The sequence below is a fragment of the Carassius auratus genome, chromosome 1 (assembly GCF_003368295.1).
Source record: "Carassius auratus strain Wakin chromosome 1, ASM336829v1, whole genome shotgun sequence".
Taxonomy (NCBI): domain Eukaryota; kingdom Metazoa; phylum Chordata; class Actinopteri; order Cypriniformes; family Cyprinidae; genus Carassius; species Carassius auratus.
In genome coordinates, this window is record NC_039243.1 from 12,711,716 (window position 1) to 13,000,073 (window position 288,358).

General features: G+C 37.5%; 13 protein-coding genes and 2 long non-coding RNA genes across 42 annotated transcripts in view; 8 read left to right on the top strand and 7 right to left on the bottom strand.

The window, feature by feature from the left end:
* Positions 1–18,041: 18,041 nt before the first annotated feature.
* On the bottom strand, positions 18,042–22,716 carry dleu7 (deleted in lymphocytic leukemia 7). 2 transcript variants are annotated; one of them, XM_026239325.1, is made up of 3 exons: positions 21,528–22,716; positions 20,580–20,684; positions 18,042–18,362 (listed from the first exon to the last, which is right to left on the bottom strand). In XM_026239325.1, the coding sequence occupies exons 1-3, from the start codon at positions 21,801–21,803 to the stop codon at positions 18,177–18,179; spliced, it is 567 nt and encodes a 188-aa protein (XP_026095110.1). In that variant the 5' UTR covers positions 21,804–22,716; the 3' UTR covers positions 18,042–18,176. The 2 variants fall into 2 exon arrangements, with proteins under 2 accessions (XP_026095110.1, XP_026095195.1); XM_026239410.1 differs by lacking the exon at positions 18,042–18,362 and having other exon boundaries at positions 19,948–20,684.
* Positions 22,717–23,019: 303 nt separating this feature from the next.
* Positions 23,020–45,806, bottom strand: agpat3 (1-acylglycerol-3-phosphate O-acyltransferase 3). 8 transcript variants are annotated; one of them, XM_026238647.1, is made up of 10 exons: positions 45,604–45,806; positions 35,307–35,365; positions 34,610–34,845; positions 33,609–33,778; positions 32,378–32,539; positions 31,295–31,448; positions 29,322–29,424; positions 28,975–29,050; positions 28,654–28,852; positions 23,020–24,910 (listed from the first exon to the last, which is right to left on the bottom strand). In XM_026238647.1, the coding sequence occupies exons 3-10, from the start codon at positions 34,785–34,787 to the stop codon at positions 24,819–24,821; spliced, it is 1,134 nt and encodes a 377-aa protein (XP_026094432.1). In that variant the 5' UTR covers positions 34,788–34,845; positions 35,307–35,365; positions 45,604–45,806; the 3' UTR covers positions 23,020–24,818. The 8 variants fall into 8 exon arrangements, with proteins under 8 accessions (XP_026094432.1, XP_026094756.1, XP_026094911.1 ...); XM_026238971.1 differs by having other exon boundaries at positions 34,610–34,842; positions 45,604–45,796; XM_026239126.1 differs by lacking the exon at positions 45,604–45,806 and adding an exon at positions 38,801–39,298 and having other exon boundaries at positions 34,610–34,842.
* Positions 45,807–50,022: 4,216 nt separating this feature from the next.
* LOC113067183 (pyridoxal kinase) lies at positions 50,023–61,457 on the bottom strand. The gene is made up of 11 exons (XM_026239523.1): positions 60,413–61,457; positions 59,031–59,085; positions 56,565–56,669; positions 54,228–54,311; positions 53,754–53,788; positions 53,553–53,638; positions 53,285–53,330; positions 52,366–52,477; positions 52,040–52,176; positions 51,885–51,951; positions 50,023–50,839 (listed from the first exon to the last, which is right to left on the bottom strand). The coding sequence occupies exons 1-11, from the start codon at positions 60,491–60,493 to the stop codon at positions 50,727–50,729; spliced, it is 921 nt and encodes a 306-aa protein (XP_026095308.1). The 5' UTR covers positions 60,494–61,457; the 3' UTR covers positions 50,023–50,726.
* Positions 59,247–60,906, top strand: LOC113067254 (uncharacterized). The gene is made up of 2 exons (XR_003279303.1): positions 59,247–60,130; positions 60,342–60,906. It is a non-coding gene; the product is annotated as an uncharacterized LOC113067254 (long non-coding RNA).
* Positions 61,458–63,252: 1,795 nt separating the features above from the next.
* On the top strand, positions 63,253–69,729 carry LOC113067577 (transmembrane protease serine 3). Of its 4 annotated transcripts, none has more exons than XM_026240205.1 (7): positions 63,253–63,332; positions 63,451–63,634; positions 67,290–67,459; positions 67,570–67,665; positions 67,848–67,975; positions 68,069–68,218; positions 68,919–69,729. In XM_026240205.1, exons 2-7 carry the CDS (start codon positions 63,546–63,548, stop codon positions 68,940–68,942), a joined length of 657 nt encoding a protein of 218 aa, XP_026095990.1. In that variant the 5' UTR covers positions 63,253–63,332; positions 63,451–63,545; the 3' UTR covers positions 68,943–69,729. The 4 variants fall into 4 exon arrangements, with proteins under 4 accessions (XP_026095990.1, XP_026095907.1, XP_026095827.1 ...); XM_026240122.1 differs by having other exon boundaries at positions 68,069–68,183; XM_026240042.1 differs by having other exon boundaries at positions 67,848–68,218.
* A 314-nt stretch (positions 69,730–70,043) lies between these two features.
* LOC113067468 (homeobox protein PKNOX1) lies at positions 70,044–89,256 on the bottom strand. Its single transcript, XM_026239903.1, has 16 exons — positions 89,073–89,256; positions 88,853–88,923; positions 88,316–88,418; positions 80,684–80,750; positions 80,453–80,577; positions 79,859–80,321; positions 78,073–78,185; positions 77,203–77,336; positions 76,925–77,096; positions 75,524–75,694; positions 75,329–75,443; positions 75,141–75,238; positions 74,887–75,015; positions 73,387–73,463; positions 73,159–73,322; positions 70,044–72,050 (listed from the first exon to the last, which is right to left on the bottom strand). Exons 7-16 carry the CDS (start codon positions 78,121–78,123, stop codon positions 71,845–71,847), a joined length of 1,317 nt encoding a protein of 438 aa, XP_026095688.1. The 5' UTR covers positions 78,124–78,185; positions 79,859–80,321; positions 80,453–80,577; positions 80,684–80,750; positions 88,316–88,418; positions 88,853–88,923; positions 89,073–89,256; the 3' UTR covers positions 70,044–71,844.
* Positions 89,257–90,309: 1,053 nt separating this feature from the next.
* Positions 90,310–134,026, bottom strand: LOC113067293 (intersectin-1-like). Of its 3 annotated transcripts, XM_026239710.1 has the most exons (40): positions 133,824–134,026; positions 125,114–125,177; positions 120,645–120,740; positions 117,884–117,947; positions 116,020–116,180; positions 115,735–115,923; positions 115,583–115,640; positions 114,777–114,886; positions 114,341–114,404; positions 113,785–113,922; positions 113,529–113,638; positions 112,409–112,671; positions 112,180–112,329; positions 111,190–111,330; positions 110,890–110,977; positions 108,399–108,538; positions 104,594–104,703; positions 104,287–104,498; positions 104,021–104,142; positions 103,165–103,179; positions 102,425–102,744; positions 102,129–102,300; positions 101,168–101,373; positions 100,785–100,867; positions 100,519–100,685; positions 100,319–100,364; positions 99,975–100,096; positions 99,618–99,741; positions 98,971–99,162; positions 95,502–95,623; positions 95,239–95,345; positions 94,788–94,971; positions 94,507–94,605; positions 93,789–93,956; positions 93,274–93,486; positions 93,077–93,198; positions 92,895–92,977; positions 92,722–92,805; positions 92,446–92,619; positions 90,310–91,780 (listed from the first exon to the last, which is right to left on the bottom strand). In XM_026239710.1, the coding sequence occupies exons 2-40, from the start codon at positions 125,139–125,141 to the stop codon at positions 91,608–91,610; spliced, it is 5,220 nt and encodes a 1,739-aa protein (XP_026095495.1). In that variant the 5' UTR covers positions 125,142–125,177; positions 133,824–134,026; the 3' UTR covers positions 90,310–91,607. The 3 variants fall into 3 exon arrangements, with proteins under 3 accessions (XP_026095495.1, XP_026095613.1, XP_026095539.1); XM_026239828.1 differs by lacking the exon at positions 103,165–103,179; XM_026239754.1 differs by lacking the exons at positions 90,310–91,780; positions 92,446–92,619; positions 92,722–92,805; ... (6 more) ...; positions 95,239–95,345; positions 95,502–95,623 and adding an exon at positions 95,872–98,453 and having other exon boundaries at positions 133,824–134,025.
* A 692-nt stretch (positions 134,027–134,718) lies between these two features.
* On the top strand, positions 134,719–139,519 carry LOC113068409 (quinone oxidoreductase-like protein 1). 4 transcript variants are annotated; one of them, XM_026241247.1, is made up of 14 exons: positions 134,719–134,782; positions 135,137–135,215; positions 135,338–135,415; positions 135,585–135,657; positions 135,751–135,795; positions 135,883–135,951; positions 136,059–136,192; positions 136,493–136,604; positions 137,167–137,187; positions 137,364–137,462; positions 138,108–138,220; positions 138,299–138,404; positions 138,945–138,990; positions 139,180–139,519. In XM_026241247.1, exons 2-14 carry the CDS (start codon positions 135,153–135,155, stop codon positions 139,277–139,279), a joined length of 1,059 nt encoding a protein of 352 aa, XP_026097032.1. In that variant the 5' UTR covers positions 134,719–134,782; positions 135,137–135,152; the 3' UTR covers positions 139,280–139,519. The 4 variants fall into 4 exon arrangements, with proteins under 4 accessions (XP_026097032.1, XP_026097117.1, XP_026097010.1 ...); XM_026241332.1 differs by having other exon boundaries at positions 134,734–134,915; XM_026241225.1 differs by having other exon boundaries at positions 134,745–134,910.
* Positions 139,520–139,665: 146 nt separating this feature from the next.
* Positions 139,666–143,063, bottom strand: LOC113068858 (uncharacterized). The gene is made up of 5 exons (XR_003279625.1): positions 142,935–143,063; positions 142,288–142,325; positions 142,117–142,169; positions 140,853–141,401; positions 139,666–140,754 (listed from the first exon to the last, which is right to left on the bottom strand). It is a non-coding gene; the product is annotated as an uncharacterized LOC113068858 (long non-coding RNA).
* LOC113068667 (carbonyl reductase [NADPH] 1-like) lies at positions 142,608–145,770 on the top strand. Of its 3 annotated transcripts, none has more exons than XM_026241516.1 (4): positions 142,608–142,711; positions 142,823–143,121; positions 144,128–144,235; positions 144,314–145,770. In XM_026241516.1, exons 2-4 carry the CDS (start codon positions 142,836–142,838, stop codon positions 144,748–144,750), a joined length of 831 nt encoding a protein of 276 aa, XP_026097301.1. In that variant the 5' UTR covers positions 142,608–142,711; positions 142,823–142,835; the 3' UTR covers positions 144,751–145,770. The 3 variants fall into 3 exon arrangements, with proteins under 3 accessions (XP_026097301.1, XP_026097448.1, XP_026097374.1); XM_026241589.1 differs by having other exon boundaries at positions 142,624–142,707; XM_026241663.1 differs by lacking the exon at positions 144,128–144,235.
* A 52-nt stretch (positions 145,771–145,822) lies between these two features.
* Positions 145,823–157,903, top strand: LOC113068076 (MORC family CW-type zinc finger protein 3-like). Of its 3 annotated transcripts, XM_026240785.1 has the most exons (18): positions 145,921–146,198; positions 146,786–146,858; positions 146,938–147,070; positions 147,556–147,780; positions 148,993–149,130; positions 149,839–149,953; positions 150,142–150,270; positions 150,359–150,478; positions 150,562–150,659; positions 150,753–150,860; positions 153,357–153,479; positions 153,775–153,849; positions 153,940–153,982; positions 154,114–154,189; positions 155,145–155,214; positions 155,307–155,832; positions 157,260–157,493; positions 157,818–157,903. In XM_026240785.1, the coding sequence occupies exons 1-18, from the start codon at positions 146,163–146,165 to the stop codon at positions 157,824–157,826; spliced, it is 2,331 nt and encodes a 776-aa protein (XP_026096570.1). In that variant the 5' UTR covers positions 145,921–146,162; the 3' UTR covers positions 157,827–157,903. The 3 variants fall into 3 exon arrangements, with proteins under 3 accessions (XP_026096640.1, XP_026096570.1, XP_026096483.1); XM_026240855.1 differs by lacking the exon at positions 145,921–146,198 and adding an exon at positions 145,823–145,893 and having other exon boundaries at positions 157,260–157,903; XM_026240698.1 differs by having other exon boundaries at positions 157,260–157,903.
* An 8,056-nt stretch (positions 157,904–165,959) lies between these two features.
* On the top strand, positions 165,960–264,983 carry LOC113067895 (B-cell CLL/lymphoma 9 protein-like). Of its 3 annotated transcripts, none has more exons than XM_026240493.1 (11): positions 165,960–166,340; positions 217,315–217,460; positions 235,740–235,817; positions 247,203–247,576; positions 253,331–253,665; positions 257,100–257,210; positions 257,503–257,662; positions 258,939–259,038; positions 259,165–261,460; positions 262,098–262,382; positions 262,481–264,983. In XM_026240493.1, exons 4-11 carry the CDS (start codon positions 247,260–247,262, stop codon positions 263,584–263,586), a joined length of 4,710 nt encoding a protein of 1,569 aa, XP_026096278.1. In that variant the 5' UTR covers positions 165,960–166,340; positions 217,315–217,460; positions 235,740–235,817; positions 247,203–247,259; the 3' UTR covers positions 263,587–264,983. The 3 variants fall into 3 exon arrangements, with proteins under 3 accessions (XP_026096278.1, XP_026096362.1, XP_026096196.1); XM_026240577.1 differs by lacking the exon at positions 165,960–166,340 and adding an exon at positions 214,220–215,282 and having other exon boundaries at positions 253,334–253,665; XM_026240411.1 differs by lacking the exon at positions 165,960–166,340 and adding an exon at positions 214,223–215,282.
* A 1,804-nt stretch (positions 264,984–266,787) lies between these two features.
* Positions 266,788–275,664, bottom strand: LOC113068252 (gap junction alpha-5 protein-like). Of its 3 annotated transcripts, none has more exons than XM_026241033.1 (2): positions 274,796–275,664; positions 266,788–267,972 (listed from the first exon to the last, which is right to left on the bottom strand). In XM_026241033.1, exon 2 carries the CDS (start codon positions 267,954–267,956, stop codon positions 266,841–266,843), a length of 1,116 nt encoding a protein of 371 aa, XP_026096818.1. In that variant the 5' UTR covers positions 267,957–267,972; positions 274,796–275,664; the 3' UTR covers positions 266,788–266,840. The 3 variants fall into 3 exon arrangements, with proteins under 3 accessions (XP_026096818.1, XP_026096737.1, XP_026096889.1); XM_026240952.1 differs by lacking the exon at positions 274,796–275,664 and adding an exon at positions 273,353–273,448; XM_026241104.1 differs by lacking the exon at positions 274,796–275,664 and adding an exon at positions 272,360–272,377.
* A 6,267-nt stretch (positions 275,665–281,931) lies between these two features.
* Positions 281,932–285,809, top strand: LOC113068894 (gap junction alpha-8 protein-like). Of its 2 annotated transcripts, none has more exons than XM_026241929.1 (2): positions 281,932–282,053; positions 282,452–285,809. In XM_026241929.1, exon 2 carries the CDS (start codon positions 282,467–282,469, stop codon positions 283,643–283,645), a length of 1,179 nt encoding a protein of 392 aa, XP_026097714.1. In that variant the 5' UTR covers positions 281,932–282,053; positions 282,452–282,466; the 3' UTR covers positions 283,646–285,809. The 2 variants fall into 2 exon arrangements, with proteins under 2 accessions (XP_026097714.1, XP_026097636.1); XM_026241851.1 differs by having other exon boundaries at positions 281,957–282,085.
* Positions 285,810–286,433: 624 nt separating this feature from the next.
* LOC113069022 (follistatin-related protein 1) overlaps positions 286,434–288,358 on the top strand; it is a 15,452-nt gene continuing 13,527 nt past the window's right edge. For 2 of the 3 annotated variants that reach the window (XM_026242028.1, XM_026242176.1), the window contains exons 1-6: positions 286,434–286,550; positions 286,666–286,723; positions 286,814–286,931; positions 287,057–287,090; positions 287,225–287,254; positions 287,350–288,358. The exon at positions 287,350–288,358 is cut by the window's right edge and continues 2,080 nt beyond it. The gene's annotated coding sequence lies outside the window, so the exon portion shown is untranslated. Of the gene's footprint in view, positions 286,551–286,665; positions 286,724–286,813; positions 286,932–287,056; positions 287,091–287,224; positions 287,255–287,331 lie in introns of all 3 variants that reach the window. The other variant, XM_026242096.1, reaches the window with a different exon arrangement.

A 288,358-nucleotide genomic window follows, 5' to 3' on the forward strand; every position in this document is an offset into this window, starting at 1 on the left:
GCTAGATGAGCTGGATTGATTCATTTGTCTGCTGAACAGAGCTTGATTTCAACAGCTTTTAGCCTCATTGATGCAGTTAATGGATATCGTGTAGGTTTGACGAAAGCTTGACACTGGCCGGCTTGATCATGAGCTTGACATGGGCCAGGGGAGTTGCTGAAAAGCACAGCAGGAATGACATTACTCTGAAGAGTGTGCATGTGTGAAAGGAAAAGACTTGATTCCTACTGGATCCCAGAGAGCTGTGAAAAACAGACTAAATATGATTCAGCTTCACTCACGGCCTTATACTAATTAACTTAAAGAGACAGTCCATACTAAAGAAGTCAACGGCTTGGAATGACATGAGGGTGAATGATGACAGAATTTGATTTTTGGGTGAACGGTCCCTTTAATATCTGCTAACACTTTTTTTGATGGTCCCCCAAAAGACATCCTACTGACTAAGTATCTTTGCAAGTACATGATAACTTATTCTACTAACCTAACTATTTACTATTACTATAATCAGAGTCAGTTTAACTTTGGAGTTGCAAATTTACTGTATATATACTGTAGTTGCAAACTTACCTAAAGCCAACAGAATTTCTAAAATAGACCATCAACATAAAGTGTATCCTGAAAAATATCATGGCTCACATATGAATCTTTGAGGAGTCTGATTCATTTAAGTGAATCTTTTCTGTTTCAATGAACTAAATGAACAAAGCAATTCACGGATTCATTTGATTCCCCACATTTTTGCAGAAATACAATATAAATCTACACAAGATGATTTTTAAATCACATACAAACACACCTGCTCGACAACTGGAGAAGCTTCCTTTGTATTCATATCTGTCCAAAGCTGACAGTTGAGCACATAAAGTGTCCAACATTTCCACACTCCATTTTTTCAGTTGTTTAAAAATGCATCATCCGAGTATTTAAAGTGCACTTTTCTTTTTCATTGTGAACACACTGCTCACACTATTTATACTACAAAAAAAGCACATAACAATGCATAACCTGGGACGCACATGTACAGACTTTACAGAGTGTATGACTAGCTTATTATCTTGACATGCTACGTACACAGTTTTAAACTAGCTTCCTGAACAATGTCCTGTTGCTTCCATCAAGTATATACACACTTCCTTTATCCTGACTTTATGGCGCTAATAAAAATGTACTAATAAAAAAAACGTATGACAAAGTGCTTTTTTGCGCCCTTATTTTTCTTGTTCCAGGCCAATGTTTCAGCTCTCTGGGACCGGAAATGCTAGATCATGCTGTGATCTTTGTTTGTTTTGATTTCAAGCACTGCTGCGAGAATCGAATCAGAATTGGATAACGAATCAAGAGCCGCTAAAAACAATCTGAACCCGCTGACTGACCATGAACCTTGCTGAATCAAATCAGCTGCAGCCAAACAGAGTGTTTCTCTTTTCTCCTGCATTTAGTCAGCTCTGGCAGAGCAGTGCTTCATCTCTCTCTCTCTGAGCAGGGGTTAATTAGAGAACAGTTGTGAGCTGCGTTCACACAGCCCAGCCCAACGGGCGTCTGGTAAATGACAGGGCTCCGTTTGCACACTCTTTCAAAACCCAGCGGCGTGGCTGCAACCCCCCCAAACTTACACCAATTACGACAACTTCAGCCACTCCCTCCATTGCCCTCCTCTGTTTATGCTTTCGGCTGGGGCAATTTTTTCACTGGTCTCATGCCAGGAGTTGTGCTTTCAGTGGTTGCAGTATGACACAATGCAAATGCAAAGATCTAACTAAGCAGTAAAAGACTTGTTTTGCGAGACATGCTTTGTTGTGGTTGACTACTGATCCAGTTCTAAGGCTGATCTTAAACGCGATCTCTAATTTAAAACCAGCCTTTGTTATAAAACCGTTCTTGTTTTAAAGATGAGTGCTGTATTATGAACATTCACTTCAAAAGAAAAAGATCTGCACTCTCTCCGAAAACACCTACCAGCTCCTCTGTCCTTTTCTCCCCTTCACGACATCCAGTACACCCATCTGGAGCCCCAAGGGTTTCTGGGATGGAGCGCGTCCAGGAGACGAGAGTGGGGGTGGAGAGCTGGGCCTCCAAATTAGTGGTGATTGCAATCGTCAGCGTTGCTTGTTTGTTTGTGTTTGAATCCACTATGGTTAACAGTGGAAGAAGTGAAGTGTGGGAAATGAGAGAGAGAGAAATAGAGAGGAGAAAAAAAAAGAGCATTCAGGATTGTTCTTACCTAGTGTCGCAGTCATAAAATTTGTTTGTAAGGACTGGAAGGGAAAGAATATGTTATTCATATGTCCGCAAACAAAAGCACATTTAGAGATATTTGCACCTGAAGTGAACACTGTGCACTAACACAGTCAAACTGCCAAAGTTTGCTCCAAAGTTATAATTTCTTTCTACATTTCTGAAAAACCAAAATCGGTAACAATTCATTAACAATGTACAATTATAACTTACTTTTACTAAATAAAATACCACACAGACAGTTATATTCATAATACAATCACAGTGCTATAAAAACAAAGTATTAATTTACATATAGGATCCCTACTAGACATTCTTGAGAACAAAGCAGAAACACGTTTCACCACAGCAAGCAGCAGTCAGCGTTAAAAACTTCTCCTGCTTTATGACTTAGCAGGGAGTTTGCACTGCACATCCCTTAATCCACAAATGCACAAGTCATGTTCGTTCCATCCCGTGAACTCCCCTTACAGTCGGAGAAACTCGATGAGTCATGGCGAGGGATTCCCTACCCCTCTCTCCCAAATATGGGCAGGAAGAATGGAGTGTTTTTAGGAAGGAATGCTGATTGGGGCCCTTGGCGAGGGGGTGTGCTAATGCATTTGTAACACTGCGGCCTCGTGTTTGTGGCGCGCTTCACACTGTGCAGCCAGGAAATCATCAGGACAATTTGACAAAGAATGTCTAGTATTTTAGACTAATCATCTGTGAGGTATTTCAGCCAATCTGAACCACATGGGTGACCTCTATTACAGCTGCTCTTAAAATAGTCACGTCGCATTTCCAGTAAGGCTTAGTCGCTTTTCAGGTGTCACAGCAATAAATTCATGGTCATTTGAAGCGGATACTTACAGTGTAAAGCCTTTGCTTAAATACAAAGTGTATATATAAGGACATAAACAGTGCAGTGGTCTAGTCAGTAGTCATTTTGCATACACTTTACACACAGTACACTTATTAAAGGAGCAACCTGGGGTTTACTGCCCCGCTCATAGGAACAATGATAACAGCCCCTTGCAGAGTTCAAACCTACAACAGACCAGATCTAAAACCACTACTCCACAATATCTTCACAACAGCACCAGCATTACCTAAAACATTTCAGCTCTGCCTTTTTAAAATCTTCCATCGAGGAAGTGGACTTACAACATGCCAAAGAGTTGTTGTGTGGTTGGGTGCACCATGGCTACCTGCAATCATCATACATATCTTGCTGTTATGGAAATATCATGAATTACGTATGATGCTAAGCGAAAGCTAAGCCAGGCTAATTGTATGGCTGGACAGAAAAGTGCACTCAAAAGACATAATATATACATTTAAAGAGGTTTACTTTCAAATACGAAGTAAAATCATTCACTGGCTAACCTGGTGACTTGATGAGGTATGAGTAAATGTCAGGGTAAGACTGGCCACTGCGTTACACCAGTTTGACACTGGGAGAATTAAGGGACGTATTTTCAAATTAACCAAATTAAGTTTGGGGATGTTTCTTTCATGTGGCAGGCAGGGTGGACATATAATAACTTGACATGTTTAGTCTGAAGGATTTTTAAAGTTATTCACGGCTCCCGGCTGTGTATGGACATTGCTTTTGCCGCTAATTTATATGGAAGTCTACAGGAAATCTAGTTTATTTTCCCCTAAAAAATAAGGAATTATCTTAAAGTAAAAACAGACTTGTGACAATTTAAAATGAATACATTTATATATATTATAAATGTAATTTATTCAGATGATGCAAAGTTGAATTTTCTGCATCATTAAATCATTCTAAAATTATGATTTCTTGCTCATGAAACACTTCTTATTGTTAGCAATGTTGAAAACACTTGTGCTGTTTTTTGTGGAAAGCATGATATATTTATAATATCTGATCAGTGGTAAAGTAAAAAAACGCATTTATTTATTTCAAACCTTACAGAGACTGACTTTGCATGTACACATGCCTGTATGTCTTCTATATAACATAAAGATGTAGTCAATGACTTTCTTTCTTAACTGGCTCTCTGCCATCTTAATTACTGTTTTTCTACATCTCTCTTGTCTATGTTACTGCCTTTTTTCTCTCTTTCTCTCTCTTTCACCACTGCAATTATGAGTGCTAGCAAACAGACCCAAATGCCCCGTGGGAGATGCAGAAAGGACCACGCATGGCAAAAATTAGAGAGCAGAGAGACACTGATGCTGTCATTAAACAGAGCTATCAATGCAAATCATTTCAAGAGAGTTGTTTGTTTCTTTGATCTAACTCTGAAAATGGTGTGTTAACAGTCTTTTACATCTTCAAGTCCAGCCGGATGTGCATGAATTATTGTTTTTGATCGTAACAATGAGTTTGTGTAAATAATGGAAGAATTAACCCGCATAAGCATATACAATTTCTTGGCCTTTTCTTGGCTTATATGACAAACATAAAGAGACAATGAGTACTGAACATTAATGATCATGCACGTTAACGATCAGGATGTGTGTATTAATGATCTGTTATACACTGTCATTGCATTTTTACATTTTCTGAATAAAAGTGTGAGTGGTGCTTTCCCATGCAATGATCCTGTGGGTGGTTGTTAGGGCATTGCAATGTGGTTGCTAAGGTGATCTGAGTGATTTTTTTTGCCCGTGGCTATGTGGTTACTCAAATTTTTAAAAAAATCCACCCCCAAGTTTCTATGATATTTTGGTCCCTAGACAAATTCATTCAGTGTCTTTGAGATTTTTATTTAATTTTATATATATTAAATAAAATAAAATCAAATAAAAATCATAAGCAGACTTATGTTAACTCTTAAAAAGATTAAGATTTAGAATTTAATTCTGTCATCAAACCTGTGTGATTTTCTTTGAAACACACACACGAGAGAGAGAGAGAGAGAGAGAGAGAGAGAGAGAGAAAGAGAGAGAGAGAGAGAGAGAGAGAGAGAGAGAGAGAGAGAGAGAGAGAGAGAGAGAGAGAAGGAAATGTTGTTGTGTTTTTTTGTCTATAAAATGTAAGTCAACAATCACCAAAACTGTTTGGTTACCAACATTTGTGAAAATATCTTTCCATATGAGCAATAGTAGGGATTCTTAAAAGATTTTGGACACACGACTGCCTTTATTATATTTTGAAAAACAGTAATATTGTTAAAATATTGTTACATAACTGTTTATATATAATTATTATTATTTATTTTTTTTACTATTGCATACCCGATCAGAATCATTTCCAGAAGATCATGTGACACTGAAGACTGGAGTAATAATTCAGAAAATTCAGGAAAAAAAATACATTTTTAAATATCTCAAAATATGAACTATTATTCACATTTTAACAACATTTCACAATATTAAAATGTCCACCGCATTTGTCAAACTTTTGACTGATAGTATTTTATTATAAAATGTTAGACATTGCAAATTACAGTCACTTAATACAGTTTACTGCTAAAGAGAAAGCGAACTCTGTCCCACAACAGAACCGAACACATCTGTGTTAACACAATCTGAGCTCTCCACCGTATGATAAGAAGAGCCACATCTGGCCCTTACGCTGACCTGCTGCCTGGCAGGATCCTGCTGTCTTAGAGTCCAGAAACCAGCAGTCAGGGATAATGGAATTGCAGTCGTGGTTTCCCAAAAGTGGGGAGTTCCCCTTGCTTTTCCAGGCCTGAGTAAGAGCTTTCTCCGTGGGCTGAGGAACAGGACTCTGCCCTTGTCTGCCAGAATGCTGGATGTCTAGCAGGGTCCTGTTACCTTACAGACTCCAGTCTCTGATTCATAGCTGCTCTGAATGGAAACGTGATGAAAGTAGTTTATCACTCAAATACGCAGACATGAAACGACTCAATATGCTACTGTTATGTCTCTCTCTGTGAGGTCTTAGTCTGCGTTTATGACTAATCGTCTAAATACTCCACACACACACCTTACAAACTTCAGAATCCCCCATAATTTGCTTAATAACATTCCACTGAGGTCATCTCAAACAATGCAACCGACCAGGCATCATCCTCTTGTGAAACAGTGCCAGCGAAACTATCCCAAGTATTTCCAGACTAACACTCGAGACATTTTTCCCGTTAGTCCTACACAGAGGTTCCCACCTCACCTTTGCAGGGGTGGAGTGATGTCATTACACACTCAGAGAACTTGTGCGAGGGATGTTTTACTGACATTATGGTTTCCAGACCAGTGTTAAATAAAGCAGGATGATTGAGACAATGACTAGACTCACCATTAAGGGTGTCACTATATGACTTTTCCTATTTCCTGCTCTCTCTCTCTCTCTCTCTCTCTCTCACACACACACACACACTATATATATATATATATATATATATATTATAATTTGTATGCAAAACAATAACAGTACACCTCTCTATAACAGACCGAATAACTGAGGGTATCATTTCCTTTTTGTTCCTTTCTTCCGCCTCATTCCCGTGAGCGGGCCATGATGTCACCCTGGAATGGGCCCCGTTGTGCTAAAATTGATTGTCTAAATGCCTTGCTCTTAATTCACCGAATGAGCCACTCAGGGGGATTGAAAAGACACATGTAAATCACTATGATTCATATGTTGGACTGACACATCTGTGGCCACCCCACAGCAGACAAGTGTAAGACAGGGAACCACTGCCCACCCCTGCCAAACGTGATCTTACAAAGGAGGACAGGACCCCGACTGGCTGGCTGGTACAACTAAAACTTCACGATTTCATCAGACTCACAACAGCATGAGTCTATTATAGGCCACTGTTTTAGACATGTAAAATAGTAATAATTTGTAACCAACGTTCATGCCCATAATTGACATGCCCTAATCTGTGGGCAGATGCGGGACAAAACAATAGCACAGGAGACTATCAAAATAACCCCCTCCCCACAGTGCCAGTCAGGGGAGGATGATGTCATCATCATTACACACCTCTGAATACAAAGACGTGCAGCACAGCCAGACGCACGTGCACAAAACACTACCCTGCACACTGTCAATGGACTGTAAAACAGAAACGTACTACTCCACTTTCTATTTGTGCATTTCACGTGTATGTGAGTGTTTGCATGCTTGTTGTCTCCTTGTCTTTTTGGTCATACTGCAGACTAAACATACAGCATGTCCAACTCCCACAGGAGTAGTTGTGGGGACTCGGAATCTGCTTAGAGCCCAGAGACTCTCAAGTGTTGCTGGGAACAACAAGAAAATGAGAGAGACAGAGAGAATTTGAAATATTAGCATATCCAAATGATATTATAGACAAACTACATTTCAAATGAAGCATATTTACAAGCCTTAGTTTGAAATATAATATATAAAAACGGAAATGTTGGGGAAAGCAGGATAATATTAATGCTTAATAAATGTTGCGTAATCATTTAAGGCACAAAGCTCTCATCGCAACCATATGCATGCATAATTCCTCCTTTCAGAATCACAGAAAGCTGCGGTAACATGGAATTTTTTTTTCAAATGTTGAAAACAAAAAAGAATGAGAGCGACAGGAAATACTTTACAACATTTCAATTGAAGCACATTTACCAGCTGTACTTACGGATGTAATATAATAGAGAACAATATATTAAATATATTTCCACTTTTACGCAATTTTGCAAAAAAAATGTAATGGGTCAAATTCAAGTAATTATTTTTGCACTGTGTGAAAAAGTGCAGCTTTTACATTCTGATAAACATCTACTTTTGTGTTCCACACAAGAAAGTAAAATACATTTAAAACAACATTAAGGGTGAGTAAATGATAACAGAATTGTTTTTTTTCTTGGATGAACTATCTGTTTAAAATGAAACAGTGTGTGTTTTGTCTAAGTAAAGAAACGGTAAACAGAGAAACCCTCTGAGAAATCATTTTCGACTTTGGTCATTACGTGATTGTCTGTTCTAAAATTCTCCACCACAAATGTGCTTTAAACACTTCGGTTAGTCTAAACCAGGAATTAACTTCAGTGTCTGGGAAACAAGCACAATGCATGCACCTATGAAACAAATGCCACTTGGTTTGGTAAGACAGCATACATTTGCATTAAATATGCAAGACTCTAGAAAGTAATACAACAGTCAGAATTGTAAAGCAGGATAATTGTTGAGAATGTTGAGTAATAATTTAAAGCACAGCAAGCTCATTGAAAACATATTGGTATATCCATGCATAAATCTTCTTTTTTTCAGTTAGTCGTCATTTGATTTTTACAATTTGTGGGGTCTGAGTGGGTAGCAATATAAAAAATATATAAATAAAGAAAACATTTGTGAAGGCCCTGTATAAATGTAAGTCTCCTCTAAGTGGAAATTAAACATAAATTTGCATTACAGGGCTATTTCTGTTATTTTTAAAATATGGTGTGGTGTAATGAAATCAGCATCTGCCTTTGTCTACCTCTAGTGTAATTATATCTGACATGTTAATATATTAACTAATACATTTATTTGTATTACTTTACATATATTTACAGGCAATGACAGCCAAAATGTTTGAGGAGAGGCCTAAATGTGTTACAATTATCATTACTGTCCCAGTCTACCTTACATAAAAGCAAGATGCAATATACAATGACATACAGCTTGAAAATACTAATATTGTAACAATGCTCCCTTTTCACTAAACTGCAGCACGTAAAACTATGATCTATAAGATACAGTATGTATTTAGGGTTATAGCTTTGTGTTGTGTGTATGTGGTTGTGTGTGTGAGTGTGTTCTTGGCTGCTTAAGTCAGCATACATTAGAGCAAAAGACTCAGAATAAGCACACTGACATCACTGTATGTGGCTTGAGCCCAAGAAACACCTCAATGGTTTTGTGTCTGGCTTTCATGTTTTTGCGTGTGCAAGTAACTTTGTGTGCGTGTGTGCAAAAAAAGAGCACGAGACAAAAAGAAAGATAACTAGCGACACAATAAATCAAATCAGTAAGCCAAAGCATGTTCTGATGGAAAGAAAATACATTTTTAATTTATTACCTTCACTGCTTCGTTTGATTAATGCCACTTAAACTGGGAGAGTTTGTTGTTGTCTTTTCACTACTGTTGATTTAAGCTTGATGGCTACAAGTCCAAATATCCTTATGATAACTATTATGATAAAAATATTAAAATAATAGCTCACCCGAAAATGAAAAGTATTTCATTATTTAATTATCATCATGTTTTTCCCAACCTTTATGACTTTCTTAAAAAAATGTACACAAAAAAAAGTCACATAAAAAAAATAAATTGCGTTTAATTCAATTTGTTACTTACCGTTTCTTGTAACTAATTGTGAAATTTACTAGCAACAGTCAATTCTGAACATATTCCTCACCTGAAGTTTCTCTCAAATGAGGCAGCTTCACTGGAGAAATCAATATTATGGATAGAGAACTGGATATTGGAGGGTTTTGTGGCAAAACAACAGATCTGTCATTCATTTCCAACGAAACTTACACTGGATTTACGACCTGCAAAATGAAAAAAATAATCTTCGTTTTAATAGCTACTAAACACACCCCAGTGCAAACAACGCCAAGCTCCATGGCCTGTAGTACATAAAACAGCTCCCATCAAGGATCCGTACCTCATCCACTGTAATGTAAGACATGAAGTTTGATTGAACACGGGCCCAAACCAATCTCTCGCACACTTCATCTATCACTGGGCCTCGCTGAGAACGCATGTCTCAGGGGAGAGAGCCAGTTCATCTCGTGGAGCCATCTCTATTGACCTCTGCTGTCGATGTAAAACAAACAGCCATCTGTAAAAAGCATCCTGACAAAATATTTACTGTGAATGATAAATGTGAGGGGGGGGGGGTGTATGTGGGTGGGGTTTGGCTGGCCAAAGGAAAGCCTGTGAACAGTTAACTACCATTAAGTGGCATTGACAAAACTGAAATAGAAACTTTCTGGATGTCTTTAGATTGAAACTGATGTATAACTGTGAGATAAGAGGTTTGGTGACAAAAAAATGTGCTCTGATGACCAAAGGTTCTCAACCTTGAGGTCACAACCCCATTATGTCACCATTCTTTTTCATGGCATTTTTTTATTTATTACTTTTAGCTTTATATATTGAGAACTCCATGAAATGTTGTCTTTTAGTACATGTTTTAGTTTTTAGGATATTACATTTGATAGTGTATAAGCTATACTCCTTTAGATGTAACAAAATTCACTTGTAGATATATGCATTTAAGATAGGGAAAGCTGACCGAAACTATTGATGATTCATCCTGCACCTTTGCCAATCAAATGCTCTAGAATGTGAAAGCCCCTCCCCTTCATTAAAAATAAACATTTTACATCGAAACAATTTCATATGATGTGATTTGTGCGGAAACATGATTTTTATAAAAAATAAAGTAAGCATTGAGGTTCCTGTCTAACCCCACCACACCAAATCAAAACCATCAGTGGGACGTAAGCATCTTGCAAGTAAATGTACAAATGAGATGGGACAAATTCTTATGAACTAGTCACCATTTCACCAAAAATGTAAAATACTTACAAACTGACCTGGAAGAGCTGAATAAGTGGCTCAAAAAAAAAAAAAGTACAAATATTTTTAAAGTAATTTTTTAAATACATGTCTTCGAAGCTGAACTCTCATAACACAAGATGATTGAAATATCATTATCATTTTAATAATAATGTTGATAAAAAACTGCTAACTGGTAAAATATAAAATGTGTTGTTATTCTGCCATGCTAAATGTTCTTAAAATTCTCTTAACATGGATGAGCTGAATTAGGTCACAATAATTTTGGAACCGATTAATATAATGCAAGCATATATAAATACAAAAGGTTGCATAAGACAAGCAAAGACTTGAACAGGCCTATATATTTATATATATTGTGTAAATGACTCACCCAACCTCAAAACCTGTTGAAAACTGCTTTATGTTTGAAGGTTGACAACAGGCCATTTTCTTTTTAATGTTTGTCAGAGTATAGTTTGACAAGCAGTCGGTAAAACTGACTGGCAAAAAAAAAAAGACAAAAAAAGGAAAAAGAAAAGCGATTGAACATTAAAACCATAGGCAGCGTGCAGCCTCGGCGCTGACTGGAGGAGGACTGACTGGGTGTGATGTGATCTGTATGAGGTAATGGCGGGAAAAGGTAGTGAGGTAGTTTTTACGACCCTGGCTCGTGCCTCCCCTGCCTCCAGCTGACACTATCGCAGTCTAATGAGAATAAATGTGATTCCAGCCCCGAGATGTCCGGCAGCCTGCGCCTTCTTGCGCGCGTCTACTTTCTCGAGGAGGAGTGTGTGTTTAGGGAGCGGAGCGCACGATGTTGATCAAATGACCGCCAGTAAATCAAATCATTATGATGTACCCCAAGAGAAAAACACAGGCTTCCATTCTCTTTTTTCCTCTTCATTTTCTTTTTTTAAACGAAGACGTCACCCTCTCTCGACTGTCCCCTTGAAGAGACAAATAATAAAAGGAAAGGAGGGAGGATGGAGGGATAAAAGTTGTCCGTACGTAGGCTATACAGTGACCCCGAGGTTCTGTTTTAAATGATTTGCAATGGGCAGCGACGGCAAATATTCTGCCTGACTTCACCCGTTCGGTTCGGTAACGTGCCAAAGTCACCCAGTGATGATGATATCATAACGGATGATGTAATCCAGGCATTCCAGACTAGCCCTCGTGCCTATTTTCAGAATCAGAAAACTTTTCCAAACGAGTCGGGTGGGGAAATCCTAATCCCTCAATTAGAACGGAAAAATTAATTTAGATAAAAAAGCGAGTGATTTGCCAAATGAGTGAAAGCAATGGAAATCTTAAACGGAAACCACAGAATAGGTTTGTGCTATTATACACGGGGCTACAACCTTGAATAATACAGCATTACGCACTGGGAATTATTTTTTATATATATTTTCTATTATGTCTTGGAATGCAAAGTGTATTTGAACTTTGGAAGCATGGTGTATATATTAGCCTATATAATATATATATATACAGTACAGACCAAAAGTTTGGACACACCTTCTCATTCAAAGAGTTTTCTTTATTTTCATGACTATGAAAATTGTAGATTCACACTGAAGACATCAAAACTATGAATGAACACATGTGGAATTATATATGGAATTATATACATAACAAAAATGTGTGAAACAACTGAAAATATGTCATATTGTAGGTTCTTCAAAGTAGCCACCTTTTAACACCTTTTAACACCTTTTAACACTCTTGGCATTCTCTTGATGAGCTTCAAGAGGTAGTCACCTGAAATGGTCTTCCAACAGTCCTGAAGGAGTTCCCTGAGAGATGCTTAGCACTTGTTGGCCCTTTTGCCTTCTGTCTGCGGTCCAGCTCACCCCTAAACCATCTGGATTGGGTTCAGGTCCGGTGACTGTGGAGGCCATCCCCATCACTCTCCTTCTTGGTCAAATAGCCCTTGATGCCTTCAGTGTGACTACAATTTTCATAGTCATGAAAATAAAGAAAACTCTTTGAATGAGAAGGTGTCCAAACTTTTGGTCTGTACTGTGTATATATATATATATATATATATATATATATATATATATATATATATATATATATATATATATATATATATATATATATATATATATATATATATATATATATATATATATATATATATATATATATTATTGTTATTATTATTTTTTTTGTAAAGTACAAGGGCAATGATGCTAAATTTTGATTCTGAAAGTTTTCAAATACCTATGCATCCATTTTTGTAATCTTTGCTAAATATATAGCCTATAAAATGTATTGCAGTGCAAACATTCGAAATATAAAATAGTACACAAATATGTTTTACACACCATTTTAAGGGATTGCTCAGGCCAAAATGGAAATTCGGTCATCATTTATTCACCCTCGTGTCATTCTAAACTTCAGTGGGGTCAGTTTTTGCATTGACCTTTGTGGAGACAAACATTCTTTAAAGTAACTTCCTTTGTGTTCTAAAGAGGAAAAACAAATCATAAAGGTTTGGAATGACATGAGAGTAAATAAAATGATGGCAGATTTTTCTACTTGAATGTGTTAGTTGCACAATTAAATTACTGTAAAATAAATACATAGGCTAACTCAACAAACAATTAACCATAACCTTCTTCTATTTAACAGTCCCCAAGACCTGAAACAAAGCTGACTGTTAAAGTGTAAATGAGGGTGTGTGTTTTGTGGGTGTAAACCTCTGTCCTGAGGCTAACCCTCCCACTCACCCACCTCAATAAGCATGACCCTAATTCGAACCATGTGCCTCCAAATTGAAAACATGGATTCAAAATTGAGTATTTGCTTTTTCACTGACTAATGTCTCCCAGGAGACACCTTCAGTCGGTCCAATTGTGTCAGAAAGAGGGGCAAGGGGCAATGTTAAGTGTTCATAAGCCTTCAGTTAAATGCTCTTGCATGAGCTTAAGTGAACACAGCACTGCACGTTCATGGAGTGTGTTAGAATCTGATCCGGGACGACTCCTGACATGAAGGCGAAATTTCAGAGCAGTCACCTGATCGCTGGTGTACGCAATATAAACTGTGAGATAAATTATCTTCCAACATTTGTTGAGCCTGTGTGTGTGTGTGTGTGTGTGTGTGTGTGTGTGTGTGTGTGAGAGAGAGACAGACAGGGAGTGATTTGAGTTATAAAGGCCAAACCCTAAGAAAATAATCCAAAAAGAGGATTGCTGTAACCTGATTTGCTTTCTTAACACTGCAGTGGTCGAGAGAGGTGAAAAAATAAGTCATGGTTGTAAAAGCAGAACTTTGAACGGGCATATGATGAACTTTACATTTATAAGATTGGTGTTCCAACACTCCTTGAATCACTTGTATCTGCCAGCAAAGATCACACTTCAAAATAAAGGTGCATTTCTCTCAAAAAAATTAAATAAAATAAAAAAGTACAAAGGTTGTCACTTTAGGTGGTAATATGTACTTTAAAGGTTCTAATGTGATCTCTTTAGTGGTAAATAAGGTACAAAGGAGCCGCCCAAATGACTTTTTTACCTTTTTTTTCTGAGTGTATTGGCATCTGTGATTGCTTGAAAACTTTTAACATTCATGGAACCTTGTCATTCCACAAAAGGTTCTTTATAACCTAGTGGAAAAAGGTTCTTTTAATTTTGAAAAATGTCTTCACACTACAGAAAGTGGTTCTTTAAAGCCTGATCACTGAAAGGTTTTTTTGAGGTTCTTCTCTGGCATCACTGCTAAAAACTCCCCTTTCAGAATCTTCAGAGTGATAGGTATGCAAAAGTTTCTCATCTTTTTTCTTTCTTTTTGAACCCTGGACACTTTTCAAATCCTTCACAGGTGCTGAGCTCAAATTTGTGTGTGGTTCAAAACAAGAGTTCACAGTCATAGCCTCTGGATTGTGGTCAGATTAGTCAGAGAGAGTGATAAATGTAACCAGAATGAGGTTTATTGATGATGAAACCAGTTTTAAAGGCTCAATGTAATGCAAGACACATGAACAATAAGAAACAGAGAGATTCTGTGAAGGTTAATTGATTTATGAGATACTGATTGAAAGCTTGGTTTGATACCTCAGATTCACATTCCCAAGGTGATGCCATGGCAACCACAGAATGACCTCAGCACTGCATTACATCATATTCTCAAGCAGAGAAAAGGGTTCTTCCCTACGCTTGACTCACGCTGGTAATGAATCTCAATTGTGCGACTATGACTGTGTCACTTGTTTTGCATTTTTAGTGCACTGCTTTTATAATGCAAATATGAAACCAATCACACACACACAGAGAGCGAGAGAGACAAGAAAACCTGTTGTTAATGTGTGACCCTGCACAGATGGAGTCAAGTCGGGCAAATAACTCTGAAAGCAGTTTACGGCTGCAGTTTAGACCTGATTGCATCCTGATCCCAATTGGAAAAAACAGAATTCAGAGTTCAGAGTTCAAAATATCCATTCAAAAAGCTATTAACCTCAAAATATAATTCAGTTTAAATGTCAAAAATATTCTCATATTTAAAACCAGGAGCTTCAAATCTTTACCTCCCACTCAAGACTCACAGCCAGTTCAGGGACACAGAGTATAAAAAAGGTACACTTTATCCGGAGCATTTTATAATAACATTCACTAAGAACATTAACTAACATTATAGAATCATTACTTAGAAAGTTATAGAATAGTTAGAATATATGTCATGAGAATTTAAGCTCTCTCTCTCTCTTATATATATATATATATATATATATATATATATATATATATATATATATATATATATATATATATATATATATATATATATATATATATATATATATATATATATATATAAAACTCAGGATTTAGACTTTAGTGATTTTTTAACTGTTCCTTAAAACAACAACAACAAAAGTACTGTAGCCACAAATCTCTCATTAAAACATTTAAAGAAGTGTTGTGATGACCCTTCGTGAGTCCAAGCACAATAGTGGCCATCAGTTTCCTGTTTTCTCAGAATGACTGACTTACTCACAAAAGAGTCAGAGGCCATTCTGATGGGAAGTGAGCCCACAGTAATGGGAACATTACTATCACACAGATTTCAGAGAGAAAAACAAATGTGCTTTGGATTGAAGGGAAGACTTAAACGCAATCGTTATATTCTTTCCTTGAAAAAAAAAAAAAAGTCTGACGTCAAAAGAGAACCTTTGTAACTTATACACAAAGATCTTTTTATTATTTAGTTCTAACCATCTATACGCTGGTGCTTTAAAGAATGGAGAAACAGAAATATATTTACGAGCCATACAGACAACTCAAACCAGAATAGTTTTCAAATTTGGTCTAAATTACTCAGTAAGGACATCATTTTGGTAGAATATATTTGTTAGTCAGTTAGTTTTTGCGTGCATAACAGAGTTAAATAGACACAATTTCAGTATTAACTGTGAAAAGGGACAAGATAAATTATTTGTCTCTCTGCCTTGATGTAGAAAGTGTCCAAATGACATTACTTCTTGTGAGTTAATGGAATGTTTTATTATTTGTTTTTTTATTTAACAGGGTTACACTCAAACATTCAAACTTTACAGAATACATATAAATTTGTTAATTTTAAATAATATAATGACATATGATCTATTAGAATTTACATAACATCTTATAGATTAGGAATTATGGATTGGATGTCCAATTGGAGTTCAATGCATATATTATACAAAAATGGTTATTGATAGCAAGAGGGTTCTTTGTAGCTGACACAACTGAAAAAAAGCACTCGAGAACCTTTAGGAACGTGTAACCCTCAAACCCGGCTCCTAATCTCTCCTTTCAAGCAGAGTCTGCTTTAGGTAAAAGACATTGTACAATTACTGACTGATAATGCAGTATTAATATAGTACAATAAATATCCCAGATTAAAATCAAAGATTCAAAGTTATGTAAGTATTAAATACAAGACATCACTTTCTTAAAGAAACAAAAAACCCTCACTCCAAAAAACTTCACAAATCTCAAAACCACGAAACATACAAGTCACGAAGATTCTCGTGACTTCACTCAAGCCCGTTTCATTTCAGCTGCAGGCCGTGATCGTGAGGTCCCACCACACCCTTCAGAGCCTATTTTAAGATTCTCAGAACTAAAAATAACTCTATTAATTCTGTTTCTTTAGTAGAGGGAGCATCAGGAAGGCTGAACGTGGGCTCCGGGTTCGATAAGATCACTCACGGATGCGTCAGCCTCCCTCTGATTGGATAATGAATCATACATTGAGAGTGAAGCGTGCGGGAAAGCCCCGCAGTGAAACACAGTGGAGGTTCTATTCAGTCAGATTGAGCCCCGGAGATAGACGTCTAGGGGCCGAGGACACCACACACACACACACACACACACACACACACAGAGTGCTGGAGAGGAAGGGGTCATCATCCACCACCCACTCACAGGGTGAGGTTTCTCACACACACACACACACACACACACTTCCAGGCAGTCCCCCCGCTCTCTCAACCACCCCAGAGTCCTCATCTGGCTCTGCATCAGAGGAAAAATAAAGAGGGGGGAGATGAACAGAAAGAAAAAAAAATTGAGGGAACAGCATGACCCCCCAGGAATATACACATCATGTCTGCTGTATGACAGGCCATGAGAAAACAGAGGGTGAATTAGTGTAAGTCGAAAGAAAAAAATTTAGATAAAGAATTTAAGTTGATGAAGACCAGGGCAAGTTTCACAGATTGAACTGTCACAGTGGCTGTATCTTACTAAATATAAGGCCGCTAAATCACGGATTTAAACCATAATGTCCAATGTTTGTGTAAGCTGGTTTCAAACACCTTTTTCCTAAAATTGGATTGTTTATAAATAATGAAAGATTTGTGAACTCAAATTCCAATACCAGATATTTGTTATACACTGAAAGAAAGAGTAAAAAATAATAATAAAAAAATGCCATGGCCAGTAAATAAATTTGACAATTTAGGTAATAATAGACACCTTAGGGACAAATAAGGTAGAGAAGTGTCAGCTTATTTTAGCTGTAGTGTAGCTGCTAGTGAATATAAACATACAACGTAGATTTTAAATAAATAAGATTAAATAGGTTATTTAAAAAAAATGAATTAAGTCTATTAATTTAAGTAATAACTGATTTATGATACAGATTTTTGCATGACACTTTTTCATTGTATATATATTTATATATATGTGTGTGTGTGTGTGTGTGTGTGTGTGTGTGTGTGTGTGTGATCAAAAATTCAGTAATACCGTTATATTCTGAAATATTAAAATGTAACTGTTTTCCATTTGAATATATTTCAAGCTGAATTTTCATTTTTTTCAATGTTGTAGGAAAATCAAAACAAGACAAATCAAGCACAAGTCAGTAGAAACTCATTTAAGACACAAGAATTAAATGTCAACAATGCCTCTCTTTCGCCCATTGTTTTTTGTTGTTTTTTTTAAGACAAAGATATGGACCCCCAACAATGCCTGGCCTTCTCCTCTGGTCTTCTTCTCATACAACACTCATCCTTTTACTCATCTGTCTGGGTCTGCTCTCGTCATGTCCCAGGAAGTGACATAAGACCCCGGCCATCCGTCCTGCTAGACACTGTCTGCAGCCGCAACACTGGCTTCTCATTGAACTGTCAGGAGCCCACAGTGGTTCAACCCAGATCTCCACAAGCCTGGGGTCAAGGTCCTGTGGAAGTAGATGCTAAATTACAGCAAACAACAACATCATAAGGGACCAGCCTTAGGACACAAAATATCAAATGCACTGCTCAGAAAGTTTGTTATGGGCCTCAAAAAAGAATGAAGGTGTACTTACAAGATATGCATCTTACAAACTATGTTTTGGAGGGAAAATCCTGTTAAAAGAAATCAAATACTATTGACAAGTAACTAACAGTAGTATCTTTATATAGTAAAAGCAGTTTATTTATTCTGATGGTTAACCACTTGGAACCCACATCCAGAGTTTTCTAACATTTAAGGATATTACAAGGTAAAATGAGAAGTTTTAACTTTTAACTGACTCTGAAAAACGTTTACTTGTGTTAATACTCACAAGTAAAGGAATCATAGCAGCTTTCACACATAATAAGCCAATTTAAAATGTGATTCAGATGACAGGTGATGCCATCTAAAGGATTCTCCAAACTGAATGATTTAGTGTCTGTCTGAGCGGTTTCGTGAAGTCACAGACTGAGCACATAAAATGTGTGTATGGCGTCCTCTACCGATCAGACTTGATATCGACAGTCTCGAAAATCTGTTTATTTCAAAATGACAAAATTATAAACGCAACACTTTTATTTTTGCCCCCATTTTTCATGAGCTGATTTCAAAATTCATCTAAGAATTTTTTTATGTACACAAAAGGCCTATTTCAGTCAAATATTGTTCACAAATCTGTCTAAATCTGTGTAAGTAAGCGCTTCTCCTTTGCTAAAATAATCCATCCAACTCAGGTGTGGCATATCAAGATGCTGATTAGACAGCATGATTATTGCATAGGTGTGCCTTAGGCTGGCCACAATAAAAGGTCACTTAAATTGATGATTTTAAAAATAAATTGTTTATGCCAATGCATGTTCATTTTTGTCTTTTAATTTTTTTTTAAAGAAACTGAAAAAAAATACAGAGGACATATCATAACTTATTAATGAAGTATCTTTTTAAATTATAAAAAAGGTGTTTACAATTATGTTTATGCTCTAAACAATGTAAAGACATGGAAAAAAATAACTTTTTCCTAAAAAATATTTCTCTGGCCTTGAGAGGTTAAAACATACATTAGCCTACATAGTATAACGGTTCTTCAGTTACAAATAATTCAAGATTGCTTGTCTTTTAAATTCTTCTGAACAGTTACTGTTCTAGACCACAGAGCATCCAAATAGGTTACTTTTAGTCTAAACTGTATATTCCACAATTTAAAACAACTTTCTTTGTTACGGACATTTAGAATTGTTCATGTTTCTTTAAAATAAAGAACACTTAAATTTATATTTTATTCTACTTTGCTTTTTTGTTTGATTTGAAATTATCTAATACTTTTTTGCCCAGAGCATCCCTGAAAAATACTTGAATGATCTTCAGGAAGTGGAGCACGAGATGTTTATATTTGGTAAAAAGCTGGTTTTGTGCACCATCTAGTGACAAGAGATGATTCTACACATTCTACTGCAGTTCACATCATTTGCACACACAGCAAAAACATATATTGATTTTCGTGAATGCTCAATCCTTGATTCATAATCAGATATTCAGGACTAAGTGTGTTTGTTGTAACACTGACATTGATTTTATTTGGTACATCGTTACACTGTGATGTCATAACACTGCAATGCACACATACAGATGCATATCTTCACACACCCTCCCCACCCAGTTCACTCCTTAACACTTTCTTTTAAGCAGGTGACAAAGGGCGGCCACACCAGCCCACCCCGAGGTGTGACAGCCATCCCACCCGCTGAGCTGAGAGTGGATTCACCACCATCATCATCTACTGGACTTGTTTTACTTGTAGTCAGCTGAGCACAGACACATGATACTGATATGTGCGAGAGAATGTTGTTCTTAGGCTTGAGTACTGACAATTCTACAGACAGCGTTCATGACAAAACACTCCTCGTGAAGATCAACACCTTCAACTAGAATGTGAAGCATGACACTTAGCAAATATGACAGATGATTACAGATAGTTCATGGCTTTTTATATTTCCTTAGAAAAAAAAGAAGTGTCTGTTTATTTAGATTTCCTCTGAGGATGTTCCTTAGAAATTCACAAAGTGAAATCTACTAATTTTCAGATATCAGGGAAGGAGTTTGAAAGCTCCCTCAGTTTGAGAGTTGTTTCAGTGGACGAGAGATTGTTTTCCTCTCGCACAAATGTGAGTAGGTTACCCACAATAAGTCGAAGACAGTCCCGAAGTTCCCTCAAGTCTCTGTCCGAGTGAGAACCCCCTTCTGCAACAGCCATTCTCAAGCATATGTTCTTCAGGTCAACACTGTCCTGAAAATGATAATACAGATATGGCAAATTATAAAAAAAAAGAGTTTCAAGTGCACACATCCAACAGGCTACAAGCTCAGTACGGGTGTTCAACCACAAAGAGTTGCATGATAGGTAACAATTGATAGACGCTTCGGATAAAAGCGTCTGCTAAATGCATACATTTAAATTTAAATTTAATTTAAAGGAAGAACAAAGTTGGCACACTACAGCAACAAAAGTATACACATATTTATTCATGTTTTCACAATAGGTGACTTTTCGAGCCTAAAAGCTCTTTATAAGACTGATGAGGCTCAAAACGTCAGCTGGGGTGAGAACATAAATATTTGTTTTATAATTTTGGAGTTGTTCTGTGCCAAATATGAACTTATTTTAATTAAAACAGAGCTAATAAATAAAATCACATGCAAACACGGGCAAATGAGTTTAGCTTCCATAAACAGAACCGGGCAAATATCTGGAGACATTTCACTAATTATTTATTTTAATAAATTATTATTTTGTATGTGTATATACAATGATATATGGCTATAGATATTAATGGTTGAAAACAAACTGGTTAGGAAAAAGCAGACAACACAAAATAGTTATGTTCTTATTGTTAACAAAGCATCTCATGGACGCACCTGCTGAGCTGGTGTGTGTGTGTGTGTGTGTGTGAATATGTACATTTTACATTTTATAATCCCATACGTACATTTGCGTTATTCGATAGTTTAAACTGCCATTGCTATTAGACTAGAATGCTAATACAATACAGGGCCATAAACGTGAAAATTTGACAACCGAGACGTTACCGCACAAAAGTTAAGAGTCTAGCCTCTATCAAAAACATCTTACCTTACGCTTAAGCAATCTCCTTCCGTAAGACGCGTCTTTAATGAAGTCTTCCTCTATAGAAATGAGGCGCGTGAGAATCTCGAGCAGTCGCGTGATGCAGCTCTCTCGCGCTCTCTCCGCGATCGTCTTCAGCCTGCGGGGCTCCTTCATCACGTCGCCCGGTACAGCACCTGAACACGGACCCTCGCCATCTCTATTTATGGCCGTCGCGTGAGCTTGCAGTTCATTGAGGATGTTTAAAGCGTCGATCTGATGTGTTAAAGAGCAGAGCCCCATCTCTGCAACCTGCTCAAGGAGAGATCAGCAATCCTTGAGAGGGAGAGAGAGAGAGAGAGAGAGAGAGAGAGAGAGAGAGAGAGGGAGGGGGTGGGGGGTAGGATGCTCTGATCGAAATAATGCGACAAACTACCGGTTTTAAGGTTTTTGCTTCGCTGGGACAAACTGTTTCTTTAACGACTTCTCCATTGTTTGTGTTTGGGGATGGATGAGCACTTGCTTGCACATGCAAATGAGACCTGCCTCCTCTATCGAGGTGCTCAGAAAAAGCTATTAAATGCTAAACACACACACACAGTTAGCATTTTAAAGACTTAATTTATTGTTTACCCTGTTGGGAAAAAAGCTTAAGCCTAAACTATTTTGCTGCCAGTCAGATCAAGCAGGTTTACGTGTTATTTCCCCAGCAGCAAATTTGGTGACTGTATTAATAATGTTCTGGCTCTTGATACCGTTGGTATTTTTTTAATTTATTTATTGCTACTCTGTAAAATAAAAATAACAAAGAAGAAAAAGTAAGCTCAAAAACATGACCTCATGCAACCCAAGCCATTCTCGAGAAGAGATCAAATTTGACACCGTGAACAGCCAGTTCTTGCATTTCGCAACACAAATACTCAAAATATGAGATTTCATCGGAAATTGAAGTATCCAATACTATGTCTTCGATGGAAAGTTTCGAAAATGTAAACACACTTACTCATACCTGCATCTACCTTATTTCATAAGTCATCAAAAAAAAAAAAAAGGAATTTACATGTATGCCCTCAGATCATAAGGTTTCATTAGACGTAAATTCAAAACGTTTTAGTTGGATTATATATACTTGTCTAGCAACCTATCCTAGTTATTAATAAGTGGACCACTTTTCTTCTACTTTCAGATCTAGTCATTACATGGTGTTATCAGTCAATGCATCTTTCATTATAGTCATATATAAACAGCCCATTCCTATAGTCTATCTGGTTAATCATTGAAGGAAATGAGACAACTCCTGTTGCAATCATACACGGAGTGCTTTAATTGATCTGAAAGAAAACACACAAAAAGTTGAGATTTTAAAAGACTAAATTTTTTGTTCTACTCCGTTTTCATTAACATACTGATTTTTTGTACTTGAAAGCAAGTCAGACACACTCTCAATGACATTTAGCATCTGTTCCAAAGCCCACCACTGGGTCTGTGCTCTAATAACTCAATCGTGTCAGTCCTACACTTCGGTATACAGCAGCAACATTTATTCAAAGTAGTGGGAATTCCGGCTCTAAATGAGGTGTGATGTTCATAACAGCATTTGAGTACAAGAACTGATCTTGGCTCAGAGATCAGCCAATACCAGATCAGACTCTGAAATGTCACCAATACATAACATGGATTTTTTTCTTTCAACAGTATTCTCTCCTAAAAATATCAATATTAATGTGGGAACCACTGCTTTTTTTGTGCAACTGATCAATTAATATTCCTTCAACCAGGTAATGGTAAAAAGTAAACCTTGTATGATGATATTTTAGTTTAATGAACTCTGGTCTTTGACCCAAGTAATAAATCTCACAGCTGCAACACTTGTGTCATGCAGATCTTCCAAACCCATGTTACTGCATCTGAAGCTCTGTTTCTGTGATCTACACATGATTTGAGGGTCAGCAAACCTGCACAAGGTTCAGAAATCAAAACCACACGGGACTGCAAGTGCACACCAAACGAAGCCGCACTGTTCTGCCAAGGCTTGCGTGTGTCGTTTCCTGTTTCACCAATGAAAGAGTACCAAGTTGCACATTAAAAACAGTGGGTGACATATACTGAGAGATAAATTTCAATGAAGTGCAAAGGTGTTGTGAATACAAATGGATTTGGGTCAAGAAAAATCTAGAGTTTATTTACAAACCATTAGTGTCTTTAGTTCACACTAAACAGGTTTCACAATCTTTCTTTATTTACAGAACTGATAGTTTAGTTCTTGGTCATTCAGCTACTATCAGAATCTCACACTTCAGCGCCTTTATTTCATTAGTTACACGTGGATAGAGAGGTTGGCCAACTGAATCATGGTCCATGGGCTTTCAATTTGTTTGACAAAACTGCAGACTGACTAAAGAGATGCTCTAGGTGAATTGGTAGAAAACACGTATTGCTTATTCAGCACAGCCAATGACAGAATGGCGACATAGTGGGTAATTGTGAAAAAGGTCTCAAAAATGGGAGTAAAGTTACAGAAGACATGCTTTTCCTTAGAAATCCTGCTCAATCCATTTCAATTACCATCAAATTGGCCACACTGAACCGTTTTCACCACGTCACTCCAGCTGCAACAGACCAAAGATCTACAACAGTTCATTTGTTGGGTGGGGACCGTGTTGTGACCCTCATCACTGATCGCATGGGCTGTTTGTCTTCCTCAACTGCAGCATGCTCTGCCGGCCCGTGACGTGAAATACTGATCGTAGAAAACCAGTTTAAGTGACTCTTGTGTGGCTCTGGGTGAAGATCCAAAGAGGAATGTTACTTATTTTGTAGATGCAGAGAATGGAGTGTTACAAAGCACTTCCAGAGTTGATAAATAACAATGAAGAACTATGACAACAAGTGGGTTTGTTGGGAAATGGGTGGGTCTTATGATGTTAAAGGGCGGGGCTAAACAGGAGGAACAATCCTCTGATAGGTTGATTGGTACCATTGGTTAGTCTCTCTAGTTCGTCTCATCTTTCTCCGCTGGAGAAGAGGAGCGTTTCGTCATCGATCCACAGCTGACGAGTGTTTCTTCTCCTCTATTTCCCATTTAGTTGGTTCATAAAAATTATCATAATATTTTATAGACTAGTGTATTAAGTTAAATCTATAGTTTTATCCCTATACACCTCCCAATGCTGAGATTTTTTTTTTTTATTTAATTTGTTTTTTAATTGCTTTTTTTTTTGTAAGAAGGCTAACTGCACACAGGGCAGCTCTGTGCCTGAGGCTGGACTGCAGGGAGAGCGATACAGTGGCCACACGGTGTTGACATGGTGAAAATGTTTAGTTCTCCTTCTTGGCCTCTATGTTGCCGTAGCTGGATCCTGTCTTCTTCACTTCGGTTACACCGATGAGCCGACGAACTGCTACAGAAGCTGCGGAGAGAGAAACGGTGACAGAAGAATAAGCTAGTGAAATCAACTCAGTATCCTTATCTCATATCTCTCTATTTATGTTTGAATCTTTTGTTCTTTTACAGTATATAATTTTACCTCATAGACTTGCAGATTACTTTCATGTTTTGGTGCACACTGAAGTTTATTACTTTTAGTAGTAAATAGCTTTTAGTTTGTGCCATAGTCAAACATGGCAAAACCACCCAACTAAGGAATGGCTTTGAGAAGAAGAAGAAGAAAAACAATAATAGGACAATTATCAAGACAGCTAAGTACACACAGATGAATCTTGATTATTGCTAAGGCAAACAATATTTATAATTTAAAGGAAAGGGACATTCTAGATAGCATTTTATTGGGATTTTTACACCACTTCAAACTAGTAAAGGCCCCGGTATCTGAAATCCAAGAACGAACAAATGTGACGTCATATAGAACAAAACAGGCCGAAAAGAAGTGCGTTTTGAGGTCATTTTGGTAGTTCCAAACAGCTCACCATTGCAAACTTTCTGGGGGACTTTGCTTTGGCTCCTAAACATCTTTGAGCTTTCATTGGTCCATGGCGATTATGCAATCGGTTTTCTGAAATGTCACATTCTCTGATGAGCATTTTTTTCTCGGTGTGTTCCTCATTCTGCAGAGGTCCAACAGTAGAGCAACATCTCCTGAATACACTGGAGTGTCAAATAGCTGAGCTGCACAAATATAGTACGATCGTTCGCGGATAGTCTTTAAAGATTCAGAGAAAGTATTTAATTCCTAGAGAAATTACAATGAACCTTGGTGTCGACGACCCGAGATTAGTTTTCCAAAGCCATGAAAAGAATGAAAGGAAAGAGTAAAGATATAAAGTAGCAAGTAGCTTACCGTATACATGTGTTTCAAATAAATGTTACACCATACTGCTGCTGCTGTTGTTCTTTCAATAAGCAAGTTTAAAGGGTATACAATAAATGAAATGCCAAACGAATATACAATAATAAACCTTTGTTTTTATCAAAAAGTAAATCTTGGCACCACATAAAATATAAAAAGGTGTAACAATTTATTTAGTTGAATAAAATAAATGACCACTAATAAAATAAAGTAACAAACTTACTCCAATATTTTTTTCCCACATCATGCTTAAGTTTTCAGACTATAAAGCCCCTTTCACACTGCACGTCGGACCCGGCATATTGCCGGAACATTGCTGGGTCGCCTTCTGTGTGAAAGCAACCACGTCCTGGGATTGATTCCCGCATTGAACCCGGGTCAGGGACCTAGTAACATTGCCGGGTTCAACCTGGGACGAGCGCTGTGTGAACAAAAGCCAGATCTAATGGTGTGTCGAAGTGATGACGCACGTTATCGCGCAACTCTTTTACCGGCTGTTTTGAACGAAGATCAGCGTTCGCGACGAAAAAATATGTGCAAACTGTAATGAAGCAGAGATCAGTTAGTTACTCACTTTCTGCGCTGACGCAGAGATTGTTCGCTTGCTTCAGTTAAAGTATAACGTGCCTAATGTTTTCGATGTCACGTGTCGTTACAGGATCTTTACAGGTTGTGTGTGAAAGCACGCACATATACCGGGTCATCACTGGCAGTGTGAAAGTGCAAAATCTAGTGACCCCGGGAACAATTGCCGGAACACTTTACCCCTGTATTTGCTGGAACGGCAGTGTGAAAAGGGGCTTAAGACAGTCACACTTCCCATGAAGGACTGGAATGGTTCTTGTGCATTGCAAACATGATACTTGACTCTGAACTGGTGCTAATCACTATTCTTTTGTCTATAATATTCTGACCATCGGTGCCCGTCTCACTCCTAGATTGCCTACACCTTTTCATTTAATTGTTCTTTTGTTTAACGGATAGTCTCGAGCATCGTGACACATTTACATTAATCTACACCCAGCCTCCAGCAGTAGTGATGGGAAGTTCGGATCATTTTACTGACTCTGTCTTTTGAGTCTCGTTCAGCAAAATGAACAAATCTTTTTTCGAGTCATTTAGTTAATTTTAGCAAAATGTAATTAAAATGTTACGTGTTACTTCCCTAACACATCTAGTACTTACACAAACACCGATCACACTACAAACAATACAAAACTATTAAGCTATAAGAAACAGAAAAGATCAATTCATTATTTACCTGGGTCTTTAGCCTATGATTATCTCGCCTCACCTTAGCGCTCTGCTCTGCGCTGCGCCGATACATTGCTTGCTTCCAAACCAAAGCATAAATACACGCCATCTGCGTACAGGTCAGATTTGCCAAAATGGCACTACGCTGATTTGAAGAAACATAGATTAGAGGAATTGTTGAATAAACTCGTCATTTTTGTTTTCTTCGTGTACAAAAAGTATTCTTGTAGCTTCATAACGTTACAGTTGAATCACTGATGGCAGATATATGATTCTCATACTTTCCTGGAACTTGACAGTGTTATTTATTTGGCAAACAAAGTCTCAAGCCTCCCGGTTTTTATCCAAAATATCTTAAATTATTTTCCCGAAGACGAACAAAGCTTTTTTGGTTTTGGAACGACATGGGGTTAAGTGAATAATGACAAAATGTCCATTTTGTGATGGAGTATCCGTTTAACATAACATAACATAACATTGTTTAAAGGGGGGGTGAAATGCTCGTTTTCACTCAATATCCTGTTAATCTTGAGTACCTATAGAGTAGTACTGCATCCTTCATAACTCCAAAAAGTCTTTAGTTTTATTATATTCATAAGAGAAAGATAGTCTGTACCGATTTTTCCTGGAATTTACACGACCGGCTGGAGGCGTGACGTGTGGGCGTAGCTAAAGAATCACGAGCGCCAGTAGGCTTTTGCGTTGAGAGCGTTTGGAAGCTGTGACATTACCGTGGGAAAAAAAAACATCCAAAACAAACCATGGCTAACAGTCAGATTCAGCCGTTTATTTATGATCCAGAATCAGATCCCGAGGCTGAAACTGAATGAGAGCAGCAGCAGCAACGACTCGCTCCGAGCGGGGCTCGAACCCTGGTCTCCGATGGGAGGCGGACGCACTAACAAGGAGGCAGAGATATTTGAAGCAGTTTTACTCACCGCCTGCGGTTCCAACACACGATCGTGACCCTTTTTCGTTGGGATTGCATCATCCTTAAGAAATAAACGATACGCAAATCCGGCGTCAAACTGGGCTTTGTTTGTAAAACAAGCATCTTCGAAATGCAGGGAACAAACAAAAACACTTGCACAACTCCGTTGATGCTCTGTAAAAATAAACTCCATCCACTGGTCCCTTAATGCTGTTTTTTTTTGGTAATCTGTGCAGGGTTGTCTTGCCCTGGCAACAAAAATACACTTCTTTTGTGACTTTTCGCAACGCTCTCGCTCTGATCAGTGAATGCCTCTGCTCTCAGTGCTCTGCTATACGGGAGGGCAGAAGTGCCCTAGGACCCATATAAGGAAATTCCGCTCCATCTAACGTCACACAGAGCCATACTCGAAAAAAACTTTCCGAAACTTGTGACAAACCGGAAGGAGTATTTTTGGAACAGAAATACTCCTTCAAACGTACAACTTAATTTTTGAAACTTTGTCCATGTTTAGCATGGGAATCCAACTCTTTAACAGTGTAAAAAACTCAGTATGCATGAAATAGCATTTCACCCCCCCTTTAAATCTAAAATTCATGGGGTTTTTATGAATAAGCTACAAACACTTCAAACCACTATGGCTAAGAAAACATCCACTAACCGACAATGAGGAAGATCATAAAGCCAATGATGAGGAGGGGAGAGCCACTGACAAAGACGTCCCAGGCGAAGTTAATAAGCGGAGAAAGCAGGAGAGTAGCCCAAAACAGGAAGTTCAGCAGTGTCCAAACTCGACGTTTGGTTTTGATGGTGGGGCCAGGGTAACAGCCCTCCTTTTCATAGTGTTCTTGTAACGCATCCTTGAAAGACAGAAATGTGGGATAAATTGCAGCACACATAAATCCAATTAATCAGATATAAAAGTTCAATTAAAGCCATTAAACTTAAAAAGGCCAGTTCATCTAAAGCCTGAGCTTTATACCTTTTCTTGGTAGAGTTTATGTAACCAGTTAGCGCACTCTTTTTCATCATCAGGAATCTCCTCCACAGGGAAGCGCCTGCAACAGAACAGTGAGGGGTCAGAGCAGCACAAGAAAATAGACTCCAATAGAGGGTGCTGTAACTTAGTGATGTACAGAGCTTCTTAGTTACAACCTTAATACAAATATTTAAGGAGATCTCAGGTCAGCAGTAAAACACAAAACCTGGACACTCAGTCATTTATCATAATACATCCACCTTCAATTTAAAGCTCATGTCAGATTTTGGAAGTAAAGCAGCTACTCTATTAAACGAATTGAAATCTAGTGAACTTCAGCTGTGACTCACCTGATGCTCATGTCGGCTTTGTATTTCTTGCCGTTAACGATGCCCAGCAGGGTTGGGTTCTGCTTGTCTTTGAAGTTCAGCGTGACATCGTACACAGCTTCCACTATTGAAACAGAACCAATACATTTTGAGGTCACGGAATGGAATGTTTGAATGTTCCGAAGATACAGTGTATATGATGAAAGAACTTCCATATTTGGGTCTCTCTTTTTTTAATATTCAGTCTTTCCCCCACACAAAGCCATAATCATATAAATTCTAAATATTGTAAATCAAGTGAATGAGTAGCACGGACCACTTTTTCATAGCTTTGGCACCCTTTTTTAGCTTGAGAACTTCAGTCATTGAATGGACAAGAGAGACCGATACATTCTTGAAAATATCTTCTTTTGTGTTCCAAGGAAAAAAGTCAGTCAGTCAAACCGGGTTCAAATGACATTATAGCAAGCAAATAATGACAATTTTTTAGGAGGACTCCTAAATTAAATGATGTTTCTAATGTAATTAGAGATTCAGAGCAGCAGATATCATTCTTGGCAGCATAAGAGAGGAAAAATCTCAATAGAGTATGAATTGAGCATAACTGGCATGAACATCAGGATGATGGAAAGCAGTGCAGCATGACTACACACATTCATGAAGGCATGATCTGCAGTCAAATCAAGTTCTCGAGTCCATTTCTGTCACCTCGTTAGGGGAAAGAACAATTGTGAAACAAGCAATCAGTAAGTGATGTCCTATAAAAGTAATTACTAGTGAATTATAAAGAATCAAAGTCAAACTTCTAGATATGCATCACACACTTAAATAATTCTAGTAAGCATCATATTTTGACATGTATTTAAATTAAATCATATCATTTCATACCTAAAAAAATGGTTACACACTCCAAAATAATGTCAAAATAATACTGGACCACAATGGCCTGTTTTATTTACACAATAATCAAATGTTTGGGTTAAGATATTTCATATTTTTACATACTTTTTCAGTATTTAACTGATCAAAAGTGATAGCAAAGATCTAGACTGGTACAAAGAATCTAAAATTCAGTTCATTTAAACGTGAAAATAAACCAAATCCCCAAAACATTGAGCAGTTTTAATATTAAGAATTTCTTCTTGAGCAGCAAATCAGTGTATTAGAATGATTTCTGAAGGATCATGTGACATTGAGGACTGGAGTAATGATGCTTTGGATGCACAGTAATGGGACTCTAAAATATATATTTAATATAAAAATTATTTACATTTGAATTGTAACAAGATTTCACAATGTCATTGTATTTGCTTTATTTTTGATCAAACAAACACTGCCTTGGTGAGCAAAAGAGACTTGTTTAAAAATATATATATTTTAAATTTTTACATTTACATTTATTCATTTAGCCGACACTTTTATCCAAAGCGACTTACAACTGCTATATATGTCAGAGGTCGCATGCCTCTGTCTGGACTAACTAAAGGTTTAGTGTCTTGCTCAGGGACACATTTATATATGGAAAGATATATACATTTTACCAACCCCAAATATTTGAACGGTAGTGCATGCCTAAAAATAGTGTAAACTCTCAGGCTATATTCAGATGCAGATAGCAGGTGACATACAGAAGAGCCTCTCAACCAAAGAGGTGTCAAGAGTATTCTGGGGTCATGCAAATTCTAGGAAGAACATTAGTTATCACCATAACAGCCAGCAGCATCATGTTACGGATAACTGCACTCTGTCTAGGGTCACTCACTCATACTTAGACATTATTATTAGACACCGGTCAGGAGGAAATCCAAAAAAAGCACCAAGGGGTCAGTTTATGGGTTTGGACATGTTCCGTTGAGACACTTTAAGACCATTTGTATTTTCCTGACTCTGGTCCATTCAGGACCACACACCCAGGAAGCAATGTTTGACTCTTAACAGGGTAACACACAGCAGCTCTGTGACAGTGATGGAGTGTGTGGAAACGTTCATCTGACCTGTTCCCTTGAGGCATTGCAGTGTAGTGGTGAATCCTTTGGTGCGGGGCAGCAGGTGGTACTTCAGTTTTGGAAGGCCCTTACTCTCAGCCACCTGCATGCTTATCTCATGTTTCTTTTCCGTAAATCTTGTTCCTTCACAGTACAGCAGGAACTGCCAAACACACACATACACACACCAGACGATGTTAACTCCCGGGTCGGTGATAAACCCATTAATCCTATCACTTCATAATCCCTGCCAACGGAAACTTCCCATCGGAGCACGTCATAAGTGATCTCACCACATCCAATTAATATGATGACAGAATAAATAAATAACCATACTAAACCACAACATCTCCACAAGAAGGACACCGAATGTTTGAGGTACAGCTCGACTGCTTGGCTTCAATAAGTTAAAATGGTTACCAAGAGAAGCTTCAGGGAAAAATATGAATTTAGACATGACTCCGCCTCTGTAATTGTGCTTTACTACAGGTTATAGTGCAAGGTCAGAAATTATTACAATATAGTGTTTTTGCTATCTTTAAAAAAAGGAGAAAACAGTTTTCTTGTAAACTGAGTATGGGGAAATGTTTGCTTTGCATTCACACTTTTTTGTGACTTCCATTCCATTATTATTTTTTATTTTTTGCAGTCTCTGTGCCTTGGTTTGCAGTTTGTGTGCATATAATGCCCAAGCACAGGACAAAAGTAACACCAAGCTCCAAATGCGAATTGACTTCAAGTAATTTTATTAGGAACTGCAACATCGTATGCTTTCAAACTGTAAAAACATAATTCACCAAAAACTACAATTGAAAACATTTAATACAAGCACACAAAAAGGAAAAAGACTGAAGTACTGGTTAGCCAAACACTGCCAATCACGAATTAAATTGCTCTGAAACCTTAAAGAACATTTGCATGGGTTTAGAGATTTTGTCAATTTGAGGTTGTGGTTGGCCCTACATTTGATAGCAACAATACATTGCATACTCCGTACACATCACCGTGGTAAAGAGAAAAGGCTTAAATCAATCGTAAAGCTCTGCTTAATTATCAGGTCATTAGAGCATCCTAATCGCTCCGTGTACTCACCCACATGTATTCTGGGTAATCTCGGAGACGGTTCAGCCCACTGAAGACAGTTTCTCTGTCCTCCTCCCACTTCCGCTTACAGAAAACGATTTCCAAGAAGTACCACGTCCAGCCGATCAGAGGAACTTTCAGCAGTTCGTGTTTAGCCAGAACCTTAGAACTCTGGATAAATAAATAAAGGGTGGATAGAAAATGCCAGAAGGGAATCAGAGATGAAGGGAGAGAGGATAGAGAAGAATTCAATCAGCCACTCAATCAAAACAAATCCAAAATTAGAACGCATCCAAGAGAGAAAGGTCTAATTGATCTCTTGGGACTGATCCTCATGATGACTACGATTTCTAAACACAGAACAAAAATGGATGATGACTGCAGTTTTTGCTAATGTTAACTTAAACTACTAAAAAGCTTTGTAGTTCAGTTAAATACAATACAATTATAAACAAAAACAAAGTTTAAATAAAAATGTTAAATGCTACCTTGGCAACTAACTGAAATAAATATTTATTTGAATACTAGCATTTTATTCGAAAGTAAATAAAAATAAATCTTGAATTCAAAAAAAGAGATTTAGAATATTTAGAATTTAGAATATAAATATTTACAATTATAAAGAATTTAGGACATTTATTATGTGCCAAGGTACTTTGATTAAAAATAAAATAGGGATTTAAAAATATTAATAAATACAGAATACACACACACACATAATAATAAAATGGCACTGCACAAAGTATAACCTGGCCATCACAGGCCCCTGCACAAGTGATGTCTCATATTGTAAATAGCAGAATTATGCTCTTTCATGAATATATTTTCAGCCAAATGACATTCTAAAAGATACTGTGATGAACTTCAATCTCAATAGTAGTTTCACTGCATGCAAGTACTGATGGGAAACAACTCCACATAATCAAACATATTTCCCCTAATGTCCATGTGTGACTTGATTTTTGTTTCTTCACAATAGTATCATAGCCACATTCTAATATCCAAATGAAATTGTGTGCAGAATGCAAAACGCTTTTTGCATCATTTGCACACTTTTCTGTTGAAGGAACCACATCAAAGAAGCTAGTCACACATTCATCGGCATCCACTTTAGTTTGAATGATTCAGCTCACATAGTTGAGACACAGGCCTACACGAAGACGGTCACCCCTCTAAGCTAACACCATCCTTCACAACTTCCCACTTCGCTACTTCGTCTTCACTGCTCGTCAGGACTCACCCCCAGTACGCCGTATCTCTCACACATGGTCCAGCCGCACAGAAAGTCGATCTCATAGTTGTGATTGAGGATGATGATGACGTGCTCTTTACCAAACTTATCCACCGTGGCCTGATCGGTGTAGAGTGTGCACTCGGTGCCAGACCACCACTCTAACAGCATCACCAACTCTGTTAAGAAAGCAGTAGAAAAGATGTGTCAGACAGGTGTTATGATGCCAGCTGCGATAGAATGATCTATATTGTGACAACCGCCATGCAAATCATTTCCAATTCTCATCTATAAATTGCTTGAGATAAAAGCTTCTGCTAAATGAACAAATGTAAAGGCAAATACATTTCTCCCAATCCCGAAATACATGCAAGGTATATACATACATGAATACATACCGGCCAGTGAAATGAACCTACCCCTTCATCTAACCCTACCCCATTTAGCTACCTTGTATTACCAGAACTTTCTTAGATAAATACACTGTAAGTACACTATAAGTACATGTTAGTACACGTACTGTAAAATAAAGTGCAACCACACGTGGACAAAATATATTTGAATGGATTTTTATTGCTGCCTCCATATATATCAGTGTGTATTTTGCAAAGTCTAAATGTGTTGTTTTACTAGTACTTATTTTTATTTAAATGTCTGAAAAACTGCATAGCTGTGATTACATGACAAATGCTGAGTTCGTCCATCTCGGGGCTCAATGGCAGCCAAAGCGTGAAAGCACAGCTTGAATCTGACCATGGGATCGAACTCCCAGGGGCACAGAAATACAAATCCCAAATGCGGGACCTTGCCCACTTTAAGGGTTAAAGACTTAATTAAAAAACATTAAGTGATATCATTCACAAATGCTTTATATATTACAGTAATAGGTACCTGGCTCTGGAATGAATGCACTTAAGAGCACCTAAAATGTTCTCATTAACAAGGTCAACACAACTATCCTTGCTTTACAGGTCTGTAAAAACACTGAGCTGAGACAAACAGTGACTCACGGCTCCATAGCGAGTAGGCGAGTCTGGTGTTGATCTTGCGGTACAGCTGTTTGTTGAAGGGCCACAGCACACAGGTACACAGCTGGGTGAAGTTGATAATGAGGCCGCTCACCACAAACACGAAGCCAATCAAGAGCTGCAGTATGAACAGGCTCTTCAGCCACGCCACCACACCCATGACTGAGAGCCCCCTCCACACACACACACACACACACACTCACCCCCCACACACACTGCTAGAAGACAAGAGAGACAGAGACGACACCAAACATGGTTTGTTGTACATTTTTGAAAAACATATATTGTTGTATTGTTTTTCCCCCACAAAATGAATATGGATTGATCAGACTATTCTTAAAAAGTAATATTTATAAATATGTATATATATTCATATAGTCATAACTAAACTACTTAGTTGACCATGCAAAATTAAACAACATAGCAACTCACTGTGTCAGTTTCTCAAAATGAATTAACATGTAAACGCAACATCAACTTTTCAATCATTCTCTTATGAATACAAACACACAAATATAAGTGCTGATCTATATATTATTGGTAGCATTTGATCGCGAATCATGGAATTTGTATCAGTCAATCCACTGTTGTCCTCTCAAACTCGTGTTTCATTTGTTATAAAGCATAATCATCTCTGTTATCCTGAGATCAATACGGACATGAATGGATGTTTACTCACCACAGCGGGTTAGTCTTTACAATCCTCTTTTACACGGCCCTTCACTTAGCACCACCGACCTGAGAGAAAATGAGACCGAGCACATTTAGAGAATCCATGGCAGACCAGCCGTGAATGCAAGTCCTGATTATTTTTACATCCACATCCTGTTCCAAGATATGAAAATCCACTGTAAAGTAGGCGAGAGTTCATGACCAAAAGCCCTTGGGCACCAAAAACTCCATATGCACCAGCAAGAACTGCACAAACACACACCCTCTCACCCACTTGGAGGAACTCCAAACACCTCCTCCGATTTCACTCTCTAGCATGCACTGACTGCCTCATTTATGCAACCCCTTTTGCCCAACTGTATCTCTCACTCCTTATTATATGACAGGCAGCATCTCAACATGACTCGTCATGTACAAAAATCCCACTCTGAAAAAAAAACAATATTACACAAACGCTCTCACTGGATCTGAAGGTCTCTGGTTTCAAAAAGATTTTGAAAGCTTATCAAGCTTTAATCTCCCAGCACCGCTTAATCCGATAACAACACAACAACTGCAAGCAAGACTGGATTAATACTCGAACAAAATGAGTGCTTCAGCAAATTTATTTGCCAAATAATCTTTTAAAGCACTGCTTAACCAAATGAAAAGAGAGGACTGCACCCCATGCTTCCTTGTAGGTTTATCTGATACTCAGGATGAAGTTGCCTAACACAACTACTTCACCTGGCCGTCTCCTAACCTGCAGGAGCCCCGTCTGTCTCTGACCCCATCAATACTATCATTTTCTCTGTTAGTATGTGTCAACAGAGTTCAGTTAAGTCAACCATCCTAAAACAATAACTCACATTATCTCAAAGTGTAAAACACCAATTCAGCCCAACGCCCCATACATTCAGGCCAGCATAATCAGACACCTGCTGTTATATGTAAAAATCCCTGCTGAGCGAGCAGCTAGCGAAATGTTGATGGAGGATTAGGAGAGTTTTGAGATCTAATCAGAACGATGCCTCACAATAATAAACAGTGATTCTGAACTCAATCTCCCAAATCTACATGCCTTTTCAAACAAACACAAAACAATCATGTCAAAAATTGTGGGCAGCAAGTAAAAATGTATACCTACAAAGCTTCGGTTCCTGCACCAACACATCAGCCCGAGACAAACAAACACAAACACCTCACATGAAGACCGACTGAGGGCAGAAAAAGACAGAAGGTGGAAACGGAAAGAGTTGAACTCTGTCCTGCTATTTATTACTGCACAAACTTATGTAAACTTTGTAACCCTACCAAAGTGTGTGTTTGTGTGAGTTTGAGATCAAGAGAATGGAAATTACAGCTAGTGTGTTGCACTAGGTGTGTGAGGGCTGAGGGTGGAGTGTGTATATGATTTCTGAAGGATCACCTGATCAACTTGTTAGAGCAGAGTACTTTCTCAGCCAACAAGACATTGTTTCTCAACAACTATATGAGCAACAGTAGACTAATACACTAAAGCCTCTTTCACACCACGTGTTGATCCAGGAAAATTGCCAGAGTGCCTTCTGTGTGAACACAAACTTGTCCCAGGATCGATCCCTGGATGGGGACCTGGTAACATTGCCGGGATCAGTCCTGAAACGAGCTCTGTGTGAACAAAAGGCAGGGCCAGTGGTGTGTTGTATGGATGATGCATGTTATTGTGCGATTCTGTTTTGAAGGCAGATATAATACAGATGCAATACAGACACCTAGAATTTCAGTAACATTTCGACAAGGTCAATATTTCGATATGTTCATTTGTAGCCTGTTCAATGGTCTGCACAACTGAAAAACTTTAAATCCTTGATTTCAAACTATGATGCACTATATCCAGTTGGCCGCTATGTCGTATTCCCGTCATATTCACTGTGTGCTCTATGTGAAATTAGCTTTAACTTAAAAAAAAAAGAAAGATCTTTTACATCTTTTTTTATTCATTCATATTTTTAACAGTCTAGAGAATTATGTATGAAATTATGCTAATGTTCCAGTTTCTCATTCAAAGGCATCAAAGGCTCTGAAAAGGTGTATTAAAGATACTTAAAGGGGACCTATTATGCATCTTATAATATAAGCCTCAGGTCCTTGAATGTGTCTGTGAAGTTTCATCTTAAAATAACCCACAAATTTCATGTTTTCATGCATGTATCTTTAAATGCAAATTAGCTGCTGTTTCCCGCCCACTTTTCCATAAGAGGTCTGTCCCTTTACAACTTGTCCCTTATATACTCTACCAAAACAAAATCACGTTGTGTCTGAAATCGCTCACTCGTTCACTCATTCATAATCCCTGTATAGTGTATGGCAGTTGAGTTCACTATCAGAAAGGAGTAAACAAATAAGTGAACGGATTCGGACGGTGACATATACACTGCGCATGAGACTTGGAGCTGTTGCAAAAACATTGTCATATGTACTTTTATATTTTTTACTTTTTTTATTACATGTACCTAATTTTAGAAAATAATATTAATAGCAATAATACTCCATTATATACACATAATGTTCCTGTACTTCAAGTGGTAGAGCATTGTGTTAGCAAGCGCAAGATTAAGGGTTCGAATCCCAGGGAACACATGTTAGGAGAAAATTTTTAAAATATCCACCAAATATCCTAATTTTAACAACTTTATGCCACCTCAGTTAATTAGTAAAATATTAAACTGAGTCATTGCCTACATAATATATTTTAATATAATAATGAATGAAAAAACGTTAAAACAGAAATAATAAACATGTAAAGGTCATCTCCCATTCAAACTCGCTCGCGCTCTCGCTTCAGGCTCGCTGGATCTCCGCATTGGATTGTGGGAAATAGTGCTTCAGCAAGTGTACATCGGTTGTACACTCGAAATCAGAATGAATTGTGGGTAAAAAAGTACTGGCAGAATGTAGGGAATGAAGTCGTTCACTCAGAATTCGGACAGCACTATAAAATGGCTAATACCCGATATAGTGCACTATATAGTGGATAGGGAGCAGTTTCGTACACAGCAACACGCTTACAAGACATTGCACAGAATCATTACCAGTAGTGGGCGGGGCCTATTCAAATTGATGTCACCTTGGTTACAATCCTGAACAGATTATTATGAGATGCCATTTCTGATTTATGGGGAAAATAAATGGCGTGGATTCAATTTTCCCACAAAAGGGTGGTTTTTACACAAAAGGCACATTTGCTATCAGCCTGTATGACACTCTGAAAAGCTTTGAAGAATATACAGATAAACAAATGTGACACCATGTGGCCTTTCAGTCGTTCTAGAGACAACAGATCAACAGGACGTGACCATAGTGCCCAAACGCCCTCAAACATGACAGCTGTGCAAATAACTACAAACTAACAAATTAAAGCCTTAGCCAAGGAGTCTCTCTTTTGACCTCTGCCTGTGTCCCAGGCAATAACCCATTAGGTAAGCTGCAGGTGGCCTAACCAATCCACTGTTGCTTTGGATAACCATTATCTGGACTCACCAGTAGGCGTAGTAGGCCACTGCCATGACCACTAACGCCCCACAGATCCCTGTGAAGATCATCACAGCCCCCTGGTTCAGCATCTCCGCTTCTGGTGATGGGCCTTCAAAGCAGAATAATGATGAAATTAGCCGCTTCTGGCTTCGTTCAAAAATGGGCAGGTGGTTCTGGTCTTGACAAGCTTGGAGACAGGTGAATACAAGTACAGAAAGTGCTCCTGAAAGTATGTCAAAGAAATCCTTTTAAAAAGCTGAGCGAGGCGCCAGGTCTCGCTTTGCCTACAACCACATGCTAAAGCAAATCCCACAGAAGGAGAGCACTTTTATGATGACGCAAGCAGGATCCAAACTAGAGCCCATAAAGGTGGCTGCACCACTCAAAACCACACACCAGCGGATGTAAAAAGTGAGTCTTCCGATGCTGTACTCCAACGTGAATTGCTGGCCCAAATTCAAAACAGTTCTGGTTAGCGAATCCTTAGCAAGACCCAACAATCCTACAGCATAACGTGGGTATAGCAGCCACCTTCTGTTAAGCCAGAGAGAGCCGTCCTCAGCATCTTGTGTTCCCTCCTCTTCTCTAATCTCCTCTGGATCAGATTACCAATGATTAGCACTATGGAGCAGCACCCTGGATGTGTCACATCGCATTTACATCAACTTCAGGATTGAGCTAAGTGGAACAGGACAGTGGTGACTTCCTTTTGCCACCAGGAGGAGCCTCTAGGGACAAGGCCCCTCTCTGGCATTTAAAAGATCTTGTACAAGGAGGCATGATATGTTTCGGTAGTGGTTCTGGCGACTGGTGGCTGCTGTAGCGAGCTGGACTTGTTCTTGGCATCCAAGGTCGAAAAGGCCCTAAATCCAGTTTAGATGAGGTGGTGACAGAGAAGATCAGGCAGGTTGTAGCCCAAAGTCATGAATGCACAACTGCATTACTGGCACAGACGGAGAGCAGAATGTGCTACAGGCTTACACATCACAAAACAGATTCCTTAGCGCGCTTCCTTTTTTATTTTATACATGTTCTGCTTCTGTTGCTCTCTTTCATCTCATTATTTCTTCTGTCTTCTTTCATCGGAGTTCGTCTGTCTTTGATTACACTATGCAGGTGATCCCTGCATTATAACTCAGATTCCCCAATTCTTCCAATTTCAGAGAGGTCAGCATAACTGCATCCAATTTATGTGCAATGATGGTGGTTTCTCAAATGAAAGACTAATGGAAAATACCTTGGTGCTCCTAAATCCATACTTGGAGATAAGACGACTGAGAATAATCACCTTTCTGATGTGATGACCACCTTGGAAATATGAGGACAGAAAGGAGCAAAAGAGCTGTACTTTGCAAGTTATATTAAATGTTGAGGCAATGAATCAAAATGTGAAACTATGGGTAATTATAGTTTGTGTGATGGGAGTTGATCTTTTGTTGCTGTGCTGTAATCAATAGGAAAACCCTTTCAGAGAGTCCACATATTCTTGAATGTGCAATGTCCTGTGCACAGCTGTCCTAAAGTGCCTTCTTCAATATCTTTTAAAGACTTCGCCTGAAAAGGTGTGTAGCACAAAATCCATACATTATGAGCCATATTAGACCAAATCAGCTTACTGAACTGAGGTCAAGATGTCTAAATCTATAATCTAATCAGTATCTTAAATATACATACAAATAAACAAACACTTCTAACAAATTATTTAAACAACTGGTGAAATCAACCAAAATCAAATCAAAAATTCAACTTAAAATTATATTTTAGTCATCATTTCCTCATCCTCATGTTATAACACAAACAAAGATATTGACTCAGAAGTACAGCTGCCACAGACATACAGGTTGGAAATAACAGGAGGGTGAGTAAATAAGGACTATTTTAACTGTTGTAGTTTTGGGTAAACTATTCCTTTAAGTTGTCCTCTAGTTAAAAAGAAATTCAATGGTGGAAAAAAAATAATACACCTCATTATATTACAGCATGTCTGCTATCGCTTTCCATTTTTAGAATACTGGGAACTTGATTCATTCTTGACAGAACAAAAAACAGTTCATAAAACGTTTTATGGGTTGAAAGAACAAAGACATTATCATTTCAAATTTCAACCACCAGAAACATTTGCTTTTCCTCAAACTTTATTATAAATATTTGGTAACACTTTAGAATAAGTAACACCTATTAGTTTCTTATTAGCATGCATATTACTAGATTATTAGTCATGTATCAGTGCTAATCCAGAACATATCAATGCCTTCTTCTACTTGACCTTATTCTACATCCCTAATCTTACCCAATACCTAAACCTAACAACTACCTTACTAACTATTAATAAGCAGCAAATTAAGAATTTATTGAGAGAAATGTTGTAGTTAATAGTAGAGATGTTCCGATACCCTTTTTCTCTTCCCGATACCGATTCCGATACCTGGGCTCAGGGTATCGGCCGATACCGAGTACTGATCCGATACCTGGGTGTGTATCTGTATATACAGCTGTATATACTACTAGCCCTGTGTAAATTGCTAGAATTCTTTTTATGGTGTGCTTCAGACAGATCCCTCAATAAAACATGAACAAATACATGGTGAACTACTGTATTTATTACAGTATTTTTATTATCTAACATGAATTTGACAGTATTATTTATTTTCATATGCAAAAAAGAACTTCAAATGCAGCCAAAAATCTAACACCGCAAACTAAAAAAGGTATTTAAGTTTTACAATATAACTGTATAAAAAAACTGCAACAAATAAGTCTAGGAATATAAAAAAAGATCTATTAATCAGATAATCTCTTTACAACAAAACAAGTAAAAAACAAGCAACCATCTAGGCATAATTATTATTATTATAGAGACGTATTATTATTACTGTAGGCTACAACAGTAGCTTTATATATTGTCAATTTACTCATGTAAACCAAACATTTATTTTAATGGGCTGCCATGAAGATCTTTGAGTGTCTGTGTTTATGATATGACAGTATTCTCAAATGAAACGGTAAATTCTCATGAAGTGACGGTTTATGCGTTCGTGTCCTCATGACACACAGCAGAGACTACAAAACAGCGAGCTCTCGCGCATCTGTGCCAGTCACCCACAGAGATGTAGATTTTGCGGGAGTAATATTTAAATAGTATTTTGCAGTTTAATATTCACAGACACTAGTATATATTCGGCTACTGTCTGGAGCCCTGCGCTTTGACTTACACGGAAGCGACTGAACGCAGCTGCCGGTACTGAATATACTTGAGAGTCTGTAACTACCGGTACTACAGAGACATACTGCTAACCACTGATCTATAATATAGAAGCGGCTTCACTGTCTTTTGGCAGTTTAGAATGTGATGAGTGATCCAGTCATATATAGATCAGGGCTGCTAACGCGTTTTCATTTCTTCTTCGCTGCTCTAAACAGGGGTTGCTTGTGGCAACACAGCACAACTTCCTGTGTTTTCAATGCATTTTGAGCAGCGAAGAAGAACCGTGCAGCGGTTAGGCAAAGCTTGCGGTCATAACTAGGTATTTTTTAAGAAAATGGTATCGGATCGGTATATGGGTTCATGTACTCGCCGATGCCGATGCCAGAATTTGTTGTGGTATCGGAGATATTTCCGATACTAGTATCGGAATCGGAACAACTCTAGTTAATAGTTAACAAGTGTTACCTATTCTAAAGTGTTACCAAATATTCTTCTGTACATACATTTATATCCTTTCAACTGCAATTTATACAAGAGCTCCTCTTAGATACTGACTGCATATTTAATAGAAAATGACAGTTAACTTTGCTGCTGTGTCTCAGCAAATTCTACAGACTCATCAAAAATGCATAGAAATGATTAACATTAACAACAGGCAGGAATTGTGCTTTAGGTCTCTAGCTTTGCCAGACTGAACATTACCATCACTATAAGGAACTCAGTGGTCAATAATTCTCAGTGGGCCAGTGCAGTGTGCTTTCAGTCCTCGTACAGCAGGAGTCTCGCACATAGGCCTAAACCTTGTACGAGCACAACATATGCCGATTAGCACCCACACACTGGCATTTACAAACAAACAAACCCGTTACCTGACCATGCATATGCTCACTCTGGCAACCAACTTGCCAGCTACTTAACACTGAACTGAAATGAATGCTGCAAAAAGGGCTTTCAAGGAATTCCACAACCATGCAAGAAAAGGTAACATTTCTAAATAGGTGTCCTTACCACAACTGGGCTACAGTGTCTGCACTGTTTGGAAAGTCAACCATCGATTGGCTTAAAAAAATAATATATATATATATATATATATATATATATATACACAAACCCATGCATTTAACATCTGAATAATGAACTACGTAAATGTAAAAAAGGCATTTAGCAGCACATGATTCTCACCACTGATCCACTTACAGTGTTTGATGACATCAATTGATATGGTTTCTATCGCCCGCACTAAAACATTACTTCCTTAATATCTCAAACCTCCCCGACCCGACTAGCCTGAAACAGACCAACGGCCATATAAGAAACAAAACAACCCCCTACACAGCACACACAAAAAACCTCCTGTGGTGGCTGAAATATACAAAACCAAAGCCATTATGGTGCATGTCAGTCAAGCCCTTTTTACAAAACAGAAGATAAATGCTCTGTTTGCTGTCCAAAGGAAGCAGGGAGCTGTTCAGAGGATAATGTTGTGCTGTGTCCCACATTCTAATCACAAAAAATTGATGACAAAAATAATATGTATACATGCCACCAATCAAAATGGTGGATTGGGCTGCTGTTATCTACCTCAGGCGCAAAGTAATAGCGTTAGGTTTAATCAACAACCTGTATCAGATTAAAGGTAGGGTTAAAAAGGATTGAAACAGAGCAGTGTCATGGTTATACTGTGACAAAAGAATAAAAAAAAAAATGTATATCGTATTTCAAAATACTCCCAATGATATGCAATTACACACTGTTCTGGCACAAACATGTAAAAAGAACTATACATTTATTCTAAACTTTATTTACATGTGCTTTCGGATCCAATAACATCTTTATTGTGAGCAAATTCATTTTGTTCAACTGTTCTATCCGATTTTTAGACAGACTTCTAGCCGTATTAGAAAGAACTGTTAATGACCACGACGAACACGAAATGCGAGCGCACCTTCACCTGTTTGGAATAAGATCACACTGCTTGTGCTGTTTGTTTCTGATTGACTTAAGAAATGATGCAGAAGAGTGCTTGGTTCTTGAATCGGGCAACTCTGGTTTTGCTGTACATTCAAGTAGTGTAGGAAACATTGGCTGAATAGCATACTACTATTTCGATTCCTGCAATATGGCAGAATTAATAAAGGTAGTATGCCACAACAGTGGCTGGATTTGGAAGATTAAGTAAGATGTTCAGTACAAAAACATGACTAATATTAATAACTGTTCATGAGTAAAAACCACTCATCAACTAAACTGAAGGCAACCGCCCAGCACTGCATCTGAACTCTAGTAGCCCCCTTGATCACACCACAATGACGCGCACGCAGGTCGGGAATGACACACGGCAAACGAGTCATAAACATCATTTATCTTCAACAATTCTAAAGCCATTCAAATGCATATGACTGCTGATTGAACAAAATAAACATCAGCTCATGCAAATGAAGGAAAATTTAAATTAATAGTATTTATTTTATATAGTTAATTAATCCTTAGGTGGATAAACATTGTTATGGTAAATGTATTGAGAATATACAAAAAATAAAATAACGAATAAAATAAAAATGTCAAAATCAATCTTTTTCACCTGAGTTGGTGCTTTGGTGACCGACCATAAGAGACTTTGAAGCTTAAGTCACAATTTTTCATCAAACACTCTGTATCTGACTTTATATCTGCTCTGCAAACACTTTCCATTGTATCATAGCCAGAAATCACCAGCGTGATGTGCTTGTGAACCTATATGGTGGATCTGGGGGGTGCATACATTTCAGCAGGTGTATTGTTGGATAATGGATTTACATTTGCTATGCTATGGCAGGGGTTCATATGCAGCACAAACTAGAATTATATATGTACAGAAATAAGCAGAATTGATTGCACATGGGATTATATTGCACTAACAGATATTACACATGGGAATAAATGTTCCATCGTATTTGGTTAGAAAAATCATCAAATCCTTCAACATTGGAATCCAGGTGGGAAAAAAGATGTCTTATGAAGCTTCCAATTAGTTTTCTTAAATGTTCTATGGTGCAACTTGGGTGTTAAATATATATATATATATATATATATATATATATATATATATATATATATATATATATTTTTTTTTTTTTTTTTTTTTTTTTCTCAGAGCAAACAGAGCATGATTTTATTATTTTATTCATTTATTTCAATTTTATTAGCCGTTAAATTTGATATCATAAATATTAAACAAATCACTGTTTTTAACAAATTCTACAAATAATGTTTGTCCACATAAGGATGTAGTAACTACATAATAAATAAAATGAAATTAATATTAAATTCAAATTATTTGGAAGCACCAACAAATGACGCCACGCGCGTGCACGCGGAGGGCAGTCGAATACTAGCAGGGAGTCGAAATTCGGCAGAACACCTGCCACTGCAGCACAGGGGAAACCTCGAGCCCGTGCACAACACCAAAACATACACTCAACACAGGTGCAAAACAATCAAATAAAAGGAGAAAACACATGATTGTGCAATGGACGCATATAACCGCCTGTCAGCGTTAACAACAGCAGTCAGAACACTTATTAATCGGGTTAAGAGTACAGTCATCATCTAGCGCGTGCATTACCTGCTTAAATGTCATCAGTGGATCTGCGTGGAGGATTCGTGCTCGTCGGCTTAATGCGATGTAATATGACAATGCTGTTGTAAACTGGTATCTAAAAGTCTCTAGACTGCTGCACAGACGTGTCGTTATCTATCCACGCACGATACACACACATTGCATCTAGTCGTGGGACTTCCTGTCCGATTACCTCTCCTCTTCGACTGGAAACAATGGCGTTTAGTAGTTCCACCGCTCCTCCCAGCCTCTGTAAGACGCTGACCTAATCGATAAAATTACAAAACACATTTGTAAGTGTCTTAGACATTCAATTTGTCTTCTTTAAAATGCACTTTGCCTCAAAGGCGGTGCAGCAGTTGCATTTATTCCATGCATTTACTGCACAGAGGCAGCATATGCATTTGCACAGTGGCTTAGAGCAGGCATAATTTAGTCTGGCTTTTGTGTGGCATCATGTCTTTACATTAATTTTAATAATGAGAATTTGTGATTATAGGCTATATACACATGAAAAAGAATGGCATACTGTATATACACAATTATGACAACAAAGATTGAAACACACATTCAAAATCTAATATAATACTTTGTTTTCCTTTATTGCATTATATAACATACATACAATATAAATGTGGATTTGTACACTACAATCTTTATTGTTATATATAATATAAAATATTCAGAATATGAAAACAAAGCACTAAAAACTTTACCAAACATTTATTGTTTATTGTTTTTTTCTGACCCCGTTCAGAATGGAAAATCAAAGAGAGAACATAAAAAACAGACAAGTATGATTTCTGATATTATACCAACCATTTCAACAGAGAGGGAATCAAAATGAATCATGAAGCACTGACACTATTAGAACTGTTAAGAGAGACACACATATTTACAGAGAAGTTGTTGCAAATGTTGCCCTGGCAGCACGTTAAAATGTCTATTATGATATCACTGAAATTCATATTTGGCGTTCTGTCACACATTTCAAGTGTGTTCTCATGTAATCTTGCTGTACAATCTTCTATTAAACAGTATGTTGTGGACAGAGAGCACAGTGGTTTTAAACACTCATTCTACAGATGAAATAAAGATCCACACTGACACAATGACTCATTTCTGTCAAATTCCATCATTTTCTAAAGAGGTTTCATCCTACATTATGAAAACATCCTCGGAAACTATTCTGTCTACGTGAAAATGAAATGAAACATTAAATAATAAAACCTGCACTCACTGAAACAGTCAGAGCAATGGAAGTCACATCTAACGTGAAGAATAGCTGGGTTTTTTCAGCACTAGTAGGCCTGAAATGCTTTTTTGTTCATGCTGTAAGGCATTGAAAGCCTTGTAATGGAAGGCAGCTGATTATACAAAATACAGATGAAGACATATACTTATAGGTCAAAGCGATTTAACCGTATCATGGAGTCAGGACATCAGTTCAAAAACAGAACGGCATTAGGGGACCTATATTTGTTTATGGCCTAAATAATGGAAGTGGACTAGTTTTTCTCAAAGGATAGAAGCTCCATCCAATAGAAGGAGCTCAGCATCATTTGGTCATCTTTGAGCCACAGTCTTACAACAGACAGCACACAATTTATATCATTTACAAACATTATGATTACAGAAAAAAAAAAAAAATGCAGTTTCTGACAACACTTCCCTCAGGGAATGCACTAGACATCACTGTGATAACGAATATTTGGCTGCCCACTAATAGAGTGGGTTTTTCTTTTTAGTCAGTATGATGTTCTGACTGGGTTTTTTTTTTTTATCAGGACACACTCATTTATCAATTAACAATAAACACAAGTGTGCTTTCATTGCAAGCATGTTGCTGGTATATCTAAAGCAACTGTATGTCGTTTTCTGTATTTGTTGGCGCTGTATAGCATTTTTCGCGGGAATCCGTACCCGCTCATCAAATGTACACAGAACCGATGTTTGGGAGGAAGCGTGGAAAAGAAACAACAGCCATTCGCCTTATTAAGAGTCCGCTTACCATCAGAAAGATTTTGAAACCAATATTTCAAGGTATAAACGTACATACTTTCGCTTTAAATAAAGTTAACATTAACATTTAACTGCAGACGATGAGGTCAACCAAAGTATCATGCACAAGTGGACATTTTGCGCTAAACCAAAACTGTTTAGTTGCCCTTGAACAAGAGGCATTAGTGAATGGTACCAGTATCATTTATTCAGTGGTGTCATGATCATCTGTGTACCACCTCACTGTCTTTACTGACAAAGACTAGACTTCGCTTTTCTTATTTTCCTTCCCTCCTCCGTTTATTCAGAGAACACAAATACTCACACACTCACGGCAGAGCCACTCTTTTGTCATTCACACGTACATATACACAATGTACAAATACACATAAGAAGTTCGATTACAGTTCAGTAACTAATGAAAAGCTGAAGCACATGCCCCTCAGACCACTGCTGCTGACCCCTGATTAGTCCTGCACATGGCCATCTTTTGTTTTTGTTTTTTTTGCTAGGGAAGGTGAATAGCTAGAAGCCGAGTAGATGAAGAGAGATGAATCTCAGTAAAGAACATATCTTGGGTCATATTTCACTCCAAAAAATAAATAAATAAAATAAACAAGAGACATGAATTTTCTAAAAAAATAAAATAAAATAAAAAAAACCCATGAATTTTATATTTAAAAAAAAAAAAACATGGATTTTCTGAGCACTTTATAGTCCTGAGATGCTGTCTAAATTTAGTTATTATTTTTTTTAATTCTAAAACTATTTCCATCACAATTAAATTTATAATTTCGGTAATGCAAAAAAAAAAAATAATAATAATAATAAAAATTTTTTTATTATACTTTTTTTTTTTTATGCTGATTTAAATGTAATAAATTATTGTATTACAATAAAATGTGCAAAACTGACACCAAAAACAATGTTACAAATCCCCCCCAAATATAATAGTCCTAAAATAGGCTTTGTTTCTTCAAATGAAAGATTATTTTTTTGTTCCCTCTTCTTTTGACTTTGGAGTTAAATGTGACATGGGTATGTTTTCGTGAGATTCCGTCAGAAGGAGTTTTGAGTGTTTCACATACGAATGCAACTCAGAAATGATCAGAGGATGAAAAGATGGATGAAAGAAATGTGACTAGTTTTGGAAGAGCATTAGTCAAAGTCAAAACTAAAATAATACTTGAGAAATCCACATATAACTGCTGAGTGTCATGGAGAATGGATCAAACAGATAGAAACAGACATAGGACACACACAGCTGACAGAATCAATCTCCTTATGAACTGAACAAAGGAGAACAAGTCTGATTAAATATATAACTCATCTGCCTTTTATTATCTTTCACAGCATTGTAACCGAGAGACACCATGTTCTCTGACACAGAGAGAGAGAAGCAGGCGCAGGTCACCAGACTAACACACACACACACACACACAGCTACTGTTAATCAAGGCATTTTAAGAAGTTCCCCCCAACTTCATACAAGTCTCTTCCTTTTAAGATATGAAAATACTATCAAATAAAAATTTAAAACTACTTTAAAGTCTCTTCTGCTTGTAAAAACAAGTAGATTATCAATGCAAATACAATCAGTACAAAGCAAATGACATGATAATGTTAGTTTCACTGACAAACAAACATGAAGTGAAATGCTCAGACTTCCGCATTTATAAATGCTCGATGTAAAATGAAGTCAATGGAACGAGAATTAAATCATACATTGAGCAAGGCCAAAAATCATTACAGTATCTCTCACCAAAAACATCAAAAAGTCACAAAATACAGCAGTGCATCTCTTCAATAAAATCTCCCTTTTCGGAAGAATATAGTCACAAAAAAATCAAACACATTTTAGACACAAATAGGACTTTCCACACAAATGAGTGCTTTGGGTCTGTAATACACATTTAACAATGTACTTGTTCATTTTCAAGGTTGGATACAACACATCTTTTCCAGATTTCTTTTCCTGATCTTATCAAGAACCACAGTGAGCAAAGCTTTCTGGGTAAATCTCACAAAGAAAAGTCAAAGCCACACTAAACACCCAATTCAAAAGAGAAAAGCACAGGGTTATATTTTTGCATAAAGATAATCTATGTTTAGTACCAACATTGTTTGTAATGTGAAAAATAATCACATTTCATCAATGAAAAAAAAAATCTTCATCCTGTCTGGCAAAAATTTTTTTTTTAGAAATATATATATATATATAATGTATGCATATGTATGTTTTTCTTTTCTTTTTTACATCTCTTCATATATATATATATATATATATATGAAGAGATGTAAAAAAGAAAAACATACATACATTATATATATATATATATATATATATATATATATATATATACACATACATAATATATATTCTTTTATTTATAAATAAGAATATAAATAGTATATAATTAAAATGATATTAAGGATATTTTTCACATTACAGTGAGCAACAGAGAAGTGGGAAAAATTATGGGGAAAATAATATAATAATAATAAAATTTTATATATATGCACAAGATCTTAATGGTTTTGATAATACCCTTAGTTTTCCTTTATGCAATAAATATCTTAATTTGATCTTTTGATTCTGGGCTCAAATATGACCCAGACAGTTTTTGTGAGACTCGGCCATCTAGGTTTTAATTTCTGTGTTTGTTACTGAACTGCTCTGACTTAAAAATGATAGTGTGTCCAAAGCGACACACCTATATTAATGTTAATTATTAATTTTGGTCCTCACTAGATCAATGGCAGTTTAGTTATATAACTGACCTGGTCTGGAAATGTCAGTGACTGGGCTTTATGTGCAGGACGTACCGGAGTTCTTGAGGAGCTTTGAGAGAAAGAGAGAGACAGAGATGGTGAAGATGCACAAAGAAAGTGTGAATGAGAGAGGGCTGATCATCTCTCCCACTCTTTTCTTCCCTTCATTACACGATGGCTCTCTCCCTCTCACTTGTTTGGCTGTACCCTGCCGGATCTCTTCAAATGGAACTGTTGTGCTCTAGCTGAGATTCTAAGGCAATGTCACATTACATATCAAAATGTACAACATCTATACATTGTGCAGTTGTGAGCGGAGGGTGAGATGTGTGGATGAGATGTGGCGTGTGGCGGCTCTATATAACAGTGGCCTCAATGACTATGGCTGGATCCTCGATGTCAGCTTTACTCTGGACCATCCGTAACTCCAGCTGGGAAGGGCTCGGTCTTCTACCAGGACCTGCCAACTCTGAAAATACAAGAGAGAGAGAGAGAGAGAAGGCGGCATTTCAATGAAACAAGCTTACTGTGACTCATTCATTTACATACACCACTGCTTAAAGTTAGGGGTCGGTAAAATCTTGTCATGTTTTTGAAAGAAGCCTTTCATGCTCACCAAGGCTACATTCATTTGGTTAAAATCCCACAGTAAAAACTAGACAATATTGTGAAAAAATGTCTTCATTCCTGTGATGTAAACTTGTATTTTCAGCATCATTGCTCCAGTCTTCATTGTCACATGATCCTTCAGAAATCATTTTAATATTGCTGGTCTGCTGCTCAACAAAAAAGTCTTATTGTCATCAATGTTGAAAACAGACGTGCAGCTTAATATTTTTTCTGGAAACTGTGATGTATTGTTTTCAAGATTCCTTGACTATAAAGTTCATTATTTGAAATATTTTGGAACATTATAAATGACCTTACCATCACTTTTGATCAATTTAATTATTTATCTTCCTAAAAATAAATATTTTCTTTACAAAAAGAATCCTACTGACCCCAAACGGTGGTTAGTGTATATAAATAAAAATGGTAGTGATGTATGAAATACATGCTAAGACTTTTCAATGGCCATAACTGTTAACCAAACAAATATTCTATGTTTTGATCAAGATTTTATCACTTTAATAGTAAAATAAAATATAGGAAATATTAAATTCTATATCGAAAAACATTGAATACAATTAAAAATATAACCCCCCCCCAATTATTTAATAGATTTCATTACTTCATATTGTTGCAAAATAACTGAAAAACATAGAGCACTGCTTATTTATTTGTATTTTTTTTGCTTTATTATTGACTTAATTACTTGAAAATTTAGTTAACTTAAATTAAAAGTACTTGAAGGCTTAAATTGTTAATGCTAAATTGCTAAACCCTTTAACATACAAGAGTGTGTAATATATTAGTTTTTGTTGTTGGTATCACCTGATGCTGAAAATGTTATATTGACAACCCTACCCCATGCATATACATATCAAATAAACAACTTTTAGCTGTTGTTTTACCATGGGCATAAGATATAGTCCTCTGAATGACATGGTGCATGACGGAGAACGTCTTCTCACATGCTGTCTGTGAAGAACAGAATAACAGTGAGAAAGAGACTATGCTGCATGATCACTGTGATGCATTTATTGCATATTGATTTAATATGCTGTACTTTCAGGTCTGTTGGGTAATGGTGAGTCCAGGCCAACAGCATAGCAGCAAACAGATCACCGGTCCCCACGAACACGGCGTCCACCTTCGGCACCTCTATTCGGATCCGCTGGGTCTTCCTTGAACCGTCCGGCATCACTGCAGAAACATGCTTATTTCTCCACAAGAACTTATCATTCATGAACCAGCCCTGATCTTTAACCACAAGGCTACACAATGATCACATGTAGGCGGTTCAAATAAATATACAAATATCTTAATTCATATGCATTCCAATAAATTGATGACAAAGCAATTTTGAGTTGCACAGGAAGCACACACACTTACAAATGCGCTGACTGCCGAAAGACACCAGGAATCTGTCTCCGAGACGAGGGGGCAGATCAGAGCTGGTGATGACCACTGTGTCTGGACCCATCTTATGCAGCAGGTCCATCACCTGAATATAATTAGTTATTATGATAACAGCCACTTTAAAATATTTGTATTATTGTTGTTATTTATATTATTATCAATAACAACAACAATTATAATCATTATTAATATTATTTACAGTACATAACATTAATAATAATAATAACAATAAGAAGAAGAATATATTAGATAAGGTAGTAATAAAACAATAATTTTAAAACATTATTATTGACAACAATAATAATAATCATTTTAATTAACAGTATTTTAAAATCATCAATTACTAAATATTCAGTGATTAAAATACAGTAATAAAAGATAAAATATTATATATATATATATATATATATATATATATATATATATATATATATATATATATATATATATATATATATATATATATATATATATATATATATATATATAAGATAATAGTAATAAAAACATTAATTGTATTACTTCTACTACTTATAATAATAATAAAAACAATAAAACAATAATTTTAAAACATTACTGACAATATTAATAATTTTTATTTTTAATTAACAATATTTTAAAATGACCTGTATTATTACTAAATATTCAATGATAATACAACATAATATAACATATAAATAAAATATAAATATAATATATAATAAGATGATAATAAAAACATTAACTGAATTACTACTACTATTAATAATAATAATAATAATAAATAAAATTAATTTAGGAAATTTGGGGTGTGTGTATCATTTGCTGCTAGTGCATACCATTTATAACTAGACATTTATTTCTGCCTCACATTTTTAAGGCTCTTTTGAGGGCATGATGTATTGAACCTCACCTCAACAGCATCTTTCTCTGTGCTGATATTCTTCCCCGTCAACAACCTGGAATAAAGAAGATGGAGTTAGAGGAGTTGATTGCATATCAGCGTGATGTGAACAGCTGTGAGGCACTGAAGCTTTATGGCTAAATCCACAGCTGACCACTAGAGGGAACAACAATATCACTCTTCTGTCATAGTGAAGCAGGTGAGGGGCTAGAGGTTTGACATCAGCCCATCACAAAATAACACACACAAAGCTGTTGAGAGGAGGGACTCTACTCACTCAGCCTCAAACTGGTTGGGTGTGATGATATCGGCCACAGGCACCACTTTATTCTTATACACAGGATGGAGATTCTGAGGAACATACTGCAAAAGACAAAGAGTAATATTAAAAATACATGTCACCATTTATCCAAATTCTATTTCATATATAATGAAGAGGATGGGTCAGAAGACAAAACAACTGAACGGGTTAACTTACCATTGAACCATGGTCACCTAAGACAGGATCACAAACTGAGAAAAACAGAGTAACACAAGTTGTACATTAATGTGCCAAAGCTGCATTTATTTGATCAAAAAACAAGGAATATTAAAATGTAATTTTTTCTTCTGATGCAAAGCTGAATTCTGAGCATCATTACTTCAGTCTTCAGAGTCACATGATCCATCAGAGAAACATTTATTATCATCATCAACAAAGAAAACAGCAGTGCTGCTAAATATTTTTGTGGAAATTGATACATTTTGATTCTTTGATCAACAATAAAGTCCAAAAGAACAGCATTTATTTGAAATGGATATCTTTTGTGACATTTTAAATGTCTTGCAACGCATTGTGGCTGAATAAAAGTATAAATTTCTTTTAAAAAATCTTACTGATCCCAACATTTTTGATGGTATTATATAAACTCACTCTCATCTGTAGCTTTTGTTAACCTAGGATGACACTCACCATATACAAGGTTAGGATTGGCCCTCTTCAGCTCCTGAACAATGTCCACCACCATCTCCAGAAATGATGTATCTCTATTGTAACCTGCAGTAATGGAGAGAGAAAAGCTTTGATCAGTACTCTGCTTTTCTTACCATTATCTTACTCTTGATCTCTGACTCCATTCATCCCAGATCAAAATGTTCCTTCAAAAAAAAAAAAAAAAAAAACTGACCACTCAGCACAAGCTCGAGGATCAGTCTTGGGTCCTTCTCATTCTTTGAGCCTGAGCATTTTAAAACCAGTGAGGTGGATACAATCTTTTAATGATACAGGCCACCTGTGGTTATTACTACAATACAGAGAATTTGTGAGTGAAATAGTGTCAGAATTATGCTGCTTTTGCCATTTTTGAAGAAATTACTTTATTTCATACCTCCAAAATCAATTCATTTTTTTATTATTAAACCATCAATATAAGAGAAGCACGTTTTCTTGAGCTTTAGAAATGGTCTGGTTTTGATGTTAAAAGTCACTGCAGTTTGGGGTCAGTACATGAAGTCTCTTATGTGCACAAAGGCTGATTTATTCAAATAAAAAAAAAAAAACAGTAATACTGTGAAATGTTAATACACTTATTGAAATGATTGTTTTCCATTTTAATAGATTTAAAAATGTAAATTTTTCCTGTGATGGCAAAGCTGAGTTTTCATCATCATTACTCCAGTCTTCAGTGTCACAAGATCCTTCAGAAATCATTCTGATATGTTGATTTGCAGCTTAAGAAACATTTATTATCATAAATGTTGAAAACAGGAGAGCTGCTTCATGTTTTTGTTGATGAATATAAAGTTCAATAGAACAGCATTTAAGAATTAAGAATAGAAATCTTCTGCAACAAAAACTATCAATTTAATGCATCCTTGCTAAAAAAAAAAAAAAAAAAGCATTAATTTCTTTCAATTAAAATTAAATCTGACCCAAATATTTTGAACGGAAGTGCACACAAAACCCCACAAAACAACTAAATCTATTTACATCTAATCCCAATACATATGCATATGATATATCTTATTTATGTTCAGATGGAGTTATATTTATTTTTACTGTTTAAAAATGTGCAATCTATTCCTATGTTTTCATTATCCCCTTTTCCCCTTTAGCCATTGTGTGCTTTCCTCTCTTCCTTCTCTTCTCAAGGTGATGGTAAAGGAGACGTCTCGCTCGCTAACACACTCAACAGAGCACAGGATTTCTCTCAGTCTCAGCTCTATGTTGTTAGAGGAGGAGAGAGAGATGTGTTCACTTCCTCTCTGACTCCAGACAACATGACACTAACCTACTGAATGCACAATACAAACAAATCAACTAGATTATTCGAATTTCTAAACAAAAAGGGGTTTGCCAATGAGATACTCAATGCCACAATGTTGAATTTGGCTCCTATGGGAGCTTCTTCAGTGCCTGGCATGTTTTACATACCAACTTGATTTTTAATAAATCTAATTTGAACATTTTAAAACTGTAAACTTTTTGACATGTCTTTATATATTTTATTATTTTACCCTTGTTCCAGACTTTAAAGTCTAAGCTAGGAAAATCTATCATAAAATATGTTAAGTTTCCACAAAAATATTAAGCAGCACAACTGTTTTAGCACTGATAATAATAAGAAATGTTTCTTGAGAAGCAAATCAGCACATTAGATGATTTCTGAAAGAACAGTATTTTTGATTAGATAAATGTAGTTTTGATGAGTAAAAAAAAAAAAAAAAAAAAAAAACGTTTGAATGAAGGTAGTGTATTTAATATATATATATATATATATATATTTTTAAAGTTTGTATAGCTGTGGTGTCATCCAAAACCAAACAATTTTGATATCAAAATATATATAGATATAGACAAAGATATCAAGATATATAAAAATGTTGTGTACATGGTTACAATGCTTGAGATTAAATATGAAACATGATAATGATAAATATTCTATATAAATATCAATTATTATATAAAAAATATCTTAAAATCAAGTTGTAATTTTGTCAAATTATGCAAAACGTGTGAAATACTGGACAAAAACTATACACTTTTTTTTTAATGAACACTTGTAAAAATATATTGTAAAAAATATTGTAAAAATAAATTTGAATGAAAATATTTTACAAAAATACTCTCAACTGTCCCAGGGCCTCTAGGGTCCCACTACGGCACGTGTGCAGTGCTTTATGCCATCACAGAATTACATCATTCCATATTTTTCATCCCTCCGCTCAATAAATTACTAAGCATGCAAATAATCCACAGTAGCGTGTCAAACAGAGATGCATTGGCCTGAATGGCAGTCAAAGAACTGACCTGTAAGTACATAGTCGTAGTGGTTGACGTTGTTGAGTTTGATCCCTTCATACAGGACTTGAAGCTCATCTGCAGCCAAGACATGTCCCTTCCAGTAAGAATACCCTGAATCAAGACAGATCACAGATCAAATACACAGAAATCAGATTCAAAATCCAGCAGTGATGCAGAGCGGCCGCTGATGTTTGAGATGCTACGAGCATGAAGATCTCGTTTGGTCACATGTCACTTCCTCGTCTGATCATCTGTCTGCTCTCACATATCTACGGGCTACGGACAGAAGCGCCACCGCTTCATCAGACACCATTGCTGTTGCCGCGGGAGCTGTGATGTCACAATTCAGGTGAGTCACCGAGCTGGTCACATGGTATGTTTCTAGTTGCTAAGAAACAGGACAGAGGAAAGCCTGAGGGGCTGGATGAAAAAGACGCATCATTGTGTGTGTGTGTGTGTTATGGGGAGAGGATGACTGCAAAGGGAAATCTTTGATAAGATGGGTGTCTGTCGTCATCATTTTCTGCTGTCGCAACTCTGCAAAGCCTCTCGGCTGGAACCACAAAACCTCTAATCCCAGTCACGTCACCCACACGTATCATGCAGATACTCGATTACACACCGAATCACGATCAGGGAAAGCATTGAGAAGATGCCGCATGAGGTGAACGCATGCTGTTTCTACCCATAAGGCTTTGCAGTGCCCATTGATGTTCTTGAACAGAGATCATCATAACCTGTAAAAAAATGTATCCAAGGTCAAACTATGAAGTGTTAGAGGGATGGTCCGGTTTGGAGATCTCCTTGCTGTCACATCAACAGACAGAAAATACTTAACTTTTCATTTTTTATTATTATAGTCTTCTCTTCAAAAACATTTAGCATAATAAGAAATGTTTCTTGAGCCCTAAATCAGCATATTAGAATGATTTAGTAGATTAATGAATGCTGAAAATAAAGTAAATTAATACATTTTTAAATACTTTAAATTTGAAAAACTTAAATAATTATAATAATAAAAATTATTTTAAATTGTAATATTTCACAATATTACATTTTTTTTTTATTGAATAAACACATCCTTGGCAAGCATAAGAGACATCTTTCAAAAACAAAGCAAACATCTTACAGATTGCAAACTTTTGAACTGTGTCTTTGTTATGGTTAATAACCAATAAATGGCTTATGTAGTGAATCTATAATATCTCCTTTTTTAATATAAATATATTTAAAAAATCTTCCACTGCTCACTGTGATTACACCACTAAAAAACTATTTTACTATTTAGTGGTGTAATCAAAGTGAGCAGTGGAAGATGGAGAAATATTCCTTTCAAATTGTGCTATAGAAAAAAAAAACATTTGAATTAAACAAAAAATGCTCATAATAGTAGAGTGGGGAAATATCTAACATTGGTCATCAAATGACCCACATGGTGGCAATATATTGCATTCCTACACTAAATTATCAATCAAATTTTATAAAAGAATAAATTAAACATTTTTGAATAATAAAAAAAATGAAATGCTGAAGTAGCTTTGTTTTCTTTAGCTTGATGTAACATCAGGGGACCCCCCCCCTCAAAAAAAAAGTTATCAAGGACATTTTTGAGATGTCCAACCCCTTCAAACTGCCCATCCACTTACTCTAAACCAGTTACCCATGACTTCAATGAGCCATGTGTGCTGAAACCACAGTACTGCTGAAGACTCGTTCTACATACTACAACTTCACTAATCCAGATAAGAAGCTCTCCTCAGACTCCTGGTACTCGGTTAGCTGCTGGTTAGGAAATACTTCATAAGCCAGCAGCGCATGAGTCTGTGTCCCTCTGTCTATAGGCTTAAATGCTTTTGAAAAACCCAACTCAAGTGTCTAAAGACAACGCTAGAGCCCTGAGGAGAAGAAAGCAGTCAAGCAGAGAGGGAGGCCGGTCACAGGGCAACAGTCTACAGCAGGTTGTGCCACGTGTTGTTTAGACCACTGATCTGAGGCCAGTAGGGGTTATTCTACCTATATGCTTTGAAATGGGATGCGCTTATAAGGAGCTGATCCAGAAATCATGTTGGGACGTTTAGCAGTGACAAATAAACCTGTGACACCTGTGCATACATACCAGTTCTATGTCACCAGAGGGAACTTTTCTAGTACTATATCAATTTTTCTCTCTCATACAGACTTCTTTAAAGGGACAGTTCAGAAAAAAAAGAAAAAAAGGAACAAAGAAATGAGTAGTATTCTGCCCTTAAGTAAAAAGGTCTCAATCAAAACATAACAGGAAATGATTTAAAGGATCGGTGACATCATTACAGTAACACATTCTATTCATCAGTGCATGTGTGACATCATAGTAACAAATATACTGAGACTCTTTAACCACACAATTCTTTGATCTAAAATGCTTTCTAATGACACTGTATCACTGTGACAAGCTGTTCTCCAAAAATCAGCAGAATGTTTGTGTCAGCTTACCTGTGTGATTGGAGAACTGAACAGAGTTGATCGAGTCCACCTCAAACCCCAAGACCTGACACACACACACACACACACACACATTCCAGACATGAAAAGAAGTTAATTCAGACAGTGACACAGATTGATAAAGTACTCAATGCAATAACACAAGAGCCTGTGATTGTCGGAATAAGAATATATACTTTTCTTACACAATATGACTTTATCAGATGGTTAAACATAAAAATCAACTGTCAGTCCTTTGTTGAGCACCTGGTAACTTTAACACAGTTACGATTCTGCTAGGCTCCATTCGTTGTGTACATAATCTAGCTATATATTGTTTAAGCGTCTGAGCTTGACCACCAGTCTAACATATGCTTTTAACTTCCTACATAACACATGCATATTAGTTGCTTTTATGAGTCATAGCATTACACAAATGAGTCATAGCATTACATTTGGGGTCATTCATATTCGACATTCATATGGTTATTATGGGCAACCTTAACAGCTTTTCTACCCTGCTAGGTTCAATCCATTGTAAAAAAAAAAAAAAAAAACTATGATTAATAAAGTTTAGGTGTCTAATATATGCTTTTAAAATCAATAGCTTCCTAAATGATCACACTAATAACACAGGCATAGTTGGTTTCAAGTTCAAGAGCTCAAAAGATGATGCATTATGCAAATGAGCCAGAAAAGTTCAAGCTTTAGTCTGATCTGTCTACTATAATATTGTCATGTCAGATAATCACAGGAACATATTTTGAGGGGAAATAAAAAGGTTAACTTCACTTAGAATTAGTATTAGTTCTATTAATAGCATTCACGTGTACAAATTTGGGGTGTTTGCATAGGAACTCAAATATAAAACACGAGGGTTATCTAATCTAAAACAGCACTCTCTGTCACTGAAACAATCAGAGGTTTAAAGATGAAACATTCAAATGCAGGAAGCACGAGCGTGGGGTTTAGACGCGGCTGGAAAAGCCTCTGAAGAAAAAGAAGAAAAAAAAAGTCACGATTTTGCTGGAATTGAGCCACCCGGCTGTGACGTCAGTCTCGGAGACGTAAGTCAGCACGAGCGTGCAGAAGAACGGCTCGAGCAAATGAAGGTATGACAGCTGGAGCCGTTCAAAACCTAATGAGCCTGCTTTAATAGTTTCTGTGGCAATCAACTAGACAAGTTACAATCAGAAACATATTTTAATCAGGGGGTCAAGTTCTGGGAATTAACCGTCTAGTCTCGGGATGAGGGAAATTCACTACATAAATATAGAATAGTATGCAAGGAAAAACTGACCATGTGACCTTCCCTTTCACCAGCAGCAAGCATGGCATGCACTATAATAATCACGAGTGTACTGTGCCGCGAGCCTCCGATGAACGCTGCTCACCTGTAACGGGAAGGACGCGGATTTATTTCCCACGTATCCTCTCACGACGTGACTCTGGATCGACAGAACTCGGCACTCCATGTCGCGCGCAGTTAAAGCGCTTTCAGACGCTCCAGAATGTCACGCGATTGTGGGGCAGCGGCGAACCGGAGAGGCGCTTCTCTTCCCCTTTTCACATCCAAATTGGGATCCGTGATGGCAAGTTCTCTAGGCAGCCAGAGAAATGAAGGACATTCACACCGGAGACGCTCATTGGCGGCGAGCGCATCTACTCAGGCATCCTGAGGGGGCACCTAAAGTCCGCTGAGTGACATCACGACGGCGCTCGAAACCGTGGCTATATTTATCATACGTTCAGGTAGAGAAGAATGGGCTGATCAAATCATCATGGATCAATCACGTAAACCCAGAAGAAAGCCTCAATAAATCCAGACTGCATCGGAAATTATGGGTATCAACAGATGTTGCAATTATATTAAAGATAAATGTATGTATTTGTTGCCTTTAACTTATTTTTGTAGATTGTGCGCACCTTAAGAAATGCATTAGCGCAATAATCCGAGGTCTGTCGTGTTGCGGAAGTGGGGTCCTTCTACACAAAGAAGCGCTCTAGAATCCTCCAATCATTAGCGTATATCAGCGATGACGTCAAGCCGCGAGTGAGTGATGTTTGACGTCACCGCTGTCGGCGACCTGTGATGTCTATCCTTTTTCTGAATTTGAATTGTCTATCCAAGGGGAATTAATTCCGTTGCTTTCTTTTATTTAATCAATAGTTTTAATTAAAATGTTGTCGTTTAGTTTCCATCGAGTCCCCTAAACCACCAAATAAATTATAATTGCGCTTTTTTTTTTTAGAAAGTAAAAGGCCTTTTAGTATGTCTACCTTCAGGTAATGGTGCATTTGTCATTTTGTTGTCAAATCTTTAATGATTAAGTTAATTTTGTAACTGTAAACATTATCTTTTTTTAGAGAGAAAAACACTATTTTCATATTACCTGAGGTGCTTCAAATATGATCTCTTTATATGCCACTTTTGAATTGCCTTTAAGGTAGTTTTTTTTCCAGATTTTGTGTCTATGGAAATGTGTGTGTAAAAGTGTAAGTAGGAAACACACTTACATATAGACTCCAATATTTATTTTTAAATAATATTTTAATAAGTGATCGGTTATTGAAAAAAAAAAAATTTCAAGGCTGTGTGTACTGTTTCTCATATAAAATAATGCATTTGTCAAAGTTACAGATATTATTTTTGAACATAAAGAATCCTAATATACTTGTCATGTTACTTTTTTCATGAGAGATGAATAATTTACATATTTTACCAGGACAACAACAAACCATGTTCAGACCACTGGTCAGTGTGTTCACGGCTGAATGTGAATGATCTGGATTTAGTTTAAACACCTCAGTGCTTCCACCGGAGGCAACAGTTAGTGAAGTTTTGAAACTATAAATGCCACTTTATATTTGGCCTGTGCAGTTCTTTCATCGGTCACGCTGTTGTTTCTCTCAGTCTATGGCTGCTGAGTCAAACGCATCTCATATTATCCAGTAGTCGTGACTGCGCGCGAGACCGGATTACAACTGCGTAAAAATCGGTTACTTTATCACACAATCATCACTGCAACAGAGCCCACTTCACCCTAACAATCGAGGAGGCGCTGACTCATGAACCGCTGCCTAAAGCCCGTACAATGAAGCGTGACGCACTCAAGCACTTTAATGGCACCTGATGGTGAGAAAGAGACAGTGCATGTTTACGAATCAGAAACACATGTACTGTATTAGACTGAATTAATCCAACGATTTCTTGTTTTTATGACCATGAAGTTTAAAGTACTAAAACACATTTCCCTACACCTTGAATACACTTGAGTGTACAATTTAATCATTAAGCTTTCAGACATGTATTTATTGAATTAAAATAGCTTCCTGCATTGCACTAAACGCTGGCTTTGATTTGGTGGAGATTTATTACTAATAGAGCCTCACACTGCTTATTTTTTTTATTATGTTAAGCAGTAGTAGATTATACTAAATGTCTTTCTTTCTAAATTCTAGTCTTTTAACAAAACATTTTTTTCATTTATCACAGTCTCCCAACATCTAGAATTTTTGTACTTTAAACCTGAATATCATGATGAATTTTCAGAAATTTAAATTGTTCAGTCAAATGTTTTTGAATTGCATTTTATTATCTATAATATTTGTATTATTTTTACTATTATGTATAAATATTTTTATGTATAAATATTTATGAATAAATATTTTTATATATATAACTTTATCCTTTATGAACAAAATAGTCTCAAAATAATTATCTGAAAACCTAGATATATTTTACTTTAAGCCCATACAAATATTTTTTTATTTTTATTATTTAAGATAAGTCAATAAAAGAAAAAAAATGAATATAACTGTGGATATTTTCACCATTTTAGAAAAAAAAGAATATGTTTTTCAGTCTTGGCTATACGTTAGAGTAATGGAAAATCTCCTATTATATACATATAGGTTCAGATATCATATATCTAGGAACTACATGGTCCTTGATGAATATAATCATGGCCCTGAAGGTTCAGTAAGGGAACCGTCTAAAGACTGATGACCTTTTCACGTTTGGCGCCCCTGCCTGACCTTTCAGTGTAACCGGAGCTCAGAAGCTGAGACTGTCCAGCATTACCTGATCCAAAGCTGTAGTGACGTGACAAAACACTGCTGCACACCTGCTCAGGTGTCACCGAGAGAGAGAGAGAGAGAGAGAGAGAGAGAGAGAGAGAGAGAGAGAGAGAGAGAGAGAGAGAGAGAGAGAGAGAGAGAGAGAGAGAGAGAGAGAGAGAGAGAGAGAGAGAGAGAGAGAGGAACAAGTATAAGACATGAAGTCACTCAGAAGGACAGATCTGTAGCGCTCTAGTAAGTCACCTTCAGATTAGCCCCTTCATTTTTCAATTTCACAAAAGCTAATTTCACAGGCGGTTGCTTGGATTTGGACTCGCTGGATGTAATTCATTCTTCATTCTTTCTGACAAAGATTAAACAGACCGTGGGCCTTGGATTCCCATTGACAACGTCACTTTTTCACTTCCTAAGTGGATCAGTGTCACTGTCATCCCAGATGGAGTGAAGATGAGAGGAGAGAGCAGAGTCATGCTTCGTCCCAGACAGCAGGAGAGACGGAGCGGCCCGTTTCAGAAGGAGGAAGCGGTCAGGAGAGGGTAAGGAACACGACCAGCAGTATGTCATGTCACAGTGTTTGTGGGTGTCCTTGTGTTTAAGGTTGACAAGGTGGCTCTATCGCAGCAGCTCTCACAATATCCTCCGGTCTCATGCTATCCATCATGTGCTCACTTTTTTTGTCATTAAGCAATGAATACACTTGCATGTACAACTTGGTCGTTATGCTTTCAAACATTTTTTTCCCCTGTATTTTTTTTTGTGCTAATATCTTTCTTTTTCATCTTTTAATGAAGCATGCCTTTTCATGTAAATATCAAAGTTTTAAGTAGTTATTGGTTTGTTTAACTAACTAACTAAAGGTGGGTTTCTAGTCACAGCAGAATGGGTTTAGTGGACATTTATTACTAATATTTCAAAACAAAATAGCCTCACTGCTTATTTTTTTTATATGCTAAACAATAATATATTATACCAGACAACTTACAGCAGCATTTCTTTTTTCTTTTTTCAAGAATTTAAGTCTTTTAACAAGACTTTTTTTTATTTTATTTTTTTTATTGCTGAACACCTCAACATTTTTCCTTTAACCATCACCAAAAACATCATCATCATTAATTATTGTTTTTCAAAATATACACTACTTGTCAAATATTTGGAATAACTATAATTTTTTTTCTTATGTTTTGAAAGGAGTCTCTTATGCTCACCAAGATTGCATTTACTTGATCAAAAATACAGCACAATAAACAAATAAATTATATTGTGAAATTACAATTTAAAATAATATATTTATTCTAACAACTCCTGTGATGGCAAAGATACATTTTTCACACGATCCCATGACTGACAACAGTTCAGAAAGGGTGCACTGAAGTGAAGAAATGTATAATGGTACAAAAGATTTTTATTTCAAATAAACACTGTTGTTTTGAAAGTTGTATTCATCAAACAATAAACAGAACAGTTTTCAGCATGAAAGATAATAAGAAATATTTCCTGAGCAGCAAAGCAGCATATCAGAATGATTTCTGAAGGATCATGTGACACAGAAGACTGGAGTAATGATGCTGAAAATTCAACTTTGCATTTCACAGGAATAAATTACATTTTCTATCAAAAAGAAAACCATTAATTTGAATTCTAGCATTCAGGGACGTGGGAACTATATGGTGATTAAATATTTTGTTGCAATGTTAAAAGTTTGGGTGTATAGGACAGACCTATCCGCGATCGCTCTCTATGGTTCTGACCAAAGAAGAGCACTTTGGAATCTCCATTACGAATGAAACCGAGATTCGAACCCACAACCCTAGGGTTAGGAGAGTTTGACTCTTAACCCTAGGGTTGTGGGTTCGAATCTCGGGCTGGTAAATACCACGACTGAGGTGCCCTTTCTCATAGTTCTGCTATTTACAGAATCAGCCGTCAGTGTCCTGCTCAGTGGGACAGCTGTGAAAGATCAGGACTGTAATCCAGTAACTTCAGATCCTGGGTCTGCAATTATTCTCTTCATGTCTGTTGACTAACAACGAAGCCAAAATGATCATCTGTCATGCCTTCTATACTAGGATAAATGTATTTCCCAGAGCAAAGCAGGGATTTCCCTTTTTTAAACAGAAATATGATGATACTTTTCTAGTGTGTGCTTGTGTGAGTGTGTTTTCTTGCACTTTGTGGGTGTCTATGAATAATAATGAGATTCTGTTCCTGGTGGCCTCATCATCTGCATAGTTAATCCAATCAAAATCAGTCTGCCATTAACTGAAAGAAAGAAATATCATCGCAGCAAATGCTTTTTCACCTCAACTAGGTCAAGTTCCATTCAATATCTGCAGTCTTCTGGCTGTCTTTTAATTTCAGAGGTCTGTCTGTTCTTAATGTTAGGCATCTTGGGACTTGAATTTAGTAGTTGTTTTGGTCAAAAACAATGACTGATTGCCCTCCAGCCACACCTCCTTAATAAAAGCGCCAATCAGCATGTCTACAGTCAAGAAGTAACAGCTTATGACTCAAAGTAAATAAGGATGAAATTTAGAGGGAAAGAGAAATTGCACTTGTGTCAGGTATATAGTTTTTTTTTAAATATATTTAATAACTTCAAAATGAATTGATATCCGTGTGAAAGAAACCAGTTTTTTGTTCTCCTCTTACTGATTGTAGTTATGTGAACTCTACTGAAGTTCCCATCTCCTCCATTGAAGCAGTCTTTCAGAATAATCTAGTGGCTCTTAATATCAACCAAACAGGACTTAAAGACAACTTCAAGATCCAAAACTCTTCATACCTCAGGTAAACCTCCTTTTATACTCCTTCGTGCAAAGCAACCGAATATACCCTGCCAAAAAAAAAAAAAAAAAAAAAAAAAAAGTTGACAATGTGGTTCTTTTTAATGTCAGTCAAAAAGATTCCCGACACCGTTTCGTATTCGCTGCAGTTTAAATATATAGTCCACATTACATCACTTGATCGCCAATGGTTGCTCTGCAGTGAATGGGTGCCGTCAGAATGAGAGTTCAAACAGTTGATTAAAAACATCACAATAATCCACAAGTAATCAACACGACTCCAGTCCTGTTTTATAAAGTGAAAAGCTGTGTGTTTGTGACACACAAATCTGTAATTAAGAAGTCAATTAAGATTTTTTATTATTCCAGAAAGACTCGATGCAGTTCAGGTATAGTGACTATAGTTTTTTTTATTATTATTAAAGATAAACGTCACAACAGTTACCAATTGCTTCAGTGACTCATACTTATGTAAGACTGTAATCTATATCGTGTATGACGTTTAGTCAGTAAATACTCAGAAACCACCCAGAACCAAACATCTATATGATATAAAACACTTGTGGCTTTTGTATTGTGTCAGTGAGGTTTCCACTCAGATCCAGTTTGTGTGTTGTGGTGTAGAGTGTGGCTCCAGGCCAGCCGTCCGCAGTCGTGTTGCGGGAGGGAACGTGTCGAGGTCTGAGCTGGTCCCGTGGCAGGTCAGCCTTCACTACCAGAAACAGCATCTGTGTGGAGGAACGATCATCAGTGAGCGCTGGATTCACACTGCTCTGACACACACACACACACACACACACACAAATGAACATATATCATGTTGACTTGGTACAAAAAAAAAAACTTGGTTTTGTGTTGGTCCAGAATGTTTTATGCCAGTTGGATGCTAGTTCATACTGGTTTTTACTGGTTCTGTGCTGGTGCAGACTGGCTTATGATGAACCGATGCTGGCCCAGACTGGTTTATACTGGTTCTGTGCTGGTCCAAATTGGTTTAAGATATTTCTTCGATGGTCCAGGCTGTTTTATGGTGGTTAGGTTCTGGTCCAGAATGGTTTATACTGGTTCTGTGCTAGTCCACACTGATTTATGCGAGACTGATGGTGATAAGGGCTGTTTTATGCTTTTTTGTGCCCGTTCAGTCTGGTTTATTCTGGTCTGGTACACGTCCAGAGTCCAGACTCAATAAAGCTGGTTCTGTGCTTATCCAGACTGGATTGTGATGGTATGATACTGGTCCAAGCTTTTTTTTTTTTATCCTGATCTGGTACCAGACTGCTTTAAATTGTTTCTGTGCTGGTTGAGACTAGTTTCTGTTAATCTGATACTGATCCAGCCTAGTTTACACTGGCACTGGACTCATTTGGCTTAGTCCAGTACTTAAATATGTGATTGCTTTTGTTCAAAGCTATGATCAGCCACTGTTATGGGCCGTGCATGCTGGGATAACAGACCAGCCATTGAGTGGATCTGGGGCTCTCTCTGTGGAGAAAATCATCTACCATGCCAACTACAGGCCAAGAGAAATGCACTACAACATAGCGCTTGTAAAGATTAAACTACCTCTGTCTTTCAATGGTAAGAATTAGCTTCTAGTCACTGGATGAAATATTTGTATAAACAGACTTTTAAATTGAAATCTAATGATGGTTTTAGTACGATATATCCCCTTTTTTCTCCCTTCCCAGATCAAGTAGCACCCATCTGTTTGCCCAGTTATGGCGAGAGCTTTGAGGATGGACAGATGTGTTTGATCTCAGGCTGGGGAGCCACAGTGGATGGTGGTGAGTGTGGATCCTATAGGTGTTAGTACAGTTCAAATGGCACTGAATTGAAAATCAGCTGGTATTTCTTGGGCAAATGTGTGTAGTAAACAAGTTTGACAGCTTTTGAAGACTGAACCATATTGCTTTCTGAGTGTGTATTCAGTTGGTGTCTTCAGAATACACACGTGTGTGTTGCGCAGGAGAGGCCAGTGTGTCCATTCATACCGCTCGGGTCCCGTTACTGTCCAGCAGAGTCTGCTGCGGACTGGGTCTGACTCCCTGGAACATCTGTGCAGGATTCTCAGAGGGTGGTGCTGGGACATGTCAGGTACAGCATCTGTGTATTATCATCACAAAGAGCTACAACAGTCATTATTCAAATAGCCAATCTTTAGTTGAACCCCTAGTTTTCTGTCTGCAGGGGGACAACGGAGGGCCGCTGGCCTGTCAGGGGTCCGGGTGGACATTGGTGGGGGCAGCCAGCTGGGCAGAGAGCTGTGGACAAAAAAACAAACCAGGGATTTACACCAGCACAAGTAAAGCTTTCGCATGGATTCAGCAACAAATGGAGGTGTATATATGTGTGTGTGTGTGTGTGTGTGTGTGTGTGTGTATATATATATATATATATATATATATATATATATATATATATATATAAATATAAATAATAATCACTTCCTTATTTAGTGTTATAACAGATAGAAGAGACGAGATTGTTCAGGAACAACATTTTTATTTATTTATATCTCCTGGCAAAACCAACCATATTTTGATAATGACAAGGCCAACTAGTGACAGTTAACTGGGGCTGAACTTTATTCTCATTGGCTAGTTAACACTCTGATTTATATTTCATTAACTGTGTTGGTGCTGATGAATACTTGACACACTTCCTGTTCCTCAGGGGCTCTTTGACCTTTGAAAAGGTTTTTGGGACACTAGAGTCATCCAGCGGTGATTGTGTTGTAAAACACTGAAGTTAATTGAACTGCAGACCAGACTCAGACTTTGACACAGTATCAGCTGTTAATTAGCCGTATAATTGGTTTTAATTTCATCAAAACATTCAATACTACATTTTCACCAGCTTACATTTACTAACAATAGGACTTTCACTATTTAAAATGTAACCAAATGGTAAATCTTTTTTTTTTTTTTTTATACTTGCTCGTGTGCTTCAGCTGCTAATAATGTTTGTGGCATTGTAAGTGCTGATATTTCCTTCTGGAAAAACAAATAATAGTTTAAAATGTGTGTGTGTTTATCAGAAAGAAGAGCAACAGCAACACTGAGCATCTCGTGGTGGATGAGCTTCTGCTGGACTGCATGCACATACTTCCAGACCTAAAAACGAAAATACCTTATCCAACATGACTTATGAAGGGGAAATCATGTTATCAATCCTTATATAATTTTGGGTGCAATTCATATCAGGAAAAACAAAGCTCTTTCTCAAAGAAATATTGGTTTCAGTTTAAATATTTTTCAACAGTGTAACTTGTCTGCTAGTTGCCAAGTTTGATCATTAAACACCAATTTGATAGTACAGATAAAAAGATGTTTTCATCTTTTATCATGTCACTGGAGATCAAATATAGAGAAAAAAAAAAACCCACTCAATTCAAAAAGTGGACATTGTACAAACTATAATTCAAGGGACATAAAGGCAAAATTAAGGTTTATGAAATGTGGTGAGATCAAATAGAAAATATGAGATTATACTATGCATTCTAAGAAAATAGATTAAAAAAAGAGAGAAAGATCATCAATGGACATGAAATGTAGACTAAATTATAGAATGACCCAAATGTATAAATAGAATTCCTGTTGATTCTATTGACCAAGACAAAAGAACAGATCTTTAAGAAATTTACATTTATTTGTAAAATAGATCTATTTACTGTACATTATTTACTTGTGCTCAATTATTTATCATTTATGTATTTATGTCCAAACTTTTAAGTGCATATATTTTTGTAAGTCCAAATGTATACACACTTAACTTGTGATGCATTCGTTATCATTCATTAAATTATTGTCATTAAGAGATTTACCATATTAAAGTCTATTTTGCTCCTCCGAATCTCTGTATTCTTGCCTTCACTTCCTTTGTTTTTGCTATTAACCATACACAAAGTGTTCGAGAAATTAATGAATGCTAAACCAAACAAATCCAAAGAAAACAGACTAAAAGTAATCCTTAACAAACCCCAATATTTTCCACTATCCATGAACTACATTACAATTTTAGTCAAATGGTGTATTTGTTTACTCACCAGACTTGAGTGAAGGTTAGACTAAAAATAGTCTCTGTGCCCTGACATGAATGCAGCTCGTGACCTCTGATGTCTTACTACAGGATTCACAGACAAATACAATCACACACAACAAGCTTCCTTCAGGTACAGTGTTCTTTATTACAAAATGAAGAGTCTGAAAGGCATATCTGTGTGTTTGTGTGAGAGACAGAAGCGATTATAGAAGCAAAGAGAAAAAGGCAGTGTTTAAACCTCCCCGTGCTAAGCTAACTGAGTTTCTCCTCTCGGGTTATTCATCACAAGACTACTGCCGCAAATGATGAGCCGCTCAGTACAGACAGCCTACAGCACATACTGAACACGCTAAAGAACTAGAAAACAGGACTGAGTGACGGCTGGAAATGGAGGAAATTGTAATATATATTATATTGGCTTTTTTGTTAAATATACCATCAAGAGGTTACTAACAGCTCGACTGTAGCAGTCTCACTGGGTTTACACGGATAGATATGTGTTTCTATTGTGAGCATATGTTATGTTTCAAAAATCATGTTGTATGTCTCTTTACAATAAATGAAAACGCATGCAATCAATTGTTAAATATTGAAAACATTAGTTTTATCCACAAAAAGAAAAAAACTCTATATGAACTGTCCATAACAACACAGAATAAAAAAAAGAAATCTGTCATAAATCAACGGTGAGTCCCTTTGCCAAAAAAAAAAAAAAAAACATAAATACAAAGTCTTGTTGACGTCCTTCTTGGTTTCACTTCAGTTGGAGTTTTGGCAATATAATCATTAAAAAGCACATTTTCTTCTCATACAACAATAACAGGCATTGCATGACATAAACATTATCACAACCTTGCAAACATATCATGTTTGGACACGGTATCCATGCCGACCGCACAGGAAGTGACATCATATGTGTAGAAGATTCTTTTTTTTTTTTATTCCACCATGGAATTAAGAAAGCAAACTGACTTTTTAGCCTTATAATTCTAACTTTAACTTACTTACTCTTTTCTTTTGAGTTGATATCTCACAATTAAGACTTCAATTCAGACCTCTTTTTCCTCGGGAAAAGATATAAACTCAGAACTGCAAGAAAATAAAACAGAATTGCGAGATATAAACTCCGATTTGTGACATATAACCTCACAATTCTACGTAAAATAGTCCGAAGTGTGAGATAAAAAGTCCAGATTACCTTTTAAATGTTGTTTTAATTCTGTGGTGGAAGTAAACTTCCATAAATATGAGCGTGTCTCACATTGTGGCGTTAGAAATGTAAAAAGGTAAGGCTTCATAGTCTATGCCTTCAGCGGATATTCATTCTTTGTACTAAGTAGTTACCACAATCCCCTCCAAAACAGGGTGAGCGCGTAAAAAGTGTTTTTTTGTCTTTTTCATACATAAATTCTCCTTACAAAACAGAGCAAAACAAACTAAAGGAGAAAACAGACAAATTGGCACCGATCACGTGTGACAGTGTGCTATAAAAATAGTTCCTTTTTTTTCTCGGTGCAAACACAGGCATGCAAAGAGCTGAAATCTCATTGTTGTAGTATAACTACAATCAAATCTAATCCAGCGTCAACATTTTATTTTTCTTCCTTCCTTTTAGCTCTTTCAGAATGTGCTTTGAACACTTTCTTTAAGTTTACAGTATCATACAAAAAGTGCACTCGGCTAACTGCGTCGGAAATGATGTGTGTGAGACTTGTGCTTGAGTGTGTATGGGTTGTGGCGGTGTGTGTGTGGCTTTAAGCCCTTTCTCTGTACTTCAGACCAGCTGTTTGACAGCTTGAGGACGTTCTGTGACCTTCAACACGTCAGCCGAGGTGTCTGTGTGAACGTCTCTTTCTTCTTAGTGCTCTGATGTGCCTTACTAAAGTCACTGTGTGTGTGTGTGTGTGAGTGCTTCAGTCCTACTACAGAGAGTCGCTGGTCTCCAGGCCCAGCCTGGTCATGTCGGAGTGGGAAGGATCATTGTCCTCGTCCTCTTCGTCATCTTCATCCTCCTCATCCTCCTCCTCACTGTGACCTCCCATCATGACCTGCTGCATGGCCAGCGTCGCTCCGTCTGAGGAGAGCGTCTGGAGGCCGTCCTCACCCACACCGACTGTTACTGTGGTACCTGAGTGTGACAAACACTACATTTCCAATCTTGATAAAACCAGTAAATATTGACAATTACATCATAGCGCTTAATCATTGTTTTTGTAGAAAGATTAGATTAATTGGGTCGAACAGACAAAAACAGCTTAAATTCAAGCCGTCTGAACATTATTTCTTAGCTTGAGTAGCTCTGTGGTCTGATAACGTGAGGTTTTTATTATATTTCAGTCATTACAGATCTGGATGTCGTCAATTAAATTAACCTGTTAGCAGAATTACTATTAATTGTTAAAAAAAATACAAAATAAAAATTAACAGAAAATAATTTCCAAACGCGTGAATTATTAATCCATACACACTGCATCATTAAATATTCATGTATGTTTATTATATTGAATTAAAATATTTTGAATTAAATCAGCATTGTCAATTAAATTATTTTTCAGTAAAATTAAGTAATCAAATTAAATAATTATTTAATTAGAATATTATAAATATAATGATATATTATTCCATAAATTATGGATTCAATTCAAGTGTTCTCAGTTAAATTAACCAGATAACAGAATTAGAATTGAAATTATTTTTAGTTAATATAAATGACATAAAATGAATATTAAATTCAAATGATTACAAAAATAATGAATTATTAATCTATAAATACCATTACATATTAGATTTTTTCAGCATGTTTCTACTTTCAACTTTTGGCACATTTTTTAAGTGAAGCAGTTTTGTTAAAAAAACTTATTTTAATGCAAATACCAACACTAATACTCATATTTTTATTGTTATTTTTGTTAATATTAATAATAACAAAATAAATTAATTCCAAAATTTTGTTTATTTTTTCTTCATTATGATATCAAAACAGTTGCATCAACCTGGCATGTTTTATTTCATACCCTCCAACAATATCAAAATTTATTTTAATGTATTTTTGAATAATAAAAGCATTAGATTACCAGAGCAATCATACAGTAATGTGCTAAACACCATAGAAACCACACAGCAACGCCCTGGCATCCATCCTATCCACTGTGGAAACACCCTTTTTCCATCTTAAAATGTACCACTGCACCTCAAAGTAAACTCATATTCAGTATTGCATGATCTATGGGCCGTACCATCTTCCATGGTGACCTGTTGCTGGGACACAGAGGCGGCGAGGGAGTTGGGCCAGAAGCGCTGTAGGGGCCGCGTTTGGGGCGTCTTCTTTTTGTTCTTGGGTGTGTCCGAGGAGCTGGCGTCCAGCATGGGCTGAAGGATCCGTCGCCGTGCATTAATAAACCTGAAGACATGGAGCCAGTCAGAGGCGATCCTGCAGACTGTATGATCAACGTCTGATAACTCACCAGTTGTTAACCTGCAGCAGGGTGAGGTTGGTCTGCAGGGCGATCTGTTTCTTCTCATCTTCTGTAGGATAGGGGTGCTGGGAGGGACAGACATAAGAAAGGGCTCACATCGGTCCACTCAGCTCTTTCTCCGCTTCATTAGAACAGTGTCTCTCTGTGGGCCGCCTGACAGAAAACTGCCCCGCCGGGCTCTTCTGTGGTCAGCACTCTCCTCAGAGTCACATGAGCAGCTGACGTTTGTGAGAGTGCTTCGTGAGCCAGTCATCAACACCTAGCAGCTCACTTAACTCATCAGTACATTTAAAAACAATCCAAGCTGTCATAACATTTGTCTCAGACTAGTTTGGTGGTCTGATAATTACTTTTATTATATTTCAGCAGATTTAAATAACACTACAGCTAAAATAGCTTTACAATTAAATTGGTCCTGCGACTTATAGTCAGGTGCGACTTATTTATCAAATTTAATTTGACACGGACCGAGAGAAATGAACCAAGAGAAAACATTACCGTCTCCAGCCGCCAGAGGGCGTTCTATGCTGGTCAGTTCTCCTGTAGTCTACACTGAACACATAGAGCGCCCTCTAGCGGCTGTAGACGGTAATGTTTTCTCTTGGTTCTAAATAAATGCAACTTATAGTCCAGTGTGACTTATATATGTTTTTTTCCTCATCATGACGTATTTTTGGACTGATGCGACTTATACTCAGGTGCGACTTATAGTCCGAAAAATATGGTACGTTAAAATAATTAAATTATTTACAAAGAACATCTGCATCATAGGAAACTTTTGTGTTACATATAGACTACTGGTTAAAAGCTTGGGGTCACTAATTAATACTTGATGAAAAGTGAAAATGAAGCCTTTTACATTGCTATTTTTTATTTTAAATAAATGATTTGATGTTAATCCCCTCCCTCCTTTATTCCTCAAAGAATCCTGAAAATCCACTAAAAGATTGCACAACTGTTTTCAGCATTGACGAAATGTTTCTTGAGCAGCAAATCAGCATAATAGGAGGATTTCTAATAATGATGTAAAAAGGAATGATGCTGAAAATTCAGATTTGCCATAACAGGACTAAATTACATTTTTAAAACATAACATTTTGTTATAAAATTTCACAACTGTACAGTTTTCACTGTATTTCCTATTAAATAAATTGGTAATGTACATCCATTGTATACCTACTTAAGACCATTTTTTATTATTTACCATCAGAATTATTAGCAATAAAATATAATAATTATTACAGTAGACCAATAATAATTTAACTTTACAACAAAATACTCCTATTACACATGACTTTTACTATCCCTTATTCATAACATTTGAGATATTGGTTATACTGTGTGAGTGACCATGAAACGCTGTTTGTAACCCGTTTTTTATGTGACGGGATATTCAAGGAGAAAAATGTCAGATGACAAAGCAAGCACCGTTTGTGATGCTTCACTCTTTCTGACACTATAAAACAGGGAAAGGACAGAAACACTTACACCGATGTGCTGGAAGAGCCAAGAACGCATGACACTGGTGGCGTGTTTGGGCAAGATGCCTCTCTTAGCTTTAGACGAGTTGTCCTCCTGACTGAAGAAGTTTAGATCCTGGTTCAACTGCAGCTGAAGCTGTGGGGCAAAGAGCAATCAGGAGTGTGTGCACGTGTGCATTCATACTGTGACGGATTATGGAGATGTGCTCTGAACACTGGAATAACTGCATGAAGGGAGCACGCTTGTCGACAGGGTCTCACCTGTGAGTTCTGGATGCGTATTGTTCCAGGTGACAGAGTCTGTGTGACCACCTGCCCCTGTGGAGTGACAACTGTAACAGGCTGATACACCGTCCCACCTGGGCCAAACAAACACACTCACACAGTCAATATACAGTGCGACAAATCTGCGAACCGAATCAATATGAAGTAGCAAAGCAATCACACACCTGTGACCACCTGTGTGGGGTTTACAGCGGTGACAGTAACATTGCCTTGTTGTAAAGCCGACGCTGGTACTACAATACCTTGAGGACTCATGGCTCCAGAGAACGAGCTCAGCGGCTGTGAGGAGAACATGTGCACACAACGGTTATCTCCTGAGCAGAGATGGAGGCAGAGCTCTGCAGTGTTTTCGGGCGTACCTGTGTGTGTGTTGGGGAGTAGGGGCTTCCTGGCTCTCCGCTGAGCAGCGTCTCGCTGTTCATCTTGGTCTTGAGGCAGGCGATGTAGCGGCTGCAGAAATCTTTACACAGGTCATTCACCTTCTCCAGCTCCAGCAGGTGAATCCGTAACACCTGGATGGCCTTCACCATCTGAGGCCGACGAGAGAGCACAGGACAGCCAACATCAGAAAGATCAACTGAACTGCTAGAGGAGCCCTGAATCCAACACACTGTACAAGACCCAGACACCAAACCTCAAACCGCTCACTTTTGATTTTCAGTTCCTCACCAGTCACGTACACTGAGATGGACACTCACATTTAATTTTTATTATTATAATGTTTTAAAGCCTCATGTTAGCTAGCAGATTAGAATTAGATTAGAGGCTGCTTCACCAGTCAATATCAATATGTAAAAGCCAATCAAATAAGCCAGTAATGAGCACTAAAAACTGTTTTTATTTTGGATGCTAAAAGGTGAATCAATATTATGTAGAGCACAAGTTCATTTTTAAGATGCATTTTTTAAGATTAATTTAAAGTGAGTGTTAGATGATTGCAAAGTTAGTCTAAATGTAAAAATTAGCTTGCACAATTAAATATCAATATCAACTGATGCCGATTGAATATTAAATATTGACCGATAAGTGATATTTCATGCATTCCTAAATGTATACGCTGCTGATCAAAAGCTTGTTGCTTATTTATTTTCATTTATTTTTAAGTTCTATTCAGCAAGGATGCATTCAATTAATCAAAGGTGACAGTAAAGACATTTATAATGTTATGGCTGTTACATTTATAAAAGATTTCAAATAAATGCTTTTTAATGAAATGTATTTAAATTATGAACTATTAGATTATTAAATCAAATTAATTTTTTTTTACATTAAACAAATATTACAAGGTAATTTCTTAGTGTTTAATAAACACCACTATACAAAAGGTTTGGGGTCAGTAAGTTTTTTTCCCAGAAATAAATGAATAATTTCAGAAATCGAGCAGACTTTTACATTGCTAAAAGTATTTCTGCTATCAAATAAATGCTGTTTTTCTATTCATCAAAGAATACTGAAAAAAATTATCAAGGTTTCCACAAAAATACTAAGCAGCAACAGTTTTAAACATTGATAATAATCAGAAATGTTTCTTGAGCAGCATATCAGAACGATTTCTGAATGATCATGTGACACTGAAGAGTGGAGTGTCTCTCTCTCTCTCTCTCTCTCTCTCTCTCTTATATATATATATATAAACAGAAAAAGACATTTAAATTGTGTTATTTTTTATTAAAAAATGCACCCTTGGTAAGCATAAAAAACTTTTTTAATTCTGAACATTAGTGTAAAGACCAAAAACCTCAGTTTAACGGAATTCTTACCAGATTGTCCAAATCGGGGTCCTCGCTGAAGAAAGCCTTGCCTTCTTTCTCCTGGTTTCGCACAAAGTTCTCGATATCCACATCGAAGCTGGCCGAGGTCACGCACTCCGAGCTCTGAGTCGATTGCTCACATTTCTCAAAGAGCAGCGCCAGCAAGGGGAACAAGGGGTGTCTGACAGTCAACAGACACATCATTTATACACCAAAACACAAATGCATATTCAACTACACTCTCTCAAAAACATGCCACGAGGAAAAAAGAAAAGAAAGCAAGTTACCTGTAAATAGCCGTCTTGTAGACCTCCATAGGAGTCTGTGGTTCAGACGGCGCTGAGCTGCCCTCCTCTTCCTCTCTCTCCTCCTCTTCCTCCAACCTCTCCTCCACTTGTCCCGCCGTCTGTTCTTCTTGCATCTGCAGAGAATGAAGATGTATGAGGTATGTGACGATGTCAGCTGGCATGAAACACAGCCTCGCTGAGACCCCAAGGGCTGACATGGGGTTTTAAAGCATGTAACAAGGGTTCTCTCTCAATCCTCAGACTATGTAGTTTTAGAAAGCTTTCACAGATTTAACAGAGTGGTTTTTCACATTTGTTTCAGACTATTTAACAGAAAAGTAAATACTGAAATACCGGTACACTGAGTGACTCAACATACAAGGTATGCAGATATCTTGGATAATTATAATGCAATCTATTTGTATATTAAACTAGAATATATACAGTAAGCTAAGTACCCACAGTTTGTTGGTTTCTTTTCTCTTTCATCGTTTTTTTTTTCTTTTCTTTGTACTTTATGGTTGGGACGGGCCCACATGATTGAGTGCATGTGATGGAGCACAACAATAGTGTTGATTGAAAAGGAGAAATGTTAAAAATATTTCACGACTGCTGGAAAACCTCGGGTTAGTCTCGAGTCTCTGTATCGCTCCATCCGATGCCGCAGAGATCAGACTTCCCAGAATTCACGAGACATCAATCTCAGATTGTGAGATGTCATACTTGCATGTTTACAAGATGCATTATTTTTTATTTTTTTTTAACAGCAGTATAACGATGCTTATTGCTTCATCTAAAAGGGCATTTAAACACACTTAAAACATAACAGTACTCCATTGGCTGTATGAAGAGCTCTTTGGCAACACAAACCTGCTCAGCCTCTTGGTAATCCTCCATGGACACCGATGGGGATGTCATCATAGTTACTGTTGCCGTGGACAGCTCTTGGGCATTCTATAAAGCTGCTCTTCAGCTCCACTGAACTGACACAGTCACAACAGAGACAAAGATCAATGAGGAAAAACAGCTGCTACTCTACAAAAAAACTAATAAATAGAAACAATCAATACTATTTAACAATGGTAATCAACACTTTAATGAACACTTATTAAATAATTCTTACAAAAATTTTGCACTGGCGCACTTTTGCACATTCTGCACAAATGCAGTTATCTCTCTTTTTATTGTCCTCATTTTTTTTTCTTATGTGTGTGTGTGTTTCTCTGCTTATTCCAAAACTTCATAAGTAACTAGTTTTTTTTATAAGTATGATTATTTATTGTATTTTTACAGTACATAGAGACAAATCCCTTGTATGTGTATACCCACAGTACTTGTCAATAAAGGAGATTTACTGATTAATTATATTCATTGTATAAAGGGTCATACAGTGCTTCACTGACACGCAAATACAGGTCAGGCAAATGAATGAATATATCAACTTGTCAATATTATTTTTTGTATTTGGACGTTATAACCAGAATATAACTGTACACACTTATGCAAATAACGGTAGTTCACCTAACTGAATAACTAACATTTTGTTTTCAGTATTTATTAAATTATTAATATATTAGCGTGTAAAATATGGGTTTAATTCCACTTTTCATATATTATATTATATATATATATATATATATATATATATATATATATATATAAAAATCTGCATTATACAGGTAATGAATAATCTTAAAGTATAAATAATAAATGCATAGTATAAAAATAAATGCATATCAGTTTTTATTGTATTTTCTGCACGCGCTGTGAATCAAAACTTCGTATTTTACACATAAGTGAGAAAACCATGTATAAAGTCCTGTTTGATTTGATGCATTACATTGATGTCCTTCCAAATGAACTTGCTGAATTGGAGAAACATCTGCAGTGTTCTGCAAGCAGGCGAATACAAACTGGCGATATAAATAGTAACATCTCTAAATATCGCCTTGCTGTATCTCTGCACTGCAACACGACTTCAGTGAGAGATTCGCTTTGAATGGGCTTAGAAAAACTGCCAATATCTACATCTAAAAACAAAATCGATTTTATACGAATCATTGTTTTCTTGTAATGTGGTTTTATATCTCCGTCATGGTCTCTTTCTTCAGCCGCAGATGACTGTATCTCATCCTCTCGATTACTGTAGGCGCCATGTTTGCACCGAGTCTCCGTTCAAACTCAATGTTTGTGTGTTCATCTCTATATTGGGCTTTTTTCCGAAGCGCCAGACACCCGTGAGAACCGCTGGTGTAATTAATATACAATTACAGTACGTAACCTGCGTCATCGTGTAAAAACACAAGCCGCCTTGACTTTTCGCTTACTTATTAAAAACACCGTCTCTGTCTCTTTAAATATAATAAAAAGCCTGCCCATAATCGCCTATCAATCAATCTAAGGGACATCGGGCTATCCCTCCCCACCAGTGCCGCCGCCATTCGCACTTCTACAAAAGATCATAAAAAAAAGAGCTGGGCCTTGACTGTGTGTCGAGCCAGAGAAAACCCCGAAACCGCCGTACAAACATCCGATTTCAACCTAAAACCGTCCAGACCGGAAGCTCGATCTTAACGTGCTGAGTGCATTTTAGCGCGCGGCCCAGATCGCTTGATTGATAGGGAGTCGGAAAAGAAGATTTTGAGTGACAGCTTACCTTAGTGCCAATCTTCGTCACAATGACAAGCGGCTGCAGCAATCGGGACCCGCAGTTCTTCCATGTCGTCATAGCGTAACGGCACGCAGGCAACTTTGCTCATGAATATTTATGAGATGGGAGGAGACATAACGGTATAGGGAAAAGTGCTCGCCCCTTGAGACTTCAGTGGAGCAGTGTAACGTGAATGTTATAAAATTGTAAATTAAAAAAAATATAAAATTATAAAAGGTCATTCGGAGCGTGAAAAAATTAATAAGGCACAGTGTGAATGTTAAAGTTCTAATTACTTTATTATTTTTTGTTTCCTTTCTTGTTTTTTTAACAGAGTGCAGGTCTGTAACTGCAAATAGTTTAGGTATTTATAATCAAATATTAGTGCCTCCTAAAACACATCATAAATGACATACTTCTATGGCAATGTGTGATTTTCATTTTGAGCTGCTTTCATCCAGTACAGGCTCTGAAAAGGAAGACAAAAAAAAGTATATATATATATATATATATATATATTCTGAGCTTATTTTATAATCATTTTAAATGCGCAGCAAAAATGCATTAAATTAAACGGTGTAAAGGTAATAATATACACACCAGAAAACTTAAATTCTGGGAACTTGGTTAAGTCTCCACTCCCATAGAGTCTCTGGAGTTTGCTTAGTTCTTCATTTAAAGCTTTCTCATAAACTGGTCCAGCATCTACAGGGCCACCAGAGGATCTATGGACAACATCAACAAGGTTAAACATGGAAAATGTGCTATAAAAATATATATGAGAAGTCTGGTATATATTGGAATGCTTTAATGTTATGTAGTAGTATATACTGGCTCTTTGTAGAGTATTCCCTTATCTTTTCGAGAAAGAGTCTCTTTATTGGATCCAGTTGTGCTGCTGATGTGAGAGAAATTCCTGTTAGTTGTTTCACATAAATATGCAATATTTCTAATATGTCAATATTAGCCTGAATGCTTTCATTATGTACTTTGATGATACAATTCAGATTATAATTCTACTGCGTTGCATGTTTAAATAAAATAAAAAAAACTATTTATACCTAGCAATTAATTATAACTTATCACAAAATTGTTTGCATTATTAAAAACAACAACAACAAAAAACATATTAAAGGATGTCAAGATAGGCATCAGTGTACCCTCTTGCGGTAAAGATCAAAATAGCTCAAAAGAACTTGACTTAACCAGAGAAACCCATGCTGGTTCAATACAGGAATCAGTGTGAGCAATTATGTGTTATGGAAAAATGTTTACAGAAGATATACACATAAACATACACTTCATTGTTAGAGCAGGTCAGTTCTTAAATGACATCAGACATCTGTCAGATTGGAGACTGAACTCTCCTGCTTATGTTTGTGTGGCATCATGGCAGGTCTTTTTGTTTATTTCAGGAGTGAAAAAAATCTTTAAATACTGGTAAAGCTAAAATACCAGATGTAAGAATTAGATAATAGTATAAAAACAGACTGCAAAATTTTTTTTTAAATAAAAATCAGCAAAAATGCATTTGAAAAAATATATTAACAAATGTATGATATGTAGCAAACCTGACAAAAAAATGAACAGAAATTCAAGATTTAAAGATAATGACCCTGTTGCACTATAACAACTTAAATGCAATAATGCAAGTAAATGTATTTCAACAATGAAGTGCATTTAAGCATATATGAAAACTGCATCTAAGTTATAGAGCTTGTGATAATATAACATTTGCAATATCTTAGAGTAATTTCCTACAAGTAACTGTCCACAAAAAATAGGGAGGGTACATAAACAACGAAATATTCCTATTTTTGGAAAATATGGATTTATATAGGTATTGAACGCAGGAAGGGTGACACGTACCCCCAGTCAACTCTTCAGCTGCCTCTGTCTGATCCTCTTCCTCTAAAACATCAGTTTGCACTAGAATTGGGTCCTTCAGACTGATGGATCTCTGAGTATCACTTGAAAGAGCATGTACCTTCACGACTTTACTTAGAGAGGCAGATGTGGTCTCAACGGCAGGAAGATCCTCAGTGGATTGAAGCGAAGAGACTTCAGGCATGGCGTCAAAGACCTGAATGGCTCCTTCATTGTGAACTTCTCCAGAAGTAACTTCAACAGTTTCAGTGCTGCCAATATCTAGTATGGAGTCAGCCGTGCCACCTGGGAAAGACCCAGCTGCCAGATCGATAATCTCTTGTCCAGAAGATGGTTTGTCTGCTTTGAAATTTGAAGACCAAGTGGGAGCTAGAAAGTTTTGATACTGAGTGGACTGAGACTTTGAAGAGTACTGTGACTGTGCAATGTTTTCAAAAGCCGATGCACTGGTCACTGCAACCACTTCTGAAACAACAAAAGGCTCCTGTAGATGACTTTTCTCATGTGCAGATGAAACTTCAGGAGTTGGCATTGCTCAGAGCCATATAGAGAGAGAGTTGCGACAACTCCATTGACTCCAATGGAACGCTTTTTTTACAGCAATGGCGGCTTGTGGAGCCTCTCAATAGTTCCCGGAAGTAGCAGCAAACCGATGCCGCGCCGTGGAGATGCAGCAGAACAAACTGTTTGCGACGCACTTTTAAAAAGGTAAGACGTTTAAATAATAACATTGTATATTATAAGTACATCTAAATAACAGTAACTTGTAAATTAAAACATTCTAGTAGATTATTAATCATTATATGAGCAGATTTAAGGGATGTTATCAGATAACTAACAGATTAGGCTAGGATTGGAGCTGAATAAAGTTAGTAACGAACACCCTATTAATTGTAAAATGAGAAAATGAACCTAAACAAATTTTTTTTGCAGGGTGGGGAAAGTTAGCTAACGTTACATATTAGTTCATATTCATATAGTACATGTTCATATTGTGACAGCGTCGAGTGGAAGTGGTACAAATTAGGTTATAAAGTTTGTTCCTTATTACACGTATTAATTAAATTTCTTAATAATAAAATGCACCCTATTGATATAAATTTAGAGTGAATTAAGTTTGCAAAAACATGGGTGGAGTGATATTAGGCATTGTGATTCAATTGACTATTACTTGTCTATATTATTTAATACTACTGTAATATAGAAGTAATCATACTTAACATGTTTTTATTACTGTATTGTATATTTAAACTTGTTAGTGTATTAATGTAACATACTGTGGGTGCTGGTAGGTGAAGGACTAGTGGTTCTTTACCACAGGACTGTTCTGTGATGGAGCATCAGTAATGATGCAGGTCAGGAGTACTGAGGGGACCATGGTGAGAATGAAAACAAAAGGTATGTTTCAAATAAACCAGTAATAAAGTAGTGTGGTAAATGTGTATTGTACTGCTGTTTTATTTAAGGAATCATACTAAACTAAACATGAAATACATATTATGAATAATAATTTAAGGAATCATACTGCAGTGAGGACCAATGATGTTATAGGCTGTGGGTCAGTGATGTTGGCTGGGTGCTGGACTGGTAGGTGGAGGATTAGTGTTGGCTGGGTGCTGGAAGGTGGAGGAGCTGTTTGCTGGTTGTTGAAGCTTGGCTACTGTTGGTCCTTTTCCTCTTTTTAGATTGGCTCTTGCTTCCAAGATGTCCATCGTTTAAGTGTTGTTTTTTTCTGTCATTTCGTATTTTTTTAGCCTCAATCCTCAACCTCAGCCGTATAAATCTTTTGGAGATTTTTCCCTCTACTCCACAGCATGATGGAAGCCTGCTGGAGAGTGACTGAGCTTCTTTCTCCAACACATCCACTGCATTGGGGAGCTCCATGAGGTAGGAACTACTCTTGGACCTAAATAGTTTCTCAATTTGTTGGGTGAAGTCATAGGCTTCTTGGGAGGGACGACAAAGAGCACCTGCCTTGAATTCTTTTAAGTTTAGTAAGATACTGTTATTTCCAGCAGGATTGTCATCTGTTTGCCGTGTTGCAGTTTTGCATTTTCCACAGATGCTGGCAAATCGGATTAATTTGTGGACAATGTAGCCTGCGAGATGGAAGAGAATACATTTCTCTGTTTTTGTGAGGTCAGGTGCTGTTCTGTTCTCCACCATCAGCTGTTCCACTCTGACTGATGGAGTGACGTTTTGTTTCACTGTTTCCAGGAAGTCTGCCAAAAAACTACTGTCATCTTCCTGGTAGCTCCCAGAGGTGATGGTGCTGAAGAACTGACCTACGGATATGATTCTCAGTGCATGATGGAATTCCACTGGAGTTGGTATGGGATTTTTAGACCTCACACAGCTGAATGTATTTTCAAGACAGTCTTGTGTGAACCTTGAAGTTAACACAAACCTGTGTCCTCGTGTCAGCATCTCTTCCTGTATGCCCAAAACTGATTTGGTTGCCATTATCACCCCTTTTTGAACAGGCTTCCAAACTCCCTTATGACCAATCTTCATCCCATAGAATAGATGGATGATATCCTGTAGGAAGATTATGGCCTTTTCATACTCCTCTATCTTGACCCTGCTCAGTGCTGTAATTGGATGGCGAGATGACATAAGATCAAACCAGTGATCCACTTGCTCCAGGAACCACGCTGTAGTCAGGTAGGAAAGAGGGCGGTTTTCTTGCTGCACCATATACTTCAGTCCAGCACTTGTTGCCTTACTAAATACATTAAGAGCAGGACCAACCTTCATTTTCTCAAAGTGGCTTGGCTCGATGGCTGCAGCTGATAGATGGGGAGCTACTTTTAATGCCATCCCTTCTTGAAAGGACAATAAGTCCTTAATAGGGACCACTGAAACCTCATTGGAAGGTAGGTTCTCTTTGTTAACCACATTCTCTGGAATTGTTAACACCTGTCCACGGACAAGGGTACTTTTTAGATTTTTCACCAGATGTGGGACATCAGGCATGAAATGGAGACACCTATCTGGTGTTGTTGGATGCGGCACAGATGTTTTGGTGTGGTCGACCCCAAAGGATTTCCACATGGCCTGGTTAGGGCTACCCATATCGGTGGTGACAGCAAGCACATGTAGCACTATGGATGCTGCTCTCTCTATTAATTCTGTAATTATTGGCTTGTATTCTGCTCCGTTGGTAGAATTGCCACTGTAATGATATGCCACTACTTGTTTCCAGCGAGTTGTGTTTCCAGCCAACATAAACACACAAGCATGTGTTGCTACTCCTGTGTGACCTGGCAAAGTGACATCACCATAGAGTTTGCCTGTCAGCATGTGCAGCTCAACACTTGGAGTGATTGCCATTTCATCCAAGGACAGCACACACTCCCTTTCAAGGTCTGCCAACCCATCTACTTTCAGTTTTAAAAAATCAAATACCTCTGTCAATATACCAGGCTCAAATTTGATACATTCCATCCTTCTTTGCAGGGTTCTGATCGCTGGCAAGGGAATCTGCAATTCCTGTAGGGTCTTGTAACCAGTTGGACCGGATGCAAAGCGAATTTTTAATGCCTTCTTAATTGTTTCATTGCTCCATTTCATACCTTTTGTGGTTCGTCTTCCTAATGCCATAATTTGGTCTTTTGACAAAAATTTCTTTAAAATGTTGTCCCTAATTTTAATTCTTTTTTTCAGAGCTGCATTTTCATTCTTTATTTTTCTTAGTGCTGCCTTTGCATTTTTTTATATTTTTTCTTGTCTCTTTAATTTTTTTAATAGACCCAGGTAACTGGCTGATGGCTCACTGGAATGCTGACTGGCTGCTGACTGACTTGCTGCATGCTGACTGGGTAGTGTCACCTGTCCCTGTCTCTCCTCTCTAGCAATGTCTTCTATTTCTTCACTGTCACTTTCCCTTCTCTGAGTGTCCTCATTCTTTTTTTCCTCAACCTTTGAAACTGATAGAGGCAGAATACATTGTATTGCTAGTTTTAAATATTGAAAATATCACATCACTTCAAAATTAGAAATATTACTTCAACTAGTACGAGTTTGTACTTATTTTATTTATATATCACCTGTAATACTATAGCTGTGATCAGCAGTGATTTGCTGTATGTCTACAGGTCTAAGGGTGCATCGTGGAGCAGGGGCCCTCCTCTTTTTGACCACAGGACGATGCACAAAGATTGTGGGAATAGCATCTGGTCAGCCTAGTCTTAAATTTTTTGGTCATGACAAATTGGTTTGCCTCAAAATGTGCCTGCAGAGTAACTTGAGTTTAGTTTCCACACAAAACTTTTTTTTTTTTTTTTTTGTCTACCCACATACTGTACATATCACATGGTGGTTAAATGCACAGTTATAGGTTACACTAATGACTCCCTCCAATGTCTCACCATGAGTCTCATCTCCCTGGGTTTTGCAAGGCTTTGCTTGTTCCTTATTTCCAGTAAATAATTTTCCATGTAAAAAGTGCAAATAAATTTAAGTATAATTACCTCACAAATTTTTTTGTTGTTGTAATTCTTATTTAGATTTAGATTGCTCCTGCTGACTTGAGCCAACCATTATTTTCTCCTCTCCATGTCAGCGGGGAAGCCATACATTCGCACACCTTCCTCTGACCGAGTGGAGCATCCCCATGCAGCACAGCAAACCATGTTGGAGACTATGCAAGAGCAACATGAAAGAAAGGACACATACAAAATGCTTGGCATGCTATTAAATTTATTAGGAAAGTATTCATGAATTCCTTTAAATAGTTAATTGCATTTATTTGAATAAAAATACAAAGTAATCTCATAATATATAATTACAATTACATCATTACTTTTGAATGGCAGTGTACATGTTTATATACGAGTATGCTTAAGTTGTTTTAAACCTGAATATATTGTGTATACAAATAAGTATTGTAAGAATTATACATTAGATAAATAATATCTATAATACACAATTATATTACTATATGTAATTGTATGAATTGTAAACAAAAAGCTTCATTTTACATTTACTTAACATTCTAATTACTGCTGCTTATAGTTAATTGACCCCTTGTGCGGTGCGAGCTGAAAATCATCTGTCGCCAGCCTGTCTGTACTATCTGGAAGTCATAAAGTCATCAATATGACATTAGTTAACATGAGATCAGTGAAAAAAAGAATAATGTGTAACATAAAAAGGCAACAGCAACCCGTGTTTTTACAACTTAACATTAACCTGAAATGAGTTTTTAAAATAACGGCAAATAACGGTAACTAATCCTCAGAAATGACCTGATTTTACATTTTAAAAACATCGTTGTAAGTACATAATCATGCTACATACATATGTCGGTGTGTTTTGTATAAATATATAGAATAAAATGCATTTATTGACTCCTAATTACCAGAAATCGCAGTTCTGTCACTCTTCTCTATCAGTTTGAATGGCCGCAAACGAACTTCCTGGAACTATTTGAAGTCTACATGAATCACGTGACAACCAGACATTTCGAACTTCCGTTGTCGCAACTCTCTCTCTATATGGCTCTGGCATTGCTTTGGACGTCACCGTAACATCAGGCATGTAAACTCTTCCATCACTAGTTTCTCCTGCATGTTTTTCAGAGGCAGAAGCAACATCTTCATAAAATGGAATGACTTCTGAGTGGTTTGCTGAAGACGGTTTAGAAACTTGATTGCTATTTGTAGTAATCTCCCCTTGAGCTGAAGCCTCTTGTGGAGCAGTAATTGTGGGTGATTCTACAGCTGACTCAGCAGCTCTGGGTGCTGCATTTTTTGCATTCATAATTTCAGTGCATGTTTTATTATGCAAACCTTCTGTGGGTATTTGGTCTGCATCTTTTGAATATGCAAAATCCATAGAAGAATCGACCATGACAGTGTCAGGTGTTGAATAACTACCCACAGCATATTTTGCTGGAAGGGTGCTGGTAGAAGTTTGAACTTTTGCATTAGAAATAATAACTTCTTTGGCATCACTCAAGTCATTCAGTTTATTTGGTGTAGTCGGTTTGGTTGGACTGATAGCAGCTTTCAGTGCAGAAGCAATGATCACTGATTGCTTCTTCTCTTTGGTCTCCTTGGCCTTTTGTTGCAGTAATTTGGCAATATCGCTAATAGTTTTTGGTTTTGCTTTCTCTAGAGTAAAGGCAACATTATATTAATATAATAAATATAAGCAATGCAGAATAAGCCCCTGTAAATTCAGAATATTAACCAAGCCAACATGTAAAAATAAAGTTTTCAAAAGGAGAATTTTGCCATGCTGAAATAGAAGAACATTTGTTTGGGGTTCCCCAAAGGACCTTTCAGTTAAACCCTCTGAGAAGTTTTTTTTTTTTTTTTTTTTTACTACAAAGGAAATTTTAATTTTTTATTTTTATTTTTTTTTTTTTACTACAAAGGACATTTTAATTATCTGGAGAACATTTTGTGGAATGGAAAAGTTCTGTGTTAAAGAACCTTTAAAGGTTCATCTTAAAGGAATCACAGATGCGAATAAAGAACCTTCAGTTTACAGAGGTGCCTCAATATTGCTAAAATAAGACCCCACACAACAAAAAGTCAAATAAGTGAAATAAAAATCCCGAAAGCTTACTTATACTTGTATATCTGACGGGCTTCTTGAGATTATTTGCTTTGGTGCAGAAGGGAGTCAATGGAGGGACGTTCATATGTATCCAACTATCCAACCATAGGAGCTGAATTAAAGATACACAAAGTCATTTCTACACAATAGATCTCTGCAAAACTACCCTGCCATATTTACATTAGCTGACATCTGAGACATTTGTGCAGATTTGAGCAAAGCTGTACATATTGTAATAAGAGTGTTTTTTACTTACAAAAACATGTCACAAAAATAACTTGCTTGTTATTAATTTACTCGTGCTTTCAATTAAAATCATGGGTGTCACTATTTTTTTAACAAGCTACACATAAAATATACACACATTCTTGTTTTTAAAATATTTTTTCCCCTCATAAACTATTCCAGTACACACCAGAAAGCTAAAATGGGAAGCTCCTTAAAACATGCACTGGGCAAAAAAATTCTGGAAAGCGCGTTCACAACAATTGACTTTTTATCGAACTACAGTAGCTTTCAACTTGAGTGACAGTTGTGAACATGTACCTTCAAAACCTTTAATTGCCGAACTCCCTGGAAGGAGGACATTGTCACGAACATCCCAAAGAAGTCGATGGCTTTATGTGGGAAGAGCAAACACAGTTACCCCCAAGAGGAGGAGGACAGTGGACGTGCAGAACAAAATACTCGTCGAGAAGCAACATTCGTACACAATATTAGTGACAATATACTGTACATGGCCTTGTGGTAATTCAGAGTGTTTTACCCTCAGTGTTGCTCTCTTTCGACTCGTCGACGTGTTTCTCACAGACACCGCTTGTTTACTTGTCCATCGCAAATCAGGACATGTCGTTCAATGGTCGTTAAAATTGGATTCAGAGGCTCTCATTTAACAACCCCTCTTTATAAAAGCAGTACTGTTGTACAATAAAGACAAACACATGCACAAAGATATTTTAGTTGTTGTCTAAATTGTTCCGTGAAGCCTGAAGACGTTGCGTAATGGTCCTGACACGCCTCCCGAGAAACGTGCTGTTAGTCATTACAAGAAAGTCCAAAACTTTGATAAATACGAGCTGACGTGAAAACCGTGGCAATCTTTTACCTCATCACTGGTTTTCACAGCATAATAAAATGCATGCAACGAAAAAATAAATAGCTGCATTACATCTTGGTACAACTGAATTTTATTTGCAACATTAAGACAACACACTGCTTCTACATTGATAACAATATGCTGTCATCAACATATTTACTTCTCAGTTTGCAATATATTATACTCTATTCAAAGTTTTTAACATAGACATATATTACTACTGTTCATAGTAGTAAATACAAATAATAATGGAAGTGAGGTCAAAATGTACAGTGCGTGTGATAAGACATGAGAGAAGGGGGAAAAAAAGAGCAGAAAAAAAAAAAAGAAAAGATGTGTGACCACAACCCCTTGCATTGTCTGGAAAATTCTCTGAGATGAGGTTTGGGGAAAGTGACCCAGCAGAAAGCATTCGAAGCACTAAGAATCACTCTTTCTCATATATACACACATAGAAAACCCCAGTGGAATAACTTGCTGGCCCCACGGTAGCTGTTGTCCTTCATCACTCTGGCATCTCACTAGCACAGCAGTGGAATATTAATATTTATATTGCATCTAGACAAAAAAAAAAAGTACACACAAAAATAACAAAACTGATCCCCATCACTTCAGTACAAAAGGAAACAGCACCTTTCTCAAGCTCAAGTGTGATAACAAGAGGACAAATAAATAAGACCCCCACAAATTCAACTTATTTCATCCTCCATCTAAAAACAGTGGGCTCTTTCTAAGACATATCTGAAGAACTGAAGACATTTGCAGCAGATATTGCTGAAGATTGATCCCTTCTGCTCACTGGTTCATTGTTTCTACATGCTGCAACTTGCCAAACCTTTAACATTATAAACCATCTGGCTAGTTGTATGCAAATAAACAACAAAAAAGCAAATACAGTTACAAAATATGAACATCTCCGAATATCTCTTATTTTTACAAATATGACGTAACGTTACAGTGTTGATCACTAATGTTAAACAACAGCACAATAAAAAAAAAAAAAAATTAACATTCATAAATAAAAAACAAACTATGAACTCATTAGTAATGCAGTGTCAAACCGAAATATAGTACTATATATTAAATAGCTTACTTTGTGATGGATCACAATAAAACTAAGAACATTGGGGAACTGAACAACATCAATTGTTTTGGCCTTTTAGGAACATTTGACAAATACATGTGTTGTATTTTATTTTCTTCTGATCGCCCTTGCCGCTATAATATTTCAATTGGCCCGTGTGTCCCATTCTCAACAACATAAAAATAAATAAAAGCTACAAAACAAAAGATGCTGGAAAAACAAATAGAACCATTTCCCTCCCATAATTCATTTAGTGTATATCATGAAGAATTTGTGGCCACATCTTTTCAAGACTTGCTGAAAATTTCCCTGAACATGCCTACATTTAACAGACCCTCAAACAGAAAACGAAAACACCTGGGAGTACAATCAGCTGTTGAACCACGAAATATCTCTCAGTAAAAACAGAAAACAAATGAGTTGATTGACCCTAGACTGGTTTTAGTTTTTAGTGTTGATGACTAAAAGGATGGAATAAAATTTTGAACAGCCAGTAAGACTATAAGGGTGAATCTCACAAAAACATGTCCAGGTCACACCAAAATCCCCAGAATATTTTACAGTAAAATGTGACCTATATCAGGACCATTATATTTTATGATTCCCAATAGATTCTCATTTTTTTAAATACTTTTTTTTTTTTTTTTAATATACACCTGCATTAATTAAAAGTAGTGCAACCAATTTTACCATGATGAATAAATACATAACTATATATATAAATAAAAAAATCACATTACAGTTATGAGAATTATACATTATGCAAATAAGTTTTCATGAGATTTACCCATAATGACAGACTCCAAGAATTCTAGAATGATTCTGTGTATTCTAGAATGAAAACCTGTAAGAATATAGTTTCAGTGTGCACTACTGTTCTCGGGACATTAGCGCATCCGGAGACGTCCTTCACATCATTATAGGGAACGGAGAGGTTCCCTCTACAGTACATCATTCATTTTCATTTACACACTTCAAGGACAGTAAAAAATCAATCGGGATCACTGATGAAGACTGTTACACACTTTCACACTCTGGGATTCATGATGCTGGGTGGAGTGGGCTTTCACCGCGGAGGAGTAATGGATATGGAATCTGGGGGGGGGGGGGGGGTCAAAAGGTCAGGTCAAGCAACGTGGGTCAGGGAGCTGGTCGTCAAAGAGCTGGAGGTCCAGTCGCACCTCAATCTCTCCTGTAGGGACTTCATGTAAAAGCAGACGCTTGGTAATGGGCCCCTTAGAGCCCTGGTCCTTCTTGATGTCGGCCAGCCGAATCTCTGTCCTGCCCAAGAAATCTACAGAGACATAGAGAGAGAGAGAAAATATTACTCATAAAATTTAGGACTATAAACTACAACTTAATAGCTTTGGGACATTTTTTAAATGTTTCTGAATGGAGACTCTTACGCTCACCAAGTCTGCATTAATTTAATTATAAAATACAGCTAAAAACAGTAATAGTCTGAAATATTACTACAAGTTAATATAACAGTTTTCTGTTTTAATCAGTTATTAAAATTAATTTATTCCTGTGATGCAAAACTGAATTATCAGCATCATTACTTCAGTCTTCAGTCTCACATGATCTTCAGAAATCATTCTGATATGCTGATTTGATGCTCAAGAAACATTTCTTATTATTATCAAAGTTGAAAAAAGATGTGCGGCTTAATATATATTTTTGGAAACAGTGATATATAGCTTTTAGGACAGTTTGATGAACAGAAAGTTCAGCAAAGAACAGCATTTATTTAAAATAACAAAACAATTGTAACAATCTAAATACACTTTAAATACTTTAATGGGATCTTGCTGAATAAAAGTATTCATTTCTTTCAAAAAAGGTTCCATTGACTTTAATAACATTTGAACACTAGTGCGTATATACACACAGACACATTATAAGTGAGACTATACATACTGCAAACGAAAAGAAAAGTATGTGTATAAGTATACTGACCATCTGGGGAGAACTGATCCCTCTCAAACACAGTGACACACAGCACATCCTGCTCCAGGTCTTTGATGAAGAACAGGCAGTTTGAGTTCCACTTCGGGTTCAGAGTGTCCTGCAGCGTCTTAGTGAGGTGACACTGAGAGCCCATCGTCACCTCACAGTACGGATTACTCTTCCCTGTACACACACACAGGCCATTTGTGATATGATCAATAGAACTAAAATGCTTACAGCCTAGTAAAGCACCTTAAATCTTATTATGCAGTATTAATTCTTTACCATTTGAGCGGCAGGGCTTTAACTCAATGCCTTCAACAATGTTCACCATTAGCCGCCCAATGCCAGTGGCCCTCTGAGACCTCACTGCAAACATAACAGAAACACAAAACCAGTGCTTAGCAAACACTCAGAGCATTCATAGCTTCACTCGAGACGCGAGACGTGAGACCGACCCAAGTAGGCTTTCTCTCTCTTCTTCTTCTCTGTTTCAATGAAGAGCTCAGAAGCAGCTTTGATCTTCTGCACCCAAGCCGTCCTGCAGGATCACACGATGAAAGAGAAGAGCGTGGTCTGATCATATGCATCTTGATTAACAGGTACAGTTGTAAATAATACATAAATAACGGTCAAATACCGCTCGTTGATGCTCTCAGCTCGTATAGTGTAGACTCTATCGATGTGAGATATGTGGAATATGGGTTCATCTCCTGAGGGATCCGTGGGCAGCTTCACCAGCACCTCATTGAGGAAGATGGGCTGCAGGTCAGTAAACAGGTTAAAGGTCAAAGGTCAAAGCACAAGAAGAAAAGGTCAAAGGGTCAAAGGTCTCACCGTTTTGTACATGCGATACTGCAGGTGGGATTTTGAACTGAAGACTTTGTCCGTTCCAGACGAGCCCAGAGGTTTGATGATCTGCGTGAGGAGCAGGAAATCATTAAACAGGAAGCCGTAAAGCTCCTTGTTGCTTTTGGCTTTGTAGAGTTTTCCACTGTGCAGGAACTTCCGGGGGCCCAGACAGTTTGTAACCGAGTTGAACACAAGTTGCTGTAAAGAGAGAGAAACCTTTATAACAGAGATTTAATCTGGATTGACATGAGAAAACAACTGGAGAAATACACATCACTGCTAAAAGATCAGGTCACTAAGATTTTTAATTTTTGAAAGAAATGTTTGCGTGTGACCCTGCGTGTGAGATCATGTGACCCTGAAGACTGGAGTAATGATGCTGAAAACTGATTATTATTGTTATTTTTTTAAAGCTACTTAAATACACTCCAGTGAAATCCAGTTTATTTCACTGAGTGAGCGTGTCTATGGACGGTGTTTGTGCTCCAGGTTTGTGTTACCTCTGACAGCCCCTCACACTGCACATGTGCCTGGATCCACTCCAGCCGGTCCGAGTTTTCTTTCTCTCGCACGCCTTCGTTGATTTGCGAGAACAGCTCTTCAGCCTTCTCCAGAGCCAGCCGCAGGTGACTGTGGTCCGGGTGGCTTTCTGGAGTGTTCTCTAAAATCTGAGCGTGAGGGGAGAAGAAACATGAGACGATGGGTCTAGATACATGAAACCAAAGTGATGTCAAAGCAGAAGAGTGCAGATGGTGAATTATATAATGCTTCTTTATGTGCTCTTGTAGCACCTTTTTGTTTTCAATGTACCGGTTCTTCATATGGTAGATTGGAAATAGCTGATTATTAAGATTGTGATTCAAGATTCAAGATTTTTATTCGTCACATACAAAATTATATATAGCATATATAACCAGCAGTGAAATGTGAGTCAGGTCCGCTCCATGGACAGTGCAATTATTAAAGAAAACAACACAGATGAAAATATACATAAATAAAGCTATGTAAGAATGAAATAAAAGTAAACAATAAAAATATAAGAATAAAATATAAAAAATGTATATTGTAGAATTAAATATAGAACGCAAAATAATGTGCATGAGTGTAAACTGTAGTCTTAAATATTAAGATGTACAGGGATGTACAATGTGCATATATGCATTTTACTGTAGTCTTAAATATTAAGATACCCAGGAATGTGCATGTATGTGTACATACGTTTTTGATGATGAGGGGGTATCGGGTAACTCTCTGCATGGGTTTGAGGAGGAAACTGGACAGGGGCATTCCCTTACAGCGAGGGTCCATCGCCAACCTCTGTAAAACATACAAACATGCATAAAACACCAACTACGCAAGCCTTTCGACGACACAGATTGTGTCAAACCAGCTGCACAGAGATAAACAGGAAATAAACAAAAGAAAAATATTTTTTTTAAATAAAAAACTGAATTTAAGCATCACATTGGATTAACGTATTGACTGTTTGCTGGTCTCACCTTAACAAAGTCTTTGAATTCGGGCACCTCGTCTGTTTTCTGCTGAATGAGGGTGGCGCCATTGAGCTGGCAGCTGCAGAAGCGGATGTACGGCTGCATGTGAGGAAGCTGAGCCGTCAGGATGTCACCAATCATCTTCACCGGCATTCGCTCGCCTGACATCTTCCTCCTCACCCGCAACGCCCTGGACACAGTTAGGGGGCATTTTGGGTAAGCCATGTAATGCTCATTAAATGGAATTACATCTGATCTATTCATATAGCTGTGTCGACATCTGTTTAATAAAGCTGTGAAGTGTGAATATTTAATTAAATGACCTGACATGTTGCATTATTTTGATACATACTGATGCAGTGTATTCTCATTTAGATGTAAATATCTTTAGAATAAACACAAATGCAGCTTAAATTGCATGGCAACTAATGATGGTGTTAATCAGTAGGTGGCATACTTGAGCAGTTTAATGTTGCACATGATCAGCTCTTTCCAGTTGACAAAGATCATGGCCACCTCCTTCTCCGTCAACAATTCTGACTCCAGCAGAGGCTTCTGGAACGTCTGAAAGCGAACCATAAATATTGGTTATATCTTTTTAAAATACAATTGCATACTTATTAACAGCAGTTTTTTAAACCCTCAAACGACAGTCCTGATTTCTATTGATCTTGGCCACTCTGTAGGCCGGATCAAACCATCGTTTCTTATGAGTTTTACCTCAGTGACTAGCTGCAGGTCATTGACATAGTTCTCCTCTGTAACAATAAGCTCATGTATGTAACCCTGCCTCTTCCGTTCCACTGGGGTCAGCATGTCAAGCAGGTGGAGGTCGGCACACCCTGTGAAACGCACAGAGGTCATGCACAGTCACGTCTCATGCTTAGATTAATACATATAAAATTAAAGAGATTAATAATTAATTAGTACATTAATTCAGTTGCATTTTAAGCAGAAAAAAACAATTACTTTGGTAAGAATAATACTGGAAATTAAAGCTGAATGTAGGAATAATGTATGATTATTACAAAATATAGGGCCTGTCATGAAGCTTATTACACTTATTAAATAACTGGACATGAAACATTGATTTGAGTTAAACTTACTTTATTATGTGAGAAGAAAGAGATGACGGAGTGATACGAGGCAATACTAGCAGTTATTGTAGGAACACGCTCAACTATACAAAAATATTTGACTGCAGAATGCTGCGATTGCCCAGTCGGATTCAATTATTCCAGACAGCGCTTTCAAAAACAAAAACTAAATGTGCATTCACTTCTATAGGATATGCATGCAGGCATATTCCTCATGCAATACGTGTGAGTCATGAATGAAACATTACTGTGCATTCAAAAACATTATGCGTGTGATAGTGACACAATCACTGGTAGCAGATTCAAAATAAATAAAGCCAGTCTGCAGTTGCAATGAAGTTCTTTAATGGTTACACATTTATTTTTTTTATTTTTTTATAAAGGTGGTATGACACTTTGTTTAAAGCTAGGAATTGTTGTATATAGTTGAGTTTTTAACTGTACATTCATTTTATTCTGATAAAATGATTTAATGGTCAAGTACAACGGTTAATGTTTTGGACATTTTGGTGAGATATTCAGAACAAATGCATTGTATTACAGAGTAATGCAAATACTGAATGGGAAGGAAGCAGTTGTGCTTCTGTGGTCTGAGGAGGATTTTTAAAACGAAACAAAAAACCTTTTAAGAGACTGGTCAGGGACATGATGGACAGCCCATCCAGCCAATAATAAAGCAGCAACCTCAAATACTGTGGAACCAATAAAGAATCACACGGACATGATTTCATGTCTTGTTTCTCAGCATTAAAATAACAACACTGTTATGACGCAGAGTAATAAAAAATAATAATAATTAGTTCATGAGTTGCCAGTACAATATTGTAGGAGTACAAATTAATGCCATGCTTTGATTGTTTTCTAACAAGCAGAAAAAACACACTGGATGATCTAATGGCCCTAAAACTCAGTCTCTTGTTCATATATTTAAAAGAACATTCCAGTCTTTCATGTTTCACATGTGAACCTCTATTTAGTCATGAGCATTTGTGATCATTAGAGTTCAGTACATTAATGCTGTTTAGGGTTTCATTCAAAGCATGACATCTCAATTTCATCAAATTTATTGGACTCTCTACTCACTACTTGAACTTTCATATTTTAGTTTTCCGGTACAGGACGGTGTACATACTGCGGTTAATTGTTTTCAAACACTATGCATAACAATTTTTGATCATTATAAAAATAGTGAGCTGTTATATCAAGAACAACTTTGAAATCAACATCAAAAACAATTGAAAATTCAATCAACGTGACAGAATGATGACAGCAAACGATTGAGAATACAAAACCAAAGCATTCATTCATTTATATGGGAAACACAATTATAGTATATAAGAAATGAACCCTCTGAAAGTCTGATCATGTAAGGAAACTCTTAACGAGTACGTCACTTCCAGCAACATTTTAAACATGAACGCATCACTGTACCATTATCTTTAAGTGGCAGTTGTGCATTTTTTTTTTTGGTTTGCAACACCAAATCTCAACCCCATCACGCAAACACAATAGAACAAACAATCAAAAAAACGAAACCAAAAAAAAAACAAGAGACTAGCAAACACACAAATCAATTCATCCACTGTTTTGGTATGAACATGTAAGAAACAATGACACAGAGAGGCATGTGACCGCACTGGATGAACTGAGTTGTCCATCCTGTCCGTCAAATTGACTGGCAGCACCTGTGTGTACTGTAAGGGGTGGAGGGGGGGAGGGGGGGGTTCTGAATGACACACAATAGTAATCTATATGAAGTCCACATAACCGACCATTTGAGGACACTTGACATGGTATATACTCGTTTTCGAGATCACTTGACTTGGTTTAGACATACTTTGGCTCCCAAAAACCATGGCACGTTGATATTTCAACTGGTCGGATATGTTGTACACATCGCTATGTCACAATTTCACATCTTAGAGCCTTGGTGAGTTTGCAATGACACTAGTAAGCAAGTCAGTTATGACATGTTCGATACTGCACCCCATTACGTCATGACTCATGAATAGTGGGTCATTCTGTGGTGCTATGATCCAATGAGAAACCCGGGGGCGGGGCTTCGAGGAGCGAAAAACAGCGTGCGTTGGTTGGATGAAGCGGTGGAAGTTAACACTGAATGGAACCATTTTGATTGGCTGCTTCATAACCAATTTTCGTTTTTACCAACAGGCTTTGGGGCGAGATCACAGAAAGCCACAAAAGGACCCACTATCCAGCACATTTTGATTAGTGTTTCAATTCATCGTACAAATTCAGTGTAAATGATTAATTTCATGAATTTGTAAAAGAAAAAAGGGAAGAGATCCTTCAAATATTAGGCATTCTTGGTTAATTGCGTTAATGCGGAGGATGCTGGCTGGCAATTTTGCCCCGAGAGTCTACGGTTCTGAATATTGAGGTTAACGACTGCTCTCTGTAGTATTCGTCTCTTCTGGCCACAAAGCCAGCTGTGAGGGGGGGGCAGTCACATGATCAATGTTCCATCTCCCATCATCCCGCTGGGCAGTTTAAGGGATAGTGGGTCGCTTTGAGGACTTTCAAGGCTGAGTGGGATATGGGCAACATAAGAGTCCTAGAAAGAGGAAAACACAGCACATAAGCCAAAAAAAAGGGGGGAAAAATCTAAATAAAGGAAAGAAAAGAAAACCCACAATGTGCAAAATCTTTACGAGCTAGGAGAGCTAAATGAACTCTGCAAGACACTTTTCACAGGACGCCACAATGACAAGGACACCGGCATGCAGGCAGAGAGAGAAAGAGAGACGAGAGTCTACTTAATGCTCTACAACAGGTGAGAGGTTGACTGGAAACAGGAAGAGGAGGGGCTTCAGTGTGGACATTGGAGGCTCTATAACTCACCACATCATGAGAACATAATTAAAACTAAATTTGAGAGAAGGTCCTCAAGGGTTTGAAAGAAACGACTGTATTGGCACAGTCCATTTAACTGGATGTTACCGGTGACGCTTCAAGCCAATTGTCTCTCAAAGGGATTTCAGAATTGATCTGTTATCTCTAATTTCTCTGAGCAGGATAGAGAGAGGTTCAGTGTGAGTGTGTGTATAAAAAACAGAATGTTCTGGACTCACATTGTTGGCTGGGGTCTGAGTCAGTGGTCAGCTTGACGTAGTTTGATGGGAAAAGGCCAACGGAACCATTCAGCTCTCCCTTCCACCAATCGGGATCCTCTCTGCTCAAGACATTGATGATTTGGCCCTTCCCAAAAGGCAGCTCATCATCGTTCTGAGCCGTGTAATCATACATGCCAATCACCTGGCACACTAGGGAGGCGAAACACAAACGCACATGTAAAATATACGATGGCTTGTGTTTTTATGCAACGATCTTGTAGGACTGTAGTACATTTTCACATTTTGATAATATTTTCAACATTTAAAATCAACAGAATTCCGATTTCTTTTCAACTACTAACTATCTCTATTTCATATTTATAATATAATACAGTATATTTATTCCTGACTACTGGAGTATTTGCTTAGCTATTTGGTAGACTGCCTTTATTTATCAACCATGAGGACATGCAAATAACTAGGAAAAATGCAAAAACTATGAGTTGATGATGGTGTGTTGGCAGCAATGCACATGTAACCTAACCTGTTCTATAAGACAAGAGGCAACATGCTCAATTGACATAATTATATATCGCCTTTAACATTTGTATTATAAAAAGAACAATCATACGAAACCAGTTCCCTGCAAAATAAGTTACCTGTACCTGCATTGGGTGTTGGCAGCTTTGGTGGGTTGGGCTCTGTGGGTGTGGTCTTACTGGTGCAGGGGCTCAATAATTTTACATAATTAGCTGGAAACCAGCCAATCTGACGCTTCTTTCCTCTTGCCTGAAGAGAGCAACAGCAGTGGGCCATTAAAATGAATCTAAAGTAAAAACTTAGCATACAGCCTCATTTAGAAGGAACAGCGATATCTCATTGGTATCACCATATCATATCATTCCTCAAGCACTGATGTTATTATAGCAGTATTTATAACAGTTATTCTATTAACCGTTTAAGGCTTGTGTTATTGTAGTAGAAAGTGTGGGTGTATTTAATAGCATGTGTGTTATTCAGACCTGAAGTTCTCCTTCCCACCACCCTCCTGGGTTTTTCTTGCGAATGAGAATGAGCTGGCCAGGTGCTAAGGTGAGCTGCTCTGTCCCAGTGGCTGTGTAAGGAGCAATCACCTGGGCAATCTCTGAACACAGAAGAAAAATACAGGTCAGAAAAGAAAAAAGCAGGAATACAGGGGCAGCTCGCTTATAAAATGCTGTTGTGTTAAAATCTGGTCTCTGAGTTTACTTATAAAAGGCCATTAATTGTGTTTTTTTTTTTTTTTTAGCTAAAATCCTCTCAAACTCAGACAATCTATGGTACAAGTTTGATGAGAGAGGTATATCATGAGGACATCACCACCCACCTGGTTTCCTCCCTAAACTTCCTGTTTTTCCAGCAGATCCCAAACCCTAGATAAGAGTGGAAAGAATGCTATTGTTAAAATGATTTTACTGGTTGAAAATATTCCTCATTTGACTACAATAATAACTTTTGCATATAACTGTATTGCATTATAAAAAAGCTCAAACAATTCAAGGTCTGTTTAACATTTTAAGTCATTACCTCAGATTCTTTAGGTTTGATGTAATTAGAGGGGAAGACTCCCGTCTTCCCGGCCACGGTGCCGGTCCACCAATCTCCCTCTTTCTTTGTGACCGTGATGACATCACCTTGCTGGAAGGTCAAGTCGCCCTGCTCACTGCTTTCATATGTATACATGGCCACATACTCTGTGATCAGACAGAATCACACAGACTTTCAGATACAAAATGATTAGGAAGAGAGAGGGAAAAATAAATTATCCATCGAGCTGTGACTGGTATTCTGACCTTCTCCGAGATCTGTGGGTTTGTTTGGAGATGGGCTGGGTCTCTTAACACTGGGGGGGCTGTCCGAAGAGCCAGACTCAATACTGAAACAGAACAACAGCATTCAAAACTCAAAATGAGTCTGGATGAAACGCCTAACTGTGTGTTCAACATCACTTACTGTAATAAAACTGGTGCTTCACAATGGGGCCATAATTGTTATGTTATGCTCGAAAAGTGAAAACCTATTTATTACAATATATTACAAATATAGTATTATTACAAACCAGTGCTATTTTGCACAGATGCACTGACAGAAAACTAAAATAAAAAAATTTAATATGCTAACATCATATAAAAATCACTAATATTAGCCAATAATGGTATATCACCAAGATACACACCTCATAGATTTCCGGATGGGCCCAGAGATGAGTTTGACGTAAGATTTGGGGAACCATCCTCTCTGCCCTTGCACCTCCCCAAACCACCACATATCCTGCTGCTCCAGGACGGTGATCACGTCATTCTTGTTAAAGTTTAGGTGATTGTCTTTCTTGGCTCTCCATGGATACAAAGCCTGCGCCTGCAGACCCTCCACCTTTTCACCCTGGAAACAAGAGTTTTCAAAATGAAATGCACTGATAAGATCCCAGTACCTAACCATAACTTCCATCTAATTAAATGATGAACAATGGTATGATTCTTTTCATACATATTTGTAAAAGCCTGAAAGAAAGAGGCCTTATAGTCTTTAAAGCAATAGTTTGTTTACTAGTAAAGCTGAAAAAAGATTTTCCCTCAGGCCATCCAAGTTTTATATGAGTTTGTTTCTTCACCGGAACATATTTGGAGAAATTCAGCATTATATCATTTGCTCACCAATGGATAATCTGCAGTGAATGGGTGCACTGTGCAGTAAAAATTAGAGTCCAAACAGCTGATTAAAACATCACAATAATCCAAAAGTAATCCACATACTCCAGTCCATCAATGAATGTCTTGTGAAACACCTTACTGATGGATTTGTTTATAACAAGCACGCAGCAGTTCACTTCACAAGACTTGAATTGATGGATTGGAGTCGTGTGGATTACATTTGGATTGTTTTGATGTTTTTTCAGCTGTCTGGACTCTCATTCTGACGGCACCCATTCACTGCAGTGGATCCACTGGTGAGCAAGTGATGTAATGAAAAATTTTGATATAGAAACAAACTCATCTACATCTTGAATGTTCTCAAGAGTCATCTTGGGGTTATGGCTAGGTTTTGGAATTATTCCTTTAAAATGCATAGGGTAGATAAGAAATTTAACACAAAATTTTTTATTCATTAATATGGACAGGGGCAGAGAGTATATGTACCTGGCCGAGCACAGGTGATGGTGAAGAGCCGGAGAGTGTTGCTGGGGTGAAAGCAGAGCGTTGTCTGATCTGCCCTCCACTGGGCACTGACAGGGACGGCTGAGAGGGCTGGGTCGGCCATGCATCCCATCCATCACTGTCCTGCTTCTCCACTGCAGAATTAGTTGGCCATCTGAATTGAAGTCACAGGGGCACAGAATCAAAATGGATGCAGATAAACCAGAGCCGAAAAAAAGTCATCTGTAAATAAATGTATTTACTAGAATTATAATTTTTTTGTTGGAAAAATTACTTACGTAGTGCTGAAATCTGCCCAGTTACTGGATGTTGAGGAAGAGGAGGAGGCGGGGCCTGGAGGGGCGGGGGCTGAGGAGGGCGGGGCTATCGACGCAGACTCTGTGGAGACTGACTGCAAGGGTGTGGCTGTGGTCGATGAAGAAGCGGATGACACATGGGAACCCAATTTAGGGCTGGGACTAGAAGCAGCGCTAGCTCTCAAACTAAGAGGAACTTCAGATTCTGGAATCTTCTCTGCATAATTGGCAGGGAACCAGCCAGTCTTCCCTTTAATCTCTCCTCCTAACCATCCAGGTTCACCTGTCTGAGACTCATCCACCTGAAAAGAGAAACACAAGAGAAAACAAATGAGACATAACTGGGTGATAAAGAATCACAAGGAACCTCAGCATCTTCATATACACCAGAGAAACCCATGAACTGGAATACACAGAGCACAGTGACTGTATGTGATGACACAAAGGACTCATTTTGTTGATTTAATACAAGAAATGGAATAATAAAATGGTCATTGCATCCCAGAGGCATCATTGACATCTCTATGAGTGATTTAATGACAAACACAGCAAAGCCTCTGAAATCTTGCAAAAGACTCAACAACAGACACAGACATGTGGCCACGTATTATGATCTCTGTACAGGGTCTGATTTAGCTCAGTGGTGAATGAACAAAACTGACAACATCAAAGACAAACAAGAAATAAACCAAAGTGCACGAGGAGCAGAAGCCTCGACTTACCCACTCTCCCTTCACCTTCAGGCAGAGTGAGCAAAGGGAGGACAGAGGCAGGGTCAGAGGTCAGTACATGTACACACTAACAGCACACATATATTCTCTCTCACACAAGGCCGAGACAAGTACACACTCTCCGGCAAGAACACATCAGACCTACAGCTGTTGATTTAACACATTAACTTAGTGCAACTAATTTTCAAACAAATAACGTTAAAAATATTAAAGCATTTAATGTCCCCACCCTGGTCTTGACTTAGTTGTCATCTTACATTACATGCAATATATTTTTTTCCTTTAAAGCTACTTTTTGTAATGTCCTTTAAATGCGTTTCTCATTTAACAGAATATCGATTTTATCTTTGGGGGGTATTTTTCAGCCAAAAATTATTTGTGTTTAATTTGTGATTAATTATATTAATCGGCAAATCATGTAATTACCCTAGTTTAAACCTTTAATGGCAGGCCTAATCAGAAAATATAAGCACACATTATAGGGCTAAAACTATTTCTCAAACAGTAAACAACAGTAATTACATGCAAAGTAAAATAAAATAATTGTGCATTACTATTGCTTTAAATCGTCTATAGACACTACCATTCAAAAGTTTGGGACTGTACGATTTTTTAATTGTTTTTGAAAGAAGTAATTTACACACAGCAAGACTGCATTTATTTGCGTGCAATATGGTCAAATATTATTACAAATGAAATGAACTTTTATATTGTTTTATTCTAAGCTCAATTGCAGCAGCTATTATTCCAGTCTTCAGTGCCACATGATCCTTCAGATATCATTTTAATATCCCGATTTGCTGCTTAAGACACATTTCTTATTATTAAGATGTTAAAAATGGCTTACCATCACTATATCTCCAGGATGGATGGTGATCTCATCATGACTGCGGGCGTCAAAGGGATACAGTGCTCTATAGTAGACCACCTTTACCTTACCCTGATTAAAGCCAGACACTGGAATCTTATCTATAACACAAACACAAAAGTTATATTGGGTTACCCCATTTAGGGTGAGCTTAACACATCTCAGTATTGATAAACAAACAAAAAACAGCTAAGAAACCAATCCAATTCATGTCTGTCTGGTTCAACAATCTTCTTTTGTCTTACCTGCCATAGACCAGGGCGACTGAGCCGGGAGTTTCACCGATTGCGGATGCTGTGGGAGGAGTTTGGAGAGGTTATCCTGTACTTCGGCTCTGCTGTGGTTCTCCTCTTCACTCACTTGGCTTCTCCAAGCCTGAGACACCGGAGGAGTGGGCGCTTTACCCAGCCCATCATCTCTCCATGCTGGAGACACGCCATCTTCTGTCCCTGACAACCTGAAGGAAGTAAGAGACAAAATGAATGCCAGTTAGAAAAGTCAAATTATTATTTTTCCCCTCACAAAGAATGGCCATGCAAAGGCATAAAATACCTAGACTCTTGCAATTCTGTGGACTTCCTGTCATGTGATGGCTGGGTGATGTCAGCCTCCAGCCCCTTTTGTTTCTGCCTCTGTTGTTTGTTGTGGATTTCTCTCAGCTCCTGCAATGCATGATGGGATATTGGAGGACAGGTAAGGGGGAGTATAGGGGGCAACGGGGCTCTGTTTGCGCTCACCCTCTCTCTCACACACACAGATACGTTCACAGCTGTACCCTGCAAGTGCTGTCTGGACAAACTGTTCAAAGTCTCAGTCACATAACCTCTATTTGGTTTTTATACTGAAACAAATTTCTGACTATAGCTCTTAAGTTACCATCTAAAAATATTGAAAATCTCAATTTTCATGCTCTCTGCTATCTCTAAACATTTTAATTATTTAAAATAGAAAATTTAAAAACAGTACACTGCATATACATTTTGTGCTTGACTGTATGATTAACCATTTATAATGTTAATATAAATGATTCACTAATGTAATAACTGACTGACAGCCAATTCAGTGCATTTATATTTAATACACTTGCATGGTCCAAGCGCAAACTGCATAGCCATTGCATTCATGATGGCAGGCTGCAATGCCTGCTGGGTAAGGTCACATGAACCACAGAAGCCACAAGAGACGAAATAACAGACTGTTTCTCAGCAGACCAATGGAAACGCTGCCAATTATGTAATGGCAGACCATTCCACCAACAAGCAAGCTCTTTGGGAAACACAATCAGGATTTGGTAAAGGAGTCATGTTAATTTTTTTTTTTTTTTAAGTATGTTTCTCTTGTCTGGGATCTCTTATCGAAGCTATATTTCTGTTAAATGTTGAATGTCACCTGAGCACAATTTACCCATTGAATTACACAATCAAGAAAGATCACTGCAAGCGGATCGGTAATAGACAGACTCTAGAAAGACAGCCATTCAAGTGTAAAACACATGTATATATACACCCCAAACCAGTGTAAAAGGGTGTGAGTGTTTAGATTTCATGAACCAGACATGCACTTTTTAATGCATTTGTAAATCCACACACTGAAAATGTTAAGTTTGCTTCTGTTAACAACTTCACTGACTAATTATTTCTTCTTCTTCCTTTTTAAATGTAGCCTAATTTTTGCAGGGAAAGTCTGTATAGCATTTTCTTGATCACACCAATATCAATATGACTAAATGACCTGAACCTATAAAATTACTTTAAAGAGTTAAACAATAATAAAAATGAAAAGAAAGAATTGTTCAGCATGCAACTAAATAAAAAGGCTAAATTCCTATCAGATGGAAAGAATCACCGATCACTGCAGTACAATGTGTGTCAAATTTGGTGTAATAGTTTACAGCTAATCCATTTTTGCAAAAAAGCAAATCTATTTTTGCCAACCAGCTAGTCTATTTTTGCAAAATAATGCACTTCTGAAGTGACTAAAACGTAAATGACAGTCAAAATTCTATAATGGTGTTACGACTTTTAAAAGCACGTGTATATATATAAAAAAGAACAAAAAAAATTATGTTTAGATGTTTATGCATAAGATTTTGGAACTAATTGACACACGGCTTGGATAATAAAGCAGCACAATCAACCTTATGTGTTATTTACCATGATCTGCCTCAGATCAGTGCACAAAAAGGCATAGCTTTCACCAATGCGTGAAGGTTTAGAATAGCTAGAGCTGCCTTTGATGGGCTTCTCAAAGGAAGCTGGAGGAGGTGTTGTGAGACACATGAGCAGGGGACGTGGTGTAGGGTGAAAACAAAGGTCAGGGGAGAGGGAGGGATGACCTGGAAGTAGAAGTCTATATGCTTCAAACAGGCCAGCAGTGCTGCGAGACAGTCCAACAGCACCTCGTCCACAGAGCTCCCTGACTGCAAGAGACACAGAGCCACCCATACGGTGACGGGTCAAAGGTCACACCATCATCATCATTATCATCATCCTCATTGTCTTTGAACTCTGTTCTGATGTGTGCTCAGCTCTACACAATGCAGAGCCTCTTAAGCTTTTTTATCTTATTTATTTAAAGGGTGAAATAAACGGACCAGATGCGACATCTGAACCAAAGCAGAGCAGTGAAGCCTTTGCTCTGTTAATTAGTGCGAGTTACAGGCTTAAAAAAAAGAAAAAAATCTCCAAAACTATTCTTTCAGGAATAATATTCATCAGGGCTCAACAATAAAGACAATACATTTGAGAGAATTGAAAATTTAATATGGCTGATTTTGTGACTGTGATTTCCAGAACATCCTGGAATATGTACAATAGATGAAGACATACATGACCAGTTTTTTTTGATCTGACACTAACTTGTATGTGGGGTTATTTTTTATTTTGTTCTTGAAATTAAGAAAGAAATTGCACAAATAAGATAAAAGATACAAACAAGGTTTTAAGAAATTACCTATATACTCTATAAAGTCTTCACTGTATGATTTAAATATACTGATCATTATTAAAGACAGCAGCAGGTATATTAGGCTGCTGTAACTTTAAGACCTAATGCACAGATCCAATACGCATTACATTTTCTCCCAACTATTTATATTCACTTAACTGAATATGTTTACAGGACTACTCAGTAAGAGGGGCATGCTGACGTCACTAAGTATTTCACCATTCACGCATGTGTGACAGCCGGCTTTCTTTGAGCGTGTGTCAGTCAGTGCACAGGTACCACATTATCATGAATTATTATTCTTATCATTATTAGGAGTTTTGTAGTATTTTGAGTTTGGTCATCCAAAATGAAAATATGACAAGGGCAGGTAAAAAAACAAACAAAAAAAAACACCCCCTTCCTTATTGTAGAGCCCTGTTGATGTCTTAGTAAAAGGAAGTAGTCAAGACAACACACAACTGGAAGTGTGCTACTCTCACTCCCCTCATACAGGACAACAGAGAGCACAGTGCTGTGAGTAGATGGTAATAGTTTAGTAGTAGTTTTCTGGGGGTTGTCTACCTGTCGCCCCCTCTGCTCTTCGTTAAGTAGCTCCGATTGCAGGTTCTCCATCCTAGCAGTGTGGGTCTGATAGAACAGCCCCAAGGACTGTACCGTCACGAAGGGTAAAGCGGGGTAAAGCACGGTCAAGCCAGAAAAACGAGGGCCAACCAAGCCGTATAAACATGGTGGAGCGAGGGGAGTTGAGAGGGAGTCAGCCAGGATGAAGAGAGGATGAGGATGACAGAGTGAGCAGCAGGCAGATACAGTGAGAGAGGAACAAGAGATTGTGTGACGCAGTGAAAATACTTCTACTTTATCACACACCCTCTTTTCATTATTCTGAAGGCACATTAGGACAAAAATAAGATGTTCTCTTGGTTTTATCACATACACTGGGTGGAAGGTCAATGATGTCTCAAAATACACTCTCTCTTACTTCCTCTTTCATTCACACAAACACAAAAGGGGCCAAAACGAACACTGCTCCAAACTGTCAATGGTGACTTCAGCAAATTTACCAGTTTTTCTTATTAGCCATGAAACTGCTATTTATTGTTTATTGTATATGTATATCATCTAAAGTATTCAGATGATTGTTAAAATGTGTTTTCTTCCATCAGTTATTTGATTACAGAAGTTATTTAATGGACCGAGTAATTTATTTAATTTTATTTACCAAAACCAATTTAATGCAAATGTTGCACAAATGTTCATTTTGGCCCCTTCACACACCCACACACACACAACGCAAAACATAACAGTACAAAAAATTGTCAAGTAACTACAAAACTAACACAACTGAAGCAAATTTATCTCTGTCTGTGTAAGTGTGTGTGTTTGTTTAGGTCTTTCAGGGCTTCAGTACCTTCAGCTGTGTGTTGAAGGCGTCTATCTCCAATAGTTTGGAGCGCGTCTCTTTCTCCACAGCGTCCAGCTGTTCTTTCAGCTGCTGTTTGGTGGATTCCTTCATTTCAATGGCCCTCTGAAGACTAGACAGAGAGTCTCCTACAAAGCAGAAATGATCAGACAACAATTAAAAAGAATTCCTGAGAGATTAAAATCCTTGTGGACCATTCTGCAAATCGATTTATTTTTCACCCTTTTACACTGATTTAAACAAAAGGAAGCTTTAATCATCAAAATGGCCACTAAAACTGCTCTTGATTCAACAGTTTAATGAGCAAAACAAACAGGAATACTGTTCAAATAATGCTCAGTTCACCAATCTGACCATATACTGGTGCTGGTCATATAATCAGAATATCATCAAAGTTGATTTATTTCACTAATTCCATTCAAAAAGTGAAACTTGTATATTATATCCATTCATTACACACAGACTGATATATTTCAAATGTTTATTTCTTTAAATTTTTATGTTTATAACTAAGGAAAATCCCAAATTCAGTATCTCAGAAAATTTTAATATTGTGAAAAGGTTCGATATCGAAGACACCTGGTGCCACACTCTAATCAGCTAATTAACTCAAAACACCTGCAAATGCCTTTAAATGGTCTCTCAGTCTTGTTCTGTAGGCTACACAATCATAGGGAAGATTGCTGACAGTTGTCCAAAAGACGACCATTGACACGTTGCACAAGGAGGGCAAGACACAAAAGGTCATTGCAAAAGAGGCTGGCTGTTCACAGAGCTTGTGTCCAAGCACATTAATAGAGAGGTTAAGGGAAGGAAAAGATGTGGAAAGATAACCGCACCCTGGAGAGGATTGTGAAACAAAACCCATTAAAAAATGTGTGGGAGATTCACAAAGAGTGGACTGCAGCTGGAGTCAGTGCTTCAAGAACCACTACACACAGACGTATGCAAGAGATGGGTTTCAGCGGTCACATTCCTTGTGTCAAGCCACTCTTGAACAACAGACAGCGTCAGAAGCGTCTCGCTTCAAAAAGGACTGGACTGCTGCTGAGTGGTCCAAAGTTATGTTCTCTTATGAAAGTAAATTTTTAATTTATTTTGGATGTCAGGGTCCCAGAGTCTGGAGGAAGAGACCTCAATCCAAGTTGCTTGAGGTGCAGTGTAAAGTTTCCACAGTCAGTGATGGTTTGTGGTGCCATGACTTCTGCTGGTGTTGGTCCACTGTGTTTCCTGAGGTCCAAGGTCAACACAGCCGTATACCAGGAAGTTTTAGAGCACTTCATGCTTCCTGCTGCTGACCAACTTTATGATGATGCAGATTTCATTTTCCAGCAGGACTTGGCACCTGCACACAGTGCCAAAGCTACCAGTACCGGTTTAAGGACCATGGTATCCCTGTTCTTAATTGGCCAGCAAACTCGCCTGACCTTAACCCTATAGAAAATCTATGAGGTATTGTGAAGAGGAAGATGTGATATGCCAGACCCAAGAATGAAGAAGAGCTGAAGGCCACTATCAGAGCAACCTGGGCTCTCATAACACCTGAGCAGTGCCACAGACTGATCGACTCCATGCCACGCTCCATGCATTACAGCAGTAATTCAGGGAAAAAGAGCCGCAACTAAGTATTGAGTGCTGTACATGCTAATACTGTTCATTTTTATACTTTTTATTTGGCCAAGATTTCTAAAAATCCTTTCTTTGTATTGTTCTTAAGTAATATTCAAATTTTCTGAGATACCAAATTTGGGATTTTCCTTAGTTGTCAGTTATAATCATCAAATTAAAATAAATAAACATTTGAAATATATCAGTCTTGTGTGTAATGAATAAATAGAATATACAAATTTCATTTTTTGAATGCAATTGGTGAAATAAATCAACTTTTTGATGATATTCTAATTATATGACCAGCACCTGTAGTTCTTGACTGTTTACCTGCCTCTGCGACTCCAGGTGTTGTTTTTGTGCTCAATCAGCTCATTTGTAAAATTGTTCTTGCAGTACCAAATATAACCAGTCTGCAGCAACTTCTACAGACTACAGTGATTCTAGATCATTGTTGATTTAAATGTTACAAAGGCTTTATGTGGGCGTGTTTAGGGCGAGAACTCCGAACACACCTTGATTGAGTGTCCTGAATTTCAACCGGTTTGCGAAACAAAGACTCATTGGGCTGATCATCAGTTTTAATCCCAGTAATTTTATAGAAACTTTGAAATAATAATGGTAGAAGACAGAACCCATGAACTCCAACATTTAGTTTTTATGATTTATAACACTGACAAAGACACAAGGCACCACAATCAGTACTAAAGGCAGCTGATTACCACTTTAATTAGGAAACCACATAAGATGAGCAGACACCAGCTAATCTGTTGAGATGGACTCTGGTTTGCACCTAAACATCTAGTGTTATAATATCTAATCAGAAAACTAGCCTGGATCTTAAAAGTGGTGTAGAGGAAAGGCTTCTTACTGTGCAGACTGTTCTGCTGAACCTGCTTCAGCTGGTCATTCAGACACTGTTTGTCAGGAATCAACCGACTCAACCACTGCTGAGACTCCTGATAGAGACAAAAGACAGAAACACACCAAATATTTGGATTTCTTTGAAACGCTTATGTACAGAGCAACTTAAAATGTATATCTTATTGTTTATAATTGCACAGAAACGAGATTTATATAGTGTAAAGCACTTGTCTCTGTCCATGAGGGGCTTAAACTCTGTAGGAGGCAAGTGAAGAGAAAGAAGAGAGAAATGAGAAGTAGTGCACACCTGCAGCTGCTGTTGTAGGCTGGTGATCTCAGAAATGCGGAGCTCTCGCATCTTATTGGTGCTCTCGATCTCGTGCCTCTGAGCCGAGAGACGGAAACGAATGTCCTGCAGTTTACCCTCCAACTGTGACTTCTTATCGTTCTAGAAAAGAGCCAAGAAGAACAACAGATGTCAAACTACTAAACTCAGCATCAGATTAACATGGGTTTATTATGCATATGAGCCCCTCAAACAGATTACAATTCTGTTTGGTGCTGCCGATTCCGTGGAGAAATCATGAAAGGCAGCTTTAAAATTAGTCTACATGTCTTTTTTAACTGCCTTATTAATGTGATTATATCTGATGTATGACTAAGCTTACATATTTACATTTTTTAAGGCAAAACACTTCAGAAAAATGTTTATAAATGTTTATAATTTTTTCTTTTAAATAAGTGTTTTTTTGGACTTGTGGACAGAAAATATCCAAAATATACTTTTGTTTGTCTATTTTATTGCACTATTATTTATCTGCATCTGTAGATTAAAATTATAATACATATTTTAAGGCTGTTTGGTCAAAATAAGTTGAATGCATCGAGTCAGAAATCTTTACTTCAGTAGCACTTAAAACCATTCAGTCTTTATACCCATCTATATTCTGAAGGTTTTTACAAAGGGGTTTGTTCATTTATCAATCCCCTGATTTTTTTTTTTTTTTTTACAACATTTTATTCCTAAAAACATGGTTGTATTTTCTGATTCATGTAGTGATAAAAAGAGATATCCAAAATCCCCTCAGTTTATACCTTTAACTTAATTTCAGTTCTAGTAATATATGCAAATGAGTGCATATTTAATTAGCCAAACTTGTCATACCCAAAAAAAAAATTTTTTTACATTTTCTTAATCCAAGGAGGAATTATGGTCATACCTACAAGTTAACATTTTTACCCTATAAAACTGGAGTGTCTTGCCTAGTAACATTAAAGTGTAGAGAAGTGCAAGTACCAGAGCCTCCAGTTCAAACTCAAGTGTCTTCTTGCGTGCTTTGAGCAGGACGATGTTCTCCTGCTCTCGGTTTCTCTGGGTGAGCAGTTCCTGTCTGCGTGTTCTCTCCCACTCTAACTGCCGCTGACGCTCCAGCTCCCGCTTGGCAGCCTTCACACACAACACACGCTCAAGAAGTTACATCTGATGCTGATAATGTTAAACCTGCATTGAGAATGTTTGAACTCACCTCTCTTCTCTCGATCTCCTTGCGTCTCTCCTCCTCCCTCTGTCGCTCCAGCTCTCTCTGTCTCTCCAGTTGTTTGTCCAGCTCCTGCTGTCTGCGTCTCTCATGCTCCAGTCGTTCTCTCTCCTTCCTCTCTTGCTCCTCTTTCTCCAGGGCCGCCAGTCGCTCCTGCTCTTTCCTCTGTTGCTCCAGCAGTGCCTGCCGACGTTTCTCCAGCTCCAGGTTTCCACGCTCAAAGTTCTCTCGTTTCTTATCCTCGAATGTGACTGAGGGGAGGAACAGAAACTATTTTAAGACCGATTTTTACATTTAAAACATAGTAGCAACCTTTTACATCTAGCATGAACGTGTTTTTTGGTGATACACTTGACCATATTAAAAGCCATATGCAACAGTGATTGTGTCGAGATCACTGAAACCAGTTTCAAAGGGCGTCAGGACAGGTTCTGACCATATTCAATGAAAATATTAATGCATTTTGTTAACCATAAACAACTATGGAAGTAGTATGTAATAGGTTGCACTACACGTAAAACATCAACTGTCGTTTTGCCAGGCTGGGCTTTAAACTTTCTGTCATGCTCTACTTTTATCATGTCTTATGATCTGGTCAATTAAAACAACAATATCTCACAAATGATCCCACTGAACTACACAAGCAATTTCTCTTTTTTATCCCCAGACCTTAACTCGCTTTAAAACTTCTTTAACTACTTTTTTCCACTCCTATTGTCTATTAGCATTTTATATAGGGGGTATGTTTCTTAAATACATAAAAGTAACCAGAAACCTGGTATTCTATAAGCCAAAATGAGAAAAAGCACTTTGAATTAGCCATTAATGTTTTTTAAAAATCGGTAAATGGCAGTACATTTATAATTAATGTAGCTTTTGTGGTAATAGGTAAGTGGTGTTTTCCATTTTGTAATGCTAAGTGGTATCAGATCTCTCACAACAAATTGCACTGCAAGATGTAAATGCAAGTTAAAAGATAAAAATGCATTAAATGCAAGCTGCAAAGGGCACCTTTTTCATGTCTATAATTGTCATCTGAGACCACAAATATTTTATCGGAGTCCGATTTGTTAGTGAAACTGATCAGGATGCTCTCTTCTCCTCTGACCTGGAAGTTTTCTCTCTGCCTCTTTTTCCTCCTCCTCCGGCTCATCCTGAGTCCGTTGGTCTGTCGTGTGTACACTGGTCACAGACACTCCACTGCCAGAACGCACTCTCCTACACAAACAGGAAAGAATTAAATCCTATAAATGTAACCATTGCATTGTTAGAATAAAAGTTCTCTTAATTCTAACTTTCGACTAAATTGGCAGATAATTCCAAGGCATGAGAGATTATTGTGTGCCATCAGTGGGGTCACTCACCTGAATGTCGGAGGTATGAGGTCAGGGGGCAATAAAGGGGGAAGAGGCAGATTGGACATGGCCATGTCAATTAAGTGCATGGCCAAAATAAACTCTTCTGCAGTCAACTTTCCATCCTGGTCTATATCTGACAGGTACCTATATTGATAAAACAAATGGATGTTATATGAAGTCAAAACAGCTATTTATCTTGCCTTTCCACATGACACCAGATCACCCAAGATCCGGTGTTAAAGTGCCCCTATAATGCCATGTTGTTTTGGGAGCCTCCTACAATAGGTTTACATGCTTGTAAGGCAAGGCTTTCGTTTTCTCAAAATATGCATTTAATATGCATGAAAGGCAGTATTCAAAAAGGCATAAAAGAGGCATTTTAAACATAGGCAATACAGAAATCCCAAGTTCAGCATGTTAAAAGAAATCAAAACAGCCCTCGGATGTACTCATAACAAAAACCAGATACCAATCCTTTTGTTTACACTGATTCAAATCTCAGAACTTCCAGATTTGTTGAGACAGCATCAAAAAAATGTAAAAGAAAGTGTTGGATCCGCACCAGATAGTTGCCAGCTGGGCATGTGGTAGACTGGACTGCATTAGAATAGTTCTGGCTTGTGGACCTGAAGCAGAAAAGAAAGAGAGGGAGAGAAAACAGAAGTGAAAGAAAGAGTTGCGTATGTATATTGAGTCAGCAACCTCGGTTTCCCCTAAGCTGTACTGAGGAACCACAGTCACTCATCACAAGAGCTTTATCCACTGCAAACACACTGAATTAAAAGCTAGATTCTTACAAAGAAAATATGAATGGAGATAAATGTATATAAAAAATAATATTAAATCAAACTTGAAAATATGAAACTATAATAACCTTGTTAAAATGTACAGCTATGCAGCATTTCAAATTTGATATTTAAATTAGTATTTACAAAATACAAAGTGTTTCACTGCCTGATGTTTATGTCATGTCATGCTTTGAGTGACAGACACCACACCTGTGAGATAACCATTCATCATTTTGTCATGGCTGTTGAAGAGCTGGCGGTACTTGAGCCGCGAGGACTGAGGCACGGCCCAGTCAGTGGGTGGAGGAGCAGCCGGAGCACTAGAGAGACAATGTGTGTGTTTAAGTGGCTATATTATACTCATTTACAAATCCAAAATTTTATTTTAGGGGTCTGCTAGAAAACATTTACATGATTTACAGTTCAAAAACAAGATTTATTTCAAACTGTACGTTGGTACAGCATGCTTTTCACCCTCTGGCTGAAACACTGTTTAAGTTCCTGTCTTTGTGACGTTGCTAAATGATGGAAATAACGGGAGGACTACAAACAAAGCATGTCAGGTAAGTGTTTTTCTGCACACTTAAGAAAAGAAAAAAGCATAACAGAGGGCTCCAGACAAAAAAAAAATTGATTAAGGAGCCATTGGCTTCAATAAGAATTTTTATTTTTTTTATCTGTTGTAGTTTAAGTGGTGTATTTTCACTTTTCACAGTCTCCGTTATTACGATCTCTCTCAAGCTGCACAACTGAGCTGCATTTAGCAAGTGTGCGACAATGCTGCTGTGCTGCTGAGATGAGGACTGTTTGAAACTCTTTTTTCCACTTAAACTTTGATGTGTAATCGCAAAACATCATGTAAATTATGTAGTCGCCAGTGTTGACTTCAGCAAAAAACCTCACTTTCAAACTAGTATTTTTGCTCGACCGTTTTAGTCGCAGTCTAAAGCCCTGCAATTGGTGGATTTTTACATCTATAAAATGTCTGTGAATATAGTGTGCATGTGTGTGCATACCTTGGTGCCTCTACAGAAGGGCCCTTTTGTAGCTTGATACTGGAACGATTGAACGAAGCTGACAGACAGAGACAAACACCCAAAAATGATTGTGCCAAAGTAAACAAACTGTACGAGCTGGTCTGGGTAGTGTGAGCGTGTGTTTACATTACCTGGAACTGAGAATCCACCCATGGGTTGCATCATAGCGGGCGCTCCGTTAGCAAGAGATGGTACCGCTGGGGTCACTGATGCTACCAGTGGTGGAGACACGCCTACTCCTGGCACTCCTGGGGGCAGAGGGGGCAGCGGCATGGGCGGCACTGCCGGCAGGCCTGGCATTGCCCCCATACTGGGCATCCCTTCAGATGCCGATCAAAGATAAATAATTAATTTAATTAGTTAATAATAATTCAATCAGAACATGTCATTCAAGTCATCAGATTGAGTTTTCTTACCAAAAGGGGGCTGTGGGGGTATAGAGAGGGGAGGCTGCTTCATGGAGGTGGGCAGTGAAGGAGGGAGGGGGTGACCCTGCAGCTTCAATTTAATCAGCTTCATTGCGATGGAAAATTCATGCATGTCCATCTTCCCATCGTTGTTCATGTCGGCCAGGGCCCTGCAAAACATGGACAGAGTATCTTGTTCAGTGACAGACAACATGTTAACTATCATTCAGGATTAGCAACCAGTCACACAATCGACACAATAGTCTGAACAATTTTGAAAGTTAAATAATGTAACTAAATAATGTAACCATGCTAAAGTAAGCCACCAGTGATTTAAACAAATGCAAAAAAAACACAAAGTTTGAATAACATGGCATTTTTGGGTTACCATGGTGAATACACAATAAAAACACAAACTTGTTTTAGTGAAGTGATATACAGCGTGCACCGTCCCATTTGCACGTGCAATTAAAGAATGTACACTATGAGCACCGTATAACATCTGACAGGACAGGAAAGTTTGCTTTTCTGAGGTGAGAGACTTTATTTTACACCAAGTTACGAAAATAACGATGAAATAACGACACTGACAATAAGCCTGACAATATCTGAAACTGTATCTGTCTTTCAAAATGAAAGTCTCGCATCAGAAAAACATTTCAAATTAGGTTTTTAGTTACTGATGCCATTTCTTTGATTGTACACTCCGCGTCTCACTCAGGATAGTCTTGCGGCCAACCAGTTGAGAAACACCGCATTGAGGTGTTCAGCCCTAATTTTATCCGTATTGTTATGGTGGTTATCAGTACCAGTTACAAGGTAAAAGGCAGATTTTGTGAGTAGACTGGTATATTAACATATTATTTAAAGGGAAAATCGGATGCAAAACTAACTTTTACATGGTATTTGCATATAAAAGTGTTTTAGCAGTGTGTAGACACAACCGTCCTACAATGACAAAATCCATTAATTACTATTTGTATCCCCCCGAAAATTAAACGGTCTCAATTATCAAGCAGCTTTGATTTTCTGAGCAGTATGACATCATATTGCTCAAGACCCACCCACGGCCGTTGAAGGGCTGTCCCATATTAGCATATTCCCACCCTCAGCCAGCTGTACGTTGTCAGCCAATTTCTCTGCACTCAAGCTGCTGTAGTGACAACGATGTATTGTAAGTGATGCACTTGTTTTGTAGTTGGATGTAAAAGTGAACATAAGTGTCTTAATTTTCTCCGGTCATCAGAGCCAATGAGGACGCAGTGGACTAGTTTTGTTTTTGAAGATAAAGCGCCACCGAATATACCTAAATTTGTTTATGTCTGAGCAAATCTGTTTTCTGAATGAGGGACAATGCAAGGCAGGTTTTTCGATAAAGTATGAACTCAAGGATGGATCAGTACCCACTGTTAGTGATTCAGCTGCACCCCCAGAAGAAGTCTCAAATTTTATATTTTTTATGATAAATTGCAAATAGCCTTTCCTCTTCCATGGAAGAGAGAGGCGGGGTTAGCAGAGCTCATTAGCATTTAAAGTTACATGCACCATAATGGGTCACTGTAAACAGAGATGTTTACAAGGTAAACAGGGTGTTGTTTTACACAACCATTTAGGAATGACACAAATCCAAATGTACACAACCAATTAGGAAATATACAGGACTCTGGCAATACTGGAAACACTGGCATCAGTATTTCTTTTTTTGTTTTCAATGAAAACAGATGCAAGTTTTTTTATTTTTTTTACTCCAAATGTAATGGATTTTTAAATGTTTTTTTTTTTTTTTAAGTGTACGTTAATTAGTGAACAGAAGCACATATTGGATTAAAATGAAAGTAGTGGTCTGGATTATAATTGAATGCGTGTTGTGTACCATATCTGGGCGAGGATGGGGGCTGGCAAACCTGACAGCAGAAAGAAATTTCTTGCCTGGTCACCTAAAGAGAGAGAAAAGGGGGAGGAAATTAATATGCATAAATGTATAAATATACACATGGTATGACAGATACAAACAAAACAGAACAGTTTATGTCTCCACAACTCAAAATGAATGTGTCATTCAAAGACTTATGACATTAAAATGATGTAATTGTTTTCAGTATGCTAGCAAATCAGTGATAACATAATTAAGAGTTACATAAACCATCTTGTCAACGAACATGCACAGGGTTTATTGACTGCACTTGGTGACATTGAGATTCAGTGTGCTCCTATGCTATCTAACCTATCAAAACGATTTCCTTCTGTTATGACGGCCTATACTGATAAATACAGTTTTTCTTCTTTTTTTTTCACTTTTTTTTTTAACTGATTATAATGACTGATTATACCACAATCTTAGACCAGTGTCAACTAATAATGCCACAGCAGACCAGATAAGTTATACTGCCCTTTTACAACCTACCACAAAACACACAAAGCAATGAGAGATGTGAGTTTGTACCTCTGCCATGTTAAAAGAAAAAAAAAAACACTTATTGACCTTTTCACCTTCCTCTAAACACTTTTCATCTTGATAAAAGGTAGCTATCTTCCTCTGCGCGCACACAAAGAATGCCTTTATACCCTCAGTGCCAAAAACAGCCTTCCTCTCCATGCCTGCCTGACTGTGAGCCACTCACTGCTTCAGCCGTCCTTCAGTCAACAGAAAGAGGCTCTTTCATATCCACTGCTCAACAGGAAACCCACAAGTACCATCTCTTCAGGAGATGTCCAAAGTCCAGCTGGGACAAGAGGGTTTTACTGTTTGTATCTTGTGATTTTGATTAGCCCTTTGGAAGTTAATTTCACATCTATCTATGATCATACAATAACATCATGAAATGTTTTTGTGCACTTTTCTTTCAATGTAATGTATGGAAACTTTAGCTAGTTCCAGAATCATCTTCAGACTGGCAAAATATCTGCAAAGAGAGTTCAGGGAGAAAGATGGCTTTCTATAACAGGAACTAACATGTCAAAGCTTTAACTAAAGATTAGAATCCAACACCATCAGCAAAGATGACAGAGAAATGACTCTTTCTATGTCACATGGGAATCAGCATGCCACATCCTGATTGGTTTCCTTCTGTATTTTTCTCAGTTATTCTATTAACATAACATGCAGTCATCTCACAACTGAAACGTTCACTGCATGTTTACAGGGAATCAGAATCTGAATTCTAAAAATATCTGCATTGAGCAAACGTTTACACAAGTATTAGATGTTTGCTTTTCTGACTAATGTAGAGGTGGGACGGTTTTACTGCAAGTAAGTGGCAAAGCCAGAGTTTGTCTGTTTTGGTGGAGGAGGTGCTGAGACTGACAATAACACTTATCAGACTGTGTTTCTTAATTAACACAGTATGAGTAAGACAGATGTGACCACACAAGTAAATATCCATCCATTCACAGGAAATGATATGGTTTTCATAAACTGTCACGAAGAATATCCATGGCATTTTTTGTTAGCATGCGGGATTTGTTTGAAAAACAGCATGTTGGGAAAGAGGTGTCTACTAGGGGTGTCCATGGTTAACCGGTTAACCGATTAACCGTTAAAAATTGTGTAACCGAGTGAAACATTTAGCTCGGTTAAGTGACGTCAATGGCGTGCATTGAATTTAGTTGTAATACATTTTTGCACCACCAGAGACCGCCAGAGCGCTCCCAGACATTTGTAATGTCCACAAGAAGAAGTCATTTTTCTAATATGAAGCGGGCTAATACGAGTGACGGGGCAAAATGCAAGTATTGCAATACAGTGCTTAGATATACTTTAAGTACAACCTCGTTGTTGTAATCTCAACAGCCAACACCCGGGCATCATTAGACCGGTCAGGACACACTGGATGCGTGGCGAAAGCATCTCAGCTGCGTGGCGTGTCTGTTTTTAATTCGGTTCCCATGTTAACAGGTTAGAGCTTGCCGACTGCCTGCGTGAGACGCGCGGCTCAGGCGCAGCTCGACGCGTGCATGCTAGAAATAGAACCGACGCCTTGTTGGAAGCGTTTCCAGGCAAAGTATAATAGGAAAATATGTTTATATGTCATTTTGTACAAAAATACATATTAATTCATGACATTTTGATATTTGAAAGTCTATAGGTTGACATAAATTCAGATATAAATGTAATTTAAACAAATAAATAAATAATTATCGATTTTCAAATATTGTACGTGTCAAACATAGTCATAGTCATAGCCTTAGCGAGGCGGCCGCGGAGTCTGCTTGTTACCTTTTGCCTTATACATTTTAGGCTTATTCTCAAATTCAGATTGTGTTAATGGGCGGCATTATTAGGCAGTTTTAATAGGACAATTTGACCGGAGAGATTAAATTTTGTCGGACATTGCTTTTTTTTTTCGGCCAATGTCCGGAAATTACTATGGTTATGGTTACTATGGCACACTATGGTTAACCGAGTATTAACCGCTAAGGGCCTCGGTTAACGGTTAATGAAAAACTTGAGAACGTGCAGCCCTAGTGTCTACTTTTCTTTTTCAGATTTTACTTTCAGTTTATGTTTTGATTCTTTTGAGTCTTTGATTCCTACAGAGAAATAACAGGCCTAAAATGTCTGAGCATTTTAGCAAACATCAGCACTAAAGAGCGTTCTGTACTTTTCTCCAATCAAGAAAACCATTGGTGATTACCTGTAATGAAGCCAGCAGGTGTGGGTGTCAGACTGTGGAACTGCTGGTCATGTTTGGCTCTCTCATCAACAGATATTACCCATGTATCCGACCCCCCTAAAGAGAGAGAGAGAGAGAGAGAGAGAGAGAGAGAGAGAGAGAGAGAGAGAGAGAGAGAGAGAGAGAGAGAGATCAGATGAACAGCAGCACTTTAACCTGCTAACATTTTTTATCAAATGGTCAGAACACGCTGCAGATAAATCAACTCTTACTGACGTTTGATTTAGGGTTGGGTGAGGTCTACCAAATTGGCATTGGACGATGTCTACAGTGAAACATCGCGATGGATGACAACATTGGGGTTGGGGTGAATTTTCGCCATCAGAAGTGTCTGAAAACGTCAGGCTTGCAGCCCGATTTTTGTGGCCGCACCTACAATCCGCGTTAGAGATGTGAATTTTCAATAATTTCCATGATCGATCATTGTTTAAATTAACGATAAATTCACCAATTAATTGTTAACCTTAATGCTGCAAAATGCGTCTATTGCAGCAGCACATTCGCCGGCATACTAGGAGGTGCAAAAGTGCAAATGTTTCCATATGTGCAATGTATTTGAATGTTAAACAATTATTTATAATGTAAACTAGACTTGTACTTTACACAGATTCGCAAATAGATGGAAAAGATCATCCTCTTCATGGAGCAAAAACATCCTTGGCATAACAGAGTGGATCGGTATATATTGGTCTATTTGACCATCGTAACCCCTTTTATATGTTTGGTTGACTGTATTTTATTTGATAATGAACAGACTGCGATGTAAGTTTGAATTGCTAGAATATGTGCGTGCGATGCAACGAACGATTGAACAGCTGAGACCTTCTAAAAAATATAATTACTCCTTTTTGGAGTAAGATATAATTCACAAAATTGTTTACTTTCATTTGTACACACAATAAAAACAGAAGATTTGTGCTCTTGTAAAATAAAGCAAACAGTTGTCATCCTTTCCGTGAACTTGTTTATGGAGCGCCGCCACACTTCTGTTTTAAATTCGTTATCTTAATTATTAGGGGCCAAGCACCGAAGGTGCGTAGGCACCTATTGTTTTCGTTGGCGTTATTATTATTCTTCTTCTTCTTCTTCTTCCGCCGCAAGTCTATGGCAGCCCATAGAACCGTTTGCGGGAAAGTTGTATAATTTGGCACACTGATAGAGGACAGTCCCAACATTAACTATAGCAAATTTGAAGCCTCTAACTCCTACTCTCTAGCGCCACCACTTGTCCAAACTTTCAATGTTTGTATGCTAATAACTTTTGAACCGTAAGCCAGAAAATGGAAATTCTTTTTTCCTCTGAATCCTTGGCTCAGGCCAAGTCGAATGAACCCTAAAATTCAAAAATCGCAAGGTTTAGTTTTTTCGCTATTTTCAATTATTCGAAAAACCTACTTTTTCGAACTCGTCCTAGACGGTTAGTCCAATTGCCACGAAAATTGGCTCAGATCATCTTCAGACCATGCTGGCAAAAAGTTATGGAATTCAAGTTGATTCGTCCAACTGTTGTCGAATGACACGTAAACAAATTTGACGAAAAGCACGCAAACATGCACGTGAGGCTATATCCCGGCAACGGTTTGTCATATTGAGACCAAACTTGGCGTGTGTTATAACAAGCATGAACTGAGACTACCTGCTGTGTTTCGACACAGCGCCACCTAGTGGTCAGGAGATATGAAAAATGCATATTTTGGCTTATAACTACTGAATGGTTTGGCCAAAAATCACACAACTGGTCTCTTTAGATTCAGTGAGTCATGTCGAGTCGAATGATATCCAATTTTCCTGTGTCGGCCATTTTAGGCGTCGGCCATTTTGAATTATGATTTAAAATGCTGTATTTTTTGAACGCAGCATCGTATCGTTTCGCAAATAATTACAAAAATATTCGGCTCCATGCCCTGAAGGTACTCAAAAAGTTTGGTGGCAGCGCCACCTTGTGGCCAATAGTTATAATGAAATATCACATAAACGCTAATAACTTTTGAATAAATTAGTCTATTAAAATTAAAATGGTCTCGCTATATTCTGTGGGTCATGCCGAGAGTATTGATACCAATAATGTGAAAATTGGCCTTACTTCCTGTCCGCCATTTTGCTTAATGTTGAAAACCTACTTTTTCGAACTCCTCCTAGACCGTTGCTCAGATTTTCACCAAATTTGACGTGAATCATCTTCAGACCATGCTGGCAAAAAGTTATGGATTTTGTGTCGATATACGTAACGGTTCTCATTTAGCGCATCAACGAATTTGCTGGAAGGGTGCCAAAATGCATTTGAGGCTGTATCTCTGCAACACTTTGACATATTTGCACCAAACTTTGTATGTGTCATCGCCACCTCACACTGACCATGCCACATAAATTTGGTAACAGCGCCACCTATTGGTCAAGAGTAATAAACCATTCATTATCCATGAGTAATTACACTTTTTAAAATGCTAATAACTTTTTAGTCCATTAGCCTATTGCAACGAAACTGGGCTCAAAATATTCCCTGGCTTATGCCGATAACATAGATACCAAATATGCCAGTGTTTACTGAAGTTCCGGTCCACCATTTTGATTTATGTGGAAAACCTACTTTTTCGAACTCCTCATGAACCGTATGTCCAATTTTCACCAAATTCGAATCAGATGATCTTCAGACTATGTTGACACAAAGTTATGGATTTTGTGTCGATAGACAAAACCGTTTTCGCATACCAAAGCGACGAAGTTGAAACACAATGACAAAATGACACTTGAGGCTGCATCTCTGGAATGCTGTGGCATATTAACACCAAACTTTGTGTGTGTCATTGAAAAGTCAAACAGAGTACACCAAATTGATTTCATAACAGTGCCACCTATTGGTCAAACTTTATAAGCCAAGTAATCATGCTACTAGAGGTGGTATTATGATTTTTTTTTTGCCATTTCAATTACAATAATTCCAAAATTACTGTTATTGCTCATTAATGTATTTGGTGTGATGCTTCATGCCATGCTTAGCTCCTACATTTGCCGTTGGAGTGCTTGGCCCCGTAATTGCTGCTTGCAGCTATATTTCAAGTTGTTATTTTTATTTAAAGTCTATTACTTTAATAGGCTGTACATTTTCCTTAAAGCATCCCATTTTGTTCAAGGGCTTGAAAACCTGTGCCTAGGCTAGTTAGGTCCATGCAGAAACTTGTGATCAATGCTTTTATAGTTGTGGCATTACCGTTTAATGACATCACTGAATGCTCCGGGAAAACATATTGTCAGTGTTGGTTACAGCGCCTTTTAATTGCGGTTTTGAATCCAGCAATTATTTATTTACAAATAAAGCTCTGATTATGAAAAATGTAGTATAAAAGCTTTGATTATTAGGGGAATAGAAGGTTGGCTGGAAAATGTTACATCGTGACCATGCTTTTGGATAGCATTCAAGCCATTTACGCAGCTTTGTTCTAGTTTGCCAGTTGGTCACGAATTTCCAAAGATTCAATAATATTTAGGTATTGTTAAAACAATCTTCACAATGTCATATTTAGCTACCTGTGCCCTTCAGCAAGTAGAAAATATACAGAAAATTATCAAAAACTGAATTCTAAATTAAATATAGATGAATCCTTAAAGCTACAAAAGTTATTGATTTAATCTCTTTTCTTTTGTTCTTTGATTAACAGACATTGCAGCAGCTGGTTATTGGGTTATTTTGTCTGCTTTAAGAGCTGCTGCTGCTGAACATGATGCAGATCTGACAGGCATCGTATTTTCTCACAACTCTTTACCTTTTCTGACCCACATCTGATCTCATCTGACCACAGTTCACGGTTGTTCTACTGAAGCACCCTTTCCGCACTCGTTTGAAGTTGGAGTGCGCATCTGAAAAGTTTTCTGTTCGATGTGGTCGAAAAGACGTTCTGTGTCTAAATAAACGCAATTCTTGTCAAGAAAAAAAGAGACAGAAGCAGCAGTTGTGAGTAAGATGGCAGACCCTAGCTCCACCCCTGCGTTATTTGCATTAAATTTCTGAAACGCATTAAACTGATCAAATTAATTGCATAACACGCTAATTTTGACAGCACTAATTATATTACGTTTACACTTCATTAGATTCTTATTAAGGATTATCAATTATTATCGATTAATGTTACAGTTGTAGATAATATCACGATAAAAATATTATATTCGATAACGCAAAGCATTTGAATGTTTTTTAAGATTCCTCTGTATATAAATATGCCACATTAAATTGTAAGGGAAAACAGAAAATTAAACACATAAGTTTGCAAATGGCTGAACAAAAGTGATAGCAGTTGCATGAGGGCATTTCTCTTCTATTCATTGATTCTTTTAGACATTCACTGACTCACTTGAATTCATTCTCTCTGTCAAACACACACGGCACTCCATGCACATCCACCCAGCCTCCATCACACAAACACACATCGACTCACCTCCGAAGGGCGAGGGAAACTGAGCCATGGTTCAGTCTGTCAGCTACTGTCCAGCCAAAAACTCCTGCAAAACAACACAAAGAAACTTTGAGCTTCCATTCTTACACTCATTCACTCACTCCTTCATTACCCTGAAACACAAAATCACTCTCGGCAGGGACAAAGAGGAAGAGACATATAAGTGAATCACTTCTGACCTACAGAAAGCTTCCTGAGTTTCCTAGAGGAAGGATAAAACAAAGAACTCCCACCTTCTCACTTAAAGGGGTGGTTGATTGCAATTTCACAGTTTGTAATGTTGCTGTTTGAGCATAAATATCTGCAAAGTTGCAGTGCTGAACGTTCAATGCTAATGGAGATATCATCTTTTAAAATTCTGGCAGTTTAATGCCTACAAAAAACAGCTGGTAAGGGACTACAATGAGCTTCTTCCCGGGTCCATTACGTCACAAACCCAGATAAACCTGCACCCGGGAAAATGCAAACAAAGAGGGCGAGGCCATGTTTGTGCTGCTTTAGAGAAAGGGAAGAGAAGACTAGGGATGCACGTAAAAATCTGTTCATATATGAATTGCTATCCTGTCTTCTAACGATTCTAATGGATTTACAAGTTTCAACACCAATGTCCTAAAGCAGCAGTTCTCAATCATGTTCCTGAGGTTGCCTTGCTCTGCAAGGTAAATTATGTGAAACATTATGTGTTTTTAAAAAAAAACGAAGCATGAACACATGTTAGACTGCACCCCATAAACACAATCATGTCTAGATAAAACTCAGTAAACCACCCTTTTAAACACACACACATCTTACAGGTGAAAATAACAGCGTTCTCTCATGTGATCTATGCCCGACTTTTCCAAACATTTAGTCTGCTTAAAGGGATAAAAATCACCCAAAAATAAAAATTATGTCATTAATTACTCACCCTCATGTCTTTCCAAACACATAAGACCTTTGATCATCTTAGGAACACAAATTAAGATATTATTGATGAAATCCGAGAGCTTCCTGACCCTCCATAAACAGCAATGCAACTGAAAAGTTTTATGGCCCAGAAAAATAGCAAGTACATCGTTAAAACAGTCCATGTGACATAACTGGTTCAACCGTAATTTTATGAAGCAAAGAGAATACTTTGTGTGTGCAAAGAATACAAAAATAACTTTATTCAGCGTTTTCTTCTCTTCATGTCAGTATCCGCTGTCATTCATGAGAGTTTGTTGTAGTTCTCTGTTTCAGAAAGCCTGAAAGTAACTCAGTAACACACTTAACAAGTAACTATTTGAAGGTCTCAGTCTGGGACAAGTTATCTCCCAACTGTGTAAACGCACTGCGAGAATTCTCACACACTCTCAGACACACTCTCTCTATCTCTCTCTCTCTCTCTCTCTCTAGCACCCAGGGGGCACCTCGGCAAAAATATTTTAATTAGTGCCAGACTGTCCTCTCTTTCTCAGTCTCTCCCCCGCTCTTCCTCCACCCTTTTCTTCCTTTCCATTCCTGCATAATGAAATTCACTGCTCTGTCTCCACAGGGTCCAATCACAGCACAAACTGAAAGGCATTTACAATTAAAACACAAATAAACATTCTAATCCATGCACTGGGAAAATGTGTTGTAGTAACACTGTATGTAGTAGAATAAATACTTTAGTTATTGGTTTACAATACTTTAAGTCGCCTCAAAAATCAAAAGACGATTCACATATTTTATTGAAATAATGAAGCTTATTGTAAATGATTTATCTGTGCAATCATTATTATTTAAAGCCATGTGCACTTGTAATCTTTACATCAAAATAGGGGTGTGCAATATCAAGATTTTTGATCATGGATGATCCACGATCAGCTTTTGAAGATATATTGTAGTATTGTGCTACAGTGCACTTTCTATAACCTCAGCCGACGTGTTACTGAAAAACTGTGCACAGTGGAACGGTGTTCCTAATAATCCTTTAGGTGAGTGTATGTCACAATATTGAGGAAAAGATGATGACATATTCCATTTCATGTTGACTTGAAAATGCTGAAGGCAAGCAAGGCAGGAGTCAGAAACAATTGAAGAGAAGAAATGAAAATATAATACTAAAGGCGTGGGATGAACCTGGTAATAGCAATTTAATTAATGCAAAATAGACTACAACATACTGGAAATAAAATGTGATAAAAACAGATATGGTTTTAATGTCTGTTCTTCTGAAAGGCTGTCACAGAGCAGTGCAGAAGCTGAAGGTGTGAGGAAATTTTGATATTTCACACTCACGTTGCATCACTCTGACCACTCGATCACATTGCCCTGTCTGCAGTCTCAGAAAAATGCTGATGCAAAAACATGCTTTCATTTCCACTTCATACATCTGACATTTGTGTGTGAAGCACTTTCATGTTTAATCAACAGAACGTTTAGAGTTTGCACTAATACACTACTCTACAAAGTATTCATTTGCATGATTTTAAGTAGAGTATACAATTTGTGGAGCAATTTCTATAATGAAGATACATTTTTCTTGTTTTACTATTAGCAGAAATCCATTATGTCTGAATAGCACTGGCTCCAGAGTGTGTTTGCACTGTCTGAGCTCTAATCTGAAGCAGTGGGGTATTTCTCAAGATGGAGGACTGAGCCCTTCACAGAGAGCTTGACTCAATACTGAAAACATCCAGTTCCCCTGATTAAACAGGACACTGGTGACTCACAGGCTCTCTCTCAAACACTGCAGAGCTAGTGACACTGTCACACAGTAGAACCGGCTCTTGTCACAGCCCTGCTAATGACCGTATGTGTGTGTGTGTGTGTGTGTTTCTTTGAGCAGCTGACCTACTTTTTCCTGTCACCCTTTTTGGGATTCTAATGAAGCTTTTCCTCGGAACAATGCTCTCAAACACAGCCGTTCTGAATGAAAGACCAGGAAAGGGAAATGTTCTGCAGAACAGACTAGAAACACAATCACAGTAGAAACACAAACACACAAGTGCTTTCAGAAGATCTGCACGTCTCTGAGCTGAGCTTTACTCACTCATGACCAACCTGCCTCACAGATCCAAATCAAGACATTCCCGAGAAAGGTGGGGCAAACAGAGGTGATGTCATGCAACAGGAATGCTGCCACTAGGTGAGACGACTCCGGGTGAGGAATTTTTCCATAATCATTGATCTTCAGTTATTAACAAGACGGAATACAACAAAAAGGACATCAGAGCATAAAGCTAAGAATTAAGATTTTCTAAAGCAGCTAGCCACAAATCTGTTTTTTTTTTTTGGAAGGCCACAATCACTCCAATGACACGTTTTTTCGGAGTCAGCATTTCTTTTTTTAAACATGAAATCACTGTGGACACTAGGGCTGTCGCGATACATCGGTATTGACGATAACCGTGATATTCAAATAAACAATTATCGATATCGTGTTAATTTAGTGTATGAGGACATATATTAGTGATAACCGCAATATAACCGTTAACCAATAACCGTTATTATTTTACTAGTCATAGACTGGGAAATATTATATAACCTATTAACAGCGGTTTTCTGTGTTCATATACTTAAGTAAAGGGTGATTATTATTATTATTATTTTTTTTTACTCGTCTTATTTTTGTATTTGCAATCAATACGGCCTGTGCATAGTAACATATTTTATTTCTTTCTTTGTCCAAATCTATGAACAGTTACACGATTAAAACAGATCTTGAAAAACTGAGCAACCACATTGCTACATTAAACTCTGTAAAATGTTAAGTTCACAGTGCCATGCACTTAATGCCTCATCTGTGGTCATTCTTCAAGAAGGTTCATTAGTTAACATTATTTAATTACTTTAGTTAACATATATAAATAACATAAATAATAATGAACAATATTTCCACAGCATTTATTAATCTTAGTTTATGTTAATTTCAGCATTTACTAATGCATTGTTAAAATCACAAGTTGTGTTTATAAACATTAATGTACTATGAACATGAACATTGAATAACTCGATTTTTATTAACATTAACAAAGATTAATAAATTGTGTAATAAATGTATTGTTCATTCATGTTCGTTAATACATTAATGTTAACAAATGGCATCTTATTGTAAAGTGTTACCATTAATATTTATTCATCATACTGTTGAACTTGACAGTATTTTCTCTCTTGTTATTTCATAAGAGCTTCAAAGAAGACGGAGAAAGCCAGAGTCTTGTGCCCTGCATTCATCAGAACCCTAATGTTTGTTGGGTGAAAAAGAAAAACTCAATAAACTAAGTAAAAAATAATTTGACTGATATCTTCCCCACCCCAAGGTTTCTATAGATATCACGATTTATCGATATGTGAATTATTATGGCCACAATAACCTTGATATGAAAAATCTAATATCGTGACAGCCCTAGTGGACACACCAAAAATTAAGCTAGAGCAGAAATGTGTCAAATTTGCTGAAGAACGTCTATGAACTGGCTTAGGGCAATTAACTGGCTTAATTTATCACCTAAGAACTCAATACCCTGAGTAGCACAATTACCCAAGTTCAATTGCCCAAATTGAATCAGTTTTCGGCTAAATTAAAACTTAAATTTCAGTTTCAGCATTTCAATAAATCATTACTTTTGGTGCATACCTTCAAGCTCTGAGGTAGATGTTATTCTTCACTAATAACATCCACTAGATGTTATTCTTCAATGATAAAAACAAAAACAAAACAAAAAAAACATTTCTTAGATGATATATGTCTTTAACCCTGTTCCTGGGGACCCACTGTCCTGCAGAGGTTATTTCCAACCTTTATCAGGACACCTGGTCCTTGACTTTTCAAGTGATCCCGGAGACCTTGATAAGTTGGTTCAGATGTGTTTGATTAGAACTGGAGCTGAACTCTGCAGGAAAGTGGGTCCCCAGGAGCAGGGTTGAAGACCTATGAAGAAAATTACCAGTACTTATTATGATAAATATCTGGAGTGTGTTAGGTGATCAATCTTTCAATCATTCATCAATCAATACCAATATCAGAACCCCTCGCTCACTGAACTTCGCCCCGCACAGACACTTTGAAAAACCATGTGCAAACACAGACACACTCAAACACATCCAGCTGTGGATTCATAAGTCAGGTGACGCAAGAGCCCACGGCCAAACAGAGTGCAAGAATCAACAGTGTGAACATCTCACTCACACTGCTGTCTGCATTGCTTTCAAACCGGATTGGGGTTCTACATGAACAACTCAGCCAAACACACCCACACACATTTGCATACCTCACAAAAGCACAACAGTTTTTCCTAGACCACATTTGGCTCTGACTGCAAAATATTTGCAGAGAGTAAACAGTGCATTTGAACTTCTACCCACCTGTCACTTTCACTGCACAAGCAGTCACAGAATGAATACAATTTCAACCACGTTAACATCAATACCTGATATAGTAATAGAAGGAAGAGTATACACAAACCACTGCGAGGCTGCTGGTTTCCTTCAAGGACAAGACCAGAAGAGATGTGGGGGTCAATCTCTCTACCGTTGTACGGCATTCAAATGATATTCAGAGATGATATTCACTTCCATTCACCACTCAAGAAAACACAGACATTCTGCACCCCACCCATGTTTAATGCAGTCCAGACAAACGCAGAGGAATCTAGCTTAAAATGAAACTGATAGCAAATCATCCTCATCGATCTTTCAAAGCACGCTGGAGCAGTTTCACAGTGCTAAGCTAGTTAAAGTTTCAGTATCGCAACCTGTTCTCATCAACAGAAACAAAACTCAGTCCAAAACCTGATATGGGCTCATTTGTTCACTTCCATCTTGAAGCATTTAGGAAAAGTCATAAACACGAAAGCAAAAGTGCTTTCTCTGCAGCTGAGGTAGGCAGAACAGCTCAGCTGTAACCGTGAGAGCGGATAGTACATCTTCAATGGATTTTACCGGTTTCGTCTGAGCAGAATCCGAGCCTGGAACAGGCGATAAAGAGAGAATCACTCATGAGACTAAATTCAACAGCTTCCGGAAGAGGGCCTGTATTGTTGTACTTCACTGCTCCCTGCAAAAAGCCACACACGTACAGACACTGCACAGCCAAACTAAAGATTAATGGCTAATAAATATACTATAAATAATACGCTACATATACTTAGCTTTAATAAAGCAGCAAAAAGGTTGATAATAGGTATTGGAAATGCTTGCAGCAGATCTCTGCATGCAATGGAGGAATTCCTACCAACGTTTTGATGCATTTACACATTTTATAAGCTCTTTGTGAGTTATGAGCAAGTAAAAATACCACCATATGTATACACATTCAATGAGCGCATTTAGCCCAGCACACAGCATTGTTTTTGATGTTCAGAAAGTTCAGAAAATATCCATCATTAAAGCTTTCCTAGCAGGTTGTGACAATATCCTTATGCCTTGACAAATATTAGTAACCAAAAGCTGATGGTAGCCATCCTTTGGTTTAAAATTTATTTTTTGTGTCCAAAAGAAGGTTTGTAACAAGTGGCGGGTGAGTAAATGATAACAGATTTTTTTATATTTGGGTGAACTATGCCTTCAGTCAAACTGAAATCATACCTGATTTCTGATTTTTCTGATCTGATTTTTTATCTGATTTTCACATAAAAACAAACTCAATAAATGTGACTATAATGTGGGTGGTTTACAGGTGATCGGACAGTATTCATATATAGTCAAGATTACACTTTAGACATGTGTGCATACCCAAGCTATAAACTCAAGCATTACACTCTAGCAGCAAAGCAAAAACACTTAAAGCTCACCATTCATAATTTGTTTAGCACAAAGCAGGGAGGTATAACTAAGATTCATATCAGGGTTGAACAAAAAACGACCAGCTTCACACACACACACACATGGCAGGCCTATCATCTATTATATCTCGTACCCGAGACTAAATCTCTGCTGTGCACCTCTGGGGGATGGGGAACAGAGAAAGGTGGATCTATGGACGGAAGAGAGAAAGTGACCAGATAAACAGCCTCTAATGACTCATGAACTGAACGGCCTGACAATAAGCCTGCACTTAAAACAGGTTTTCACATCTTCGATTACTCTCATCTAAACAAGGCTGTATGCACCACAACGTTTACATGAGCATCACTTTCAGATTAAAGGCCATTTTCTGATTAAATTGGCCTTCTAAAAAGGCATTTACATGCTCGACAGCCACTGGAATATCCCTGGATAAATGTGATAAGAACAAACCACACTTTTCCAGTTATAAGCATGCAGATGTGGGAGACCGGAAACGAAAGCTTTGGTCGTGTTGCAAAGGTCTGGTCCAGTGAACGAAATTGAATGAGTGTGATATGAGTAGTCTATGTTGGGCTGGAAATAATGGAAATAACATTTTTATGCCAAATCATTTTTTTTTTTTAATAGTAATCCAATCAACCCATTCATTCTCATTCATCTGCAAAATGTTAAGACTTATGTAAAATAATAGCAAACGTTTGTTTAAATCAATTTTTAAGTAAAGGTTTGTAAAAAAAAACAAGTAAACTGACATTCATTTGAATGTGTATGTGAATGCTAGGTATTCTTTGAGTGTGCAGAAAACTCAGATTAATACACAAATATGCCAGCTTTCTCATACAGATTTCTAAAAACCAGAGTATCAGCTTAACCTGACCATAACAGCCAGATGAATGTGTTAATACTTATAAAATAACAATGTGTCCAACATTTTGTTAATATCTGAATGTTATGATGCATTCAAACAGTCATTTATAGAAACACATCTTCAATAATCATGTTAACGATTGATACATAGATCAATTTGGGCTCAACTTTTACATTCGGACGCCTCTATCTTTGAATATTTTGGTACATCCTAGCAACTAAAAACCTGTTCTTTATATCAGTTTCAGAAGATACATTTTTTAAGCATTTCTCAGTAAGGCTGCCAAAGCAGGTTTTCCGCTTTAGTCTTGTGATCTAGGAGTGCCTCTCTAAACCAGGACAGAACCAGGTTTATGACCCAGACCAAATGGCTCCAACTGCATTGCTCATGAGATCTAGTAAACCACCAGTGTTTACACACTACACATGATACAGGCTTTAAGACAAAGCAACCCAAATCCACAGCCAGACTGCACTACAGGATCTGAGCCTTTTAATCACCTTCCTCCAGACATAATCACAGGATAATAACATCTGTTTCTCTGGAGAAGAAATGTAAGTCATAGATACGCATGTGGACGTCCTTATGTAAGGATGAGACCCGCAGCCATGTGTGGAGAGCTGGAGATTGCCCCCATCAGGGTCTCTTCATCTGCACCCCATCACACAGCTGGCTAACTCACTGTTACTACACCCTACATGTTACACACATTACCTCAGCGCTCTCAAGTCCAAATAGTCCTCTGTATCCGTGAGTTTCGCCAGTCTGATAATAACACACCAGCATAAGATCAACTTAGCCGGAGTGCTAACTAAACCAGTAAATCAGAGCTGAGCTTTAGCTGCAATCTCTGCGTGGAAGGGGAGCTTACAGAGGCCTCCTCTCACGAATAAACGACTAGAGGAGGATGTTATTCCAGTTGTCGAGCCGAAAAAAGACCGTTGAAGTGACCGTTGTCTGGCGAGAGCGAGCGAGACGAGTAAATTGGCACGAAGCGCGCCCCGAAACGCTGTGTTTGAACTCGCTCGAGCAGCGCCCCGCAGTCACTGTCAGAGACATACAGTCGGCCCGAAACACAAACACTCGTACCTCATCATTCAGTTTCCATGATCTCTCCAGCACTCTGTGAGGGAATACACTACAGGAACATGGGATGACAGACGGAGGACTCTTCTTTCCTTTTCTCCTTTTTTTTTAATGTGCTATATTAATTCCAGGCTTATTTTATTGCTCCTCGCTTCCTCCGTTGCAGCTTCGCTGGTAGTGAAGTAAAAAAGGGGAAAAATGAAACGTGCACACGTAATTCAGGCATCCGCATCTGAGTGTTTCCCACAGACAGAGGGCGCAATGCGGCCCTCACCAATGCATTTTTTTTATGTATTTACAACAGTTATATTTTATAATGCATTTGGATTCAGTTGGACCATTTGTAGATTTAGATGAATATAATTAGTGCAATGGAGATATGAAACTAATTTCCACACATACACTCAAGTAAAATATATTTTCAATATTTTATATTTGTAATATTTCTAATAATAAGGTTTAAATACTAAATTAGTTTTAAACGATTTATTACATTATTAATTTAAAAACACGTTACTACATATATTTAATTCGACCTCTTTGTTTCGATTCACTGAGATGCATCCTCAAACATTGGATTGTGCACCGAACCGATTCAACAGATTGATTATAAATTAAAGAACGATTAGTTTACGAATCAGACGCTTCTAGCTCAGAAAGTCTGAGCCTCGTCAGCTGTTTTTATTGACTATTACTAATATACATTTCATTAATTAAAAATGAATTAATACATAGATTTTTTTTTTTGATGATTTCATTCTCTATATTTTTAGATTCACTGAATACATTATTTAGTTGAAATATTTAGTGATTATCTAACCTAATCCCTCACACCTCGGATTGTATGTGTGAAATATTGTCGTTTCCCTTCTGTGCGTTTTTATTTCTACTCCACCTACGTCACACAGAAGGAGTCACGTGCAGGAAATGAACTAAACACTACCGCAGTCAACTACATGTTGGTAGGTTCTGTAATACTCTTACATGCAAAAAAAAGTATATTATATGGCACAACAGAAGAAGATATTATAACAGCGATCTTGATGTTGTAAACAGAGGAACGCAATAGGACTACTGCAACGGAAAACAAGTAACGTTAGTTCTACTAGAGTTCAATTGTGTGCTCTGCATTTTTGGGATCTTAATCTGTTGAATTTGCACAGTTTAAGTGCAAACATTAAATGTCGTGATTTTCTTCAGAGATTGTTCTCTTTATTGCATATTATAACAATAATATTATTAACAGAGTATTTGATTCAGCTTGTTAGTGTTGCTTGTGTTAATCTTTAATTGTTTATTGATGTGTCTGATTGCAGAACAGCTAAAACTGCCATGAAGGGACTTTACTGCCAAAAAGGAGACCAGGGTGATGTGAAGTTTGTCATACAGGAGACAGTAAGAGTGCATGATTATGCCTTTACATTTTCTGTTGCAAGCATTTTCATATCCACGGTTTCCTGAGGAAATCTGTAAAAAGCTATTTCTAATTGCATGATGTTATTTGTTTCCTGTCATAGAATGCACCCAATAAACTTGGCAGCCATCAGGTCAAAGTTCAAGTGAAATGCTGTGCACTAAGTCCAGTTGATTTTAAGGTAATATAATTGTCAACAAGATGGTGAATGACGTCTGGCGATTTGATGTGAATGGCCTGCAGAACAGCACGTTCACAATACATTATAGACATGATTTAGGAAAAGATCACCCTCATTTCACAAACAGTGTTTTACAGAATATTTGCATTCATCTTAATCTGTTTTTCAGCTGTATGAGGACCTCAAGATTGAGATAGAAAATGTCCCAGTCGGAAGGGAGATCGCTGGGGTTGTTCTTCAAGGTTTACATGACGTCTTGTATATTTGACACCATTTACCAATCCAATCAAATAGATTTGACTGATAAATCTGATGTAATGCAAATCCTTTTCTAGTTGGACCCAAAGTCACCTTTTTCCAGCCAGATGATGAGGTTGTTGGTAAGAACTTTATTAGACCCTCATCTTTATCAGTGTATATGTGTATTATATGTGTATAATCAAATAAACATTTGCATGTCTCCACAGGGATTCTTCCTTTGGATGCTGAACAGTCTGGCCTTTGCTCCGTCGTGGTTACTGATGAATATAATTTAGGTATTGCTCACATTACATTATTGACAATACTCCTACCTAGTCCCTTAAAGATACGCTACTGTTTAGTTCTCATATATGTTCTATTATTTCTCCTGTTCTAATAACAGTTCAGAAGCCTGAGAAAGTGAGCTGGTTTGAAGCTGCAGCAGTGATTAAAGACGGTCTCAGGGCTTTCACAGCTCTCCACACCCTGGCTCGGATGGCTGCGGGTCAGACTGTACTGGTGCTGGATGGGGCTGCTGTAGGTATCTGTGCAGAGGTCAAAAGGGCAACTTTTTCCTGATTAGCACTTTCCTATTAGCATATTCACTACTGTTTAGGTTTGGGGTTTTTAATGGATGTTATTTTTTAAATAAAAGTTTCAGTTGCTCACCAAGGTTGCATTTATTTTTCTTTTTAGAAAATGTTGCAGAAAATATTACAAAAGTTTATTTAGTTGTCTTAGTTAGAATCAACACCGCACTTCTACAAGCATTATTTGGCTCCCTGCACTCGAAATCTCTAATTATTATCATGCACTTCCTGTTTTGTGCGCATGCAGCCCTTTGGAGTTCTGGCCATTCAGCTCGCCCAGTATCACGGTGTGAAAGTCCTGGCTACAGCATCGTCTCCGGAGGACCAGAAGCTTTTGGAAGAGCTCCGGCCGAGTGTGGGTGGGTACTGAAATGAAGCATTGTGGAGAGAGAGAGGACTGACAGCAGAGATATTTTCCACATGAAGTGTCATGTTTAGGAAGTTCCAGCTTTGTTTGACTTTGCGCTTTCACTGGAAGTGTAGATTTATGAAACACTCGGCATGAGTTGCCAGACAAACTGAAATGGCAGTTCAAATGGAGCTAATCTCTTTTAATCTTCAGTTGTTATCTCTTCAAGTTTACCTCTCATATTTACTGAACTTGATGTGAATTTATTTCCTGAGCATATGAAAAGCATCACACTCGTATCATTTTGTGTACTGCAAAGCCTAAAATCTATTCAAGTCTAATCAAGTGTAGAAATACTTAAGTTTGGATTGTGGCCAAGTTTCTAACCCATCCTCTCCATTTTTTCTAGAATTGATTTGTCTTTCCTTAAACTCAATCATATTGATTGCCAAACGTTTTCTGATAGTGACCTTCTCATCTTTTCACTTCTCCCTTGGGCATATTTTTGTCTTTCTTTGCCACTTGACTTTTTTCATCTGGTTTCTTCCTTGTGCCACTTACACTTGCTTAAGATGTGCAGGAATCATTTTTGGGTAAGTTATTTATGGCAGCAATCTCTTCTACAAGTATTCGTTCAGGCTATCATCTTCTTATAAGCCTCAGATCATCTTTGAGAATAGTCATTCAGCATACATCAGCTTGATATGTTTAATCAATGTTAATTCGATTGTTTGTAAGCATCAGTACTTAAGTGTGTCTCTTCCCTCAGCTCGAGTGATCAGAGTGTGGGACTCAAAGCAGGATTTGGTGGACTCATGCCTTGAAGAAACCGGAGGTCTTGGAGTGGACATCATCATTGATTCAGGAGGTTTACCACCACTTTACATAACATTTCGAACTATTTCAACATAGTCTTCTCATATGTGCTTTTAATTAATTACATACCACAAGCAGTTGTGTTGCAACATTTAATTTTTTATTTAAATGCTGGCAATACATAGTCTACTTTTCAAAAAGTTTGGGGTTGAACAAAGTCTCTTATGTTCACAGATGCTGCATTTATTTGATCAAACTACAGTAAAAACTGAAAATTATTTTTTATTTCTATTTTAATATGCAGTTTATTCCTGTGATAGCAGAGCTGTATTTTCAGCATCATTACTCAAGTCTTCAGTGATCCTTCAGAAATTATTTGAATATGCTGATTTGGTACTGAAGAAAAATTTATTATTATTTTGTCAAAAACAGTTATATTTTTGTGAAAAACCATGATACATTTTTTTTCAGGATTCTTTGATGAAAAGAAAGTTCTAAAGAGCAGCACTTATTAAAAATAATATTTTTGTAACAATGTAAGAGTCTTTACTGTCATAAAAGTAAAGACCTTGCAGTTATTTTCTGAATGTATTATTATTTTTATTAAAAAAGTGTATTGTCCCTAAACGTTTGAACGGACTGTTAATGTTCATTTTCAATCAGGCAGTCTATTATTTTGTGCCTTTTTTCTGAACAGTGAGACTTTCTGAAGAGGATCCAGAAGCACAGAGGTATTACCCACATAAACATGACCTCCTTACCCTTCTTTCAGTGGGAGGTCATTGGGTGACCACAGAACAACACTTACAGGTTAGCAACTCGCAGCACTGATTCTTACACTTTTACACTATACATTTAATAAAATACATTTTATCCTCTTTTTCAAAGCTGGACCCTCCTGACAGCCACATTCTCTTCCTGAAGGCAGCCTCTCTCTCGTTCCTCAACGACGAGGTCTGGACAACATCCCGGGCCAAGCAGGGCCGATATCTCCGTATCTTTTTCTACAAACTTCATTCATCTTTAACTGCCTACTGATTGGTCAGCATTCAGGCCTCAGCTTTGTTTATTGGCCTTCAAAATAGTAATTACTCAAAGTTTCTAGCTCAATCTAGGTTGGTTTACATTTTTGGAGTTGGCAGATGCTTTTATCTAAGGTGTCTTAGAGATACAGTACAGTATGTTTTCTTTTGTATATCACTTGCAGAGAAGGCGAGTCCTAATATAACCCCATGAAAAAAACTCTGATGATCTGATCCTTATTATTACACAAAACAGCTTTACTCTCCAGTGGAATGAAGAAGGGAGATCTGACTTTTTTCTGAACATTTTTTGAAATCGCTCTATGTTGCAAAGAGGTCACTGGGTTCCTGAGTGTGTATAATACGGCTAGTCCTTGACAGTTTGATGTATTTAGGACCTGAGGGGTTTCTTCCAGTGTCCTCAGGCTACTGGAACGACCTTGTCAACAACAAAGGACACGCGGTTTCCTCTTTGTAACTGGGTTATTTGCCTTTAGTCTGCTCTCTCTCAGATATCTTAAAAGATGTGATGGATAAACTCTGCACAGGGACCTTCAGGTGAGAATGAGGAATAAAAATGTGTGTGAAAGAAGCAGATTGTGTGTACAAGAGTCTTTAAAGGAGGACAAATTACACAAATTATGAATTTAAAACTATGTGGGCCGTGTATGTAATGCAGAGAGGAAAAAGTGTGAAATCAGCTTTGTTGTGTGAATGCTGTTGAATTTGACCGTTGTCTCCACGCAGGCCTCAGTTGGGGGACCCCGTGCCTTTATATGAAGCTACGGTGTCCATGGAGATGGTACAGAGAAAGCAAGCGAGGAAGAGAATAGCGGTCAAGCTTTGAAGAAGGCTCAAAATATTATTTCCATAATTCTGTACATTTTAGTTGTTATAAATCTCATGTTTTTGTCGGTTGTACTTTCAGTGGATTGTTGGTATTTAAAAATGTTAAAATTCTTTAAATGGAAATCAGCCTCATTCCAAAAAGCATGCATCACAGAGCAAAAAGTCTTTACATTATTTGAAAAATTGTGTGTGTATATGTATATATATATATAAACTTATGAAATAATTTACGTAACTAGACCAAAGAGAGAGATTTTTTATGACATACTGTATATGCAATTTTCCCTTGTCAAGCACTCCCAGTGGATTTTTAACCGCACCATCTGATCCCGTTTCTTCTGCCTATTAGTTAAGCTCTGTATGGAAACGGATTGGATAATGCTGACCTAGAATTCGGCATCATTGTTCAGAGGTATGCATTTGATTATCAGTAGTCTCCTACCAGAAACGCAGCATGTAGCTCATTTGCTTTCAATAGAAGATTTGTGTTTGTTAAGATCTCATTGTTCTAAATGTCCCCTCATCTTCCTGTCCACCATTCTGGAACTGTCACAGCTATCTAGGAGAAAAACCAATTGTTGAAGCTCAGAAATCCCAAACTGTGGGGGCAATATAAAGAGAGATCACCTAAAAATTACAATTCTGTCATCATTTACTCACACTTGTGTCAATCCAAACCTGCATGATGTTATTTATAAAATTAAAAAAAAAATTCATACTGATAATTTCAATGCAATGAAAACGAATAGAGGTAAGTGAATGTTGAACAATAATTTGTAGTACAGCAATAATAATAATAAAAATATATATATATATTTATATATATATATATATATATATATATATATTGTTAGGTACAGTGTGTCTATTGTGTTCATGTTGAAGCGCTAATCAATTGTGTTGCTATTGAGAAGGGATACAGGTAAGGTTGGGGCAGGTTTGGTGTTGTGTGTGTCCCTGTAAGTGTTTCTAATATGTATTTATTTATTTACTTTTTATTTCTAATAATTAAAATGATGTTTTTGTTAGCAATAGCAACGCTGATAGAAAAAAGCAGCATGGACATTCTTCAAAATGTCTTTTGTGTTCCACAGAAGAAACAGTCATACACGTTTGGAACAACATGAGGGTGATTAAATGACAGAATTTTGGGATTTTGGTGAACTATTCTTTTAAGTAATTAAGTAAACTCCCTGTAGTTTTTAAGGTGGTTGTGTTAAGTGCTGTAGTACAAAGCTCAACCATATCTGCAGGCTCTTGGCTTGTGTCTAAACCTTGGCAGTGACCGCATGAGGCTTCTGGTTCCTCAGTGTCCTGAATGCACTGCTGTTACCAGAGTGACTATTGTCCCCAGAGGTTTTGAAGAACCACTCATGTGTGTTCCAGAATCCTTTGCTCCTCTTGTCTCAGGCTCTCCACCCCACACCGTTGTTCAAGGAGAGACCGGTTCGCACCCTGTTTGAGCTGTGATAGCTGTACAAATGAAAAAACTCAGACTGTAAGTGGTTTCATATCTTTAATTCGACACAGGCAGCATTAAGAATGAACAGATTTAATTAGATTTAACTCACCCTCTCTAGTGCCTAGACATTGTTATCTGTGAGGTTATTACAAAGCTTTAGGGCATTGTGGATGCACCACTCCTCCCTATCCCAGCTCTCTACTGCTCCCAAGAGGACAGAACAAGAGCTTGAACAAGGAGTTGTGCAGCATGTTCTGAAAGAAAGGGTCTGATCTTCTTGATGTTGAATAAAGCAAATCTGCAGGATCGGACTGTTTTAGCAATGCTGTCTGAGAAAGTCAGCTGATCATCAATCATAACTCCAAGGTTTCTGGCTGTTTTTGAATGAGTTATGGTTGATGTGCCTAACTGGATGGTGAAATTGTGATGAAGTGATGGGTTTGCTGGAATCACAAGCAGTTCTGTCTTTGCAAGGTTGAGTTGAAGTTAAAGCAATAACAATTACAATGTATTTTGCATTATCATGCAAACAAATTCCACGCATACTAATAATATGTTTAGGATGTTAACTTCTCACTATTGCTCAGGTTGCAAGGACAGCCGTATCTGTGCAGTCATCAGTCGCCAGGAAGGGCCATGCATCCCAAACGTCAAGTTTCTGTTGAAGAGTGAAACCATATTAAAATTGATTTGCTGTACTAAACCATTACTGCACTGTAAAAACTGAACATTACTTCCTACACACACACATACATACATACATATATAAACTAGCCTTAAAAAGGTTTTGTCCCTTAAGTAGAGTAGTTTTTGTGATAGCTGTTTGTCTTGTTAATCTAGACACATAGAGTTCCTACAATACCAACAATCAGCGATCCATGCAGTTCCATAGTATTTAATATTTACCTATAGATTATTAAATATTTTTATGCATTTTCCTTTCCTAAATCAACGTATACTACATTGTGGGTGTTTGCAGGGTCAACAAAGTCATATTCCAGAAGTAGTCTGTGATTATCATGAGGGTCGTAATTGATGAATGCTTGCTGAAACTTCTTACAGCCTTGGACAATTTTCACCTCGTAACAGCAAGTTTATTTGTTGAAGCCAGCTTCAACCTGCACACCAAGGAAAGTTTATTTTCTTTACTTATAACTGTGCAACTTGTTGTTTTGTAAGTACCCTACTGCTTAAAAGTCTACAGGAAGTAAGAGAAACCAAACTGACTTTATTCAGACCTCATGGTCCATTTCAAACATCTAATAGCCTAAAAGTCTCTCGCTCGCGCTCTCTCTCTCTCTCTCTTTCTCTATAGTCCTAAAAATGGATTGATTTTTATAAATGTCATGTAATATAACAATCAGCCTAAATACCTTTTTATACAGCCACAAATATTTCTCAAGCAAGGAATAACACTGTCTTTGGCCTGCAAAGGTAACAGATAAGTATATTATTATATTATCAATGTGGTTTCAGCTTTTTGAACCTAAATAGTTTACACATACATACAGAGGAATATACAAATATTTGGAATATAAAATTACCTTCATAGTTTGAGTTGCTATAAGCCTCCTTCCAGTATCTAAGGACAACAAATACAGATAGTAACATAACTGTAAGTGTGGAAATGTTATCTACAAGCAGTCTACCTTGGACTGCATCAAACAGCAGTTACAAACGAAATATACATCCACATAGTAAAAAACACAGCCGGGTCACGTGCTTCAATCGTCGTTGCGTCAATTTATAGAAAAGTATGTAAAAACATTTACCTAAAAATAATAAAGATTTACAGCTCATAACTGTTGCTGTGTAATCAAGCAAAACATTATGCACATGACATAGACGTCGAATTGCAACGCTTTATGCCACAAGCGTGTGCGTATATCTCCGCGCATGCGCAGTGGCGACGCAAACCCAAAACTGCCAAAAACAGAAGTGTATTGATCACCGCGTAGAGTACAGTAGGTACGAGTTTTCTTGGAATCATGCATACGCTTCCCAAAAGTATTTAATTTCGTTATTTCATTAATTAGGCTGCTGTTTCCGTTGCTTCACGTAATATGGTCTTATTTTCAGACACCTCGCAGGTATGAGCAGTAGCAAAGTAGCTCTGGTCACTGGTGCAAATAAAGGCATTGGGTTCGCAGTAGTGCGGTCACTGTGCAAAGAGTACTCCGGGGACGTATACCTGACAGCCCGGGATGTCGGTCGAGGAACCGCAGCAGTGGAAAGTCTGAAGAAGGAGGGCTTGACAGCGCTCTTCCACCAGCTGGACATCACCGACCCCCGCAGCGTCCACACCGCACGGGACTTCTTCACGGAGCAGTACGGCGGCCTGGACGTGCTCGTCAACAACGCTGGCATCGCCTTCAAAGGTGACTAAAGACATTTGTTCAGAAATGAACCCTGGTTTAGGGGCCGTCTAGATAGAAAATAGAGAATAAGCATATTTTTATTTATTTATTTACTTTAATTTTCTATTAAAATGACGGAATGAGATAAACGAAATGAGATGGCTCCTCAAAGTACAAAATAATATATAGCAAGTATTATCAAAATAATATATATATATATATATATATATATATATATATATATATATATATATATATAATCAAAGTAATATATATATATATATATATATATATATATATATATATATATATATATATATATATATATAGTGCAGAATTTAATGAATATTGTCTAGTAATATGAAATACAAAATAATCAAAATTGTAATTGAAACGGAATATAGTACATATTCTGTTTCAATTACAATTTTGATTATTTTGTATATATATATAATACCACACATTACAAAAAACGTGTAAGATTTTTTAAAGTTAATACATCTGGTGGGAGGAGTATAGAAAAATCATATACTGTAATATAATCGTTAAACTTCTAGAATCCTGTATAAAATTTACTGTAAATAATCCTCCAAATGTCTATCACCTAGTTGCTTATAATAATAATTTCAGACGTAATTTCTTTATTTTTATTTGGTTTTGCAGTTTTATATGTTCAGACATGATCACAGACTACTGAATTTTAGATTGTATCCCTAAAAATTGCTCGATGTTTTAGTATTTTTTGCATTTACCATTAATTTTCTATTCAGTTTTTTGACTAAAGATCACAGGTGAGAAGTCAATTTTAGCCTTTTCTAATCACTTCCATGCTTTCTTGTGTTCATATAGCAAGTGTCACAAAACCAATTGTTCCATTCCAATGAAGTAGAAAAAAATGAATGATAATAATTACAAAACGGCAAATTTGTCCATCTTAAAGGACCACAAGAAGGATCAAATGCTGTCATAAATTCACCTGCTGTGTTATTATGTGTAATGAAAACAATATTTGATCTCTTTATGGCAGTGGCAGACACAACCCCCTTTGGGATCCAAGCAGATGTGACACTGAAGACAAATTTCTTTGCAACTAGAGATATGTGCAATATGTTTTTGCCCATTATCAAACCAGGAGGTAAGTTATGTCAGTTACCCTTTGCCTGGTGGTTTTCTCTTCTCTTCTATTCCTTCAAACACTCATATTTCTTTCTAGGTCGGATAGTGAATGTGTCCAGCGAAATGGGCTCGGTGTCTTTAAGCCGCTGTAGTCCAGAACTCCAGGCCCGTTTCCGAAGCGATGACATTACAGAAGAAGAGCTAGTTGGGCTGATGGAGCGTTTTGTCCGTGACGCTCAGGAAGGGGTTCACGCAGAGCGAGGTTGGCCTAGCACTGCATATGGCGTCTCCAAAACTGGCCTCACAACCCTGACTAGAATCCTGGCCCGAAATCTGCTGAAAGAGCGGCCTGGAGATGAGATCCTCTGCAATGCCTGCTGTCCAGGATGGGTCAGGACTGACATGGCTGGACCAAATGCAACCAAGTCACCAGATGAGGGCGCCGTCACTCCAGTGTACTTGGCATTACTGCCTGCAGGGGCTAAAGAGCCCCATGGGCAGTTTGTTTCAGAGAAGAAAGTGCAGCCGTGGTGAGAGCTAGAAAGAGTAATCATGTATGTTTGTGTTGCAAAGCTGGAGTCAAGTTCAGACACACCCAGAGTGACCCATCAGTATTTAGAGAGGCTATTTCTAGAAAGTTTTGGGCTGAACTCAGACTGAACCCTTGACAGAAGTCTTCAGGTACTCCAAAAAGTTACTATATGCATTGTGTACTTTATTATTGTAAATACATACAAAAAGCTTTAAAATCTGATCAAGGTTTGGTGAAAAGACAAATAGAGTATCATTATCTAAAAGTTAAAGTTGTCAAACAAAATGTTGTGCTTAAAGAGCCATTTAGCAGGATTTATGTGGTCTTAAAGGAACAGTTCACCAAAAAAGTGAAAAATTGCAGAAAATGTTCTCAACCTCAGGTCATCCAAGTTGTAGACCAGTTGGTTTCTTTATTGGAGCAGATTTGGAGAAATGTAGTATTACATCACTTGTTTCTCCAATGGTTTATCTACAGTGAATGGGTGCCGTCAGAACGAGAGTCCAACGGCATTGTTTATTACAAATCTATAGATATTAATTTCACAAAATTTTAATTGATGGATTGGAGTGATGTGGATGATTTGAAGATTATTATGTTTTTGTCAGCTATTTGGACTCTTATTCTGACGGCACCCATTCACTGTAGAGGATCCATTGGTGAGCAAGTGATATAATGCAAAATTTCTCTAAATCTGTTCCAATGAAGAAACCAACTCATCTACATTTTGGATGGCCTGAGGATGAGTACATCTCTAGCTAAATGTATAAATTTGTGAACTCCTCCTCTAAGATTAAGATTAGAGCTCCAGCTTCTGTTTGTATTAAATATTTGAAGATGCGAAATACACAAATGCAATATTTGTTAACTACATCAATGAATCCTAAACTAATATTTAAAGTTACGCACTGGATTGTAACAGTCATCTTGTTAGGTTATACCCAAAAATTATACTGATAAAGATTTCATTAATCTGGAAAAGAAAACTGAACTACAAAAATAAAATTCTATGGCATTTCTCACTTAGTTGTATTGCTTCTTCTTGAAATGCATGTGATGAATATGTCTGCAGAGTTTGGAAGAAACACTGGTTTGGAAGAGGCCACTGAATATCCGTCATCCTCGCTATGTCTGACGTACAGCATGTAAGTTAGTATTTAAAGCCCCTGCTTAAACAAAAGCCAGATTTCAAAGATGAAAATAAAGAGGTCTCAGGTTACACATTTGTACCAGCATTTATTGCTCAGAACAATATGTGAGGAACTCCTTTAGAAGTCTCAGCGGGTGCATAGCTGGAGTGTGAGAGCAGGGTGTGCGCTATATCTGGACACAGACGGCAAAAGCTCTTCAGTAAGAGCTCACAAAAGCTTCTCTGCAGCTTTCTTCAATATCTAACATAGATCTTCCAGCAAAAATGGCAACTAGAAAAAGTGGCATTCCTCTGAGCACAGTAAGTAACGTGCATTTATCAGTTTTGTTGTAGTTTATGATGTTCTCCTGTGTTTTTCTATTACTTCTTGGATTACATTTTTTTGTTTTAAGAATGCAATAGTTTTGAGAATGTATTTTTTTATACATTTGTTGTATTTTATTTTTGTTTTGCTTTTTTTTTTTAATCCTAATTTTGATATTTTATCGTTATATAATGTTTGTTATTTTATTGTTAATGTTTTTTTTTTAAATCATTATTAAATCATATTCTGCCTCAAAATGAAATTCTATGACAATATATAAATCATTTAAAAATATATACAAATAGTTACACACTGAAAACAATTTGTGTCGAAATGGTTTTGACTCTAAAAATTAATGGCAAGTAACACCTTGAATTATACATGACATTTTGAAGTAGAAAGTAAAACGTACAATAACCTTTATAAAAAAAAAATATTTCACTTCGAAAAATCAGTGTAGTAATTGCAAGATGCATGCTAAATAATTAGCAAAATGTGAAAAAAAAAACCATGCTGGTTTTAAATGAAATCTTTTAACATTTCATGCTTATTTTCCAATCAGCATCTTATTTTTTTCATGTAGATTAGTCCAAAATTTCTTCATGCTAATTCCACAAGTCACACCTGGCCCTTCAGTGCTATAGCTGAGCTGATCGGTGAGTTCTCTAAATCACACGTATGTCAACTTAACATTAGCTTTTCCAGTTAGTTTGTGAACTGTGAATTGTGTTGCAGATAATTCGTATGACCCAGATGTTCGTGCTAAACAGATCTGGATAGACTGGACACGCATCAGAGGACTAGACTGCCTCTCTTTCATGGACAATGGGGAGGGATTGACCAGAGCCAGACTACATAAGATGCTCAGGTACAAAGCACTACAGCCTGTCCATTTACTTAAGCTAATTTATTATTCATTTTAAGTGGAGCAAGTACAAAGTGTTTAAAATGGACTTGTAATTACTGGTTGCTATAACTGCAAGAGAATTAAGAACTCTTATTCAGTTAATTCAAGGGATTCATAGTGGTCTTATGTCATTAGCACTAAAAGCCTATAAGATTAAACCAACACTGAGGTGCTGGGGCCCACAGCCAGAATAATTAAGGACACCTAATTGGCTTCTTGTAATCACTATAAATATCATGCTGTGAATGAATTTCATTAGTGTCCTTTTGAGCAGGTTAAGTCATCTCTTAATGAAAGGTTGCATTTATGTGATCAAAATGTTGTTTAAAATAATGGTTTCCATTTTCATATATTTTGCTGAAAAGTATTAGTAAAAAAAACGTACTGACCTCAAACAACAGTAGTGTATGTAATTCATGTTAACAAATGTTTCTGATGTTTTTAAGCTTTGGTTTCAGTGAGAAGAAAGCAATGAAATTTCACATTCCAGTTGGTGTGTATGGCAATGGGTTTAAATCAGGGTCCATGCGTCTGGGAAAAGATGCCATTGTTTTCACCAAGACCAGAGACACCATGAGTGTGGGACTCCTGTCCCAGTCTTACCTCGAGGCCATAGGAGCACAGCGAGTTTTGGTGCCCATGATCACATTCAGACGCGATGGACATAACCAGTAATCTTCTACAGATTTCTTTTCAATTTTATTAAAGGGATCGTTCACCCAAAAATTTAAATTCGGTCATTAATTAATCACCCTCAAATTGTTCAGAAACCGAAAGACTTTCGTTCATCTTCAGAACACAAATGAAGATATTTTGGATGAATTCCGACAGCTTATCTCGTAGTTTCATACCTTTCGGGGCCTTGAACGGGGTAGTTCTTTTGCTCTTTGAATGCTCTCGGATTTCATCAAAAATATCTTCAATTGTGTTCTGAAGATGAACGAAAGTCTTACAGGTTTGGAACGACATTAAAGGGTTAGTTCACCCAAATAGCAAAATTATGTCATTAATAACTTACCCTCACGTTGTTCCAAACCCGTGAGACCTCTTCGGAACACAGTTTAAGATATTTTAGATTTAGTCCGAGAGCTCTCAGTCCCTCCATTGAAGCTGTGTGTACGGTATACTGTCCATGTCCAGAAAGGTAAGAAAAACTGTTTGAGTACATGAATTACTTACGGGATATTGGTTTGTTTGAACTCACAGGGAGTGTCAGCCACATTAAAAAAGTTAACAGCTTAAGTCATTTGTGGATTAATGTGTATTGGAGACGCAAACCGTTTAAAATGATTCAGTTCGATTTGGTGAACTGGTTCAAAAAGATCCGGTTACATCGAATGATTCGTTCGTGAACCTGATATCACAAATTGCTTTGATTTGAACTCTCTCTTACAACAGACACAGAAGAGAAGACAATGCTGAATAAAGTTATAGTTTTTGCTATTTTTGGACCAAAATGTATTTTCGATGCTTCAAAAAATTCTGACTGACCCTCTGATGTCACATGGACTACTTTGATGATGTTTTTCTTACCTTTCTGGACATGGACAGTAGACCGAACACACAGTTTCAATGGAGAGACTGAGAGCTCTCGGACTAAATCTAAAATATCTTAACCGTGTTCCAAAGATAAACAGAGGTCTCATGGGTTTGGAACAACATGAGGGTAAGTTATTAATGACATAATTTTGCTATTTGGGTGAACTACCCCTTTAATGACAGAGTAATTAATTACATCATTTTCTTTTTTTGGGTGAACTATCTCTTTAAAGCTTGTGCAAAGATCCCAACTGACTGTTTTAATTCATATTTTAATTGCATTTATGCATTTGCATTTTTAAAGCTTTGAGTGAAACTGAATTCTTGACCTTTGATCTCACTAGTGTAGAGGATGGAGGCAGTCTGAGAGCGATCCTCTCACACTCGCTCTTCAACTCAGAGAAAGAGCTGTTTGCAGAGCTCCGCGCCATCAGCGCCGCCGGACACACAGGAACACGCATCATCATCTGGAACCTTCGCATGTGAGCTCTGCTGCATACACGCACAAATGGATGGATTAAATGACTGATGGCTGGGGAGAATAATTCTGTCTGGAAACTTCAGAAAACTTTCTTATGAATCACAAGAACAGTACAACTGTTTTCAACATTCAAAATAAGACAAATCAGCATATCAGAATGATTTTTGATGGAACACATGACCCTGAAAACACAGGAGTAAATTACATTATATATTAAAATAGAAAATAGTTACTTTTAACGGTAATAATATTTCAATATCAGAGTTTTTTTACTATATTTGTGACCAGATAAATGCAACCTTGTTATGAAAGCTATAAAAGTCTGTTTCCACCACAGAATAAAAAAAATTAAAATAATAACTGACTATGTGTTTCTGATATTTATGACGTTTTTCCTGCAAAAGTGTATATCTCACAATTCGTACTTTGCTTCTTCCAATTTGGAGGGAAGAAAAACAAATCAGAATTGTGAGAAATAAACTCAGTATTGCAAGATATTATCTCACAATTGCAAGTTTATAACTGCATAGATGTACACTGACAATTCTGAGAAGAAAAGTCTGAATTGTGAGATATAAAGTCACAAATACCTTTTTAATTTTTAAACTCTATTGTTTTCCCCATGGCTGAAAAGGAGTAGAGCATGAGAGACTTTTTTCAATAACATTTAAAAAGTCTTACCGACCCCAAAATGTGTGTTTTTTTTTAGGACCTCAAATGGAGAGACTGAATTAGACTTTGACACAGATAAATATGACATTCTGGTCAGGGCGAACACCAGTGACAAGAGCAACATGACCCCTGAAAGTGAATACTCCTTACGGGTGAGCAGAGCACATCTCGCAAGAATATGGCATGCTTTTATACTTACTAGAAGGAAATATACATAATCATGTCTATGTTCTATTGAAAAGAGACAAATATGTCCAATGGAGGAGATGGGATAAAAAAAATAAGAATGTTTGGTGATGGGTTAGGAGGAATATTGATTCTTCATGTTTTTGTAATGTAGGCATACTGTAGCATCTTATACCTGAAGCCTCGTATGCAAATCATTATTCGAGGACAAAGAGTGAAAAGTCAGCTGATATCCAAAAGTCTGGCTCTTATTGCGCAGGACAACTACAGACCCTCATTCCTCGTATCCTTAGAAAATATTATGTTTTTTTGGAGTGCACACACACATATAACATTATTATTGTTTCAGCATTTCTTAACTCGGGGCTCAGAACAAACGTGTGCGCATCACTTTCGGATACAACACCCAAAGCAAAGAGCATTATGGGATTATGATGTACCATAAGAACAGGCTAATAAAGCCATATGTGAAAGTGGGCTGCCAATGTAAGGTAACCAGAAACGATTGCATGTTTCTTCTGCTTCCTTTGCCCATAAATTCAATACTAAAAGCCATGGATTATGTTTATAACAGGCCGAAAGAAAAGGTGTGGGTGTTATTGGTGTTATAGAGTGCAATTTCCTTCAGCCCACTCACAACAAACAAGACTTTGATGACACCGATAAATACAGGTGCGCTCAACAAACGCTGTTTATCACTCTACTGGTATTTACCCCAAATGATCCCCTTGGGTTACTTTGATGGAAAGGCACTATTTTGTACAGGAAGATCATGCACAACCTCGGCATAAAGCTGGAGGAGTATTGGAATGAAATCCGCTACAAACGAAAGAAAGAGGACCCGAAGTGCACAGTAGCAATAGAGGATGTGTTGTGAGTACTGCCGTCTGTCAATAACTTGTCATTAATCCAAAAAATCTAATGGTTTTAAGGACATTTCTAGATATTTTTTAAGGAATTGTTCTCCCCCCATGACTGACTTTCTTCCATGGAACACAAAAACAGTGATGTTCCTCTTAACTAAAACTATTAAAAATCATTTAAAGTACTTGAAATAAAGCTGAATTAAAAGAAAATATAGATATTAGATGAAATATTATATTTTTCATTTAAATACAAATAAAACACTTAAATAAAAATAATTTTTTATGTTTTAAAAAAGTTAAAAAAAAAAGTTTTAAAAAAGAGAAATATATCAGAATGATTAAACTAGAATTAAAATGAAAACTGAGAAAAATAAAAAGATATATTATATATGATTTATATTCAACTGTAATACTAAAATAACACTGCACAAAAGGAGACACTAAGAATTGTCCCTCTTAAGGTGGCAAAAAAATAAACAAAAATAAAATTGACCATATGCTTTGAATTTCATATCTTTTAAAGTTGCACAATGACCTTTGGCAGGAGTACAGGCCAAAATTTTATTGTGAATCCCAGCATAGATCTTTTTTGGTTATTCATCAACTGAACTGTGATTTGTGATTTTGTGATTTTTGAAAGGATCATTCAGAGCAGTTTTGTAAACCACTGATTAAAAATGTTAGTCTGTTTCCCAGCCTAAGAATACAAGTTTTGATAGTACCCAAGGCATATGGATTAAATTAATGATACTTCTATGGTGCTTTTGTGTGCTTTCTGAAGCTTGCACACTCTGTCAGCATCCACTATGAAACCATATTCTCCAAAGTTTCTCCTTTTGTTTTTCTTGGATGACAAAATGTCTTGGATTAAATATATGCAGATTCTGGTCATATAATTAGATTATCATTCAAAAGTTGATTTATTTCACTAATTGCATTCAAAAAGTGAAACTTGTATATTATATTCATTCATTACACACAGACCGATATATTTCCAATGTTTATTTCTCTTAATTTTGATAATTGTAACTGACAAATAAGGAAAATCCCAAATTTAGTATCTCAGAAATTTTTTATATTACTTAAGAGTAATACAAAGAATGGATTTTTAGAAATCTTGGCAAACTAAAAAGCATAAAAATGGAAAGTATGAGCATGTACAGCACTCAATACTTAGTTGCGGCTCTTTTTCCCTAAATTACTGCAGTAATGCATCGAGCGTGGCATGGAGTCGATCAGTCTGTGGCACTGCTCAGGTGTTATGAGAGACCAGGTTGCTCTGATAGTGGCCTTCAGCTCTTCTGCATTCTTGGGTCTGGCATATCACATCTTCCTCTTCACAATACCTCATAAATTTTCTATAGGGTTAAGGTCAGGCGAGTTTGCTGGCCAATTAAGAACAGGGATACCATGGTCCTTAAACCGGTACTGGTAGCTTTAGCGCTGTGTGCCAAAACCTGTTGGAAAATGAAATCTGCATCTCCATAAAGTTGGTCAGCAGCAGGTAGCATGAAGTGCTCTAAAACTTCCTGGTATACGGCTGTGTTGACCTTGGACCTCAGAAAACACAGTGGACCAACACCAGCAGATGACATGGCACCCCAAACCATCACTGACTGTGGAAACTTTACACTGGACCTCAAGCAACTTGGATTGTGTGCCTCTTCTCTCTTCCTCCAGACTCTGGGACCCTGATTTCCAAAGGAAATGCTAAATTTACTTTCATCAGAGAACATAACTTTGGACCACTCAGCAGCAGTCCAGTCCTTTTTGAAGCGAGACGCTTCTGACGCTGTCTGTTGTTCAAGAGTGGCTTGACACAAGGAATGTGACAGCTGAAACCCATGTCTTGCATACGTCTGTGTGTAGTGGTTCTTGAAGCACTGACTCCAGCTGCAGTCCACTCTTTGTGAATCTCCCCCACATTTTTGAATGGGTTTTGTTTCACAATCCTCTCCAGGGTGCGGTTATCCCTATTGATTGTACACTTTTTTTTTATACCACATCTTTTCCTTCCCTTGGTCTCTCTATTAATGTACTTGGACACAGAGCTCTGTGAACAGCTAGCCTCTTTTGCAATGATCTTGTGTGTCTTGCCCTCCTTGTGCAAGGTGTCAATCATCATCTTTTGGACAACTGTCTGGTGTCTTCAAAATTGAACCTTTTCACAATATTCTAATTTTCTGAGATATTGAATTTGAGATTTTCCTTAGTTGTCAGTTATAATCATCAAAATTAAAATAAATAAACATTTGAAATATATCAGTCTGTGTGTAATGAATGAATATGATATACACATTTCACTTTTTGAATGGAACTAATTAAATAAATCAACTTTTTGATGATATTCTAATTATATGACCAGCACCTGTGTGTGTGTGTGTGTGTGTGTGTGTGTGTGTGTGTGTGTGTGTCTAGGGTGAGTAAATGATGAAACAATTTAACTTTTAGGTGAAATATCTCTTTAATATTTCATAATCTTACCTATGTCTTCTTCCGAAAGGAAAGTTCCAGATCAAGTCTGGGTTCAGTGTGACAGCTGCCTGAAGTGGAGGAGGCTTCCAGATGCCATCACTGAGCTGCCAGATAAATGGTTCTGCGGCATGAACTATGACCCACAGTTCAGGTGACGACAACAAAATAGTTATGCCATGATATCATGAGTAAAAAGGGAAGGGTTTGAATGGGCCTGGGATATCTGAGAAGATACATTAGGGTTAAAGGAACCCAAAGGAAGCCAAATATTTGAGTTCAACAGATGGGAAGGAATAACTGCCATTACTTCTAGGTCAATGAATTCAGTATTTTCTGTTGAGCCCCACATGATTATAATTTTTGTTTAGTGATGCCTACCTCCTTGCTGGGTTTCTCAACATGCTTATTGTTCATTTTATTGTCACCTTACTCTGAGCTCCACACAGGAGCTGCTTGGTGGAGGAAGAACTAGAGGATGAGGAGGAAGATCAAAAGTCATACCCTAAACCCTTTAAACGCCAGTAAGTTACATTGTCAATATTACTGATTGTTTCTTGACATTAAGAATAAAAGAAGCATTATAAGATTCAGCACATTCTCTATATATTCAGGCGGAGAAATACTAAGAGTCTGCTCGAGGAGAACATTCCAGAAGTAAGAACATTTATAACTTACTCTACTAGAGAACCAAGGAGCCAATGCTAATGAATCAACTTCTAGATTGATGCCAATGTAAATGGATTATTCATCAAAATCAATATCAGAATCTTGTGTTCTCCTTTCAGATCACACAAACTCAAGACGAACCAGCGTTGACAACCATTCAGGCACCCAGACATCCAGCAACCTCTGTAATATCTGGTAAAGTTGCAACGCCACGTAAAAGCCATACTAAAATAGCTTTGACCCACTTTATCTTGTGGATTTAGAGGTTCTGGTAGATGTGGCTTTTGTTTCTGTTAATGAAATGCCTCCGAGACTTTGAAACTTTGGCTTTTCATGCAATGTTTAGTTGTCTGTCGTTTTTTTCTTAAAAAAAAAAAATGTAATAAATTTGAGCATGTGATTTTTTAGCTGTATGTGAAAAATAAATTGTATTTACTTAAATTAAATATAGAAAAACTTAAATAACTTTAATTCAACTATGTACAGTACCAATCAAAAATTTGGGGTCAGTAAGATTTCTTTTTTTTTTTAATGATTTTCAAGGATGTCTGTTGTATTAACAAAGACATATTATTGTCTTTTTGTTTTTTTAGGATGCTATGATGAAGTTCAAAACAACAGCATTTATTTCAAATAGAAGTCTTTTGTCACCTTTGATCAATTGAATGTGTTTTTATTAAATTAAATTATTACATTAAAAAGATAATATTAATCATTCTTCTGACCACAAATGTTTGATTGGTAGTGTAACATGTTAGTTTTAAGCATTTATTTAATTGTTCTTTCCATAAGCTCACACTTAACTTGCCTTAATTCAAGCCTTAAAGGTATAGTCCACCCAAAAAAGTAAAATCTTTCATCATTTACTTATCCACGTCATTTCAAACCTGTATGACTTTCCTCCCTCTACAAAATAAATTTTTTTGAAGAACGTTTCAACTGTTTTTGTCCCTAAAATATAAGTCAACAATATTAAACCCTGTTGCCTTTCATTTTATTAACAAATAACACAACACAGAGACATTTTTCAAAATATATTATTTTGTGTTCCTCAGAGGAACTAATACATGTGGCATGATGTTGAGTTATGACCGAATTTTAATTTTTGAGTGAACCATCTCTTATTATCAAATATTCCTTTCATGTTTAGGACCGTCTTTAGCTGAGAGGTCTCCATTGCCCCTTATTAACCTGACCGCTGTCTCCAACTCTCTAAGAAGGTAGGAATAATATAGTTTATACATATTTCTATAGTAAAAATGTTTCATAAATCATTTATAAAGGTTTATTTGTTTATGTTTTATTTTTCCAGAGTAAAACAAAAGTTTTCTGCCATAGAAACGCAGATGGAGGTGACGCCATCCTTTCCTGTCCCCTCTCTCACCCCGCCACAAGAACTCTTCTTTCAGACACACTGGCCTGCTTTGAATGAGGAGAGAAAGACTCTCACTCAATCCGACACACTCGCGAGCAAAGCTGCGTGCGGTATGATGGAAGGAATTGAGTCGCATCAGGGGCTCGCAGCTGCAGAAGAGACCTGTGAAAGAGATGCATCATCTGGGACAGGGAGGGAATACTGCTCAGCTGCGGCACGGATAATTGAATTGCCCCTGAAAAATGAGAAGAAATGGGTGGTGCATCATGAAGGTCATGATGATGATGAAGAGGAGGAGGAAGAAGAGGAATGTAACTTGGCAGAGGCGCAACAGTGGCAGGATGAGCTAATGGAGCTGATGCACGAGACAGCGGAGGAGAGAGATGCGTGCCGCCAGGAACTGGAGGTGCTTCAAGAGCACAGCGCCGCCCTGGAGGACGAAAGGAACCAGCTCATCTGCAGGGTAGGAGGAGAGCTGATGGATTTGAGCTGTGGGATGGTTGTTAGTAAGACATTTCTTGTCACTACCCACAGTTATTATTATAAGTTATGGTACACTTTACACTAAAGTCATTATATATTTATATATAATTTATTTCAAATATATATATAAAACTGTTCTTTCTGGTCCTCGAATCTGTTTGGCTGATAAGAGTGTGATATTATTAATTTGAGCTTTATTTCAATTAACAGTGTTTGAATCATTTTAATTCTAGTTTTCATAAGTAATAACAACCCTGGTAAATACTGAAATTAACATTTACTAAGATTTGAAGTGCTACTCTTTGTTAGCTCATGTTAACTAATGTAGTCAATGAATGCTATCAAATGAAAACTAATTGTAAAAATGTTATCATCTATCAAGTAAGTAACTTTTTTACAAAAAGGTTGTAAATGGGTTAAAAAGATTTATAGGTTTCAGTACTATTTATATACTCATTATTTATGAATGTTTTGAATTTGCTTTTATGTTTACATTTTTTGTCATTTTGTATATGTGATTTTGCCATTTTAATTTAAATTATTCTATTCAGATTATTATTATAATTATATTGAACTTATTTTGTTTCAGTAAGTTGCCAAGGCAGCCAGATTTTCATACAAAATTAAAGGGGTGGTTGATCAGCTTTTTTCAGAAGTATGGTTGCGTTTATGAGTAACGTGTTCATGCTTTGTTTTAAAAAAAGCCCATTATTTTCACATATTTTACCTTTATTCTACACCGCTGCTTCCATTCTCGTCAAAACCGTCTGTTGAGTTCCCGGTTCTATGAAGCCCCTCCCTCAGAAATATGCAGTGGGCTCTGATTGGTTAGCAGGCTCAGTGTGTTTGTGTTTGTCACTCCAAATGTTCCTGGGGGCGGGGTTTATGTAAACATTAGGGTTAGTGATGTCACAAACCCAGGCAGAAGCTCATTGTGGTCCTCTTTCACTCTCAGCTGTTTTTTGTAGTCCTTAAACAGCGATTCCTTTAAAAGAAAATGTCTCCCTTTGCGTAGAACTTTGACTGTCGTAAATTGCAGATGTTGTTTATGCTCTAACAGCAACATTACACACTAACTTAAGTTAAAAAAAAATTATATAAACTTTAATATTTTATTTCTGCTTTATTTCAGTTGAAGAAAACTACTTTTAGTAGCTTTCATTTGAGGTATTATTAATAACAACATGGCTATGTTGAGTGACTATGTTGAGTTTAAGCTATTAAGCTACCACCAAACAACTCCTTAGCAACTGCATAGGAGCACCCTAGCAACCACCCACAACAGCCCAGCATTATGGCAGTGACTTTTGCACAAATCAGCACCACTCTCATACTGTCTTCTGCAACTGTAAAAGTTTTCAAAAAGTTCTACTTAAAAGATTAGAATTGTGTCTGTGCTGTGTCTAGCTGGAGAGTGCAGAAGAGGAGAAGAGCAAGCTTTCTGCCCAGTGTGATCAGCTGAGGACTCAACTGGCAGAGCTCAGGGAACGGAGCCAGAGAGGAAAGGAAGAGAAAGACGACAGCTGCAAACTGAGGACGCTGCGTCTGAACCTGAGCCGTCTGCTGGTGTCTTTCATTCCCTCTCTTCGTCTTGAGCATGTGGACTACAGCAGTGATGTCCTAGATACCATCCTCATCCAGGTTCTAGAACACATCACTTAGAAAGCGGTCTCTGATTTACAAAGATAGGACTGACGGAAAAAGGAAATTACTAAACATTTGTATAGAATCTCAGAAAATTGCTTTTATTGTTATCACCGGGTGAAATTATTGCAATTTCTAATATACTTTGTCATATATTTCCTTTCAGTCAAAAGACTGCTTGTTTGCTTTTTCTAGCATTAGCTGGGCTAACTAATGTGAATGTTAAGGAGTTGTTCAGTGTGATTTGAGCTAAAGAAACCAAATGTATCACAAAATTGTGACTTTGACATACAGATTTGGATATTCTGTCTCTCCCCATAGAAGCTGTGATTGCATGCCTAGAAAACAGCAGAACCAAGATTACCACAAAGTGAACCGACCTGCTCCAATAAAGACTTAATATGCTAACATTCAGGTACTAAATGTGAATTTATCATAGATTTAATGATGTTCTTTACCACTTTGACCTCCTGTATATATGCTTCCTTGTTCCTTAAACACAAATCCGTTATCCTTCTCTTATTTTTGACCTCAACGCATTTCCATCTACCACTTACGGTCACTCTCACTACTAATCAAATCTCCTTTAAAAGACATCGTCCGATAGATACAAAATAAATGTTCACTCTGAACTCAGCAGAGACCTATCGACTTGTCTCCATTTGCACTGAAAATTAAACCTATAAATGTGACCTAATCAATAAAAGGCCTATTTTATTTTTACCATCACCGTCAGTTCTTCCGCCAGCGATGAATAAATGAATACCCCACGCATTAAAGGTCATAAGTTAATGACCTTTCTCAGTTTAATTTGCCAGTGCCATACAGAATGACCAGCACTATTCATTTGTAAACTTGTGGTCAGTAATATTTATTTATCAGGGTTTCCACAAAAAAATTAAGTTGCGCAACTGTTTCAATAATCTTAATCATAGGAAATGTTTCTTGAGGACCAAATCAGCATATTAGATTATGTTTAAAGGAAACTGAATGTGACACTGAAGACTGGAGGAATGACTGTTGAAAAATTCAGTTTTGCCATAACAGGATTAAATCACATTTGCCAATATATTAAATTAGGAAATTGTGGTTTTAAATTGTAATAATATTCACAATATCACTGTAGTTTTGATCAAACAAATGCAGCCTCGGCAAGCATAAGATCTTTAAAAATCGACCTCAACCTGTTGAACAGTCGTGTATATACATATGTATTTTCTGAACCCTACCAAGGCATAACTGTTCCAGCAGATGTCAATTCTTCAGGCTTCTTACCTACCAGCTGATGGAGAGGCCGAATTTCATGCAACACCTGTCGGTGTTATAAATGGACGACTCTTGGGAAGCTTACGTGACTGTCTTATTGCAGCTAGGATCATTAAATGCCTAAGGTTACCAAAATATTACACTGGCCCTGCCAGGGCATAACAAGAGTCAGATGTAATCTCTTGGAGGGCAGTGTGACGGCTGTGTCATGGCCTGGTTAATACTGCGATTTGAAGGAGTAGTTCACTGAAAAGTCGTCATTAACTCTAATATTTTTCCTAACCTGTATGACTTTCATCCTTTTGTAGACACACAAGGTAAGAACAGAACAGGAACCATACAATTGTATACAAATGCATTATATTCTGAAGCCAAACAACAAAACAGGCCAAAATTAAAGCTATTTTCACTGGAAATCTTGCCGTAGCTTACCTTGACAGTTAATAAGAGAATTAGTACTGTCCAGTTTGATGATGAACCTTTTGAATGAATTGTTTGATCCAGTTCACAAAACCAGCATGAGTCAGTTCTATAGTGCTTGATTCGTAAGGTCTACTTTTACCATACTATTACAGTGATTTATGAAGCTTGAAGCTCAAGGCTGAGCTTGTATCTAGTGCATACACTTTGGTGTCTGTCAAAATCCTTTTCCTTCTGGATGCTGCAGTCATGTCGGTTCATGAAGTCCAAGCCTGTGCCAGATTTGATGATGTGTTATCTCTCCTACCAGGATCCATCTCAGCTTCAACCTTCAAAATCAAACTGGTAAGGAGTAAAATATTCCTCTGAAGTGTGTACATTTTTAAGAGAATGGGGGGAAAACAGTTGATTTTTACACTCTTAAAAAAAGTCCTTTTAGATAAAGATTCTCAAAGTTTCTTTTAGATTAAAAATTAATAATAATCTAAAAGTGACATTGATTCTGCATGCCAACGTATTGGTTTCTCGGTTCCTTTGATGATTGGAAGGAACTGGGAAGTAAAAAGTTATTTTGATTCTAACTGGAACCTTTATGTAGTGTTTTATCAGAACCAATCTGGGATTATCCGGATTCATTCAAAACATTTCTTACGATTATGTTTTCTGCAGAAGTTTGGTGGAGGTCAATATGAAAGCGTCAGGACCAGAGGTCAGACATTTTTTTCCTCTGCTTGCAAGATTTGAAAGGTCCATTTCTTACAAGTTCAGTATTTTGTATAAAGTAATATCCTGAGGGTTAGGTGATTTTCTTCGATATTGCATGTTGATTTATGGCCCACACGCTGAGCCAGATCCAGGTCTCAAAATGGATTTTAATGGAGTAGCATTAGTGGAGTTATTCAAGATTAGGTCTTATCAGCCAGCTCAAATTTACTTAACACCTCAGATCAGTCCATCCCAACTTGTACTAGGCCTGCGAGAGTTGTATTTTAGGTTGTATTGAGAATACACAGACAATGGCTTCTTATCGTAATCACTTTTCTAGAAAATTATCCATAAAGTTGGCATTTAGCTTAATTTTATGCAAGATATTTGAACCAAGTTTGGTTATTTTAACACAATGATTCATTCAAGTGTGCCCTTCAAAAAGATAGGAAGTAAATTGGTCCCTGAGGAAGCAAGATTGCATCGACTCCATACCTGCTAATATGCTGTTTTGTTGTGCTTTTGTTAGTTTTAAACAGAGACTTGGATACTTCCCAACCCTTCAACAACAGTTGCAACCCATTGCATCTATTACTACTGTTAACCATTATTTTAAATTGTGGAAAATAGTAACCATAAAGATAATAATTTTGCCAACAACGACAATTGTGGGAGTAAATTCTGACCTAAAATACATGCATTTTCTCAACTGGCCACAAGGGGACACTCAGTCTTCGGTACAGCTGTCAAAAACAGCAAAAAAGCACAAGAATATGCATGTCTGGAAAACACAAGAAAACATCAATTATTTACATTATGGTCACATCTGTTGCTTTTATTATTACCAAGGCTACAAGGAAGCAACAGCACCATAAGAATCAGTGTGCAGTTATTAAATAATTTATTATATAGTGAGCAGCTCCTTTAGGACAGCACTAATTCTTCCTAAAGTGGAGCACCCTTTTCCTCCTCCTGTAGGTGCCATAAAGTGATTACACTTCTGTAGCCTTTATGTAATGTTTAAATAACACATATGTTGCATCAGGGAACGTTTTAGTGCCCTTCTTGGTCCCCTTAAGCAGTAGCAGCATCACTAGGGAGTGAGAACATGATTGAATTTTTGCTGTACGGTCACATCGCAGCTCTGAAATCGTATTGAGGACACAACGGGCCACATATTTGCCTCCCGTCTCATTTCTGGCTCAGTGTTCCTGATCTGTTCAGGTCTCAACTAGCAAACTAGATTCTGTATGGGCAGTACAGAACGAGAGCCACCATTGCTTCATCCGGACAAAATTCAGCTACCTTAATAGGTGGTCTAAACATTTTTTTTTTTTTTTGGTCTAAACATCATTAAACAAGAAATATTTATGCCCATTTCCCACTGGCATTTTTTCTTTCTTGTTTTAAGCATAAACTTTGCTCAGTTAAGTTTAGTTGTATGCTTAAGATATATTGCATGGAACCGTTGTATGGTGTTTAAATATTTTAAAATAATACAAAAATACTTACCAAAAAAGAGCTAAAGATTAGGAATAAGCCACTTAGTATCTGAATTATTTTAGATGTACTTGAATATGATTGAATATTCTTGCCTTGTACCTCCATGAAGCAGTGCCCGTTCTTTCCAAGGTTCCACTGATATGCGTAGACATATGCCATGACTTCAGTGCTGGACGTGGTGAATGAAGCAGCGTGTTATTGTAGCGAGCAGGAGAACGCCTGCTGGTGCATCTGCCATCCCATGTGTGTCCAGCGTCTCCTGCATTTCTCCTTCAGGCTGTGGAGATCTGCTGATGGCATGTTAGCGATCATCCCAGCCAGCATGAGGTCTCACAGCGTCGTCTGGACACTGTCCAAATGTGCAGTGGCCTGTAATGCAGTGGAATGTGATTGGCCACAATTGCCTCGATTGTGTAAATGACAGCTAGAAACTGCCTCATTTTGAGCTTATTCTGTCCAGTCACTCAGATTTGTTTGAAACCGTTTGTTTCATTTATTACAGATTAACATAATAAGATTAACATTATAAATGTTTTCTGGGGGGCGTTAGTATGTTATTAAATTAAGAAGAATGACATTGTGTTTACTTATTTTGGAGAACATTTATAATTGCATTCATTGATTGAGGGGGAATTTTTTTTTTATCTCTTATGATCACCGAGGCTGCATTTATTTGATCAAAAATACAGTAAAATAGTAATATTGTGAAATATTATTACAATTTAAAATAACTTATCTATTTTCAAATATTTTACAATTTATTTTATTTCTGTGATTCAAAGCTGAATTTTCAGCATCATTACTCCAGTCTTCAGTTTCACATAATTCTTCAGAAATTATTCTAATATGCTGATTTGCTGCTCAAGAAACAGTTCTTATAATCATCAATGTTGATAACAGTTGTGCTTCTTAATAAATAATAATTTAATTAATAAATAATAAAAAAAATTGTAAAATGTAAATACACTTTCAATCAATTTAATGTGTCCTTGCTGAATAAAAGTATTGATTTATTTAAAAAATATTACTGAACCTAAATTTCTGAACAGTAGTGGAGCTGAACTGTTAAAAGCTTTTAATGTGAAAATAAGAAAAAAAAAGTACGTGTGTATGATTGACTGAAGCAATGCAGCTCAGTTTGGTCTGGTTCAAGATCAGTTTCAAAGCAGTTGTTTGGTGTAGAATCATCTTGAAGAGTAGAGATAAAGTTTCTGAAAGAGTGCTGCTATACAGACTCTCCACGGGACAGAACTGTGGCTTAAAACCAAAAAGCCAGTTTGTTTTTCATAAACAACATTAATTGCTTTTCTATATCGCCGTTTACGGAAGCTGAGATTGTTGAAATCGTAAACGCGGTCATTGCAAATCTCCAAGGTTTCTTTTTAATACCCAGGTGCTTTATGATAATCTATAGTGTATTTTTCCACATCCCAGCCTATAAATCCACCACCATTCATTGATGGTTTGAATACTATCATACGGGTGATTGGTTTACTTTCTCTACTATTGTTTTGACTGTACACCCACAGAGAGGAAGATTTCACACATTTACAGCTATTTATTACGTAACGACTAGAAGGAAATAGGTGTAATGTGACATTTTCAACACTACATGTGAAGGAAGGTAAATGCGAGGAATGAGACCCTCCCCCCACCTCCCAAAATAGTTCAGCTCAATCACAGGCAGCTCAATTCTCAATGGAAGCCCGTCCCGTGGCTCCGCCCCCTCCTGCTGTCCTCCACACCAGCAACCAGCCCGTTTAAATATTAACTCTTCGCGTGCAGCTCACAGTCTGTGTCAAAGACAGATGCCTTGCTGTGTATAGCAACAAAACGTTTATGTCTCAATCCACAGACATCGATAAAATGGACATTTTTGGATTCACTTCTGATGCACTTTTGCTGTGTAGTAGTAAATGAGAAGAAAAATCCAGTATAAGTAGCCTAATAATTAAATCACATGATGTGTATCTTTATTTAAAAAACCCTCAATTTCATTCATTTTTGTTGAACTTTTAAGGGTTTGGTGGTGTAGAGAGTGGTTAAACTGTAAAAGGAAGGCTGTTGGTGTCTTTGTGTCCATCTGCTTACAATTGTGACTGATTGACACATCTGTCTACTTCCCAGCTATTACCCCTCCTCTTCCATGCTTATTTTCCTTCCTTCATTTCTCTTCACTCTTTCACATCCTCTAGTACAGTGATCCCAACCAGGGGTAAGTGTGCCCAGGGGATATTTAAGCGGATTCCAGGGGGTAACATTTTCATTTTGCTTTGTCAAAGCAACAGTTCAACCCAAAAAAAGAAAATTCTGTTATTATTTACTCAACCACATGTCATTCTTAACCTGTATAAATTTTACTTCTGCAGAACATTTAGAAGAATGTTGGTAACCAAACAACATTGGAGCCCATTGGGAAAAAAAACCCACATTTCTTTAAATATCGTTTATGTTGCACAGAGTACGAAAAGTTGTACAGTTTGGAATGACATGATGGAAAATTATTTTCTTGTCTTTAAACTTGTTAAACTAGTTAAACAGATAAATAGTAGATTGAAAATTAGTACATTTTTCTTTCTTTTTTTGTTAATGTTTATATTGTGTAACTGTTAAAAAAAAAAATTTATGTGTGTGTGTGGAAACCATTTTTCTCTCAGAAATTGCTTGTGAATGTAACTTTTTTTATTTTATTTATATTTTTACAATGTTTCTTTAGTACTGGATTTATTAGTTTAAAAATGAATCATTATAATAATGGCTACATCATTTAATTTTATATTTGGATTTATCAGATCTAGCCATTTTGATGCATTAGCCAGTCCTGGTTAATTTATTCAGGGAGAAAAAAAGTTACTAATAAAAGGGGTTAGATATTTAGCTGGACATGAGATCTCAATATGGTGGCCCCCTTGAGGTGACCCTGTCCATGTAAAATATCATCTTATATAAGTGCACTTTTCATTATTTGAGCAAATTATCAAGGATAAGTATTATTAATGATAATGCAAAATGACATTCAGTACAGCCTTACTGAGCTGGGGGTTCAGAAGAGAAAAAAGTCTTGATCTGAAAACAGGCGTGTTTGGAAATGTTTGTGTTGAGTCGGAGCACGACAGCGAGGGCTTCACATTGAGACATGATTTTAACGGCCCAACTTGAGAACTCTTATCCCTCAGTTTGGGGTCTGGGATTCATTGTTCCTTAATCCTACTCCTCCCCCAGCCTCACATCACCCTTTTTTCCTTCTCTCTCTCTTTCTCTCTCCTTTTGCGGCCCCTGGCCCTCCGTTTCTCTCTTTCTCTGCCTACTGCTATAGAAGCCAGATGAGAGCATGAATACCGTCCCACCCTACCCCCTTCCCTTCTCACTTTTCTCGTCCCCCTCTCCCCCTCTTGTGTGTGTTTTTTTTTTTACTCCCTGAGAGCTACACAAGTAACAGAGATGGAGAGAAAGAGAGAAAGGAAGAAAGAGAAAGCACTCGTATCCTACAAGTCCCCCAACAAGCCATAGATGTGTATGTCCATATGACTTAAGCAAACTCACCAGTGTTGGAAAGTTTTAAAGAAAAAGTAGCTAAATTAAAGGTGAAATGTTTTCAGATTGAAGGGTCAATAAAATAAAAAAAAAAGGCTGAAATAAACATTTCTACCAATGGTGTAAGTTTGAGGTGGATTATCCTTTCATTACCATGGCAGATGGGGGAGTGCTTGTGGAAACCTGTTTAAAAACAGTCATTATTTTTTCATTCTGTGATGCGGGAGGCACAGAAATCTACATTTACAGTTGATTTAGTCAGCTTTTTCAATAACAATCAGTTTTTCCCAACAAGTTGCATGACAACACTTTACTGTAAAAAGTTGTAAATAAAGGTTATTAGACTTTAACAAGAAAAAACTATTTCAATTTGTCTACTTCAAAATATCACGTTTAGTTTAATGTGTTGTTCCTTTTCAATTAAGTATGTGACTAAATATTACTGTTTAGAATGATTGTTTCCAGTTGTGTATTAACTAGGTTGACCACCTTCATTTTTTTTTTAGAAATGACACCGAACACTTATAGTATGAAATGAACACAACTAATAATGTAATGTTACCCTTACAGTTCTAGTGCTAATGTATTAGGTTTGATGCTGTCAACTTAACTGATATCCTTACTGTTATGTGCTACTCTTATGTAATATCCTTCTTTATATTGCCCCATTTTTTTCTAAGTAGCATGTAGTGTAGCCTTTTCGCCAAAAGCCAAATTTGACTTTAGATGAACTACCTTAACTTCACAATTTCTTGTAGCTTTCCAAGACACTTTCAAAGTAGCTTCCTCAATGCTGAAGCTCACACTTCAAGATATATGATTTTTTGAATGAGGCTGTTGGGCTCAACGGTGACTGGTAAGTGAGGGCTTGAGTCTCAGCAAGAGAAACGAGTTGTTAACACACTCGTGTGTGTGTGTGTGTGTGTGTGTGCAGTGAAGGGGGATGGATGCCTTGTTTGTAGCTTGTCAGCAATTGCCTGAGACAAGCTTCCCCTGCATGTGTGAAAGCTTGGCTTGAATGTCTGGAACATACCAAGTGGAGTCAAAAGCGAAGGGGGGGACTGAGGCGAGAAAAAACGATCAGACTGGAGACAATAGGCCCCTGAAGTGTTCCCCCCAAGTTGCTTTGATGTTGTCCTAGTGTCTAGATGCTGAAGGGGACCAGGGACTGCAGGGAAGAGCAGCCCTTTGTGTGGATGTGTGTGCACTTTTTGGGCCAGCACGGACAAAAGGGAGGGGTACAAAAGCCTGGAGAGAAATAAGAGAAGAAACAAATGATGAAAACCCAAATGATCCTGAACGTGTTTTTGTATGGCCGCTGTGTGTGAGAGGGCACACAGAAAAGGAGAAAAGCGAGAGAAATAGGAGGAGACGCTCGTACACTGGGGCTGATAGAGTGACAGAGAAAGAAAGGGGGTGAGTACACTGTATCTCTTTCTTCAGCACCAGATCACTCTTTTATTTTACCATTTCCTACTTTATTTTTCTCTTTTGTTTGGAGGGGGTTTGGAGTTGGGTGAAAAATGAGTAGACCCTGAGCTGAAGCCAAACTTGGGGCTACAAACAGCATGCTGTTATTATTGTGGTTATTCCTGTCTACGTGAGCATGGGTAAAACGTTGGCTACTCTTCCGCTCCGTTATTCCTAGTTCTTGAAGAGATATATGGATTTATGGAGAGGGCAGGGGATGATGGGCGAGTGGATGGTTTGGAACGTGTCACTGGATAGCCTGGATGAGTTGCCCTCCATGCCAGTGTAAACCTCCTCTGCTGTCCTTTCCTCTGTTCTCATTATTGTCTGGTTATTCAAGAGAGGTTTCATCTGTTTGTGTGGTAGCTGCAGAGCAACAAGAGCTTTTTTCATATTCTATATGCCAGGATTGTCACTCTCGGCAGTGGGTGAATTGTGCAATGATTGGAGCCGTGTGTGTGTGTGTGTGTGTGTCTGGGGGCGGTTCTATTCTGCCTGGGGGGCTTTCTCAGTCTGTGCCCTCCATGGTGGTAGCAGACTGCTTTTACACTACCAGCTGTTCTGAAAACCTGCAGTGATTTTCTCTTTCTTTCTTCATGACTCTCATACTAAAGGTTATCCAATTGTCGTCAATGTTACACGTGCGTGCAATTTCTGTTGCTGTTTGATGTGTTTAAACCAGTTGCTGATTGATTGAGTAAAGTCAAATCAATTGATTAAAAAAACTATACTTTTACTACTTTTTACTTTTATTCATGCACATTTCACTGTGAAAAAAAAATTACAATATGAAGGAACGGTAATGTACGTGACGAAACTTGCAAGATAATTGTATCATCTGAGCCACATTCAACCCCACTATAAAATTCAGATAAACACACAGTTGTGGCTGAAAATTTAATATTAATGTGATTCAATATTAAGTTATGTTGCTTGGCTACCATAAACAGTTCGATTTTGGAGTGTTTTCTGAAAACTGGTTTCTTTAACAATATTGTTGTCATTTCTGCATTTCCTCCTAATCTAGTTGTCTAATAAATCTGGCATTGTAGATTATGAATATTGTTGATTAATAGTTTTTTTTTTTTGGATAAAAGCTAAATGCAAAAATGCAAAAGTAAAACAAATCATGTTATAATGTTTTTACTTTGATTCAAGTGGTTTTCAGTGATTTTTACTCTTGTCTTCTTGCTGTAGTTAAGGCCCTCTAGAATTATCCTTTCCATGGGGTTCAAAGGGCCATGTACCTTTAAATAGCTACAATTTCATAAAATTATTTAATACGGAAAAGTTCATGTTAAATATTTACAGTGACACAGTTTAAGAGATTTTTATGACGTTTGAGATGAAACACAGGAACATAAAAATATAGTTTTATTTGATGTGATCATAATGGTTATATGTCCCTTGAGTTTCATAGCAATTACCCGCAAACTGAGTCAAGTGGGATAAAAATGGCAGTGGTTTGCGAAAGCTCATTAATCATGTTTTAAAAGCATCACACATGCCAATAGAGAATGTAAATGTATCCTGCCATTCTGATGTGGAAGCTTCACTTACCCGCCTTTTTTTTTTTTTTTTTTTTTTGAATGTTGGCTTTGTGCTTGGCAGCGAGGTCTTGTCAGAGGGCATGAGAAAGGTAAAGAGCACAGGTTCAGATGTCTCCTTCATGATCTGAAACAGGTGACCAAGACCCTATAACAATAGTCCTGTCAAATAAAACATTATCCTAACCATTGCATGCCTAAAACCAAGGCCACCAATTGCCATTTACCATTCAAAGTCTGACATAAAATATTCCAACCATAAAGTGGACTGAAACAAGGCTGTGAAGGATAGAAGTCTATTCAGTATGACATCCGCTGGTTTAATCAAGTCTAGTCTTCCTGCCTGGCCAAGCTGGTTTAGATGGTAGACCATCTGCTCTCCCAGCCTAACCAGATTTAACAAGCACTTTAAAACCAGCCTGACTAGGCTGGAAGACCAGTTTAGAAGCTGGTTTAGTATAGTTTTCAGAAAAACTGTATTTGTATCCCTCATGGCCTTATGGTCAAATTAAATATTGCTCAAATCTACACAGTAAAACCAAAGCCACTAAATGCCATTTTCAGTTTAGCGTTTATGGAATATTCTGACTCATCAAGTAGATGAAAACAAGCCAGTGAGGGATAGAAATCTGTTCATTATGATGCTGGTTTAATCTGGTCTAGCTAGTCTTCTTGGCTGGCCAAGGTGGTTTTCATCTGGTTTAGCTGGTCAGCAATCAAGTCTTTAAACTTACTCCGAGTTTAACAAGCGCATAGCAACCATCTAAAACCAGCCTGACCAGGGAGACCAACTTAGACCAGAGAAACCAGCTTACTTTTTAGTATGACACTATTTCTATCCTTGACAGCTTAATTTTTGTTTGCATCAAATTAAATATGGCTGAAGTCTACGCTGTAAGCTGACATACAGTGGGTATAGAAAAGAATCACCCCCCTTTTAAATAATCACATTTTGTTACTTTGTAGCCTGAAATGAAGACGACACATTTTTTGTTTTATCCAGCTGTATTTACTCAATGCAAAGTATAACATCCAAGTGAAAGATATTACCCCGACATTTCAGAAAAAAAAAGAATCACAGAGTATGTTTACATGGACACCAATTCAATTCAATTCAAGTTTATTTGTATAGCGCTTTTTACAATACAAATCATTGCAAAGAAACTTTACAGAAAATTAAGTTTGTTACAATATATTTATTAGTAGCTTATCAGTGGGGACTGTCAGTTTATGTGAAAATCAATTAAAGACATAGTCAACCCACGATGAACACTATTAAAAGCAATTATTATGCAATCACACTTATAGAAAAATTTGTTAGTTCTGTATGTTTCAGGGTTAGCATCATTTGAGGTCCTCTGAGGGTCATCATCATCTCTTCTCAGGTGTTCTGGATCAAGACTGGAGCTTGTGTAAATCCTAGTTGTGGCAAAACAGAGAAATAAATAAAGACGTAATTAGCAAAGCTGCTGTTCCAACAAAGTAAAATGAATTAGTTTAATCCAAGCCAAAGAAAAATAATGCACTTTTGATCAGATATAACTGCAGTCCAAAATTATGAGATGCATTAATTGAATGCTTGGCGAAAGAGATGTGTTTTTAATTTAGATTTAAAACGGAGAGAGTGTCTCTGAACCCCAGACATTATCAGGAAGGCTATTCCAGAGTTTGGGAGCCAAATGCGAAAAAACTCTACCTCCTTTAGTGGACTTTGCTATCCTATATTCTACCAAAAGTCCAGTAATCTAATCCACCAGTAATCTAATTATTTACCTTATTCTGAACAAGACAATATTATGATTAAGGTGTTTGCATGAGTTGCTTGTAGAATATTCCTTTCATGTTCCCATTTTACATGTTATATAACTGTAGATCTATTAATGGCACGTCATTACGTTCTCACGGGACACCATCCGACGTTCCCCTCAGAATTTCACGCATCAACATACAATTAATCCTCGGTACTATACAGTTCTGTGCGTTTCATTTTTAATTTTATGAAAGTTTCAAGTGCAGTTAGTTATATGTCATGCTATATGTGCAAACAGATAAAAATGTGCCTTCTTGTTTGAAGCCATGCTCTTTTGTGTAAATCAAATGGTTGGCCACTGCCTTGTGTGTATGCTGTTGTTAGCAACAAGTGGCAAAAAGTCCTACACAATGGTAATAGTGTTACGAAGGTATGTACATGTCTATAGACTGCTCTTCAATAATGCGACTAAAATAGGAATAATCCACACGTCTTAATTCAATTTGTGTTTACTTTGAGTATGATTTTAGCTGGCTTAAGGTAATCAGAAATGTATGTTTACATGGTAGATTTTTAATCAGAGTATTGTCTTAATTGTGTTAATATCATATTATTGTTGTCCATGTAAACATACTCACTTAGTTGGAAAAAGGATCACCCCCAACCCTCCTAAAATTACTTGTAAACTCAATTAGATGTAGTTTTTCACATTCTCAATGGCACAAATCCATTTGACTTTCAACTGTGATCAGCTGTGGTCATTTTCATTAGATCTGCATGAAAATAGCTTTTCTGGAGCATTTCAGTCCTTGGTAGTGCAACTGAAGCAAACAATCAACTATGGATGGCAAGTCAAAAGATCTCCTTGGATAAAGTCAGGTGATGGATACAAAAAAAAATACAATTCAATGGCTTTATCTATGTCTGGAAGCACAGTGAAGTTTATAAGAAGTGGAAAGTATTTGTTATAACACAGACCCTCCCTGGTCCAGGACATCACTCCAAACTGGATGAAAGAGCCAGGAGGAAACTGGTCGGAGAGGCGACCAAGAGGCCGTCAGCAACTCTGAAGCAGTTGCAGGAATATATGAGAAAGAATGGTCACTGTGTGCATGTTCAAATTGCAATAAAAAAGCCACTCCTCAAGAAAGGCCATGTGCAGTCATGACTGAATGACCTTCAAGGTGCATTTTGTCAAAACTCAGAGGCAGATGAGGCCAAATAATTAAATTTTAGTCAACAATATGTCTGGTGGAAATCCAATACAGCTCACCATTCAAATTACAACATTCATACAGTAAAGCATGGAGGTGCTGATATCCTGTTATGGGGTTGTTTCTCTGCAGCAGAGACTGGAGTACTTGTCAGGATAGAAGGAAAAAATGGATGGGGCAAAATACAGTCAAATTCTTGAGGAAAATCTGCTGCCCTCTGCCAGAAGGTTGTCAATGGAAAGAAGGTTTACCTTCCAATACAACAGTGACTTAAAGCACACAGCAAAACTGAGCACACAGTGGTTGAAGGAGAAAAAGGTGAATCTCCTCGCATGTCCTGGTCAGAGCCCAGACTGAAACCCCATTGAATATCTGTGGAACGTCTTGAAGGCTGCAGTCCATAAACGCTCACCATCAAATCTGACTGAACTTGGGCAGTTCAGCAAAGAAGAGCAGGCAAATATCCCAAAGTCTAGATGTGCAAAGTTAGTAGAGACCGAGACATTTCCTAACAGACTAAAGGCTGTGATTAAAGCTAAAGGTGGTTCAACGAAATATTGATACAAGTGGGTGATCCTTTTTCCAACTCTGATTCTGTTTTTTTATTGTTTCTGTCATGTTAGTGTTAAATCTTTCTCTTAAATACTATAAGTTGCACTGAGTAAAAACAGCTGGATAAAACAAAAATGTTGTCCATCATAATTTCAGGCTGCAAAGCAACAAAATGTGATTATTTTAAGGGGGGTGATTATTTTCTATACCTACTGTAGGTAGATCTATCCACATTGATTTTCAATAAATACTAAGAGTGTGCCAATGAGGGAGGAATACTCCAGGACTTGGACTGAAATGGAAGAAATAAGAAGCCTTGGAGATCTGCTACCAAAGGAGGAGCAGAAGAAATGGAGGGATGGATTGGGATATGTTCAGTTTTATGGATGTGCATCCAGAGAGAGAACCAAAGGAAATAAATAGATTTGTTTTTCATATCCAATGCATAAATTATGAGTGTGTTAAGGGGATTGCTAATAACCCACAGCAAACATAAAACACATTTAGTTAGATGACAGTTTAGTTAATTCTGGGATGCGCATCAATACAATCATAATTGTTTCATTATTTCATTGGAGACGAGGCGCATCTCTTGTCAGTAGGGATTTTTGAGCAGTAAAAAAGGAGAAAGATTCCAAATCTCTCTTTTCAAAAGCATCCCTCTTTTGAGCACTCTTGCCTTCCGATGTATCCTCCTCTCTGAAATCTTTTTGAATAGGTGGAAATGTGTCGACTAGCCTTGTGTGCCTAGCCGCTGAGATGATTGCAAATTCATTTAGAGGTACCTATCACACAAAGATGCAGGGATGGAGGGGGTGGGGTGCCGAGAGATGATGCCTTGGGTTTTTTAAAGCACATTTGTATTCATGTCATGGAGGAAGAGAGCAAAGAGAACGAGAGAGGAGGTGGCTACCTTAGACTGACAGACATTAGGAGGAGGCTAGCCAGATTAGCATGACAGGCGCTAGCAGAATGCCACACGTCTGGTTCAGGTCGAGTGCTGATGTCACAACGAACTGTTTGACGATGTAAAGTGGAGCAAATCTGCTCGGAACACTGTGTCAGAGCTCTGATGTAAATAATTCAATCTGAGCTTGGTGCTGTCACCGGCTAGCTGCGCACTAGCACACTTTTTGGGAATTAACTTAGTGATTGTCAATTATATAATATTTGTCTCATGTAATAGATTTAAAATTAAATGCTAAAACAACACACTTTAGCACTGTTGAGTAGCATCATTGGGCCACTTTACCACAACTAGCAGATGCAGAAATGCATTGTGGGAGCATGTAAGTTTATCATATAATGTTGTGGGTGTTCAGAGCGTTCGGGTATTTGTGGATGAGCTCAGTTTGAGAGTTAGCAATGGAGATGTCATATTTTTGTGGTTTGGATGCTCTGGTCACAGCATGCTCATACTTCTAAGTATCCTGTCTCTCTCTCTCTCTCTCTCTCTCTCAGCTCACCCCACAGCCTCCTGTAAATCACAGCTTTCGCTACGCTCCACTAGTGACACAGGACATGCTCGCACACTCCAATGACCGATTACATCAGGCAACACACACACAGTGAAACCAAACTACTGATTTAAGGAAAAGAAAGCATCAAGTCTATCTTTCGCCGTCTCTTTAAATGGTTTTCACTCATTTTCTTTTCACTCTTTCTTGGTTTCTGTTGCTTTCTGCCTGTATTTGCCATTCCTGTCTCTCTCACTCTCTTTCTCCTTTTCTTTTCCCCTCCTTGTCTGTTTCAATTTCCCCCTCTCTCTTTTCCTACTTTGTTGGGGGTTTCTTTTCCCCTCTCTGCCTGTCTCACTCTGTCATCCTCTCTATTTTCCTTATCTGTTCGTCTCACTTTCGTTTCCTCTCTGTCTATCACATAATATTTTTCCTTTCCCATTTTCTTCTCGGTTACTATCAAATTTTTTTTCCAACAGTCTCACTCTCATTTTGTCCTCTCAGCCTGTCTTGCTCTCTTTTGCCCTTTCTGTTGTCCTTTCCTGTTTGTCTCTTTCATTTCCTTCCTGTCAGTCTCAGTTTCTTTCTCCCTCTCTTTTCCTACTGTCTCACTCTCATTTTCCCTCCCTGTATGTCTTACTTTCTTTCACCCTGTCGATTTTCGTTCCTTTCTGTCTCACGCTTGGTTCCTCCCTGTCTGTCTCATTCTTGTCCCCCCCCCCCCCCAATTATTCTTTTCCAGCTGTCTCACTCTAATTTTTCCTTTATGACTGTCTCACTCTCATCCTTCTTTACTCTCACTTTCCATCCTTGTGTGACTCACTTTTTTCACTCTCTATTTTCCTTTCCTTACTTACGTTTCTTTCCTTTATATCTCATTCTTGTTTAACTTCCTCCCTATCGGTATAGATTTTTATTTTCTCTCTCTCATCTTTCCCTGTCTCACTCTCATTTCGCCTCTGTCTCTAACCTTCTTTCTTGTTTTTCTTCATCTCGATCTCTTCTCCCTCTCTCCTTTCCTTCTCCCTCTCAGCTCCCTCTCTACCTGTCTGTCTCATTCACTTCCTCTCTCTTCCTCCCTCCTTGTGTATCCTCCTCCTTCCCCTCCCTCCCACTCCCATTTTCCCTTCCTCTTTACCTCCTTGTTTCTGTCTCTTCTTCCTGTCCTTTTTCACTCTTTGATTGTCTCACTCTCATTTTACATTAACTCTCTGTCTCTTTTGTTTTCTCCCCTGTCTATCTCCCACGCCTTCTCCCTTTCTCTTTCTTTCCCTGTCAGTCTCCCTCTTTAGCTCCTTGTCTTTCTCCCTCTCTGCCCTTCTCACTTCTCATTCTCTCTCTCTCTCTTTTTCACACAGTCTCTCTGGCTCTGCCGCCCACACTGGACTCATCATTGATGCGTTTAGCAGCACCGCTGAGCAAGAGACGCAGGCCATCGATTGGCTGCGTAATCGACATGGATTTTTGCCCAAAGTGGTGAAAAATATGCCATAGCTATAGCCAAGCAATTTCTCTAGGCTTCTCCAGCCAGGAAGGAAAAAGACCCCAGCAGCTCTATAATTGATATGGAGATCAATTTTCCTGCTTTGGACTGTACAGCCTTTCACTGACTGGCCCAGTCAACCATGCAGCTTTTGGCTTCTGTCACGATGGAAGACTTGAAATTGTGCGAAGAGGATGAGGAGAGACAGGGTGGGGGGGAGGGATAACATACCCTAGTGACATTCTGGCTGATCCCTATGTATGCTGCTGTGTTTATGCTCCAGAGGTTTGGATGACGAGGGACCAGTTTTCATTAGTGTATGCCAGCCATTGGTCCTGTGAATGGCATATGCTGGCAACAATCTTATTTTGTCCCTGATGTTCATACCGCTCTCCTTAACTTCCCCTCTCTTTCTCCTTAATATCTTCACCATCTGGCTCTGAGACTGAAGAAGTCATTCAGGTCCAGTTGCAGGAGAAACAAGTCTTGGCCTGACTGTCTAAGTCTTCCCCATTAAGACCAGAGGTCCTCCGCTACAAGCCAGACATGGTGCATTGACTCCCATCTTGGCTCAAGACATACCCACTCCACCTGGAGCCATTTTGGCTCTGGTTACTGCAGTCAACATAAGTACTCAAATCCAAAGGTCTTGTATTTTAGTATTCAGTGCTTTGCACTGATTGGCAGAGGGCTTCCTCAAGGGCCAGTGACATCAGGTGATTAGAGGTGGAGTGCCATCTTGGCTCTGGGCCTGTGACCATTTTGGTCAACCGATGATTATTCAGATTTCAATGTGGAACAGTAAAAAACTAACAGTTACCCAATATGTGTGTGTTTGTTAACAGTAGCCTCTATTCAAAAAGAATAGACAGACTGAGATTTCCTAGAAGGAAGAGAAGAGAAAGTAACTAGCTTAGGGATAGTGAGGGAGAGAAAATTTGAGAAAAAAAGAGATCACTTATCTTCTAAGCAGATCACCTCCCTGGATTGCGAGTGAAAAGTGTTGTTGCCATGGTGTCACTGGTTGCATGTTTCCGCGGACACTGTGTAATAATCAGCAATATGCCAACACTTCCACCTTCCCTTCCCCTTGCATCTCTTTTCCTCTTTCTTCCTCGTTTCTTCTCTAAATATATATCATATTCTCCTCTATCCCTCTTTACCTTCCTTCCTATATAAACATCATGAAATAAAAACAGACTTACTTAATTTTGTTTTATCCATGAACTTGAAAGTCACAATCTTACATAGACTATGTTTACAAGCTGTTAAAATTCGGGTTATGGTCGGGTTAAGGTCACTATTCGGGTTTCTGAGACATTCGGGATAACCCGTTTACATGCGTGAGCAGAGAGAGTTACTCCTGTATACATGGAATGTGTAATCAGTCGCCAATATCCCGATGTAAGCGGCGACGCACGGTTAGCGTCTGGACGTACGGACAACATTAAGACTCAATATGCGTCATTTTTTTATGCGCCGTCTCTACTCAAAAGACCACGATTCCTTGCGAATAGAACATGCGCAAAACACATTTTGATGGGGATATGCCGAAACGCGTTTACAAGACCAAATGTTCGGGTAAGAAAAGGGGTACCCCAGGTATAATATCCCAGTTTTTAAAAAGCGACATATCCGGGTTTTTGCCTGTGTTTACATGGCCGTGCTTGACCGGGTTATTGCTAATATTCCGGTTTTGAACGGGTTATTGGCTGCATGTAAACGTAGTCACTGTCAAAATTTTAAATAATAATAAAATTTTTTTTATAAACCAATACAATCACAGCCTTCTTTTTTTTTTTCATCCAATCAAACCTCATTAGATAAAACCAAATTCCACCCTACCATGTTGCTAAAGTAATTATTTAATTAAGTATGACAAGCCATTTAATGATTATTACAGTAATATGCTATTGTTCAAAAGTTTGGGTTTGGTAAAATTTTTAAATGTTTCTGAAATAAGTCTCTTTTGCTCACCAAGGCTGCATTATTATGATTTATTTGATAATGATTTATTTGATCAGCTCTTGAACAGTGGTGTGGATTTCAGCCATCTTGAACTCTGTATTGACCAACCTGCATTCAGCACCAAAAAAATAAAATTTAATAATTTTCCTTTAAATCCCCTACTTTTCCTTCTTTACGTTTCTTATTCTGTCCTCCTCTTCCTCCCTCTTTAGCAGCATCCTCACCATGTAAGAAAGACTCGTCTTCTCAACAGATACTTGATTACAATACACTCATCAGTGCATACTACATTAGAGTAAAAAGAGGGAGAGGGACTTGAATGATAAAAGGATCCTTTCAGAGGGTTTGTGTTATTGCAATAGTACAAGTATATATTTTCATCACAGATCAAGCAGGTTTTGGTCTTGTGTTGACATACTCAAGTTCTAACGTCAAGGGCTTTTCTGAGAGTTGGCGCCATAAATTAAGATTTGTACCTTTAGTCCAATGACTTTCCAACCTTAAATTGCTATAGCTAGCATAAACTTAGCATTTAGCAATTTTCAATTGGTTGTATGCAATTTTCAAGTTGGAGTATACAGGTTTGTTGTGTTTAGGAACAGGGTTTAAAGATCCCCTGTTTTGGAGCATACTGCCTTATAGATTAAACTTAAGACTAACATATTGATACTAACACCCACAAAATTTAAGTTTGATTTAGGTTTTTGGCATCAAGTATTTAAAGTTTTGTTTTAGACTTTTTTCTTCTTCTTTTTTTGATCAAGTGAACTAGAGTAGAATTATGACTGTGTGAAATTATAATAACTTTTTTTCATGCTCAGAAAATCTCTTCCTGTTTAAGTGGGTGGTTCTTGGTCAGAATACATGGCAAAGTGAAGCAGACTTTTGCCAATAGCCAGAAGTCTGGCTATGTTTAACTATCAGGTCTGTGACTGGAAAGGCTTGCTGTGTTTCTGTGGATTTTAGTGTCTCAGCTTTCATCAGTCTAAAACCCTGACTATCTAAAACCAGTTAAATATTCTTAACTGTACACCATAACACTCCAGTATTACACTGTATTGGTGAGCCATTGTACATTGACAAAGGATCTCAGCCAGTTCAACTTCAAAAAGAAAACATTTGCACTTTCTTGTAGCTGAGTTTAGTGTGATTCAGGGATTTACTGAGCTTCCTAGAACAGACGTTGTGAATGAAAATTGTCAGTTGCATTTTTTTATTACAAATTGGCTAAAAACTTGAATGCTTGAAGCGCAATTTATGGCATCATGTACTTCAGTGAAGCAAAAACACTGAGCTAATGATAATGATTAAAGGGCCATAATGATATCAATACCTGTATATAGTTTACTAAAATGAATCAAATTAACATATAACTTGGCAACTAACTGGCATGCTGTACAGAGAAATAAACACTGAGTGGTTCTTGAACACTGGGTTCATTTACGTCGTTCCGGTTCACCCTGTGTGTTCACCCTGTAGCATAAAGCGCCATTTTTACTTGCCATGCTCAGCCACCATGCTTCTACGGCGGTGACAGAAATCCAATTTCAGCACGTCTCTGGGAAAGAATCCCTCCGGCTGACGAGAGTGATTGGAAGAGTTGGAGCGGTGGTCTCCATATCCCCTCATCATCATCTTCCTCCTCTTCCTCCTCCCATGTCCCTCTATTTCAGGGTTCACATTTTTCCAGAAAAGAATAGTTGCTGTTCTTTTGTTAGGCTGCTTGTTAGAAAACTATATTTTGTATGGTTGAATGGCTTGTTCCTTCATAAATAATCCGATTCACATTAAATTTAGTCTCGGTACTGGATTCAGTGTGAATGGGTTTTGCAAGGAAGTGATTTAAGTTTGAGGTTCAGTCCAATTGAGAATTTTCATAATAAATTTTCTTCTCATTGATTCTGAAAAGAAAAATCAACAACAACAACAACTGAGAACTGAATTAGATCATTAGAAATATAATCAGTGTAATTTTTTTTGTAATTTATATACCATTATATATTTTGAAATGGCTTTTATTTTTAAATTCTTAGCTTTAACTTTAATTCATTTAAGTAATTAAATAAATAAAAAATATTTTACTTTTGTAATTTTTGTATGTGCCTTTGATGTTTTATTCTCTTTTGCAAATACTAAATTCAGTTAAAATATTTTATGTCAGTTTTTATTTTATAAATATTAGCACTTCAACTATCTGAAGTAATTGGCAAGGTAGCATTTCCAATTATTGTTTAGAAGTTTTTTAAAGCTTTTTATCTACTATTTATATTTTATCTCAGTCTTATTTCAATTCTCCCCAAAAATGCTCTAGATAACTATAACAACACTAAATATAACTGCACATTTGTGTCCTAATCAGAATCCAGTGAAAAACTATTCTGGCCTCACAGAACACAAAACTGACACATCACAGCCAATCAAAATATATTAAATGTTTGGCATGCAGTTTTTTGGACCAATGAGACTTCACTGAGGGCGGGGCTAATCACAACCACACAGAAAACAAATTACTGATAAAATGTACTATTACATTTAGTAACTAAATCTCAGTTTTCCATCAAATAAATACTTTTTTTGAACTTTATTAGTTCCATTAAACCAATGGAACTGAATTCACACCGTTTATCTGAACACAAATGAAGTGAGGATAGGCTTTTCGGCAATGTTGCCGCAGCACTATGTGTGTGTTTCGCAGAAGGTCCCAAATCAGCACACACACACATGCTCACACCCTCTGATTAGTCACAGCAGCAGTGAAGCGACACTGCCAGCCTTAAAATTATTTATTTATCTGTTTCCATAATTTTTCTGTGCTGCTGGGGGAGTCTTCTTCACCGTTCCTCTCGTCAGTGCACAAAGAAATGCCGCACATTCGATACGCTTTGGATCTTAGAAATTTGATTCTGAGAGAGCAAAAGATGGGGGAGGGGTGTGTGTAGATAGGTAGAGTGAACGAAAGAGAGAAAGAGTAAAAAAGATAAAAATGTAAATTCCCATCTTTAAGTCTGTCAATTTTGGTTACGTGTGTGGCGGGGGTTGAGGATGGGGTGAGATGCTGTATCTCTCTCTCTCTCTCTGTGTGTGTGTGTGTGTGTGTGTGTGTCTTTCACTCCCTTTGCGGTGCTCTGATGACAGAGGTGACTCATCAGGGGGCACGCTGCTCACATCTACAGACAGAGAGAAAGAAGAAAGAAGGGATGGGGAGGGGAGAGAGAGAGAAATATGAGGATGATATAGAGAGAAGGCGAAAGAGTGATGAATTCAGAGCAGTCTTGCTTGACTGCTAGCGTTTATTGGCCCATGGAAGCTTCGGGAAAGATGCTAATGACACTTCTCCCCTGAATGAGAGAGTGTGTGTGTTCACGTTTCGGTCGTGATTGCAACCCAACCCCTTCCATTTTAAACACTTCACTCCTGTAAACACACTTCAGGGAGCTGCTCCATTGTATATAGAACAAATATAAGAAATCTGCACACTACAAATACAGTGCATTTATTTACTTTTTATGGATTTTGATAGATGTATTCAAGGTGCACATTTTAGCAGCTCATGCATTCAGGGAATTTAACCCTTATCCTTGGCGTTTCTATAACACCACGCTCTACTGTTTTATCTACAAAAACACAACAGACTATTGCTCTGTTCAAAACCTAGTGAAAAGTCTACATTTTAAGGCATCAGAGATATATGTCCAACACATTATGAAATGCAACCAGCTTTGTAAAAATTACATCCAAGATGGTGGAAAAAGTGAGAGAAAACTAAGTCTAAAAAAAAAAAAAAAGGTTAGAGAATTGGCTATTTTACCCAGTATAATGTGTGGTCACATTAGAGAAACTTTGTGGACAAAAAAAAAAAGGTCCATTGTCAATAATGTAGTGATGCATGAAGCCCTGCTCACACAGAAGTCACCTTCAAACCAAGCAATCAACATCGCCAATTAACATGACCAACCTGAACACAAGCAAATTCTGTTTGGGGAAATTTCACCCTTGCGTGAATTTCCCAATCTCACATATTCCTACAGAAATGACTGGATTTTGAAACAACAAACTCAATTAATTAACTCAAGTTACTTCCCGTGCATTTTACATAAGAAGCGTTATGTGTATGATGTAATTTGATTTCAGCTGTGAAGCTTTTGTTAGTAGCAGACCGCGATGCAGCTATCTACGTTTTGGACCAGAGCCTGTATATGCCCGTCTTTAAAAGATTAGTTCAGCCAAAAAAATATATTTCTATTATTATTTACTCAACCCTCATACTGTTACAAACCCATATGACTTTATTACTTCCATGGAGCAAAAAAAAAAGATGTTGTTCTTTTTGGTTCTGGAATGCTATGGTGACCGTTCAATATAACAGTGGTTCATATGACTCATATGTCGCATGAGATCACAATAAAATAAAAGTGCAGATGAGAGCGGAAAGTTCTGTGGGTGCGGAAATAAAGTAACATATGCATTGTGCACGTTTCCATAGTAATCAACCTAACAAAAGCAGTGCATATTAGCAACTTGTTAGCTAAACTGATTAAAACATGTTTTTGGGGTGTTAAATAATGGCACAAATACCAGTAAATTAACTACTGCAAACTTTGGTAAATCACGTTGCATGATTCATTTAAATACTCTCCTCCCAATAAAGTTTCTGTCTGAAAGGGAAACTCCAACAAATGGATATGCAAATAATAATTTGAGTCAGCACTCAAAAATAACACTGCCTTTGCTATTTTTTTCACAAATAAGGGTTAGTAAATCTTGCCCCATGCTTTCTAAATCCATATGATTGCTTTGTGAAACAGACCATTATATGTCATTGTTCCCTGAAAATGCAGTCGCTCTCAATGTAGAAGATTTTCAATGAATAACAATTTTGATATGTTCTTCAAAGCTATCGTTTGGCCTCAGAAGACTTGATACAATGCATGAGTCATGTAGAATACATTCATGGTGCATTTCTCATACAATCTTAAAAATAAAGGCTCTTTATTGGCATTGATGGTTCCAAGTAGAACCTTTAACTTCCATGGAATCTTTCCATTGCACAAAAGTTTCTTTGTCGTCTAAAAAGTCGTCTTTATATTATTAAAATGTTCTTCACACAAACAAACAAAAAAAAATTATCATTGTAGGAACTGTTCACTAAAAGCTTTTTTGGGGAACCCAGATTTGAATCGCTTTGAATTGGAACCTTTTTTAAAGAGTGCAATACTTCTCCTTTTATGTTCCATGGATGGAAGACTCGTACAGATTTAGAACATTATGAAGGTGAGTAAATGATACCAGAATTATCTTTTTAAGGTGAACCATTTAAACCAGCTCTCCGTGACAGTCCGGCAATCGTCTTGATGAATATTCAGGCGGACAGTCAGGGAGAATGGATTTCTGAAACACTTCTCAATATAGCGTTTGCAGACAAATACCTTTAGGACTTGTCTCCCATGGCAACAGTGGTATTATCTCATGTGTATATATAGGTGTGTGTGTGTGTGTGTGTGTGTGTTTGTGTGTGTATTTGTGCGAAAAACGACTGGCTAGGCTATTATACTCTGGCAGTGTGAAGACCAGGTCTTTAGAACTGCCATTCACTAGAGTCTTATTCTTCAGCCCAACTGTACCGGCAACACCATAGTCGGCTTTCACTGAACACTTGTGTGTGCATGTGGGTAGGTATTTCTAGGTTCTGCCAAGCTGAACACTATATTCTGCGCATCAGATGGCATGCGTGTGAGCAGTGTATATTAACCACGGTTTGGAAACGTCTGTATTTTATCCATGATTTACAAACACACCTTGCGGATTTCTATTTAGCAGCTGTGTTTAGTGTGAATACTCGCTGGCAGATTCACTATGAAATGGTGTTACAGTAGTATATGTGTGTGTGCTGTGATGCATGGCAGTAGTGCTTATGCTCAGTCTAGCACATCACACCAGCATCTGTGCAGCTGTACTGGTGACTGCTCCTCTCAGAGAGCACAGACAACACACACACCGTTTCATTCTGATACGTACACAGCTTATCTAAACATTTAGCTTATCTTATATTGGACAGCAAATTCTGACAAATTTAGTCACCCTCATATCGAACCAGTATGAGTGCACAATAGAAGATATTTTAACAAATGTCCATATAATGAAATTCAACGGGGTTTAGTGTTGTTTTTGGACCCCACTGACTTTCATTGTAGGGACAAAACTATATTTTTCCCTATAATATGTGATGTTAATATGCACTTGCTCCTCTGTCTTTGGAGCAAGTGCACAACTCTGAGGCCAGCTGTAGTCTGATTATTATATATACTGGATGAAGCCATGCAACAATCGCATTATCTACTGTAGGTGTGTTTGGAGGACTTTAGAAAAACTAGACATGTAAGATTCTAGCTGGACTAAGGCATTTATATGACATTGAAAAAATATGAATTATTGCTAAAGTCAAGGTTAAATCGAACTTTTAATGTGCATGTAAGCACACTTATTGAGGCCCAAAAACATGGCGTGAATATAAGTGTTTAGATGGACATAAAGAATCATAATCGCACAGAAACTGTCTTTGCGTCCTCTAAAGACAAACAGCTTCAGGGATTCAGCGAGAGAGAGAGAGAGAGAGAGAGAGAGATAAAAGGTCACTGAATGGCATTTCAGCACAGGGCTCAGCTAGCACTAGCACCTTAAGGCTCTCTGTTTTATCTGATGGAGATTAGTGGTGTGTGTGTGGCGTCCTTTTTCTTCAATCAGCATTTGTGTAAATGCTGAGAAGAAATTGTGTAATTGTGTGTGTCTGAGAGAGACAGGATGATAAAGAGAGCGAGAGAGATTCAGAATGTAGTAGTGTGTGCTGTAGCTGTAGTTGGTGGAGGTGAGGAGAATGGTTCCAGTGTATCCAATGGACATTGAGGATTTTATTGTGTATTTGTGTGGTTTTTATATCCGTATGTTTTGTCACTGGTTTCTGTGCTCTGAAAAAAAGAAGTGTGTAATTTTTGTGCCTGTAGAGTCAAAAAGAATGGGACAAACTGATTGTTTTCAAGTTATTCTCCCGAACACTCCCTAGCTTTCTATTAGTCAGTTAAACAGATAGCCCCACCCCTAAACTCTCACGATTGGTTGAGCCAGTGTTGCTATGTTGGGCGGTTTCAGGCTGCTCAAACAAACAGAGCAATGTTTTGATAACACCACAGAGCTACAGAGTTTACACTTTTCAGGGAAACAAAAGAAGATATTTTAAAGAATGTTGGTGACAGTTGATGGTAGACATTGAATTCCGTAGTATTTATCCCCCTTTTTTTCCATACTGTTGAAATAAACTTTTTGTTTACCAACATTCTTCAAAATATCTTCTTTTGAGCTCAGAAGAAGAAAGAAACTGATACGGGTTTGGAACAACTTGAATGTGAGAAAATGATGCAGTGCCCAGTGCAGATTTTTTACTGATATTGCAAATACATGCCAAAACATTCTTCATTTCATCTTAGTGTTGAAGGGCCAATGACTAGAAGGAATCCAGAACTCACACAGAATCTGCAGACTTTGTCCATGTTTTCTGAACTGATTGTGCACTGTAAAATGATTCCTACATTATTAAGTAAATAACTATTTAAGGAACACAAGTAACAGTACATTTTGAAACACAAAAATTTGAGTTTATATATATATATATATATATATATATATATATATATATGTGTGTGTGTGTGTGTGTGTGTGTGTGTGTGTGTGTGTGTGTGTGTGTGTGTGTGTATTTTGTTCTTTTCCACAAAATGGCCTACTAAAAGTCTTTCTTTAGAAAACAATTTAGGAAATTCTCTTAGGGTTACCTAATCTACATTATTAATCATGACACAATTTATATCATATAAACTTGACATTTTGAATAAAAAAAACTGTACAAACTTTTTTGCACTCATTTTAAATCATAATAATAATAATAACATTAATAATAATAATTTCAGCAAGTTCTGCAAACAATTTTTTTTATTTATATTTATTTATTTGTTGAACATAGTGAAAATTTAGATATATTAAATTGAGTTTAAGCATATATTTTTTATTTTTTTGGCATGCATGTTAACAAATGAGTGCATTTACACATGGAACAGGAGCAACACGTGAACATCCACACATGGAAATAATGTAATGGAAACAGGTCAATTTAGCTCAAAGGGAATCATTTAAGATTTTAAAGGGAATTTGAACAGAATCACTGTTTCACGGCTGGTCACTGAGACGCCCTGCGATTCAGTGAACGAGCCGTTCAACATCAAATCTGCGCTGGATACTAATATCCAAACTATAGTAAAACACTATCAATTAGCACAGTAACAAGATCGGCAGTTTAAGACATTAACTTGTAAGCACAAAACACAAGATACTTCTCTTTTCAATATGAATAAGGCTTTATTAGATAAATCTAAGACATATAAACTAATCTAACACATAAACGCACGCACTCACACATTCACACAAGTTGCAAGAAGATCGAAAGTTAGGGAAAGATGAGTTTAAGAGAATGGAAATATGGAATCCCAAGTTTACAGCAATACGTTAAATTGCATAGACATGAACAACCATCAATCACGTAATTAGCCCTCGCATTAAGTTCCTCAATGAGGTTAAAATGATATTAGATACACCAGTAAAGGTCACAGTCTGGAGGTAAAGTTACTTGCGTCTCCTGTGAAAGATTCCCGGTGAAAGGGCTATCCCGAGGTCGTTGATTGGCTGGAAGTTCAGTCGCTGAAGTGACGTCTTGGGGAGCCCGTGCTTGGGCGTTGGCTGAAGCTGGAGTTGCGTGGCTGGTTGGAGTTGAAACGCGCAGACGAGGTCGACGTTACAAAACTTAACTCAGAACACGAAACTCTCAAACGGAAAAGAAAAGAAATAAAGTTTGACAAGACAAGGTTGTGTTCCTTCTCATCGTGGCTAAGCAGCAGCAGGCTTGCAGGACGAAGCACGCTGGAACCGCGCTCAAAGAACAGTGATGACTAAACAGCATGGCTAGAAGCTACAAGCTAGCAGAAGCATAGCTAGAGACTAGAAGCAGACATGGCTAATAGCAGCAGCATAGCTAGATACTAAAAGCTGACTAAAAGCAAGATTTCATGGTGTCCTAGGTATTTAAAGAATGGAAACACCTTAAATGTTGTCTTGACCAATCAGATATTGTTTTGGCTCGGGGGTATCATAAATCATTTGTTTATCTTACCAAGCATGTGGTCCGAATTTTCCTGCCTTGCAGGGTCTAATTTTGGACATGATTCCTATTACCAGGTTATGATATATTTTACAAATAAATGATTGTCAGGACAATATCAAGCAAGAAAATTCAATCACACACATACCAGACATGACTATGTATCCTTCAGCTATCCCATAGTTATTAAAAAAAACATACACAATAAGTGATTATAACATGATAGTCAAATGTGCGGGTTACACATAAATGAATATGGGGTGAAGCGATGGACTGATTCATTTATAAGTCTTTTTGCGTTCATTCTGGTCCATATACATGTACAAAAAGCAGTTTTTTTGCCATTCTCTTGACAAATAAATAGTCAATTGGATGATTCTGATTGGATGCTGCTAAATCTGAAAGAAATTCTGAGCTAGGCATCATGTATGACAGTTGCTAAAGTGAGATATGAGCTACAAAATGACCAGATCCTGCCATGAGCTATATAGGAGACATATCTTGTATGTATAGGGCTTACATGTGGATATAAAGAAGCAATACAGGAGACCTATATGGCCTGTATATGCACATATGAACCTCAGTTTTGCCTATATGTGGCATATTTATGCATATATATTATCATATATGTGCATATATGCTGAATATATGCACAGAATAAGCATTTCTACTATGTTTTAACAAGAATTATGAGTATGTCAGAAAAGAAAATGAAGAAACAAAAATCTGTATAGAAGAATTTCCATTTAAACTTGTTTTGAATGATTGAGTTTGGGTGAAAGTACAATGTATTATAAGAAAAAAATCATTTAGCACATTCTATATCAAAGTATGACTGAAATGACATGACTGGAGCTGGTTTTGCAGTTTACCATTTACATGCGAAACGTTTAAGACTTTAAAACTTTCGTGTTTATAAATGACCAACTTCTAAAGCAAATTTATAGTTTTCTTTGTTAAGAAATATGTAGCTTTGGTGCTGACGTGAAGCTCAAGCTTGCCGTTATTGGTAACAGAAACATAATATTTGACCCTGGACCACAAAAAAACGTCTTAATTTGATGGGGGTATATTTTTAGCAATAGCCAAGAAAACATTGTATGGGTCCAAATTAAAAAAAAAATATTTTATGCCAAAAATCAGGATATTAATTAAAGACCATGTTCCATGAAGATATTTTGTACATTTTCTACCATAAATATATCAAAACTTAATGTTTGATTAGTATTATGCATTGCTAAGAATTCATTTGGACAACTTTAAAGGTAATTTTCTCAGATTCCAGATTTGCAAATAGTTGTATCTCGGCCAAATATGGTCAGATCCTAATAAACCATATTAAATGGAAAGCTTATTTATTCAGCCTCAATTTGAAAAATTTACACTTAAGACTGGTTTGGTCTTAAGTGTCAATTTGTGTCACATATTAGTCAAATCTGCTTTGCTTTCGCAGAATGGACTTGTGACTACATTTAGTAGATAATGAGACATAGGGTATAAATGAAGACCTCATTCAGCTTTCCACTCTTCTATGCTTTCTTACCATATAAAAATGCATTTTTCTTTCATTAGTCTCTCTGTCCTAACATGCATGTTTTTGCGGTTGCATGTGAATGTATACATGCACACATGCACACGTTCTGTCATCACCCCCTACACACACACAACAACACACGATGGCCCCCGAACACACACACAGACACACACACCCCTGGGTGGATAAATAAAGGAAGACAAAGCATTTTTTGAGAGCAGCTCAGTGCAGTATGGCAGTGTAATCAATACCGCTTCCACAGCAGCTAAAAAGCCCTCAGTTGTCTCCTTCTGTATTGGAGAGTCAGCAGCCGTCATCAAAGACCGCCGCCTGTTCATTCCCTCTGTCTCTCTCTCTCTTGTTTCCAGCATTCCCCTCTCTTGATTTCTTCTGCTCACTCACATAAGAAAGCAGAAAAGTAAATAATTTTTCCTCAGAAGTGGTTTAAACTGCAGGCTGTCGTACTGTCTGTTTCCCTCTATGCTAACACAGAGAATAGTCAAAATTTCGCTCTCCCACAGAGACTAGTCTCTGCTCAGAAATATTCCATTCGCTATTATTCAATATTTGAGTTGAAGTCACGCAAAGTCACTCACTGATTTATAACAAAGTACCATTAAGGCTAGTCAGCCATCTTTGTAACGCCATCAGGCAGCTTTTGTTTGAAGTATCAAAGTTTGGTGTACTTTCAAAAGCAGGGACAGAAATTCTCCAGGTTTCATTCAAAATCGAATAAAACTCTTCTGGAGTATAAAGTAAATGATGATGGAATTTGCTTTTCTGGTTGAACTGTCCCTTTAAATGCTGACTATTAACTATCACATGAACCTTTCAGCTGAAACTGAACCACTCACAACCTCATTGTGCATACGGATGTCCAAACACTGACCCGTACATGTGGGTTAGGCATCTTCTTCCACGCATTCTGTAATTGGTAAAGTCACTCTCAGCAGTTCATCATGCAAACATCATTAATAGCATTTCCTGTGAGGTATTGATCTGTTCCGTCCGGATAATGAAAAGCAGCAAGTGTGTGCTGATCATGCTAATCTGGGCAGTAGACCACGATCCCATAACCCCCCCCCCTCCAGATTAAAGGCCAGTCAATCTACTGGAGTCAATGCTGAGAGGTCAACAGTCACTGAGGAGTGTGTGTTCAGGCATGATCCACTTAGAGATTCTATCTGTAAAATTAATCTTTTTCATTTTTTAAAAGCTTTCATAGATGACACGTATATGAATACTCATTAAATGTTAGTGAAATGACTTTTGGTCTGCATGTGTGGCTGCCTACAAGTGCATCTGTGGTGTTTACGCATAAAAACTCCCCATTTTCATTTTTCAACTGACTCAAAATTATAACACCCAGTCAGTTCAAAGGTGTCATATTTGCATTGCATGAGGCGCCCGTCCCCACCGCTGTCCCTGAGGACTCAAACGGCTGCGTCCAAACCAGACAGAGACTGCTTAGAGTCCACTGGCCAATCGGATGCCCCGGTGGAAAGCATCACCATGACAACGATGGCTGCCCATCCCAGATGGGCTCCATGTTGCAGACACAAAAAGAAGGAGAGAAAAGAAGACAAGAAAAGGGAAAGGAAAGGGGAGGAGAGAGGGGGGCTACTGACTTTTGTTTATTTGTTTAATCAGACAAATTGCATGAAAACACTGAAACATAGAAAGTGTAGCGACAGAATGAAAGGGTCGGATAATGAGAAAAATTGAGCACTTTTTTTGCATGTCTGTATTTACTACAAATTAGTGTCTTTAAATTGATTAACTTGCCTGTTTGCATGAGGAAATTTAGGGTAATTAAGGAGAAATGTTCAAAATAAAAACCTTTAGATTGTATTTTGCAAGAGTAACTACAGGAGCATTATATTTTGTTGGCACATCACATTAATGTATCCTCTTTTTTTAAATTAATTTTCTTACAAAAACATTTAAGCTACCATTCAAAAGTTGTTTTTTGAAAGAAGCTTGCCAAGATAGAATTTATTTGATACAATAGAGTAAAAATCTGAAATATTATTACAATTTAAAATAAAATATATTTTTTTAATATATTTTTAAAAGTAATTTATTCTTGTGATGCAAAGCTGAATTTTCAGCATCATTACTCCAGTCTTCAGAGTCACACAATTCTTCAGAAATCATTCTAATATGCTGGATTTGGTGCTGAAGAAACATTTCTTATTATTGTCAATGTTGAAAACAGTCGTGCTACATATCACAATACATATTTTTCAGGATCCTTAATGAACAGAGAGTTTAAAAGAATATAATTGATCTGAAATAGAAAACTTAGTTTACTCTCTTTTTGACACTTTTGGTCAATTGAATGCATCTTTTCAGAATAAAAGTATTATTTTATTTAAGTAAAGTAGGGAGCTGTCCTTGTATTTATCAGCATGCAGGGCTTGTAGATTGTAGGCCAGCAGACCTTCAGTCACGATAAAAAACAGAATCTGACTCTAGCAACTGAGACCTTTACAAACATATCAATGCCTGTGGCCGTGCATGTACAAAATGCATGAAAATCAGCCCGGGAGATTGTGAGAGTAAGATATCAACATACTATGTGGTTGACTCTTATTAGTCACGAATCTCATTAACGGTTATTCTCTAATGGTGTGTGTACTCAATATGGCATGTGTTGTGTGCAGGTAGGAAACCTGGCTGATGTAATGGACTGAAACACACAGACAGACCGAATAAAACACGGCTCAAGCTTCAGCACAGAATCAGCTTCATTTACCTCAAACCGCTCTCTCGCTTTCTCTGTCCATCTTAATCTCAGAGGCAGTGATGTGCTGTCTATTACAGACATTCATTGCCTGCTTAGTATTCTGAGAACAATATCAGCATTCATATTGAATTGTGTGTCACAATCCGCAGTCACCAGCCCGGTTCATTTGGAACTACATTTCCCAGCATCCCTTCTGGTCAACACCTGCACTCAGTCAGCCATCACCACCCCTGCCAAAGATGATCTCATCTTGTCCGGTCTTGTCTCTCCACATGTGAGGACATACCTGGCTGCTTCCTTGGATACTTACTCGTAATATATAGTGTACATATATACACTGATCTGAGCAGATGAGAACCCATCTACAAAGTATTAATCATATAGATTCATTCATTGTTTCTTTAAATGATTCTAATGAGTATGCAGACAGTGTAGCTCATGCGATCTGCCTCATGAGCTTCGGGGCTGTTCACGCAGGACATTTCTTGCGTTCAAAAACAGCTTGATGGAGTGCAATAGAATGTAACGGTTAACGCAAGAGTCTCAAGATGCATCTTTCAAACTCTGTCTCACAAGTGCAACACTCATGGTGCAGGATGCAAGACTTTATTTTCAATTCTTTCAAGAGGCGATGAACTACTTTTGCAATGACACAAATGAATTGGTTATTATATATAATGACTACTTGTGTATTGATTCTAAATATGAAAATCTATTTTTATTTTGAGTTTGGGGTTAAGTGTTTTTATTTTATTTCAAAGATGCTTTCAATGGATCAAAAATGACAGTAAAACTTTCTATTCATCAAAAGCCCTATTCTGGAACCATCTTGGAACAAATTTATCATGGTTTTTGCAAAGATATTAAGCAGGAACTGTTGTCAAGATTGATGATAATGCTTTTAGAATGATATCTGAAGACTAGAGTAATGACTGCTTAAAATTCAGTTTTGCCATATCAGGAATAAATAACGTTTTAAAATATAGTAAATGGTTATTGTATTTTAAATTGTAATATTTTGCAGTATTACTGATTCTACTGTGTTTGAGCCATAGTCAGCATAAGAGACAAAAAAAATAAAACTACAAACTTTTGAACAGTAGTACAGGTGCATCTCAATAAATTAGAATTTCATGGAAAAGTTAATTTATTTCAGTAATTCAGCTCAAATTGTGAAACTCGTGTATTAAATAAATTCATTGTTATGATTTGGCATTTAACAAAAACCCACCAATCTCAACAAATTAGAATACTTCATAAGACCAATAAAAACCGGCTCCTTTTGCTTTAATAGCTGCTTCAGTTCGGCGTGGTGTGGAGGTGATCAGTTTGTGGCACTGCTGAGATGGCATGATTTGTTTGACCGTGGCCTTCAGATCATCTGCATTGTTTGATTCTCTCTGGGGTTCAGGTCTGGTAAGTTTGCTGGCCAGTCAAGTACACCAACACCATGGTCATTTAACAAAGTTTTGGTGCTTTTGGCTGTGGGCAGGTGCCAAATCCTGCTGGAAAAAGAAATCAGTATCTTCAAAAAGCTGGTCAGCAGAAGGAAGCATGAAGTGCTACAAAATCTCCTGGTAAACAGGTGCAGTGACTTTGGTTTTCAAAAAACACAATGTACCAACACCAGCAAATGACATTGCACCCCAAATCATCACAGACTGTGGAAACGTAACACTGGATTTCAAGCAACTTGGTCTATGAGCTTCTCCAGCCTTCCTCCAGACTCTAGGACCTTGGTTTCCAAATGAAAAACAAAACTTGCTCTCATCTGAAAAGAGGACTTTGGACCACTGCAACAGTCTGGTTCTTCTTCTCCTTAGCCCAGGTAAGATGCCTCTGACTTTGTCTGTGGTTCAGGAGTGGTTTAACAAGAGCAATATGACAACTGTAGCCAAATTCCTTGACTTGTCTGTATGCCTTGACCATAGCCTCAGTCCATTCCTTCTGAAGTTCACTCAAATTCTTGAATCGATTTTGCTTGACAATCCTCATAAGGCTGCAGTTCTCTCAGTTTGTTGTGCATCTTTTTCTTTCACACTTTTTCCTTCCACTCAACTTTTTGTAAACATGTTTGGATACAGCACTCTGTGAACTGCCAGCTTCTTTGGCAATGAATGTTTGTGGCTTATTCTCCTTGTGAAGGGTGTCAATGATTGTCTTGTGGACAACTGTCAGATCAGCAGTCTTCCCCATGATTGTGTAGCCTAGTGAACCAAACTGAGAGACCTATTTGTAGGCTCAGGAAACCTTTGCAGGTGTTTTGAGTCGATTAGCTGATTGGCATGTCAACATATCCTATGTTTTTTTGTTAAATGCCATCATCATCACAATTAAAAGAACCAAAGACTGTCTGTGTGTAATTGGAGTTGAATTACTGAAATAAATGAACTTTTCCACAACATTCTAATTTGAGATGCACCTGTATAAGTAATAAAAGCGATAACTTGCACAAATAAATAAATAAATAAAAACTAAATAAAACTTGCTGTAATTTACTTACCTGAAGATTAAGATTACTTTAACTTAAATCTTAAATCCAAGATTACTTATTTTTTATTATATAGGACAGTAGAGAAGATGTTTAGCTGAAACCATGGTCCTTGGTGATTCATAATATGCAAGTCAGCTACTGGCAACTAACAGTCAGAAAGAAAAAAAAAATCATTCAGATAAGACAAGACTAATACCCCGGGCTCATATTGAGGTCTATATATTGAGGAGTTATGAAGTGAAATGATTGGTCTGTGCAAGTTCACCAAATTGGACTCAGTTCAGACTGCTATTAATATTTTTTTAGAATTATTTAATATAATAATTATTTAACACAATTTATGATTAATTTATCAGTTTATTTAAATCATGCTTATAATTTAGCAGAACTGCTGTTATACTAATGGCATACAGCTGATATAATCATAGTATGAGCATTTTAGCTGTTGTATGTTCGCATAGCATAGACACAGTGCAAGTGATAGAGATGGCAGTATTATTCAGCATATCAATTCCCCTCCATCCATTCAGAGAAAAAAGACCCCCCACACCCATCGATGCTTATCCAGCTAAATGAACTCAAGAAAGAGCAAGAAAAACTGCTATCGCTCTTACACACACGCCCTTGCACTTCTCTATTCTAATAACCCCATTCTGAAAAACAGGAGGAATTTATCCATCGTTGGCTAATGTGTTAAGAGTGTTGCTGGGTATTCATTTTGATTACTCCAAAACTTCCATCACTGGTGTTCCATATTTCCAGTCAGGTTTTTATTATTATTATTATTGCTTATAATAATAATAATAATAATAATAATAATCAAATGCCTGATTGAGAGAAAGGGTCCATTGGTCTGTTTTGCAGTTCGTCTCTGCACTCATTAGTCCTGATTAAACTCGAAAACACGCACAACATGCACATTTGTATTGAGCTGATGGTCTCTATCAGCTTTGTGTGTCAGAAATTGTAATGCCAGTGTGGTTTAATGCTTCATCCAAACACAAACACCTCCCCAGGAGAGAATCGATAGTGTTTGAGTGCGGGGTGTGATTGTGTATGAATGCATTTATAGGTATGTGTGTGTGTGTGTGTGTGTGTTTGTCTCTGGGTTGTGTGATTGTGTGCATGCTCAGCGACGCGGTGTTCGCTTTAAGCATGTTTTTTCACGTTTGTGTACGTGTTTGTGTGTTTATGGAGCTGCTGTGCATGAATATAAATGGTGAGTGAGCCGGGAAGAATCTGAAGGAGGGGATGCGAGAACCTGTCTGCTGTTGTTCCCATAGCAACCCAGCCAGAGCAAGTCCAGGAGAGAGAAAGAGAGATTAACTGAAAGAATACGATTTCTCAAGCACACTATCTGCATAACTTACACTGTTATATGAATTTGTATTAGTAACGTGAAACTTTCAATCTGATTCTAAGAGGCTCCCGTTTGAAAACCTTCTGAAATAGTGAGTAGGGTAGAGTTATCTATTATAGTACAGACTTCTCAGTGCAAACAGAAGCAACATTTTTGTAAGCAGTTTTTTGGTCTAAAATAAATAGTTTACCTGCATATGCTGTCTTTGATGTTTTAGCACCTGATTCATGAATTAAATTAGAAAAATCAACAGTGCATGCAGATAAAAAATGGAAAAGTCCTGAATGCGATTTTTAGATAAATTCAGCGTATATGGTAAAATGTCAATGCAGATAATGTCATATATATACATAATTTAAGTTACATAAAAAGAATTTACTGAGAAGCCATGATTTTGGGATATTAAAGTCAGCAAAGTATGCATTTTTAGTAACTGAAGCCTATACAGACAACAAATGCAAGGTTTAGATTTCAGATGCAGCTTATATTTACTGAACACTTATGACTGACTATACACCGACTAGACTCAGACCCAGATTCATTTGTCCAGTTTTACAGGGTCATCGGTTCTGCGTAGCTCCCACTGCGGGGATTGTGACCCATGGAGTGTACACACATGGTGACGCCATCTGATTTGATGACTGGCTTGCGTGATCGCTGCTCGCAGCTGCTGCTGATTTACCACAGAGGTGTGTTCATGCTGTCAGAGCACACACACACACACACACACTGCAGGTAGAGTGAGAGATTGTGTGTTTGTGTGTGTGTTTTCAGGGGATGATGAAGGATTAAAGCCACACACACAAACACACACACTGTCCCTCCAGCTGTGCTACACATTAACCCACACGCATACGAACACACCAAAGCTCCTACAAAGACGCGTCACTGGAAACATGTCAGGCTGCTTCAAGAAAAGCTGCTTAGTATAAATAAAAAGATATCAGAGGCAAAACTGAATCTCAAATATTGTGCCTTTTTGTTAGTGTGCCGATGACAGACAGCTTACACCATCAATCTAACTTCATCACTGGGGGGTATTTATATATATATATATATATATATATATATATATATATATATATATATATATATATATATATATATATATATATATCCTATTGTATGACCAGTGAATTAACGATCATTTAGTAAAGTCATAGTAAACCTTTCCTCAACAAGCCGCATGATTTGGGATAATATTCATGCCTATAACAGTGATAGATGAGTTACGTGTGATATAACACTTAAAGTCAGGGCTTTGTTCGAATCCAATCCAATCCAATAGCAATGCATATGAACAGACATAAAGGCATGATATTTCTGTTTTGATAGAAGGCAGGGTAGGTATGTACAATATCGAGAGGAGCTCAAACATAGGTGAACGGTGTGTGTTTGTTTGTATACTTATATACATATATACTTTGGCAACCAGTCAGGCAAGTTTACTGAGGGAATGTACAGCAGATTTTACCAGTGTGAAGAGGAAAAATCATTTCCTATCCGTCTCTGCTGCTAGACTCACTGAAGAGCTGTGTCTGTGTTACAGCCTCAAGCTACACACACACACCCACACACACACACACACACAGTATCATGTGCACACCTCCGCAAGACACACACACACACACACAAAACAAACACCCACACACTTGAAAACGCACACAATTTATCAAACTCCTACATTACCCTCCTTCTGCACTCTCCATTCATCCTGCCAACTTGGCTGCTTTCCTCCCCTCTCTCTCTCTATCTCTCTCGCTCTCTCTCTTCCTCCCCTCTCCTCTTACTTTCCTCTCCTCCACCACTCCTTCCTTGTGCAACACCTTGTCAACAGTCTTCCTCTTTTGTGATCACTTACCCTCGCTGAGCACATCTGTACTTCATATGCTGAATGAGCTCTTATTCAGAAAGCGCTTTCTGCTGATACGGCCTGTTTTTTCTTTTGCACATGAGTGGAGAGATTGTTTGTAATATGGTTGTTAACAAGTGGGTTCTGTTTTACAGGCTCGCTCTCTCTCTCTCGCTTTATCTCTGTCTTCCTCTGTTTGTCTGTCTCGAGTGTGTCTTTTATTTTCTTGTGCCCTGAAGTCGAGTGAAATCGCACGAAAGCTGTCAAGAACGTGTACGAGTCACAGTTCACCTCACAATTCAACTTTAAAAAACAAGAAATTATAGTTTGTTCAAAAGGAAATGAAATTTATTTGTATTGCAGTGCATTATTATTTTCATGATAATTTAGGAACCTTTCCCCCAATATTTTCACTACATATTCACTACATATATATATATATATATATATATATATATATATATATATATATATATATATATATATATATATATATATATATTGAGAAGAGAAGAAAATAAATAAAATGCTACATTATGAGAATCAGCATTAAGAATTATGGAAATGACAAAATAAATTCATTAGTCAAATGAAGTGCTTTTACAAATAAAATGTATAGGCTCCTCTATTACAGTAATGAGAATTGCAATTGATGAAAACAGGAATTTTTTTAATTAGAAATAATTAAATAATTTAATTAATAAAATTAAGTGCTGTATTTTTAAATAAAGAATTTACATTAAATAAAATGCTGTATCACTGTAATGAGAACAACCACTGAGAATAATAGAAATGACTAAATAAATACATTTATTAGTAAAATTCTGTGATGTATATTTTGATTAAAGTTTATGAATAATATTAATTACAAAAAACTATATCTCAGTAATAAGAATAGTGGAAATTGCTAAATAAATAAATGCAGAGTCAAATTAATTGTTGTATTTTAATTAAGGATATAATATGGAATAACATTCATGACTGAATAGTTCACAAATAAAGAAGGAAATATAGTCTCTAATTTCATGTTAACTTCACTTTGCATGCAACAATAATGCTTCATTTCCTGTTTCCTTCTTTTGATTTTGGGCTGAATCGCGACATGTGACTTAAGACGTGTTTCTAAGAGGTTTTGTGAGATTCACACAGCTGCGTGATCCTCTAGAAATGAGAAAGAATAGTTGTGACCACCAGTCATCCTACAGCGCTGAGAGAAAGCCAAAAAATAGAGAGCGAGTCATAAACAGACAGAGGGAGCAGCTGCATACGGGGGGCCGGTATCAGGATCCAGACCACTGGGCCTCAACACACTCACACACATTCACACATATGCTCTTCCTATACAAACACATGCTTGAGTAAACTGTGCAACACACATAAACACTGTTCCTCCTGACGCCTCCCTCACACTGTCTCTCTCCATATCCATTACTCACCCCAGTCCCTGAAACTCCCCTCATCTCTCTTGATTTCGCTCTCATTCACAGCTCTCCTGCTTTCCCCATCCCCCATTCGCCCAGTGCTATTAGTGATAGATCGAAGATGTAGCCTGAACTGCAGCAAAAATCTGTCTACTACATTATGTATATATATAGACTTAAATCCCTTATTTCACACCAGTCAAAAGTCAGATTTTCGATCAAAATGGATGCCTTTAGCTGTTAAATGACAGAGTATATTGATTCCAGATCATTATAATGGTTCTGCTTCAATAAATTTAATGAGTTACTCCTTGAGCCCAAACTTTTCTGTCTGTGGTGAGAAGCGGTTTTTGATGGGGCTGGTGTACGGAAGCCAAACACTTCAAATTTGGTGCATGTCAAGAAATTCATAGGGTATCTCATCCTGTTGGGCGGCTTAATTGATTTCAGGTGTGAGGCAAAACATGTGAAGACATGGATTGTGGGTGACCAAGAGGGAAAACGGTGGGCCTGTGTTTCTCACACAGGAATTAGATCGCAACTATCTCCAAATCTACAAAAAAAAGAAGACCTAAATAGAACTTAGATCCACAAATCAGAAATGTTTAGAAGTTTTTGCCACTGTCTTCCAGCACAGAAAATAATTAATTAATTATGAATGTATAGTTATAGCTGCAATATATTTTGTAGTTTTCTAATTAAGAATTTAGTACATCCATTTATTTGTAAAGAAACTTCTTAATTTTTATTTAGTATTCCTGTATTTTGTGGTGTGGAAGAATATATATGAATGTAAAAAACAATAAAAGACAAAATCCTTGTTGTTTATTCTCAAACCGAGCCAAGCTTTCAGATGCAGTTCTTATTGCTTGACTATTGCTAACTTATTTCCTTGCTGAGTGCCTTTCTGCTGCTCTGAGATCTTGCTCATAGAACAGAGGCTGTATTGTCAAGACCTGTGACTCTTAAAACCACGAGAGGACAGGAATGAATGGATAGCGAAGTGAGTGTCCTGTTTTTTTTTTCTCTTCCGCCAGCATCCATCTCCTGACTGAGATAAATAGGCTACAGACACTTAGGAATGTGAGGAATTTTTTTTGATGCCATAAATAATTACGAGTTTTTTTATTAGTGGTTTTAGAATGTTTAAAAAAAGAGCCTGCACTATATACTAGGTTGTTTCAGTTCAAATGTTCAGCTTACAAAAGCAGAAGAACCAAACCCAACAACAACACTGACCAAACTAATAAATATAGTAAAAAAAGACAAATTATTTCCATGATTTTGCAACTAAATTACGCTTTATTATGTACGAAATGCAATGCAATTTCTCCTACTCTCTTTCCGACACAAACACAAACGCGTACACGTGCACAGAAATGCGTTATCAGCGCACAAATTTCTCAGTAAAAGTATAGCGACTTAAAAGTTATTTGTAATTTCTCACTAGTAAGATAATAATAGCGTTTTTGAAGCATATAAACTTACAGTTTCACTATAAGTAGAGACGCTGCTGCTAAACACTGTTGAGAGACGCACAGACTCAGATAATTCACACGTTTAATCTCTCTCTCTCTCTCTCTCTTTTGCATAACTGCATTACTCTCAAAAGCTTAAGCCTCTGTTACTTGGTCTAAATTGACGTTTTGTAATTAGCAACCGAGGCGTGAGATGAGATGCGTAAGAAAATAATTCTATTCACAAGAGTGTTTTAAGGACAAAAACCTGACAAATGTCTTTAAAATGCTACATCTGAACAATGTGTTGAGGTGTGCTGACCATAGTAGTAGTACCGGAAAAATTCACTCTGGTCTGTTGAATTATTAGAAAATAATGCACAACCAAGGTGGTGATGCAGCCACAACGAGAAGCCTGTTGTCAATTATTCCTTATTAATACCTAACATTTTTGTGTAAACGGTGATATCTTTTTTTATGGATTTTTTATCAATAAAAAGTTCAAAAGCTTTTTTTTTAAACAAAACAGTTTTTAACTTGGGTTTATGGTGACTTTAGATTCATTTAATGCATTTAATTTCTTATTTGCAGTCGTGTGGTTCATTTGGTTGCAGATTGGTTTTTTGATTTCCACATGAAAACAGGTTTTACACACTCATATTCACATACGGTTAGTGAGTAAGATATGTTTTACGCAGATGCTGACAGTGTCATATTTCAGTATGGACTCTAACGGTGACAGCACATTGATTCTCTAACTAACAAATGATGGATTGCAGTTACATGCAGGTCAACTGGTTCCTTATTAAAGCTCATGAGCTGTTGTTGTTATTGAATGAATTTGCTTAGTCACTGTTCAATAGTGTTTTAAGCAAAAAGTGACCATGAATTTGGTTTAAAGTTACAGTCTCACACTTCTGTTAAATTTTTAAGAATGTGCATGAAAATGGCAAGACTACCACCAAAGGCATAACTAATCTTTTCATATATTAGTCCTCTTTATCTTAGGTCAGCCTTCCATTTTGCTGTTTAATGAGAGTAAATGGCTTTCTTGATTAATGTGTAATGGATGGATGCTGCTAATGCTAGTCAGGGTGGTAAACGTTCATCTGTATATGTTCTACATATGTAGTCTGGGCTTAATGCTGCCTTCAAGTCATGTCATTTATCATATTTACAACATAAACCCCCATTAACAGCACCACAAAGACAAAATTACCAATGTGAGATTATTTTTGAGCCCAAATTGGGGGAGTAAGATTTAGCAGAATCTAATTGGTATTGATTATAAAGAGGTGAATGCTAATTGTGCAGTTTAGTTCAGTTTAGTTTAGTTTTAACACTGATGAAGAATATTAATTTGGTTTATTAGATGATAAGCTTGTGCAACCAGACTACATTTCCCATGATTCCCTGTGGCTGCACAACTATTAATACAACTAACTAACTATAAATGCACAAAGTAGCACTTGCAGACCTAATAGTTTGTTTTGTTAGTGCTAAAACTTCCTATCTTTGTCAAAAAATGTAAACGAGAAACAAATTTCATATTTACTTATTCTGTCAAAAATCACTTGACTTCATTATTACGATTCCCTCAAACAGGAGCTTTCCTGGTGGATTCGAAGGGAGGATAAAGTAAGTTTAGTGAAATTTTCAAAATGGCTTCCTTCTTGTGAGCCATTGCGGCTCTGATTGACAGTACTGTGTGCTGGTGGCTTGACTTATCGTTCATCACTGTGGGGGGAAAATGCAACTGCTGCTGTTACTGAGCCTTACAATGCAGAGCAGAGCGAAACACCCCCGAATGAACTCTAATGTTGCTCTTGAGCTTGACTGAGTGTTGGAGTGTACGCAAACACTTTTGTTTTGGATTGGTAGTCTTATTATGCACGTGTGCGTAAGAGAGCGCAAAGAAAATATGTAAAATCTCTTTAATAAGTAGTAAGTGGGTATATATATCAAAACGCTTCATTGCCATTGAGCCAATTTTGTTAGTTAGCGTAAGGCTCATATTGTTTACTGAAGCCGAGGGCTTTCGAAAAACAAAAACAGTGTATGTTAGCCTCAGTGTGCGTCGTATTTTACATAAAAATTAAATGTAAACCTATTAAGAGCTAGTATTAAATTTACATGTGTGCATAAGTATTGTAGGATTGGATTAGAGCTTTGCTTGGAGCTGGAATCACAGTTCACAACTCGGATTCTTATTACAGCTGCAGCAGGGGAGTACGGTGACAGAAATAGTGCACTGAGGAGACATTTCAGTATCTCAGAATGGAATCGGCCACCACACACACACACACACACACACACACACTGGTTGGTATGGGGAGGACATGAACAGGAGTATGAGGCAAACAGCGTTCAAGAACAAAGTGACAGTGACTGCAGAAAGACAGAGGAAGACAAGGCAAGAGTGAGTTAGTATGTAAGAGAAAGAGTAAGGGATAGTGTGAGACATGGGGAGGCGTTCATGGATAATAAAGAGAGACATTTCAGGCTGAAACCCAGAGAACTCAACTCACCCCTGCTTTTCCTGTTTCTTTGCTCTTTTTTTTTGTTCACCTCTCCTCATCTTCTTGCCTTTCTCCCCTCCCTTTCCATACCTACAGAGCTTTCCGCTTCAGGACCTGCTGGACTCTGAACGATGCACTCGAAACACTCAGTGCATTCCAGTAAATATAGTCCTAGTAATGTAGTAAACACAATTTGCGCCCAACACGCTGAGATTTAATTGTCTGTCCATGTAAACAAGCGCTAGGCGGACATCTTGGACTGTTGCACCGCGCCTCGCTATTTTCAGATAAGCGTTTTTAAATAACGCCATATAAAGTTAAAAGTAATTCAACTGTTAAAGGAACATGCCTCCATTTTTGAAAATAGGCTCATATTCCACCTCAAGTTTTTAAAGAGCTGTGTTTTACAATTTTTTAATACATTCAGCCGATCTCTGGGTCTGGCGGTAGCACTTTTAGCTTAGCTTAGCATAGATCATTGAATCTGATTAGACCTTAAGCATCTCGCTCAAAAATGACCACAGAGTTTCGATATTTTTCCTATTTAGAACTTTACTCTTCTGTAATTACATCGTGTAACTCATAGTTAACTCTAGGGGAGTTGGAAAACAAGCCTATTTTCAAAAATAGTTGAGTGTTCCTTTAAATCCGCGTCTTGAAACCCTTGCATTCTTTTCAGTTCCAGTCTCGTGTTTTCAAGTGAATGTAACTTAATTCAATGTTCCTAATGTTGCACTACACCCACTCGCATATACAAATGGCCTACGCTGGTCAGTTTTTAAAGAAATGAATAGTTTTATTACTTAGCAAGGATTGATACTAATAAGAAATGTTACTTGAGCTGCAAATCAGCATGTGTGTGTGTGTGTGTGTGTTTATTTTCACCATGTATTCCTGATGAATTGTTATGTGCAGTCAAAGACAAAACCATCTTGAGAGATTGATTCATGACACACACACACACACACACACACACACTCACAGCAGGTCTGCCCATAGAAAAGAGTGAGTGAGCTGAACACACTGGGTGAACAGCAGGGAGTGTGAAGACAGAGGGAGGGGACAAGTCTTCCACTTCTTCCCTGAAGAAGGACACTTCACTGGAATCAGCTTCAGCTCAGATGGGAAAACCAGACTGAGAACAGTGGAGACGATAGTGCTACAGACGCTTATTCTTGTCTTTCACAACACGTGTGTAATGTGTGGTTCCACGTCGAAGCTGTTGCTCCATTCCAACACCTAGCATCTTGCCTTGACATGAAAACATGAAAACAGAAAAGGCATCCCATAATGCTCTGGGATGAGCTCAGTTAAACAAGACATTGTTGGAAATTTTCATTATAAACGCACATTGAAATCAGTTTTATTAAATGTATTGATGAAAATAGTTTCGCCTTTGTGAGAACTTGAGTGAGTTCTGTGTATTTTATGGTGATTAGCTTAGCATCATTCTGACATCAAACACTACTGAAAACAATAGTTTGTTGAATATCCAATGCCTAGAGAGCATTTCAGATTTCTCAAAAGAGCTGCCAGTGTAGGCAATAGATACTGAGGCAGCTGGCTAGGTTTTGGTACAGGGCCTGTGTGTGTTTTTCCTGTTCACAGTTGTTGCAGCCATCTTTATTACACACATTCACACTAAATTACACAACTTTACTGTTTGCCCAGATCATTGATGTTTTACCAGTTGTTTGTCTCCTCCCCTTAAACTTCTCTGTATCACACACTTCTCACTAAGGGAGAGAAGGAGAAAGTGGCAAGACAAAGAAAGGCCAAGAGAGAGAGAGAGATAGAAAAAAAGAGAAAGAGAGAGAGAGTGAGAGAGGGGAAAGTCGGTCAGACCCCCTCCTCGGCAGAACAGGAATGCAGGGAGTCTGGTGAAGGAATGTGGAATGGGTCTCAAGGGGAGGGGGTATAGTCTAGATGTAAACACTGTGTGTGTGTGTCGCTCTATGAGTGTAGCTGTGTGTGTGTGCACACAGTGTAACGCATTATGAGGTTGTGTTATATGTGTCCCGTATGTGTGTGTTGGTGTATTTTGAGAAAAGGGGGCTTTTTAGGTAGGCCAGCTGTAAGGAACGGCTCCTCGTCTCTGATGACAGCTTTGGGCCAATGAGGTGATTTTATCATGCATGGAAAAGTACCAGGCCCACTTAAACATTGCACTGATCCGAGACCAGCTTTCCAAACTCAATTCCACGACTCTTCCGAGATCTTAAAAACCTTTGCCCTTCCAGTTAGTATTTAGAAATGGATAGAAAGCAACATTATGAGCACCATTTAATGCTAACACGATATTTCAAACCTCAAATATGTCAGGATTATAAATTGGAAATCCGTTTAGTCGCTAGGCTTTGTAACACATACATTCTCGTTCAAGTGACTTTCGGTTACACTAATTGCCAGGACAGACCCTCTGGAACAACCTGGGGCGGAACATGGGGAAGTGTCGCGCTCCAGGGAAGAACAGTGACAGAATAGGGCTGAAATTATAGTACTTCTCAGTTCCTGGGTCAACACTAAGTCTGAGCCCACAACTTCTGTGTTCACAGTTCAGATCATTACCGATCACAATGTGCTGTATTCTGAAATCAAATGATAGCTTTATGTGAGAAACAGGCTGAAATGTAAGTTGTTATCTTCCTCAAAGATATTTATTTCAAACCTGAAATGTTTCTGGTTAATTCTTGCATGTTTCATGATGCATCAAAAACAACTTAAGACATTATTTTGGTTGGTTTGTCAAATTAAGCTATAATGTATTGCTTCCAAATATTTTATATAGTACAATTCATACTATATTTATGGTGCTTTTTTGTCTTTGGAAATAATTGTTCATTTTCATATTTGTATAGCAAAGATCAGCTCAGGCATTCTTCAAAATATCTATTTTTGGGTTCCACAGAAGAAAGAAAAGCATGCAAATTTGGCATGATTACACAGCTTTCCTTATCTGTATGAATTATAAATTATTCCTTTCATGTTACTGATGCAATGATTATCTGAAAGCTATGATCTCATCTCTGTCTAGAGTCAATTAAGTCAATTAATCAATTAACTTGCTAAAGTGCTCCATATAGCCTTCACATTTTAAACCGCTAATGTAATGCTGTTGGTCTACACTGTTCATCTTGTCTAGGAAGTATAGAGCCTCAGGCAAGGTTGAGTCAAGGTGTTGAGCTTAATTCAAACAGGGAGAGTAAAAGCTAGATGTGAAGGTTAGGGTGAAAGATTGAACACTATTACTTCTTTACTAGAACTAATGATTTTAATAAATAATGACACTCATTTGTGGTTTGGGTCTTATTGGGTGCTAAGAGGGCATTTGTGGCAACACTAAGTAGTAGGAAACAGGGCAAAGAACTCTGCATGTGTAAGAGAGAGATTGCCTTGCCTTTCTTGTGTGTGTGTTTGAGTGTATTTTTAGCTTGTTCCCTCAATGAGAGAGTGTGCTGCTGGAAAACTATGCTTGTGTGTTTCGGAAACAAGCTTTGGTGCTATTAGCAAAAACTTCCACAGCTCACACATGTACACACAGAGAAACAAAAGGCTGCCCTAAAAAACTTCTGATCCTAATGATACATACAGATCGACGGGAAGAGGAGCAAACCCAGACAAATGCTTTACAGAATTGTATTTTGTCTTTACTTCTTTTTTTAAATTTTAGTATTTGTTCTAATAGTGGATTTTTTGCACTTTGGGTTAACTTCTGCTGCTTTTAAATGTCCTTTATTAATACATTTTCACCTGACTGTTGGACCTCTGTAGCTAGATAATAAGAAACACTATTACCCAGTTGTCTAGTCTAAAAATTAAAGACCAAATGAAATTTACTTCATAATCGTGCCTTGTCTTATTTTGCAACATTCAGCAAAAGCTTTTTTTGTAAACTATTCTGCAAAAAAAAAATATATATATATTTTTCATGATAATTTTTTATTAAAAGATTATTTGTATAACATATTAGAAATATATTAGAAAATTATAAATTACTTCCCACTGGATTTATTTATGAGCATCAGATTTTAAGCACATCTCATTGATTTGTACATCTCACATTCATTCATGTATTGAATTGCGTTATATAATACAATAATAAAAAAAGCACACACACACACACACACACACAAACACACGCACACACACACAAAACATCAGAGCTTTGATCATAAAACAAAAAAATTTAATCATCTTACTAAGACATTATTGGAAGATTGAGAATGCAAACTAATATTTATTTGTATGTTATGTAAGTAGTTTGTTATACTGTTAAAGATATAATTGATTTACTTAACAAGCTATTAGGATTTCATCTTACTTTTTGGACATGTATATATACATATATATTATATAAATTGTTTCCCACTTACTATTCAATCATAAATAAACACATATTAAAGAAGTTAAATGTTTTGCGAATAGCCATGTTGTTATTTTCAAGTCAACATGCTTCTATTCTGCCACTGAATGCCCACTTTTCAGTCAATCAATCCCAGATCCAAGCCCACTCTACATTATTTCCTACTGAACATTCAGATACAACACATTACAGACATGAAATGTCTTGCGGATGCCTTTTCGTGTTGTCTTTAAGTTACGCAGCTTTAAACTTGTCTATTAAAGCAGTACCACTCAGGTCAGAAGAAGAGGACAATCTCTATCAGCGTTGATAAAACAGCATGTTGTATCCACACAAAGCTTGTAGATATTAACCTTCAACCTCATTTACCTTCCTCGTTTAGGATAGTTAATTACAAGGGTCTGGCCGATCTCTCGCCATTGTGTGTGAAGAGCGTAGTAGACAGTCGACTCATTTGTAGGCACTACAACGAAAAACACTAATTCACAGCCATGTAAGTGTGGCCCTTAAACGGGTAAAGACTGAGGTAATAACACTTCTGTTTACATCCGTAGAGGTCTCCTCTGGTGACCCTAACTTTTATTGGCTTGCCCGTCTCCCTGGTTACAGAGGCCCCGCCCCCACGGGAAGTTCCAACCACACAGATGGCTCCCCGATGGTCTGTTTACATCTTATTTGCATACAGAAATTTCCACGTCTTGTCACTGTCACAACAGACGAGTGCGAGGGGTAACTGCAGGGGTGCTACTCCCCGTCTCAAACGCACAAGACATACAGTTCACAGATCTACAAACATTTGTTTTTGTCTGGTGACAGTTATTACTTTTTAGCATATCTGGATCCAGAACTGTTAGAAAATGAGTAGGGAAGGGGATTGGTGTTAAGTGGTATTTGTGCATTTGCATATAAGTGAACCAGGAAGTGTGTTAACAAGGTCAATATGGTTATGTATAGTGAAAAGGCTTTGTCGGAAGGTATTGATTTTTTAATTACGTATCTTGCCTCAGAATAGCAGCCGAATGGCGCTCACTCTATAACAGCTGGCTGCAGACCCGGGAGAGAATAAACCTCATTGATATTCAAACCGCTCTTTATCAAGGGGACAGAGACCTGCAAGAGAGAGAGAGATGGGTGGAAGAGAAAAGAAAAGAGAAAGTCATATTCACTATTTGCATTTGTGGAGCTGTTTCTTTTTAGCATAGATTTTTAACAAATAATTATCTCCCCCACCCGGTATCATGTGAAAACTTTAGATAAAACTTATTGCAATATTCTTTTTGTTTTTTTTTATCTTAATTTCTCAATTAAACACACTGTTTGCTGCTGTACCTTTATGAATTTAGGTGTGGTCTCATTTACCGTATTTTGACATATTTCAATTTCAATAATAATCCATGATCCGGAATTTCATTTGAAGGCAAAAGATTTCCCCACACAAATGATTCATCACACTGGCCAACAGAAGCTACCTGGTTTGAAAGTGAGCTCAGTGTGAGCTGTGCTTCATACATCGCTACATTATTTATAATTGAAATATACCTTTTTGCACCAATCTGACTTTGCCTTTTGACATCACAGTGACTGTGTGTTCATTCATTCAGCCAATTTGGCCAAATATACTGGTTCATTCGGAACCAACCAACTCTGTTTATGAAAGAGTCATTGAATCATTAAATCAGCAGATTTGTTTGAAAGTGCTGATTCATTCACAAAATGAGACATAGCTAACAATTTTGGGTCTATAGTGTAAATTACTCAATATTAATATATTTATGCAATATCACACTTGCAATCCCGGAAGGTTTACGTTTTTCTCATTACTGTCAAAGAATTTACGAGACAAATTAAGACTGCTTTTAAATACAGTAATAAATATGCAGTTTAGTTTAGAGTTTGAGTGTATGCCTATATGCCTTTCTGTGCTTGAATAAAATGTTGTGTATGTTTTTCCAAATTCTGGATGTGCTGTGGGTTTGACAGTGTGTTTGTATGTGTTCTGGCGCTCCTCCAAGCGGGTCGGGAGGACCAGTAGAGAGCAGGGTGGCTGGGAGGAATATCTTTCTCTTGTCTTGCTGTATGCCTTCATACACCTTACAGCATTCTTATCTAACAGCATTCCCTCCCTCCACTGGCATCAGGCACAATCTATTGGTCCCTGTTTGATTGGCAGGTGTTGGCTCATAACTTTGAATGTGCCTCTTGCTCATTTTGAGGTAATGACTTCTGATTGTGGTGGATTGAAGCTAGCGTTTAAGCTAAATAATCTAGGCTAATGACGGCGCTCTTCCATTATTTATCAGACTCAACACACTCGCCCTGCACAGTATATATAGACGTCCTGCTGGCTGGTTGGCTGGCTGGCCTGATGACCTAGTGCCTGACTGGCAGCCGTGCTGACTGGCCTATTTGCCACGATTTGCTGAGTCACGCTGCCGATGGGATGGACGGGCTCTGTTCCCAGATCTGCAGGGAGGCACTTATACTGATTCTAATGTGTATTGATGTACATCTGTGTTTCACAGAGTCAACATTTTTCTGAGTATGCTTTAAAGACCCCAATTAATGGTTCAGCGAGTGCAGTTTTCTTACCTCCGTTATTGTATTTCCAATGTAATCTATCTATTTATCTGTCTGTCATTATTTTTCGTCAATGTATGAAATCAGTTTTCAAATTGTAGTTCATTAAATGAACAATAAACATGGTCCACAGACCTAACAAACTTAATTTTCTAAAACGTTTTAACTGAAAAGTGTGTATAGAATGGAATCATGAAATGGTGATTTCCAGGCCTTGAAATAAATAATTACATATATTGAAATTTGCATGGCTTTTCAAGTAGTTATTTCATTATTATTTACTAGTATGGTATTTATTTATATTGTTTATTAACAAAACATAAATGTTTGTTTATTCATATTAACTTTAAATGTTTTTTTTTTTTTAGTTTTCTTTTAATTTTATTCATTTCGTGGTGCTTTTTTAATTGCATCTTCAATATTTCCTCTACAATTGTATCTATTTATATTTCAGCTTCATTTCAATTAATGCAACTGTTCTTAATGGTTTAAATTAGAGTTAACAATAACACCCAGGTCTGGAAATCACTATTTTATGATTCCATTATATTTCCAGGTTTTCCACCAACATGAGAACTGCTATAAGGAACACAATTGTCCAAAAAAGTTTCAATGTGCTACCTTTAGGTTACGAGTCCAGACGGTTAACCACTGCACTCTAGTGTGTGCTTAGCATTTAATAAATCCAAGTTATTAGGAGCAGTGTTAGGTCCATGGGAACATCAAGGACACCTATTAAAAACACTAAAGCTCTTTAAACCGCTCTCGTGTTGCTGTCTGAGAGAAAAGATGTGGGCATAAATGTGTTTTTGAGTGAAGAAAACCGAAGTCTGTTTAGGAAACGTCACAATAGCCTCCTCAGCCACCCTGACAACCACAAACCGCTACAGCTACATTACACTAAACACCCTCTGAGACTCACATACACACTGAGAGACAATGGTTAACGTGAGAAGGAAGCAAACAGATACAGTCTGTGTAAATGTTTATTAAGTTTAGATTTGTCCACAGTGCAGTGTGTTGAGCTATTTGTGCCTCTAAGGGTGGAAGGCAGAAGACACCTGCATCTGAAAAGTGGCATAGAGGCTGGCGTGCAAAACTACAACCACATAATGACTGGAGACCTGCCTGAACATACCCCCCTATCAACACAGCCTTGGTGGTCCAGTCCTCACCTTCTGAGGGGGACAAGCACATCCATTTTTGTTAGACAGGTAGAAGATAATATCTCATGGATTAGGCAAAGGCCAAGAGAGACTTGTGTGGGTGCTGGAATGCTATGGCTGTTTGGATCTTCGCCAAAACTACTGAATTGAATTTTGTCTACAAATTTATGTGAATGGCTATATATATATATATATATATATATATATATATATATATATATATATATATATATATATATATATATATATATATATATATATATATATATATATATATATAAATAACAAATGAAATTGGATGAGACTGGATGGGCTGAGGGTGTAATTTGGAAAAGGGCCAATGACTAATACATGTCTATTCCCTTTTAATAATATAATTACCTCTTCATGTACAGTTTCTGTAGAACTTTTTTATTAGAAAAAAAGTTTAGAAAATTATTTGCAAAATTATTAGAAAAAAAAAAATTGTGAACAAAATAAAGAGACAAGAAATTGTTTGGGAAAGAAGAAAGATATGGAATAAGGAGGCATCTTCTGCAAATAAAGTATAATGGGAAAACATCATATGTTCAATATTGTGGCTGAATGTTAGCTAGTTTGGATTAATTGGAGAGTCTAAATAAATAAATATATATATATATATATATATATATATATATATATATATATATATATATATATGTGTGTGTGTGTGTGTGTGTGTGTGTGTGTGTGTGTGTGTGTGTGTGTGTTTGGCGTGATTAAATATATGTGTTATAGGCATTTATAATATTACAAAAGATTTCTATTTCATATAAAAACAAATTTTCAAAGACTGTTCAAAGAATCTCAAAAAAAGAAAAATATTACCAATTTCAAACTTTTGACTGGAAGTATATCTGAATATCTGACTCTATTCCTAAATCATTTAGGAACTGTACTTGAATGTCTATACATGTCTATTAGATATTAACTGTATGGTACACCGAGATGAACTGATTTGCTGGATAAATCCTATCACTTTTCCTATCACTCAACCTGTTGCTAACCACTGCACCTTGGTAGATTTGATAATATTTACATCTTATACTGAGCATGAGGCGTTTATGTTGTGTGCTGGTGTTGCTCTGGAGTCTTTCTGTGTATATCTGTTTACCAGGGTTAGAGAGAAATGTTTCCTATTACATTGACAGAGCGTGTAACACAGAGATGAATGAGATGGAGGCTGAAGGGAGAAGGAGGGTAGAATGGCAAGAGGGAAATAAACTTTATGGAATGGAGAGACAGTGGGATAGACAAGGATGGATGGTGCAACTAAACTATTCACGTTGCCAAAATGGGGGCCCAGCAAAGGAAGTTTGTTTTGCTGTGACGTTTGTGCAGAGTCGAGAGATCTTCTGTCCTGTCGAGACGGATATGACAGCGGCCAAAAAATCTTTCCTTCAAACTTCAGCCAAAATTTGAAGAGAGATCATAACTCTCTCACACTGGCAGCACTGAAAAAAAAATAACTTAATCATTGCGCATTTGATCACACAAGCATTTCACTTCTTACCTAATTAATATACAATAAAAAAAACTTGCTCAGGTTAAGTGAATGCATTATTTAATTTTGTAAACAACAATTACACAGAAATATATTTCGATAACTCTCTTTTTAATTCAGAGCTTTGATATGCTATTATCGAATAAATTACAGTGCTTGATTAAACGGTTTGGTATTAAGTGGCATGTTGATGACATGTTAATTGTTCTTTTCAAAACACATTTATGCATTTTTATGCATCTGAAGCAGTTGATATTTGACCCTGAGGGAACGAGGCAAGAGCAGCATGAGAGGAAAAATAGATGGGACGGTTAAAGAAACAAATTCATGTGGCTATTATAACAACAAAATAGAATAGATTGTTTTTCTTTTTTAAAGAAAAATCATGTTAACAATGTAATTATCAAAATTTGTTACATCAGGCTTTTGAGGGCTTTTAAACATTTTGATTTAATCTAAAGGTTCAATAAACTGTTCCTTTTCAAAAAAAAAAAAAATGTATTCTTCTCGTACTATTATTACTGTTCATATGTCAGGTTTACAGGGTTAACATTTGACAGCTGGATCAAGACAGCGGTCTGTATCCTGGTGATGAAGCAGATCCTGTTTGTGCTCTTTCATTCAACCAGATGTCACACAGAGACACTTAATGTTTAAACACACCTGTGCCATATGGCTCCAAGGGCTTATGTTCCTTACACATCTTCATCATCTTCATTATCAGAGCACCTAACAAAACTTATGTCAAATCAACAGAAATGTCCAGAAAAGGTACGTGAAAGGCTAGTTAGACAATTTGGATCTGATGGGTCACTGCTGCAAGGGGCGCTAAAACAGGCATTAGAAGTCTTCTACAGAGAGTTTCTCTTTCAAAGACGAGAGTCTTGTTGAATAAGTTGATTAAACTGTTAACAAGCTACTTGAATAAAAGCACTGCCACTTTAATGACAGATACAGCAGTTAACTACTGAAATTATCTTGACAGTAATGCAAGAATGGATGGGAAGTATATCCGCCCAAAAAATGTGGTGCTTCCTTTGTTGCACTTTGCAGTACTTTGTACTTGTCTACAAGTGTGTCTCTGGCCTAAAACACACCTTGTATGGACCAGTATCCTTTAAAATTACACTGTACTTCAATCAGGGTTATTATTGCTAACTAAAAATAAAACCATAAAAAAACATCAGTTTTTATACTAAAAAGGTTACCGTAACTGAAATTAAAATAATAATAAAAAAACTTTTTCATTTTTTAATATTGTATTTCCATTAGTTTCTAGGCAACATTTAATGTGTGTGTGTATATATATATATATATATATATATATACACACGTTTTGCCATATATATATATATATATATATATATATATATGGCAAAAATACACAGAAATTAAAATGTAAACAGAAAAAAAAAATGCATAATATTGGTATCCCTAATAAGGTCCCATCAATTAACTTACATTACCTATCTGTATTTATTAATCTTTGTTATTAAAAATACAGCTTTTGATTATCATTTCATATTAGCATCATATAAGGTCCTTTAAATTATTTTAACAAATAAAAACGTTTGTTTTTAATAATAGCACATTAAATTGAACATTAACTTAGATGAGTAATCCTTTTTCTTTAATAGTATAGGTTAACTGATGTTAGTAAATAGAACCTTATTGTAAAGTATAACCAAAATATTAATAAGGACTATAAGAGTTTATCAGTCATACTAAAATAACTCTGACTCCACGCCAGTGTTTAGTATTTTCCAGCTCAGTTGAGCTCACTAAAGTATGTAAACAGTGTCATCTGTCCCTGTTCTCTCCTTCATAGAGCAGAGAGGTAAAAGCTTTAAACTCCACTAAGACACCGTCATGTTTTTTTTTTTTTTTCGCTCTCCTGGAAGAGAGTTAATACGTTTCCTTTCTATCAGCAGGGAAGCACTGTTTGCACGTATCACTGCTGGAGGAAAAGGCAACAGATCGTTGGTTTTCCTCTCCTTTGTTACCTGGGGGGACCCAGTTCAGGACTCAGCAGTGGGTAAAAAGCCAGAAAGCAATTGCTAACATCACAGGGAATTGAGTACACCCCAGGATGGAAAGAGAATGTTGTGCTGTTGTTTTTAGCCGCCCCCCCTCGCGTTGGGGTTTGTTGGTGGTAGTGACGGTTCAGGATTAGATTGCCAGCAAATGCATTTAATCCCACGAGTCTCACCTCTCCTCTTCCTCAGCATTTAATATTCTGTAGTGTGAACAACAGATACTGTTACAGTACCTCCAAGTGCTCGCTCACTCACACACTAGTTATTGTTTTGGTGTCGTCGAAATTAAGAGAAATGTATTTTATTCTCCTCTCGCTCTCTCTTTCAGGCTTGAATTAATAGCAATTTCTTGTTGTTTAAATAACTAAATATATTTCTGCTCTTGCGCTTATCTTATACTTATGAAATCTGTTTGTATTCTGCCTCTCTCTGGTTTTGCCTCTATAAGAGGTTTGTTGTCATTGTGTGTCAGTGGAACGGGGTGATATAAGGATCATGTGTCTCCAAATGACATTTAAACGTGGGATCAGCAAAAGATTTTAGGAAAGATTGTTGGATCTGTGGCATTTTCTTGTGCCAATGTGTTTGACATGAACTGTGTGCCCCCGAAATAGACAAAAGACACTATCTGGATTTTTCTGTTGAATGAATACATTTCTTAATAAAATATTGCCACTTGTGGCCATTTGTGTTTTGGAGAAACCAGAACATGTCATATTTTATCCTACAATCAAAAGAAAGTATATATAATTAATTATAATTATATATTAATTAAGATTTAAAGTATGCATAAATAATGGTCGTGTATTTATTCAAATGGTGGCATTTATTATTTTTATGCTGCGCTTGCTTGGATGCATGGATGCTGTACGTGTTCTGGGAATTGTTATGAATACTGCATATTCAAACTCATTTTACTTATTTGACATAAGTAGGGAATATTCAGACTTGGGGATTGAGTAAAGACTGGATGATTTTTTTATTAATGCATCAAATTTAACACTTGACATAGAAGTTGTGTGAGCTGGCCTGGATTGCTGCTGGTGGTTTTTGTTTTTTGTTACTCTCCCTAATATGTAAAGCTTTTATGTAAAACTTAATGTCTTTTCTTTTGTTGTAATAATAGTTAGACTTATAGTAAATATTTTTTTATTTTTTTTGCGAATAAATATAATTCAGATATTTTCATGAGATTCATTTTTATTTAGCATCTGACATCACTTAAATGGTAGGAAATGTGGCTATAATGTTGACACATTTGTATGATGATCTAATACCCTTTTTATTATATATTTTTTTTGTATTAGTTTTTTACTGTATATTCCTATTTTCATCATATTGTAGTCCATATTCAATATTTTACTATATGCCACTAATATTTAACTACTGTCATGTTCATTGGCTGTAATATGTCTTTTTTTATAAATAAAAATAATAATAATTTTGACACCTTCTCTTACCTCTCAATGTCTCTCTCTTAACAAACCGGTGCACACTAGGATTCAACATGTCTTTACTACACAGGTGAGCTCTTCTTTTCGTTGATTAGCAATTGCATAGATTTGAATAACAAAGAATTTCGGGTGGATTCTGGCACAGTGGCTCGAATTGATCTCCGGCGTCAGTCACTATATTCACTGGCGAGTCAACCTGACCTAGAATCGCTACTTATTACAATATGGACTGAACCATCCGGCCGGATCAGAGAGGGGGGTGGCGAGCACACATCAGCAGCACTCGCTCATCTCTGATGGGGGAAGCCATGTTAGTGCCGTGAGCTATTTAAATCACCCTAGTTTCACAACGAAAGGCTGCGACTAGCACGTTTTGGGGAGACTGAATCGCTCCCGAAGCCCCTTCGCGCGGAATCGGACACCCCTCTGTGTTTTTCCAACAGCACACTTTTCACCATTAAAATATAGCGGCTTTTCCCAACCACTGTAAAGGAGAGCAGTCCAAAGGATAAAGGAAACAGAGTATCATTTTTGCACCTAAAACATATGATGTCGAAGGATATCGCAAGAAACATAGCCCTACACGTGTGTGGATGTAATGTTTATGAGGACTGACGCTGGTTCTCAGAAGAGATCTTTGTGTCGCTGCAGCCAGCTGCGGTTATTATTTGATCCACTGCTATTTTTAACGCATATCACTCGCTCTACTAATACACCGCAGACGTGTTTTAAAGCGTTTATTCTAGTGGCTCTCTAGCACACAAGAGCCTGCGGGATTTTAAGCTCTCTCGCTTTCTGTCTTTGGCCAGGAGCTTGATAAAATAGCTCCCCTCCCCCAAAGCTTTGGCGAAACAGGAACAACTTCTTCGAGAGAGAAAAAAGGGCTGCACAAGTTTGGGACGTCTTGGATCCGCCGTTTGCCCATTTGTAGTCCGGAGCTGAGATTTTTTTTTCTTCTACACCGATTCTTTGGGTTTTATTGAGGATTGTCGGCTTCCTTTGTTAGCGAGAAGGCTCTGGCATCCATGCTCCTGATTTTTTTCTTTGGAAAATGGGATACCTCTAGGATTATAATGAGGGGAATGCGCTCGCTTGTGGAATAACTTCACTTTTTTCAGTGGGAATGGAATTGGCGGAGCCCTGATTTATTTTCTTTAATTGCAATGGGAAAAGTGCTTTATGTGGAATATTTGCTGTTGTCGTGCTCCACATGGGTAAGATTTGTTTTGCTTTCGTTCATACTTTTCTTCCATGCTCGATTCGCCTTGCTCCCATTGAGTTATACGTGATTTAGGAAACCCCAAAGAATGTCTCATCTCGGATTATTTGATTTTAAACGTCACAAATAAATAGACTAAGTACTTTTTAATTTAATTAGATCGTGTAATAGATTTTCCTTAAAAAACATGCATTCATAGGAAGGCACGTATAACTTTCTTGCAGATGCCATTATGGCTGGAGATGCTAAAACAAGCTTGTTTTCCCACCCCGGGGTTTTCCCTGTCTCATACCTAACTTTTAATCGCAACACATATCAACTGTTCATTTAAAAACATTTATTTCAGAATGCACAGTCCTTTTACATTCAAAACACGTATGTTTCCCGTGTAAACGCCGTTGCTTCCCTAAACTTTCCTCGGTTTTTTTGTCCTCTTCAGAGAATCCAGCAGGTTACAAGGAAGTTCGTGAGGCCGCAGCAGCGTGTTTTCACAGCTCTCCATTGTTACATCAAGCCCCATTTACTTTTCTTACAGTGTTGCTAAAACCCTCGTTTTGAAACCGTATATCCAGCCAAACGTGATACGCCTCTGGACTGCAGATATAAATGGTGTTTTGTTGTCTTTTAGCTTCCTCCGTGTGCAGGTATCTGTGTTGGGTTACTCGAGAGAGGCCAGGCCTGCACACACACAGCAGGGTGGATCACAAATGAGTAAAAACATAAAGAAACCACACAAACCTTCTTCAGAAATTCTGTCAAAATCTATTTGACCATAGGAAGTTTTGTGCTTGAAATGTGCTCAGTATAGATATGTTTGTCACAGTCAAGGAGCTCTCATACTTTGCATATTTGTGATATTATTCAAAAGGAAAGCCCATGTTTGCTGGGTGTGGTTTGCCAAGCATGAATATATAACACTGAATGTTTTATTTATAGGTATTACAACCTTTGGTTGCCCTGGTTTGAACTTAAGTGACTTTTACTGCATTATGTACGAACCTTAAAGACTGGTCTTTTATAAAGTGTTGTGAACTTGCCGAGACTGGCTCAAGACCACGATTTAGATATTGATGAGGAGTTAGGTTTATTAACAGCCTCAAACTTGTTTCACAGTGAGGAGTCAATGCACAAATTGTGTACTAAATTGCTGAATGCATGCTATCGGGGTAATACATTGCAGTTTTTTTCTTGGTGAGGAAGGAGTGACCTTTTAAGATACAGATGCATTTTGTTGAGTTTAAGAAGTAATATCTTATAATTTAACTACTGTGTGTTTGGGAGCCCAATTCGCATGCTCATTTTTACTCAAAATCTCTAAAGAAACATGACGGTGTGCTAATGCAATGCTTGTTTATTTTTTCTGATCTGAACCTTGAATGTTGTTTTGTCATTCTTGTAGACTACAGGGAAATCTTCCCTGGTTCTTTTAACTAGTCAGCTTGTGCGTTTAGAGAATGGAGTTCTTGTTGTGCATATCCACAAAGTGAGTCATGTAATTGCTGCCGTAGGTTTGGCTTTGTCAAGAATTAGCATGTGGTGAAGTTTGTTAGAACTATGGAAAGTTCTTATATTTCTCGGATTTATTCTGGCTAGCGTTTTATTCGTTTTGGCTTCGCCTTGCCGCAGCATTCAGCAATAATTTGCAAGTATTTGTCCCGAGTTGCTGTGCAATAAAGAGAAGCCCAACACTTTTTTTTTCTCTTTTGTCTGAAATATTGCATACTGTGATATTTGAGAACAGTTTTTTTCTTTATTGAATTTTGAGTTTCTTGCTGCCGAATAATGTTGAACTGCACTGGCATTATTTGGAACCTCGCTTACAAATATCATGAAATCTCATCATCGCTTTTATGAGTTCCACATAATCTGGGCGCAACCAATTCTACTTGACATCAAAAATAAATGCTCAAAAAAGAAAATCTGTCTACAACCTCTACCTCTGACAAACATCTACTACTGTCTTTCAGATCTTCTGTGGTTATGTGTATGTTGGTGGTCTGACTCTGAATTGCTTTTTTTCTCCACAGGTGTTCGGATAGAGTCTGTGATCTCCTGAGCTCACTGGTTTAATCTACAGGAGAAGAGGCGCTCACAAATTTTCACAGTGGAAATTATTTGCATGGTCTTCAGATGAGGGAGAACGGGAGACTCTGAAACCTGAAGGGTGTTCGAGGTAAGTTAACTATAGTGCCGTGCACACACTGTCTTGTAATCTAAGCTTACACATTTAAGAGCTTTCTAAGGAACAAAGCAGCTCACTAGATTGATTTGAATGGAATATTGATTGATACAGTATCTATTTATTAATAGTGGAGTTTCTTCCATCAAATGCAAAAGGAGAAATTTAAGCAATATTCTGGCTGCAAATTTTCCGTGCGGTTGCAAAAAATGGAGACAAAAAGGAAATAAGAGCATCAGAAAAGTAGCAATGCACTATATTCCAGTTCATATCAAATTTTTGTGTCAAACTCACTGAAATTGAAGTCATTATTCACTGCTGATTCCTCAAGAACCAGATCAGTGTACTTTGTGAATGAATTGTTCAGCTCTGTTTTGTTTATGTAAAATATTCTGTGAAAAGAATAATGTTATTGTTGTTTTGGCTTCAAGAGATTTGTGGTATATTGCACATTTGGTGCCTTTGCATTCTTGGTGAAGTTTAAAAGCTCCATTCCCAAATAATTGCAATTGCATGGAAGAGAATAAGGACATTATTTAAAATATCTCCATATTATATCAAGAGGGTTTGTAGTGACACGAGAGTGAGTAAATTATAACACCGTTTTCATTTTCAGTTTCAGTTTTCACTTCCTTTGAGTAAAATTGTTTACATTCTGTCGGTGCATAAATGTGCAAAAATCCTATCCACTTAGTAACATGCTTTAAAAAAACACAACACTCTAGCATTGTGGCGTAGAGATTTACATGGAAGCATCACTCACATTTAATTTTTTTGTAAATATAACTTTAGTATATTATTTATTTAATGTATAATATAAAAATCTAATAAGACATAGGCTCCTTGATTTTCTTTGGTTTTGATGATGATTATTTTCACTGAATAGGTGTTGCAACGCTCGTATAGAATTTATCTGCCAGTTAAACATGCAAATGAAGTCGAAGCGAGTTTGGGAGAAAGTTTAAGGGAAACAATGATTTGATTGTTTCTTCTGATGCAATTGTAGTGTCTTGCTCTTTCAATGTCTCTCCCATTTTCATATTTGGCAGATATTGCTGGTGTTCTGTATCACAGGCTTGGCTGTAGTTGTGGTATGCCCAGAGGTGACTGATGATAGCAACCTACTGTCTTTTGGCCAACAATAACTGTAGCCGATAACTGTTGATGGATGAATAAACAAATTATCTTGTCAGTTTTTAAATCACGAAAACTCAAATATAATCAAAAATAAGATGTGGATGTGAAGTTAATTTTGTGTTTTAAAAGATTCCTTCACCCATTACATTAATATTTTTCATTGTTTATTTGCCGAACTATTTTCTTTGTAATTTAAAGAGCAGCTAAATCATTTGGATTAATATCCCCTTTTTTGTTAAAATGTCATTGGGGTTTGAAAAAAATGTTTCATGTATAAAGTAATACTTTTATTTCAGTATAGGCCAAAATAGATTGACTTATTGATAAGTCAACATAATTGACGATGTTGAAATCGTCAAATATTTTTGTTGTTACATTCTTTTGATCTGGTATAGTCTAATGTGAGATCCTGCAGTAACGCATATTGACCAGTGTGGCGCTGTAGCACAATATTGTAATTGTCATTAATTATAATTGTTTAACATTCTCAATTAGTTTCAAGTGATCTACCTTGTTTAATTTATTAGTTAGAATATTTATAACTCAATACAAAGAATATAACTTTATAACTCAACTACAAATTGTTTGTTTTACAGGGTTTGAGCAGAAGTTTGAATCACAAGTAAAAGTGATTTAATTGTAAAGGCTGGGACACACTAAGCCAACATCAACGAACTAGCGGCGGCGAAAACTGACGAGATTGACGCTCGTTGTCGATAGAAAAGTTGCGCTTGACCAAACTACAGCCGACTTCAAACTAACACGTGCATTCTACGCTTTTGTGAGATGAATTAGCTGTCTATATCAGCAGCTTTCAATAGAATATATTAATCATTCAAAAGGAGAAATCGAAACAAGGATATGCGAGATATACACAGATATATGAAATGTAAACAAAGCAGCTCTTTGATAACCATTTTGAATATCAGTTATGTTGATAACTTTCATTTAAGTGGCTCATGTTATGAAAATATTTGCATATTGGAACACTTGGGTAAGATCATGTAACATTAGAACAGTGTGTGCCACCTTCATTTACTTGTTTTCATCACTTTCACTTTTTAATTCTCGCGCATTGACTCATTCGCTTACCAGACAATCAAATCAGAGTTCTGACGCTTGTCGACGGCTGCAACGCTGATTCAACATGTTGAATTTTGCAAATTGCCGCCAATGAGAGCCGACATATGAAACATACCAAACAAACTAGCCCGACGGACATTCATTGATGACCGACCGTTGTCCCCAGCCTTAAGTACTCTCGACTTGTGAGTATATAGTATATAAGTTTGGGTTTGAAGTATGAAGTGTTTCTTATACATATCAATGTGATCGTCTGGCAGTGTTGAATATGGTTTGTGTACTTTTGAAGGCATGTATCTGTATTAAAGTTTGTGTGTGAGTGAGTTGGACACTGAAAGTAGAGTTCTCTTTGTACATTTTCAGACACCTGAATGCAGATTGCCAACCTGTAGTCATTGGTACAGGCTTTACGCCTGTCCTGCTTCGTTCCAGTGGAAAGGTCTTTAATGTGTGTGCTTTGAGTTATGTCTGGAACCAGTATGGTGAGAATAGTTTATAATGCTTGTTTATCTGTGAATGGGTTTTGTGTGAATTCTTTGCAATGACTTGCCCGTTTGTTTGTGTGCTCTTTGATTAGTACCATCCCCTCTTTCAGGTCTGTGTATGTTAGTTTGTGGTTTGCCTTTCCTTTGCAGTTCCTAATTAAAGGTGATTTTGATAAATGTGCAGGAGGATTTTATAAACCCCACTGGCCACAGCGGAAATCCTGCCCTTTAACTGGAGCTGGTCACTTCTCTTCATTGGTTGTCCTGTTGCCAGAGATACCTCACAGAATTATAAATGAACATAATTGAGTGTCATTTATCACTGCCGAACTTCTAAAACCCTGTTTAAAAAAAAAAAAAAAAAAATAAGTTTATAACCGTAACCTGTAGGTTAATCTGATATAACATGGAGTTCAGTGGAAAAGTTTCGACCAAAAATCCAAATGCTTGTTTTGCATAAAGTGGAAGCAAACAAGCAGGTTGTTTGTTTAAAAAGAGCTGGTTTCTTCTGGAAAAATAGGATTTGCATGTGTAAATGTTCAGACTGTTTTCGCATTTCGTAGAGAGCTGAATGGTGAGATTTATTTTAATACCTTTTAAGAATATAAATCATTACTTGCATGCATTATAATTGGTATAAAGTTTTTAAGAAGTGGTAATGTAAGATGTAATGGAAGTGAAACGGGTAAAAAAAAAAAGTCAAGAAGGTACTTGGTTATTTTGGTTGTTGGTTGTATTGAGGCTGATGTGAACAGAAGTTCGATTGAAAATGGGGCGGAGTTTGAGCAGATTTAATGATAGAATCAATGGAGAGAAGTCGTTTTAGCGATGTTTTGATCAAAATTATGAGCTCAATTTTTCAAAACACACAGATGAATCGTTCACAATAACATTAATGACACATTTAGAAATTAATAGGTTGTAATAATTTATCAGTGACGCATAAATAGCTAATTTTAAAACCACTGCTTGATTGACAGATGAGTGCAATGGTTGATGTAATTTTCATGTAATTGCGATATGGACTACCTCCCACTTTTGGTTTGGATCAGAAAACATTCTGCACGTGTTGTATGCAGGTCTGATCACTTGTAATCTGATCACCCAAGACTGAACTTGCAAACGGGGCCTAAACTGCATTACTCTCTTGTACACCTACATGGATTGATCTCATTATGATCTAATTCAGTTTGTGTTAGACAAAGCAGAAGCCTGTACTTGTATTTGCATTGCGTTTGTTTACTTCATTGCATAACCAAAATGTAGTGTAGTGTGATGATTTCTGCAGTTGTTTTTAACTCTTTTATGCCATTCTTTACGGAAAAAGGCTAAAATCAGCTTATGCTGCCATGTAATAGTCCTGCCATAGTACGGTTTTGTGAGTGTAATTTTCTTCAGTCTTTTCATTTGACCTTATTATGGTTGGTTAGCTGGTAGAATGTTGGGGAGTATATCTATTAAACAGTTCAGAAAATGCCCTGAAATTTAATTTGTTGTTGAAATTTGCAGATTAGAAGTTGAGTGTTAGTGTAATAGTGTAATCATTTTCTGTACTCGGACAGAATCTAGCAGCATTAAATCGACCTGCAGCTCACCAACTTTGTTAGCCAAATTGTAGCCTCAAGCGAATGAAGAGAGCAAGAGCTTCTATCTTCTGCTAACAACCTTTATAAAGTGTGCACATGTGATCAAATCTCTAGCATTTTGACTGAAAAATATTTTCATATCAGTATGAAATAGTTTTAAAATGTCCTATTTTTTTTTTTTTGTGTTAAGTTTTGGGTAAGTTACTTTAAAGTGATTAATTTACTAATAGTTGCATCATCAATATTTTATTTAAATTTGCTAATTACTTTGTCTGAAAAATAAATTAATTACTCAGTAAGTAACAATCTTTTGAATTGTTTATTACTTAACAGATCTTTACTTTATGCCTCCCACATATGACAGATACTGGAAGTGAAAAAAAAGTGTTTATTACTTTTGAAATATGGACATTTTTTCTTATGAAACCACATGGATTCACTGCAGGAGGCCTATATTCAACTTTATTCACAGTTTATCTGTGGTTTTATCTAATAAAAAAAAATAAAAAACGACGAGATTGAATAGATTAACATCAGTAGAGTCACACTGTAAAATGGTGGAAATGGAAATTGATGTTCATTCATGTGTATTTCATGCTATAACTAGAAGGAAGAGATCGATTCACATAAGAACCGCTAGAACTGAGGTGCTACAGCGATAGGTCACATTAAAGAGATGTTTTATTATTTAGTACTATTTATTGTTTGTAAAGCTAAGACTTAGGCCAGTAGTTTCATTCCAAAAGTAAGCTGCTCTGTCTTGTTGGTCAGACCGCCTGTCATTCAAACTCCTGGTGAAGGGGGAAATCCCGCCCTACATTCCAGAAGCTGTACGTCACAGTAAGGAAGAAACGTCACTTTAAGAAAATGTTTTAATTTATAAATGTGCCTTAGAAGAGAACATTACTGGTGTTGCACTGACATGTTAAGGTGTGTCAGTGCAAGTTTCATTCAGTTAATACGGCTCAGTAATTTAGTCTGGGACTAAGATTAAGCCTTGTCTGTGAAACCAGGGGTACATGTATCAAGCTATAAACATTAAACTTTTCAAAGCAATGAGTACAATATTTCATACACACCGAAATACTGTACATTAGCTGTCACATATGCTTTGTCTCTATTACCATGCACTTCTTCATAAACAATATTCTGATATTTTATCAACTAAATTTTTATTGCTTAGCACATTGTAAACATTGACATCAGATAGTAGATCAGTAAACACTGATCTAAACATTCCTAGAGTGTAACATTCATCATGCTGAAGTGTAAACATTCACATTACTTTTTGGTCTATATCATATCTCCATTTTTATTATATGGTAGCAAAATACCAGTGGGTTTCAAGCCACTGCCCCTTTTAATCACTGATAATGATCAGATAATGAGCTCTGAATCTGCAAAGACTGTACCTCGTGTTGGTTTCATACAGATTGATTTGAATTGGTTCATGTTAAAGACACTTCAAGAGTTCTATAGACATTTCTCACATCTGTGTTACAAGTATTTGCAGAGTTTGTTCATTTTGCATGCGTTTCAGAAAGTAGTTAATGGAGAACAAAACAGCAGAAAGCTGTTTATTTTACAAAAGCACAATATTTTGTTGTTGTTTTTAGTGTACACAAATAAAAGTAGACCCTTTACAGATTTGATTGATTTCTTAGGATGTATTCACACCTGTCTTGTTTGGTTCGATTGAAACTTACTCTGGTTCGTTTCCCCTTTTGGTGCAGATCTTTTTGGTGTGAATACACCAAACATCCGAACCAAGACCCAACTGAAAAGGTGGTCTCGGTTCGGTTCCAAACAAAGTTCCAAACAGTTAGTTTAAGGTGTGAATATGAACCGACCTCGATCTGACCCAACTGCAGAAAGCACTGCACCTTTTGATTTGACAGGCTCCCATAGTTGGAGTTGCATTATCGGAAAGTGCTGTGTTCGCTACATTTGGTAACGTAGCAATTGAAAGTTGAGACATTTGCTCTGCACATTTTGCATGTCTCTCTTTAACACACCTGATTCAGATAATCAGCTCGTTAGAAGTGAGCTCCGTGCATGAACGATTGAACGATTGGCATGGTCTCTACACAGTTTTCATTGCTCCCTACTCCCTGAGCAGGGAAAATCTGTTGAAGTTTACTTCACTTCGGAACATTCATTCACGGATTTGCGCTACACAATGAGCCGGGGGTCGCGAGGGCTGGAATTGAGAACCGCTGGTATAGATGATATAGTCTCATCTGATGTTCATAAGTGTCTTCATACTGCGTTTGTAACTGATGAAAGAAAATCAGTAAAATAATAATTGCACTATGAAAGATCTCCATGATTAGCCTATTTTTGATCCTCCTGTTTTTTACTGCTTGATAATTTCTGTCCAATGAATGGATGTCCTTAGAAATTTACAATTTCTGGTTCACTTGCAAAAGGGCAGTGTGAAGGCAAACCGCACAAAAATAAATAAATAAAATCAACACTGTATTTGGTCCAGACTTTCCTGGTGTAAATAAACATTTAGTTTGATCTGTGTCTGAGTATTTAAGGTTCTTTTCTCTGACATCAGGAAAAACAGCAAGTGAATGTGCAGAGGGTTAAAGTCCCTGCATTCAATTTTAACTTTAGAATATACATTTAGATTTCAAATTCAACATTGACATTAGAACTGTTTATTTACAGTATGTATCACAAGGACTTGAGTGGGAGTGAATGTACAGTGCTTTCTCCCACCTTACCACGACTGAGGTGCCCTTGAGCAATGCACCGAACCCCCAACTGCTCCCCGGGCACCACAGCAAAAAATGGCTGCCCATGTTTCTGTGTGTGTGTGCGCACTTTGGATGAGATAAATGTAGAGCGCTTATTCCGAGTCACCATACTTTGCCACGTCACGACACCTTTGACTTCATTAGTAAATTTGATTAAATTACCTAAAAATGACCAATTATATTAGTTTTTTCAGTGGATAAGTAATTGAATTAAAGTAACATGATACACCCAAAACTGGTCATGATACAATTCATATTTGATTTATCAATGTTTACCAGCTTATGTCTTAGCAGTATATTGTAAAACCCTAGATTGATTGCAAATGTTTCCTTTTTTTTTAACTTACAAAAGCATTTGTATTCGCATTTTTACTCTGATTTTCATTTCAATATAAAAAAAAAAATTAAAAAACATTGTCAACAGTAGTTGTAACCATATTTGCATTGGCAGTCTCAAGACTTTTTATGGTTCTTTTGCAGGCTAGCAGCATTCGTAACCGTATTTTTTTTTTTTTTTTTTGAGGGAGTACTGCTCTCAGTAAGCAAGAGTCATTAAATGCTAATCATGGCCGCTGGGCGCTGCGCTGCAGAAACAAGCTTTTTGGTATCACGGTTTCTCACTGGTGACCAAGTAACCCTGTCCTGACACAGTCTCGCTGGCTTCTCCCCTACAGGCCAGCGGACCATCTGTCCACCCTCACAGCTGTCATCCAGAGCAGCTTTACGACTCTTGAAAGATTTTTTTTTTAATCTGCGCAAAACCATACTGCACTGTTAATCTTAATACGCTTGCTATTTTCCAAAGCTTATTTTTAGAATTGGGTATTAGGACCAGGGATACTCCTTTACCTTCTGTACAGAAGGTGTTTTTTAAAAAATATATTTTTCAAGCTACTGTGCAGTGGGACTTTGAAATGATATTGATTCATGTAGACAAAGCTGCCAATCATCTTGACTGTCTTGGCTTACTTATTCACCAAGTATTTTTGAGTGTCACACAGACAGTGCAGAGTCGGGATGGGAATCATAAGCAATTCAGTGATTCTAGTTCTGATTCCTTAACCATTACATTTAATGATTCTTTTAGTACTTTTGAGTAGGTGATTTAATAAGTCTTCAGTAGGTAAGTGCAGTTAAGTATCACTGTTAAATGGATTCAATCTTTAAATTGATTCAATCCAGTAATTTGTTGATTAACCCATTAACCCATTGTGACTTGACATACAGATTGCTGCATCCAAATATGTGTACTTCCGTACTATATAGTGGACTTCTTCAGTTTTCTGATCTGCTTACAGAGAGCTACCTCATAGATTAGTTTGAGGACAAACGCACACAAAATTATGTAAAAATATCCAAAACACATTAACTTAAAAGATTAACAAAATGAAAGGCAATAAGTAGCCTATAGGCCTATGTTGTGTTTGTATCTATTTTTGCTCTCTTCTCAAACATACTCAAGGAAAGGGAAACTTGAGACGGCAAAAAGTGGTACCGGTTTTTTTTATTTTACGAAAACGGAATGTATTATTTTAATTGTGTGTACATGGATTAAATTAGACTCTTTACTGTTTATGTATTTACCATAAATGACAGATTATTTTAGTTTGTTTTCACAGATGTAAGCAATTCAAGCGATCATGCCACTGCTCTGACATCATGCTTAACTGTATTTACTGAACTTGAGTCTACAGTGGAAAGGTGTTAAGGTTTTTTTTTTGGTTGGCTTTTGCCTTCCTACCCCCCCAACTCTCTTTTTCTCCTTCAGAAATAATATCATGTGCTAACAAGACTGATCTCTCTTTTTTTTTTCTGTCCTTTTGTGAGGATCTACTGGTGGGGGGAACTGCTGACCTAAAGCTTTGTCATTTAAGGTGTTTGCGTTCACAGTTTCAACCTCTGTGGGATATAGAGAGGTCCAGCTGTGCTAGCTTGCACCCACCATGCCAAGAGCAGTTTGGGCCAGAGCATCTGTGTGCCAGTTCATAAGTGTGTGTGGGGGGTTTGTGTGCCAGCCTGCTAAATGGACCCGAATTTAACAGTGTCATTTTGTAATTCTGAAAAAGAATAGCATATTACAAGAGTGTTTTGATAGTTAATGTGAAGTAGTCCATACTATAGTGTCTGTTTGGTATGGGTCAAGATGTCAATCAAAACGGAAATACTTTTTTTCTGTGGATGAAAGCCCCAGCTTATATCCATGGTTAGAAGTATTTGTTCATTTACCTATTTATTTATTTTAAAAGTTTTTTCTTGCAATAAAAAACTCTGAATGCTGACATGGCATAAGGCAAAAGTTTGAATTATAATTTTTTTTTTTTTTTAATTATTATTGGTTTAAAGGTGCCATATGCAAAAATTGAGGTAAAAATATCCATAACATGACCTACACGCATCAAAAGAATGAGAAGAAATAAGGGCGATGATGTCATTAAAAAAAAATGTCAAGTTATAGTGCTGGAATCACAAATCAAATCCGATAAGAAAAGGGGCCGAACCAGAGTAAACATCGGCACTGCTTTTAATCGCTGGAGACAACTGATGGACTTGAACTTGCAACATTTCTTTTCGATTGGTAAGTTAGATGCTGTTAGTATTTCACTAGAAGTTTGTTTTATATGTTTGTGTATTTGTTTTCGGGAAGTTATAACATAGAAATGTATCGAAGGCTGTTCAGTCTGTTGGTCTCCATGTCCTGTTTGCTTCGTGGTTTTTCTGTGCGTGAAAAAATTGATGTGTGGCGTGAAAGCGTGTGAAAAGAGTCAATTGCGTGTGTCTCACAGTGAATGCTTGAGAGTTGGCAAATTAGTTCCCAAGCAGAATAAAGGACAGGTTGATTATTGCTGTTTAGCGTTTGTATTAATCTATGATGTGTCCCTGTTTGCGTACAAGGACATACAAAATAAGTTAAAAGTGATACGTGGACCAAGGTGTCTGAGATTGTTCATTTTAAGTAAAGGATCATAATATTTCGTCCACAACAATATTTAATGAGGTTAACTTATAACTCCTTGTGGTTAGTCTGCACGAGATCAACAAGCTTGTTTGCTTTGCGGCTGCTTTAAATACAAAATAAGCATTCAATCTACGTTAGAGCGTCTGAGCGCTCACAAATCTTTCTGCAGCGTCGTGAGCAGAGCGGCAAGAGCGATTTTTGATGCTCTAGACGCCGGCGGTGTGAACGCACAGTTAGGCTTCGGCTATTGCTGTAGTGTTGTTGTGAAAGTAGGGGCGGAGCATAGAGACTTTGCCGTTTCTCGTTTGTTACTCTAGAGTAGACCAATTCACTTTATTGAGGCATACTGCCCCCATCTGTTATGGAATGTGGAGTATGACTTGATTTTTTTTGCCAAACATTACAGATGGCACCTTTAAGTGTTTAAAGAGCAGGTCATATATTTTTTGGGAAAATATCTCATATGCAGTTTAAAACATGGCTATTCTTAAATGGAAACAATCTGCAAAGTTAATCAAAAAAGTGCATGATAAATAAAGATATCGTCTCTCAAAAGAGAGAGTCGACTCAGTCACCTAAACGAGTCGTCATATTTTCGAATCTTTTGCCTGTTACCGGTATACGTCGATGGGTAACACATTTAGATAATCCCCGCCTTCCCGTGAAATACGAACAGAGTCTGGCCTGCCCACAATCACTTCTGCTATTAGTGTGCTTATGTTGATCATGTTGAGAAGACGCTGTGTTCAAGAATACAACCGAAATACAATTCAAACTTTTTGTTGTGTGCTTGCCATTTTATCAAGGACTGCTTCTCTAATCTTGGCTTTTATCTTCATTGGCTTCTAATCTTCATATTTTGGACTAACAAGCTCTCCAATCCATAACTCGTAAGTACGATTGATACGTCATTTTCAAATGAGTGTTCAAAATATCAAGTTTTTGTGTTAATGTATGATGTATTCTAGTGCAGCTTTAGGTTTCCATGTAAACCATATAACTGTATTACTAAAGTGGTTCTGATAATTTGCTGTGAAGCCATTCTTTTTTTAAGAATATGTTGATTATTGTGGACTGATGTTGTTCTAATTACTTCGTTTAATAATAAAAAATGTAGTGTAGCACACAGACTTTATAATAATTGTGAAATTGCTGTTTCTTTTGCTGCACTGGCAGTTATAGGGTTAATTTGGGAGAGACGAGTGAGTTAGTTAAGGCTGGTGGGCATGTGATGAAGATGTTCTGCTTTCTGATTAAAAGTGGGCACGGTTCGCTTGTGTAAGTGATTTTGTATTTAGTTTTTATTATAAGAACGTATTGGAGCACTATATTGTTATATGTAAAGGTGCGTTGGCAATGGTAGCGCTGGCTAACGGGCTCAATGACTCCACTCTGTACCAATCACAACAGGCATGGCCAGCTGACCAATCAGAGTAGAGTAGGCTTATAGAAGGGAGGGGTTTGCTCAGAACTTGCTTGGAACGAATCGTTTCCTGATCATTGGCATTTGACTGTAATATTAACTGTATGTTCTGAGAAAAAAGTTTTCTGACCTTAGATGCATTTTAGACCTGTTGTAGGGGACTCCAACACAATATTAAGACACTTTAAAATACCATATGACCTGCTTTTTTTTTTTTCTGTGTCTTGAAAATTATTGTATATATATTTACATTAAGTCATTTAGCAGACAGTATTCAGACCCCCTTAAAATGTTTCACTTTGTAATATATTGCAGCCATTTGCTAGAATCATTTAAGTTATTTTTTTCCTCATTAATGCAAACACAGCACTCCCTATTGACAGAAAAACACAGAACTGTTGACATTTTTGCACATTTATTAAAAAAGAAAAACTGAACTAACACATGGTCCTAAGTATTCAGACCCTTTGCTCAGAATTTAGTAGAAGCACCCTTTTGATCTAATACAGGAGTCTTTTTGGGAAAGATGCCAAGTTTTTCACACCTGGATTTGGGGATCCTCTGCCATTCCTCCTTGCAGATCCTCTCCAGTTCTGTCAGGTTAGATGCTATTTTAGCTGTGTGCTTAGGGTCATTGTCTTGTTAGAAGGTGAACCTTCGGCCCGGTCTGAGGTCCTGAGCACTCTGGAGACAGTTTTGATCCAGGATATCCCTGTATTTAGCCGCATTCATCTTTCCATCGATTGCAACCATTCGTCCTGTCCGTGCAGCTGAGAAACACCCCCACAGCATGATGCTTCACTGTTGGGACTGTATTGGACAGGTAATGAGCAGTGCCCGGTTTTCTCCACACATACCGCTTAGAATTAAGGCCAAAAAGTTATATCTTGATCTCATCCACAGCTCAGTCACAGTGATCTTTTGGGTTCTTCTTTACCTCTCTCACCAAGGCTCTTCTCCCCCGATAGCTCAGTTTGGCCAGACGACCAGCTCTAGGAAGGGTTCTGGTCATCCCAAATGTCTTCCATTTGAAGGATTATGGAGGCCACTGTGCTCTTAGAAACCTTTCTTCTTCTTCTTCTTCTTTTAGAGTTTAACTGGCGGTTGGCAAACCAACTTAAGGTGCATTTACCGCCATCTACCAGACAGGAGTGTGGTCGTCGAGAATAGACAGAGGGAATTATTCACCTATGCGCATACTTATTATATAAATATGTACATATTAAATACGGTAGAACAACCCCGTATTTTTGACTTAGAAACCTTTAGTGTAGCAGAAACTGTTTTGTAACTTTGGCCAGATCTGTGCCTTGCCACAATTCTGTCTCTGAGCTCTTCAGGCAGTTGTTTGACCTCATGATTCTCATTTGCTCTGACATGCACTGTGAGCTGTGAGGTCTTATATAGACAGGTGTGTGGTTTTCCTAATCAAGTCCAATCAGTATAATGAAACACAGCTGGACTCAAATGAAGGTCTAGAACCAACTCAAGGATGATCAGAAGAAATGGGCAGCACCTGAGTTAAATATATGAGTGTCACAGCAAAGGGCCTGAATACTAGGACCATGTGATATTTCAGTTTTTCTTTTTTAATAAATCTGCAAAAATGTCAACAATTCTGTGTTTTTCTGTTAATATGGGGTGCTGTGTGTACATTGAGGAAAAAAAGATAGAACTTAAATGATTTTATCAAATGGCTGCAATATAACAAAGAGTGACAAATTTAAGGGGGTTTCATTTTCATTTTCCAGTTGATCTAAATAAAGTAAACTTTTTTAAAGCTTTATTTTATTTTGGTAATGTTTCGTTTATGTTAGGGGATATTCATATCTTTTTAGTTTTACATTTTTTTTTCCAATTTAAAAACTTGTTCTGCTTGCTTCCCTTCTGTTGCACTTTGGTTTTTAAACCAAGTCTTATGTAAAGAGTCAGTTATACAGGGCTTCCTTAAGACCTGTTAGTGCACTAATTTTTCAGGCAACTGATTGATAGTTCGATTTTTAAAATGTATGGTGGGTTGTAAAATGTATGGTGGGTCTGTTGTGCACCTGAAGTATTCTATGTATGTGTGAAAGAGCGAGAGCATGCTCATTTTCTCCAGTTGTGTGTGAATGCATGCATGCACGTGCACACACTTACGTGCCAGTGCACATCGCCCTTCTCACCAGCTGGTCGTCTGACATCATGTCACCATGGCGCCAGGCCTTTGGCGGCCTGTAGAAGCCTGCAGCACCATGCCAACAACGCACACACAGAAACAGGAGTTTAGTCTTGCATTTAAGGAGCGGGAACACCATGCCAACTCTGGTAGCCAAGCAGGAGAGCCTGCAGACACACACACACACATTCACACAGGAGCGAGTGTGATCCATGTCAGCATGGTCTCAGATCAGGAGGGCTCACTTCACTAGACAGACACAGACACTCAACTGAACAAAGGAACATACACGACCAAGAGTGCAGTGCTGCTTTTCTACAGAATGAGGAGGAGAACGGATAGAGGCACTGAACATTTGTCTACTGTTTAAGTTTGCAGGGTTCAGCCCGGGCCTGCACAGTTTACGGCTAATGCGTTTGGAAATTGTTCAGGCACTGTGGAGGAAACAGACGCATGCCTGGTAGAAGTGGGCATTTGAACATTTTAACTGTTTAAGTGTGTTTGCTGGAGAGAGAGGAGACCGAGAGTAAATGGGTTGATGGCCTCCCTGGTTCTGTTTTTCTGCAAACTTGTTTTTGTCTGTAATCTCAATGGACATCATTTTATCCATAATTTAAATTTAAAATTGTTATTTTTTACAATTTGTCATACCTGCCCAGGGTCTACAGGTGGAAATTAGCAATTGTTGCTATAACCTGGCCCAAGACATATTCTGTTGTTTAACAAGTTTAATGTTTATTTGTGCATTGTCCCTGTTTCAAATAAAATAATTTCCATTCCAATGCGATCAATCATGCAGCCCTAGTTCTTGTTTTGATCTAGAATCAAACTTCCTGTTGTTAATACAATACCTTTATGCTTTCTAGATAATCAATTGCGTAGTACCCTGTCTTTCTTTGTGAGGGCCATAGGCTTATTTTTTCGTTCTGCTGGACTGGACAGAGATGAAATCATTGTCTTCCAGCAGTAGGCAAGCGTATAGGTTTCTACACCAGTCCTCTTTGAACAGATAAACTGGTTTGTTGGAGCATGTGTGGAATGCTGTTGTGAAAGCGCCGTACATCAAATGGTTAAATCATACCGTGTTTGCTTGCATCACTGTCTGCTTATGGGAGGCTGAACCTGTAATTAGAGGCAACGATATCTGACAGACTCATGACGGCACCCAGTTGTGGTACATCTCACGTATGTGATGCGTTTGTTAGCACGTCTGTGTGCATGTCTTCCATCACCTAGCTCAATGAGGATACAACGTAAGCCTATGATTTGCACATAAGTATAAAACTGTAATAAAAATAGAGTATAATAAAACACTGGGGGTAGATACAGGCGAGCAGAAGGATGTTTTTAGGTCTTGAATGAGGGAAGCCAGCAAACACCTTGAAGGGATTGACAGAAAACAAGGGAAGGCAAGGATAGTCCTAAATTTTGTGAGATTATTAAAAAGTTATGAGTGTTAATGATTCATTGAGGATTTAAAGGAACAATTACTCCATAGAACTATTTTTGTTCTAAATAGTGGAACAGAGTTTTTCAACTTTTTGCTTTTTTTTTGTTTTGCTTTTTTATAGCATTAGAAAATAAAGTGAGTGTTGGTTGAGATTTGTGAACTAGTCATGGTACTAAACTGACTATTCAATTAGAGGCTAGTTAACTAGTTGCTGTTGTGTTTGTGTGTGTGTATTTAAAGAAATTGTTTTACCCTGTGAGTGTAAGGCAACCAGGTTCTGGTCTGGAAAAATGGTTTTTGTGGATGTATATGTATTAGACATATGAAAAAGTTTTTTGATGTGTTTATCTCCTACACAGAATCTGCTATTGCAGTCACATTGGGTCAACATCTATCTCACTCTCTTTTTCCTAAACACATTTAAGTCACACTGTGTGGTGACCATAGAAGAATCTGAAATCTGCAGTTGTTCGGTCTCTGGTAGTGGTTTAACATCACTTAGGAGCTCGTGCTGAATGTGACTCCCTCAGATAATATGGCCAATCGATGTCACATCAGGAGAAATAATTCCGCTGTTAGGAACAACAGAGAAATGGTTCTCGTGTGGAGATGCACAGTTTCTCCCTGCTTGATTTGGTATAATATTCTGCTGACCCAGCTATATGCCTTTTTACCCGATATTGATGCTCACATTTTTAAAAAACCCACATTTGTGGTAGACGAGGCCTGGTGGCTCATGCACGTATTTCAACAAAAAGCATGCAGGGATCTTTAAATTCACAATGCCACTCCTATGCTACAATTCTATCCATTTAATACTATAACGAAAAGGCAATCATCACTGGGGTTGACCGTGACAGTGAGCCAGATGTTTAAAATGCAGGAAGTTGGGATGTTAATTTTAACCGGTTAACCATTAACCGACCGTTAAGAATTTTGATCGATTAATACAATCAGTTAAACGGATGAAAAAGTCATTTATTTATTTTCAATAATTTATCAAAATATTTTAAAATGTTTGCTGCATGGTTAAAAATGCTACGCGTTTTTAGAGAGTAAAAAAACGTATGTTGCGTAGCCTATTAATAAGTCACATTTTATTATTTCATTCAGAAATGGGCCTAATGCCGACGCGACAAGCCAGAATGAATTAATTTAGGCTAAAATGAAACTGAAACCAATGCTGGGTCTCTCATTCGACACAAAATCAAATGCTTCCATATCCGGGATGTAGGCTTATTTGAATGCCAAATTATTTATTATATCCTACTTCACTCGCGTTCCAATCGCCACGTAAAACAAAATGTTTTGCATAACATCATGGCGGCACGGTGATAACACTTAACAGCACAGATTTTAATACATATTTAAACTGAGCAGTGTGTTTTGTTCCCCATATGTTTGAATATCTGTGTTTTATTATGATAATGAACCGGCTGCATTGTCAGTGTAGCAAAGCTTAACTGTGTGCATGTGGCGCCAGCGCAATCACTTGAGTTTTTGCCTTCCAACAGTGGAAGCAACTAGCCGACTCCTTTCAGTCATAAAGATAATCGGAATTGTAAATGGTTTGCCTTTGTGTACATTCACAATAAAAACAAATCTTTGTGAGCAAAATAATCTCATATAGGCCCATTTATTCGCTATATATAGCGCAGCTTTATGTTGTTCTCCTCTCACAGGAGCACTGCAGGTGCGTGATGTGATATGAAGATCATGTGAATCCTCATGTTCTTATGTTTGCTGCTTTTTGTGCATGTAAAATAAATCCCCGGGAAACAAATGTAAGTATTTTTAATGGGTGACAGACATTTATCTTTTCTAATTTAATTCAATTTTAATTAAAAATCTTGTCGGTTAACTGTTAATAATCAGTTAATAAGCCTCGGTGGCCAGTTAGGAAAATTAACCGAAATTAACATCGCTAGCAGGAAGTCTTTTTGAATGACTTTGGGGGAAAGAGGAAGCTGGTTGTAGATCAGCTCCTGTTTGGAGTAGGAAGTGACCTCATTAGATGAGGAGGCTTCTGATGGGATTTAGAGCATCACACTGAAACAAAACAATGCATCATTCCTTTACAACATTGTATTGTCTGCTTTTTGTCTGAATGTGGGCTTTGAGCTCAGTTTTTAACAGTAGCCAACGGGTGTTTGCATCAGTGCTTGAAATCTTTGAAGTTCTTTCATGTATTATTTCTATGAGTTGATTATATTTGGGGACACCCACACAGACTCATACTTTCTCTTTCTCTCTCGTTCATTCATCTGCTCTTGAACTGAAAGGTAAAAGCTTGCTGATTTCATCAGGCTTAATGTTCATGCTGCTCTTTTTAATGCAGTGGATGCATACAGTGGCTGGTGGCTGACAAGCTCCAAAAAAAAAAAATAGACCAAATGTTTTCTGAAGTCTTCTGAATCATAAATTGGCATTCAAAAGTTTGGGGTTGGTAAGATTTATTTATTTGTTAATGAAGTTTCTTATGCTCTTCAAGGCTATATTTATTTGATCAAAAGTACAGCAAAAACAGTAATATTATGAAATATTATTACAAATGTAAATGGTGTTCTGTTTTAATATTCTTTTAAAATGCAAAATTACATTTTCAGATTTTCTTTTCTTTAGGTTTCCTTGATGAAAATGTATTTGCAATAAAAATCTTTTGTAACATAAAACTTTTGCCACTTTAGATTTATCTAATGCATCCTTGCTTAATAAAAGTATTAATTAATAAAAAATAAAATCCCACCGACCCCAAACCTTTTAATAGAAGTTTATTCAAATGCATTTGCTGTTATTGACACATCACCTGGAGCATTACATCTTGATCAAGTTTGGATCTGTGCAGATGCAACTGACATTTCATAGTTACCGCTGACGGCTAGATTTTAATGAAAAGAGTGAAATCAAACAGGTATTAAATGACATAAATGTTGATTTGGCTGAACTATTTCTTTCACAGGTTTCATTATTACAGCATATAGTGTGAGCGTGAGAGCGGGTTTGACAAGCTTGAAAATTTGTTATAATGATACACTTCTCAAAGAAGTGTCATTCAATCAAAGCTGCTTCACCCATCTATTATTAATCAAGCCATTACCTCAGTCTATTCTGCAGATCTGGCTTTAACACACTACTCTTGCCTCTTAAAGCATTTTCTCAGTGGTGTAACACTGGTCCTCAAGAGTGTGTTTAATAAATGTGTATTCTCTCTCTCTCTCTCTCTCTCTCAGATCGTTGTGCGGTTGGTGGTGTTCTGTTGCAGTCAGTGCAGTCATGGCCACAGCTATATCGTGACATAGAGGGACATGGTGAGTGCAGCTTACACTTCTTGTTTTCATGGCTTTAAGACATCCATGTCAGACAATTCAAAAGTTTGGGGTCTGGGAGAATTTTTCAATATTTTTGAAAGAAGTCTCATACTCTCCATGGCTGCATTTATTCGATACAGTAAAAACAATAATACTGTAGTCTATTATACATTTTTTTTAAAAGAAGTGTTTTCTTAATATTTGAAAAAATATTTTATTCATGTAATAATGGCAAAGCTAAATTACTCCGGGCTTCAGTGTCACACGATCCTTCAGAAATCTTTCTAATATGCTGATTTAGTGCTTAAGAAACATTTATGATTTATCGTTGTTGAAAACATTTGTGCTACTTAGTATTTTTGTGGAAACTTTTTAATGAATAAAAACAGCATTTAAATTAAATCGAAACCATTTGTTACATTTAACAGTGTCAGTTTAATAGGGGTTTGGGCAAATAATCAAATATTCAATCTGTAATTATTAATACTGATTGAGATTTTTTTTTTTATCAGGAAAATATAAGCACGACAATATAAGCAACTAAACTGTTTTAACAGAATTTTAATTTTGGTATGAACTCTTATTCACCAGACATGAACCTAGGAACCTCTTTAGAGACAGCGGAGTAGTCATTTTGAGCTACAGATCCACAAAAAATGGATGAATATGATTCAGTCATGGATTGTGGTTTAAGTTTGAAGTCGGCAACTCCTGCTGCAGGCATCTCTGCATTCAAGCTAAACTGTGACCTGAAGGTTACTTAAAGGGTGTCATTAGAATTATAACTTATAGATATTGTACATTGGGACCATTTTTCAGTCTGATTTGCAGCAGCGTATGGCGTTCCTCAGATGGATCTGGGCACTAAAGAAACTTGGATGGATGATGTGATAGTATGAGCCCTCCTGATTCTCTGTAAAACTTAGTGGTGATGATCAAAAATGTTCTGGGCCTCTTTATGGATCCCAAAATCGATAATTCTAGGTCAGAATTGTTTTGGTTTCCTTTTTTTTTTGGCTCTAAAGAGATTTGCAACTAATAATGGAAGTGTTTTTTTCCACTGTTTAAGCGTCTCTTCTCTTGTCAGTTTTTGAGTTTTTGTCTTTAAGAGAAATAAAGCTCAATGTATTGAACAGCACTCCTGATTAATTTACCTTAACTTAATAATGCTGGTTTATGACCAGTGAATCACTTTTTCTGCACACATTTCAGCCATTTTTTCAGTGATTGAACTGAATCGTCTTCAGCTTTACTTTAGCAGCGCAGTGTATCTTTGTTAAATGTGATTACTTGAGTGATGTCCTTCTGTCATTTGCTTACAGGGATCACTATATATTGCTGGGCATCGATTGAAATGTTTAATCACATTGTTATGCACAAAACTAATAGGGCTATGTATCACCAGCAAAGTCACAATACGATACATGTCACCATACGATGCATATTACGATACAGCACTGCACTGAATTTGACATCAGTAGACTTTAGTAAAACAGCTGTTTATGAAACATCTTTTCCTGATGCCACCGGGGTTGCGGTAGCACTGGGGGCTTAGGCCCGTCATTGCTGTTTACAGCAATTTATATAGTTAAATTCTTAAAATATAGGTTATTGTGTGCATAGACTAGATCAGAGGTGCTCGGTACTCCTGCTGGTGATCTGCCTTCCTGCGGTCTTGAGCTGCGGCTGTAATTAAATGCACCTGAAAGAGCTAATGGGGTTTTTAATTCAATTATAAATTACAGTCAGGTGTGTTAGAGCAGATCTCTGCTAGAAATATCTACAGGTGCAATACTGAGTCCTTCTAGCTGATGAATAGAGTAATTACATGGAGTCATCTATCAGTTCATAAGTGTGCTGTTTTAAGTGTTTATGGTGGGCCTGTTTCTGTAAGTCTCTGCAGCAGCTCTGTGGTGAAACATCACAAGTATGGCACGCATAAGGCATGATGTGATTTAAATCTTTTCTTTTCAGTGTTTGTGTTAATCAGAGCTTGAACCAGTGTGGCAAGCTATACTTTTAACTTGGTTCAAATTAAATGCACATTATTGGAAAAAGTGCACTATTTGGAAACTGAGCTTCTTTAATACTGCTGAGTAATGTAGTTTAATTAAGTTTTGCTAATTTTAGCTGGTAATATTTTACTATTATTTATAAACTGTTCATTAATCAGATGTATTAATATTTTAAATTGGCTTTTGATTTTTACATTTCAATTTAATTTCAGTTTTAGTACTTTTGTCAATTTTTGTAATTTATACAATTTAGTAACTGTTTTTTTGTGTTGTTGTTTGTCATTTTAATTAGTTTTTGTTAATTATTATAAATTATTAATGCTGTTCAATTTTACTAATAATAGGCAGTGTTATTTTAGCATCATTTATAAACTATTATTGTATTTATTAATATTTTGAATTAGCTTGATGGAACTATGGACTATGGAAGTCAGCGGCTAAACAATTAAACAAATTCATTAAAATATAAAAAAGCTAATTCTAAATACTATAATAGTTTATAAATGACGCTATATATAGAGAGAGAGAGAGAGAGAGAGAGAGCATAGAATATATTTATTAGATGATCTGCTTTGTAAAAAAAGAGAGATGTTATGATGCAAGTTTATTGTACATCCAGTCAGGGGTATCCAATTAAAGTTCCAAGATGCAACCTCTACATTTTCTTCCAAGCAGTGGTCCAGAACAAAAGAGAACAACAACAAAAATATATTATTATTATTATTTTTTTAACATGTATTGCATTTTTACATGCAAGGCCATGTGACAAATTTTTTTTTTCTGTTCAGGGTTTTCCTCCTGAAATCTATACTATTTTAATATTTTAGCCTACTTAAAAGCGTTTATGAACAATATAACTACAGTAATCAAAAACGTTCTCATCTTGAACAGAAAATAAAGATAACCATCAATTTCAAAGTTTAAGTTTATCCTAGCCATTTAAGAACAATTTTTGGATGAGTGCTGGGGTATGGATGCGGACTTTTGAATATCCGTTATATAAGTATTTAACCATTGAAGACTTGAGTTGATTTTAAAATGCTTTTTAAAATTCACATGTCCTTTTCCTCTTCGAGTCGAGTCTGAGTCAAGTCTGAAGTCTATAAAAAAGTGACTTGAGTCTGAGTCACTAACTTGATTGCCCATCTCTTCTACCGTCAACTGTTTGGTCATTTTTGGGTGATCCATTCCTTCAACAATAACAACATGGCTTTTCATTACTACCATCACTGCTTCTAACAGGGACATTTTGTTGATCACACAGCTTTGCCCACTGCATAATTATATATTCCTCATCAAATTTATTCTGATTGCCTGGTGATTTTTGTTGCATGCTTTCAGTGTGGACTGTGGATTAATTAAATGTCAATGGAAACTTTTGTGGTTGTATCACAGTGTATGCAGGGAAAGTTATGTATTTCCCTTTAAGCACGCTATAAAATGATGTTTGATTTTTTTTTTTCTGAGAAACGTCTATAGGACACATTCCTGAAGCTTAAGCCTGGTGCTAGTAATGCAAAGATGCTAGTAATCTGATAGACCTTTTTGGCTGGATGAAGGATCATCACCTTCAACTCAGCCTTGCTAAGACAGAACTGCACGTGGTCTCAGCCAACCCAGCACTTCATCACAACCTCTGTTATACAGCTAGGTTCGTCAAGCATAACTCCAGGACAGGACAGCCAGGAATCTTGGAGTTTTGATTGATGATCAGTTAAGTGCCACAGACCCGACCCGGTCCTGCAGGTTTGCCTTTATACAACTTTAGGAAGATTAGACCCTTCCTAACAGAGTAGCCCGCACATCTTCTTGTCCAAGCTCTTGTTCTCTTCAGACTGGACTATTGTAATGCTCTCTTCGCGGGCCCTCAGAGTGGTCTTCAGCGAGCCAAAGAAAGCCCCCATCAGTTTGCACTGACTGCCAATAGACGCTTGCATCAAATGCAAGGTACTGATGCTATTCTACAGACAGCCACTGACGCTGCACCAATATACATAAACTCGCTAGTTCAGAGCTATACGCCCTCCAGAAGCTTGTGTTCTGCAAGTGAACGACCCAAAGAGGCACAAAATGACTCTCGGACGTTTTCCTGGATTCTTCCCAGCTGGTGGAACAACAAAAACATCTAAAGACGCATCTTTTTTTTTTTTTTTTTTTTGCCATCACCTGACAACCTGATACTAGCACGTGCCTATTCCATTCAGTATAATTATTAAAATGTGTATTAAAGTTTGATTCAAGCAATCCACTGTATAGTTTGAAAGCACTGATTTACATTTTTTTTAATGCGAAAGCTTCTGCCAAATGCACGAATGGATGCCTAGATCGGTCTGCCATGGATCATTTTGTAATCAGCATTAGACAGGAAGATCTGCTTGTTTGTGTCTTTGTGACTGCAGGCACTCGGCCAAAGCAGATGGTCAGTTTAGACTTGTTTTTTATTGATTATTTATGCTTTATAAATGGGATATGCATATGTCTGGCCTTTTTATAAGGAATGAAGACATTTCTACTTAACCATCTAACTCTGAGCGGTTCAGATTGATGGATTTTTGTCTACTGTTTTTTCTGGCTGCTATATCCCACCGTAAATCAGGCTAGCTGTCTCTTTAGCTGTCTTTATTATATTAACAGAAGCTACATCTAATAGCAATATAATACCAGTTTCATATGCTGTCTTTATTGATAAAGACTAGGATTTGGGTAAGGAAAACCACAGCTAGCATTTAACGACAACTTAAGTGTGTGCATGTGTATATCTTTATTTATTTTTTCCACCTGAAGGCAGTGGTTTTCAATGTTAGACCTCTTATCTCTTTTTGTCTGTGTTAGAAAAAATATGAGCAATCCTTTTCACCATGGCGCGTGTGTGTGTTCGGGCCCATGCGCCTCCTACACACATGTACATGCTCTTTATGATATATAAGTGAGAGTTTACAGCCCCTGAGCCATGCAGAATGGAAATGGAGTTTGAAATCGTTGCTTTAACTGAATAAGGGTGGCAGGACCTCTGCTGTAAACAGCCCATTACACAGTTCATCTAGTCATTTAAGCCTCATGGCTCGGTGGTGTCCAGTGCAGCTGTCTGTGTGCTCGACGCACCTCCTGCTAGTTTTCTATTTGTCTGTTTGTGTTCCTGATGATGCCCCGGAGCAGCACAGACGGCCCGCCACGTGAGCGCCTTGATACTGCTGCACCAGTTCAGAGCTGATGGATCCAGGAAACACTCAACACTTGATCCACATGTGCAGCTAGACACAACAAATCCTTTCTTTTATTATTTATTTTTTACATTTTTCATTTGTTCTTTCTTTCTTTCCTTTTGGTTCTTAACTTTCTTTCTTTCCTTTAGTTTTTTTTTTACTTTACCTTTTCATTTGTTCTTTCTTTTTTCCTCTTTCATTCATTCATTCTTTCTTTCTCTTTTTTTTTTTTACTTTACCTTTTCATTTGTTCTTTATTTTCTTTCCTGTTTGGTTCTTTCCTTTTTTCTTCACCTTTTCATTTGTTCGTTCTCTCTCTTTCATTCTTTCCTTTTTCATTCTCTCTCTCTCTTTTTGTTTTACTTTTCTTTACCTTTTCATTTTTCTTTTTCTCATTCATTCTTTTCTTTTTCATTCTCTCCGTTTTTATTCTCTCACTCTTTCTTTGTTTTTTACTTTTCTCTACCTTTTCATGTGTTCTTTCTTTTTCTTTCTTTAACATTTTACCTTTTAATTTGTTTTTTCTTTTTTTTCTTTTTCTCTCTTTCTTTCCTTCTTTCCTTCCCTTTTAATTTCTTTACCTTTTAATTTTTGTTTTTGTTTTTCTTTACTTTTTTCCTTACCTTTTCATTTGTTCTTTTTCTCTTTCTTTACTTTTTTCTTTACCTTTTCATTTGTTCTTTCTTTCTCTTTTATTCTTTCCTTTTTCATTCTCTTTATTTCCTCCCTTTTCCTTTTTAATTTCTTTACCTTTTCATTTGTTCCTTTCTTTCTTTCTTTCTTTCTCTCTCTTTCTTATTCTTCATACATAGAAATACATATGCTTTTATTTACAAAATTTTTAAATAACACTATTAAATTGGAAAATTTGTATTTAGGTACTTTTTGCTTTAATTTATTAAAACGTGAACATTATTATTATTATTATTTATTTATTTATTTATTTATTTATTTCATTAAGATTATGGAGTGAATATTCCAGCCTGCATTGTTGAAGCTGTGGTTTTAACATTATTTTTAGTCTTTCCTCAGTCCATCCCAGATTTAGCTGTATATCGTGTCACACTGGCCCCTGTTTTCACCTCTTTCTTGTTCCCACTCGCTCAAGACTGGACAGGAAATGTAGGAGCATTCAGGAATGTTTGTCTATTTCTGAGAAGGAAGTGGAAATTTCTGAGGTTGAATGCGTGTGTGTTTCTCTCCCTGTTTCTAGCTCCACAAGTTCAAGACTCATTCCAAGCTTAGACTCTGAATCGGATGTTCATTTATCTTTTTGGTTTGTTTGGTCTTCAAGTCCACATGAGATCAAAATAGAAATTTTTATTTATTTTTTTAAATGCAATGCATGTTTCAAAGAGGAAACTCAGCATTTTCTTCTAAATGTGATAAAAGTAATAACTTGCTTTTTCACAAACGCCAATGCATGTTGACTCTTGAATACCGTTCAAGTAGATCTTGGGATAACTCTGTTTCAATGGAAAAATATCAAAGCTACACTATGCACATGCGTTTCTAAAGATTGGTGGGTACAGGTTTGTTTTTGAGGCTGTCGTAGATCCAGGGCTTGTTGGTAGGGGTGGCCTTGGCAGTGGTGTTTGTGGGTATGCGTGCATGAAGAGAAATGTCTGTGTTGGGCTGGAGAAAGCTTGATGGTTGGCAGTGCTGCTGTCGCTGTACGCCATTAGAGCTCTGCACCGGAGCAGCACCGGCCTCTCAAACTGAGAGCGCTGAAATCTGAGAATGTCAGTATGCAAGTGTGGGTTCAGGAGGAGAGAAGAGGGGCCATGCAAGGAAACCATGCTTTAAATTACAAAAAATTAAATGGCTGCCACAGTTGACATGCTCGTTTCTCGTTATGTTTCCTTTTTTTTTCTTTTTGTTATATTCAGCAGAGCTCTGAGCTTATACACTACCGTTCCAAAGTTTTCTATTTTTATTTTAATTTGTTTTATTCAAGGATGCATTAACTGATCAAAAGTGGCATTTATAATGTTACAATTTTTTATTAAAAAAAAATGTTGCTGTTGGGAACTTTTAATTCAAGGAATCCTGAAAACAAAGTATCACAGTTTCCATCATTGTAGCACAACTGTTTTCAATATTGATGATGATGATGATAAATGCTGCATAATTTGAGCAGTAAATCAGTATATTATAATGATTTCTGAAGGATCATGTGACACTGGAGTAATGATGGTGAAAATTCAGCTTTGACATCACAGGAATACATTTATATTTTAAAATATAAAATATAGAAAACATTTTAAATTGTAATAATATTTCACAATATTAAAGTTTTATTGTATTTTTAATCAAATACATGCAGCCTTGGCCAGTATAGGAGACTTAATTATTAATAATAATAATAAACGTCGTTACATTTTTTTTTTAAAAAGGACCCCATGGATATATTTTCTTGCTTTTGCACTGTAAATAAATCATGTATGTAATCAGACAGGTGAAAGTAAACAAAATAAGACTGATTACTTTAAGATAAACAAATATGTTAATTTTTATAATAATTCAATTTTAATTAGTTATTAACAAGCGGTAACGGATCATTATATGTACCTAACCCCTTTCTCTGTTGACATGAATAGAAAGTAATAAAAAGCTGAAAATCACAGTGTGAAATACAATTTGCTGATATTGTTTTAATCTTGTGTCTCCAAATAATGTTTCACATTCACATGTCTTAATTTAATTGTTGGCAATATTTTCACCCTGTAGAGTCATGATATTAAATCAAATTACATATGAATGTCTTTTGTTGTTGTGTTAAATATTTTTAAGAAGTTTGAGCTGAGTCACGATTGGGTTTAAATGGATTGTTTGAAAATAGTATAATGAACTTTGAGATGGTTTATAGGCAATTTAACTGAATTAATGTGATCTAAATAGGAATTATGCATTTGAGTGAGTTTTTTTTCTTTTCTGTCTTAATTCTGATCAGCCTGAGATGCTTCATAAAAGCATTTATTTAAGTTTAGTGTACAATTATATTAAATCCCCAAAATGGAGTCTTGGGGTTGAGTCTTTCAGTGCTCACTGTTAGGCCGGGAAGGAATATGTGAGATGCTTGCATCATTTGAGTGTTTTGGAAGCTGTCCTGAATATTTTCTGGATGACACTGCAGCTTTTAGAGGTTTCTCATATCTTATGAAAGCTAGAGTTTGCATACAGACAGAAGCCTCTAACGTGTTAACACAATCTCATTTACACACAGAAGCACTAGCACACCCTGAAAGACAAACTTAATCAGTCCTCCTGTGAATTATTATTATTATTTTTTGTATTTTACTGTCGCGTGTAAAGAATTGTGCTAGTCATTTATCAGTTGAGTTACCGACTCACCCACAGCTGTTTCTGTTTTTGAGAGATCTGGGGTACAAGATGTAACCTTCTCTCTCTCTGTCTCTCTCTCTCTTTTTACACTTGTAATATGAACTTTTTTTTACACTTATAATTTAATGTCGGTTTTAACATCAGATTTGGTAGTCATATGTATATACATTACCGTTCAAAAGTTTGTGGTTGGTAATCGGGCTGAAACGATTAGTCGACATTATCGACAACGTCAGCAATAAAAAAATTGTCGACAAATATTTTGGTTGTCGAGTAGTCATTTGATCTCATTTAACTAATGTAAGTGCCTGTAATAACACGGTTTGACCAGTGTAACGCTGTAGCGCAAGACTGTAATTCAGCTCTCCCGATGCAATTCAAGAGAAGACCGCGCTTCAGTTCAGAGCAAACAGAGCAGATCTGAACCTGAGGCGGCTGAGCGGCGTTTGGATGAATATGTAAATATACACAACACAACAAAAATTGACCGCGTTGTGAAAGCAGCACAGAACACATTTGATTATAGCGATGTGGATGTTTACACAAACTCTGAAGTTCAGCACTTCAGGTAAAGTCACGTCACGTTTATTTATATAACAGTACAATGCAATGGCCTTAAATCAAGCAGCTTTACAGTATTAAACGTGAAAAACCAGAGTTAGTGTCGCTTTCAGTTAGAATTATAACTTGATTTTCAGTTATAAAACAGCTCGCCAGTATAGAGCTAGCTAATCATAAAATCTTTGTATTAGCGGTCAAAAATATTTAATTGAAGTTTTAGTTTGTTTTTATCTCGATCAGGACTGTTTTGATTATCATAACCCTATAAGGTATTTTAAGAGAGAGGATTTTTAGCCAAAAATAAAACGTCCTATCACTTCTCTTTATTTTGTTTCTTATACATGTGACTTACAAAAAGAGATGATAATGGACAGAATGATTTGTCGTTCAGCTACTTTCTCATATAGCTAATTAAATGGTGAATAAGAGATTTCCTCTCTCATCTCATTTTGAGTGCAAAATATATTTATTTGTACAAATTAATTGTATATGACTTTCAAAAGCGGAAGTAATTACCTTAATTTATCTGTTGGAATATGTATATTTTAACTAATTGCAAAAGCTGAATAATAAATGTCTAATGATTAATCAGTTAAATAAATGACGATTAGTCAACTTATCGAATGAATCAATTATCAAAATAATCATTTGTTGCAGTCCTAATTGGTAATGATATCATTTATTTATTTTATTATTTGTTTGTTTGTTTTTGTAAAAAGACTCATGCTCAAGAAGTCTACATTTATTTGATAAAAAAAATCCATTGAATTGGTAATGATTTAATCTCAATATTACTATATAAAAAAAAAACTTTTCTATTTGAATATATTTTCAAATTAAATTTATTCCTGTGATGCATCATTACTCAAGTCTTCAGTGTCACACAATCCTTCAGAAATCATTTTAATATGTTAATTTGCTGCTCAAGAAACTTCTTATTATTATCAGTGTTGAAAACTATAGTGCTGAGTAATATTTTTGCGCAAAACATTATTTTAAGGATTCTTTTGATGACTAGAAAGTTCAAAAGGTTAATATTGAACCTAGTTTGAAAGCAGTGAGAGAGAAAATGGTATCAATTGGAAAGCGAAACAGTTTGCCGTGGATAAAGATTAGCAAATTGAACTATTTCAAATTAGAGTATGTCATGAGACTGACTTTCACTAAATTTTGCAAGATATTGTCCAGTTTGTTACTTTGAATATTTGTACATTTTCCATGCTCCGTTTCATCTATTTAGCTTGGATTAAGTTTTCCGGTCTTATTACAGAGCCTTGCATGATGGGGCTCCTCACTTTAACTGTGTTCTCAGCATGATGTTCTACTGCAGACTTAAAAAAACACCAGCAAACTGTTTTCAGTCTATCACACACCTCCATTCGAGATGTTACACGACTACTTGTTTTCGACAAACCGTTCTTATGGAGGCCTTCGGTCTGACTCTTCAGTGAGTTTTGGATGATGGCCACTGCCTGGCAGATTCACTGTTCCACACTTTCTCACTTTGAGCTTCTGTGTTTGAAATGTGCTTATATTCTTGGCGTGACTTGGCGTTTTTTTGAGTAATTTGACCTTGGATGTGTTTGTAATGTTGGGTGGTTTTCATGATGTTGTAAATTGGTTTGGACGTTCATAGCCGATTGAGGTTATCCAGAGCTCTTATGGAACATGTCTGCACAGGTGGACAAACAAGTAAACACTTGGAATCGGTTACTTCAGAGCTACTGTAGGTGTGGCAATGCAAGGGGAAAAGAAGACTCACATATACATTGCAATTCAAAGTTTTCTCAATTTTTTTTGTTGAGAAATTCATACTTTTTTTTTTTTTTTTTAGCAAGGACACATTAAATTGATCAAAACTGATAGTAAGACATGCATAATTTTGCAAAAGATTTATAAATAAATACTGTTCTTGTGAACTTTCTATTCATCAAAGGATTCTCAAAACAATGCATCACGGTTTGCACAAAAATATTAAGCAGCAAACTGTTTTCAACATTGCTTAAAAATGTTTCTTAATGATTTCTGAAAGTTATGTATGCAAAACTTTTACAAATGGCATCTTTACAGCGATTTTAAACTGTAATAGTATTTTAAGTTTTAATAATATATCCTTTAATACTTCTTTTTTTTTTACATTAAACTATTTTTATCAACACCTAACTTTTCGAAGAGGAGAAATATGATTTAATTGAAATCGGCGAGAATGCTTGCTGGCTTTTGTGGTCTAAACTAACAGTTCTTTGCTTGTTTGTGTGTAGTGTGGCCAGGGGCTGTGAGGGCTCCCCGGGGAGACTCCAGACAAGCCCACACAGAGAATGCTGGAGGTGCAGGAGGAGAGACCAGCAGCAGCCACGGCAAACACCGCAGCTACCGGAACCACAGGAAGTGCTTCAGGCAGGAAAGAGAGGGCCAAAGAACGGCAAGAGGAGGGCCAGGACTGTAGCAGCCCTGTCGCAACCCCCAATACTGGGCCCCGGAGCACCCGGGCCAAAGCTACGCCCAGCACTACACATACACACACCCCCAGTCCCCAACAGCACTCTACTGCTCCTGCCTCTGTCGCACTGGGACTGACGTCAATGCATTCCAGCAACCCCAAAGTGAGGAACTCTCCATCGGCTAACACTCAGAGGTGAGAGCCTGTACAAACCTTTCCTTCAAACCAAAGCTCAGTTCGTTTTATACTGATGTTTGTGTGTACATACCCTGCAGTTTGAAAGAATTTTTTTTTTTTTTCTAATGATTTTATATTTTGTTAGTAATTTTTTTGCAAGGATGCATTGATAATAATCAGAAATAATACTTAAGCAGCAGATCAGGATATTAGAATGATTTCTGGAGGATCATGTGACACTGAAGACTGGAGGAATGATGCTGAAAATTCAGCTTTGCCGTCAATGAACGAGTTCCATTTTTAAATATTAACGTAGAAAACTTTTTTATAAGCATTAAAAAAATCTTACCAACCCCAAACTTTTTAACGATAGCCTATATAAAAAATGTAATGCTGAAATGAATAATGAAAAAGTTTGGTCTGTTCAGTGTGGCATGCAAAAATTTAATAGAAGTGAATCGGTGTGAAAAGAGCTTTAGGAAAAATCGGGATGAACATTCATATATCAATTTCAACAATGCTGGAAGCAATATTTGCCATTTTTATGTTTTAAAGAGATAATTATCAATGATGTCAGCAGTCGAATCGTGGATATGTCTTTCTAGATTTTTTCCCCCTGTTTTACCTAGTTGCTTTAATTTTGGAATACATGTAGTATTGCACATCCCTAAAATAAATAAATTATCAAGATTGTTTTTTTGTTTTATTTCCCTGGGTAAATGCATTCACAAACAATTTTAATTCAGCATGATATAGTATTAATTCACCACTATCTTATATTAAACCATTCTTAACTGTATGAGGAGGAGTAATTGCTGTTTTAATTGTTCCTTAATGGAGATGCACCACTGCAGCGAATCATTTGCTGCTCACTTACTTGCAGTTCCCTCCCTTCTTCTGGCCATTGAGCTGTCTCTTATGGACAGGAAACCAGTGCATGCAGAAGTAAGTGTGGCACAAGTGCAGGGAAAACTATGCCCTCAAGGCAGAGCTGGACTTGGAAGGCTTCCAGAGCCTCATTGAGCATTTGAGAAACTGACCCACTTCAGCTCAGCCAGAGCATATTCATCCCACCCTGCTGGACGTTGGTTCCAAAATGGCTGCTCTTGCTGATTCACAGATCTGGAATTGGTTAAGGAGTCAGCAGCGGGGCTCCTGGGAGTCCTTCAGAGAACGCTATGGCTCATAGCCTAATCACAACCCATTTTGTATATATGTTTGCGGCCGCTGTCCAAAGCGTTTGGATTTCCTCTGAATGCTGGAAAATATTTTGCATTGTGTGCAGAGCTCTGAAACATGGCCGTGGCCTGTGAAACTGGTACATCGCATTTGGAAAGCAGTTTGCATTTCCAGGCTAACATTAGGATCCAGTATGGTTGAAGTGGAAAAATGAACATGTTTAACTGCCAAACTCAAAGGTGTCATACAATGACCAGCCCTTACCTTTGGGGTGTAACTGGTTATCATGGCAACCAGGCGCTGTGGACCCATTGCTTTGGTTATGGATGGAGGCTAGCTTGTGGGAGATCTGGTTTGACGAGTTTTGATTAAATATTAACCTGGCACTCTGTCAACAAAGAGCAGGGCTGTACTGGAAGCTCCTGACACCATGACGAACACACTTGGCCATAAAGCAATTCTGATTCTGGCTAGGACAGAAGGTCACTGAGAAGTATTGTGATTGTGTCACCAATACACGTCACGATTTTCCTCCTATTATCGAATGGCTTGTTTTCAGGGTGTGGTGGCTGCAATCGGTCAGTCAGCTGCTAAGGTATGACTCAGTTGTCTCTGCTTTGTCATTCTGGCCTAAGTGAGGTTCTTTACTAAAGAAAGAGAAGTTAATAGGATTCCGCTGTTTTTCCACTGACAAAATGGAAATTTGCAGAAATGTTTCTTATGTTTTCTAAAATCTTGTTTTGTGTTCCTGATGTTCAAGGTAATATAAATGGGTTATTGTGACCGAGAAAAAAAAAAAAAATATATATATATATATATATAATGTATATATGTGTGTATATTAGGGATGTCAAATTTCGATTATTTCCATGATCGATCGTCGTTTAAATTAACGATCAATTAATCGATTAATCGTTAACCATAATACTGCAAAATGCGTCTATTGCAGGCACGCAGTCAGCGGTATGACAGGATGTGCAAAAGCCACACACACACACAAAACGCTTTCTCACTTGAATTAAAGAGGTTTTAGTCTGAATAAAATGCTAGTAGCAGGATTATAAAATGAATAGATGCGATTATGATCATTTGATAAAATGAAGAGAGCGCGCCATACTTTTGAGGTCATTTTACTTTGTTGACAGTTTCCAATCCCGCACGGAGAACGCTGAACGCGCATCTTTAAATGGTTTTGTGGTGCTCGTTGTTGTATTTTAAAGCACAATTGCAATGTTTTCAACTGACATTATTGTATAAAATTATCCGAAATGTGGAGCGCGTGTGACTGCGCTGCACATTAAGTGAACTACATCGGCGCTGCTGCACCAAAACACAGTTGCTCACATTAATTTGATCCTGCTGGATTCTGTCCTAGAAAATGTCAGATTTTTAAAAATCCGGCATACAGCGCATTAGATTGTGACAGTGCAGTGTGACGATGCAGACGAGGATGAGCGAGCGCGGCTTCGCTAGATTTATTTGGAGGTTATTGCTCATGTCTCATTCGGCACAAATCGAAATGTTTCCATATTCGCAATGTATTTGAATGTTAAACTATTATTTATAATGTAAACTAGGCTTGTACTTAACACGCATTCGCATATAGACGGAAAAGATGATCATCTTCATATGAGCAAAAACGTCCTTGGAACAGCAGAGTGGACCGGTATACTACGGTCTATTTAAACTGACCAGTGTAACCTTTTAATGTTTAGTTGACATTTTATTTTGATAATGAACAGACTGCGATGTAACTTTGAATCGCTAGAATATACGTGTGCAGCAGGCTCCGGGGCGATCGAAACAGCTGAGACATTAAAATATATATATATATTTTCCGCAAAAGTGTTTACTTTCATTTGTGCACACTCACAATAAAAACAGAAGATTTGTGCTCTTGTAAAATAAAGCAAACAAACAGAATGCGTTGTCATCCTTTTTTTTTTTTTTTTTTGTGAACTTATGGTGCGCCCACACTTCTGTTTTAAATCCGTTAATCTTAATTAGCCTATTTAAGTCGGATATATTTCGCATAGCCTATTTAAAAAAAAAAAAAGGTTTATTTTATTATCTTTCGCTTTTAATAACTGTTTTCGCATCTCTTACTGTGGTAAACATGGGAAGGGAAATTAAAGATTTAATTAATTAAGAATTCGTTCGATTTATTCATTTGTTCCCTTATTTCACTTAAATCATGGGTTATTTAGGGAACAAAATTAATGAAACATGGACAATTGCCACATTAATAATTCGTAGGAATGAATTAACAAGTTGTAGGAATGAATAGACTACCTGTCCTGTCACTGTGTCCCGCAGCCCTGCAAAGCGCACGATATAAAACAGTTATCTGATGAAATGATTAGTAACTACATTTCTATTGCATTTAATGTTGAAGAACTTTTATGTTGTTTCTATTTTAATGTACTTTAAAGTTTAAATCACATTAAAAGCTTAATTTGTACATTGTGAATGAATGATGATGCTTTTATATATCGTCACCGTCACTCACAGCCGCTCGCACGTGTTGAGTGCGCATGAGCCGCACGCAGCCCAACATTGAATCGGTTAACCGACCATCGATAGCCTTAATCGATTGCATCTCTTATCGACAATTAATCGATCATCGATTAATCGTTGACATCCCTAGTGTATATACTAGGGGTGTAACGGTTCACAAAATTCACGGTTCGGTTCGATACGATACACTGATGTCACGGTTCGGTTCGGTTCGGTTCGATACGTTTTAGATACAGCAAAATGTAAAAACATCTCAACTTTTCAGAATGCCGCAAGCGCACCGCGGGTCATGTGACAAGAACTAACCAATCAGCTTCATCCTTTCCCGTAACAACGTTGAGAGCTCAAGATGAAGGAACAGCTGATCATAGTTGTATATGGATTGCAATTTTGAAATAAATTCAGTAGCAGAGCTACTGCAAGCGATTTTTAGAGCTGCAAATCCATTTATCCTTCGCTGAAATTTCCGCGTCTCATGGAGAGAGCACGTCATTGTTGCTTAGCAAAGACAGACGCCTCAGGAGAAAGACGCGCTTAGCGTTTTCCATGCGTTTTTAGGCACGATATGTGAACGGCCCCTAAGGCGCTCGCTCACTCAGCACGCGCTGAAGGCTCGTTGCAAAATGTCTAATGCATTTAACAGACCAGAAATATAAGATCCTAAAATAACCAACAGGTCTGGTGTTTGGGTTGGATTCCCTGTAAGCTATAGTGTCTAAATGCTGCAGGGATAGTTTGCTGCGTGCATGTTTCTCCTTTTTTTCGTCTTTTCCCAGATAGTACTGACGCATATATCCCAGATATTCCCGCTGTTTTTTTTTTTTTTTTTTTTTTTTTTTGTAATCCCGCTGGTGTACCCTGTCATGTTGCAGATGCGACATACCGTTGTTTTTTTATCCACCACTCTCTTGCCATCACCATTATAGCTTAAAGGGAATCCAAAGTGCACCCAAACACCAGACCTGTTGGTTATTGGAGGATCTTCTCATTTCTAGTCTGTTAAACGCATTGGCTATTTTGCAACGAGCCTTCAGCGTGTACTGAGTGAGCGAGCGCCTGCTGAGTAGCCTAACATAAACATATAAGATGGTGTTTTTTTCTTCTTCGGGAGTGTCAGGGGCGTTGCCTGTTACGTTGTTTGGGTTATTGGGCTACCTTGTTGAACGCATATCATTATATTTCTTTCTCTCTCTTTTTTTTTTTTTTTCAAATATAATTAATTACTCCAACGAACCGTTCGGTATACATAATGCGTACCGCGTACCGAACCGAAAGCGTCGTACCGAACGGTTCAATACGAATACGCGTATCGTTACACCCCTAGTATATACATATATGTGTGTGTATATACATATATGTATGCATGCATGCATTTAGCAGATGCTTTTATCCAAAGCGTGCATTCAGGCTAACATTTTTTACCTAACATGCTCCCTGGGAATTGAACACACAACCTTGTGCTGCTAACGCAATGCTCTAAAAATTATTATTATTATTTTTTTTTTTAAATCTGTAATTTTATTCAGCAAGGTTGCATTGAGTTGATACATGTGACAGTAATATGTGACTGAAATCCTGAAATAATGTATCAGGTTTTCCACGAAAACAATTTGGCAGCACAATCATTTTCATTGTTAATGATATAAAAACATTAAAGGGAAAGTGAAAAAGTGAAAGTGATGTGACATACAGCCAAGTATGGTGACCCATACTCAGAATAGGTGCTCTGCATTTAACCCAACCATATGGTACATACACACCATGAACACACACACACACACACACACACACCATTAACACACACATGATTAAATACATGATACATAAACAAATGCAAGATGTTGTGTCAAGAAGACCGATTACATTACTATTGATAGATCAAAAATACTCTCGAATTTGGATATTGTTGACTACTTTGAGAATTAAAATATTGTTTGATTTGGAAAAATATGAAATGTTAAATTTTGTCTTCATCCAGCAGTGCCAATGATTTATTAGTGCTGACATCATTGAGCTTGACCATCCAAAGTGTTTGCCCTGGGTCATTCTCCTCCATTTTTCCTTTCACTTTCTCAGCAGTCCGAAATCCAAGCAGGAGGCCATGGTGAGGTCTCCACCTGTGATGTCCCCCTCCAGCGCCGCACAGATGGACTCCAAACTGCCCAACCAGGGAAAGCAAGGGGGCGCCGGCAGCCAATCACAGTCGTCTCCTTGTGACCCCAAGTCACTGAGTGGAAGCCACACACCCAAAGGTCCCCAAGGCCCCATAGGGAGTATGGGACTCAAAAATGGACAAGGCCTGAGTTCAGGCAACGGGGCAAAAGGCAAGATTAAAAGAGAGAGAAGCACTTCAGTGGAGTCATTCGAACAAAGGGATACAGGAACGCCAAACAATGAAGGGGAACAGAAAGGTAAAATAAAGTGTGATTTTGTTTGCACTTTTTGAATTATGAAGCTGATTCAGAGCTCTTGCATTCATAATGTATAATTAATTAAATGGATAATTTACCACTGTGGTTTTAGATTACATCTAGTGTGGTTTTAAGCGTTTCCGGTATCTTGCCTTACCATGTTGGTCAGGTCATTTATATCGAGCGGTGTGATGATGTGCAGTTATTTTGGTAACTCTGAATATTATGATCATCCTGTGGCACAGAATGATACTTGCTCTGACATTGAATGGACATTACATTTTGTGCATCAAGCCCATTCTCAGGAAATGAAGCAGTATCTGCGAACCTCCAAAAGATAATATCTGTGTACTGTAGCGCAGTAACCTGTAACACAATGAGATTAGTGGTCAACCAAATTGTTGTTGTTATTATTATTAATATTATTTAATGGCCAAATCTTAAAATATACTACCTCTGGTGCTTAAAAATGTGGTTACAGTCTTGCAAAGTATCATTTAGTTTTTTTATTCCTTTTGTGCTTTTGTAGTGCTATGTTATCATTTTTTTTATATTTCTCGTCTCTTTATGCCCATATATAGAATATGGCAAAGCTCCATTATAAATGACCTTTTAATGACCCAGAATGCAAACGCACATCTTATCCCAAGGGCCACATTTTGCTGGTTTCCTTGTCTCATGTGTGTTTGTGTACGTGTTTGCCGGCCTCCACAGGGTTGCACTGGGGGCTGTAGTGGTGCATGAAGACATCCACACCCCTGTATGTTTTCTAGTGGCAGCATCACAGGATAAGCCTTGTTTAGGAACGCCAGGGAACAAACCATTTGGTTTGCTGAGTGGGGGGGAGCCACCTTGCTTTTTTTCCCTCCCCCTTTTTTTAGGATGGTGTGCTTGAAGGTCTGAAGGACCCCTGCTGGTTGTTAATGTCTCTGCATAAACATATTTCAGTGCGCGGCTCAAGCATTTTTTTGTTCTTGTGTCTTTGTTTCAGTTTCTGTTTTTTTTAAACCAGCTCTCCAGTCTTACATTTTTATTTTTTAAGGTTAATTCTTGAGGTGCAGCATGTACAGAACATTAAAGACCGTTAGTCTGTGTTTTATATGTGTATGTTTCGAATGGTGACATTGATGTTTGTCAGAAATGGCTCGTGCAGAAGCAACCTGTTTGGTTTTTCTTTTGTGTACCGATGTGCTTGTATGCTCACAGAGAGACAGCTTGTAAGGCTGGTTGGTGTGCATGCTTGTGTTTGTTCAAGCTGTCGAGGTTTACTCTTGCCGTTTGAGCAGTGTGTGTTGTCTGTACACAGGAAGTCTTATATCTCTCCTTCTGACCTGAATGTGTCCTAGTTTCAGTGAGATGTTGTGGTCTGAGAACTAACCAGCTGGATATACACTGACAATAGTGTGACTGTATTGTCTTTGTAAAACCTTGTTCACACTGACTTGACTTTTTTCCTCACTGGAGGTCAGCTGATTTGGTTGTTTGTAGGTGTTTTTTTTTTAAGCAGACGAATGGCCTTCGATAATGAATGCGATATTGCATAGCTTGTCAGTAAACTACGGTTCTGTGTATTAAATGGTGCTCCATTTGAAAGCAGGTGATGGCGATTTACCGCTAATCAGGGAACCGGCTTTACTGACGAAATGCGCGTGGCAATCGCATTGATATATAGCCCCTAGCTCATAGCTCACATTTGTTTTAAGCCATCCTAAACTCCTTTAACAATTTCATAACACAATTTCATTGATTGGTCAACATGGCATGAGTAAAGAATGACAGAGGATAGCACAGTGCTTTCCAAACAAATATGGAATTTATGATGAATGGAAATCACAGTGTATCAAAAGTTGGCCAAAAGTTTTGGCAGTTACATAAATTTTGCTGCTTAAGCTGTTGTTGTGTTTATTCACATTGTTTTTAGATTGTGTAGAGATTAGATGCATTTTACATCATTGCTAAAAGCTTAATTGTCCAAAAAATACTTTTTACAAAAAAACAAAAATGTATTTACTTTTTTTTTTTTTTTGTAAAAAGTACTTTTTGGCAATTTTTTGTTGTTGTTGTTGATCCTGACACAAAATGACCAGTTAACATTTAATTGTCTAATCATGTCTGCAGCACATGTGAAAGTGTGAATGAGTTGTAGTCAGGTTAATCGCTATGATAATAATTAGTTTGTTAGAGCAGACTGATTGCTATAAAAGGAGGGATGAAGCAATTCAATCATTATGGTCTCCTGTGCCTTGCCTGTAATCACCGTTTGCAGTATGACAATTCGGATAGACAACGGCCAATTTCTCTCTGCATGGGTGGTGTTGGCGCAGTGAATAAGACACGTCTTTGGTGTGAGAGACCCAGGTTCGAATCCACTTGAACACCAGTGTGTCCCTGAGCAAGACACTTAACCCCAAGTTGCTCCAGCGGTGTGCAACCTCTGACATAACCTCGAATAAAGTAGAAAAACATCAGTGTCATGTTCATTGAATTTGGGAAGCAGTCTCAAATTAATGGCCGAATCAAACCCTCTGGATAAACTTAAACCTCTCTCCCCAAACTCTGACAATATTTTTCCTTCCTTTACCAATTTCAACCGCTCCACCTGCAGCTTATGATCTCGTGCGGATTTCTCAGCTTCTTTTTCTGTTCGAACTCAGTCTGGAGTTGTCAGAACAGATTGTTGTTTTTTATTCTTTCAATCTCTAGTTCATAACGTTTAGTTTCTTTAATCAACTCTTTATCATGAAGCTGCTGCATTTGCAAAATCTCTTTTCTTTCTTAACCCGGAAAAAATATCGAATTGAACCTTTAGCATCAATGTCGCATTTTCCCTGTGGAGAGGCTACTATAAAGCTATTTTCACACAACCAATTATTCACAACAAAACGCAATTATTTTTTCCTTATTTTCTGGTCTACATCATATTCCAATAATTGTTGTTTTACAAAAGAATTTAATATCACCTCTTTGATATGGATATTTAATAAATTGCTCTACAGATGAAATTGTTTACTTAAAATGTTACTCTTAAACACAAAGCAAGTTCATTTATTTAATCTCCAGAACACAACAACAGATTTTCTAGATTACCAAACTGATCACCAATCACAGGTACAAGCTACTAACAATGTGTATCATAATAAGTGTGTTCGACTTGAAGCAGCGTTGCACAGACCAATCGCGAGAGTGATGCGAAATTATGCAACACTGATGACTGTATTCATGTTGATGTAAAAAATGTTGAGGACTGTTGCTCAGACTAAACCTTGTCTGTTACTGCTTCACACAGCCATTGGTTATTTTGTTGCATGTACTATCCACCTTTTTGTTTGAGGAACAACCCCACAATTTAGTAGTAATGTATTTCACAGCAGTAGAAGTCGTATGACTGTTTCATTAACATCGCGGTAATCTTACTCTTCTGTCTCTCTCTAAAGAAATGGGCAGTAGAGCGAAAAGGTTATGTGTTGGAGAGCGACGGTTGCCCTACAGCGGCGCAGATTGGTGTTCAGGTGGAGAGAGTGATGAAGACGACCCAGGATTCTTCAGTATGTAGTTCCACTATTTCATTTTTTGTGTTTTATAATCAAATGAGTTTAAAGCATAAATCAGTTTTTACCCTAATGTAGGTATTCAATTCTTAATGGCAGTTTTCACCTGGTGGCAAAACTTTATTTAATAATAATTAGAAGAAATTGACTTGTGATTACGAATTCTCTTTGCAAACTAATGACATTTGAAGTATTTCTTTTAGCATCACTAAACAGTGATCGCCAAAACATATCTTATTGCTGATGCTATGTGATAATGTCATGATAATGCTTATCATGTTTTGCACAGACTGCAACTCTGCTGACATAAAGCCAGATCCTGGTGCTCTTTCTGCCTCTACGCCTACCCACAATGCAGTAGGGGGACAGAGCACAGCGTCTGAATTGGGAAGTGGGCAGAAACCAGGGTCAAAGGTCGTTTACGTCTTCACCACAGAGATGGCCAACAAGTAAAGATTTCCTGTTTGTTCTTAATCAGTGATGCTTGTCATAATATAAATGTGAACGTGTGCTCATGTTTTGAAACTAGATGCCATTTTAGCACTGCCCTCAGGTCGGGGTTTCCGCTGGTCCTTAAAAAGACTTAAATTTAGTTGTATCAAATTTAAGGTCCTAAAAAGTCTTGAATAGTACAAGAAGGTTTGAAAGGGATAGTTCACCTGAAAATAAAAATTACCCCATGATTTACTCACCATCAAGTCATCCCAGGCATATATGACTTTCTTCTTTTTTTCAGAAGAAAATTTTATCGAAGTCCTGGTTCTTCCAAGCTTTATAGTGGCAGTGAATAGATTAAATTCAATAATCCAATAGAAGTCCAGCTGTTTGTTTGTTTTTTTGTCAAAACTTGTATCTGACCTGTATATCATTATTTTTGCTGTCATTTTACAGTTTATATGTTACGATAGACATTGCCCTACCCTGCTATGATTTTAGCAAGAGAATCCTGAATGTACCTTGCAGGTACACCGTTAAAATGCAGTTGCTGTGTTAAATCATAGTGCCATGCTTTTTTTGTTAGTTTAAAAGAACCAAATCCCACTCTCACAATCTCTCTCTTTCATATTTCCTTTTTGCTGTGCTAAGAAATTGAGCACTGACAGCAACATGTTTACCTAAACTAGTTCCTCAGTTGACAGATATTAGAATGCCAAATGTTTGTGACAGGATGTGTCAGAAACTTTGTCAGACGTTGTGACCATAAAACAAGTCTCATCTGCCATTTCACTAGCCCAGTGTCAGTTTCTTCTGTGAACTATTTGTCCATCCTTTTCTAGCACTGTTGTATATGTGGCTATGGACAGTCACAGTACTCATTACTAGTGTTTAATTTGGTGGGAGTGAAATAAATATGTTCTGTAATAAAGCTAAAATGGGTGTTTTCTGTGCCACTATCATCACTGAACAGTATTGCTGAAAAGTTTTTATGCTCCTTGAGCCTGTGTTGTTTGTCTGTCTATTTAGCATGCTTAAACAAAAAGGCAATTTTATAATACCGCCACAGATACAGATTGCTTAAAACATTCAAGAAAATCAACCAACAAATGACTTTAATTTGTCACAACTTAGCTCAGTTTTATACATATTAAACTTGCATTGACAAAAGTTTTTTTACATGAAAATAAATACACAATTCATCCAAATTAGACATTGAAGATAAGTCTGTTTTTGGTCAGAAGTGTTATGCAATGCTTTGACTGTGACTGTCATTTCTTCCCATCTCAGGGCAGCAGATTCAGTAATAACGGGACATGTAGACAATATCATCACTTACCACATGAATAATATCTCTAATGGCAAGGGTGGAAAACCCCAGCTCCCCCTGGTAAGAAGGGACATCATTAAATTGTGTTTACAATATGTCACTAAACTATTTGCTGTTAAATGTCAAGACAGGCGCATTAAAAAATTCTATTTTATTGATTTTTTTATTTTTTATTTTTTTTATTAGAACAATCAGATTGGGTCCCTCAGAAGTGACACTAAACAACAAGGAGTTCCATCCCAGCAACAGCCCTCATCTCTCGCCAGTGATCAGAACCACCAAGCAGCCTCTAAAGTAGCGCAGTCAGGCCAGCAGCAACAACCTCAAGTGCAACCCACCCAACCTCAGCAACCAGCCCAGGGGGCAAAACCAACTAGTCTGCCTCCAGACAATGCACCTTCAGCTGGTTTAGACTCTAAGAGCCTCCCCAGCAGTAGCCCACAGGATGGTGCTGGATCCCATGATGGTAGCAACTCTGCAGGGACACCTGGTAGCCAGCCCTCCAACCAGCCTTCCAATGCTGGCCCTCAACAGAACTTCCTATCCCTAGATTTACCTAAAGGGGCAGATGCTAAGCTCACAGCTCAACACCACCAGCAGCTGGCTCATGAAATCATGTCTAGCATGGTGGACAACCCTGAGGGCCTTTCCCAAGAGCAACTTGAACACAGGGAACGTTCCTTACAGACTTTACGTGATATACAGCGAATGCTCTTCCCAGATGACAAGGACATGGCTTCTATGGGCCAAGGGAATATGGGTGGACCCCCACCCAATTCAGCAATGATGGAAGGAGGACCCAAGAAAACAGAACAAGGGCCTCTCCAGGCCATGATGGCCCAGTCAAAAAGCCTTGGGAAGCCAGGTGGTCCAGGAGGACCACGGCCAGATGGGCCTCCCTTTGGTCCACCTGGTCCTAGAGACATGCCCTTTCCTCCAGATGATCTTGGACCCCCTCCACAAGGTCCAGGACCTATGAACTCACATCCAGGTCCTGGTGGAGAGCATGGAGACCATTTGACCCCAGAGCAGATGGCCTGGCTTAAACTACAGCAAGAGTTCTATGAGGAGAAGAAGCGCAAACAGGAACAAATGCAGCATAGGCCAATGGGAGACATGATGCTTCATCAGGGTGGACCTAGAGGAATGATAAGAGGCCCACCGCCGCCCTACCAGATGAATCCTGGAGAGGTGTGGGGGCCTGGTGGCCCTGAACCATTCCCTGACCAGATGAACATGGGTCCCAGAGGGATGCATCCACACATGCAGAGGATGCCTGGTTTCCCTGGCATGATGAACCCTGACATGGAAGGAGGGCCCAATACTATGCCCAGACCTGGAATGAACTGGCCTGATGAAATGCCAAAAATGGGGGATGGGAGAGGATTCCCTCCCGGGCAAGGCATGTTTGGGGGTCCGGGTGGAAGGGTGGAAAGATTCCCCAATCCTCAGTCTGTACAGGAAGCTATGTTCCATCAAAGTATGGGTGATAAACAAGGCATGGGTCTGACACCTGGCATAATGATGGAGATGAATCGAATGATGGGTAATCAAAGACCCATGGAGCCTGGAAATGGAGGTGGCATGATTTTTCCCAGAATGCCAGGTGATGGTCCCATGAGCCCCTCCTCAAGAATGGAGTTTGTGAAAGGTCTTGGTCGAGACATGAATGAATTTGGAATGGGACCTGGAAACCTCAATGTAAACATGGGCCCTGGCCCTCAGATGATGCTCCCTAAGATGAGAGAACCACCAATGAACCTTAGTCCAGAGGAAATTATGAAGATGAGGCAAGGTGGAGGTCCAATGCCTGACAATGTAGTTCCTTCACAGAGAATGATGCAGGGGCCTCCTTTCCCAGACCAGCCCCATCCAGGAGACCTTAACATGGTACCTAACCGACAATTCCCTGGCATGTGTCCCCAAGGCCCTGGAAATCAAAGAGGTCCCAGAGGCGAGCCACCCTTTGGACCTGACCAAAGAGGAGGTAATGTGGGTGGAAATGGCCGTCTCAGTCACATGCCTCATTTACCACCGAACCAGATTCCCAATAGCTCAGGGCCTCCACCTGGCCAGAGGAATATGAGTCGCAAGCCCTCAGACCTGAATGTCCAGTGTGGCCCTGCAAACTCACCCAACGTCAATGTTAACCCACTAAAGTCTCCAACACTGCGGCAGGTTCAGTCACCAATGCTGGGCTCGCCATCAGGTAACCTCAAGTCACCACAGACACCGTCCCAGCTGGCTGGTATGCTTAGTGGACCATCAGCTGCAGCAGTAGCAGCAGCGGCAGCCATTAAATCTCCTCCCATGATGGGCTCAGCAGGGGCATCACCCGTCCATATGAAGTCTCCTTCGCTTCCTGCCCCCTCCCCTGGCTGGACGTCTTCACCCAAACCGCCCATGCAAAGCCCAGGAATCCCTCAGAACAAGCCTCCCCTTAGTATGACATCACCAAATATGATGGGCAATATAGAGCAAGGTACAAAAAAAAAATTATGTATATTTTAGGTTTACTTTTAAGTTATTGTACATATGGCATATTTTATGTGGACCCAGTCTTTGTTCATTGGTATGCAACTCTGTTGGGACTTTGGTAACACTTTACGTTGATGGTCCCCTTTAGTTGACTGTTGACTACAGGGAACTTTGCAACTACATGTCAATTACCAGACATTAGAGTATGAGTACACCAGCTGTTTAATATCTGTTAACATCTTGTTTTATTGGTTGCCAGACATGATATGGTTGAACAGGCATTCTACTGACTAAAGTAATTTTGATTCTATTTACCCTAAATTCTACTAACCCTAACCATGACCTAAAAGTCTACCAAAACCGTAATGAGACTTAGTTGACAGATAAAGTTATTTATACTCAACAGAATATCTGAATGGGGCCATCAAAATAACAAGAACAATATTTAGTGGCACTTTGTTTTCATTTGCTCAGTTATTCCTGCCAATTACACTGTTCTAGCAGAACTTTTAAATAAAGTTTTTGTTGCAGCTATTGACCTAATAGGTGTCAGATTTAAAAAGTCATTGGTAAAAGATCTTCTTCCATCATTCTACATATCCTCTCTTCTGTTAACCTCCTCTGCCCTCCTTTGTTCTCAGGTGTTAATCCTCCTCCCTCAGCTCCTCCTTCCAGTAGTTCCTCCAGTCAGCCAGGTGGCATGAATGTGCCAGGAAGTCTTCCATCCAGCAGCCCCTACACAATGCCCCCAGAGCCAACGTTATCCCAAAATCCACTTTCCATCATGATGTCCCGCATGTCCAAGTTCGCAATGCCCAGTTCTACACCCCTTTACCATGATGCAATCAAAACCGTGGCTAGCTCTGATGATGACTCGCCGCCTGCTCGATCGCCAAACCTGCCATCTATGAACAACAGCATGCCCGGTAATGTCTATAAGAATTATTGAAAATGCAGTAATTTTATAGTAGCATTTTCGCGAGGCCTTTTCCACTAAATCAAAATCTTTTTGTTCTCTTTAAAGGTATGGGTGTGAACCATCACCCAGGTCATCCTCGAATGATGACGCCCAACTCTTCTGGCCCCATGTCTTCCCTCAGCCCAATGGGGATGAACACTATGGGTTCCCAGCCACTTTCCCATGGCATGCCAAACCAGATGCCCTCGCCCAATCCTATGGGCCCTAATATGCCTCCTCACTCTGGGCCTATGGGTCCAGGCATGATGGCTCATGGTATGATGATGAACCCAGTCTCTCAAGACCCTGGCATGGGCAACCAGATGATGTCACAAGGGCGTATGGTTCTTCCTCACCGAGGACAGGGCTTCCCTCCAGGACAGTCACCTCCACAGCAGGTTCCCTTTCCTCACAATGGTCCTGGGCACCAGGGTGGCTTCCCTCATGGGATGGGTTTCCAGGGAGAAGGGGGCCCACTGGGCAGGATGGGCAATATGCCTCATGGACCTGGTGGTGAGCCAGTTATGTGTAAACCTAACACTCCAGGAGGCCAGGAGTTTAATAACATGCCGGGTGTCTTCAATGACTCGGATTTACATGAGGTCATGCGACCAGGTGCGTCAGGTATCCCCGAGTTTGACCTCTCTCGAATTATCCCTTCTGAGAAGCCAAGCCAGACTCTGTCTTACTTCCCTCGTGGTGGAGATGCCCCTGGTGGGAAGCCACCACACCCGTCTGGCTTTCCCCACATGCAGGGGATGATGGGTGAGGGCAATCCAAGGATGGGCCTCCCCATGCAGGGAATGGGTGGTCCTCCTGGCCCTGGACATATGGGACCACAGGACATGCCCATGGGTAATCCAGGCCACAACCCCATGAGACCCCCAGGTTTCATGGGTCAGGGTATGATGGGGCCACAGCACAGGATGTTGTCTCCTGGCCAGCAGCCAGGAATGATGGGAGGCCCTGGAATGATGCAAGGAAAGGAAAGGCCAATGTACAACCACCCTGGCCCTGTGGGCTCTCCTAACATGATGATGTCACTACAAGGGATGAGCGGTCCTCAGCAGACTATGATGATGCCCTCTCAGATGAGGCCTCGAGGAATGGCAGCAGATATGGGCATGGGTTTTAACCCTGGCCCAGGGAACCCTGGGAATATAATGTTTTGAGCCTCCACTACAGTTATGAACAGTCAGGAAACTGTCCCACCTGTGAAATAAAAACCTTCGTAATGAAAGACAAAAAGACTCTGTGTTATTAAGCAGATATATGTGGAAACCGGGACATTTTCTGTGCACATACACACCCTGACACCTGGTTAGAATAAGGGATGTGTTCACAGGGAATCTTCTCATTTAACAATTGAAGGTGTGAGAAGCTAATTGCGCTTTCCTCAAAGTTGGGCTCAGGTCCGGCACTGTTTGGAAAATACTTTTTTCTTGGGAATGTATATGGAATTTACAAGACCGACTCATGACGAGGATATTTGTTTGACATTGTGGACGAGGTGCCACATATGAAGTCTACAGCAAACCAAGTATGAACGATTTAGGGGTTTCATTGTACTTTTATACATCGGTGGAAACCAAGAAAGATTGTTGGAAAAAGAAAGTCCAAGAACTCAAAGAACAGACATGAAAGTGGAAAAGTCGAGGAACGTTTTGTCCCAAGGTGCACCGTCTTGGCTATATGTTTACATCTCATCGCATCACTTCCCTCCAAACAGGAAATGCTCTTTGTATGTGTGTACTGTACTTGTGTTGTTAAAGGGATTCTACCAGTGATTTCTATAGTTTTTTTTTTCATCTTCATTTGTATAGGGGGGATTGAGGTGGTTGTTTGTGGACAGTAGGTGACACAACCACCACCACAAAATACTGGGTACTGTGGGGCGTACAGAATATTTTAAATTTAATTTTCTTTGCTACTCCAGTGTATAATAAAACCAAACTAAGACCTCATACAGATCATAGTATTATTAAAAAAAAAAAGCACAAACAAGAATTAACTGTAAAAAATAGTGTTTTCTTTTCTCCTTTTTTATTGTAGAGAAAAACACTTTTTGACCGTCAGTAGGAGCAGTAATCAGATGTATGCAGTGTGATCTCCTGTTCCTGTTTTAGAAACTCTGTAAGCTGGTCTGGGTACAGGTGAGGGTGACTCTGGAGGGGCATTTTTGAACCCCATGAACCAGCACTCAGTTCTGCAGTGACGCTCAGGCTATTGTCTGTATATCCTGGACTGCAGTCAGGCTGTAGCCGTTTGCCACCACTGCGGAATACATTGAAAAGATTTTTTTTTAATTGCTTGGCTGTGTACAGCTGTAAAGTGCAGTGCTGACAACATCTGAGCTACTGGAGGGTGGGCTTTCTTTTTTTTTTTTTTTTTTGTAGAAAACAAATGACTATTAAAAAAGAAAAAAGCTTATAGGTTGTCCCTTTTGTCCCTGCCCCTCCTGTGTTGATGCTTGTCATGTGTAACTCCATTGAATTTGGTACTGAACCACTTCCAAAGGCTGGGCTGTGGTGTTGGACTACAAATAAAATATATTGTTTGGTATAAAGAGTCTCAATGCCTTTGTGTGTATCTCATGGCTATTAATGGTCTTCTTCTACCCCCTAGTGGTAGTTATTTTATTGCATGCCAGTTGCACAAAGCCATCAAGACAATTTGGGATCTGTTATTATTTGCATTTGATGATATTTCCTTTAGGATTGAGTTGGGGGTGTAACATTTAATCCAGTTTAGGGGTGGTGCAGCAAGTGTTTAAAGATATAATTTGGTGCTAGAATGTTGTAATGTCAATTCCACAAGATTATGCATTTTACCTTTGCATAAAACCATCAGGTAAATCCCAAATATATGATTACTTTGGATTTATTCATTCATTTAAAATGTATTTGATGCTAATTATTTGCTCATTTGTATACGTGGAGAATTCATGCTTGACTGACCATGGCTTGACTTGCGTGGAAGCAGACCAGTCCTACTCCATCCTGTTTCTTTTAGCAAGATCTTTCAAAATGTAGTCTGTGTTTGCTGTGGTGCAATAATGATCCAGCACATGTTGCTCTTACTGCTGGAGGAGAGTCCTCTCCATAGCAGGGCTAATTTTAGCTGAGGTTAGCTGAGATTTAGCAGCTGCTGCAAGGAGACTGGTTCACTTATTTGGTCCCTATTTATCCACAAGCACAAAATGCAAGGCACTTCAGTGTCATGACAACAACACATGAGCTATTAGCTTACACTGAACATTCTGATGAGTGCAAGTTTTCTCTACTGACTATCATGGTGTTCAAGTGGAGGGTGATTGCGCCATCTAGTGGTAGCGGTGACATGATTTGTTAGATGTAATGTGGTTGGGTAGGGTTTTGTGTGTGGATGTCTTGTTCTGATGGATTTGCTATTACTACAAAACTGTTACATGTAAAAAGAACTGACCCAAGTTTGTTCTACTAAAGTCACTGTATGCTGACATTTGTGGTCAGATCTTCACTGCAGTATATGTTAACTAAGAAATAAGTTTTCTGGTAGCCAGTGTGGATATTTCAAATCACCAAAACAAACACGCCCCAACCCCAAAACGGTCTTGCCCCAACTTTGATAGCTCCGGCCCACACATATGTACACAACCCAAAGCAATGATTATGACACACAAGCATAATCAAGCAAAAGCCAGCATATATTAATTCTGTGAAACAAAGCAAAACCAACAATACTCACCTATCGAGAAGAAACAAAGCAACCTTGGGATCCGATCGCAGGCCTTCTGCTCCTTGAGTTCTCTCAAAGCTGATCCAATGTTTACACGTTCTTCTACTTGCCTTATCGTAAGCCTTTTTTTTTTTTCCTCAGATGATTTCCTCTTTTGTTTTTATCTGCTATATCTATCTTTCTGTCATCTCTCAAAAAAATACATAACCCAGCTTAAAGAACAAACATCTGTTTTTACAATTATAGGAATACAAAAATTAACGCAAAAGTAAAAAAAACCCAGATCACCCTTTCACGTTGTTGTTTTTTCTCTCTCAGGGCTCAAAAGGTTTGCTTGATTTTTGACAATGCAGTCAGTTTCCAATGCATTAGTCAAAATGCAAAGTGACGAAAGGTATTTCGGAGATGGAGGAAGTTTATAAATTCTGATGAAAAATTATGAAGATTTCTTTAGAATAACATGCACCATTTAAGTGTTCATTGTAGGACCAGGAACAAGTATAAAAGAAATTCCATTTTAATTTCATGTTGACTTTTTCAAAGCTGAATGACTCTTTATGCATCGCTCACATTACTCATTTTTGCAAACACGTGAACCAATATTCTGGCTTAGTCAATCAGAAAGGAATGAAATAAATGTTGGGTCAAGTGCAAAATCTTGTAAAAGTTTTATGGCTAGGGACCCTTTTTCAGATGTGATTGGTCAGTGCTATACTGCAAGGTCGTCCGGTCTCATGCGGCTGCTGGTCCCGCTGCTCTTGCTAAACCTTCTCTTGTCCCCAACAGATTCAATGCTAAGAAAAGGCGGTGAGGTACATGAGTTGGAAATATCTGTAGGTGTATGCGAGAAGCTCAAGAAGTTGACCCCTAGGAAGTCTTGACCTCGATGGCATTCGGTGACCATGTTCGCAGAGTTTTGTTGGTGCACCAGTCGGTCATGAAAGGGTGGGCAGGATGGGTGTATAAGTGAGTGTGCATGTGTCTGTATGGTAGGGGAAGACTGTGGTGATGTCAGGCACTGATTGAAGTCAGGAGGTGGAGTGCGGGCTCGGTTTGGTGAGACTGCAGCCACAGTGGATGGTGTATTCAGTCGCTGTTTGGAAGCCTTATATCTTTGCAAACTACCCTTAAACTGCTTCCACAACAAATGATACAGTTCCACGACGTTGAGCAACAGCGACACAGCTGCTACCACTAACATAAACACAATAAACACATTCTTCTCCGTAGGTCTCGAGATGTAGCAGTTGACCAGATGTGGACACGGTGAGGCCTTACACACGTAGAGCGCATTGAGGAAGACTCCATAGATCAGGTACTGGACTATAATGAAGATCACTTCCATTACAGAGCGGATGAGGATGCTTAATACGTATGTTTGTAGCAAAGCACCCTTCAATTGCAACTTCCCACCTCCGCCTTCATCCTGCTTCCCACAGTGCTTGTCTCCCTCTGGGTACATTTCTCCATCTCTGTCTGTTTGTGCTCCTCCTTCCTGCTCTTTCCTCCTCTTCTCCTCTCTGCGGACACTATGCATCACGTGTGCCATGTAGATGAGAGAAGGTGTGGACACGAACACAATCTGGAGCACCCAGAAGCGGATATGCGCAATGGGAAAGGCTCGGTCATAACAAACGTTCTCACAACCGGGCTGCTCCGTGTCGCAGGTGAAGTCTTCCTGCTCGTCGCCCCACGAGGACTCGGCAGCCGTGCCCAGGACCAGGATCCGGAAGATGAAAAGAATCGTAAGCCACACCTTTCCCACCGAAGTGGAATGTTCCTGGACTTCTTCTAGAAAGTTCCCCAGCAGAGTCCAGTCAGCCATGACTAGTCAAAAGAGCCTGAGGAAGAAAAAAAAAACTGTGAATGAAGGGAAAACTTATCCTTTACTAAATGACTTTCATACTGTAACAGTTCAAGTCTTTTGCTGTACATACTTGTGCTAAACCTTAGTACTAAAAGAGGGAAAGTGTCATTGAGGTCTATTTTGAGGCGCTGCGTACTGTAATACTATTGCACCACATTGCGTACACAATGTAATTACAGAAGAGTCAAGTTTTAAATAGTAAAACTTATAGAGACTCTTTGGTCATCTCTTAGCGAGATGCTAACGGTCTAATCAGATTCAATTATCTATGTTAAACTAAGCTAAAAGTGCTACCGCCAGACCCAGAGATTGGCTGAATGGATATGAAAATGTTTAAAGGCCCCAATATACTTCAAACAAAATTGAAGAACCAATATGACGTCATTTCGAACAAAATCAGGCCGAAACAAAGTTCGTTTTGGCAGTTCCAAACAGCTCACCAAAGCAAACTTTCTGGGGGAAAGTCTCCTAAACACAATTTAGTTTTCATTGGTCCGTGGCGGTTATGCAATCTGGGTGTGTTCTGAAACTCTGCAATATTTTTTCCCCGCTTTGATTCTCATTCAACGGAGGGCAAGCAAGAGAGAACAATATCTCCGGCTTAGTCCCTAGCAACATGAATACACTGGAGTGTCGAATAGCTGAGTTGGCACAAATATATCTGCACCTGTAAGATCACTCACGGAGAGACTTTAAAGATTCAGAGAAAGCATTTAATTCCTAGAAAGAAACTGCAAGAAGCTTGGTGTCGACGCCCGGAGTTATGCAAAAGGTGACATAGAGAATCATCCGAGACAAGTTTTCCAAAACCATGAAAAGAAATGAAAGGAAAGAGTAGAGATAAGATAGCAAGTAGCTGTTTCAAATAAATGTTACATCATACTGCTGCTGCTGTTGTTGTTCAATAAGCAAATTTAAAGGGTATACAATAAGTGAATACAATATGCATGAAATAGCATTTCACCCCCCCTTTAAGTTTTCAGACTATAAGATATTAACACTTCCCATAAAGGATTGATTATGGAATGGTTCTTTTGTATTGCAAACATGATACTTGACTCTGAACTGCTGCTAATCACTATTCTTTTGTCTATAATATTCTGACCATTGGTGCCCGTCTCACTCCTAGATTGCCTAAACTTCATGATTTCGTTGTTGTGTTTTGGGGATATGCACAAGCGTCGCGAGTTATGTATACATGAATCTACACCCCCCTCCAGCAGTGCCTGGAAAACTTATTTTTGGCCCCAAACGAAGAATGAAAACTAACTTCGTTTTAAGTATACCGGGGCCTTAAATCTAGAGGAGTTGAAAATTAGCCTATTTTTTTTTTTTTTTGACATTCTGAAATTGTAACTACATTTAAGTGTCTCATGCATTGTGCTTGTACACCTTCACAATTTTACATTATGACTTCTAGGCTGCATTTAGCATACTACCCTCACTATTTCTGCCGTGCTTAGATAAGGGGAAATTATACTAGTAGTATGCAAGTATGCTATTTCAAACTCTGGCCTAGATAGCATAGTCATATACTGCACTGTATTCTCATGCTATTATAAAACAAGAACAAAGATGTCAAACATGCAGCGACTGTATATTTGTTTGTGTTGTGTTTGTGTGTGTAGATTTCGGTTCTTCGATTCAAACTCTTCCCACACACTCAAGTGCTGGGAGTCTGGGAAAAGGAGACAGAAGAATTTGAGGAACCTGCTAAAAATAAGCATAGGATATTTAGTGGCATTTTTCTTTTCTGGGTATTTGATGGCTGAACATTTCCTGTTATCACTTAAAAGGAAACATGAATATTTCCAGCAAGTACCATGTCCCATCAGTGAAGTTAATGAAGTATTTTGGCATCTTAATTACGTTACATGTGTTTAAAATAGTACAACATGGTACTTAATTATATTTGAGTTGTTTTTAATGACTTCAGCACACACCATTTAAAAATAGCACAATTAATTCTACAATCCACTGCTAAAGCTTGTCAAATTTGAATGTCGTGGGAAATGTTCCAATGTCCTTTAGGGGCAGGGTGTGCTGGATAAAGTGTTTCATTTTTTTACTTTTTGACTTGAATTTTGTTGGTAATTGTGTACCAGTCACACAGCGTCATGAACTTTGTTGGTTTCTCTTTCTTTCGCTCTGGATTAACAGAGTTTAGCGTCAGAGTCTCAGTCCTCAAGGGGGTTCATGGGAAGAGGGAACCCAGAATACTCTCACCGCTTTAACATGAGATCTTGGGTAAGACTGTGAGTTTAAGGGTCAGTTTGTCTGTGGGAAGTATTGAAAAATATTTGGATGTAAATTTAACTGCAGAAACACACTGTGTAAACAGACCTTATTCGGATACACCCTGCCAGAAGTTCATCAGTCTGAACCTTGATGCCCCTCCAAAATTATTTTAACAATACGTTTTGATTCCGTTAATGACTAACTGACTGTTCATTATTCTTCACATAGTTAGTTTTATTTATATCAAATAGTTTGCAACCGTATATAATATTTATATGAATATTTTCTATATATTTTGTATAGACAATGACTGTGTCTCACTCCCCTCCCCTTTAAGGAAACAATCTTAAACAATATAATTTCCCTCTTACAAGACACTTGAAAAAAATCTGCCTGTGCTCAAGATTCTGGGTCCAAAGAGGTTATTGGCAGATTTGAAAGACTGTGCTGTGGGTTCAGACTCTCTATACCACCCGTTGTGTCACAGAAAGTAAGTTTAAGAGTTTTAGGTGAGAATGTAGTTGTGTAGACTTAAAATAAGTAGTTTCTTAAAAAAGATAGCGACCAGGTGCTCAAAAGCCATTCATCACTCATGGCCTTATTCTATGTTGAATAAGGTCATGTCACATAAATGGCCTAAAGGCGAATCACAACCATGCTGATAAATTAGCAATATTGCATGACTATATAATATTATGTTATAATGTGACAGTACAGTGTCTTGTTTTAGCATGGGAAAGGTGCTGTACATACTTTAACCATGTGATATGTAGCTTGCCAATTATCCTAATGAGTTAGTTTAAACTTAATGGTGGTGTAATTTAAAGTAAGTAAAATAACTGATGATTTGTCCATATCAGCCTAACTGAAGCTAATGTAAACCAAACATTTTTGTTGTTGTTGTTGTTGCAGGGATGTTTTAGATCATAGGTCAGCAGACATAAACAGTCTAACTGTAAGTGAACATTTCTCAGCGCTATTTCTGTGTCAGTGAAATTTTCAGGAGGACAGTGTCAAGACCTACTCCCTTCTACACCTGTTTACCCGAGGTAAGGAGAACAATGTGGGAGTTTTTTTTGCAGCAGGGGCATCTGGAGATAGATAGGGACTGCTAAACAGACTTTACAAACAGCCTTCAAAAAGAGAACCACGCTCCTCCGTTTGTCTCTGTTTGTCCTGTCTGTGTTTGTTTGAGTCAGCACTATGGCAGACGGCACAATAAAGAAATGTTACGGGTCCCGTGGGGTGTGGAACACATGGACCATTACTAAAAGAATGTGTGGAATGGAACCTGAGTTATCAGGAGAAACAAAAGGGACAAGCAATTTTAGTGGCTTTCCTCAGTCGCAGCTCATCAGTGCCTTTATTAACATTTCTCTGTCATGTTAGGAGTATAAAAATCATTTCTCTGCAATGTCCTTCTCAAATAGACCATTTAGTTCAATTTCATTTTATATATATAATATATATATATATATTTACATTTATTCATTTAGCAGATGCTTTTATCCAAAGCGACTTACAGATGAAGACAGTGGAAGCAATCAAAAACAACAAAAAGAGCAATGATATATAAGAGCTATAACAAGTCTCAGTTAGGTTAACAGTGCACGGAGCATGGGATTTTAAATAATATAATAAATAAAAAGAAAACCGATAGAATAATAAAAAAATAATAGAGCAAGCTAGTGTTAGAGGTCTTTACACATACACACACACACAATTGCATAATAAATGAAAAGAAAATAGAATACAAAAAGATTAGAAAGGTAGTTTTTTTTAAAGAATATATATATATACAATATATATATAATATAATATATATTTGTTCCCATTGGATAAAAACAGTCCTGTAACGTTACTCTTTTTGTATTTGTTTGCGATAAATACTTCAAATATTGTTTCCTGTATTTTACTCTTATGTTATAAAACACATTTCATCATAACTCTGCTATAATAATCAGCATGTGTAAAATACACTTTAAAATACCTTTATTAAGCCCTTATGTTTTCTGTCTATAACTTAACCGTTTGAATCAAACTTTGTGTTCAAACTGTAACCATCAGCGTTACAAGTTATCATCATATTCCTTTGTAACACACACATTTCCCTAAATACATACCTATTTACAATGTCGGAGCATACCTGTCAAGTTTTGAATTTGAAAATAAGGGAAATTTTCCGGCGCCCACCGCAAGCAGTCCCACCACCCCAACAAAGCTCCAGTATCCCTTACATTTTAAGACAGGTGTTATAGCCCAAATGAAAACACAAAAGGGTATATATGAAGAGCATTTTTTTAAAGGCTTATTTGCATATTTTCTGTTAATTTAACATTGCTTGTCTTTACATTTACATTTTATTTTCATTCCACACATTCTTTTCATTTCATATTGCTTTTCTTTTACAGTTTTTCTTTTTATTTCACATAACTTTTCTTTTACTCTTTTAGTGAGTTGTTGTACAAATTTGTTGCAGACTTTGCATTCTTTAAAAAAGTAAATCGCTGTCCCATTTATCCTGGTATTTACACATGGGTTTTGGTTCTTTGGCAGGTGTGCCTTCACTCTCTATCGTAGCATTCATCATCCGTCTCGGTTTTTTCTTTTGTTTTTGTTGTTTTTCCCGCGTTATAACTCATGTCACCTGACCTCACACACCCCTCGCGACAGGCTACTACAGGTGGCAGTTATCGCGAGACTAGTGACAGAGCTCAGATTGGGAATGTTTTTATTATTATTATTTTATTAATAACGCAGGTTAAAATAATAATAAAAAAAAAAATACGGGAGATTTACGGGAAAATACTAATTCGGGAGGACGGCGGGAAAGAAGGGTAAAATACGTGAATTTCCCGGCCAAAACGGGATACTTGACAGGTATGTGTCGGAGTCGTCTTTGTGTAAGTTATCACATTCTGAAGTACTTTTCCATTTGCATTTAGATCGTTGGCCGGAATGATAACAGACCAACCGTTGCTCTGCTCAGTGAACTCTCGAAAAACTCATCTCGATTAACTCGATTTAGCTAAAACGATTTATTTTATCACAAACAAGCTGTTTGACTCCAAACACATAAGAAACGTGAGCGTACATGATTTGACATGGATATTTACCTTCTTTTATCTCACTTTTGTGAACCCACACCTGAGTTATCAGGAGAAACTCAGAGGTCAAACAAGGCTTTCCTCAGTTACAGCTCACTGTCTGGAGTGAACGCAGGCATCACTATGACAACCTCTTGCGCGTTCACTCCCCCTATTGGCCGAAGCTGCTTTGTTTCAAATCAGTATTTAATGCTGAATGACAAAAAAACACATTGGTGTACAAATTTGACCTTTTTTTTTTCGGTGTCATAAAATATAATATATATATATATATAAAAAATCAAAAACCGGACATCACCAATGTGATTACACATGGGCGTGGCATGGGCGAAAAGCCTGATAGTTACATGGATGTAGAATTCAGAGTCAGTAGCCTATAATACAAACAGAGATTCTATATTACTAATATTCGGTAAAATAGACTTTTTAAATTTTGATTCTTACACTGATTCTTTTGCATGATTGGCTTCTCCAAACAAAATAAGAAATATCGGTCTGCTTTTATACCCCTGAACAGATGGACATGTTTTGTTCACAGTCAAGAAATCAGAAGATGATCTGTGGGAGCTTTTCCAGAAGAGTGGGTGTGTATGTACAAGAGTGTGATCAGCAGTTTAATGCCGCTGACAGCGTGACTGAAATAACTTGACATCATGAAACTAAGAACAGCAGAAGGAGCAACAAGGCTAAGCTTCAGAGATTGAGTTTGGCCATAAGATACTCCTTCACAAGTCTCTGTTCAAGGCTCCCTTTGTGTGTGTGTGTCTATGTATTCAAAGATAATCTCCTGGGAACCGTCATAACTGTCTCTTCATCAGGTTTTTCCAATTAGTTCACAACATGTAAAATGATTAGACAGACCTAATACTGATTCACAGCCAAATTCTGCAAGGTTAGATTAAATTAGATCAGTGTAATACCTAAACTTCATGCTCAAAATATTCCTCAACTTCTCAGACTCTGATTAATGTCAGGAAGCCATCCCTATTAACATAGATATTTGAGTTATGTGACATTTCAAGTAATTTTATTTCTTTTATTATGACATTTATATTTATATTTTTAAATTATATATTACATTTAACTGTTTGTAAATTGAATTATAATATAATATAATATAATTATTTATATATTATACTTTTTTTGCAAGAAATGTTCAGCTGTCATACAGTCATCTTACAGGTGATTGCAGATTGCGACAAGGAAACACACAAAAAAACTCTCAACAATGCAGATTAATTTTTGATATTTTCTATATTTTTGGCCACGACTGTATATGTCCATTTAAGGTGTCCAACTATGTCCTCCCTAGATGCGTTTCTAGGGAATGGATGTATACACACACACACACACACACACACGTTTATATGTACCTACACGTATTAGAAATGTAAGGGATATTTAAGGCATTTCGATTCTCCACAAACTGTATGTTTATAATTGTTTCCATACCTTTAATAGTTGTGAATCAACATGTGTCTGTTGAAGATCCGACAGGTGTGTGTTTGTCTCTGTCAACTGATGGGTAAAGAATTGGCTGTTTTGTGATGATGCTCAACAGACTCTTGATTGCTCTGCCTCTTCACCTGCGAACACGGTCTCTTCTGCTGTTAGGATGTGCGATTAGTTGTCAGAACTACTTGGTGGACCGACAGTCACCAAGCCTCAGAGACCTCCAGACTTCAGCAGAAGCTTCACCTTGATATATGTTTCTGTGATCAACGATCCTGATGGAACGATCTGGAATAGAGTCAGACTGGTGATGCTTTCTTATTACTGGGGATGTTGAAGAGCCGAAAGAGGTATGTTAAAACCTCAGTGAGAAAAAGTCAGTTTTTTTTTTCTATTGTATCTTCCTGACTGGGCCAAGATGTGGACACAACGCTGTTTGCAGACAGATTGATTCTTGTTCACTCTCTTCAGTATATTCCACAGACGGATGTTGAAAACTGACTCTCTATTATGTCGGTTGACGAAATGTAAGCTGTCTCCTTCAATGATAAAGCTCAAAATAGATGGATGCCTCGCTGTGGTTGTTCAGCAGTCTCAGTGTTTGAGAAAGAGAAGATGAATGTCTTTATAGATGCTCACCTCTGTTGTTTCCACCAAGAATGACTCTTCTGATATGTCTAGTGTAAAATAATCCAATCAATTCAGTCTTCTCTTTAGATGAGTCCTAGTCCTTTCAGTGTCAGGGACAGATTACAGACTTGCTGATAATAAGAAACAGCTGCTAGCAGGCCGACCACTGTCATGTACGATCTGGACGTGCCCTCATACTCAGAGGACATGTTAAGAAATACCAACAGAGCCGTACCACCTCCTTTCCCTCCCTTTCCTTTGCCACCTCCTTCTCCTCTTCTTTCCTATCTCCTCTCACAATATCTGACTGCCACTCTATTTTAGTTGGAGGAATATCTCCTCATCAGGAAGGAAAGAGAGTTTGTATTGAGCAGTTATGGAGATTTGACCAAGGCTTGTGGTCTCCTGGTAATTTTTTGGAGTTCTAAGGTTCATACGATGCAACATTCTTTTTTTTTTTTTTAAATGTGCGTCTGACTCAATAAAATCACCGATAGGTCGATATTACTGATCTGTAAGAGTAGTATCTTGAGGCAACAATTTTTTTTAAAGGTTCAGAACTCTTAAAATGTAAAATGAATGAGAAAGAGTTCATAAAAAAATTCACTGTGACTTAATTTGCATTTCCAAAGACCCCAAGGTTAAAGGTTCAGTTTTTTCCAAAATACCAAACATACATTAAAACATCTGGGATTGGTAAGATTTTGACATATTTTTGAAAGAAGTCTCTTATGCTCAACAAGACTGCATTAATTTGATCAACAATAAAACAACAAAATGTTGTAAAATATTATTTTAATTTAAAACGGCTGTTTTCTATTTGGATATTTTCAAATTTAATAGCAAAGGTACATTCTGAGCAGATTCACATCCTTCAGAAATAATTCTAAAATTATGATTTTCTGCTCAAGAAACTACTATTATTATTATTATTATCAATATTGAAAACAGTTGTGCTGCTTAATATTTAGCTTTTTTCAGAATTCTTTGATGAATAGAAAATGTAAAAGAACACCATTTAATTGAAAAAGAAACACAAAGGTCACTTTTGATCAGTTTAATGCATCCTCCTTGTAAAATAAAAGTAAGTGAAAACATAAGTTGAGTCAGGGAATCAACATTTTGCATAGGAATCGTTTGAACTTTAAACTGAAATTTTGTTTATAATCAGTTTATTCTTCAGTTTAATCAAGATTATGAAAGCCATTAAATATCAATGTGACACTTCAATGTCTGCCAAGCTATTAAAAGCGCCTTGGGCTTTTCTAAAGGAACAAGAGGGATTTACAATGCAGTTTCCTATTGCCTTCCTCACAACCTTTTAAAAAGTAAGATACCACACTACCAACTTGACAACAAATATCTCTTTTATAATCCTAAACTTTTATATGAGTGATGCAGGCACATGATGCATTCTCAGACATGGCATTGGCAATGGGACATTGAAGAGACCCACCATGTGACCGGACTAGCTTTGGGCGATGATTGTTCAGTTAAATCATTCAGAGTTTGCTTTCCTTTTTTTCTATTTCTGACACCAGTTGCAAGATTGTGATCTTTGATCAAACATGCATTTTGAAATCTAATCACAATATGAACAACAATAATAATGTGGCTTGCCTTAACAAACACAACTAATGATACAAACTGATGTTGCTTCTGTTCCTTTAATGTGTCTCCAGAGCAGCTCTGGGTGCAGGAACCACTAAAGGTAAAGTGTGACTGTGGCACTTGAGGTTGTCATCAACAGCACTGTGACTAACAGCATTCTCTCATCAGCCCTGGTCATACGGACTGTGATAAAATGCCTTTCTCTTCATTTAGCTCGGCCAAAGGACTGTGTGAAGAGAACTAACTCTGTGCCCAAACCACACCACACACCACATATAAGCCAAGGTCACAATTAGTTCTCCTCAGCTCTGCTCACATCTAATATATCCATTGAATTTAATAAGATAATGCCACTTTAAAGTGATAGTCACATCAATTGTATTTCAACCATCATTTATTTTACCCAGAATTCATTGCGAGGACTGTTGTAAGTGAGTGACCTGCCCTGACCCCTCACATTTTAGACACCTAGACAGTGTTAATCCACCTGATGATCTCGTGTGAAAAGACAAACTTTTCCTTTATTTATTGCTTTTGTCCCTCATTTTGACCTTTATTGTCATCCTAACAGCCGAGTGGATTATTACGGGAAAGGCCTCGGCAAACATTCTCTAAAGCCAAAGAAAACACTGGGACTGTTCAAAGTGATATCGCTGTTGTTTTTTAAAGAGACGGAAAAAAGCAGAACAACCTCTTGGTGTCTGTCTCCATCTCCTCTTGTGTTCTGGTGTCAAAGTTTCTTTTCACATTCACCCTTTGGAAACAATTGGAGAAAAGACGGCAGCTTTCACACTCAGCAAAAATCTTTACCGAAAAATTCCTATTGATCACAATGGTTATGCTGATACCGGCTTAGACCCTTTCCGATCTGACATTTAAAGAGGAAAATAATAATAATAATAACAAATCGCCATTTTGAATGAATGAATGAATGAAGGTTTATTTGGTTACAAAACTTAAGACAAAATGTAAGTACAGCAACTACAATACAAACAAACAGGGTAACCGAAAAGGTGTAGGCTGAAACCGATGGCTTATTACGCCTACCCTATTTACAAAACAACATCTACCCATCAGAAATTAAGCATAAACAATATATGTGCATAAACATATACATATACACACATATACATACATACATACACATATATATATATACACACACACACACATATATATATATATATATATATATAAATATATATACACACACATATATACACACTGTATATATACCCATACACTGTACATACATACTGTATATAATGCTTGTTTGTTACTTGTTGTTTCAATTTATGCACAACAATTATACATAAACTTTTCTTAGACAATTTTTCTTAGACATCCATGTATTTGTCAAAAATGTATTAATAATAAATGGAATTACTCCTCTTAAGATCATTGGTGAGACCACTCCAGTTTTTATATAATAGTTATTCACAGTGACCACAAAGAGTATGTAGACACTATAGTTTATTATGGTGTTTGCAATGTTAAAATGTTCTTGTATAGTCTAAAACATTCTGTGATTTAAAAAAAAAAAAGTCTAATTTTTCCTTAACTAAATCAGTATCTTGTAAATTTTGAACTCAATTAACACTGAGTGGTTTTAGTTGATGAGTATGATTGATTGTCAAGATGAATCTTCCTCTTTTTAACCTCCTTTTCAGGGCCACAGGACTCCAGTCTTCTTGTGACTTGTGACCACTCTGCGTTCCATCTTTCTATTGTATTGCTATGGGCCTATCTTTCTTCTTGCTGTACTCAAACCAACAGGAAGTCTCATATCCATATCCTTTGATCACATTTTCTCCAGCCAATTTAGTATTGTAGGTGATGCATTAAAGGCCATGGACAGCTGGGACTCTTGGTCACGGTGTTGTTACATAGTTGTTTGTCACCATGAAGGAAATTAACTATTTTAAACCCTAAATGCTATGTATGTGGACATTTTGTTTGTCTGTTTTTTCGGGTCATTCCAGCTCTTGGAGGAAAACATTTAGCCACACTAATGGGTATTTAGCCCTTTGTCAGAAAGGCGAATCCAGAATCCAAGAAAGACTGGACACTGTCCCATCAAAGGTTTAAGATTAGATTTCCAGGGGAAGCTGAAAGTTTGTTAATTACAACAAAAGGTCATCCAAACACAGTAGTTTAGAAGTTAGCTGAGAGCGTTCTCCATTGTATTCAAAGCGGTTGTGCAACTCTAAAAAGTGGCATACAGAGATATATTTGGGGTAGTTTAATAATCTCATTCACAGTCTCTCTGCACTGCAAGTCATACAGTGAAGCTTCATTCACTCTTTAGTCTCCCACATGGAATGGAAGTGAACTGAATCAGGTAAATCCTCCTTATTGTAGCTGGTATCTCTGGCATGCACAAAGAACAGAGAAGAGAGAGACCCACATTGGATCCATCAAATGGCTGGCGCTAGAATAGAGATTAATGGGGATTAACATGGAAGAACAAGAGTATGGGCACATTGATTGAGTTCTATGTGAGTCTGGAGCAATATTTAGAGACTAAATCTACTTTTTACAGATTTAAGAGAGAGAGAGAGCGGTACAGTCTGTTAGTATTGCTCACAAAGGCATCAAGTGACCCCTTGTGGTATGTAAAATCAGTAAGAATACTTCATAGATCTTCTGGAAAGACTGGACGTTATAAAATTGTGGATGATAGTCTCCAGAATGGGATGCTAGTGTACTAGTTTTCCCAACAGGATTATAAACTAACTTAACTAGCAAAAACTCCAATCATCAATTAACCATCATGTAAACCATTTGGTTGACCAGCTAGCCCAACCCTAGCAAGTATAAACCACCTTAGACCAGAGTTTCAGCAAGGGATGTTTGATATAAATATTAAACTGTCCTTGCAAATGCTACTGTTTATTTAGTAGTACACAAATCCCAAGTAAGATTAAGTCCCAGTTATTCTAAGTAAAGCTACAATGTTTCACTAAAATTGCAAAAACAACTCAGTTTTTGTGCACATCGGACGTGTCACCCCTACCCTTTTCCCCTGCTAATGGCTAATGCTACCTGTATGCTAATGCTAGCCACTGTATCCTATGTAGATTTATGTCTGTCAGCTAAATCGTCCCTCAGGAGCAGGAATCGTGGCGCAACAGCATGTAGGCAGATCGGTGTAAGATAACTTTGTTTGAGGGATGGTCCTATGCTTAGCCATAGCCTGGGGCCTGCTTCATTTGCACAATCTGGGATCATGCCTCAGTGCGCACGTTTAATGGACACAGCGGACTTCATCATGACATCATGCCTTTGTTTGAAATCCCAACACCCATTCACCAGTCTGCTGCTGGCTTAGGCTGCCAGTGCCGGCAATATCAACAAGTAGCACCTTTAAATGAAGGCTTCAGGTACAAGCTAACATGAGGACTGTTTGCTTCAACTTTTAGCATACTCTAATGCAGATGGTGTTGAGATATTTGTGTAGGAAAAATAGTTACAGTGGCCTTCCAGGACAGGTTTCGATTCACCTGTCAAAAGGTTTCGATTCACCTGTCTAAGACCATCTTAAGTTTTAGCTGATTTAAGCTGGTCTAAATGGTTGACCAACAAGTCTCCCAGTCTGATAAGTGCCTGACAACCCCCCTCCCCCTCAAAATCCAGCAAAAACAAAGTTTGGAAACAAATTTGAATGCCCCTGTTATACACACACAAAGTATTCATTGTTTTTGGGACTTCACTGGCAGTCCAGTTATTATTATTTTTCTGTTAAAATGATAGTAGAGGGATATTTATTTCCTGCTCTTGTATTTAATTCTATCTATAGTTAATGCAACAGAGTTATTGGGATTATCATGTAAGTCTTAGTCTATTATTGCTATTAAATGTTTTAACACTAATCTTGTGATGCATTCCAGAGGTGTTATAGTGTTTAATATAAAGAAGATATGCAATTGCACTGCCTCCACCCACCAAAAAAATCACAAAACCACCCACTGAACATCATTCTTCAGTATCAACCAATGGTAACACTTAGTCCATGATGGTCATTTCTAAAGCACATTCCAGTTGGATGAAAAGTGGTCCACACAGTCTAAAGCATTATCCAGAGAGGGGTTAATGGTTGAGGTTTCGACTAATTAGACTTGACTCTCTTGGCTTTATGTTGCTATAAAAGCATATGTAAAATTTGGCATGTGGTATTTAAATGTAAATTTAAATGTTATGTATTATATTTTATATATCCAAATGTATTTTTACTTTTCATGACTAGCATTGTAATGTATGATCAAAATTTCAGTGCATTGGTTTAGTGATAACATGGTGTTTTATAGCCATGTCCTGATGCATTATTGTCACATGAAGAAAAAAACAAGACGTTTGCCATGACTGAGTTTGATTACAAAATGTTATTATCCATTTATGATAAAACAACAAAATAAACATATTTTCTTGATTGGGATTTAAGTTTAAAAAAAGTGAAGCTAGCCTTCAAAAATAGAACAGATCTATCATTATGATGTGACCACCTTCTCTGATGCTTGTAGCATAGCATTAGCTTATGTCTATAAAAATGGACATGTGAAAAAATGTATGTATAAAGCCCACCTAACCACTTCCTTTGAGTCAAGGAACCAATGCTTCTGAGAAATGTAACCACATTTTATAATAGCTGACAGATACTTATAACGATACTGCTAATTCAAGTAACCTAAGTGACAGTGTAGAGAATCTAAATAGGTCTTGTATGCTCCGAATCATGCGCCATGTCAAGTGTACACTTTTAAAATGGCCCTTTTCCCAGTGCCAGTGTCACATATGTTCCCGTTTGTGTTTGTGAATCCTATTGTACTACGCGTCACTGCATGCGTCGCCCTCTGAATAAAGGCTGTCTGGCTCCCAGCTTAAATATTGCAGCAAACTAAAAACCAACCATCAAACTGGATTCATTCACTTCTGCTCACTCGGGCGACAAGGATTGGAGGCCATAGGTGGGAACCAGAGAGCAAAAAGTTCACTTCACACCACAGTGTGCCAAGGGAAGGTGAACACAAATACTCTGGAGCTCTTACTGTGGCAAGTTGCCCATTTTAAGCACTTTGCCTGTTGCTGTTTGTTCTATATAGAGTACTTTTGGCATAGACCTATGCATTTGATTCAGTTGTAGAGATTAATGGGGTCCTTTTTTCTTTTTTTAAGAGTCGGATGTGAAATTTGAGAGTTTTGAGACTTTTTAGACAGGGTGAAAAAATCTCATATGTGATTGCTTGGATTGGTTATCTTTCTAACTCTAGATGGTTATCTTTTAGAACTAAAGCTGCAATTCCGATCCTTTCAACATTGTTTGGGACAGTCTACATCAAGTTTATTCATACATTTTCAATACTAAAAACATTTTGCATATCTGCCTGCTTTTAAACCTGTCTTTTGTTTGCTCCGCAGTGCTGACAGTCAACCATGGGTGACTGGAGTTTTTTGGGCAACATCCTCGAGGAAGTAAATGAGCATTCGACGGTAATCGGTAGGGTGTGGCTCACGGTCCTCTTCATCTTCCGAATCCTCATCTTAGGCACGGCTGCGGAGTTCGTGTGGGGCGACGAGCAATCGGATTACGTGTGCAACACGCAGCAGCCGGGTTGTGAGAACGTTTGCTACGACGAGGCCTTCCCCATCTCGCACATTCGCCTGTGGGTGCTCCAGATCATCTTTGTTTCCACGCCATCTTTGGTGTACGTGGGCCATGCTGTCCACCATGTACACATGGAAGAGAAACGCAAGGAACGGGAGGAGGCTGAGCTTAACAGGCAGCAAGAGTTGAATGAGGAGAGGCTGCCGATTGCACCCGATCAGGGAAGTGTCCGTACGGCCAAGGAGACGAGCACAAAGGGCAGCAAGAAGTTCCGTCTAGAGGGCACACTCTTGAGGACCTATATCTGCCATATTATCTTCAAGACTCTCTTTGAGGTAGGCTTTGTGGTGGGCCAGTACTACTTGTATGGCTTCCGAATCCTGCCGCTCTACAAGTGCAGCCGCTGGCCGTGCCCAAACACGGTTGACTGCTTTGTCTCGAGACCTACCGAGAAAACCGTGTTCATCATCTTCATGTTAGCCGTGGCCTGCGTCTCGCTTTTCCTCAACTTTGTGGAAATCAGCCATTTGGGCCTGAAAAAGATCCACTTTGTGTTCCGTAAACCCACGCGGTCGCAGGTTGAGGGACCAGGGGCGGCCGAGAAGGCCTTGCCTTCCATAGCGTCCTCCTCCATCCAAAAAGCCAAAGGCTATAAGATGCTGGAGGAGGACAAAGCCACGTCGCACTTCTTCCCTCTGACTGAGGTAGGGGGAATGGGGACTGGGCGGCTGCCGGCTTCGTACGAGCCATTTGAGAAGAAAACAGACAAGGCGACCACACCTAATAAAGACGTGTCTAAGGTGTATGATGAAACGCTGCCCTCCTACGCCCAGATGACAGTGATAGGACCAAGTGCAGCGGCAGGAGTTGTACGCAGGGATGAAGACGAGGATGAGTTGGCCATCGAAGCAGATGTGGAAGCCAGCGAGACGATAGAAGACACGCGACCGCTCAGCAGCCTGAGCAAGGCCAGCAGTCGGGCAAGGTCAGATGACTTGACGGTATAAATAACATAGAACTGGATTAAAAGTGCAGCAGTGTCATTTGTAGTTTTGGGGAAAGTGTAGAAAGAAAAAAACAAGAGAGAAAGAAAGAGGTGGCTTTCAACAACTGTTGCGACACTGATAATACCAGCTTTTTATTTTGAGGAAGAAACCGATTTTAAAAACATAATGCGGTGCAATTTTCATGTGGAAACTTGAGAGCTTGATTTTTATTTTATTTTCATTTTTTATGCAGCAGTATTTTCTTACTGTTTTTATCAAACAGTTAACAAACCAGAGTTATAGATCTACAGCAGCTAGATCTATGTACGGAGGAGGGATTTAGAAAAATATGTGCTGTTTTTTTTTTGTTTGTTTTTTTAATAACATTTTCTATCCAGAATTTTACTCGAAGGTGGGATTCTGATATTTACATTTTCGGACTAGCCATTAGCTGAATGTTGTATGTGATATTTTGTTATTATTCTGATAAGAAAACTATCAGGGCTTCATCCTTTTCACCTCAATAAGTTCAACCATACATGATGAGAAACACTCAATCAAGCTTCTTGATTTGTATGTGAAAGGTACTGTGATGGATATGTGTATGTGGGAGGTGAAACAAATGCTGATAGTTGCACAGTCGTTCATCATGGCATAGTAGTAAAATATAAAGTATTCAAAGAAATGACCACCGCTGATTTACGTTAAACATAATAACTTGTTTATGGTCTCACTGATTTACATTAAGAGTCTCTTGATTTTTAGGTTAGAGTGTTTTAATTACATTAGCCAAAGAACAGATCGTAGGCCACATTCTTTCTAGTCTCTGCGCATACAGCCATGATGATGATGATAAAGATCACGCCCAATCAGCACAAAGTATTGTCCGGCAAGAGACAATAAAACAACATTACATGACATGTCACCACAGACAGTCTGACATCCTTGATGTGGTTGGAAACAACATTTTAATACTTTGGCCCTTTGTGACATTTCATTAAAAAAGGCTAATTCAAAATATTTTAAAGGGCAGAAAGATTTCGCCTCTTTTACTGACTTGTTTTTACATTTTTAACTATGCATTATTTAAATTCAAATTTAGTATGAAATAATCAGTGATGTACGAGTATCAGTTTTCGGTTGTTTATTTGATTTTATTATTTATTTTAATTTATTACTTCTGACCAACTAAACTGTCCCTTTGTTTCGAACACCTTTCACATGTCCAAACACATAATTTACTGAAATGTATAAAAACGATTCATTTCATGTCAAATGATGGTTTATGATAACTGGTATGTCAAATACCCTGCCAACAGTCTCATATTAGTTTGGACTGAATGTAAAACTGCTGAAGTAAACACAAACTTTCCCAGAACCTAAAGAATCGAATGAAACTAGAATTGAAAGGCTAATTTTCTGTACTATATGTGATATGTGGATAATATTATTTAATGGCAAAAATCTTCTTGGGCAGACTGCATGGGGTGATGCAATATTAGACCCAGACATAAATGGCACAAAGACATGAAGTAGGTCAAACAAACTAAAACACATGCAGAACTAAAACAAACCCACACAAGCAGAGGAACGGTCATCATTTTGCCCCCCTAGTTACTGTACTAATGTGAAGGATGGCATTGTCTGTTCACAAAGCTGATGCTTAACAGCAGTTAAAAAAGTGTTTATCTCCTCTGTTGTGTTTTTCTGATAAACAGTTCTTCACGGTGTCTATTCTGAGAACTGGTTGGTGGAAACAACAATAAAACACTGAGGGTTGTTAAGATAAGAGCATGGGATTACTTCATAGAAAAGCTTGCTTTCATGATCTCTGAAATGCAAAATGAAACAGCAGCTATGACACATGTTACCACAGTTTGTAGCAGAGGAATAAATGAATCGTTCTAGAGCAGACAGCGATCAGCCTGTTTACCGAATCACGAAAGCACACATTAGATCTCGGGTTGATGAGAGCAAATCTAATCAATAGTTCTTAGCCGTGAGTTTCAATGGCAAACTGTACTTAAAAAAAGTAACTGTTTAAAGGCCTTCTGCCATTCTTTCCCCACATCATTTATCATTTCCTAACTTGTTTTTACTAACTTGTAGTCCTTTATTGCACCTATACAGAAATGATTGTCAGTTGAAACCTGTGGATATAGCCAATAAAAGGTCATGTGTGGTCAACAAGGCTGTCTGATAGTATTTATTAATATCACAGTGTGAAAAAACATTCTTTCCAACACAAGCAAGTTTACATATACAGATCTCCCTTGAACACATACATCGAACTACATCTAATATGCAATTGATTAATAAAAATATATACAAATTACTTTATTACATATGCATACATTTTATATGATGAATATATGTTAAACATTAATTAGCTTTTTTATATATATTTATCCTTATTAGAATTATCCATTCATTTTTATTCAAATTGTATTGTTACATTGGTAAGTTTTATGTTTTTGCCAAAAAAGAAACAATTATTTATGGTAATAATTCAGCACCAGGGTACTACCTCCTGATACATTACTTTACCATGGTATTGGCACAGTCCCTTTAACAAGGTTAAGCTGAGACTCAGAACACTTTACTGCTCTCTAGTGGTCATTTGATGAATTATTTAAGCTCTACAAAACCTATACTTCTGCAAAAAAAAATTAAATGGTTAAAGATGCCATTATGGACACGTTAAAATTATATTGATGTCTTTTTATTTTTTTTTATTAGGACTTTTTATTTTTTTTGGACTGAAAATTCTGAAAGGGTGTGAAATTTTGCAGAGCATTTCCTGTGTGAGGCGGCTGATAGGAAATGTGAAAATAGCCAACCACAGTGCAACATAACATGCAGACTTCACTCACACACTGCATTAACAAATGATTGCACGGCTTTACCAAGCAGCAGGCATCAGAGGGTGAGTTTTACCGTCTGTCTTCGACGATTTACACCACAGAGAAGTTTTTATAAGTCTTTATAAGAGGAAAACATAAGTGCAGAATTATTTACACTAATCTCATGCTATTTTGTAGGATGTCTTTTTGAATTCAGCAGATGAATGGATAACAATGGATTCCAATCAGACAATGAGTGAGCTGAGACTTGATGATAGATATATAGACAAACACACACCCACACACACATATATACAACTTTTTTTTTTTTTTTTTTTTTTTTCAGGTACCATATCTTTAGCCACATTTTCAATAATGGTCGTGTTGTCCATCCTGTGGTGTTTTATTTTTTTATTGATATTCAGTATCTGCTTGTTTTTGTTGAAAATCCCGCAGAACAAAACGTAGGTCCCATCTTCCTATGTATCTTTATTTAGATAAATGTAGTTGAATTAATTAAACGTAACATTTCAATACTACAGATTTCAGTATTACAACATTCAAATTGGTTCCTGTTTCAATTTCACAGACAAAAATCACAGATAAAAACTCCGGAAGATGAGGTAAAATATATTTTTATATTCACTTCATTATCGCTGTAGCAAATGCAACGGACAGCAGTGCATTGATATACAGACGGACAAGAAGTCAGATTGATTATTTATATTATTCAATGGTTATTGTTTGTTTCTGAAAGGTCACAGATGCAGATGTTTCTTTAAATGAGGTATGAATTTTGAGAACTTTTTTCAGTTTTGCTGTCAAGCCTCATTTAGTATCCATTTATGTCAAGGGTCATTTTAGCTCTGTCTTTATTTTCAGGTCTCTGAAACGAGGAAGAAACGAGAAAAAAATAAAAGTTACAAAGAGAGGGTGAACTCGGTGTACTATGAGTGGTTTATGGATCACTCACCACTGAGGAATCCAAGAAATGCAGATCGTACAGCACAATACTAATTGTAAACTAATGAAATACTCTTTTAAAAGAGAGAGAGAGTTTTGTTTTTGATGCTGTAATGAGAAATGTATTAACGGTGAGTTATAACTGCAAACACCATTTGTTTTCATTGATCATGATCATCTATAAGAGGACGCTGTTGCACTTAATCACTACTGAGGTGAAATTCATAAATAACAAAATATTAAGAGACCGTTGAAGAAATATTTTTTTTGTGTGTCATTCATAACATGTAGGATTTTTTAATGTCCATCCAGTGGAAGTCAATAGTAAGCAAAACTTCTGGTAACCAATAATTCTTAAAAAGCCTTAAACTCCGGAGTTAAAAAAAAAATATATATTTTAGAACCTCTAACAGGCGTGGACATTGATTAATTTAAAAAGGGGTGTTTACAGTCTATATATTTCATTGATCCAGAAAAAAACTAACCGTCAGGTGAATGCAGTTCTTACAGGCCTATAAGATTGTTAAATGTGGATTGTAAGCTGCTATCCAAACTGTTAGCAAGAACACTTGAATCTCTCCTCCCTCAACTAATAAACCTGGACCAGACAGGTTTTATTTAACAAATGTTCTCATATTCCAATGTCAGGAGACTTTTGTAAAAAGAAGACAAAAGTTGTGACATTTGCCAAGTGTGGTAACCCATACTCAGGATTGGTGCTCTGCATTTAACCCACCCAAGTACACACACAGCAGTGAGTAGGGAACACACACACACACACAGAGCGGTACGCTCCAGCAGCCTGTTAGCAACTGGGGGTTCAGTGCCTTGCTCAAGGGCACTTCAGTCATGGGTATTGAGGGTGGAAGAGCACTGTTCATTCACTCCACCCACAACTCCTGCCGGCACTGAGACTTGAGCTTGCGAC

What these genes read in the sequence shown, in the direction of transcription:
- dleu7 (XM_026239325.1), bottom strand. Translation starts at nt 21,803, where the DNA reads ATGGGGCTCTGCTCTTTAACACATCAGATCGACGCTTTAAACATCCTC. An exon ending in GGAGATTGCTTAAGCGTAAG is followed by an intron (nt 20,685 to 21,527) that starts GTAAGATGTTTT and finishes TATCATTTTCAG; the next exon opens with GACAGTGTTGACCTGAAGAA. An exon ending in GGGACTGTCTTCGACTTATT is followed by an intron (nt 18,363 to 20,579) that starts GTGGGTAACCTA and finishes CTACTTCCACAG; the next exon opens with GACCTTGACCCCAGGCTTGT.
- agpat3 (XM_026238647.1), bottom strand. Translation starts at nt 34,787, where the DNA reads ATGGGTGTGGTGGCGTGGCTGAAGAGCCTGTTCATACTGCAGCTCTTG. An exon ending in ATTACCCAGAATACATGTGG is followed by an intron (nt 31,449 to 32,377) that starts GTGAGTACACGG and finishes TGTGTTTGGCAG; the next exon opens with TTCCTGCTGTACTGTGAAGG. An exon ending in GCAATGCCTCAAGGGAACAG is followed by an intron (nt 29,425 to 31,294) that starts GTCAGATGAACG and finishes CTGTTTCAATAG; the next exon opens with TGGAAGCTGTGTACGATGTC.
- LOC113067183 (XM_026239523.1), bottom strand. Translation starts at nt 60,493, where the DNA reads ATGGAGTGCCGAGTTCTGTCGATCCAGAGTCACGTCGTGAGAGGATAC. An exon ending in CTACGACTATGTACTTACAG is followed by an intron (nt 54,312 to 56,564) that starts GTCAGTTCTTTG and finishes CCATTACTGCAG; the next exon opens with GTTACAATAGAGATACATCA. An exon ending in ATTACCCAACAGACCTGAAA is followed by an intron (nt 51,952 to 52,039) that starts GTACAGCATATT and finishes TGTTCTTCACAG; the next exon opens with ACAGCATGTGAGAAGACGTT.
- LOC113067577 (XM_026239968.1), top strand. Translation starts at nt 63,546, where the DNA reads ATGAGAGGAGAGAGCAGAGTCATGCTTCGTCCCAGACAGCAGGAGAGA. An exon ending in GGGAGCCACAGTGGATGGTG is followed by an intron (nt 67,666 to 67,847) that starts GTGAGTGTGGAT and finishes TGTGTTGCGCAG; the next exon opens with GAGAGGCCAGTGTGTCCATT. An exon ending in AGGGATTTACACCAGCACAA is followed by an intron (nt 68,184 to 68,918) that starts GTAAAGCTTTCG and finishes TGTGTTTATCAG; the next exon opens with AAAGAAGAGCAACAGCAACA.
- LOC113067468 (XM_026239903.1), bottom strand. Translation starts at nt 78,123, where the DNA reads ATGATGACATCCCCATCGGTGTCCATGGAGGATTACCAAGAGGCTGAG. An exon ending in GGCTCTTCCAGCACATCGGT is followed by an intron (nt 73,464 to 74,886) that starts GTAAGTGTTTCT and finishes TGTCCCTCCCAG; the next exon opens with CACCCCTATCCTACAGAAGA. An exon ending in CTGCTGCAGGTTAACAACTG is followed by an intron (nt 73,323 to 73,386) that starts GTGAGTTATCAG and finishes CCATGTCTTCAG; the next exon opens with GTTTATTAATGCACGGCGAC.
- LOC113067293 (XM_026239710.1), bottom strand. Translation starts at nt 125,141, where the DNA reads ATGGCTCAGTTTCCCTCGCCCTTCGGAG. An exon ending in GCTGCCAACACCCAATGCAG is followed by an intron (nt 99,163 to 99,617) that starts GTACAGGTAACT and finishes TCGCCTCCCTAG; the next exon opens with TGTGCCAGGTGATTGGCATG. An exon ending in CTCAGACCCCAGCCAACAAT is followed by an intron (nt 95,624 to 98,970) that starts GTGAGTCCAGAA and finishes TGCGTTTCACAG; the next exon opens with GGTGTGCCGACCTCCACCTG.
- LOC113068409 (XM_026241247.1), top strand. Translation starts at nt 135,153, where the DNA reads ATGAAGGGACTTTACTGCCAAAAAGGAGACCAGGGTGATGTGAAGTTT. An exon ending in TAAGTCCAGTTGATTTTAAG is followed by an intron (nt 135,416 to 135,584) that starts GTAATATAATTG and finishes TCTGTTTTTCAG; the next exon opens with CTGTATGAGGACCTCAAGAT. An exon ending in CGCTGGGGTTGTTCTTCAAG is followed by an intron (nt 135,658 to 135,750) that starts GTTTACATGACG and finishes ATCCTTTTCTAG; the next exon opens with TTGGACCCAAAGTCACCTTT.
- LOC113068667 (XM_026241516.1), top strand. Translation starts at nt 142,836, where the DNA reads ATGAGCAGTAGCAAAGTAGCTCTGGTCACTGGTGCAAATAAAGGCATT. An exon ending in CGCTGGCATCGCCTTCAAAG is followed by an intron (nt 143,122 to 144,127) that starts GTGACTAAAGAC and finishes TCTTTATGGCAG; the next exon opens with TGGCAGACACAACCCCCTTT. An exon ending in GCCCATTATCAAACCAGGAG is followed by an intron (nt 144,236 to 144,313) that starts GTAAGTTATGTC and finishes ATTTCTTTCTAG; the next exon opens with GTCGGATAGTGAATGTGTCC.
- LOC113068076 (XM_026240698.1), top strand. Translation starts at nt 146,163, where the DNA reads ATGGCAACTAGAAAAAGTGGCATTCCTCTGAGCACA. An exon ending in AGACGCGATGGACATAACCA is followed by an intron (nt 147,781 to 148,992) that starts GTAATCTTCTAC and finishes TGATCTCACTAG; the next exon opens with TGTAGAGGATGGAGGCAGTC. An exon ending in AAGTGGGCTGCCAATGTAAG is followed by an intron (nt 150,479 to 150,561) that starts GTAACCAGAAAC and finishes TGTTTATAACAG; the next exon opens with GCCGAAAGAAAAGGTGTGGG.
- LOC113067895 (XM_026240493.1), top strand. Translation starts at nt 247,260, where the DNA reads ATGCTGGAGGTGCAGGAGGAGAGACCAGCAGCAGCCACGGCAAACACC. An exon ending in ACCACAGAGATGGCCAACAA is followed by an intron (nt 257,663 to 258,938) that starts GTAAAGATTTCC and finishes TTCCCATCTCAG; the next exon opens with GGCAGCAGATTCAGTAATAA. An exon ending in TATGAACAACAGCATGCCCG is followed by an intron (nt 262,383 to 262,480) that starts GTAATGTCTATA and finishes TTCTCTTTAAAG; the next exon opens with GTATGGGTGTGAACCATCAC.
- LOC113068252 (XM_026241033.1), bottom strand. Translation starts at nt 267,956, where the DNA reads ATGGCTGACTGGACTCTGCTGGGGAACTTTCTAGAAGAAGTCCAGGAA.
- LOC113068894 (XM_026241929.1), top strand. Translation starts at nt 282,467, where the DNA reads ATGGGTGACTGGAGTTTTTTGGGCAACATCCTCGAGGAAGTAAATGAG.